Consider the following 288,358-nt stretch of genomic DNA (forward strand, 5'->3'; position numbering starts at 1 on the left):
GGAACGAGGTTTGTAGTCGAAACGGACCATTGTCCTCTCACTTGGCTCCATAATATGTCGCCGAAAAATGGTCGACTTTTACGATGTTGCCTAATACTACAGCAGTATAGCTACGAAGTGCGTTACAAAAGGGGCAGTCTTAACGGAAACGCCGACGGGCTCAGCAGATCATTCTGATGCCGAGGATGAGCTCAAGATTGTCTCAAATTCTGTACATAGATTGCTATAATTACTTTGTTTGAGGGATTGGAATGCAGATCGGGCACCGTCTGTTTGCAAATGGGTGCATATTAGTTCTTTTGAGCGTTATATCATTATTGATTTCTAGGAAGCTACATTGTGGGGCAACGTGTTAGTCCAATTTGTCAAGGTATTTTCCAGTCTGGTGTGATCTGGCTTGGTTGGCGGGACACTTATTTGTGCGCATGTGCTGTTGTGGTGCGTGTCATTTCCTATGTTGTCTTCCTCTGTTATATAGTCTTATGGACTTGCCAATATTCGCAAGTGGTCCGACGTTGCCACACTGCTACAAGGCAAGAAGCTGGGGCTACCATTCTGCAGGAGCCAAATCCGTCCGCCTTTTCCCCAAGAGAGCACCTGATGACCTGCTGCATTCTACATGCCGTAAGGAGAGTTATCATCTCAGTGGAGCAGTGGAAGAAACCGCTCCCCTTCGCGATAACCAGACTGGCGGGGGAGGAGTTGTTGCGACTGGCCCAGTCAATGTGATCGTCGCCTGAGACAAAGACAACAGCTGCGCGACACGTACTCCAAAAGAGGACACCAAGGCTACTTCTGGTTAAGCCATTCATTATGTGGTGCTAACCGTCTGGGTTGTGATGAGCAGCCAACACGTTAGTGAATGGACTCAGTCTTCCTCGTCGTTCCCTTCGGGCACCTAAGACGGTCACCTAGGGATAAGCTCCCTATTCATCTCCCAGACAGCCACTCTTCGAGATCTCAAACAGGTGCGTCTGGCGACCTCGAGACGTCTGGAGTGACAGTTGCCTGACTGGGACCGGTCAGCGGATTGGTTGGACAAGGTTAACACGTGACTCTCTCGCCCTGTGAATTTGCTTTAAAAGAGCGCGGCCATGATGGCTTGTTTGTCTGTCCTTGAGATACTGAACATGTAAATAAACATCTGTTGTTGTTGAAGACAGACCCCTGCCTGACTACCTCCAGCACAAGACCGCTCGGACCCTCGAACCGAAACAGTGCTCACAATAAAAGGCCCTGACAGCTATTGCATGGTAGGCACGGAAATGATAGCTGTAAAAAACTTGGCAACGTTCCGCTCTTCAGGCAAGCTCTGCGTGATAGGACAAAAGCTGACTTGTATACGTGACCTTTATTCAAAGCTATTTCCATCGTCACTAATTGGCATCCATGTAGTCACTCAAGAACCAGATTTGAGGGCCTGGCCTCTTGAAAATCTGCAGAAGATCGTTTGTCTCGCGTACAACTCCGAATTGGTTGCTATGCCCCTAATACATTTGCAGTAAAGTAGTCCCTGTATTAAAGGCAAAGAGTAGACGACTTCAGAAAATCCAATAGCGCATTGTGCTGTGGGAAATTATAGCAGAGGGAGGATGAGAAAAGGGTTAGAGGCGGCTAGATAGTTTGCTTCTTCTTTCTTCGCACAGATGACCTAAGCTGCGTGAAGGTCAGTCACAAAGAAAAGGCCAACTCCAGCTGTTTACTCATCCCTCTTCTGCCATAGTTGCAACGTGGCGCAATATGCTCTGTGATTTTCTGAAGTCGTTCATTGACACTCCCTTTGTGTTTTCGTTGTGTTACCCTTTCTATCTCAGTGAGGCTCCATCACATCTTATTTGCATTAGACTTGGCAGGACTGGCAATTTATTGTAGTGTATACATGTGGGCGTTTGTGTCACTGAAGCTCCTTCAGACCGTTTTTCAAGCATGTTGAGCCATGACAGGCACTATTCTGAGCGGCATACTCTTGGATTTGTCGTTTGTGTATGCTGTCATTGTAAGGGGTACTTCATCATACATTTCTTCGTGTCTTCAAGTGCACAATACTCAACACACAGGCCCAGTATGCTATTGTGCACTTTGTTGCACGGAACGAAGTAGAGGTTGTCCCGTGTTCATGGCTTTCTGGCAACAGTTACAAATGGCCCAAGTTGCCAACACACAAAGTTGAGAGGCTTATCAGGAAGGCATATCCACCCGGAAACAACTGTGACGACATGGAGGTCGTTGTGAAGGGCATTTTCAGTAAGTATGATTGAGGACAGGAAAGAAGCAACAGCTAGAATATTGGTGTCATTCGTCATTGTCATTTGTCAGTTCTACAAGGATGCTGAAAGGTTCTACCTGCCTCTCAGTACACCTCGGACCTTGGAACTGAGCTTCCGGCAAAGAGAGTACGACGACCAAAAGTATTTGAAAGCTGTGATGAAGGGGACTACCCACCAGTACCCGAGAGCTTCCAACCAAAGGGTATGTTTCACTTTAATATAAATCTGTACTTGACTGATTTGCTTCTTCAGTCTTGATTACCACATGTAGTTTTCACTCGTGACAAGCATGTTTTTTTAATAGAGAGGCCGCTTTTAACGGGTTCTGCCAATAAAGCGGGCCGAAGTAAAGCGATGCAGCGACTAGGAATGGCTAGCAACAGCAGGGGTAACAACCGCATATGACATGGTAGTAGATGTGTCTTTGCTGTTAAATATGGCTACAGATCAACCAGGTTCTAGACATGGCACTGTCATGGACGAGACATTCCATTCTGCTCAAGAGAGATGTAAGTGAATATAAGTGGTGCTATTCAATATTATGCCATTAATTTTGATCAAATACAGGTAATATTTCATCGGGACGTAGTACTCCACGCGATAGTCAAGCAAGGACAACGTCTGCTATCACAGGTAGAATGTGGTAATTTCGTTGACTGTTAAAGGAGCAATGAGGTACATTTAACGTCGCTCGAAATCCTGCCTCATCTGTCAAGCTGTCCACCAGGAGTCACCATGCAAAGTATTTTTGCCCTGCGATGCGTTATAGTTGTGCAACCAAATTTATAAAAAAACAGTCGGAGAAAGCAGGAGACTGCTGACACGATTCTCGCGCGACATAGTGGATGCTCTGTGCCTTGTTTCTTCGTCTTTTCTTCGCAGCGCACACAACGTATAGACGTGCTTGAGCTGTGCCGCGTTACGTCACGACGTCCCCTCATTCTGCAATGGCTCTTTTCACGAGGAAAAGGCTTTTTCAAAGGTTTGAAGAGCAGTACCCTCGCGCTTGCTCTTAAGGTTACCTACGCTCATCGTTCTTTCGCAGGAACTCATTTTATTCGTTTAATTGGCACCAAAGAACGAAAAAAAATGTTGGGGGTCATCTCAATGCTCCTTTAAGTAATGCCCTCAATAGACTAATCGTTGAAGTTCTGCTTCAGCTTTTGTAAGAAGCAATATCATTCATCACCAAGCAGGTGATTCTTTCCTTTCTTCAGTCTTCCCATAACTCTGTTTTACTTTCACACTGTTCAACTGCCATGTTTTAGTGCATGTGTGCATCATAAATAAGCATTCAGTTTACTCTCCAAAGTAGGACCAACTGACAGCAGTCCATTCACTCACTTTTCCGATCAGGATCATTCACCAGGTAAGTGTGCAGGGCCGATGTGAAATACGCAGATTTTCTCACAATGTTAAGCTTCAATTTCACTTCCACCAAAAGCATGTGCACAGTTTTGCATTGTTTTACTTATTTTCTGTAGATAGAGCTCTGATTCCAGACGTAGACATAGAAATTGGTATGCTCCTAATCCATTAGAAAGAATAAAGGAGTTACGACACACAAACGTTTCTATGGGCCTTAAGCTATGAAAATATAGCCATGTCATAATGTTGCTGGTAGAGATTGTGTATAAAGTAACACTTAGACCTTTCTGTGTATAAAGTTAGACAAAAAATTAGTGCAGAATATTAAAGAAAAAACAAGAAAAAGGTGTCATTTTGGTAACCAGCGTCGCACCATGATGCATTATTTACTTTGCAGATGAATTGCTACCATATGTTTCTGACCCACCGAGATTTGAGGACAGCCAACAAGAGCCGCGTTCCGGTAACTACCCTTATGGTAGTCAGCAGTGATGGCCACTAACTACTTCTACAGTAGTCTAACTATAACTACCAACTACTTTGCGATTCAGTAGTTTAACTAGTCTTTAACTAATGCAATGTAGTTTAACTACTTCTATAACTACTTAACGTTGTCCATCAACACCAATCCCTTGCAGTGTTCTTGGGCACCTAAATATGAATCACAAGCAATGATAAACTTTGGCTCAAGCCATTGTTACGATCGTCAAATACAAAGCTTGCGGCGAGATTCTTTCTGTGCCTACGCGATAAACTAAGTTGCAGAATTATTTCACAGCGAATGAGGCTTCACTAGACAAGCATTAAAAGTGAAGATTTAGTACACATGCACGACACAATTGCTCTGCACCTCCGTTCTCATCCAACAAGTAGCTCAAGGTAAAAGTCGGAAGCACAATCGTGCCGTAAAGCTTGCGGCAAAATCGGAAGTAGTTCGCGTCTTCAGTAACCTAACTACTGTAGTTATCTACTTCAAATAGTAGTTTAACTAGTAGTTGCCACTACATTTCTGCAAGTAGTTGATAACTACTTTTTAACTACAATCAGGTAGTTTAACTACATGTAGTTAACTACTGGCCATCACTGGTAATCAGATCGTTCTGGTTGAATCATTGCTACATACTCTTATTACAACACCCAGGCACTTCAGCAATGGCCAGCGTGGCCTCACGCCCAGAAGCACGTGCAATGCCAGACTATGTGAAAAAGTCGTAATAGTCCCATAATTCATAACGAACTATTTCCAGAGTTCCAGAAGCAAGTCTTGAAGAACCAATATTTACTACGCATGGTTCAGCAGCAACTGTTCGACTTGGTCTCAGGTCTTGCTCCTGTACGGCAGAGCCTGTCAGAAACCCCGCAGCTCCTCTCATCACCATTTCATACTGTCAATGATCTTGAAAAATTCGAAAGTGAACTCACCCCTGAGCAGGAAAAACAGGCGGTGAGTGAATTTTTCTTTATCCTATTATTTGCAATATGGTTGTCTGTAATTGTCACCCTATAGAGTAATGATTCTCTACTTACACTCAAACAACCAACACAAACAGCTTTGTAACAATTCGAAATGGCTTTTCGCAGTCATGAGTTAAATCCATGCTCTAGCGAAATGATGATTACTGGCAAATGTGTAAAGCAAATGTGATGGTATCACAAACCATGTAGCCTGCACAAAATATGACAAATTCCTGTAGAGCATAATAGTTGTATATGTGTGTCTGGTGCTGCTGTTCAGCACTTGTGTTAGCATCTGTCCGTTCTTACACTCCTCCTTTATTTTGACTGTTTGCAGGTGAGGGAGCTCACATCACTAGGGGGAAGCTCTGTCCGTTCCGCTGTGAGGAGGATTCTGTCGCACACCTTCAGGAATGCGCTGGCACAGCAGTACAGCTGGGAAGGCCGTAAAGGCAAACTGAAGTTTGTGGAACTTAAGTTCTCTCGCGTAATAATGCGTATGTATCATGGTACGCTTGTATACGCTATCCTCAAGGTGGTAGAGCTGTCTGCCATTATTTCGTCTATAAAACTCTTCTACAGGCGCACTGCAAGTTCAGGAGAAGTTTTCCAAGGCATCAAAATACGAGGTGGAAGCAGAAATCAAAGAGTGGCTGAGACATGCTTCAGAGAGGTGTAAGAGAGCACACTTATCGGAACCAGGTAACCACTTTTGTAAGGGCTGTCTCCTGTGTAATAGTAACTGAGGTTATGCTTTGGGTTCTGTACTGTTTCCATGTGTAGGGCAAATGCAATTTTCCAAGCAGACTTATTAGTGCACCCTTGCCAATGAAATGTGTTGGTTGTAATGTGCGCTAATGAACAATTGCAGGGTAACAACAGGCAGAATGAATGCTGTGTGTGTTTGTCCATCTCTGTACTCACCCTGCGTTCATTCATTTTGGTATCGCGGCCTTCTGTTTCTGTGCTCAAAGTAAAATTTGCCAGACTTCAATTTTCTAGATGTCCATAACCCATACTCACACTACAGCTGTTCTTGTAAGGAGCAGGTGAAGCAGGAGCTTGTGAGGAGTGGAAGGTGAAGGAAGCCGAACCTAGCTTTCAGTGACTAAATACAATAAAAACGAATAAGTTAATAAGTAAAATAAAGTCAGTGTTCCTGCCTGAGCAAAACTGCTTTCGCTATACAAAGCACTTGCTGTCTCATGCAAGAGCAGCATGTTCATATTGTTAGGTTGTGGGAGAAGGACGAGTACAGCCGGTGAGCTTGGGTGCAAACGGCAAAAAAGGAAGGTTTTAATACATCGCGCGCTTACAGCACCTGGTTGAACCAACCATCTTCTTCCTCACAATATCCCCTTCGCTGGAGCATCCGCCATGTCCTCATGGCGGCCGGTGTAGGGCTTGAGGCGAATGACGTTAGCCGTCTGTAGAGCTGGAGTCCGTCGGGTAGACGGCGCGGTACAAGGCTCGATCTGATAATTAACATCAGAAATGCGGCGGACTACTCGGTGAGGGCCAGTGTAGCGTGGGAGGGGCTTCTCCGAGCGTCCAACACGACGAGTGGGCGTCCAGAGCCAAACGAGGTCGCCAGCAGCGTAAGACACAGGACGATGTCGTGCGTTGTAACGGATGGCCTGCTGTTGCTGAAAGCTAAGCTTGTCGGGACGAGGGAAGTCTCTCACAGCAGCAATTTTGTCGGGATCCGGATGAATGCCATCCCTGTCAACAATGTGGCCCAATATCTTGATTCGTTGGCTTCCAAATGTGCACTTCTTTGCATTGAGTTGGAGCCCTGCCGCGCGGAAACATTCCAGAACAGCTCTTAGGCGAGAGATATGGTCATCGATGCTTGAGGAGAACACTACAACATCATCGAGGGAACAAAGACAGAAATTCCAACGAAAGGCACGAAGGAGCGTGTCCATCATCCGTTGAAATGTAGCAGGGGCATTACATAGGCCAAATGGCATGACACGAAACTCGTAGAGACCATTTGGTGTCACGAACGCAGTCTTTTCACGATCCTGCTCGTCAACGGTGATCTGCCAATAGCCAGACCGAAGATCTATTGAAGAGAAGTACCGAGCACCGTGGAGAGAGTCGAGTGTGTCGTCGATGCGGGGAAGAGGATAGACGTCCTTAGTGGTGATCCTATTAAGCCTTCGGTAATCAACACAAAATCGCCAAGTTAAGTCTTTCTTCCGGACGAGGACTACAGGTGACGACCAAGGACTGTTCGATTCCTGTATTATGCCTTTGATAAGCATGTCGCGCACATGGTCCTGGATGACACGACGCTCAGCCTGGGACACGCGATATGGTCGGCTATGAACTGGAGGCGAGTTTCCTGTTTGAATGGTGTGTTTCACGGACGTACAGCAACCGAGTGGCGCCCCGCTTGTGTCGAAGATGTCGGAGAATTCTGACAAGAGATCAACAAACCGCCCTTTGTCGTGGGATGATAGGTCCGAGGATACTCTCCCGGCCAAGTCAAGACTGCCGGGCAGACGTTGGGCCGTACAGTCGTGAAGTGTCTCTGGCGCAGAAGGCACCAGCGCGGAGAGCGAGAGATTGCCAAATGAGAAGGTCCCGATGCGAGTCCCCGATGCAATGACACGATCTTCGCGAGAAGGATTCGTCACCCAAACAGTACTGTGGCCGTCCTCAAACGTGAGCAGTGAGCATGGGGAGCAAAGAGACGTCTGCAGGAGAAGACCTGTTTTGTAGGAGGACATCCCTTCCACACATGGGAGGGTAGTTTTGATTTCCACTTGTACGGCCATCATCGTATCAGCCGGAATTCTGGACGTCTTCAACACAGATACGGGGATTTCATCCGAATCAACTGCGGCTTCGTCACTGAGCGTATCTAAGCGTATCGGCAAGATCCAGTACATTTCGCGAACAGTCGATGACAGCCTTAGAAGTACTCAGGAAATCCCAGCCGAGGACGATGTCGCAGATGCAGAGCGGCAGCACCAAAAACTTGATTGCATAAAGTTCATTTGCAATAGTTACCCTTGCAGTACAATATCCCTGCGGTCGAACGGCACTGTTGTCGCCAAGTTGCACACAATGGCCCTCAGTGATAGGAGTCAATGCCTTTCGCATGCGTAGCCGCAGAGATTCTGAAATACAGGACACCGTAGCACCAGTGTCAACAAGTCCTTCTAGTCTACAACAGTCAAAATTTAGGGTAAGGTAATTTGTAACACGTGGAGGGCTTTTGGACAATCTTGAGTTCGCAACCTGACCCTCAACAGTATCGCAGGCTGCGGCGCTCAGTTTGGAGCCGCATACGACTTTGGCGCCGTTTGGTGTAAGGGAGATCTAGACCGTTGTCGAGGGTGGGGAGATGGTGACCGTGGCATCCTGCTTCTTGCTTGTTCCCCGTACCACGAGGTCTCGCTGGAATCATCAGCCCCAAAACGATCGCTTCCGAACGGCTTCTGCTCCCATTCCGTACTTGGCGCTGAATCATAGTAAGTAGGGAATCGCTGGCCGTAGTACCTCCTAGGGGGAGTCCCAGAACGCTGCCTTCTCATGTCTTGTTGGCGGCGGATGCAGTAACGGGCGATGTGGCCGGGTGTGTGACAATAAAAACAAACTGGAGGAGCGCTGTAGCGAGGCCGCCAGTCTTGCACAGGGCCCGAGTTGCGACGCGGTGGCCGCCGCGCCACAAGTGGTGCCGTGACCACTCCTGAAGGCTGGGGGATTTCAAGCGCACGTGGTTGCGAAACAGGAGGTGAGCCACAGACGTGGGCGTACGTCCTAGGTGAAGCAGCAACGTGTGAAGACAGAGTTTGCAACTCATCTTGTACCAGGCGACGCACTGCCATGTCGTCACAGGTTCCCGCAGAACGAGGCTGAAATGGAGTGTCCGTGCCCAGGTCGTGACCGAGGGCCGCAAACTCTTCTCGAACAATCTTCCGAACAAGTATGGACAGTGACTCCGCATCGAAGTCGTTACTCGGAAACCGCGTTGTGCTTCCCAGTGCTACACCAGGAACTGAGGCGTAGATCCGATGACCGCGCAAGTCCTCCAATCGTCTGCACGCTTGGCCGAGTTGGCCTACAGATGTAAAAACTTGCGAAGCAATGCCGCTAAACAAATGCTCCGCCAGACCCTTCAGCAGATGGTGGATCTTGTCAGGTTCCGGCATTTTGGGATCCACTCGACGGCAGAGGAAGAGCACGTCCTCCATATAAGTGGTGAAAGCTTCCTTGAATCCTTGTTGGCGCGTGCTCAACTTTCGGATAGCATCTTGCTTCCGCTCTTCTGCCCTGCCGAAAGCGTTTGTAATAGCAGTCTTAAACGTGTCCCAGGTGGGAAGGGACGATTCGTTGTTTTCGAATCATTGTAGCGCGGTAGATGTTAGGTAGAAAACGATGTTCCCCAACCGCATGCTGTCGTCCCAGTTGTTATGCGTGGCGACGCGGTCCACTTGCGCCAGCCAGTCTTCGACGCAGAGATCTTCTGTAGCTGCAAAAACTGGTGGGTCCCGCTGTCGGGCCAAGAAGCGAGGCGCAGGAACGGGCTGAGCAGGCTGTCCTGTGCCGTCTGCCGGCGTGGACACTGACGGTGGAGACATGAGGACTTTTCCGCCCCGGAGATGCAGGACGGCGGCGTCTAACGGTGCGAGAGGTAGCAGGGATAGTACCGCACCTCCACCAAATGTTAGGTTGTGGGAGAAGGACGAGTACAGCCGGTGAGCTTGGGTGCAAACGGCAAAAAGGAAGGTTTTAATATATCGCGCGCTTACAGCGCCTGGTTGAACCAACCATCTTCTTCCTCACAATATACTTGAGATGTTACTTAAACGTGGAGAGACTGAGACTGACACAGGAAAGCGTAAGCCGTGTCCGTCTCAGTTTCTTTTACATACCAGTCAAAGCAATGATATTTATTTGTCTTGTTTTCTTTCAGCCTCCGTGTGAACAGGTGCTAGAAGTCGAGTATACCCCAGGAGCTAGATGCAAAGGAAATGTAACCCCACCCAAGGACTTACGCTTCACAGCAAAGAAGCAAGATTTCCTGTTCTGTATTGTTATCCAGCCTACCGAGTCTAGTCTATCCCAGTCTAGTCACTAGACTTTTTTCTATTTTTTTTTTTTTTTTTGATGGGGGGTTATATATCTGCAGAAGCCACCATATACAGGGTGTTCTAGGTAAATCCCTGGGCTGGATGATTGAGAGACGACTGCGCCGAGAAACCTTATTTTTGCAGGCATCCGTGAGTCACTGACCATGACCTACACAGCACGAAACTATTTTGCATACAATCATTAATTATATAGAAACAGAAAATCAGTTTGGTAAAAAACTAGCTTTTAACTACAGTCAGACTGAAGTGGGAAATCTATTACGCCTTGTGGAGCTGCAGATGATACTTTTTTGTGGAAGAAAAAACCTGATAGACTGCAGTCTGGTTTTTATTAATTAATAGGTTATGGTTAACGTAATTCTTTCATGGAAAGCCGCAAAAGACACTCCATTCTTCCATTTTCCACCTCAAGATTACGTGGGTAGCTTATTGACACTGCCTCAACGATGCCTGCAAGAAAGTAAGTTTCCTGATACGTGCAGCTCTCTCTGAATTATCCAGCCTGCGGTTTATCTGAAGCACCCTGTATACACACAACAATGCTGTCCTGCCAACTGTATTTTATAACTCATTTTTACTTTCTGGGTATTACTTTAACTACTTTGTGAGTCAGCAGACCATTCCCTTTTAATGGCATCATATCAATATAACGGAGCTCCATTGCATCATGCTTTATGCAGCGGAAATGTCCTAGCCTCTGTCGGGCCAATCATATGCTCATTTTTAACTCTGATATAAACTGTGTATATGCAGAATGCAGGCTGTGCTGCATTTTGTAATTATGGCTATTTTTATGATGTATTTTGTACTTAAAGAAAGTTAATTTTTGACGCAGCAAACTATTGAGCGTTGTCTTCAAGCACTGTATTTGTCGTTTGCAATGAATGAAGTTAAGGTATAATGTTTATGTGTGCGTTTACGTGCTTATAATGTAAATTAATGGAAGAAAATGGAGGGCGATAAAGAAAGGTCTGGCATCAATACAGCTTATCCTTGAATGTCTGGTGAACATCCAAATATCCCAGTTTTTTATTTGTGGGACATTCATGGAACGTGCACTGGCTACAGAAAGCATAGTTTCCCCCTCAATGTACAGCAGACGTCCATGAGCTCTCTGCGAAGGTAACTGGGATATTCAAATGTCCACTAGAAGATATTCACAGGATGTCTCTGCGATGTTTCTGGTTTGCTGGGCTTACGCCGCGAGACAATTGAGTATGACAATGAGCGATGCCGTAGGAATGCTTTAGTCTTGCACAACAAGCTTGGCACAACGTAGACTGGCCAATGCTTGGCAAATAGCTGGCCAGGGTACAGATCCGTATCAAGAAACAAGCTTGTTGGCCGATGATGTGCCAAGTAAGGCCAGGTAGGCCAGCCTAACTAATCAAGCCAAGCTTGGCCCAACCTTTCTTTGTTGCTTGGCAACTGAAAGCGCGCCATCAACCTCCGTAGCGATTGTGTCGTGAGCCGGCGGAGGCGAACTCTCCGCAGACTTTTCTTGTGTTTGGGGAGTGTGAATTGGAGGCCCACAAGTTTGGGTCCCCACAGATACTCTGAGCGATGCCACTCCCCGGCGCACCGCTTCAGAGAAATATCCTTTTTTTCTGAAACTCCAGTTGTGTTTTCGCTGCTGTGTATGTCAGCTGATTCAGTCTTTCTCAAAATTCTCAAGATTTCTTTTTCATCACTAAAGCGTGGGCAGCTTCTTGAATAAGAAGGATGGTTGCCTTCACAGTTGACACAACGGAAACTGTTTTTGCATGACTTCGCGGTATGGTCATTGCCGTCACCCGCGCACTTGGGGCAGATCAGGTGCCCACGGCACACTAGGGAATAGTGGCCAAATTTCTGGCACTTGAAACATCGACTCGGGTTGGGTATGTAGGGTGGGACGTGGCAGTCTTACATAACAAGCCTTTATTTCTGTGGGGAAGTGGGGAAGCGTGTGCAATTGGGAAGGTAGAATGATGTGCCTGGTTGGTATTTCTTTGTTGTCCCTGCGGGGTGGATATCCGTTTGGCACTGATCACCCCTTAGTCTTTTAAACCTTACTCGATCTCTGTTTCGGAGCACTGCAGTAGCTCCTCACTAGATATAACACCTCGGACTGTGTTGAGCGTGCGGTGCGCAGTCACTGAAACTGGAATATTACCAATCGGTTTTACTGACAATAGTGCTGAGCTCTGCGGCTTGCTCTGGACCTCAATGTGGATGTCACCAGTTCTCAATTTTTTCGCACTGTATGCTTTACCTATTACTTTTTCGTGAGTTTTACCGACGAGAAAGGGAGAGACACAAGCTAGTGGTTTTGTCTGATCTTCAGCCTGAAGGATGAGGATCTTCGGGAGCCATGGTTCTGGAGCACAACTGAAAAACTGCAATGTTTGCGCTTCGGTGCGGTGGCTTTTGTGGCGCCGATCATGTTTTTGAGAGTTTGTGTCATCCATAAAGTGGAATAGGTGATTCCGTGCAGCAGTTGTGTCACCCACCATGGAGCCCAACGAGGGAACGTGTTCCACACGTTAACAATGCCTCTGCACTATACCAGAGTGCAGTTTTCTAAAGGAAGAAGTATTTCCCAAGGTTGGCCCTTGCCACCAAAGAAGGTGAAAAGAGGATGTGAGCGGAAAGAGAGCGAGAGAGAGAGAAAAAAAATAATGAAAAGGAGGATGGTGACCAACTGAATAATTCTGATCGGGCCAATCAGAACCACCCGTCTATGGGAAGCAGGGGCCAAAGTGGTGTATTGCTTTCCCGGAGGAGCCCGAAGGGTTCAAAACAACCTCTGGGTCCACTCAACCACTCTGGGTCAACCACCAGGATCCCCCTTTCCCCAGACACGGAACAGCCACGTACAGCTATACGTGGGGGTCAGCTCTCCCGCGGCGACCCTACCGTAATTGCGGGAAAGGGCTACTGCGGCAACACTGCCGGGCGATGGGGGCTCCACTTTCCCGACGCCGGGTGAGTTGCAAGGACTTCGAACTGTCCCCGATGTGATTTGTATCAATGTAAACGTTGATGGCCTGCCACTTTCCAAGAGCACGGCAGATCAGTTTTGGCTCATCTTATGTATTGTTACAAATTGTGTGTAAATTGTTCTCCTTTTTCTATCAGAGTGCATTACGGAAAATCTAAGAACCTGTGCCCGAACATGTTCCTTGATCCATTTGTATCGGAACCTAAGGAGCTGTTGGAAAGTGGGGTTTCAGTAAATGGCACAACAGTGGCACTAAACCGTGTTTGGGAAAGATTTAGTCTGCAGGTGGCGTAATCACAGGTGGAACAAAAACATGGCTTTTAAAACTAGTGTGCTAATGAATATGCGTGAACGTGATGGAAAAGTCAGGCGTATATGCTGCGGCGAAAAAATTAAATGTGCAGGCTATATACAGATGTTAATGATTCAGCAAAGAAAAATGGAAATGGCGGAATGACGAAATTGTACCACTTAGCGACCTCCGCGCTGCAATTCTTGATAGTCCCGCAAGGAGATCGACCCTCACAAACGTTCCATATGGGCCTCCCATCTTGCAAGGAAAGGAAAGCGTGGTCAGCACTTGAAGAGAGCTCTTCTTGGAGTGTCTTGACTACGAGACACCTTGCCCGCTGTACAAGTACACTGTAAAAAATACTGTGATTTCTACGAGCGTTTAATAGTATATGACGACGGCGTGTTACCGCAATCACAAATACTGCGAAAACTACGTAAAACGGTGGTGCCATCATCATGCGCCGGCCAAAAACTTCAATGCGGAGGCAAGGCCAAGCCAAGTACGGGGCATTGCCGTCATTCGCAACCGCCGGAAGCGGAACATCGTGCGCGGACGATGGTTGACGAAGGACGACGAAGCGGTTGTTGTAAATCTCGTGAATGCACGTAGTCAGGTAAGCACATTTCTGTTCGCACATCTTGTTCTTTGCGATTTGAGAGTGCTGCACCGTATGCCTGGTTTTGTTCAACTTATGTGACACCAGTAAATCGTGGCTCGCGTTTGTTGTGAAGCGTCTCCCTAGTTCTGTGTGTACGTCCTGGCTCGTAGGGTGATCAAGGCGCTCTTGTTGTAATGTATCGTTGCGGAAGGTGCCCATGTGTTTTTAACACTCTGATGGGCTAGTTGACCACCGTAGAGGTGTACATAAAGCGAGCAGAATACCGTGCTGTCATGCATTATGTGTGTACACGGCCGCGACCTATGCAAAACTCGGATGTCACATTTTGGGACGTTACAAGAACACACCAGGGCGGTCGCCTCGAATCGATTTGCTCTCCGAAACCACGAAAGTATGTCACGTCCATTCGTGCTCGCGTCAGATCACTACGAATATAGAAGCACACACACACATATGAAGCAGCACATACGAGAGGGTCATGATCAGATGTCCTTATGAACGCTGCCAGAAGAAGTTCCGTGCCGTCTCCGCGTTTTGTGTGCACCTTCTTGTTCTTTCTTTGAAAAAATAAAACAGTGAGTCTAATTTCCTTTCTCTTTGAAGTGTTTTGATGACTGATGGGTGCACATGGTTCATTCGTATGTTCTTCCTTTGAAAAAATTAACGGTGAGTATAATTGCATGTCAATTGCCCGGCTCCCTGTAACAGTTTCCTTTCTCTTTGCAGTATTTTGATGCCAGAGCTGACTGATGGGTGCACATGGTTCCTTCGTATGTTCTTCTTTTGAAAAAATAAACGGTGAGTATAATTGCATGTCAATTGCCCGGCTCCTTGTAACAGTTTCCTTTCTCTTTGCAGTATTTTGATGCCAGAGCTGACTGATGGGTGCACATGGTTCCTTCGTATGTTCTTCTTTTAAAAAAATAAACGGTGAGTATAATTGCATGTCAATTGCCCGGCTCCCTGTAACAGTTCCCCTTCTCTTTGCAGGGTTTTCATGCCAGAAGTGACTGGCGCATTTTCATCACTATGTGCATAGAAAATAAATCTCAATGTGACAAACATCACAATGTGTTGCGCATGGTCATTGCTTAAACTGCTCTCATTGCTACGACTATATGTACAAAAAAAAGAGGGGCTCCAGGGACGTACTCAGAACGATAAGGGTACACAGCATATGTCAGTTAAAATTACTGGCCAATGCAGTTTTTTTAACGACCACAGCACAGTAATGCCACACGGCGTATCCCTGTTAAAATTACTGGCCAATGGAGTATTTTTTCACGGGCACAACTTATACGGGGCCACCGTAAAAAAACGGCCAATGTTTGGCAGCAAACTTACCTTGCATTTGCCCGTTTTGTTTACGGTGAAATTTTTTACAGTGTAACAAGGTGGGAGTCTCTCGGCGACTCTGAACACCAGCTTGGCACCTGGCGGACCACAAGACTGATGATCCGCATGCGGTTAGCAGGATTCGCATGTGACCGTCGGGCGAACGCAGACGAGGCAATATTTCACGAAAGTCACCGTGAGACACCGAATGCGTGAGGACCGTCGCAGATTCTGCCAAAACGCTTTGGCAACACGACAGTCATAGACAACATGTTCGTTCGACTCCGGGTGTCCGCAAAAGGGGCACGTAGAGAGAGGCAACATAATTTAGCATGCTGATATTACACACGGGCCTAGTTGTTTTTCAATCCAGTCCCAAGCAATCTGCTGTCAATTTTTATGGTTCTCCATGCAACTATAACCATTTTGTGCAGCCACAGACTGTCCGAGGTATATATGCAGATGATGCAGAGAAGTTGCTTCTCCATTTTGTTAAAAACACTCTAAGTGCCGGGAACAACCCAAGCAAGCACTGGCCGATAACCAACGGTTGGATAATCTGCTGGCAGCAGCCGACGATTATCCACCAACGATTATCGGCCAACGACCGTCGGCCTGCTAATCTCAAAACATTGGTGGCCCATAGTAACACACAACAATGCTTGGCTTGCCGCAGTCCTGCCAATGTTGATATGAAGTTGGCAGTATCTAAGGCATAACAATGGTTGGCAAACTGTCGGCCAAAGTGGCTGAGCCAATCTTTGTGGTCGACTTCTCCCCTCCATCTCGCGGACGATTTTTTTCTTTTAAAATTTCGATAGCTGGTACCGCTAGTCGCATTCTGAAGCATGCAAAAAGTGGTTAATTTTGTGTCGCTGGTTTTATGTTGTGTAAAGTGCACTTATTGCATCCAGTTGATGGTGTACAGGCCTAGTCCAGGTTGGCCTCCGATAGCATTTCAGATATTGCAATATATGGCTAAGGTTTTTTATTTGTCAGGTGCTCGCAATGGGGTCGTATTCACATCACCGACACAGCAAACGCACGAACATTATCCAGCTTAGAATGAAGTTAGCATGAGCGCAGCCACCAGACATCCGCGCCATTTGCATTTTGTGCGATGTCAAAACAAAACACAGTAGCTCCGCAGTAACGTGGCTGTAGCAAATTTTTGAACAATGATATTGTCATTTAGGTTCGTGTCTTAAATGTATTTCCTTTTTTAGTACATTTTACAGGTAGTGATTAACCACAATGAAACGCAGCGGGGTTAGCATCAGTTACCTGGTTACCGCACGCCATGCCAATCCAAGGCAATCCTTGCTGCTCCCGCGTTCGTTTCACTGGTTTGAACCGTTTCGGCTCGCCGTGAAGAACTCGTCTGCATAATTTATTACATGTTTCGTGCTGCGTCATCCAACCCGATTTGTTTGTTGCTGGTCGTCAGCTTTTTGTCGTCCTGCCCAACCTACAGGTAAGTATCCTCATTTGCAAAGTGTAAACATCACGTTGCTGGAAGTTTCCCTTCTTTGACGGTTGCGTCCCTAAACTGTGCGTTTCGTACATGTGCTTTAGACGCTACTTTTAAATATAGTTTAGCCATTATGGCTCTGCGTCAATACAATTAACGTCACTGCCTTCAATCCAGTGTGCCTGTTTTAATCACAGGGAATTCTCTAGATTTGGTGGACTTTCCGCACCCCATCGGTTCGTTGCGCCCAAATGGCGTGTGAAGTATGTTATTACGAAGAAGATTTTAGCTGTGTGCAACGATGAACCAGAGCGCCCACAGTCTATCGTAAGTTTCTCTGCAGGTTGACATAGTATCTTATGTGATATTTTCTCTTCCTTAGTATTTTTTCTTTTCTTTTTTTTTTTTTTTTTTTTTGCTGTGAGTTGATAATTAGTGAAGCTGATCGCGCGAACCTTAAAATTCACTGTAAATGAAGTCCTTCTTACGCATCGTGCTTTTGTGTGTGAACGCATGTTCGTGAAATGGAACTTTGCATGGCCTGACCAGAAATATGACATTTCCTGCTTGTTGGAAGAAAAAACAAAGCAAAAACAGGTTGTTTTCGGGGGCTTTTACGGATACTTGGCAAATATTTGAAAAATTGATCAAATAAAGTGTGAGTAAATATCAGTGGCGACTCATCAAGGCATTAAAATATTATTGATGGTTTGGATCCTGCTGGGTTGGAATGTTGTGTATCGTTCCCCAGGCAATAAGTTTGCATTTTCAAAGCACTCATCAGTAATCACAGTTTCTGCTATGCAGAGCATCGGGAGGTGATTGAAATGTGATCAAAGGTGAGCTTGTGTGAATTGTGGTTAGTATCGACAAGTTCAGTGTGGGATTTTTCCAGAATTCTGAATACTGGTGCTGCATGTAACAAGTGGAATGCCATATGCGTGTAGCGCTTAAGCTTCCGCGGTCGTTTTGTTGAAATGAAGGCACATCTGACGTGGCATTATTTGATTCTCTCACCGAGGAAAGCTGATATCAACTAACTGCTCTTCCCGTTCACACAAACATTGCGCACAGGGACTGAAAAGCTTCACTGGGTGGTAGTCAGAATGGTGACAGGAAAAAATATTCATGACGTTATGCGCCACCTTGTCTGCACTTTACACAGGTGGCTTTCATTTGCGTGTCAAAATGTATCTTCTTCCTTATCAGCTTTTTCTGCTCAATTTACCTAAATGAAAAATTAAAATTCCATTTTAGACAATGCGGATGAAGCATTTGACCTGCTGCCTGTTGCAACTTAGAGTGTGATAGCGAGTATCAGGGGTCGGATTCACAAAGAGCTCGTGCGACGGAATCTGTCTTAACTCCGTCGTACGGGAAAGTTACGACGAAGCGTAAATTCACGAAGGGCGCGCGTCGCAAAATATTCGCAGCTTACGGCGGAATCCTGCGGGAGCTCCCGAGCAGTCTTACGATATAAGATGGCGGCGTTATATGGCAGCGGTGGATTTGGAGATGGCAAACAAAGACTCCGTAATACGCGCCAACACATTGCACTTTGCCACAGAACCTTCGAGACCATCCCCGAAGTGACATTGAGGCACTTTTTGCTTGGTAACCTTCAACAAATGCTTCAACTTTGTGCTCCGTAAAATTGGGTCACGGGGATTTTTCAAGCATCCCCTACGCCCCGCTAAGGCACCCCCAACACGCCTCCAAATGGTCTGCAAGAAAGGCAAAAGAAGCCATAAAAGCTACAAAACTGACTGCCACACACCGCTTACAAAACACCCTCACCCACCCCCTCCCCGAGACGATCATACTGGGAATATATTTGCTGTGTCATCGAACGCGTTTCGCCTGTGATTGCATGGCATCCATTATGGCTACCGAAAGACCGAGAGCACGAGCAGTAACAAAACATTTAGGGACGAACAACTTCGTCTTCTTCTAATGGGACGACTCCTATTAGTGCGATTACAAATTTTCGTCATCGTTACCATAGCGAAAGCATAGTCTCGCATCCTTTGGCTGTTTCTCTCCGAGGTGCACGTGACAGGAAGCGAGCAACTTCCTCTTCCTCGTCAAAGAGGGTACCCTCTCCTCTACGATAGCTTTGTGAATCGCGCTTACGACGACGCCGTACGCGCGTCGCAGGCTACGACGTCTTAGCGCATCTTAGCGTAACTTACAATCGCGTTTGTGAATCCGACCCCAGATCAAGACGTGTAAATCTCGAAAAAGGGTTATGCTCTCTGACAATGACGACAATGGTGAGCCAGATATTGTTCAAGGAACGAAGAAAGGTCAGTTCGCAACTAGGGGTGCATAATTTGTAGGCTTCTCTTTAATGCGATTTTATTTTGCAGCTTCTCAGTGTTATGTTCCTCTAGCGCCAACATTGCCGCCTCGACTGCTCACAACACATTCAAGCACGATACGGTCGTAGGTAGCAGCTTTGGTTTCAGCTTGGGGTGTACAGGGGATAAGAACTGTGTGCACACTGCCTGTGATGTTTCTTGCGTGATGTTGATATATTATCTCTTTGACTAGCTCTACTCATTGTGCATGAGAAGCAGCTATGCATGCCTCATGTTTCATTTGCGCAACAGGTGCAGTCGCCCCTTTGGGCAGTTCTGGTGAAGCTGCTGCTATTCCAAGTCATCCGTAACGTCCAAGTACAGTATGTTGTACCGTGTTTTCGGGGTCCACCTACAAACCGTGATCCCTTGCTGATCAATTCAACCTGCAGTGGTAGGTGGCTACTTTGCTGTCACATTGCTGCATACTGTAATACCTCTCGTTTCTTCGTTTACCACAAGGGAAACTTTCGTGGTCGTATATTTGTTTCTGCTCATAACTGCAGCTAAACCATCCCTGTGTACATTTAGGTGTGGTATCGCAGGGGCCCAACACAGAGACACCAAGTTTGCTAGAGTCTGCAATTGAGAATGCTGTTCTCTACATGAACCAGCAGGTGGGTGGTAGGAATATGATAGTGGAGAATATACGTTATCAGTGCGTTACCAACGGACTCCCTTTGCGGATCCAGTGGGAAGGTGAAAATTAATGTTGTGGAATGAAGATGAGAGCCCTGTTTTTCATTTTTAGTAGATGTTCATTTTTTTTTTATTCAACTATAATGCCAGCCAACTGAGGTCGGCCAAGGCATGAATGTACATACATCATTCAACGTACAACAACATTTCACTAAGTCGTATATGTAGCATGTAATCTATCACAAAAAGACTGCGACGACTGGGCACATACAACACTGTTTGGAAGAGCATTCCATTCAATAGCGGTGCGGTGAACGAAAGAATACTGGTAACAATTCACCCTCGGTCGAAAAGTGTCTACATGCCGGCAATGGCGAATTCTGCTCTGTTGAGTGGAACTCTGTTGAGTGGAACATTTGCTGTTGAAATGCGTTCTTGATGTGACTTTTACAGGTGACCAGCGCTCTGCCTCGTTTCCGCACACGCACATAGAGCAGTCTCCCTGCCTGTCACCTTCAATAACTCTCTCCAGTAATTCTCAAAATGAATCAACTGGTAAGGACTTGTAAACGACAAAGTTAATGTTTTGGTCATAACTGCACTGACACCGCTGTAGTTTGGACTGAGACATGAATAGCGCATGAGTTACGTCGTGAGCAGTGCGATACTAGAGTGCGCAGACACACTTTTTACAAGTGAGGACAAGACGGTAACTGTACCATGCGGTCTATTTACAACTCCAGCAGAGCAAGTTGTGTCGTCCATTTTGGGAAGATGCGCATTATATCATACCGCATGCTTGTGTGGGAAAGTATGTGCAGCCGTGGGAGCACAAAGTTCTTGGAGTAAAGTAATTCCTCATGTGGCAGGTTCTGCACCTGCAAACTGCAAAAGCTAGTCGAGGCCATGTTTCTCGGTATGGAATCACGCTTACATCGACATTGAGCTACTCGCACTCCAACTCCATTGAACAGCAGTCTGGGAAATGTTTCGTTTTCTTACCACTACTCTTTTATACCGACAAAGTACAGATCTACGTTACTAGTACATCATAGTGTGCGCAAAGTTGCCCTTATTGATACTTCCAAATACTGTAAACGTATTTGTATTCACGATGTTATTTTTGCGAATTTCGTGACCAGTAGAAAAATTGCGAATTTCGCGACCACAGCTTTTATCCCGCGGAAGGAAACAGTCCTGCGATTGCGAAACTAAATACTCGTGAATAACTTTGCCAATGACTGAATGCGCTACTCGCGAAAATTAATACATCGCCATAACAATATGTTTACGGTATTATGATGTGTATTGGATAGGTGAAACCACTGCTGAAGCCAAATGCATACTTTGGGTGGTGAGTTGAGTTATCAAGAGTTCAGTGCAAAATCAGTTAAACAGCACCTCTATTGTGCCAATTAATATTGTAAGTGTACTTAAGAGGCGTTTCACTCATTCGTTTCCAGCGTCTGCTAGAGTTCACCACAACACCATTACGGATGCTGTTGTAAAGAGCACTGTAGAAGCTGGCTGCCCTGGGCCAGTGACAGTGGTGGTGGCCGAATTGGAAGGCGAAAGAAGAAGCAGACAGCAGAGGTGTGAGAAAAGAAACATCCCATCAGCGAAAGATGCCGTTTTGTTGCAGGACCAGTCAGTGCGCCACCCAACTGCACTCCTGCTGTATTCTCTGTGCACTATTTTAAGTGCACAATGGACACGTTCACAGGAGTCCCACATGTGGACGAACCACAGCGGAATGGTTTTCCTGTAGCCTAGATATCTGTAGCTTTCTACCTCAGTAGTACCACACCTGCAAGGCGGTTGTTGGTATTTGGTAAATGAAAACAGGCGGCTGTGAGAAGAACATGGGGTACAGGTAAGATGATGATGATTATTCAGGTTTTTATGGCGCACGGACAACTAAGGTCATAGTGCGCCAAAGCTATGGTGAAAAGACAATGGGGATGGTTGGTGACTATGTAAAAGCAACAAGATTAAACTAAAACCATAGTTTTAGAAATGTTTAGACAGTAAAACAAGATACATGAGCAGCTGGGTAAAACTATATTGCATTTAAATACCAATATCTTTAAAATAGTTAAAAACTCTCATGAAGGGTAAAAGAGGCTCATCACCCAACAACAAGGCTGGATGAAGTGGCAACTGATATCTGTAAAGCTCTTTAAAGTGATACTGACGATGAGGTTCATATGCAGGACACGTAATTAGGATGTGCAGCACAGACAGCTGCTCCCCACACTGCGTACATTCCGGTGGTTCCTCTCGGCGCAGTAAAAAACCATGTGTGAGGTGTGTGTGACCAATGCGTAAGCGACTAAAAACTATTGAATGGAGACGATTTTTAAAACTCGGTATGCTTCCTAAAATTGTGTTTTTTGACATCCAAAGCTTGTTGTTTTCTCGTGTAGCCCACTCTCGTTGCCATTTCACATTAATTTTCCTCCTCAGGACTGACCTAAGGTCTTGAGAGGGACTCTCCAATAGGCCCACTTCAGAAGAGAGCGCAGCTGCAGCTGCTGCATCTGCGAGTTCATTGCCGGGTATCCCAACGTGGCTGGGAACCCAGCAAAAACCTAAACAGAGACCTTTTTTGATTACCTTGGTTGCAAGATATCGGGCCCTTAATACAAGGTGATTTTTCTGTTTCTGTATTGTACAGATGGCTTTAAGAGTGAATCGCTGTAGATGATCGAAGACTTGATCTGACGGTCTAGGATGAAGCTAAGCGCCATGATTATTGCATATAGCTCTGCAGCAAAAACTGATGCAGAGTTTGGAAGCCGCTGAGACTTCGTGCAAGATTCAGTAACCATTGCACAAGAAACGGATGTGCGTGTCTTTGACCCATCGGTATAAAAAGCAGTGTGATCTCCAGAGCTTTCGGCTACATAACTGAATTCTTGTTGGAGCACACATGGTGGAGTGCCATGTTTGTTATATTTAGCTAAACAGTAATTGCATTCTGGAAGTACGTCCCACGGCGGAGCTCCCACACACGCTTGCAAAATTGGTGTGTGATACTCAATGAACTCATACGTTTCGATTCCCTGTAGCACACGCATACTAAAAGGAGGTATAACTGTGGGTTTACTGAGAAAGAACTGCTTAAACCGTGTCTCCCTCACAGACTGGAGTGCAGGATGTTTTGGATAGCCTTTCACTCTAAGCGCGTATGATGCTGAGAGGTAGAACCTACGTCTCTCCAATGACCACTCCTTGGATTCGACATATAGACTCTCAACTGGTGATGTACGAAAGGCACCAGTTATTAAACGCAACCCCTGGTGGTGAACTGGGTTCAAAATCTTGAGAACAGATTCGCGGGCAGATCCATATACAATGCACCCATAGTCCAATCTTGACCTCACTGTCGAAATGTAAATTCTATGCAACGTGTCACGATCTGCGCCCCAGGATCTGTGTGACAGCACCTTTAAGAGGCTTAGGGACTTGATGCATTTAGTTTTAAGGCTCTTGATGTGCGGTAGAAAAGTAAGTTAGCTATCAAACGTGACCCCAAGAAATTTGTGCTCACTCTTAACAGTGAGGTCCTGTCTATTCAGCTTAAGAGTAGGTGGAGGAAGCATTCCTCTGACCCTAGAGAAGTGAACACAGACAGTTTTCTCGTGCGAGAACTTAAACCCATTTTCGAGGGACCATGTGGTAATCTTGTTTAGAGCTAGCTGCATCTGACGCTCGCATATCGCTAGATTTGTAGAAGGATATGATATTTGAATGTCATCTACGTATAAGGAGTATGACATGGAACGAGGAATTACATTGGCTACTGAATTGATTTTTACAAGAAAGAGTAACACTCAGGACAGATCCCTGTGGCACTCCATTCTCTTGAACCAGAACACGCGATAGCGTCGTTCCAAGTCGTACTTGGAATGTCCTGTTTTGTAGGAAGTTCATGACGCACCTGAGTATGCGCCCCCTGATCCCAAAAGAGTACAGATCTTGTAGGATACCATACCGCCAAGCGGTATCGTATGCCTTCTCAAGATCAAAGAAAACAGAGAGGCAGTGTTGTCTTCGGACGAAAGCTTCACGTATCATTGTTTCTACTCGAACGAGGTGGTCTGTTGTGGACCGCCCGGCACGAAAACCACACTGAAGTTCAGAGAGACATTTGTTTTCCTCTAGAAAATGGACGAGCCGACCACTGACCATACGCTCAAATGTTTTGCCGATGCAGCTTGTGAGAGCGATAGGTCGATAGCTAGTTGGATTTGAAGGGTCTTTTCCAGGTTTTAACAGTGGAACAACGGTGGCAGTTTTCCATGCGGATGGTAATGTGCTGTCTGCCCAGATTCGGTTGAAGAAACGAAGCAAGCATTCTTTCGATGTTTCGGACAAGTGCTGAAGCATGGAATATGTCACTCGGTCTGGACCAGGTGAGGTAGCCTTTGCTGAAGATAATCCCCGCCACTCATTCGAATTCTCTTCTTTTCTGCGGTGTCTTTGATCTTAAGAAAGTTTTTACTATAATGAGATAAGTCAGAAATTCTTTGGAAATGCTCCCCAAGCGCATTCGCCTGCTCCTCTAGGCTTTCATATACCTGACCGTTAACTTCTAAAAGAGGGACAGAATGACTGATGTGTTCTCCTCTGATTTTGCGAAGTCTGTCCCATACCACTTTGGATGGGGTATTACAAGACAGAGACGATACAAAGGCGTGCCAAGAGGACCGCTTAGCTTGCTTGCGTGTCCACCTGGCCTTTGCTCTTGCCTTTTTAAAAAGTAGGAGATTTTGTGATGTGGGGTACCTCCGAAATGTGCCCCATGCCCGATTTTGCAGTTTGCGAGTTTCCTCGCATTCACTGTTCCACCAGGGTTTAGGTCGCTTTGGGAGACGACCGGAAGCCTGGGGAATGAATTGTGTTGCTGCATCGAGGATGATGTTACTAATAAGATTGCTAGCTTCCTCGATTGTCACCCTATCAATAGGAATCAGAGAGAGGTCACATTTTTCAGAAAACTGATTCCAGCCAGCTATTTCAAATTTCCACCTGGGAGGGCGTGTCGTCAAAGTGTCGACTAGAGTAAGGTATTTTAACACCACTGGGAAGTGGTCACTTCCAGGTGGGTTTTGTTTTACAGTCCATTCTATCTACTGAAACAAGGATGGACTGCAAAAAGACAGGTCTAAGGCTGAGAGAGTCTGACTTGAAGAATGTATGTATGTGGGTGCCCTTGTGTTTAAGAGACAGATGGATGTTGATAATAAAAATTTCTCTAACATTTTCCCTCGAGTGTCAGTTCTTGTACTGCCCCAAAGTGGATTATGAGCATTAAAGTCACCTAGAACTATAAAAGGACTTGGAAGTTGGCTGCATAAATCTTCTAATTCTTTTTGTGTAATAGTGTCTGATGGCGGCAAGTATACCGAGGAGATGGTGACGATCCTGTCTAAACACACCAGCACAGCTACAGCTTCCAAGTTTGTAACTAGGTGAATTGCTTTTGTTGGGAGAGATCGTCGTGTGATGGTCGCTACACCACCAGATGCTCGGGTGACGTCACTTCGATCTCTTCGAAATATGTTGTGTTTACGCAGTGGATTTTGTGTTGGATTGTTCGAATATGTTTCTTGAAGACAAAAACATGCAGCATTATATGTCTCGAAGAGATCGTTCACATCATCTAAGTTAGAGAGAAACCCACGACAATTCCATTGGAGGATCGTGTGCTGCATAATAGTTGCAGTACTAAAAAGTAGTAGTAAGTGTGTCAGAAACTTTTGCCGATGACTTTGAGGAGCTTTCATTATCTATTTTTTGTTGGAGGGGTGACCCGCGGTCTTGTGGGTTTCTTCCGCGCAGCCGCAAGCTCCTTGTCAGATATGTCAGGGAGTGACCCACTCCCCGACAGACTAGCTCTATTCTTTTGGAGGACTTGGGAGCTCGTGCTCGCAAAGGAGGGCTCAGAGCTCGTCTCGTCCTCGCAATCCATGGATGTCACCTCCGTGGACTGTGAGGACAGAAGTGGCGTCGGTGTAAGTGACGCCACTGGAGTTTCGGGGACTGGAGGTGGATGTGCACCTCCTTGGACTTCATTTGTGGTTGTTTCTGTCAGTGGTGATTGCTCGGTCTGTGTGTACTGTGTTACTAGTTTTACTTTCTGTTTCACGGCTGTGGCAAAGGATTTTTCGAAAAAGATGGGAGCTACTCTTTTTCTGGCTTCTGGGTAACTGATGTTCTGTGTAACCGGGTGTACCCCGTTACCCACTCTTAATAATAAAACTTTTGAAATCCACGCTAAGAAATCCACCCTTCAAATTCCAATCCTTTCAAATTCAAACTGTCGAAATAAATCACAATGGGTCTATGCAGTCCAGTGTTAAGCATGGTTTTACGTGAGAAAATCAGTGTTTAAGAAGGTCACACTCCAGAATAACGAGTCTTTATGCAATTCTGTGTGGTATTCAGCATGTATCTCTCAATTATTCATCAATTTAATTAAGTTAGAGGCGTAAATAACTACGCGTATGAATACTAGGAAAACAACGCTTCAGAGGTTCGGCCAGTCCTCCTCAGGTACCCGCGGACGCGGCTGTAGAGTATGTACCACTGCGCCCATACACCATGTTGCAAGCTCATTGGCCTAGACTGTGCGCGCGCTCCGATTGGTCGAGAACGTTTTGAAATCGCATTTTGTACGCGCGCATGTGCGTACAGCGTCTCGGCCGTTTCAGCATAGTTTCGAAATAGCATGGCCGGCATGTCGTCCTCCTGTGTTCGGTGGTGTCAATCGACAGAACAGTTTGCAGAACTATGTTCGCGGATTTATTCGTGCGTTATTGTGAGTCTACGCGTGCTGTGCTGTTCCTGGACACAACTATTATCCCACGAACAATTTGTCAACTGCGGTACCGGAATGCTTCATGAGTTGGAGCGTGAAGAAAACGTTCGCGCGCCGTTGGATTTCGAGGACTGTCAACAAACACAGGATTACGTGCCACAGAAGCGCTTTTCGCTTCGCTATAATGGATGCACCGCAGGCAGCGAAAGAAGATGCTCATCATGAAATGGTACGCACTCATGAGACTGGCTCTCGGTATTAGGAGTTGAACGGTGTGTTCGTTCTGCTTCATGTTCGAACTTTGTCCCAGTGTGTCAGCAACGCAGTGGGCTTTGTACGCACAGGACACCCATGTATCAGATCTTTGAATTAGTGCTTTGTATCAAATAAATCTTTATTTTACCCCAAAATCGCTTTAGTTATTTTGAATACCGAGTAACGGCGGCAGGCTTGAAATCCAGTAGAAGTCGATGGTAGCCAGGACCGACCGAAAAGCCAGCCAGACATGGGGGCTCCTGATTGGCCGACTGGTTGTGCATAATATCCACCACGTCGCAATTTCATTGGTCGTGTGCCCAGTGTTGTGTGAATTATCTCAAACTATGGGCTCTATGGGGAGCTGTTAGAGCCTGGTTCGGCCGTTCGGCTACTATTGGGGACGAGGCTATTAGAGAAAATGGAGTAACGACGGAGCTGTATGGTGTTGCGTGATGTGCTGCATGAAAAGGATAAGTGCACTGCAAGCTCTAATAAAGCATATGTTTCTTCTGCCGATTTCGTCAGGTATTTTTCAGACGTGTAACGACTTGGTGTGCTAACACGCGCGTGTAACTTATGAAGGAATTCATTGGTGAAGTGACATTGATGCAGTCGTAGCTGTTTTGGAGAGGCGATCTGGTAGCGAAAAATGCCCACGATAGGCAACATATAAAACGTACCGCAAAACTGCTGTGTCTACCATTTGTCACGACGGTAATCACGTACATCACGGTAAACATCATGGAAACGTCTCTTGCTTTCCTCGGCCTCGGCCTACGAAGAACCGCTAATGTTATGTTTGATAAGCGCCGCGAAAAGTGGTTTAGCAAGGTAGAACTGTGCCGGGAACGCCGTCACATGAGGGATGTGTTTAATTAAATCACAGTGAAAGATAGCAAAGGAATGTTACTGGTCATGTAGAAAGCAGATCTCGTTCACCAACATATCAATGGATTGTTTAAATAGTGTTCCTGTCAATGGACAACTGACGTTTTCGCCCCGTCTATACTGAGAAATGTTGGCCCAGAGCTTGGTTTCTGGATGCCACAAAACACTTCTCGCCAATGTGGTGCACTGTGACTCAATGGGGCATTTACAGCTCAGTGTCATTACCACATGAGGCAAGTTGGCTCTCTCAGGTGCTGTAGAAGATCCAGAGTATATTCTTTGTCATTGCCCACACTACTGAGCTTTCCAAACTGCCATTTTTAGATCTCAATAATCTGAACTCCTGCCCCTCTCTCTAAAATTTCTTGGCCTATAGCTAAATCGAGCCCACGAATGCCTGCTCTCGAAGCTCTTTTGGCAATTCTGGACTCCATGGGACATTATTTCCTTCCTCACACCACAAGCAGCTATGGGGTAGAGTACCGCCCCAGGCAATGAAACTCTCTGTCCATCTCAAAATAAAGTTGATGAACAGCATCTGCAACTTCTGTGAGGTGGTTTAAACCACTCTTATAACTACATGATACAGACAAAATACAGAAACCGACACTTCCTCAGGTAGGACCTAAGGAAGCGTGGACCTCCATGCGAAACCTTGTACAAATTAAACTTAAACAAAAATCTTCAGTGTCGGTTTCTGTATTTTGTTTATGCGATCTACAGGACTTGACTCCCCTCTTCGTATATCAACCACATGTTATGTGTAACCTAGGAATGCTGGTATGTGGGTGGAGTGACTAGTTTGCCACAGTACCACAAATAGGAACACAAATGGCTGATAAATCTGCTACAGAATCTGGGCCAAGACGATGAGCACTTGGAATCATCACAGTTTTCAATACCATGCAGAGGAAGATAGAGTAGAGTACCCTCAAATTTTGTACTACTTTTTCTGAATTACTCGTAATTATGCAGCAGCTACATAGGCAGCAGTTAAAATGCTACTCAGAATTGCCAAAACTTCATGCTAGCACTCAATTCTTTTTTCAAACTTTGGTTTGTGATGTGATGAATGTTTCGGTGACTTCCATAGGCCCAGTTTCACCAACTCTGCTTAACTGAACCAATATCAAGGGTTGCCAATCCTCGAACAGACACTTAACAGACACTTCTTTTTTTCCATCGGTGATGTGGTGAAGCAGATAGTTTAATGACCGTTCATCTTAGTTCAGATGCTGAAAAGGTTGGTGAAACTGGGTCATTATGTAGCCTTTGTGTTCTGGTGCTGTGCAATGGTTTTTCGAGGGATTCAAACTACAAAAAAAGGGTAGTAATAAAAAAAATTCTTGGCATACCTACCTACCTACATATATGTCCTGGACAGCATGTAAGAAACTCAACAGAATATAAATGTCATCATGACATTGGTAGACAGACTGATACCGAAACAAATCGGAAGGGGAGGGCTGGGTTCCACGAATGGGCACTTGTTCACTGCCTCCTCTTGAAAGAAAAGTAGGACCGAAAGTCGCGTGCTCTGTCAAAGACCACCATAATCCCCTCAAGACCGTGCCTTTTTGATGCGAACTCGTCCCCCCTAGCTTTGAGCGTAGCTCAACTGTACCAAATTGGTGGCACTGTTGAACAGTATGATGTCATTTGTTTTTATGATGGACAGTGTGATGTCATTTGTACCGTTTCTAAGGCACTTTGTACAAGGGTTTTGTATGCCAGCAGTGTACTGTCTGCGAAAGGTAGTTTCCGTGTCCACTTCAAGAAGACAATTTTTTTAAGAGGCTTAGAGGATGCGTAACTAATGTGTGATTCCCACTAAATATCAGAAGAGAGGTGCACACTTAAATACCTGAAACCCTCAACTCAATTAATTGTAGGATCAAAATTACGTGGGCATATATTGAGGTTTGTCTCGTTCACAAAAGACATCATTGTACACTCTGCAAAGTGCATCGGTAGTTGCCATGGCCTACATCAATCATAGATACTGCAAACCACTCATTGAGCATAGTCAGTCCACGGTGCACAAAGTGAAAAGCGTCATTGCCCATTGTGAACATGGCCATGCAACAGTGCTTGCGGCTTCGTATTTCTCACTAGTTTCTTTCATCACTTTGTTATGAGATGACTAACGCTTTGCCAATTCAACACTTGGAACTTTGGAACAACTTTGCAAAGCATATGTACTCGTATGCACTTCCTTTAATCGCTTCAGGAGTATTTCTTCCGTAACATATCTCAGCAAAGCAGTATGTCATGTAGGTAACACAATTTTGGCACAGTATTTGCTTGATATGTCCAACAAGCAGAGATATCAAATCTTTGTGCCAAAATGGTGTGCCACGTGTCCGTGTAAAGACGAGTCGCTTAGATGGAATAGGTACAGCATCTTGATGTTGAATGCAAGAAGTTAATGTTTGACAACATATATGTCATGGGTTAAATAGAGCAGTATATCATACACATCAGAAGAATGCCAACACTTCAGTGCTTTACGTTTACCTGTTATTCCAATGTTTACTCTCCCTTCTACTGGAATTATGTATTTCAGAATCATTTTTGTATTACTGAATTTTAATTTGGCAATCCTTTCACATGTCTTGTGATAGACAGGTTACCAATGTAAGCAGTGTTTACGTGCCTCTCACAACCTGCATCTTTATGCAAAAGTACTCCAAAAGCCGGGAGACGACATAACTAGACAAAAAAGTAGAGAACTCAGACTTAACATAACAAAATAACAAGGTTTACTCAGACGTTTCATCCGTCATGCGACGGAGATCATCAGTGCCAAACTGAATGAGCGATTGCACAACCGGTCATTATTTAAGGAGATGGGAGTATTGTTCGGGGAAGGGCCACGGTTTTTCTTAAAAACCGAGGGGTCACTGCGTATGTTCCGAGACTCTAGAAGCTTCCTGTGTCCCCATCTTTGTTCTCTCTTGTTATGTTAAGTTGGAGTTCTCTACTTTTTTGTCTGCATTTTTATGTCTGAGGGTGTTTTTGTGACAAGAGGGCAAGGGTGCCGGCAACATGGCACATGTTCACAAAAATGCAGAACCAGAGACACACACACACAAAAAAAAAGTATAGCATAACACAGTCCCAATCATTTTGTCGTGTCCTTTTTGATGTGTCGTCTGTTCTACAGTTTTTTTTTTTTTTTTTCGTGTGTAGTTTCTGGATTTTAAGCCCAGGAGCAGTTGCTGTAGAGGATGCTGAGAACATGTGAAGCATAGATTTTCTCATTCTCACATTATGCTGTAAGCAGTGTGAAATACAACCCAAAAGGAATTTAATGAGAGACAACTTGTCATCAAGATCAGTGTGGGAACATTGCAAAGGAAAAATAATTCTGAACCATAATGGATTTCTATCCTATTTAATGGTACAGTAGCAGATGAAAGTAATCCAAATAATATTAAAGAAGTAACCGTGCAAATTATCAGACAAACAGTGAAGCTGGCTGCAGTACACTACAATGTGTCACATGTAACAATATCAGTGTTTCCAAAACTGACACATAAACCTTAGGGAGGCCGCAATAGTCAAAGCGGGGGTTACACCAGTTGGCGAAAAGAAAAAGCAGATGAAATGAACGCAATATGCGACAAAACCAAGGAAACTATCACGCTACAACTGCAATATATTGAAGTTGTTTTTAAAAAATAGAAGTTAGTTCAGCGCACAGATATCAGCTGTCGAACACACAGCCATCCCGAAAACTATGCCCATCTTCGTTGATGCACCCACGAATCCACAGGAAGACCGCCGAGGCTTTCCCACTCGGATTAAGTATCTGTACCTTGAACTGTGAACAGTTTGGTGTACACTCCAGAAAACGAGAACAGCTGATTGCCGATTTCATGGGCGCGGCCATGCGAGCCGACAAGGACGGTTCAACAGAGGAGCAATTTGAACGCGAATGTGGCGCTAGTTTTAGGCGCAACAATTTGCACTTCATACGACGTAAAGTGACCAAAAATTAAGCAGCGAGGATGCGTGCTTGCTCATTTGTGATTATTTGGGCCTGTAATCCACATCACGGTTCAGAAAAGCTGCTAAAAATGCCGATGACTGGCACAAGAAAACCGAGTTTGCAATGTTTTTGACCCGTTGCGGTTCAAGCGAATATATCGTGCTTCCTTCCCTTTTTTTCTTTCTTGTTTTTTCTTTTTCTTTGATTGCCTTTTACTGTTGTCGGTTCGTTCCGGAGCCCTAGCTTGGAAAGCTGCTCCTGTTTAGTTTCGGTATAAATCGGAATGTTGGGGCAGGGGGAACAGTCCACCGCTCCTCGAGTTTTCACAGTGCTGGCTCTGCCCCCCACCCCCCACCCTCGAATTTTCCCTCCGAGGACCTCTTTGAAAATGCCGTACTTCTCAATCTCTAACTCCATGTCCAGCAGTGCTCTCCTTCAGGTTAGGTTAGGTTGGGTTAGGTTAGGTTAGGGCTCGCTCCCCCTTGCCGACTTCCGAGTTAGTGCGAGCGAAGTATCTCGATAATGGAAAATCTGAAACGGTGCACTAAAAACAAATGTCACCTCTGGGGATAATAATTTGAAGCACATCGATGAAGGATTCATCTCATATCTAAACCGATTGCCAGCAATTCTGCTCTTTCTGTTTCTCGAAGAAAGAAAAAGAGCTTCACACACACACACACACAAAATACATCTTAGTGAATTATGCAAATTAGAATGCCAAAATACCTTGCAGATAAGGTTTTCCTCCACTCGCGTACGCGTACGTGCGAAACTAATGTACACATAGTCCTAGTTGTTTTATTTTAAAAAATCTCCATTAAAATATGCTACGACCACGAAGTATGCGTTTGTGGCACCCCGTTTATTTTGTGTGTGTGTGTGTTTCAGCTTGGGGGGGGGGACAAACTTTTATAAAAAAAGTCACGAGAGCACGTCATTTTCACAGTTGAGTTCTACGGGCGCGTATCTTTTCAAGAGAGACTGTAATGACTAATAAGGATGACTAATCAATTAAATTCATTATTTAACTCTAATAAGACGTCTTGAACAAAAGCCAGATACCGATATGAGAGACTGTCCTAGTTAAAATCCACGTTTAAAAATTTTGAAACGCGTACGTGTATTAAAATATCAATCCCTGAATTTTGACATGCAAATGGCCAAAACCGAAACCGTGGCAACCACGTTTGGGGTGGTGGTCTTCACGGTACGGGATCTGTATGGGATACTTCTGTAAGTCAACTGCGCTCGCAACTATATTCTCTTGGCTCAGAAACCGTATGTTTCTGGAACGTAGAGAGGGAAAAAAGGAATCACACAACAGGAATATACTTCAAGTACTCTTCTCCTTAGGGAAGCGAGGAAGCGAAAGATTTATTGACTCTACGTTGCACTAGTGTCAGCGCGCTGAGCGGTTGAGCTGGAATTGGAATTAGAATTGGAAATGAATCAAAAAGAATGATAAATATTACTAGAAAGAAAAAGAATGAAAAAAGCGTTATCTGAGCTGATCGAACTCGGTTCACTCTGGAAATTGTTGCACCGACGACTGGCGCCACGTTCGAACTTACCTAAAATTGCTCCTCTGTTGAACGGTCCTTCTCGGCTCGCATGGCCGCTCGCATGGCCGCGCCCATGAAAGCAGCAATCAGCTGTTCTCGTTTTGTGGAGTGTGCACTAAACTGTTTGTAGTTCAAGCTACAGGTACTTAATACGAGTGGGAGAGCTTCGGCAGTCTTCCTGTGGATTCGTGGGTGCATCAACAAAGATGGGCATAGCCTTCGGGATGTCTGTGTGTGTCAGCCGGTGTCTTTCTCCGTCTGTTACGTCGCGAGACAACTGAGATCACCGTCTGTGCGCGCTCAGGAAGCTTGAAATCTGCCCTGATACATATACCGTAATATACACCTTCAATATACGCTGATACATATACGGCAATCTTTCCCGGAGTTCACAAGAGACACTGTTTGTGGATTTATGCCTTACATTTAATCTATCGCATGTCGTTCCACATCCTACGCGAATAACTCATGCCACGCAGTCAACCCTTGACTTGGTTTTAACCTCCCATCCTGAGCACATCACTTCTTTGCATGTCACTGATGGTCTCAGTGACCACAAGGCCATTTTCTAAGATATCTCCAAGTAGTCCAAATGTTCATAAATTCAACGATAAAACCATATACGACTATGCTCGAGCTAACTTCCAAGCCATCAACGAGGGTCTTGAAGCTCTGTATGAAAATTCATTTCATGGCACCTTGCCTCACTCCATTGAGGATAACTGGTCCCTCTTTCGTGACATCATAAACTACCTTACCGAGTACAATGTTCCAAAGATAAGAGTGAAATCTTATGATCACAATCCTCGGTTCACGAAAAGTCTTAAAATCTTGCTAACCAAGAAAAAGCTCTTATTCAGGAAAGCAAAGCGTCTTGGCGACAACGTATCATGGGCTAAATTTCACTACTGTGAACGGGAATACAGGTGCTCGATCAAGGAAGTGAAACATAAGTTCTTTGCCATCGACCTCCCGTCTCTCTTGACGAATAAACCAAAACAATTTTGGAAAATCTTATCTCCACCAAAATCCCACCGTATCAGTCTAACTGACACCCGCCGACAGCGACTGCGCCAACGCTTTCGCTTCCTTGTTTTCATCCGTTTTCAACACCGATAACGGGTACACCCAAACTCCATTATCAGTAATCGCCTTGTCACCTATGGTCCCCATTCATATCAGCACTCATGGCATTTGTAAAATCATTGAGTCACTTAAGCTGTCGTCGAGCTGCTGGTCCGGACTCTATTAACCCGAAGGTTCTATACAACACGAGATCTATTTCCAGCAAGATTCTATGTTGCATATTTACTCAGTCGCTCCAAGATTCTGCCATACCGCAGGACTGGAAGATGGCGAAGATTGTCCCTATTCACAAATCAGGCAGCTGCCACATCGTTAATAACTACCGCCCCATTTCACTCACATCTATAGTATGTAAAATTCTCGAACGCATACTCCAACGTAGTTAAGTACCTTGAAGAAAAATGCTTCTTCTATCACTTGCAGCACGGGTTTCGAAACCTCTTTTCATGTGAAACTCAAGTAGTCAGTTTTGTTCACGACATCTTTCTCCACGCGGACAATAATCATCAGACTGACGCCGCTTTCTTAGACTTTCGCAAGGCCTTCGATATGGTGCCGCACTCTAAGCTTCTATACAAACTCTATCTGCTTAACCTCGACCCGTATGTCGTCCATTGGATAGCTCAATTTCTGACTAATCGTACGTTATTTGTTACTTGCAGCAACCACCTATCCCCAGATGTACCTGTGCTTTCTGGTGTCCCTCAGGGCTCAGTCCTCGGCCCTCTCCTTTTCCTTATCTATATAAATGACCTTCCTTCAGGCATATCTTCCACGATTCGTCTCTTTGCTGACGACTGTGTAGTGTACAGGCAAATCCTCTCTCCTTCTGACCAACTAACCTTACAAAGCGACCTTTAACTAATCCGGCATTGGTGCAATGAGTGGCAAATGCCTCTGAACATTGCACAGTGTCGCATTTTGTCGTTTTCTCGAAGACGGGTCTCCTGCCTTCCTCCTTTCCCCTACACTCTAAGTGATATCACATTAACCCGAGCAGATTCTTACAAATATCTTGGAATCCTCCTTTCCTCCAACCTAACTTGGAACGAGCACATCAACCACATAATAACTAACGCTTCTCGCTCCCTAGGCTTTGTTAGACGCACCCTCAGGTTGGCGGGCTCCATCTTAAGCTCCTAACCTTCACGGCTCTTGTACGAAGCAAGCTGGAATATGCATCACCTATTTGGGAACCTCCTCAAAAGTATCTCTGCGACGCCCTAGAAGCCATCCAGAATCGGGCTGCCCGTTTCATTTCCAACGACGACAAATTCGATCCCTTGTAACCGCGTGAAAATCAAACCTTAATCTCGACTCACTCGAACATCGTCGCCGTATTGCCAAGTTAACCCTCTTCCATTGGTTCTTTTTCATCTTGCCACCGCACCAATCGCCCATCACCCGCCAGAGTGTCATTTTTCCTTGCATCCACCACACTAATAAGGTCACATGCTTTCATTGTAATACCAATGCATTATCCAGATCATTCTTTTGTTCAACTGCCATCGAATGGAACAACCTCCCATCACCTCTCGCAACTATTATCTACCATACACTATTTTGTAGCACCCTCTCCCGTTCACTCCACCCACAAGACCACCACGCTTGTATGTCAGTTGCTATGAAATTTTTCACCTCTCCCTTATCATATTTGTTAATTATCTGTACTTATGTGAACGAACTCCCTGTTTCACGCTTTAATACTTGTTTTCATATAAGTTTGTACTGTCGTCGTTTCTTTATTTTCCTGTTTACTTACTGCTAATTGTGGTGTTCTTTTTTGCTTGCTTGTTTGTTTCTATCAAGTTGCTGTAAATGTATCTTACGCTCCAGTTCCCACCCCCCATGTAATGTCCTCCGGACCCTTGGGGTTCTCGAAATAAATAAAGAAATATGAATGTTATACTAGTGCGTGCAAGTAGCGTCTGATGTAGGTCCACGGTCTCGTCATGATACAGTGAGGAATACTGCGGCACACTTGATTCAAAGCATTGCTGCGAGTTAGCTTGTTTCCCGACTGATTGTGTGCTGAACTGAACCTGCATTTTTGTAAAACAACTTCAATATAATGCAGTCGTAGAGAGATAGTTTCCTTGGTTTTGTGGCATATTGCCCTCACTTCATCTGCTTTTCTTGGGCCCCGTTTGGGCTATCGCGGCCTCAATGGGGGTCCTGACACACGGTTTGGGAAACACTGAGGCATACTGTATATTGTTACATGTTGTAGTGTACTGAAGCCAGCTTCACTGTTGTATTGTTTCTTCGCATGGTTACTTCTTCAACATTACTTGAATGAGGAATGCGGAGAATGAGGAAATGTATGCCTTGCATGTCTGGATGTGCTCTATTTGCTGACCCCTGCTGTTGGGCTAAAATCCAGCAACTACACAAAAAGATTAACAAATGCAGAACAGGAGACAGAAACACGGACACAATGACATGATTGAGATCATGATATGCTGTCAATTTTTTTCTGTGTCTCTGGTTCTACATCTTATGAACATGCGCCACATTGCCAGCATCCTTTCCCTCTTGCTACGAAGAGAGCCTCTCAGCAATAAAAATACGGGTTGTCAAATGCACGTAAACAGTGGTTAAATTTTTTTGGGGTCTTCACGCATCTAATGTTTATGCCAGAAAATGCTGCTCTAGTTCACATGGCATACTGAATATGAGTGTGCTCCACAGCCACAAACTACATTGTAAATTAGCACTGCAGTATGTTTATTGGCACACATGAAATTACCCTTCATAAGTGCATCATGCAAGCTGATTGATTCTGATGCCAACTGCTCATGAAATAACGTGGGGTGGGGTGAAAGACACTGGAATCACATGTTGCGTTACTAGCAGTGCCGTACTCACTCAGCAGTGACATCACAAGCAGTGATTTTTCACTCAAGCCTGCAACTCAACGATGTAATTTACATCTTCATTGCAGAAAAAGTAAGCACATGTTTGTTATTACTTGGTATACAGTTGAAACTTGTTAATGTGATGACGGTCATTCTCGTTGATTTTGGCAATGAAACCATTTTAGGATAAAAAACACCTGTCAAGGTGTAAGCCATGAAAAGTAGTAAATTGAGTGAGGCATTTCAAATTGCCTTTTTTCCTTTATATTTTCAGTGCTGACATACATCAGCTTGTGTAACTGTCAACCTGGGCTATTCCAGCCAAAACCAGCCAGAGATGTAGCTTGACTCTGTTAAATATCACTGAAAAAAATTGTGCGCATTTTTTAGATGATGCATATATCGAATGTAACTCATCATTTTGTTTTCTGGAACAATGGGGGCACATTAAACTGTGCCAACATATGAAGTTGTCCCTTACGAGCTTCCTTCTGACATCTACATATGCATCATTTGTGCGCTTTCCTTGCCTGGTGTTAGAGGGGAACCACGGCTCTGCCATCCCAAAGGGTATGTAGAACGAGAATAAGTCTGGTGAAGTGGTGAGAAGTCGAGAAAGGAACACATTTGGAGTCAAGTTTACAATAAATTTCTGACACATTAGCATTCTTGAAGGAGCCCCAGATTATTTATGCTTGTAACTGATTGCTTGTGATTAGCTTCACATAAAAAAATCAAGCTGATCTATATTCATTGTTTAACCATGTGTTTGAGAATAACAAGCACTTGCAAAAAATTACTTTTTTTTTCACATAGTATATTCACATATAGGTCGTCTAAAAGAAATCTTCCCTTATTTGTATAACTAGTCCTCTCCTGCAACATATTGAAAATCTAGAGGTTTATTTTTCTTTAAGAAAAATTTAAAAAAAATGTCACCATAATGTGCTGCAGCTTGTTTGTCAGTTGAGGCCATCTAGGAAGCAAAAAAAAATATTTTGAGACCCTACAGGTGTATTTGCTGTTACGCAAGAAAAATGTTTGGTCAGCTCATTCATATCCCATCTGTATGACGCTATAGCACACTTTGAACAAATTCTGCATTCGACCGTTCTGCCCAGTTCTACAGATTAATTGCAGTCGCTGCTTCATAACAGCTTTGTCAACATTTATGATTGTTTTCACATACCTGAAGTCATCTGGAAAGTGAACGAATCTCATCATTTCAAGGGCATACCCTCTCCTATAGCATGTTCAGAATCTGCTGGCATGTGTTTTCTGTAGGTCTTATAGCATCAGCTGACCATATTGGCTCAGATCATGTCAGAATGCGACGTAACAGCTTTTAGAAACAATTTATTATGATCTCGTGTGCCCTTCAACCACTACAGAAAAAAAAAAAACCTAGTCTTTCTTTAGTGGAAATATTTGTTTTTGCTGCATTAACAGAAGGTGGCTCAAATTAATTGTGTACCTCCTTGTGGCCTGGGTGGAGCATGCCTCACTGTGCTTTATGTCCAGTAATTTCTTCTCCAACCGCATCTCTTTGGCAGTGAGTCACAACGTATGCAGTCTTCAAGCTTTCTTTCACCTGGAAGAACAGCTTACAGCTCTGCAGGCATCAGAATATCTGCACACTATAGGGGGTTACAATCTAGCCCTATAGGTGCCAACGTTTTAAATGGTACTGCGAACACAGTGATAGTACCCTATATCACGGCACAAAGCAATTATGTCAAAGTTATGCTTGTGGAGGCAAAGTCACGCTTGCCAAAGCCAAAGAGGCAAAGTGATGCTTATGGAGGGTTTTATTATGCCCTGCTGCTCAGTGTATGGCTTCTGTTTTTAGCTGGAACAAACCAATAAAAAAAAATTTGAGGAAAGAACTATGCCGCCTTCAGTTGTCATCGACCAAGCAAACTAAGTCAGTAATGGTGGTTGTTATTCACTCTGCTATGCGATTGTCTTCATGTAAATTCACCTCTTTGGTACTGTGGTATCAGGTAGCTTCCTTGTAGCGTAACATATATGTGACCACATAGAGGACAAAGAGGAGGAATTAGCTAGTCTGGCGTAGGAGCTCCCACACTGGCATAGCTGGTCAAAAAGAAAATGTGGGCCATACATCACATAAGACACAAATGCCAGAATATTTTCAGCAAGCACTGGTTAATTTCTAGTAGGTGCGGTGCATGTAGCGTGTCCATGGACTGATTTTTTTATTCTTAGAGAAATAATATTTTTGCAGTTATAAAGGATGACAACATGTTCTACATCCGAAGCGAATGTACTAATTAGGTCTCGTTTAATTATTAGAAATAGAAGGTCGGTGCAAATGCAATGTCGGTTTCCCTATGTGCCGCTATAGTTTTCAAAAGCACGCTCGTGACCATTTAGCGTGAGGACATGGCCCCGAAATAATGGTTGTGTGAGAGTAAGGCTCGGAGCGTTCTTTTTGCCTTTTCACTTGAACGTGAGGAAGAAACAACACTGCAGAACTGCAAGCAGCACATTTAATGTAATGTCGTACAGCATGCAAGTTTTACAGTGATTTCATATTTCAGCACAATATTTGTAAGCTGTAAAAATGGGTGCAAGGGTACCATACAGTGAAGTAGCTGGTACCGTAAATTTTAGACCTCTTCTTGGCGTGGGTGCTTTGCATAAAGAGTGACTGCTAATAAACGTACTTGGGGATTTCTGAATGCGAAGATCATAGGAGAGAAAGGAAGGCAAACAAATACAACAGAGGGTGCCATTCATTTCTCACACTTCTGATTTCAGTTACTTCATTGCTCTTGGTTTTCTTCAGTTCCAACATCTGATAACCAGAATTTACACTGTATGTCCACGCGAATAAAAAAGATGCAAAAATTCCTGTGAGAAAATTTCATGGTTTCTAAGACCTTGAAAATGGCATTCTTCGGTTCCAGTGTATTCAAAGACCAGTGAAAACAAAGTGCTTGAAGTATTATGTCTAGGTACATCTTTTGCAGCTTTTGCATGGCAAATCGTTGTCTAGGAAGGTGCGCGAATCAATGTGGATGTTCCTGAAATTAGAATCGTATTTCGTTACACTTTGAGATTACCGTATGTTGGTTACAAAAAAATTAGGACCTCTGCTGAGTTATTCATTCGAGAGAAAATAGTTTTTTTCTTGCAAACAAACACACAATTTCTTCACATTCATATGCAGCTGATTTGCAGAAATGCATTTCGAGAGTCTGTCCAGTACCTGTTCCGTGCGTTAATCAGAACGTAGGCTCACAAGGAAAACCACAGGCAGGTTCCGATTTCACGATTCTACGGTTCTGAGGCTGGAACACACACAAACACATACAGACGGATAAACACAACACATCCACACGGTATCGGAATCAGGCTTTTTCGTCGATCGTCACTTTTCAACTCTACGACTTCACAACCAAGGCAGCTGCAGGAGAATGGCGATGTTCGCGACAATGTTCATAATATAGCAGGTGTCCACCATAGCTGGGACGGCTGGGACCAACACCGGGAACTCATTCGGTGACACCACACGAATTCAGAGTTCGTCATACTCAAGTTTGACAGGCGAGCAGCAGAGCAAATCATTAACTGCAGTGTCAACAGAATCCTGATAGCCGGCGGAGAATACAGTAAACGATTCGTCCAGACTCGGTACTCTCGTTCCCAGCCCACCGCAAAAAGCCTCACCCTACGGGGAACTATTTTGAGACGCGGGAGCCAAAAGCCTTCGCTGCTCTGAGGCTGCCGTGCCTGTCGACCAATCAGAGACGATTTATTTTGAAAGTTTGAATCTGAAGCGTTTGTATCGCAAAAGTTGATTTTTACGGCTTTATCTTTACACCGTGGATTGTTTCGTGATTTATTTCGAGGAGTTTATTCTCGAAGTTTATTTTGCGAAGTGTAAACCAGAGTGATCCCGTGTAACCTTAACGTGCAGGACTTCTTTTGCATATTTCCACTTTGTACAGGACCTCGAGTAGGATGGGTGGTTGGAAGAACAGTTGACACAGCAGTCTGGCCCTTTGCATTCTTTAGTGTCATGGTCAGACTTTCCACATCGGCACAACAGGCAGAGCCACGGCATCCGTCTGCAGCATGTCCAAACCTGTTGCACCGAAAACAGCGCAACGGGTCCGGTATGTAAGGTCGGACATCTGCTGACAGGTAGCCTACTTTTAGTTTTGTTGGAAGTGTGGGCCTGTCAAAAGTCAGTACTATATTTCTTGTGGTGATGTACTCCCCATTTTTACGGATTTTGATTTTGCGTACATCAATGACATCCTGGTCCTTTAAGTTTTCTAGGATTTCTTCCACAGGCACGAATCAGTTCTGATACTGCGATGACGCCCCTGCAAGTGTTCAAAGAACAGTTCAGTGTTGTGCAAGGAAGCTGAAATCTTTTTACCCATCATCTCATGTGTGTTTAGAATGCGTTCACAGTCTATTTCATTGGTGCATTTTACGAGAAGGTCGCCAGATCTGATGCGTTTGACTTCAGTAATGTACTTAGACAGTGATGCCACCGCTTTCTCAATGAAAAAGGGTGACATCTTTCCCAGTGGTGTGCTTTTCTCTTTCTCTGTATCTGAAGAAGAAAGCACACTGTATTTTGAAGTGAACTGTTTTGTTACAGTCCTTAAGGCTTCGGTCCGTGGACGCTTTGCGGCCACGATCTCAGTAGAAGAAGAATATTTACCCATGCAGGTTTGATCAATGAGTATTCCAAAAAGGTCACCCGTATTTCATACTCATACATACGGGAAGGTCCCGGAGTTTGACAACCCATCAGCCGGGGCTTGGCCAAGACCCCGACTGCCACCGTTCAAGGTTTCTACCCTTCACCTTAAATCCCCTCGGCACGGTACGGATACCTTAGGACTGGGGGCTGGGGTCCGTGGTGGCGCCACTCACCAAACACCAGCCGAAGCTGGTGCCCCCTGCGGGGGGTACAGGTAAGGAACAGGCGGGACAACTGCTTACTCACAACTAAAACTTCAAATTAAGCGAAAACTTTAAACAAGAAACTCGCGAAGAGACACTGAATGCCAAATCTTAATTTCTACAACAATAGGGCGTTATTTTGTTAACAGATACCGTGAGATATGGGTAGACTTTCATATCCTGCACCGTGAGGCTTGTATAAGCACCCTGTCGATAACCCTCAGGACACAAACTATCTTCTCGGCAACTAAGGTATCCTTGTGCTCTGTATCCACGTTTTGAGGCGTCTCTCATCTATTGGAGCCCTCCGTCGTTCAGTAAAAGTTTAGTTGCGAGTAAGCAGTTGTTCCATCTGCCCCTTAGCTGTACTTCGTAATTGTTCTCATGGCTGCTTGTTTCGAGTTACACTCGGCAGTACTCTTGTATCTGCTTTCTTCTTGAGTTGCTAGTTACTGGCTGGTGAAAAGTACCGCCCTTCATAGATATGTAGTGATACATTCTCTTTTTACATGAGCATCACAGTTGTGCAAGTTTCATTTTTACCTGTGTAACTGTGGACATCTAGTCAGATGGGAGTTAAGTGTGGCAAACTTTATGAGGCATAATGTTACTTTCTTTCCACGTCACAATTATGCTGCTTAAGTTCTTTCCTCTGTGTAACTTTGGACTGGTAACCAAGATTGCTGATGCAAGCCAGTCGATTTTTTATAACAGTTATTCTCGTATAGTTTAATATATTTCAATCCTTTTATCTCCATCTGTTGCTGATGCGAGATTTTTTTCTCTTGTGTGAAGGTTATTGTCATTGTAGGTGCTACTGTGTCTGTCTGTCGCTTCCTTTTCTCCTGACATTTTTTTAGAGCTGCAAATTACCCCTTGTGACAAAAAAGTCTGTGTTGTTGCCTTTTCTGTGTGTGGTAAAGCTGTAACTGCCGCGAAATAACCAATTGTTATATGTATATTTTGTGTTGGATGGAGGTCGTGTGCATCTACAGCACAGTTGAAGTTGTCCTTGAAGTAAATAATAAACAATGTGTTGCAACCTTGAAGTTGAAGCAAATGGTCTTTTTTAGAACTATCCAAGCTGGCTAGAGGTTGGGAAAAGAGTGGCTGGCCAACCACTGCCAAGCTCGCTGGCCAAGAAGCGTGGGAGTACCAAGGCATAAGCCTGTTGGCCAACTATGAATGGTTTGTTAAAAGGTTGGGTGGATACTGGCTGGCCAATCGTTGGCCTTGTACGTTGGAAGTGCTTAGAAACGAGCTTGTTGGCCAACTACTCAGTGTAGTTGGTTGATGATTGGGAGCACACTGGCTGGCCAAGTGTTGGCAAATTGTTCGCCATGGAACAGATCCGTACCAAGAAACGACGTCGTTGGCCAACCACAAGCCAAGCGTAACCAGGTTGGCTTGCCAAGCCAGTGCCAAGGTTGGCCCAAGGTTTTTCTCTCGCTGGGGAAGCATTTTATTTGAAGAGTCCCACACCGGCAGGAATCATCCTAAAGACGAGGCGGAACACATGGAGAAGAAGCGGGAGGTGGTTTACTGCGTCGCATGCCAAGATTGTCGTAAGATATACACAGAAGAGACAGGACGTAAAATAAAAACACGGATGAAAGAGCACAAATATGACATCGAGAAAAATCCTGGTAAATCAACCGAATTGTGCGAACACGTGGAGAAAACAGGCCACGCGGTTAGACTGAATTCATCTTATATCTTAGCACGTGAGGGCCGTTGGGGCGTTAGAAGGAACCTCGAATCGTGGTGTATCAAGACAGGTCAATATTGTATGAACAATCATCCGGGCCCCATACCGGATAGATATGCACCACTATTTAAGTGAAAAGCGGACGCCGGGGAACCTCATACTGAGGATGAGGCCCGTATAGGCCTCGAAACGTCAATTTTAATATTGTTTTTAACCTTTTGTGCTGCCGGTGTGGGACTCATCAAATAAACTTCTCCATTTTGTTGAAGTGTCTGCTGTCATCTTTGGCAAGCACATGGTATCCCATAATATCCACGGTTTAATACGTTTGACTGGTGATGCCCGGGTACATGGCCCGTTGGACACATGGAGTGCGTTCCCTTTCGAAAACTTCATGCAAACCTTAAAATATATACTACGGAGACCAGACAAGCCGCTGAAGCAGCTATATAATCGGACTATGGAAAGGCGGAAACTACCTAAAGTGTCAAAGCCACGACCTACTTAATAAGAGAGCGACCAGACCACTTTCTTAAAGGACAACGGAAGCGAAATTTGTCCATTGCAAAAAACGGACCGAACAAGGTGTAAATATTATGTAAAATTATGATGCCACTAGTATTTTGCAAGTACGCTGTACGGATGGGCATATTTTTGACGATTACGAGCGCGCTGGGCCGCCCACCCGACACGATCGCCCATGGAGCGCGCAAAGCATTGCGGGAAAATCTGAGGAGCGCGTGACGTCAAATATCTCTCGCGCTCCATGTGCGGCTGCCCGGTAAACGGCACCAGCACGGCGAATTCTGAATAACGCCTGAAGATGATCGATACGGAGATCTCGTGAAAGTCTGAAGGCGATATATCCTATGAGAGATGGGTTCGTACATGCTTCTTCGTCTCCGTTCTTTCCCCGTAGCGGGAATTAGACGTACGCCGAAACGCCAAATGAAAGTCAGGAACTCCAACAGGAGAGCCAACGTGCGTCACTTCCGTGGTCTGCTACGGCGGCGCGGCGACGCTCACCAGGGGCTCAGAGTGCTCCACGGCCGAATGTTATATCGCGATTGTGGCGGCATTTCAACTAATATACGTAAATCTAAGTCGAATTCCGGATTGTTTTGGTACACATCGCAATATGAGGCAAATAGCTTTGCAGCCTATTTTCGCTTCCGTCGTCCTTTAAATTCCTATGGAGTGGCTGTCCGCTGGGCCTCCCCGCCCTTTCCTCCTCTCACCGCTGAAACGCCCGCTTGGCGCGCTGCCCACATTCCCTAAAACAGCGGGACGCCGCGTTGGGACATGTGACAACAGGGTGTTCGTATTGACTAGTGTACATCTTATCGACGTCTATATTGATTTGTAATGTACAATATCAACTCGTGTACTCGTTTTGTCTGGGTATACGTCACAGGGGCGTTGTTTATTTTGTTTTCTTGTGCTATTGTACAGCCATAAGCATATGCAGTGCGTGACACGAGCGCATCTCGTATTGGTACACAGCACAAGGTACTTGATTTGATACCACGTCGTCCTTGAAAAACAACTTCTCCCATACCTGGTCGAACCTGAGAGGTACCCAGGTTCGAGTCCCAGAGCCGGCTGCACTACCTGGATTTTTTGATGGGTTTTCGTCAGACGCTTTCAGACACATATCGCCCCAGGACGCGTATAGCCCCAGCGCGTTAGTCGTGACGTTGCCCACCTCTGTGAGGCAGACAACAGCGAGCCCTTTCACCCCCATCACCCCCACCCCCATACAGGTACCGCTGTAAAGACCCAATAATAATAGTACTGTGACGTTATACGTAAGGTTTGTCTGCGCAGTGTGGCGACATGTTGCACGTGCCACAAGGCAGGACTGCGGATAATTTGGACCACCTGAGGTTCAGCTCATCAGTTCATTGGCAATCCAGGAGCGGAGCCAATCATGCTGTGTGAAAGAGCGCGCACGGACTGAAACCGGGACGGAACCGAAGACCGCTTGGGACCCAAATTTCTTCCAGATCATTATCTACAATTCACCATTCGCAAATAACCGAAACCGTATCCTGAACTGAATCATGTGATTTCAGTTACCGGTAAATAAGAATATGTTCAAGCGTGAACGCGATCAACTTTGGATGCGATATTTGTATTGCTTTACAACTATGATTAGTGGTGTTGAACGTGCTCCTGTTGAACTAGATATCTTCGTCATATACATGGCTACACTTCCCCTCAAAGTAAAGGGGACCAGTTCAAGACGTTTTCGCTAATATATACTTACTTGAACTGCTAATGGGGGTTGTTTATATATATATATATATAAAGGCAAGGTTGGCCAGGCAAAGAGCCGGCTAAGCTTTTCGAATAAAATTTCCTGCGACTTATATGTTCATGATGAAACATGAAAGTCACTGAAAAAGTTAGCCAGCTGTGGGACTCGAACCCACATCTTCTGGATTGCCGGTCCCGGGCTCTACCAATTGAGCTGAGCTAACACGCCTTCCCAGCGACTTCCAGGGTGCGTCATCTGAAGGGACAAACCAGTCACTCACTTTCATCGTTAATTTCTTAGGCATGTTGAGGCCTTGTATGTGATTGTCCCGTCTATGATGTTCCAGGCTCAGAACATCAGTTCTCTCAGTTCTCTCTTATATGTTCATTTTTACCTGTTTGCAGTTGTAGTTCATTTTGCGACATCCACGCAGCCTGCAGATACATCCTAGAGAAAACCGAAGAACTACCGGTTCAACCGTTTGGTTACCGGTATCCGCAAGCATTAAAACGGCGAACCTCGTAACTGTCACCAAAACCGCTTTCAGAGTTCTGACACTGAACCGTAACCGAACCGATATTCGCTTCGGTTTCACTCCTTGAGCTATGGACTAAGATCCGGCTTCACTAACGCCAATTAACATTTGAACCGAGATAGGAAGTTATTGTCACTGGAATATTCATCAGATCACGCATCCCTGGATATTAGTCCAAAGCCAAGCACTGCTGTGAAAGCGGGGCATAGGCTAACAGCACTTCCTGCTGCTCTTCCTGTGACGATATGCTTCTATAAGCCGTTATTTAAATTTAAAATGAATTTAAAGTTTGTGCCATCACTGTACAAGTGGGTCTGTGTGTACACACTCGTCATCTCCAAAGTGAATTGTTGTTGCAAATCTTTTCTACTTGCTCAAAACGAAAAGGAAATAATGTTAGCAATTTTTTAAGGGTAACATAAATGTGACCGCAGCTGGACTGTAAGCCGTTAAAGAAATATCTCAGATGAAGCCAGCGGCGTATCCAAGGGGGTGGGGGGCCCCCCAAAACGTCAGTTCATACATTGGATTTCCCTTTCCCCCTCCCCACTACAAGCACCGACAAAGAACCCCCCCCCCCCCCGAACCGAGGGTCTGGGTCCACCCCTGGATGAAGCACACTTTTTCGCTTTTTGCGCGAGGAGGCATCTTGCCTTGCAGAAAAGGCACTACAGAATAAACCATGCCCATGTGAGCTGACGTTCTTCGTGACGACCTGGTGCGTAAAGATTACGATATGTTTGGGGAAAAAAAAGCGCAAATAGCTGACGCGGATGCGAAGAAATCCGCAGAAAAGCCACCGTATAAGCACTACAACCCCACTCAAGTAGCGGATGTCGCTAGCGCCACCAACGCTCCTGCGGCAAACATGTGAAACAAAAAAGCCGGTGCAGGGACGGGGTTCAAGTGAACTCGTCGCTCTCTTCTTAAGTAGGTCGAGTTATAATAATTGGGTGTTTACGTCGCGAGACAACTAGGAGCGAAAGTAGGTCGTGATCAAAGCAGTCAATCAGAAATACTGTATTCTGTGAACCACACATGAGGTCCTCTGCCATTGAACTGCAGTGGTTCCCAATACAAAAAAAGCTGTTGTACCTGGCATGTTCACCCTGCATACACACAAGCGAGATAACACCTGTGTGTTGCACAATGGCAGAATCATCTGCATTGAGAGCTTGTACGCCTTTCTAACACTGATGATGTGCTTCTTATTGGCAGGTAGTTTCTGAACACTGGTGATCTTCATACTGATACATGCCGTTCTTCACTGTTCGGCATATACACATCTCGCTCGCTTTCTGCTCTGTGTTCCCGGCCATTAGCTGATGTTCTTCAGAAATGTATTCGGTTACCATTCCAAAACCAATATGCATTCTTCCCCTTGTTCATTCTGTGCAATGATACAGTTAAGTTGATGTGTGTGAGTGCATTTGATATAGTAACGTGACTGCGAGTGAGCCTAGTTACCAATTAGTTACCACTGGTCCGCAACCGATCAAAGGTGCGCCCTCAATTGGACTACGGCATGTCACCACACACAATTATCAACTGATATATCCGTATGTTACATAGGTTTGCCCAAGTATTGGATCGTTAAGTTTCGAGAAGAAGGAAATTCTATTGCCATCGTACATGCTACCTGGATGCAGAATGGCAAATGTGCTTGGCCTAATGAGAAGGACCCAAGACGTCTGCAGCAAATGACTATGAAAGGCCTGAAGCCACAGTGCAGCTGGTCGGCTTATGCCTGCACTAGGGTGTTTGCTTTTGGTATGGTACCATTAGTGTATCCAGTTGTCTAGCATTTTTTAATTGCATCCTATATTTCTCAGACACGTATCTCTTCGTCAGCTGGACTATCGCCCCTTCTCCCTGTCAAAATTGCTTGGTCCCTGGCCTAATCCAGCCCAGCAACGCTCTGCGCTCAAAGCTCTTCTGACATTTCTGGACACCATCGGACTTCGATCGTTATTGTGAAGGGGCTCGTTATTTTATTCCCCACATTCCCACCAGCAATGGGGGGTTCATCGCCTGTGGCGATGAACCTACCCACTCTCCAAAGCCAAAAATAAAGTTGTTGTTCAGATACGTATGAGGCTGCAAGAAGAAAGCTGACACAAGCAGAGGATACATCAGAACTGTGTATCGAGAATGTAGTAGGCCGAGGGAAAAGAAAGAAAATGGGCAAGGTACAGAGTGAAGAGCAGGCAGAAGACAGCCAATTGAATGCATTTTACCCTGATGAATCCAGCGACACCTCCGGGGATGAAGTTTATACGCCAACACCACGTTCACACTTCCAACACTACCACAGAGACCACCAACACCAACTCGCTCTGCATTCTTTGGTACAGTTTGGAAATGTATATAGCGTTCGCAATAATGGAATTCTTCACAAAGCCTGTAGTATACTAAACTTCTCAGTATTGCAAAATATTCCACTGCTAACTTGCAAAGCACCACTCAATGTCAAAGTACAAGTCTTCAGATGCACGGTAGTGAAAATTATACAGAAGTAGTTCACATTGAGGCCAGTACAAACTTCCATCAAGGTGCAGAGAAAACCCACATTTTTTTAAAAAGATCTTTTCTTTTTATAGGATTAACTGAAAATGGTTTTTGTCCACTTAGGCAAGACTGTAGTGATGGCAATTTTTGGTATGCTTCTGTTAATATGCTTTTATTTGCACGTGTCAAAATAGGGTAAAAAGGGACGAGGGATTTTCTGCTGCCATGCAGATTCCAAATTTGGGAGCGAAGCAAGTCACAATAATTTAGGTTTACATTTCCAAAACTAAGTACTGGAACTCTATCATAAAGAAAAGAGGTCATTTAAAATGCTTCTCACAGGTGAAACTATAGGGTTGAATCATTCTACAGCTGCCTTTCAGTGCGAGCGGTATTAGTGAAACATGTTTCAGAACGTAGCACGATGCTACATTCATAGGTTCTTTGGGAGTACTTAATTCTTGCGCATATTTTAGGTGCAACTGAATTTCCTGCCTTTCTCTTGTGTGCAACTTGTGGATGTTGCACTCCTCTGACACATGAAAATTACTCTGCTTTATTACAAGCTGCTGTTGCTGACCAGTCTTCTGACATTTGTGTGAATTGCCTGTCTTTTGTACTTGAAGGGTCGGTATAATATATTGCATATAATTGATTGTCGATATACTACTCTGCCTGCATGATCAGTTATATGTACCGCGATCGTGTATTGTCAGTGTCTTTTACATGGATGGTGCTTCCATTATAAAATGAAACAGTCTTCCAGTAAAATTCACATGACATGTTTGCAGGTATGTATCCACAGATGGGCCCAAGTGCTACAAAAGTGACAACAAACCACCAGTATGTCCCACGTCAGGGGGGCTACCAGGATCTGCAAGGTAGGTAGCTATGTTTTGGCTAATGACATGCAAATTCGTTTCACGTGGTTTTCAACCTTCCCCTCTGCCCCTATTGCTACACTTTCAAATATCCCATTTTTCAAAGTAGAGCTGTAAAAATCAGTGATCGACAGAAGGACTTGAGACAAGGAAGGAATTTGTCTCATGTCGTCTTCCTGTCCTCCCTCTTCTCAAGGATCTTTAGTCGTTCAATTATGCAGCAACTTGTCAGTGCCCTGTCAGTTTTGCCTGTAGTAAATAGTAGGTTTGACAAGGCACCTGACATATTAACAGCACCACCACCGCCCACAATGCCATTTTATGTTGATGATGAGGATTGAATGTTATTGTCCAAAGCAACAAAGGCCATGGCATTTTATGTACTGTCACGTAATTCTATATTTGTGTACTGTATTTTTCCCCCTAAGAATTAATTTACAAAACTATTCAGAGCCGCGACATCACAGATGTGAAACGGCACAGCAACAGTCCCCATCACGAATTGTGCAGCCATCATCCGCTGCTTGCAGTTTTCCACATCCGAGTATGATACAAGTCGGTGTCTAACAAATCTTGTGACTGCTATGTTACTTCTTATGTCCTACAAAAAGGTTTTGCTGTGCATGAAAGCCAGCAAGTAGAGCCCTTAGTGCAAGTATACGACAGCTGCCTCAAACTCTTCAGCCAGGCAATCATCATGGTAAGGCTGTATTTATCGTTGTGTTAGCACGATACATTGTTACAGACACATCACCATATGCAGGTGAAACACAACATATGCCGCAGCTGTCACTGGCAGAAATACCGCACACACCTTCTAACGATGACTTACTACACCAGAGTATGTAACAGCATTTGCACCTAGTGCAGTGTGATATCTAATTTTATCTCTACTGATTGGTTCTATTATTCATTAAGGTTTTGCTAGCGGATGAGACGCTTCCAGTGCAGTGCAAGAGCAAACACCTGTCCGCAGAACTAGCCATGCAAATGATGGACCTCATTATGGTATGTAAGCATCTACTGTGAGGTCTAACGTTAGGAGTGGGAACATCAGGGCGCTAATTATACTATGAAATTTTCTTTCAGGGTTCTATCAAGAAATATTGGAGCTGCTCCACAGAATAAGGCTAACATTGCAGCCGCACATCGAGCACCTGCTGATGATCCTTGAGAAGCTTAATAGCAGGACTGATACCACTGAAATGAAGCAACCTGACATCATTGACGAGCCTTTCAGAACAACGGAAGCTTTCTTGCGTTTTGAGGAGGAGCTATAAGAAAGCTCTGAGAAGAGGAATCGGCTAGCAGGTACTATGCATTCCATAACAGGGCCATTACACGCCAAACAATAGCAAGCTTTTATAATTAAAAAGTAAATCGTCAAAAGTTAATTGAGGCAATGGTGTGTTACTAGCTGTATGTTGCTACCTGTACAGGTAGCAACATACAGCTAGTAACACATATACAGGTAGTAATGCATAACAGGTAGCAACACGCAGCACATAATATATGACGCATAATAAGACACAAGACACGCTAGAGGAGGCCATTCACTGGCCACGGAATGTAAATAGCTCGAGAGATTTCACGAGGCACAGCGAATGTGGTCACGACAACTCACGTTAAGGGCGCTCACAGTTGCATCATTTTTTGCGTCCCACAGAGAGCCTACCTCAGCGGCCAAGACGCCAGACATGGTTACCCCCATCCTCGACAGCGTATGGAATACATTCTGCAGTAGCATGGTTTGCACAGACAAGATCAGACGTCTGCAAGAACTGCAACAGCAGTTACACAAAGAGGCGATGCACCACGCTTGCGCCCTTCTGGGTTTTTTTGGTCATGCTTGAGATGAATGTTTATTCTAGGGTTCCGCAAAAAGGGTCACGCTCCCTTGATGTAAGTGTAGGTGCAGCAAATATATATATTTATATACCACCCGCTGGCACCTGTTGCGCTTATCGTCTGCCATCTCTACCGTGTGCCCGCAGACAAGAAAAGGGAGCGCCCCTGAAAAAAGGGGAGTCAAGTAGTACCTTATCCGGAACGATGCAAACACAGCGCATGCCGGGGACAGAGGACGTTGACACATTTTCAGATTCGCTTCAGCTGAAGGTACGTACATCACACTTTTTTTTTCGTGTTTGTCGGTCGAAACAACCGCTATGTCACAGTAGTGGTACTTCCAAATATAACTAGCCAACTTACCTGGTGCAAATTATAAACAACATTTTGGCAACAAACCGGAAGCGGTGCAGAAAGGCACGATTATTTAATGACTATTTCTGCGTTGCCTTTCTGCACCGCTTTCGGTTGTTTTGCCAAAATGACAATACTCACCCAAGAGGCTGAGGACACAGGCGACAAAAAAGGGTAGCCACCACGCCGTGTTGCTGAAAGAAGCAATACAATCGAAACACTAACGAAGTACGAACTGACAACTTCATCGCATTAGACGGCGAAGTACAATGGCTGCACTGAATGATAGGGCTATCGCTCCTAATTTTTGGAAAACGCAACTTGGGCGGCGAACGTCATAACACACGGTGCGCACAACATAGGTGCACACTTCCACACTGCACTTTTCAGCAAACAAGAGAGCGACCTGGTTCGGGACAGCTGCTGCAACACCAGTCGCAATACAATCGTTCTTATACCCACGATGTTGTCGCGGAACAAGCCGCTTGGGAGCTGCAGAGTTAACGTATCTCATGCATAAGCCTGTTGAAAGACAAGCAGTCCAGTATACTTACCCTCCGTCGATGTCCCCACGTCGACTGTTGTCACTGAAACACAAACGGTCTGTCAAGGCACTCCGAAGAGGAATGTACCATCGCACGGGGCGCACATGGCAGCTCACTTAGCAAGCCCATCAGAAACTGGGCATGCATGGCACCACTATCCGGCACCGCTATATGGCTAACCTCTATTAAGCGAATTGAGGCGGCCACGCGTGTTCTGCGTTGGAATGTGTCATGTACAATGAGAAAGCGTTTTGTCGCTTGAAAAGGCATATTTCATACTAGAACATGTTTCTCGGTAGAGAATGTCCGGCGTTCTAGCGGTGTAGTAGACGAGACATCGAGCAGACACCACCACATAGCAACAAGCAGAAAATGATCCAGGAGAGCACACGCGCGCGCATTGCCGGCGCGGATTCGTAGCGGCGTCGTGTTGAGCCGGAGTCGCGGCGGCTGGGCGAAAATATCTGGCATGGCCTCTACCAGGGCTTCCGACGCTGAGCGAAATTCGCTCCATGGAGGTTGGCCTTTACGCGTGATACGCTATGCTTCCGTTTTCGCACGATATTCGTCTGGATGCGTCGTACGTCGCAATGTGAATACGATTTCCCCATGCTCCGAGATGAAGCAACTAAGTATATACGTTCACTCAAGCGTTTCCGTCGATGCAGTCCGAAAGCGCACTGAAAAGCAAGAACCAAAGGTTCGGTAAGGGCACGTTGAACCGGATTGTGGCGTCTCACATGACGTAGATGTTACTAATACCCCTGTCACACGTCAAATTGAATGCCATTCGTTTGCATCACGTCAAGCTACACGGAGAAATAGAATGTCACTCGTAAATGGCGTCACTATCGATGAGATGTCAGAGTACAAGGTGAAAGCTTTGTGAAAAGGAGTTGCTCGAAAAGTGTACCGAAAGGCATATTGCATTGTAGAACATGTTTCAACAACACATAGCAACAAGCGCAAAATGATCCAGGAGAGGACACGCGCGCATTGCCGGCGCGGATTCATAGCGGCGTCGTGTTGAGCCGGAATCGCGGCGGCTGGGCGAAATTATCTGGCATGGCGTCTAGCAGTGCTTCCGACGCTGAGCGAAATTCGCTCCATGGAGGTTGGCCTTTACGCGTGATACGCTGTGCTTCCGTTTTCGCACGATATTCGTCTGGATGCGTCGTACGTCGCAATGTGAATACGATTTCCCCATGCTCCGAGATGAAGCAACTCAGTATGTACGTACACTCAAGCGTTTCCGTTGATGCAGTCCGAAAGCGCACTGAAAAGCAAGAACCAAAGGGTTCGGTAAGGGCACGTTGAACCTGATTGTGGCGTCTCACATGACGTAGATGTTACTAATACCCCTGTCACACGTCAAATTGAATGCCATTCGTTTGTATCACGTCAAGCTACACGGAGAAACAGAATGTCACTCGTAAATGGCGTCACTATGGATGAGATGTCAGAGTACAAGGTGAAAGCTTTGTGAAAAGGAGTTGCTCGAAAAGTGTACCGAAAGGCATATTGCATTGTAGAACATGTTTCCCCACGATTTCCCCATGCTCCGAGATGAAACAACTCAGTATATACGTACACCCGGGCCTCGCCCATCGCCGATAGCTTTTAACTGCCATACTCACTTGTTATCGTCATTCTCTCTCTTCTATCCTGGTCCATCTCATCGCTCATACATGTAGATAGCGTTTAACTACCACACACACTCTCTCTCACATCATCTCTCCCATAATCATCTCACACCACCACACATTCACCATAGTTTTGGCGCTCTATGGCCTTTGCTGCCTTTGTGCCATTAAACCCATAATCTACAGTGCGATCAACGGATGCTATTTACAAATCTGTGTTTCCTACTGTGTTGAAATGGGGTAGTCTGTATCTGAGAGCCATAGTGAAACACAAGCAGCCAAGGACAGACTTTTGATGCCCCCGAGAAACATGGCAACACATTGCAGGGACTCTGGATGCTGCCTAAATTTCCAGAACACAGACCTTAAGGCAGCGGTTAAAGAACAACTGGTTAAAGAAATGCAAGACAGTTGCATGTGTAAGCAGTCCGCTGTTAGATTTGCTTCTGTCCGAGATACGTTATCTCAAAGGGGACGCACGGGCACAGTCAGAATGATACTAAAGCTGCCTGTGAAATAGAATGAGGAGATGGGGAGATGAGGGGGGTTTCTTGTCTGTTATTCTATTGGTTAAATTATCATTTGCGAAGCAGCATATACGAGGGTGATTCCATAACTTTCCGACCCGAGGTAGAAAATGCGCGCGAATTTGAAAATGCGATTAAGGACGCGTGGCGCCATCTGTTGGAGGGCCGGAGCACCACCCTCAACCCTCTCCATGCTTTTGTCGGTTGGAGAGTGGCATTTCAAACAGCCAGGGTGCACTCTTCAGTTGAAATGGAAAAAGATCGGGTATCGCGCTGTGATAAAATTCTTGACAAAAGAGGAACTTTCGCCCAAAGAAATTAAAGGGCGACTAGACAACGTGTACAGTAAAGCCTCTCCGCGTACACAACGGTAAAAGACAGGGCTAAGCAGAATTGACTGTTGCGGGAGTCCATTGAAGATGATCCACGCGATGGTCGTCTAGTGGAAGTGGTGAACAAGAAAATTTGTCTCTTGTCGAGGAAGAAGTGCTGAGCGACAGGCGTCTGAAGGCCTTCACATGAAAAAGGTCAGTGCGAGATGGGTGCCACGACTTCTCTCGTCAGTTCAAAGGCAACAGCGCGTCATTTGTGCCAAAGAGTTTTTGAAGCTCTGTCAAGAGAACGAAGAAGAAATATTGAAGTCAGTTGTCACAGGGGATGAGACTATGATGCTCTACTATGATCCCCTTTCGAAAGAGGAGCTGATGGAATGGCGCAAACCAGGAGAAGCACCCCCAACAAAAGCCAAGGTCACACAATCCACAAAAAAGACCATGGCAACAATATTTTGGGATTGTCACTGGATCCTCATCATCGACTTCAAAGAGAGGAACACCACAGTGAATGCGACTTATTATGCTTCACTCCTGCACCGACTGCGAGACGCAATCAAGGAAAAGAGGCGCGGCAGGTTGAGTCGAGGTGTCCGGTTGCTCCAGGACAATGCCCACAGCTTCATGTCCACACAGCTTCTGTTGCCAAAGCTGCACTGAAGGAGTGCGGCTTCGAAGAAATCTACCACCCACCCTACAGTCCAGACTTGGCACCGAGTGACTACTTCCTGTTCTCAAACTTGAAGAGGGATCTCAAAGGACGGAGATTTCAGAACGATAGTGAGGTGCAAGAGGCAGTTTTCCAGCATTTTGCAGACAAAACTTATGCCTATTTTTTCAAGGGTATAAGAATGCTGGTTGAAAGCTGTCAAAAGTGCATTGAAGTTAAGGGTGACTATGTCGAAAAATGATACACTTGTTTCGTCTCTGACTATTAAAAGTTGGTCGGGCCGGAAACTTATGGAACCACCCTCGTATGTGTATATTCCAGAGTCTGCTAATAAATATATCAGGTGAGAGCTACCAGTCGCATTGTAGATGTCTCATCCTGTCGTTGGCTACTTGTGTTTCACTATTTCACTATGGCCATGCTTGCGATTGTCAAAAACAGAAAACAAAAAAGACCATAGAAAAACACGAAAAGAGCGACCTAAAAAGCTGCCTGTTCTAGTGCTCACATGGAGGGTATGGAATGAGTTAACATGTTCCATTCATGAACTGTGCATAGTAGTACATATCAGAATGGCAACTGATTATTCAGATTTTTCTTGAAGCACTTTTGTTTTTTTGCGCTTTGTTTGCACAGTCTATTATTGGAGCTGTATGTGATTCCCCTCTTGAGATACATAGATAATTTCAAGATAAAGTCAATAGATAATTTGTAAGTACTTTCCTTGTTGACATTATATTTGCACCAGGTCACAACATTGTTGATTGATGAAAAATGTAAATATATTTATTAGGTTGCCAAACAATGCACAAATGTCTTCTTTTCTAGTGAGATATTCCCTATTCCCTGTTCACCAGACATAAATGTGGAAAAGTTAAAGAGGCACAATGATGGTAGTCTAGCATTGCTTTTTGCCACTTCACATATATTCACTGTTATTCGTCTGCGCATAAAAAATTTCGTATGCAGCCACACATATGGTTCAGAAGATTAATTAGATGATGTCCAAATGATTGACAAGCATGTAGACTACAACAAACACTTTCGCCATTAGAACACGTCAAAGGTGGTATGCACGACAATTCCGTCATCACATCGATCTCGATGAATGAAAATACGATGAGATTCGCCTTGACAGGGAACGAGGACGTTTAACCCACAGGGCAAAATTGATGGCAGGTAACTGACGAGCATCTAGACAACAACAAACACTTTCGCCATTAGAGCGCGTCAAAGCGCGACATGCACATGCTGCGATCTTCAGACGATGCCAGCGGCGGACCCAGGCACCCTCGGTAGCCTATACTGGAGTACCAGATTGATGATATACTGAAATACAATTTGTTGGGGAACGTTCGTTAGGTGTAGTGTGGCTGAACTCGTCTGTAACGGTGACGGGAATATGTCTTTGCAATTAACAGGTACGGCTACAACCAGTCAAAGGTATCAGTTCCTGACATCCCTCCCTGCCAAATATTGTGTTTATCGTCTATTTAATGTGAGGAACTGTCAAATCCACATGATTTCTCTTTCACGACTTAAAACACCATTTTCAACACCATATCCCCAGATCACATGGGGTGTAAAAAGGGTGCATAGAACGTAAACACCTTTTTCAACACCTCTTTTTACAGTCTTAATGATCGACGTGAGATAAAATGTGGTGTATGTGGTGTGGTGTGGAGACAGCTCGAAGAGCCCTAAAGAGAACTCTGACACGACAATGCTGTCTCAGACGATAATGCCTTTACGAGCAGCTAAGTAAGCTTTTGTTCTGGTCTCCAAGGCCATGCCCTAAGTCAGCGGTCCAAGAAAGTAAAGAGGAGAGAGGAACCAGCAGTACAGTGCGCACGAGCAAGCTTAATCGGCCGAAGGATACGGTCCGCGGGGTTTTGCTTTCACGTCACCAGATGGCAGCACAGAATGACGTGTTTCGGACGGGTTTCACTGGGCTTCGGTCGGTGTTTACGCGTACTCACATTTCATGTTGTTTTTATAAAAACAAAGTGGCAGACATGTAAATTTGGTGTCTACCGATTCCTGAAATATTTCGAGATAAAGTAAGTCTTTTTTGAAATGGCTATAGAAGTTCAACAAAAACTTGTTCAAAATACATACGAAATGTATGATAAACCGAATAACATTATTCTTTTCATCCCTTCTTCCTCTTTATAGTGAAACCACCAGCGTCAAAATCTGCGCGGTGGTTACCGAGAAAAAGCATAAAAACTATTCCATAGGATACATTGGGACGGAGAGCTAGTATGCTCTCTTAATTGCCCTTAGCATTAGAGCGCGTGAAAGGCGCGCGTATTTGGTTCCGTTGCCACATCGATCTCGATAAATGAGAATTCGACGAGTTTCTCTTTGAGAGGCAACACACTGAACGTTTAAGCCACAGGTCCAAATTTTATAGTAAATGATTGACAAGCAACCTAATTACAGCAAACACGCGTGGCACTGTGCAAAGCGGGGATTCCTGTCACCGTGAAGTCGGAGCACAATTGAAGTGATCCGCTACTCATATATTAAGCGCACAGGCGATCGCAGAGCCGACTAAATCAGACCGAACAGCCATGCAGTACGACATATCGCCCAGTACGGCATTATTAAACGAAAATTCTGATGTCTCCCTGCCGTTACTCTCATAACTCCCTTCACACACAAAAAAAAAAGAAGAGAAAGGAAAAAAAAATCTAAGCAGCCCGTGGATCAAACCAAGGTGCTCGAAAGCTATGACCAATATCTACACCATTGAGCCAACACCAATGCTTGTTTTTTCATTAGGAATATGGAATATGTCCTCCAGGAAAAAACTAACGCTCTTCCGCTTCCATTAGACTTGTACGCAATCGAGGGCCTCTCACAGCCATACATATATGGGCATTTCTCTCTAAAGCTTTCAACACAACCGGATGGAATGCATTGCTCCTATAGGGTTTATTCACATGACGTCATCCGTAGGAGACCGCCACTGTCTCAAGCAGGCAGATGTACTGCCACCGGCCGCCATATTGTAGGTCCCATCCAAGCAGTCGCCCATATCGCACTCACCATATATTTGGTGTTCCAAAGTTATTGTGCTGTATGATTTCTAGCTGTATGTTTTCGACGTTAATAGTCATCCAAACAACATATGGCAGAGAACGAATGCGGGAACATAACTTGGAGGGACCTGAAGTGTGGCGACGAGGTGAAGTCAGTGAATAAACCCTATACAGGGCGGCGAGTACGCCGGTCAATTCTGGGAATGAGTTTGGCCTGACACGTTGCGAAATCATTGCGTTCATCTTGCACATTTTGTCTAATATGACAGGGCACACCCGTGCCGGTATGCACGGCTGCATAGCGGCACATCTCGCTGCGGATTACTGCAGGCACGGTACCACGGTTGATAGTCGCGCTACGCCCTGGGTGTACAACATCAACACCGCTCCTCCGGTATATACCAACATTCCAGTACGATGCGCAGTTCTCGCAAAATGTGCACAGAACTGAAGGAACGTTTCCTGATTTGTTCACAACCCAGGTGGATCTGCTTCAGCTTGAGTTTAGTGATCGGCTGAGTTTACTGGAGGTATGGACCGTATAATGAGAGCAGACACTTACGAATGAAGGAGCCGGACACTCCCATGGAGATGGGAGTGTCCGGCTCCTTCATTCGTACTGTCATCCGGTCGTACTGTCCTGTAGACAGAGTACGAAGGCTTAGCAAATGCTAGGGTGGGCGGCATCGATACGTGCACCAAAAATTAGACTGAAATGAATGAATGAATGAATGAATAGAAATGAATCAGCCGCAATCTCTTGGCGCGCCATGTATTTGAAGCGCAACCATAGGTTGAACTGCGAAGGTGAACTGAGCCGACTTCACCTCAACGTCGCTACCACATATCCCTGCGTCAGCCCCTTCTCCGGCGGACCCTTCCTTCTCGGAGGCATTACCATCCACTCAATTCTGCCATGTGGTCGCGGCGCTAGCTCAGGCCACGGAGGTCAGGGACTTGGCCTCCACCCCGCCGCTGTCACAAGACTCCCTCAAGGGAAATCTCATTCGCCCAAGTATTTCAAATGCCCATTAAGAAGGGCTTGGAAATCGCACCCCGTCAGTTATTCCGTCGTATGGGCCAGCAGCTCACTGATTGGCCTGATACTCCACCAACTACCAACCTTCACCAACGAATGTTTCCATACTCTTGGCTGTCACTGGTAATATGAACCTCGCTAATCTCTAATCTCGTCTACCGAGTTTTGCAATTGGCACCTTGTTGGCACACCCCTTCGTCCCTTTTGCGCCATTGAACCCATAATCTCTCTCTCTCTCTCCCATTCCTGTTTGCGGCGTTCAGCACACCGCTTATGACATAGACAATCAGATAGAGACACTGCAGGTGGAAGTTGTGGCTCTACGACGCAGTTCTTCCACACTTCACGTACCTCTGCACAGGTTTATGAAGGTTCTTAATGACTGACTAGGTTGAATGACGAAGGTGAACTAAGGCGCGGCGGAAGACTATGGTTGAAGATACAATTGTACAGCTCGAATCAGAGTTAAATTGAACGTCATTCAGTTCTGCGGACTCTGGCGATGCTCAGTAGAAATAACGGCGGAGGGTGTTAATGACTCTCGTCTCGTCTCGTGGCGCTGCCAAAGTGACTCTTCCCGCTTCGCAGGCTGAAGCGGTGCTCAACTTTGACCCGAGCTGGACTTCGTATCATAGGTATATGATATCGCTGTACCAGAGCCGATCGCGACGCCTTTGCTTTGGAATAGGCACGCTCACCTGAGAAGGCGAGCTAGGTTGGCACGCACTCTCTGGTCTTTTATATCTGAGCCGTATTTCGTGATGACTCCTATGGCTGACCCTTCGGTGAGCAGCCTCTGCGTGGTCTGAAAGAGTTACCTTGGTTAGTCCCAGTTATGTTGATGGTCCTGTGATACCATAGAGATTCGATACCGCCTCATGGCCATCCTGCTTCGTGGCCTGGCATGCCTCATAGCCATCGCGTCTGTGTTGCATATAATGGGTGGCGAACGGTTTAGTAGCTTGGTGGGTGCGAAAGAGCATGTTTATTCGCACTGTCTGAAAACGCATTGCGGTTATACCTGCACTTTACCCAAGGCAATACAAATTCCATTGGTCACTGCGCGCGGGAGCAGTGCGGAAAGCGCGAGCGGTGTATTTTCTCCTTTGCGTGACACCCTAGCGGCTTGCGCAAGCGGGCTCATTCACTCGTTCAGAGGAGTGCCCCTCAAGCAATCCAAACCACTTCGCGAGCAGATTCAAGTGGTATCGAAACTACCGTGGTGTGTCTCAACGAGCCCACTCGCCCAACCCTCTAAACAGAGATCGACTCCCCATCTCATCCCATAATCATCTCACACCACCACACACTCACTATAGTTTTCGCGCTCCATGGCATTTGCTGCCTTTGTGCCATTAAACCCATAATCTCTCTCTCACCTATAGAGGCGACACCGTCACCTTTCTAGTGCGGGCAATGTTCGGAGTCTTTTCTGTAATTCTTGTGTATATTCACCGGAAGACCGCGCGTGCCGGTACTGTTCGGTTTCCCAATGCTCCATCTACTGCACTGAACGCGTAATAAACGTGTAAAAGCAGACGACGCATCCACACTATGGTAGGTACGAAAATGAGGCGGACTTTTGGTATTCGAGCAAGTGTGGCGCACAACAAATGAACAGAGAGCGTTTCCACTTGGCGGAGGCTCTGTAGGTGTGACATGACCCAATTACTCCTACGAGGGGGCTCTGCACACGCAGCCCGTTCAGCACGCTACGATCACACCTCTCCGTTCCGAAACTGTGGAATACAGGAGACTGTGAAACCGAATCCGGAATGCTTTATTTTGCGGTGCACAGGAGCATCCAATGTACTGCTCAGTAGACGAAAGGGTGCTGAGTAGACTCAATCAATTCTGGACAGGTTGCTCGCACGTTAGTCTTCGTCGTGCCATGTGGTAGTTACAAAATGACAGGTTTGTCACCTTTATGCTTCTTCCCCCATGCCTCTGAACCAGTGAACTCGCTCACTTTCGCCTCCCGCTAGGGTGTAACGCCGTTGACAGGACTGTGCATTCGCCCCCGCGAATCCAACGCTAGCTATAATCCAAAATATAGTGCTATGTATACGTATAGTGCCATAGTGCTATCTATAATCTAAAATCGAAATAGCCGGAGTCTGGCAAGGCGTGGTAAGGCACCATGGACATCGCTTATTTGCGCTAAGCGATTTTCACCATGAAATATACGTACCCCAATGTAATCATGCAAGGAGCATCGCAATCAGTTAATATGCGCCGGTCAACAACAGAAATTCCTCCAGAGGCCAGTTTGCCAACTACACTGAATCCCTGACACCCTGAACGACCTCTGTGTATACAGTGGGAGCGTTGAGCGCTGGCCCGCTACGTCCCAGCTTTTGGATATCCGTCAACTATACCGCCTTTACACACTAAGAAACTATATTGCTTCAGAAGCAGCTGCGCAAGTGCAAGATAACATTCCCGTGCCTGAAAGCCTCACAAGGGCAACAGGGATGTAGGCGACAGAAACTTCGGAACAACCTAAAGAACTATATATATGTCTCCCAGAGCAAAATGCAAGTCTGAAATGCACTTCCATTGCCAGGTCGGCTGTCTTCTGCTGCGCACTCATACTCAACAACAACAGGGAAGAGACCGCCGCATATTAATGCATGAATATGCAATGTAAAAATCGAGTATCGCCCCTAAATAACAGCGTTAGTATTGTGAATGTTTCAGTTTTCGATCCCAGCATAAAAACAGAAAACGGGGTTTAGTCCACCCGAAGTCGTTTCGCGCTTCATTTACTCCGTACGTTTCATGCCACACATGACAATCGTTCAATGGCCGACTGCATTTTTCTCGATTTTTCCAAATCGTTTCATAAGGGCTCCAATCGGCCTCTACTTCTAAACTACGTATGATTGAATGGCAAATAGATTTGGTGTATCCTGACACACCGCAAACAATTTGTACAGCAAATGTTAACTCCGCCATGCATACATTGACACACATTACTACATTACATTAATATACAAGAACCATCTGCCTGACTCCGTAACAGTGGCGGATTCATGTTTGGGGGCGAGGGATTTTATTGTAAATTCTTCACAGTCGTGAGGAAGGTTTAACAGCTACTCAAATAAAACAGCAAAGTTTACAAGTACAGTAACTGTACAGTACTGTACAGTTGGTCACTTTACCGGGTGCCAACAATGAATATCCATGAGCATTTCTCGAGAACAAACTGAGGCACCTACCAAAATTAAAATTAATAGCAAAGTTAATATTTCGCGACTAAAAATCCGCGGGCGCGGCATGTCACTGCATGTGTGCATGGAGAGGTGGTCTTTCGGTTTTGTGCGTCGACCACAGAAGCCAAATCCGGTATACTTGATGGCTGATGATATACGCGAACATAGAACTTGGTAACCGATAATAACTAGTTTTACGCCGTTCAATGCGCATAAAAGCGCATCACCGCGATCCTATCTCACCCAAAACCTCAGCCACAGACAGAGCGGCGGCGCGCATGCCTCCCGCGGCACCCAACGCGGTGCTAGTTCCCCTTCGCCGTCACTAACGTTGCGAATACAGCAGCGTGATTGAGAACAGTACACAACCGCGGACGCAAGCGCCTGCGTTGTTGAGGAATGTAAATTGCTCGTTAGATTTCACGAGACACAGCGAATGTGGACACCACAACCGTTGCCTCATTTTGTGCATCCAACTCCGAGCCTAGTTCAGCGTCTAGAACACCAATCACAGTGACACCCATCTTCGACAGGGCATTGAAAATTGCAGCAGGTTGCAGATGTTTCACATTTTTCGCGGACTGTATCATATTTCTGCAAGAGCATCACAGCTTTCCATCACATTCCATCACACCATCCACATTTATTCTAAGGCTCCGCAAAAGCGGTTACACTCAATTAGTGTAGGCGTATAGGTACTCGCATATTCCACACACTGCGGCGGAACCAGGGACAAAAAAAAAAAAAAAAACAAGTTGACGAAGGCCCCTGGCACGTGCAGTACGGGCATCGTAACACATCTTCGCTTTCCATCTCCATCTTCAAAGATATAGCAGCCTTTTCACACACCATATACATTTGTTTCAATTCATTCTCTCGATAATATCGTTCGCTCATATACTTCATAGCTGCGCTCTATTGTTCACCAAACCGCGGCACGTTTTCAAATTCCTGTTTGATAGCGCACATATATCTGCACAAGGCGAAATAGATTCAGTAGTCGTGCCATCTGATAATTTATACTTTGTGTGCCAGTTGCGTGAGGCCATTAATTCAGGTTCGTAGTACAGTAGGCCTTCCTCTCTAATGTGAGCCCAGGCAAAAATCTGGACTGGTTCCGGAATGGTTCCAGTTGAATGTGAATATTCCCACACTACGGTAGGTACGAAAACGAGGCGGACTTTTGGTATTCGAGCAAGTGTGGCGCACAAACGCTGGTCGACCTATGCAGAGCCGAACGACCCACCACCCTTATTCTACCTATATGTGAGGGTGGGGATACGGCGCTCGACATGCCTCCGTCATGGGCGATGTGAATATCGAAATTATATATTGCACGTCTGTTACTCACCTGAGGTCTAGTTTCCCAGAGAGGAAGTTGCGGGCCCTTGAAAGGTGAAGATAATAATGTCCATTTACGAAACGTACTTGTTGCGGCGGCTATACATAAAATGAGACAAAATTAATTCGAGCGAAAGACGCACTGCCTTCTATTGAAACATGAGCAGAAGTGTCTTTCCATGAAACCATGAACTTCACCGACATTCACCTTGGTACGCTGGTCGACACATGCGGAGTCGAACGACCCACCACCCCTTATTCTACCGATATGTGAGGGTGGGGTGGGGATACGGCGCTCGACATGCCTCCGTCATGGGCGATGTGAATATCGAAATTATATATTGCACGTCTGTTACTCACCTGAGGTCCAGTTTCCCAGAGAGGAAGTTGCGGGCCCTTGAAAGGTGAAGATAATAATGTCCATTTACGAAACGTACTTGTTGCGGCGGCTATACATAAAATGAGACAAAATTAATTCGAGCGAAAGACGCACTGCCTTCTATTGAAACATGAGCAGAAGTGTCTTTCCATGAAACCATGAACTTCACCGACATTCACCTTGGTACGCTGGTCGACACATGCGGAGTCGAACGACCCACCACCCCTTATTCTACCGATATGTGAGGGTGGGGTGGGGATACGGCGCTCGACATGCCTCCGTCATGGGCGATGTGAATATCGAAATTATATATTGCACGTCTGTTACTCACCTGAGGTCCAGTTTCCCAGAGAGGAAGTTGCGGGCCCTTGAAAGGTGAAGATAATAATGTCCATTTACGAAACGTACTTGTTGCGGCGGCTATACATAAAATGAGACAAAATTAATTCGAGCGAAAGACGCACTGCCTTCTATTGAAACATGAGCAGAAGTGTCTTTCCATGAAACCATGAACTTCACCGACATTCACCTTGGTACGCTGGTCGACACATGCGGAGTCGAACGACCCACCACCCCTTATTCTACCGATATGTGAGGGTGGGGTGGGGATACGGCGCTCGACATGCCTCCGTCATGGGCGATGTGAATATCGAAATTATATATTGCACGTCTGTTACTCACCTGAGGTCCAGTTTCCCAGAGAGGAAGTTGCGGGCCCTTGAAAGGTGAAGATAATAATGTCCATTTACGAAACGTACTTGTTGCGGCGGCTATACATAAAATGAGACAAAATTAATTCGAGCGAAAGACGCACTGCCTTCTATTGAAACATGAGCAGAAGTGTCTTTCCATGAAACCATGAACTTCACCGACATTCACCTTGGTACGCTGATCGACATATGCGGAGTCGAACGACCCACCACCCCTTATTCTACCTATATGTGAGGGTGGGGATACGGCGCTCGACATGCCTCCGTCATGGGCGATGTGAATATCGAAATTATATATTGCACGTCTGTTACTCACCTGAGGTCTAGTTTCCCAGAGAGGAAGTTGCGGGCCCTTGAAAGGTGAAGATAATAATGTCCATTTACGAAACGTACTTGTTGCGGCGGCTATACATAAAATGAGACAAAATTAATTCGAGCGAAAGACGCACTGCCTTCTATTGAAACATGAGCAGAAGTGTCTTTCCATGAAACCATGAACTTCACCGACATTCACCTTGGTACGCTGGTCGACACATGCGGAGTCGAACGACCCACCACCCCTTATTCTACCGATATGTGAGGGTGGGGTGGGGATACGGCGCTCGACATGCCTCCGTCATGGGCGATGTGAATATCGAAATTATATATTGCACGTCTGTTACTCACCTGAGGTCCAGTTTCCCAGAGAGGAAGTTGCGGGCCCTTGAAAGGTGAAGATAATAATGTCCATTTACGAAACGTACTTGTTGCGGCGGCTATACATAAAATGAGACAAAATTAATTCGAGCGAAAGACGCACTGCCTTCTATTGAAACATGAGCAGAAGTGTCTTTCCATGAAACCATGAACTTCACCGACATTCACCTTGGTACGCTGATCGACATATGCGGAGTCGAACGACCCACCACCCCTTATTCTACCTATATGTGAGGGTGGGGATACGGCGCTCGACATGCCTCCGTCATGGGCGATGTGAATATCGAAATTATATATTGCACGTCTGTTACTCACCTGAGGTCCAGTTTCCCAGAGAGGAAGTTGCGGGCCCTTGAAAGGTGAAGATAATAATGTCCATTTACGAAACGTACTTGTTGCGGCGGCTATACATAAAATGAGACAAAATTAATTCGAGCGAAAGACGCACTGCCTTCTATTGAAACATGAGCAGAAGTGTCTTTCCATGAAACCATGAACTTCACCGACATTCACCTTGGTACGCTGATCGACATATGCGGAGTCGAACGACCCACCACCCCTTATTCTACCTATATGTGAGGGTGGGGATACGGCGCTCGACATGCCTCCGTCATGGGCGATGTGAATATCGAAATTATATATTGCACGTCTGTTACTCACCTGAGGTCCAGTTTCCCAGAGAGGAAGTTGCGGGCCCTTGAAAGGTGAAGATAATAATGTCCATTTACGAAACGTACTTGTTGCGGCGGCTATACATAAAATGAGACAAAATTAATTCGAGCGAAAGACGCACTGCCTTCTATTGAAACATGAGCAGAAGTGTCTTTCCATGAAACCATGAACTTCACCGACATTCACCTTGGTACGCTGGTCGACATATGCGGAGTCGAACGACCCACCACCCCTTATTCTACCGATGTGTGAGGGTGGGGTGGGGATACGGCGCTCGACATGCCTCCGTCATGGGCGATGTGAATATCGAAATTATATATTGCACGTCTGTTACTCACCTGAGGTCCAGTTTCCCAGAGAGGAAGTTGCGGGCCCTTGAAAGGTGAAGATAATAATGTCCATTTACGAAACGTACTTGTTGCGGCGGCTATACATAAAGTGAGACAAAATTAATTCGAGCGAAAGACGCACTGCCTTCTATTGAAACATGAGCAGAAGTGTCTTTCTATGAAACCATGAAATTCACCGACATTCACCTTGGTACGCTGGTCGACCTATGCGGAGCCGAACGACCCACCTCCCTTATTCTACCGATATGTGAGGGTGGGGTGGGGATACGGCGTTCGACATGCCTCTGTCATGGGCGATGTGAATATCGAAATTATATATTGCACGTCTGTTACTCACCTGAGGTCCAGTTTCCCAGAGAGGAAGTTGCGGGCCCTTGAAAGGTGAAGATAATAATGTCCATTTACGAAACGTACTTGTTGCGGCGGCTATACATAAAGTGAGACAAAATTAATTCGAGCGAAAGACGCACTGCCTTCTATTGAAACATGAGCAGAAGTGTCTTTCTATGAAACCATGAAATTCACCGACATTCACCTTGGTACGCTGGTCGACCTATGCGGAGCCGAACGACCCACCTCCCTTATTCTACCGATATGTGAGGGTGGGGTGGGGATACGGCGTTCGACATGCCTCCGTCATGGGCGATGTGAATATCGAAATTATATATTGCACGTCTGTTACTCACCTGAGGTCCAGTTTCCCAGAGAGGAAGTTGCGGGCCCTTGAAAGGTGAAGATAATAATGTCCATTTACGAAACGTACTTGTTGCGGCGGCTATACATAAAGTGAGACAAAATTAATTCGAGCGAAAGACGCACTGCCTTCTATTGAAACATGAGCAGAAGTGTCTTTCCATGAAACCATGAACTTCACCGACATTCACCTTGGTACGCTGGTCGACATATGCGGAGTCGAACGACCCACCACCCCTTATTCTACACTGTTAGAAAAAAAGGTATAAATAAGGTATAATAATGTGTTCTTATACCCCTTTTATACCTTCTGCTTCAGATATATACCTTTGGATGGTATAGAAGAGGAACAAATCTCCTATTTATACCTCCAACGCTTCTCAAGGGTATGAAAGAGGTATAAAGGAATGCTAACGTACCATATTTATACCTCACCAACACGCGTTTATATCCTGTACCAGGAATAGATCACGAGGCTGTGCATTTCACGGTATAGATGAAGCTGCTCTACCTTCTGTTTCTTTATACCTTTACGGCTTTTTTATACCTGAACTTCCGCAACGTGCTGTATCACATCATTACTATTTTGTTTTGGGTGACGGTACCAGCTGAGTTAAATGGATATTTGATTAAGAAACACAGACATTAGTACAGTACTATCTGAATCCACATGGTTAGTTTATGGCTGTATGATATCTACATTGCCGGAATGTTGAATCTAGATGTCCTCACCCTTAGACTTGCGTGCCAGAAGAAAACTGCTCCACACGTTGTCAAGTCGCCATCGGTACATCAGTATTTGTTGCTCTCTGAATGTCTGTCATCGTGATATATCGTGACTTGATGACTGCGCAGAGCGATCTTGCTCCTTGAAATTTTTCTTTAGTTTTTAACTCCATCTTTGCGAGTTTTTTTTTTTTTTTTTACATGGGGAGTAATGTGCACGAGCTTTGCTTTCAACTTAACAACCACATGCGTTTGCGTGTGTTTATAGTACGTGTGTGTATGTCAAAAACTTGTCTTCCCTCCAAAGGTGATATTTCTAGTTCCCTCCTCTAAAAATGTCTATGCCTATGATTTAATACCATGATGGTACTCGTGCAGACTCGAACAGGGGTATAGAGCTGTACCCCTAAAGGTATGACATATAGCCCTTTGTTGAGGACTATTTTTTTTTATACCTGTAAGCAGGGTATAAAATAATACCTAAGAAGGGCTAAGTTATTGAGCAGGCGATCTATACCTCTAAAGGTATAGATTTTTCTCTGAGTACCGATGTGTGAGGGTGGGGTGGGGATACGGCGCTCGACATGCCTCCGTCATGGGCGATGTGAATATCGAAATTATATATTGCACGTCTGTTACTCACCTGAGGTCCAGTTTCCCAGAGAGGAAGTTGCGGGCCCTTGAAAGGTGAAGATAATAATGTCCATTTACGAAACGTACTTGTTGCGGCGGCTATACATAAGGTGAGACAAAATTAATTCCAGCGAAAGACGCACTGCCTTCTATTGAAACATGAGCAGAAGTGTCTTTCCATGAAACCATGAACTTCACCGACATTCACCTTGGTACGCTGGTCGACATATGCGGAGTCGAACGACCCACCACCCCTTATTCTACCGATGTGTGAGGGTGGGGTGGGGATACGGCGCTCGACATGCCTCCGTCATGGGCGATGTGAATATCGAAATTATATATTGCACGTCTGTTACTCACCTGAGGTCCAGTTTCCCAGAGAGGAAGTTGCGGGCCCTTGAAAGGTGAAGATAATAATGTCCATTTACGAAACGTACTTGTTGCGGCGGCTATACATAAAGTGAGACAAAATTAATTCGAGCGAAAGACGCACTGCCTTCTATTGAAACATGAGCAGAAGTGTCTTTCCATGAAACCATGAAATTCACCGACATTCACCTTGGTACGCTGGTCGACCTATGCGGAGTCGAACGACCCACCACCCTTATTCTACCGATATGTGAGGGTGGGGTGGGGATAAGGCGTTCGACATGCCGCCGTCAGGGTCCATGTGACTATCGAAATTATATATTGCAAGTCTGTTACTCACCTCATGTCCAGTTTCCCAGAGAGGAAGTTGCGGGCCTTGAAAGGTGAAGTTAATAATGTCCATTTACGAAACTTACGTGTTGCGGCGGTTATACATAAATTGAGACAAAATTAATTCGAGCGAAAGACTCACTGCTTTCTGTTTAAACATGAGCAGAAGTTTTTCGATTTCAGAGAAAATGGGCAACAGCATCTCTGATCACGGTGGTCAACCTTCAAACACTGAAAACCAAGGTAAAGCACCAGCTACATTGCTTGTGATCGAAGAAACAAAGCTAAAGTATGAAGTCTTATGACCCGAAATACTCTGTAATTTAGTCTTCTCTGGCTGCATTGTTTCTTTTAGTCCAACAGAGCTGCTCTGCGGTTCATGTAAAATCCACTAAATGTGTGCTGCATTTTTCTGAAAGGCACCGTATATGGGAAGGTAAATGGTTGGTGTTAGTTATTGGTGTTGGATTGCGCTCAGCGGTGCGCCATGTCAAAATGGTGGCGTCGGGCACGAGCGGAGTGTTGCATTTCAGAGAAAATGGGCAACAGCATCTCTGGTCACGGTGGTCAACCATCAAACACTGAAAACCAAGGTAAAGCACCAGCTAAAGTATGAAGTCGTATGACCCGAAATACTCTGTAGTTTAGTCTTCTCTGGCTGCATTGTTTCTTTTAGTCCAACAGAGCTGCTCTGTGGTTCATGTAAAATGCACTAAATGTGGCAGATTTCTTATCTGCCAGATATGCCAGCATCCCGTGCTACGAACTTGGGGGCGCGGCCTTTTTCTTATTTAAGGCAGGTAGCCTGGCCTTGTAGGTCATTCCTGGCCGGGGTAAACTCGCTGCAAGACGTGTTAAGCGCAGCCGCTTAACCAGTTGTTGCGCAAGGACACGCGCTGGAATTGGGGAGAAGAGCAGGAACGATCATTTCGAGCTCTATCACAAGCAATCGCTGATACGGCTAGGCTTTATCAGCCCGACCTCAACAAACCATTTGTTGTGCAAACAGATGCAAGCGATTATGATGTTGGCGCAGTTCTCTTGCAGGAGCATGACGCTACTGTTTGTCCAGTAGCTTTTGCAAGTCGCACGCTGAATCCGGCAGAACGGAACTACTCCGTGACGGAAAAGGAGTGCTTGGCGATAATCTTCGCTTTCAGGAAGTTCGACCTTTACCTGTCCGGCAGTACCTTCACTGTCCAGACTGACCACCAGGAACTTTCTTGGCTGCAGCGGCTCCATAACCCGTCTGGACGACTTGCCAGGTGGGCCCTGATGCTACAAGACTACTCCTTCAACGTGGAGTACAGGCGGGGCGCAACGAACGTGGTAGCAGACGCGCTATCCCGCGCGCCTCTACCGGAGGGCGAAGAGGAAGGCACCGAGGCGCCTTCTCAACTTCTGGCAGCAGCACAGGTGGCAGGAGACGTATCTTCGTCTTGGGGCACGGTCGTGAGCAGAGAGCAGCTCCTAGACGCTCAGCTCGATGGCCTTTGTCAGCGGGTGTCGCAGTGGATAGCTGAGCAAGACTTGGCTGACACCGGAGTGACTGACGGACGGCACGACTCCTATCTGCTGGGCGAGGATGGCATCCTGTTCAGATACATACCCCAGGCGGATGAGGACGACGGCTGATCCCCGTTCAGAGTCGTGGTGCCACGGAAGTTGCGTAAGTCTTTCATACGTTACTTTCATGACTCGGCCTTGGCAGGTCACAGCTGCGGCAGGAAAACTTATGAAAAGTTGAAAAGTTATGTCGTGTTGCGACATAACTTTTGCCAGGCCAGGAATGAGGCAGAATGGAACGAAGTACGTTCGTACTTGTCCCGTATGCCAGAGACCAAAACCTCGTGGTGGTTTACCCCCCGGGCGCATACAGCCTGTTCAGAGCAATAGACCCTGGCAGATAGTTGCTTGTGATGTGATGGGACCATTTCCCCGTAGTCCTAGAGGTAACCAGGTTTGTGGTTACTGATCATTTCACGAAATGGGTTGAGCTGTTTCCTCTCAGGACACTTCCAAGAGAGTGCGGGAAAAACTACTCGACACCTTTTGCCGGTTCGGGTTTCCCGCACAGCTGATCACCGACAACGCAACCTACTTTACAAGTAAGGTGTTGTCAGATTATTGCGCTGTCTTAGGCATTTAGCATAAGAAGACTTCCCTGTATCACCCTCAGGCTAACATTACCGAACGTGTTAATTGGAACCTGAAAATGACGTTGGTTGCATTTACTAGTCAGCACCACCGTGATTGGGATCCTCGCCTGATTGAGCTGGCGTTCGCTACACGGACAACGGTCAACAGGTCTACAGGCTTCACCCTGAACTTGGGACGAGAGGCCCCTTTTCCTGTGGAGAATGCTCTGGGCCTCCGGGGTGGTGCTACCCAGCCTCCTTATTCAGGGTTTGCTGAGGACCTCCGGAGTCGACTGGACGGTGCAGCCCGGAGGGCTCCGGAGAACCTGGACGTGCAAGGTTGGACCAGGCTCGCCAGTACAATGGGATGTCGGAACCTCACCTACAGCGTCGGTGACCTCGTCCTTCGTCGGACTCACCCGCTAAGTGATGCGTCACGAGGCTTTGCAGCTTCACTCGCAAGTGCGTGCTCCTCCGGGCTCACTTACAGGCTTCGTCGCTGCGACACCGGCGAAGAGACTGGGCCAGTTCACATCTCGGACCTGAAGTCTTACCACCTCCGAGACGCTGACGAAGAGGAGCCCGATTTGCAACCTGCCTCCCCCCAAGACCTGAACCCAGATACCGTTCCCGGACCTGCGTCCAGCCGCTACAACTTGCGTCCCCGCAGGCGGCACACGTAGCTGCCACTATCTCCATCACTAAGCATAGTGCTTGTGCTTTATTAGTGTGATTTCTGTTCCACAGTCTGTTCCGCTGTCTATTCTACGGGGGTGCCTTCTCTGGCGCCCACGGTTTGAAGCTGCTTTCTTACCGTTTCCCTTTTTCTTCTCTCGCAGATGCAACAACATCGCGGACAGTGGAGGACTATGGAGTCACGTGCCTCACCTGGTCGTTCCGCCTCCCGCTCCGGCTCTCGTAGGAACCCTCGTCTCAGTTCTGCCCCGCAGGGTCACTCTGTGGCCACTTGGACTATAATCCACAACGGACAGCCCGTTTCCTGGGCGTCGCGCTCGCGATGGAACAACCAGCCCCGACCACTAGGGGGTGCACGGACAGCAGCTCCATTTCTGGGCCACACTCTTGCCGAACGACACCCCAGCGACCCGCTTCAGCCACTAACGGCAGAAGAAAGAAGGCTTTTGTGCCCAGTCTGCCTGGTCTCCGAGGTGCACCGAACTACACATAGACGGGGCTCCCTCCACCAAACCCGGGCCGAGGCCGCCCGCGCCACGAATGATGTAAACGCCGCTCTTGCCACTATCAGACGCCTTAGGCCAGAGTTGCTAGCCGATCCTGGGCTGCTCACGGTCCTGCTCCACCTCCGGAACCACCTCCTCCGCCGGCCTCAGAAGAGGATCTCCTTGATGACCTCATGGACTTGTAGGGGGGGAGAGATTGTGGCAGATTTCTTATCTGCCAGATATGCCAGCATCCCGTGCTACGAACTTGGAGGGGGCGTGGCCTTTTTCTTATTTAAGGCAGGTAGCCTGGCCTTGTATGTCATTGTTGGCCGGGGTAAAATCGCGGCAAGACGTGTTCGTCACTCTGGTTGCTCCACTCGGTTGAAAGGTAGAATAAACCTGGTATGTTGGTTTGAATTTCTTTGAATTCTGAGGGTTGGTGTTGGGGTGTCCAAATGGTGGCGTCGGGCACGAGCGGAGTGTTGCATTTCAGAGAAAATGGGCAACAGCATCTCTGATCAGGGTGGTCAACCTTCAAACACTGAAAACCAAGGTAAAGCACCAGCTACATTGCTTGTGATGGAAGTATGAAGTCGTATGACCCGAAATACTCTGTAATGGAGTCTTCTCTGGCTGCATTATGTGTTCTTATGTGTGCATTATGGCTAAATGTACTGTGTATGGGTTGGTGTTATGGTGGTGGGTTATTGCTGTTGGATTGCGGAACAGAAGCGATAGCAGTGCTGGAACGGTTGAATCGCGCCATTATGTGATTCCACGTAATCTGATCTCTTGTACTGTACTTTGCACAATGCTACTTCGATAAAAATTCGGTTTGCCATGAGACAATCCCTGAAGTTCGCACTACGGGGTATCCATTCGTCACTTTAACATGAGACTCCTGCTTGCAGTAACTTGAGACCCACACACGCCCAGACGAAGTAGTGCATAATTAGCCAGCCATAAAAGCCATCCAAACTAGCCCTCGATAGCCATTCGATAGCGCATGCTAAGAAAATGTCGTTGCAATCTATTTAGCGCAGTACCAATAACTCCTTACTGTCATATCGTTTGAAGTAGGAATATAAGAGATGTAGGATGCGTCTCCCATATGATCTGTACACTGCGTGTATGGGACACGGTATGAAAGTTGGCTGTGGCGATACATGCATACACATGCAATGAATAAAAATAATAAGGGAGGAGTACAATAAAATACAGTCTACTTCGCTTTATTTATTAATACCATTCACAATTTTTTTACATTCAAGGACACAGCTGTAAAGGATTGCACTGCCGTGGAGCAGATGAAGGAGTTGCATGGGTGAGCCATATGCCTCATCTGTTTCACAGTAAACGCAAATCAGTGAAGAGCTCTGCAACGTACTTTGACGCGACTTACTTGATGTCTTACCTGGCTCATCTGCGTTCACGAAAATCCATCCGTGAAAAGCATCTGAAATTCACAAATTCGTCGTAAGTAGCAGGGCCACTGGAGCATCACATGTGACATCTTCACCCTGATAAGCGTTGGAGGTTTACCAATAGGGACACTGAGCTAAGAGATAGAGACAAGGTAATATGAATCACAAGGGTAATATGCACACTGAGAGCATAAAGTAGGGGAACCCACATTCTGGAAAGGATACCGAACGAAAAGCACGAAACAATGCACTACTGGCACGCGACTAACCTTTACTTCACCAAATCTAAGGGCTTCTGGACATATCTTCCAACACGCACACAAGAAAGCACGTCCAGGCATCACCTGTAGAGCAGAATAACACATCCACAGCAGTTCGCTGCTACAGAGGAGCCCAGAGCCACAACGAAACGCGAAAATCCGGATGCGAGAACAAACGCGTCAGACCTCAACGAACTTTACAAGCGAAATGGGCGCCAGAGCCCCAGAGCCCCGCCTGGTGGCGGCGGTGGAAGGGAAGGAAGATGCATGCTGTTCAGGCGCTCCTCGCACTATGGCAAGAGAACGGAAAGTAGCGCGAAGACGGGACTAATAGTATCGGAAAGAGGACGCTTTCCCCGTCAAAAAGAGACCTCAATCGCCTTTCTACGCCAACAAAAGTCCGATATCGAGAAAAATGCCCCCGGTCCTATGTATAAGAGGGCCGCCGTTGCCACGGTGTCGTAACTCGGGAACGGAGAGGGATAGAAAGGTGCCGCAAGTTTCTACGCGTTGCCTATGTCGAGCGCGTTTATCCGTTAAAAGGAAATTCGCATCCGCCGCGGGCTTGGAACCTGAAAACGTGGGACGTGAAGTCAGGAAATGGTGGTCGGTGTCAGGAATGTCGAGAATGACGCCTGAATGAGAAAGTTGTAGAGCAGAGAACAGAGCACATGCACACAAAATTTCGACTGAACCGGACGCGGGTATGCGAGTTGAGACTCCGAATACTGGGAAGCGTTTCAGAGTTGCGCTAGCCGGACTGGTCGCCTCGTCGTACTCTTAAGCCGATATCGCGAGAACGGAACGTCGCTCGTCTACGGGATCAACGCTGTTCGAAAGAGCACATCGAGACTGTCACAACGAAGGGAAACACGACCATGTTGCAGCAAGGGGAACGTTTTGGGGGAAAAAAGCCGTCGGTCCCATGTACCGGGAGGCCAGTAAACGCGGAAACCTGTAACTCGAGAACCGCTAGAGTTGGAAAAGTGTGGTATATTTTACCACGTGCACCGCGTCGATAACAGTATGCTCTCAAAAGATACATCATGTCCGACGCGAGCTTATTTCCGAAAAAGGGCCCCGAAGTTCGAAAAAACGGCGCTTCTAACGCGTCTCCTTGTAACAACTTCTAAACCACTAGAGATCAGCTGCTAGTGTGATTTGAGCGATCGTAGAGCTATTCCAGACCTGTTCAGACCTAAATTTTGGTCTCGATCCGACAAACGGGGCGAGAGGTACGGGACTTTGGAGATGTCGGAAGCACCTATGGGGGCCTTGAATTTCCAAATATCTCGGCAACTGTCAGGATTTCCCACAAGCCACGAGCATGCAGACGAAGGGGGAAGAAACGGGAATTCGTCACAAAAAAACGCGTCCCGATATGACAGCTACAGACAGAGATATTAGACCCGGAAACCCATCGAGCGACAAAGCAATATCTCTGGATGGGGTTCAACAACCACAGGACGGTTGAAAAACGCCAAGTACTGTAATATGCCAAATGTGTTCATAGAACGCACGCATCATTTTATGTTTGATGTTTGGTCGATCAATAATGGCCTTGTATGTACGTTCCAAAAATGAATCGAACATCAGTTATTTTAAGCCGCAGCTTAAAATAACTGATGAAACACATATCACCCTCCTAAATTCAATATAAAATTTTTACATTTTTATTGATTTTAGAAGGGCTGATATGTGTTCCTGCACGTTCTTACTTATTTCAGGGTTTCAAGGACTTATAACTGGTCGAGAAAGGATGACTCCTATGTGGCCGTATGTGACCCTGTATGACTCCTGCATGGTCTACATATAGGGCCAGTGTAACTCCTGCATCCTCAATGTAGGAACTTATGGGTCCTGCATGGTCCTACATGACTCCTGCATGGGCTCTTTTAGGATCCCATAATGGCCTACACAGGAGTTATATAGGACCTTATGGCTCCTACATGACTCCTGCATGGGCTCTTTTAGGATCCCATAATGACCTACACAGGAGTTATATAGGTTCCTAAATAACCCATAAGGATCCTGTGGCATCCTATATAATTTTACACAGGACCTATACGAATTACTTAATTGGTTTTCTTCAATAGGGGTGGTTTCGTCACAAGATAAAAATGGGACTGGTGTACTCGAAGGGGAAAACGGAGAATGTGCGCAAAAGAAGAAAAAAAGAGTTGACGTTTCTAGGGAAGGTCCTACACGAGGAACTAAGAATACAGAATATTAAGTGGCCAACCCGATATGGAGCTGCACGTGAATGTGCAAGCTCGAGCACTCTGTGTAAGACCCGTCGGCAAGTGATTTAAAAGCACCTAAATCCAATTTTTCATTGAGGCCGCTTGGATAAGGCACCTTTTCTTTCCGATTTCGCTCGTTTGAAGTATGCAAACCGTAGCGGAAAACAGCAACGCAAATATAATCGAGAGTACGGCCGGAACCCGAATGCCATGGTCGGACAATGTACACTCTGGGCGACCATGGAGATCTAAATTGAGTCGCCTAGCTAGAGAGGCAGAGTCAGCGGAATATGGAGGAGGATGGAATACCAGCTTATATGGGTTTCATGCACGTAAGGCAGGGAAGGTACAGGTGAGAAACATCACAGAGCTCGCTCACTCTCTTTCGTCTGCACCCTCTGGGTTCAACCCGTACGGTGCGGTCCGCCGGAAGGCCGGTCTGAATTTCCCTGATCTGCTCAAGTGTCATTTGACGAATTCGTTGCCTGATTAGCCCACCAAATTCTAGACAAAACTGCCTTGTCAGCAATGAGTGGCTAACCCGAGGTTGCACCAACAACGCGCAGCAAAGAAGAGTTTTCGCTGAGTGTGCTGAGCTTGGGTTCTTTAGTCCGCGTTTTTGGGTACGTTACACCACATAACACTCAACACTAACGCTACCCTTAAGCGTGACTGAAATCGTCGTCCGGCAGAACTGTCCTGGACTGTTTTGTCATAATGCCTAACATCGGTGTCTTCATATTCCACCCAAAGTTGGAACAAAAATGTGTGGCAGTGAACCTAAGTTGCCTTGAGTTGAAGTACCACATACAATGCTATAATACAGAACACCGTGTTATCACTTATCTGGTAGGCGCAGGACGAAGCCCATGACAAGATCCACCTCCGTGGAGCAAATGTGCTGTGAGAAAGCGTTACTCTTCGCTCGGCGTCGGACGCCCTGCGAAAACCGTCAAAAGCGTAAGAGTTAGCGGTCTGCCTGCTGATGGAACGATGTGTAATGCAGTAGCAATCATCGAACTGCTAAGAAAACACAAGGATAATTTTAAATTGCGCGTAATGGTTTGCAGATATGGGTCGAATGAGTTGCATTGCAACATTTACATTGTAGCAAACTGTAGTGTGGGAGTACCGGTGCTATAAGTTGCAGGCAGCAGCATGACAATGGTCTGGATTCCCACTCGTGGATTCACACACGTGATAGCTGTGAACGAAAAACGCACAGGAACCCAAGCAGCAGAATTTACTGAAAGTCGAGTGCAATAGGGGTGGCCGGTATGTGTCTTATCAATGTTCTTTAGTTTCAGAATTCTGTTCAAGGCCTTCCACCTACCCGTCCACCTCTATTGCACTCGACTTTCAGTACATTGTGCTGCTAGGGAAAATACACAGAAGGCCACGTTATCGCTACGTTATCGGCTACGCACTTATCAATTCACCATATCTTCGCTAATGACTATCACAAATGAAACAGTTTTTAGCAAATTCACCTATAACAGAGTCACAGAGTGCAGAGAACTGGCCTTATTGACTCAAAAAGAAATAGCATTTTGAAAATAAATTATTAACACTAGACATTACCAAGGCATTTAATTTTTTGATCCATCAGAATAGAAACTTTTATACAAACTTTTCTCGTATGGAGGGAAAACACGGGTAATGCCGATATAGGTCTATAGTTAATGAATTTTTGTCACCACCCTTGTATATTGATATTACTTTAGCCTTCTGCATCTGACGTGGGAATGCGCCCTCTAACAGACACAGATGTTCTAATTGCGTTTCAATTATATCAATTGCATGTTTAATCGGTTTGATTTGCAAGCCGCCAATACCCTGGCTCTTACTATTACGAAAGTTCACGAACACAGAGGGCACTCCACTCGAATCTGTTGAAACAAGATATGCAGAGTCATCACATTTACTTTCTACCATAATGGCTGCTCTTATATACCTCTTTTATACCTTCTGCTTCAGATATACCTTTGAAAGGTATAGAAGAGGTACAAATTTCCTATTTATACCTCAAACCCTTCTCAAGGGCATGAAAGAGGTATAAAGGAGGACTAACGTACCATATTTATACCTCTTCACCACGCGTTTATATCCGCTGTACCAGGCTGCTTATACCTTCTGTTTCTTTATACCTTTTTTGGTTTGGTTACCTTTGGTTTTGGTTATGGCAACTTGCTGTATCACATCATTATTAATTTTTCTTGAGACGGTATCAGCTAAGTTAAACGGATATTTAATTACGATTGTTGCGTATTGCTAGAATGTTGAATGTCCTCACGCTTAGGGTTACGTACAAGACAATGGCTGCTCCACAGTTTGTGAAGTCGCCACCGGTATATCAGTATTTGTTGCTCTGTAAGTGTCTATCTCGCGATACATCGTGATTCACACTTGATAACTGCGCAGAGCGATCTTGCTCCTTGAAAATTTTCTTTAGTTTTTAAGTCCATATTTTCTTTTTTGTTACATGGGGAGTAATGTGCACGAGCTTTTCTTTCTACTTCACAACCATTTGCGTTCGCGTGTGTTTGTAGTCGTGTGTGTGTGCATGTCAAAAACTTCTTGCCTCCAAAGGTGATTTTTTTAGTTGCCTCCTCTAAGAATGTCCATGCATAGGTGTGATTTAATACCATGATCGTACTCTTGCAGACTCTCACAGGGGTATAGAACTGTACCCCTAAAGGTATGGCATATAGCCCTTAGTAGCCTTTATAGCCCTGTAAGCGGGGTATAAAATAATACCTAAGGGCTAAGTTATTGAGCAGGCGATCTATACCTCTAAAGGTATAGATTTTTGTCTGAGTGGCAGTGAACTAGAATCACTTAGTGGTGCAAATCGTTGAAGCAGTTTGCTTCTTCCAATATAATTTTCCCATCTCTTTCAATTCCTCGCGGAGCAGGGCTTTCTATATTGCTGCCATATTGCTGTTACTTTCCCTTCGTGCTAGTAGAAGTCTTACACTCGTCAGGACCACGTTGCTTCATGTTTTCACTATAGCGTCGTGGGCCGTCTGCGAATATTCCTTATTGCTGCTTTCTCATTGGACAAACGCACGTGCATTCTGCAACATTTTCTTTCTCTCATGCGCGGAGACGTACCGTCGCAGTGTGTTTACGTCCAAACTTTTCGGACGCTGCGTTACGAGAAACAGCTTCCAGCCAAATACGCGAAGTGAAGTGAAGTAAAAGAAGACCGCCCAGACGCACGGTTAAGGCCAGTTCCCACATATAGCGCTTTGCTACATAGCACTAGAAAATTGCGCTATATTTTCCTCCTCGCATTGCTACGAACCGCTATAAAACCGCTCTTGTTGAAGTAGAGCCCCGGTCAACTTTTCTAGAGCTATATTGAGCGGTGAGTGTGCGTTAACCAATCGTGAGCTTCTTTCAGCCGTGACGTCGCGGAAGCTGGGGTTTGTTTTGCTTCCGATCACTCGAAGGAACAAGACGGGAATGCGACGACGTGAATATGGCCACGAGTTTCATCTGCCAATGCATGGGTGTTTGGTCACTATAATCTGGTATCGCGATCACAGCACCGAAAGTGTCATCCTCCTTGATGCTGCGGATACCAGACGCCGACAGTAAGCAATCACGGCAGCACCGGTGCATCACGTCGCAAAGAGATATCCCGTGACCCCAGCAGGGTAGCGCTATGTGCTCGGTTGTATGTGAGAACGGCATACGGAAAAACAGCGCTAGGTTTCGAGCGCTATTTTCTAGCCCCATAGAGCGAAGCGCTATATATGCGGGAACTCGCCTTTACAGGGGCAACGACCAGCATTTCTCGCGTCGCTCCGTCCAAACATTTAACCCCGCGAACCAATGCGTCCTTCCGCAGGGGTCAGCGTCGGTTTGCAGACGGACGCAACGCTGTCGGACGCACAGAAGTGGAATAGCGCGGACCAGGCTTAAGAGACGAACTTGTAAATAACGGTCTTCGGACATGGCAATTAAGCGACAATGTGTTGGCAAGGGATAAAACAATTTCAGTAAGACAGCATACGTCAATCATATGTGAAACACGACAAATAAGGGCCCATCTGTTCAGCGACGTTCTGACGTAGACTTACCTTTGCCTTGGCCGGAGCATGGTGTCGCTGGATCATGGTCTGTGGACGTTTCTGAAACCTCCGTGGGAGCGCTCGCGTAGAATACGTGGGAGCGCTCGCACAAATTGAGTTGCCGACGGCTACGGAATATGTAAAGTACATTTAACAACTTCTCCTGCTAACACGACAGATTCTGAGTGTCAAAATAGTACTGGTGGGGTACCAATATTCCAATTCCCAATATCCTGCTTTCCACAATAGAGTTGACTCTATCGTATGGGGACCACTCGTTTTTAAAAATTAGTGAATGGGTTAGGAAGGTAAATATTGGATAGAAGTGGAAAAAGGTCGTACTGCATCTCCAAATATAAGAATTCTGTGGACTAGAAGTTTTTTTAGACGCATTTCAACAACCCCATCTGATTCACTTTTAGCGCAGGAGAAACACGGGAATGCTAAGCCTAACTGATTGGAAACTTGGCATCTTACAAGAGGCAGGGTCGTGGAAGTGGGCTGAATCACCTCACCTTAGCGAAGTTAGTCTGGGTTAGGTTCTACAGATTGGGGGGCAGGGCGTCCCCCCAGGCACGCACTGGGTGGTGCGGGCGTCGAGACTGTGCCTCGGGTCAGATCGGAAGGTCCTCAGTAAAGATGGCGGCTCACCTTTCAAGAAACCGGCGATAAGATTTAATTTTTATACGTTTCACGCAATATACGACGGTCATTCCTGTTTAACTTCGTTACTAATTAGCTCCTTTTTCACACTACATTCGAGTCAACGGTTGTACTATAGCACTGGGACTGGTGGTTTTTAGAAGTTGATGAGTGTGTTTAAAGTGAAATAAAGCATGGAAGTGAGAGAAGCCCATATACCGATTCTAAAAATATAAGAATTATAAAATGATGTGGTCTGGAACCTTTTTTACATGCATTTCTTTAACACCATCGGAAGCACAGAAAACCATGACCACGCTAAGCCTAACGGCTTCGGCAACATGGTGGACAACAGGGTGTAAGTGAAAGGGCAACATCGTGGACGTAGGAGAGTTGTGTTCAAGTACCGCTAGAGGAGCTATCGGTGCATAAATCGAAACGATGTGCCACATCATCCCGCATGGATGCTCATCCGTAGTACCCCTTGCGGTGCCTGCACATAACTCTCCTGAGACCGAAATGCACTACCATGCACTGTCATGACAGCCCTATTCTATGCATGGAAGCGCATGTTTTCGCGCGCTGTTTATTTTTTTTACACGGAGTATGGCTTCCAGTTTTTCTTGTAGCTTTCGCATGCATAAATACGCCGTCGAGTGCCACCGGAAGTTCCTCGGCTAAGTAGACAACGAGTTCCATGTAAAAATGCGGGTCACGTTTTTCTGCACACACCCTGTATATCCGAGTCAACAACTAGGGCTAGTCCTAAAACACTGGCCCACTGATTCTGCACGTAAGTGTAGCATACTGCATCATGCTGCTTCAGGAAAGCACCAACACTCTTGCATTTTACGTTCAACACCCAAATTCCGAAGTTTCCAGCCGTTCTCACACGCAGCGAGTGAAGACATAGACAACCAAATAGACAGAACATAGACGATAGACAAGGCAAAGAAAAGCTGACCATTATGATATTTGTACTCACGATTCCAACTGGTTCCTTCACAACGTCGGGTGTTCAGAAATGCACGGTTCGTCGTTCGATTATCTCTTCTTCTTCTTCAGCCTCGGGGCAGCGGCCGTTACCCACTTCTCTTCTTCTTCTTCAGCCAGGGTGGCAGTGGTCGCTAGCCACAAAGGGCGTTTGGCCAGGGCAGGAAATGGTGTTGTGGTAAAGAGCTAGCGGCGAGTCAGCCGGCTAGAGCATGACATCCTATAGATGAGGAAGGCACTCGCAAGTAGAAGTTGCGGCTGAACGAGGGCTCTTCTTCTTCCGAACTATAAAATAATTATTCATCTTCCATCTCAGGCGCAGCCCGTTTCACGTATGTGGACAACCAAAAGCTTGGAACGAACTGTTTATTGGTGCAACATAACTGTGCATTTTGAAGGGTTCCGCACTGGCGGTTAACTGCGAAGCAGAGAGCTGTTCAGGTTACAAAAACGTGCTTTGATAGCACGTGGCCAAGAGATGTAACATCCGCTACATTATCTTCCTGATAACGTGTTATTCGCGGTATCGCGCTCACACATTTCCTCCCCGCTACGCTTAACAATATTTACTTGGACTAGCTTGGCATCTGTCAGGACGGTGACGAAGCGGATAACGTTGCCCGAGGTCCGACCCTGGCTGGTCGGTGCTTGCTTCACCTTGAAAGCCAGACTGGGCGGTGGACGCTCTGTTGTCGGCCATGGCAGTACTTGGTACTACTGCATTTCACTTGAGGACTGTACAACTTAACTGTAGTCCGGAAGACCTCGCACATTGTGGGAACGGGGAAGCAGGTGGTCACATTGGCGCCGCTAAACGGCCAGCCTCTCTACCATTACTGTACTCTACCATTTTCCCCAGTACAGGGTCCTTCCCTGTCTCGCGAGCAATGTCATGGCTCTTGACAGGAAGTGTGTCCAGACGAAAGAGATAAAACTGTTCTTGTTCTTCGTGCGATTCTTCTTTGCACTCGAGAGGTAGTCTTGAAAAACAGTCTGCATCGAAGTTTTCTTCCGACTTCTTACACTGTAAGTCGTACTGGTACGCCATGAGTAGCGCTGCCCACCTCTGAAGACGTGCGGCTGCAATTGCTGGAATAGCAGTCTTTGGGCCTGGGATCGTTTGCAACGGCTTATAATATGTAATCAAAACAAATTTGCAGCCATAAACGAAGAAGTGCAACTTCTTTACTCTAAAGACAATTGCAAATGCTTCTTTCTCAGGGTGGCTGGAACATGCTACCGTGGCCGTTAAAGTACGAGATGCGTACAAAATTGTGTGTATAGTGTCATCCGGGTAGACACGGGACAAAACGGCCCCAACATCATACACTGATGCGTCGTATGCAAGTCTTAAAACGGTGGAGCAGGGTCCTGCTGGACCAATATGGGTGCTTCTGACATCAATTTCTTGATTTTCTGGGACGCCTAACGAACCAGACTCATCCCACTTCCATCGCACATCCTTACGAAGCAAACTGTCGCCAGAATCGGGTTGCTGATAGGGGAGCCAGGTTCGTACTACATCATAAAAGCTTCGGCATTAGTGACATTTAGTGTCCGCATGGATACTCCCTTGATTCCGTAGTATCGCCTGCTTTTATCGCTACGACATGTTCGCTGAATGTGTCCCTTCTTGTGGCAGGTAGCATTGGCATGCCTGCAATTGCGGCTGGTGTGACTCGCTGACCCGCAACGTGAGCATGTTGGTGACGCTGTTGGGCTTTCGGCTTGAACTTCTCAAGTGAACTGCCGTCGGGTCCTTTCCTGTACATGTTTCTGACAGCCATTACAACTCCTTTCGGGTTGTTTGGGGATCTGCGTATGTCCTTTGGATTACGAAATGCCACTCAGATATTCCAGCGCTTCATAGACGAAGTTGTACGAGGTCTCCCATTTTGCTTTGCATACTTGGACGCCCTGTTGATAGCCAGAGCGTGTATAGAGGGGCACAAGGCACATCTACGTGAGCTGTTCCAACGACCCGACCACTTCGGTATTGCAGTCAACCCAGCCAAGTGTTAGTCATGGTGTTCCCGAACTCAATTTTCTTGGACATCGCGTAACACCTCAAGGCATTCGCACCCTAGACACGAAGGTGGACGTTATCCGCAAATTTCCTCAGAAATTTCCACGAAACGAAAGCTCCGTGAGTTTCTCGAACTGATCAACTTCTACAGGCGATTCCTTCCGCACTGTGAATCCATCATTCAGTTTGGAAGCTTTGCTCTCCTGTTCTACACCGTGTATTGCTCTCCACTTGATCCCTTCAGCATCCAAAGCTTTCGCAGACATCCATGACGCCTATAGGCTCACACTTCGTTCCTCGTGCACCCTGTTCCTGACGACCCCACGTGCTTGATGGTGGGCGCATCCCACATGGGTGCTGTCCTACAGCAACAACCGAACTGCGTCAGGCAGCCCATTTTCTTCTTTTCTCAAAAACTGAAACCTGTACAAACACGGTACAGTACTTTCGAAAGAGATCCTTTCGCCATCTAAGCGTTGTGCGACATTTCCAGCACTTTTTGGAGTACCGGAACTTTTTTCATATGCACGGACAACAAGCCACTAACTTTCGCCATTACTTCCAGCTCTGCCAATCATTTACCACTTGAAATACGCCATTTGTCATTCTTCTCGGAGTTTACGTCCGCCATGCGTCATGCCAGCGCTAAAGATGAGCCTGCTGCAGACGCGCGCTCTCGCATTTGTATCGAAGCCCTCACGCTCTCGTACCCTGCCATACCAATCTTGGACGACATAGCATCGGCACAAGGTCATGATGAAGACTTATTGGCACTAAGGTCGTCATCTTCCACTTCTTTTCGTTTCGAAGATGTCTCTCTACCACACTCTTCACGCCTCGTGACTTGCGAAATCTCAACTGGCACACCGCGTCCAGTTACCCAACCGGTTCCGGAAGCTTGGCTTCCGGAAGCTTATCACTGCGAGGTGCGTCTGGCCGCGTCCCAGAGGGAACAATGCTCGCCTACGGATGTCCCGTGGAAAACCTTTTTTTTTTCAATTCAATTCAATTTCAATTTTATTTCCTTGCGGTTGGGAGCAGCAAAAAGCCAACCTGAGGTGGAGATCCGGACGTCCACAGGATATGACCATTTTGGGGAGTTGACGTGTATAGGATGTCCTGTGGAGCTCCGCGTGGCCGCAGTTTTGGTATGCTGTGGAAGTCCTGCTATGATCCTCAGAGGTCAGAGCAGGGACATGTATGGGACTGTTAGAGCACAAGCACCCAGAGCTGTTTTAGCAGGATTATCAGCCTTAACAGGGACGTATTAAAGTTTTTTATCGCAATTTAATGTAACAGCATGTAGCATATGGAAAAACACCGTAGGAACTAAGAACAACATATCTTTAAACACTACAAATGCGGATACGCATGCAGTGAAATGCAGTGTTCATTTTCAACGTTTTTCCAGGCTCACAAATTCTTCAAAGTACAAAAGTCGCTACTTACTTTATACAATATTAAATATCTGCACAGCATACTTGTGCAATTAAAAGGCGAATCCCCGCAAGAAAATACGGGCACTCGTCATGTATGACAGTCAAGATCAGTGCACATTTGTGCATTACAAAATAAATAAAAGCTCACTATATCACAGTCAAGATAGTGAACCGCACACTTTGCAGCTTCTGGAGTTTTGAGCAAAATTCTTAACAATACAAAAGGGGCCACTCATAACATCACAGTCAAGATATGTGCAGGGCATTTGTGCACTGAAAAAAAACGAAAACAAAAAGTACAACTTATGAGTTTAGGACTTCCAAAAATGTTTCGCAGTACAAAACCGTGTATTATTATATTACATTATCATTATATCACACTATTCACAGTCAAGAGGTATGCACGTCATTCTCGTGCCATTAAAAAAGTAAAATGACAGTACAGTCTAAACACTTGGCAGTTCTAAAATTCTTTGCACTACAAGAGTCACAGAAAGTTAAGCAAGAGGTATAAGTAATAGGCACAAAAATGAGTATAACAAATATAGCCATATTTATACAAAACTGAAAACTTTTACATGTGTTACCTGCTATAAAAGTCAGATCTAATGACCACGTAGCCCGTTGCTACTGCAAACAATTTATATTTGGCTAACGTGTTCATTTAGCAAAGTTAAACTGCTCTTACAAGCAGACTATTAACGTAGACAGGAAAAACGCATATTCACCCTTTTTAGAGAAAGACACACGAACGGTTTGTCTTTTAAAAATAAGCAGGCAAGCTACACAGGCACTATGGATGTCGGTTTTGTACTTGATATACAGGACAGTCCTCAACCGTGATAAATATTCACAATAAAAATAAAGGCAATGAAAAGATATGCGGTCAAAAGTATTTTTCTCCCAAGAACTCTTCCAATGTGTTGAAAGATGGTGAAAGATGCACATGAAATAGGCACTTGAGGCTTTGAGGCTTGTTCCAGCCTCAGAACATCAATTGTCTCATCTTCCCATGTGCTTGTAAGTTTGATTTAATTTTAATGAATGCAAATTGAATTTCTTAAACTGAACTTCAAAATTTACCAAGCCAAATTAGCTTTCTTTTTATATGGAAATAGAGTTGACTCTGAATTCTGTCCCGTAATGCAACAGCAATAGCTGAAATAAATTCGCCTGAAACTGGTAGAAATAAGCCTTCAGCACCACCCACTTTTTTTCAGCACTACAGACTGAACGTCAAAGCGTGACGAAAGAAGGTGGATCGACACGCCACATAGGAGGGAGAGGGTAAGAAGCCCAGCCCTGGTAAGACAGCTATGACTATGAAATAAAGTGGGTGGAGCCGAGGGCTTATTTCCTCAAATTTTCAGCAAATTTATTTCTGCAAATGACGTTGCATTCGGGGACAGATTTCGTGCCATGATGACCACGCGAAACTTATTTCCGTAAAAAAAAATAAAAAGAAAGCTACAGACTTTACAAGTTTTGAAGCAAAATTCACGAAATTTAATTTCTGTGAATTGAAATTAAACAAAACTATTACAAACACGTAGAAAAAGTTCATGGGAGAAAAATACTTTCGACCACATATCTTTCTGCTGCCTACATTTTTTGTTTATTGTGAATACTTATCATGGTTGGTGGACCGCCGTGTATACAGTCGGACCTCGTTTTATGAACCCTCGATATACGAATTCCCTCAACTTACGAACGGCTCCACAGGGAACCAAACTTTTTCCGTGTATTTTGACCTCGTTTTACGAACCCTCGATATCCGAACTATGAACGGATTATTAGGGAACGGACCCAAAGTAGCCAAGCCATTCTGACCTCGATATACGAACGTGTGTTATGAACGTACAGAGGACAGGCCAATTGAACGGAGGATAATGAAAGTTCCTCAGTACATGCTGCCAAGGTCAAACATACAATGTCCCAACGCCACTACGTTCCACAAACATGATTCACCATTTCCTGAAAGAATAATTCGGGCGTTTACAGCCGAACGGTTGTGAGTTTGGACCAGGTCTCCGAGATGGAAACATCTTGCCGTTCCAAGAGAAGGCGTTCAGTCCTGACAGCCGGTGACAAGCGTGATATTTGCCGTTAGAAATAGTCTCATCCGCGCGCGATACGGTACTTTGAGGACCAGGTGGATAAGCCAAGTGTCAGACTTCTGTCATATCTTCTAAACAGGATAGACCCTGCAGAAAGTATTTTCAAAAATAAAAGTTATTCAAATCAATTTCCCGTGGTTTCGTGATGTATTTGTGCAATGCACACCTCGGACCTCGATTTACGAATACCTCGATTTACGAACGATTTTCTGAGAAACGAAGGGTGTTCGTAAAGCGAGGTTTGACTGTATATGTCCAGCAGACATCCCGTAACGCAATTCTGACGTTGAGATGCAGGGAGACGACTGCACATTTGTGCTGCAGCTATCAATATCATGTGTGTAATGAGGACAGATCTAAGCAGACATCTACTTCACTTCTAAATAAAATTGCAGAAATTTGATACTGTGCGCTTGCTTTCCTGATAGGGCTTGACGACCATATTTCCAGGTCTCCTATCAATGCTATCCATACACATTTGCTCGCAAAAGGCGGTACATAAAAAGCTAGCTTGTAAGTCAATGTAGCAGATGTCTGCTGAGCCCTCTATTCATCCTACAAGACCATCTGTGATGTTTTCATGACTTGTCTTAGCTTAATGGGTGGAAATGTTACTTGCTAGTTGCTTTGTTGACAAGACTATGAAGTCTCCTCCCTCGTTCTCTTGTGGTCCCGTTCTTTAGCATGACGAAGTCAAGACTTGACAACCTTTTCGATGTTTGCTAGGTGCGGTAGTTCATTTCACCTTAGTTTAAGTACATCACATGGGCTCAGTAATTCGTAACGCGCGGTCGTCATCACACCTTTGCAAGTTGTCAACAATACGAGGCTTTACGTGTAAAACTGCGCTTTTTACTACGAGATTCTCGGATAAAAATAATTACCGTGACCGAAAAACATCCAAAACGTCGTCCAGAAACAACAACCGCATTGTTTACAAACGGTTTGGCCGCCGGTCACGGGTGCTGCCATCTTTAGGGTCACGTGTGCCTTCACGTTTGCTGTGACGTGCGACCAGGACCTGTCCAGGATGCACTGCGTTCGCCCAGCACGCTTTCGTCTACGGAGCAATACATTGGATGCCGGCCCTGTGATTTTCAATGACTTCCTCTTTCATCATTAATTTCTTAGGCACTTGAGGCTTTGTATGTATTTGTCCTTTCTATGTGTTCTAGCCTCGGAACATCAATTGCCAACATGTTCCCTAGCGCGTTGTCCCGACCCGATATCTTCCTTTGATCATTTCATCAAAAGACGGACTGTTCAGAAATGTTACTTCCACGGGAACGTCTTCTCTTTCTTCTGCGTCACATTCGTCGCACCTGCAAGTGCGTGTAATTTTACAAATAACACCCGGTTTACGCTAACCTTACCAAAGCAAGTTCATATTCAAGCCACACATATATATATATGTGTGTTCCTTGAATATGAACTTTGTTTGGTAAGGTTATATTGGTAAGGAATATATTCATCCTTCCTCGTGTTTCGGATCCTTCACACCGAAAAAACACGGATTGCTCTCGATCCAGAGTACTAGTCGCCCCGGAAAGCACGCAAATCTCTCACGTGAAATGCACAGCTACTGCACAGATTCGCATGCCTGCTGGGGCCACGGGTGCTCGAATTGAGTGGCTGTCCAGACACACACTATGGTTACATGTTGCAGATATATGAGTATTTAGTTGAGCCTTTTCAACTTTCCAGAAACGTTAATTATCGTGTGCTATTAGGAATATCTCAAATACTCTGCTGGTCACACGATTCCAGACGTCCACAAGGCAATCAAACAAGCGACCAACCGAACAGGAGGTGTGATGCATTTTATGTAACATTGTAATTCCTCAGCTGCGATCATTTAGTTCCGTTATATAGTTGCTCAACATGTATATCAGAATATGTGTGATATTTGACTACAAACGAAATGCATTTTTGTGGTGCCGTTCTTTTGACTTGGACCTGCCTTTGTTGGGAACAGCGATCCTGCATAGAGCCACCGGTTACATGCCAGTTGGGCTGGTATCAGCTATGCTGTGTTATCGTACAGAGACCACTTCAACCGGTTCCTGCTCAGCAATCAGGTTTGCAGCTGGTCCCAGTTTCAACTGGTACCACTTGTGACTGGGACTGGTTACAGAACCAGTTGGGCCAACTTGTACCACTCGATCGAACTTGTCCCTGTTCGATAACCGTTCAACTAGCACCAGTTAAAAAAAAAAAATGTTCGCCTGGGATACAAGGCGCCGTATGGGATGAGTGATGCTAACAGCAGTGATGTTAGCGAAACTGGACATCCAATTAAACGCAAAGGGGAGCTGATATACATGTGCCTGGAGGCACAGTAGGCCAAAATGGGAGCAGATGAGCAAAAAGTGTTCGGTTGCTTCATTCTAGCCGCAGTGGGAGAAAACAGGTGATAAAAAGCGTTCAGCACGGTCAAGATAAAAATTTACGGGTAGCGCCAGCTACCAGGCGCTACCCGTGGCATGGAGCTCGCGTCACCTAGACTTATTCCCGGTGCAGTTCTCAAAATTCGACGAAATGGTACTTTTTCTTCTTGCTTCCTTTTTTTTTTTTTTTTTGTTACGAAGAGAAGGTATTGTTTATTATGGCAATTTACAATTTCACAAAACAAAAGGGCGTAGACCTCTCATTGTTGAATGCAGAAAGTATGAGGCATTATGCATGAAGAATTATTCAGAATTACATATACGGTGTAATTACGGACCGTGAATGGTGGCCGTGAACCGTTGGGGGAGACACCGGCACACCGTTGAAATTGACAAGGAAGAAAAAAAGGCTCGTTCCCTTCTTTTGCTGCGGACTCTTTTCTCTTGCACTTAACTTCACGGCTATCCTCCGCGAGTCCCACGCCTATCGTTATTCCGACAAGCCTCAACCCCCTCCTCCTCCTCCTCCTCTCATATGTAGCTAGCGTTCAGGGAAATCCACGCCTATGACCCTCATCTGGTACTGGCCAATCGCCCTTAGTGGATAACGGCCATTTCCCCGAGGATGAAGAAGAAGAAGAAGAAGACTCTTGGCTGCACTACACACCAAGCATTACTGTGAGTACTCTTCTGTGAATTTCGTAGTTTGCAAGAGCGAACCGTCACTCCGAACGATGTCAATTTCGTACGAGATTTGTTTTGACGCCTTACCAATGTGGATATTATGTAAGCGTTCAGACGTGAGGAGACTAGAACGAATGGTCTCGTGTGCAGATTGATTCTGAGCGTGTTAAGATGTTCTGTTCTTCCAACGTATCGTAGTCACGATACGATACCGTACGGTTGCTTGAAAGCACTTTATACGGGCTTAAACTTGGTAATCGGTGATGCTGTGGAATAAATCGGGACAGCAGGTTTCAATGCAAGTCGTGCGTATCTTTGTCACTTTAGTGTTCATTGGTACAAGAACCTGTGGGCTAAGCCCCGGATATCGGGTCAACTTGTGTGTTCCGCTCGTTTGCGGTTCGTTAAGCGGCAAAATCGCAACGCCGCCTTTGAAATCTGCAGACTGTGGCGTTTCACGACGTTCAGAACGCGCCAACGATAACAATTTATACGTGCTAGCTCAGCCCTATTTTTCTGGGGCTTGCTCTATTTCCTTCTCTTTGGAGCACAGCCGTTCTTTGCCATTACTTGTTGTAAAGAAGTGTACCTGGTCTTGTGGCACTTGTATGGTGACGTTAATTGCCACAAAAACGCTTATGCCCAGGGCGTTCCATAGATTAGTGGCATGTTTCAATGCAATGGGCAACGTCCTGCGCAATGGTTGTTATTCAGCGTTATGCATTTTTAGCGTATTTTTGTTTTCGATTATGATGTTGGCAACATAACTGCATAGCTGCCACAAGCACGGGAAATTCGTCCAGTTTCCAGCTGTTACATGCTCACATGTGTCATGCTGTGTCATGTTGCGGAATCTCAGCAACAAAGGTATTGGCTCACTCTTAGCAACGGACTTCGCCACATGACACGCCCTTAGGTAAGCGCCGTCTCAACTGGCATCACTCTTCACCTTTGCTGAAAACTGGAGATGTACGTCATATTTGTAGCATTATGCGCAGTTCATAATTCCCACAAAAATGGCGTACGATCCCCTATTCATCAAATCAAGGGACAGAACGTTCTCATTCGGGATGACGGTTGGCTAAGAGCGTGCTATGTGGTGAAGTTTATTTTGATGCTGGTATAATTCCCCATCCATGATCATAAAATACAGTTCTTGTTGCTGTTGTTGAACCAGAGGGGTAACTGTGCGCTACCTGAGCAGGAGTTTACCTCATAGCAAATTCTCATCACCACTGAACTCACCGCACCATCCACCTCACAGTACTGTAGGGTTACTGCTTCCGATTCGGAGAACGAAGTGGGCGTACGCCTTTTGTAGCAATGCGAATATATCCTGATTGCTAGAAGGCATACGCCCTTCTCTCCCTTCAAATCAGAAGCGATCACCCTATCATTCGTGGTAGTGATCGGCGCACACCGTGCAATGAGGTGAAACTCAGTTTTGGAAGTGTAGGAATGACTGACTCTGAGCATGCATTGCGGTTCTGTTTTATACCTGGTTCGCACTTTCAATACACCATGAAGTAGGTCAGTAGGTAGCCTTTGGCGCGCCCTCTCAGCTTTTCCCCTGTGAATGTTGAATGGTCTCATTGGACTGTTCTCAAATAAACATACAAATCGTAATAGAAAGGCTAGAAAAAAAAGCTGAGAGAGAGGGAGAGAATGAGTTGTACGGACGCGAGACCCCCTCTCAACGTCCAAGTCCGGGAGACGCCATGATCGATATTCTGCCGGATTCGGCCACAGCCTTTCCCACGACCTCCTAAATTGTAACGACCATGTCATATGTACCCCTTCCCAGCGCTAGCTTTGGAAGCTAGCGGTGGCGGTACTCCTCGAGTCGCCCTCAATTTCAGCAATGCTTCGCACTTCTAGCGGTAGGTGTCCCATGGAAGAGCCTATTTCAGAAGTTGATTATCATCGTCATTCTAGGTGTTTTCATAGGAGACTATCGTCTGCTGCGGTTTCTGCACGTTCAAAATTCAAATTCCCATTGTGCAATCATTCTGTAGATCTCGCGGGCCGACAAGTAGAGCCCCTAGCGGATCGTGCGGACGGGCTTCTCATAGGGGTTGCCGATTATGGCACGGTCGTTATAAAATCCAGTAGGTCGTGGTCTTTCCACGTGTGAAGGCAAGTGGCGGTAGGCTCAATGATATTTAAATCAAAGGAACTCTCTGCGGCTTCCACTGGGCACCGTGAGTCATGCCGTGTGCGAAGTGTGTTTGTTTTGTCTGCCAACATCTGTGCGCTTGGATTCTGTAGGAAACTGGTATCGTAGGGGTTTAAATCTTATGCTGCGGCATAAAAAAACGGCGCACGGAACTCATAGGAGACACTGTTCGTACCACGCTAGGCCTGCCAGCGTCAGTTTATCTATTCTTTCTGCCTCGATAATCTCACGAGCGGTCTTGTTGACAGATGTTGCTAGCACTTTGCTCCGTCGAAGTGCAGCGAATGGAAAGGAGCTTCGGTACCTTCCGAAGAGAATTTCTCACTCTAATTTGTTTTCCTTTCTTTTTTTGCTGTTGTTGATCTTTTATATTTTTCCTCTTCCTTTTTATTGAGCCCGGTTCATTGTCCGTTGGGGAAAAACGAACAGCTAGACACCATAGCGGCAGTTTATCAAGACAAATGGACAGTAATCAGTGAAACAGAATGTACTCGTCTCTGACAAAAACAAATAGGGTACAGTAAAAAGGAATCTAGAGGTTGTCGCTGATGTGCTATCACACTGTCCTAAAATTGTCCTTAAAGATGGCCTGTGGACATTCTGATTATACTATGGGGACGCGGTATAGTGCTAAACTGACACATTGATGACAATTTGAGAATCAGATTTGACCCTCCTGAGCCCAAAGGATGACAATGTGTTCTTGGGGTGGTAGCGATAAAATATACCGACGAACCCGTGCCCAGGCGTTCTTAGTCAAGCTTAAGGACTGGATGCCGATCGCTCGCGTTAGAAATAAAAAATGGTTCCATATGTGTCTCATTTCCTGCGTGATCTAGGATGCCTACATCAGCGGTGTTCCGTCTTAGGGTGGTGTCAATCTTTGACAGACCACATGATGCCGCCGGCCACCTTGGTCCCCATTCCCTAGACGGCGTGGTATTGCGAGCATACTCTCTTACTCTTAGAAACCAACTAACTTCACCGTATACCACGCTCTCAGTCAACCACAATCTCGTTATCTGCCCTGATTTGTTAAAACAAGAGGTGTACGCCTTTTTTTTTGGTGACACTTATGCCGCACATAACCAAAAACAAAATACACGCTTCCCATTTTCGACAAATAGGAGAAGGCAATGATGGTTGGCTAGCAGCGTGCCATGCGGTGAATTTCATCTCGGCAATACCCTTGACGATTCTGACAAAGCAGGGGACCAACATGGCGGCCGCCTGAGGGACATCGGCTGGAGGTATCACCGCACTGAAGTCGGATGTATGTAGGCTCCCTTGCCGTTATCGCTTTGTTATCACCGTTCCTCCAAATTCCGTTTGGTGCGTTCTCTAGGATCACATTCTACACTCTTAAAAATGAACTTCACTGCATAGCACATTCCTAGCCAACTATCATCCTGATTTGTTGAGAACGGGAGGCGTGCGCATTTTCGTGACACTTATTCAGAATTGTCCAAAACTGCGTACGCCCCGAGCTTTCCACGGATCAGAAATGATGAGGTATCGGTCTGTACAACAGTTGGCCTTAAAGGGACTATGAAATTTCCCGAACCCTCATAGTTTTTTTCTTTTTTGCTGGAAACTATTCTTGCCGTCGAGAAACTAATATGCCAGAATTTTTCCGGGTGAAATCGCTCCATTCTGTGAGAAGCGCGCGCTTGAAGTGTCTCTTCTGCGTTCCTCCTCTCCCGCGCTAATTCTCCTGCTGATCGGATAGTTGTACGGGCTCTTTTTTTGGCCCCCGTTACGTCACCGGCATCGCGTAATGCAGAGTTAGCGGCGTTGCGTTGGCGCCTGCTCGTCCCCAAGAACACACGCGGTCCTCAGGATGTCTCCACAGAGTCATCGTGTCTTCGGCCTTCGCGGTTATCCAACGTCCTGAGGATAACACTCTCGGACTGTCCGTGAAGAGTCATTCAGGTACGTCCTGTACCCGTCCCTGTGGGTAGCCTGCCAAGTTATAGCGGCGTTGCCTTGGCGCCTGCTCGTCCCCAAGAACACACGCGGTCCTCAGGATGTCTCCACAGTGTCATCGTGTCTTCGTCCTTCGCGGTTATCCCCATAACGTCCTGAGGATAACACTCTCGGACTGTCCGTGAAGAGTCATTCAGGTACGTCCTGTGCCCGTCCCTGTGGGTAGCCTGCGGGACGAGAAATACTACTTTTAGTTTAACTGCTCAGACTCCATAAACACATTTGTTTTTTGGGACGATCCTGGGACCTGACTGACTTCTTTCTGAAATAAAGGGTGGTCCACCGTAAAATTCTCTGGCTCCAAAAAGGATGACTGTCTATGATACCTGGAGCATTTCTCGTGGAAAGGAGGAGCCGCAATTCTGTCGCACAGCTCTTGACTTTCTGGGAGGACCAGTTGATGACTTCCTGAGGATGTCATTCAGTCATTCAGGATGTCAGTCTCGGGGTTTTACATTATGCATCATATTCACCAGCTCGCTTGCTTCCTAGCCATTTTTTCATTATCTTAACTTATTCAGGTATAAACAAGAAAATGGCCCCGCCAATATCATATATATATAGGATAACCTGATATGATTGTGCATATGATAAGGTAAACTGAAATCAAATCACAAAATTAAAAAAAAGACTTGTGAACAGCCTGAATGTGAGGCAAGATAATGCTTTCCATCCCGGCGATCCGATTGCTTCCTGGCATCAAAAGCTGTCCGTCTCGTCACTGAAAAACATTGACACTAGATGCTCCGCGGATATTGACGTGAATTGGGGCAACCAACCATCCAACATTGTCTCGGTATGTCGGCGAAACCCACAGGATGCGACTGCGACAGACTGCGACCACCGCGCGGAAGCTGGCGTCATGGACCAGATGACCGCAATCAGGGTTGCCAGATGCCAAACTTGTCTCCCGCCAAAACTGATTCATAAAATAGCCCAAACATAGCAAACGCACGACGACACATAAAAGAAAAAAATAGCCCAAATAGCCAAAAACGTTTTCGTTTCCCTGCTCACAAAACCGGGAAAATATACAGCATGCAAATTACACATGGGTTATGTATGAGAAGCGCATATGCACAAACTCATATTATGGACACATTAGTTCGCTTGTAAACTTGTTCAGGAAGATGTCGGATGGCATGAAGTCTTTACAGTCCATTTGTCCGAAGGGCGAATTTCATGTGAGGAATGTTCATTGAATGGTCACTTGAAGAATGTACGTTAGCGTAAGGGGGTGCATTTTGCAATATACACCTAAATCACTCTCGTATGACACCTCTTCGAGGCTGATCCCCTCATAGGTGGGTGTGTTGAGGGTGTGCTAAGAGTGTTTTGCCTTATTGTAAAACGCGTGTACACTGAGTCTTTCCTTCATACCAAAACCAGTAGGAAGCACAAACGTTGTCTTGATGGTGAGCTTATACTCCAAGCAATTCCTCATTTTGGTGTTTTTGTGTATATAAACAAGTTAAACTTGCTATCGAATTTGCAGACGCTCGCAAGACAGGCACTGCATATAGTTATGCCATTACTTAGGGGTGTTGATTTACACAAAAAACGAATCAGATAGGGTATCTTCCAATTACCAGTGTAGACCCACAAGCCGCACACCCGCTAAGTTGACGTTACACCCTTTCAGGAGGTAATGTGGGTGTACCAACTCACACTCTTTCAGGTGTAAAAGTTAAAGTGTCGTGAAAAACACTATGAGAGTTAGGTGTATTTCATTACACCTACACACTTTAGGGTGTGTAGATGTAATGAAATACACCTACCTGTCATGGTGTTTCACAGCACTTTAGGGGTGTGAGTTATGGTACGCACACCTTAAACCCAAAAGGGTGTAGGAAGTTTTGCGTGACGAGGGGTGACAATCATAGTGTGGTCATGTGTTGTCGTCCGTGCGCATGTGGCGTGAAACCCTCAAATAGCCCAAAAGTAGCCAAATAGCCAAGGTGAAAAACACCCCGCCAACTGTCACAAAAAGTAGCCCAATTTGGCGTCTTATAGCCCAATCTGGCAACCTTGGAACGCATATGCATGATCCTACGGGTCGTGCTCCTGGCGGGACCATGACACGTCACGATGACGTGTCGCGCGCCCGATCGTAGTTCGCGTCAAGTTAGGGCCGGGTCCCATAGCTTTATGCGAGCAGCAGCAGCAAAGCAGCAGCGGTGCGGCAGCAGAAACACGGCAACATGGCAGCAGAGCAGCTTTCTGCTGCCGCTGCTCTTCTGTTGGAGGCGTCCCATAGCTTCGTTTTGAATTAGCGGCAGCAGCGGCTTAGGAAACACAAAGCGTGTTGGCAACTGTGGCATTGTTTACATTTCGCACATTCCGAAGGCGTACGCAGCGGCTAAGCCTTTTAGTGCACACACCTAGGAACGCAATCCTAGGTGAAAGGCGTTTGTGTGAGAGATATATTGTGGATTTGGAGCTCATAAGTGAACTTTGAGATGAGTGTGGTGGTGGTCTGAGCCTCGTATTACTTGATTGACTCTTCGTTGATGTGTAGTCAGTTTCATGAAATTCAACGTAGGTTCGTCCTCCTGCTGTGCAGAACCGTCCTTGCTGTGTTGTGTGGAGATTCTTCTACGGGATTTTGTCGTATAAATATTGCCTCGTTACTATAGTATTCGATATTTTGACTTACGGTGACTGTCAAATGCGTACGTTGCTATTAGTGAAATAAAATTGTCTAACGAAAACAAAGGCCCCGTCTGCTAGTATTCACTGCTTTCTGCCTGTTTTCACAAGGAATGGGTTCATTATCTATCTCTGTCGAACCTTTTTTTGTTGTCTGAACGTTGTCTATCTCCATCTAACCCTTTCCAAGGGTCAGTTTCATTTACAACCACCTAGCAAGGTCTTGGAATACCGACCACAAGAAATTTGTTCGGTTTGGTTTTCACACGGCATGGACGTGAAAGTAATTTGCTTGTACGTTATCAGGTCACGGGTTTTGAAGTACTTTCCAGAAAACAAGCGAACATGTAGCTACAACTAGTACACAACATATGTATCACGTAGGTTCGGTCGAACACTTTATTGAACTTTATGAACTGAATTATGTCCTGAATGCGCACTTCACGCAGTCCCGATGATTGAACACTCGCTCCAAACTAATGGCAATCACAAGCGTATCCAGATCTTCAGAATCAAATCACGGAACAAAAGGAAACAAACCTTCTGCCGTCACTCACCGCCCTGCTAACCCTAAACACCGTCGAACGAAAACAATACCAACCAGCCTCCTGATTGGCTTTCGAGACCGGCTGCTCAGGCTGCAGAGCAACAGGGCAGCACAGCAACCAAAAATTCGGATACGAGAGCAGCAGGGAATTTCTGCAGCTCGGCAGCTCTGCTGCTCTCGCCCAGTGCTATGGGACCCCTCGTGTCGCTGCAGCTCTGCTGCTCCGCTGCTGTTACTCTGCCGCTGCTGCTCAAATCGAGGCTATGGGACCCCGCCTTTACTCACGGTGCACGGTGTCTTCGCGCGGCAGCTCGACACGGCGTGGCGCCAGCTGTACTCCCTTCGCGGCTCCGTTTAAATTCGCTCCCGAGAAAACTCCTCGCATGACGAAGGTAAAAGTTTGGTTCTAGACTCGGAAAAGTGTTTTCTTTCTGATGAAAACGAGAAAAATATCATTTTATAATCGTGCTGTCTGGTTTGGTTTTGTGTTCGTTGATCCGGGTGTCAAATGCACCTCCGGATTGTGCCACATCGGATCAAATGATAAGGTTACTTGTATTTTACAGACTCTCGTGACCACTCCACGTTGTTGAATGATGACCTCAAATCCCGACCAGGTGAGTTGCCTCACAACAATATTGTCGACGGAAGACTTATACGAGTAGTTCCACGATACTGTTGTGAAGTATCGATTTATTCAAAATCGCAAGCATCGGACGGTTCCAAAGTCTTTTATGTACCACATGTATCCAAAGCTGTCGTAGGTTATCCAGGTGGGAAAGGGAGACGTGTACACGCGCGCTTTGGAGAAAATCAACCCTACAGTGCTAACAAGAGTGCTAACAAGCACCCTGCTGTTGGGCAAAGTTTGATGGTCTGGTATCCTCTAGGGGTTCCTATCACATCATTGCAATCTTCTTTCGACATTATCCCCACTCCACTCACCAACTACAGGTGTTAGATGAGGCGATAAGATATAATTAGAGTTGTGCTTCCAAGTATAGTCCTACGCGGGTCAGAATTATCTAACCTGCGCTTTGTCAATTCTACCTTTTCCTGAAGGAAAGCACTCGAAAATTCGCAGTGTAACTACATTGGTAAAGTAGTGCCGACGAAATTCTCACATTTTATTTTTATTTTCTGCGATGACAATGCCACGCCTTTTCTATTGATGCGAAATTCACTGTTGCGCGTGAAAAGAAGGCGAGTTCCGCAACACTTGAAGTCACAGGAAATATTACTTAATGATTTCTTTAAACTGTGTAACATTCCACTGCGTAACAGAAACAAAAAAGACAACAAAAAAAAAAACGAAACACTGAACACCGACGCTGAGTGCTTGTCACATTGTACAATGTGCATTGTGCAATGGTACACACGGCCTGAGAAAGCACAGAGCATCGAGGGTAGTGTCATTCACTTCGGAGTGAACTTTTGTGAAAATACTGGCTGCCAAGGCCGTTCAGCTTCTGCGCTAGAAGAAATGACACTCAGATATATCTGTACCTATCACGTAGCAGCAGTCCTCTGCCTCCGCCAGTCATAAAAAGTGCTATTTCCTTACTTAGTGGTGAGTCTCTGCCTGCAGGTGTTTGACTTTTCAGTCATATTCGCTGTCACGAAAATCCCGGGGTTTTCCGGAAGAAATGTCGGGACGTAAAAAATTGTCCGGGATCCCGGGATATCCCGATTGGCAACCCTAGATATAATGCGACAGTGACATCAGGTAGAGAATTCAAGGAACCCGTAAAAGAATGTTTTGGATGATGGGTGATTCAGGACTAGAGTGGTTGATATTTCCATCAGCGTGCTCTTCTGGGCTTCGTACCTATACAGGAGCAGGCCAGTTCGTCAACGAGTCATCCAACTTGTCATTACATACAACGATGGTATGACGAAAACGACACAACCCGCATGCATCGGATTGTGCGCCCTTGACGAGAAGCCCCAGTTCGACAAACATACCGACAAAGCAGTGAGAAGAAACGAAGAGCTTCGTAAAGATCTTTATCCACTGGTAACATAGTAGCTTTTGTTTCAGGTTCCCGCCAGTCCCCCAGGCAGTATGAAACGTAAAATGTGCACATGCATGTGACATGGATGAGACTCCTGCAGATGATGGCTGCCACCATTGGATTAGCATCATCCGATAGCTTTACATGATCTTTCACATGATATAAAGTGGCTGGGTTCAAGCGCATATTTTGTCCGCCTAGTATCGCAAAACCACGAGTGGTACGCGAACATTTTGCACGTTCTTAATTATTTCTGAAACTGGGAGAGATCTGAATTATGCCCGTACTTTGCGCTGCTGGTAAGGTACCTGTAACGTTGCGAGCGCTACCGTGTAACGACGGACCCTCAAGCAAGACGCTCACACTTGGTGTTCGTTTCCAGGAAGGATGTGTAGAGTCCCCTTAACCTCCCCTCCTTCCGTTTATTTTTTCCCATGACACATCGTCTTCGTCACATCGTTTTATTGAGACGCAGGGCTACCTTACCGTGGAGCGATTTTTCCACACAAAGGCGCTCCTGGTATGTGTACGAGCGCGTTTTGCTTTGCGTAGTCTTTGCTTGGTAATTTATTGCCCAGATGTTGCATTGTGCACTTATTTTGCACTTATGGTACGTATGTTTATTTTTTCCTTTGGAGATGCAGGGCATGACTTTCGTGGGCGCCTTGAACTTGCTATTACGCACTTTCATGCAGAAAGTTACAATACCTGAGAATACAAATTTGTTACCGCGTGGTTGCAGCAGTCTCTTAGATTGGGCGCATTAAGTGATAGTTCCGAAGCTGTGCACGCTATCTTTAATGAGTTTTATGCCCCGTAGCGTTATTTTTGAATTTTTGAGGAGTACTACAAAGCCCGTAAGACCGCTGTGAGGACAGTATGTTGCTGCTCCCAAGTATCCAGACAACACGGTGATATCCAGTGGACATCCACTGGATATCAAAGGCATGCACTCCTAGAGTATTGTTGAAGAGCAGGCGTTCAGGAGTCTTTTGAACTGCGTTGTTCCCGAATATGTTGTGCCGGCACGTACGATCCATTGTGCCTGAAATGTTTGAGAAAGCTAAACAGCGCGTTGAGTGCGAACTGCGTTCTATCTTTGAAGAATCTCCATGCAGCTATGCCACTGGCTGGATAGATGGCTGGACCTCAAGAGGAGGAGACAGTTATGTTTCCCTAACGCTTCATGTACTACGAGAAGACTTCACGCTGCGGAATTTCGTGATAGCGTGCCGACACATGAAGGATGAGCACTCGTCATCGAAGAATGGCACATTCCCGTGTCTCTTCCTGGCTACGTTGTCACAGACAAAGCGCGCAATTCCGTTGCCGCTGTCGCCCGTACGAAGTGGACGAGCGTAGCACGCTTTGCGTACATGTTACAATTTTGTGTGCATGATGCGAAGAACAGTACACCTGGGTTTCAGGACATTTGGTCAAAGGCAAGGGCAATTGTTGGGTACTATAAGTTCCTAAGTTCCCATCTATACTTCCTGCACTCTTTCACAGCTGCTGCAAGTGGATTTTCCGTTTCATTTCTGGGTACATCCAAAAATGCATATTTGAGGTGCATGCTCTGTTTAAGATTCCCAAAATATCCATTCGGGCCATACAACCCAAAATATGAAGTGGGTGCAAAGAAGGATTGCCTACATTTCTGCCATTTTGGTTTTTTGAGAAAAGTACTAATTAAACAGTCGATGAGTTTTAACAAATTATGTAAACTACACTCATGCAAGTTTCATGGAAAAGTTCTCTACCAGGCCGTACCACCCATCTGCAAAAACCATGTGCATGATTCTCTGACACTAAGAAAGTAACAATACAATACAAAGTAAAAAGCAACGCCCAAGTCAAATTAACTGTGATTACACTGAGGGAAGGTAAACCGGGTGGGAAAACTTTATTACAATTAAGATGAACAAGGCTTTCGTGAAGAGCCTACACTTCATCAGGTCAAAAAGTAGCCGTACAACAGGACGTATAAATATATACCAGTAGAAAGGGAGGGAGAAAGGGAAATAGAAAAGCAAAAACACAATTAATCTGGGACGCTTATCTAGCTGAGGGAGTTGAAAAAAACAATAAGTAAAATAAGTAAAAAGCGAAGCAGACTGGACAAGACCAAAAACCACATGGGTTAAACATATACGCTGGCCCGTTACAGTTGTTCAACTTTTCATTAAGCTTCAAGTGGGTCGTCCTTCCGTTATCCAAGAAGTGTGGATGTTGGGGGTGCATGTGTTTGCAGACCGGGGGGGGGGGGGGGTTGGCAGCGCGGCCGGCTGGGGACTGCGGAGCGACCTGCGGAGGAGTCCTCCCCGAAACTCCCGGTTACAGGGAGCATCGGAAGGGTCGCCTTGCGTTTTGGGGCTGTTCGCGCTGTGAACTTTCCCCCTGTTGTGTGCCTGTGACACATGACCCTGGGCTGTAGTTTTTAGGCTTGTCCGGTCTGCTTCGCTTTTTACTTATTTTACTTATTGTTTTTTCAACTCCCTCAGCTAGATAAGTGTCTTCGATTGTGTTTTTGCTTTGCTATTTCCCTTTCTCCCTCCCTTTCTACTGCTATATATACGTCCTGTTGTACTGTTACTCTTTAACCTGATGAAGTGCAGGCTCTGCACGAAAGCCTTGGTCATGTTAATTGTAATAAAGTGTTCCTACCCGTTTTACCTTCCCTCGGTGTAATCATTAAGAAACTGTAACACTAAAAAAAAGAACTAAAAAAAAAAAAGAAATCACCTTGTATATCACAGCTGTCGCCAAGCCTACTTGTCTGCAGAAGCTGTTCCTTGGCGTGTCGCAGCCAAGATCTTATATGGGCTTCTATCTCACTGTCGGTGTCGTTCTTGAGGAGCCGACTTGACCTGATGCAACCTGAGAAGTAAATGTAGAAAAGAGTAAGCAATGCAGCAGTTACGAGAAATAAAAGAGATTACTCTTATGCCTAGCTCTCTCTCACACGGTTATGCCCAATGCAACGATATGTTGCAAATACCTCGAGCAGCATTGAGGCAGGGTTGCCGCACATTATCTTTTTTTTTACGTTCACAAAAAGAAGCGTAGATATACATGCCATTATTTGGAAAGAGACAAGGGTTAGATTGTATGAGTCAACATTATTCAGTCATTATTCACACTGACGACAAGGACAGCACAATTACATGCTCTTTCTAACAGTATGCTGTTAAAGATTGTGAATCATAAAGCTAAGGCGGTATGAGGGAGCAAACCGGGATCACCCTCGAGAAATTCACCGACTTCACGGATCGATTTCTCGAAAACCCCACACTTTATTTTCTCGATATACGTATACGTATATGCATACGTAAATGCATACGCCTTGCCATGCCATGACAGTAGGATCGGCAGCTGGACAAGCGTGGAGAAAGATGTTTAATCGAGTCAGAGGATTGCACACTTTTGTGAAACAAAGAACCAAATATGGTAATAAAGCTAATAGATCCCATGAATAGGTAACAAGAATAAGGCCTAGACACACAACAAATGAGCGAACTGCCCACCACAGCAACAATCACGAAGGGCACAGTGGGACCCAAGCTAACCAAAGTTGCAATGAACCTGCTAATACCCGCAATGAACCCCGAAGCATGCATGGGGGCGATGCATTTTGTTACCGTGACGAACGCCAATCCCCAAAAAACGCATATCTTGGCCACACGAGTAACGTCTCTGCAAGCATGCAGCCCAGAGAACGCGTATCCCCTCCTCCCACTGCCCACCAACTGCTGCGGCTCAGAATGGCAAAGAGCACTCAAACTACTGCTTTCCAATATCAGTGCAACATATTTATTTCCTGAACACAAATAGCCTTGTACACACCATGTACTACAAACGAGAGTACATAAACACACTGTGGAAAAACTTGTGAAACACAGTTGCAAGGTGCAAGTTTCTACTAATTCTCATTTCACAACCTTCTGTCATCTCTTTCGGAATATAAAATAGTAAAAGGGTGTGCTGAACACAAAGCAGAGAAATGTTTGTATACTGGGTGTCACAGCTAATGTCAACGGCAGTTTTAAAACAGGCAAAGTGGTCTATGCGACCAGCAGCTGTTGAACCTTTTCAACAGCATGATCCGCCTACCCGTTTTCCCCTGAATGCTGCTAATAAGCTAGGGATGAGAAAACAAACTTTCCCTAAAACGAGAAGGCTTAGACTGCATTGAGAAACACTTGCCCCCATGTCTTAGCCAAAGTACACATTTTCTTTTTCTTTCTTGAAGAAAAGTGCACCCCGTTACAACCTAGAAACCCACAGAAAAGGTGGACGTCTTTTCAAACTACGCGTGAACACTATTCTATCCAAATGCACAAAGCTCAATTACATTACAATGCACAATTACATTAAATGTTAGTGTTTAATGTTTAATGTTAGTGTGAATCTTTAGTGGTTAATGGACGAATGTTACATACCATGATTTCTGTGCTGCAACGCTCCTCCAACTTCTTCACTGTAGCGTTCATGTGTAACTGTACAGCAATGTTCATATTTATCATTCACATATTTTTACTGTAAAAAATAAGGAATACTTTTTGGCATACTTAAATAGTTGCCGTAAATACTTTGTAACTTAAGCGTATCAATACAAACACAGTATTCAAGTACTCAGATACATTTTAAAATTAATGAATTAATATGAATGAATTAATGAATGAATTAATATACTGGACCAAAACCACACAAAGAATCATTTTACTCTTACACACATACTGACCAGCATGAGCTTTTGCTAAGCCAACATTTTTTGTCATGATTCGTGAGACTATTTGACAGAGCTGAGAAATTAGCTGTCAAAACTAGGGCACCATATAGAGGTTCCAGGTACCCGTATGGTACTGTAAACGTATTTTTATTCGCGATGTATTAATTTTTGCGAATGCATTATTCGCGAGTACTTAATTTAGCGACTTCAGGGCTGTTTCCTTTCGTGGGATAAACGTCAAGCTTTGTTCGCGAGTACAATTTTTCGCGAAAATTAATACATTGCGAATAAAAATACGTTTACAGTGTCTCCCGCACTCTTGCTCTGTAGACATTTGCACAGTAATCACTTGAAACAATGCCTCAAGCATATTTTGTTTCCAAGCGTTTAAGTATGACTGAACCAACTACGCCTGGCAAATGTTTTGTGTTCTACATTGTGTCCAGTGTGACCTTATAATAATTACAGTTCCTAACAGTCTTGCCACGTACACTTGACTGCTGTCTTTATTGTATTTACCAGCTTTTACATAGTATTTAGAAAAATGAACTCTATTTAAACATGGTTATAAATACAATTTCTCAAATATCTTATTTAAATACAGAAATAAGGTCAGGTATTTATAGTTTAAACAGCATTTTAAATGAATTATGTTTTGTTGTATTTTAAATGCAATGTACTTGAATACTGCTCATCCCTGCACCAGACGTATGCCGGCTGGTTCACCTGTTCTCATTTATTGATTCATTCATTTATATGCACCGGCCTCGGTGGCTCAGTCGGAAGCGTGATCGCCTTCTGATCCCGAGATCGCGGGTTCGAACCCGGCCGAGGACGCCAGCAACTTGGTGGCAGGGTACAAGTTGCTTAGACACGCCGTCTTCCGCGAGGGACGTTAAATACGGGGTGCCGTGTGATGAGCTTTCATCGCACATTAAAGAACCCTCAGGTGGGCAAAAGCAATCCACAGACCGACCGCTGTGGCGTCGCTCATGATCTCAGTTGTCTCGCGACGTAAAGCCCCAATTATTAATATTAATATTTATATGCATTCACCTATTCATATATGTCTCATTTGTGAGATTGTCAAACAAGCACTGCTGAACTCAAATTCCACTTGATTGCAGCAACTGATTCCACTGAGATCTACTGGCAACAGAGATCCGTCGACATATCAGAAGGCACCCTGAATAAACTCCAGCCATGGAGTTGCAGATACTTAACCTCTTAAACAAGCACATTTGCACCCACCCAGCTTTGCAAATAGAATGCTTCTAGTGTGCGACATGCTCAATCATTCAAAGAACGAATCTAGTTTCAGTAAGGTTATGGTTGGTACCTTTTCTTACTATTTGTAAGCATTATGTTATGTATATCCCCTCACGAAGGAGACTTTCTGTAGTGGCAACAGAATGCATGATGATGCTGAGGGATGAAAAGTGCTTTGTTCAGCTCTCTGGGCAGGTGCAAGTTTTCCAGCATGCTTTGAGCAAGCACATACTGTGCTAGTCAACATTTATCTTCCTCTCTTACCATAAGAAGCTGCATTAACACCAGGAAGGCACCGTGCGCTGTGTCCCTTGTTCTGCGTATGCCTTGCGAAGTTACCAATCACTTCAACAAACTAAAACATTTTAACTCCTCAGACCACTATTTTGGCAGTGTCGAAATTGACATAGACAATGGAACTCTGTAATACTGCAACGCCACACACAATGCAGAAAACATCATGAAATGCTGTACGTACATACAGCACAACACTGACATAATCAGAGAGATGTGAAAACATAGGTAAAAATTTTTTAACAACTTAATACTGCTTCATGGCTGTACCAAACAATACGAAACCTGGAGGTGGTGGTGGTGGTGGTAGCACTGTTTTATCAACCCTGTCAGAGTCACTGCTGCTAATTAGCCTACAAGGTTTCTTACGGAGACGTCGTGAGTCTGCATCAAATTGCAGGTCTGATGTTTGTTCAGCAGTAGGCAGTTTTCTTCGTGCTTCGTTATCTGAACCTAACAGAAACAGAATGCTGCTATCACACAGAAACTTCTTTAGAAAGTGACAAAATGCGATATGCTACAGCTAAATGGCAACAGAGATTGGAACAGCTGCAGAATTTTACAATAAAAGTTCATGTGGCTGCTGCCGGAGATGTTGTCTCACGTTCCATGAAATGAAATCCGTATAACACCGCTGAAACACCGTAGAAATCCGCTGGTGAACATGTGGTTGCAGTGAAAACTGCTTATTTCTAAGAAAAAGCCACACTGCAGCACAAAACGAACATTTTTGCCTGTGACGTAGTATACCCTTGAGTATTTTTCCGGAGGAGGGAGAATTTAATCAATGCTGCAGCTTCCATAAAAAGAGGCATACTGTATAGACATCCTATAGAGCATCAGAGCTCACACTCGAGCCGCAGGACAATATGCTCTGACGAATTTTCCGGTTTCACCATCCGCATGTCCTAAGCTTATTCCGTCGAAGCTAAGTGCATGCACGAAGTCGTGGATGATACCCTCCGCTTGCTTCTCCCGTTCTCTTCGACGAACGAGCGTGTCCATCATGGTGGGCTGCAGACGCTGCTCGCGTTCGGCTGTTTTTAGCTTGATGTGCCGTTTCGATGCAACATGTTCCCAAAAGCGATCATACGGGTTTTTGTCTGGGTCTGGCGACAACTCAACTGCGGAGTACTTGCAGCACAGTAGCGTTGCTGACTCCGGTGGAGACGAAGTTGGAGTTGCGTCGCTGACACGGCACTTTTTTACGGCGCCCCATTAGGTTGCCCGCAAAAACTAATACACACCGAAAAGTTAAACCTTCGATTCCCGGCAGCGTCTCGTCCCAACAACATTCGTACTGCTCGCTGCTCACGCATGCACATCGCGTGACATTCCAAGGGCGCAAGCAAGCTGATCCAATTGGCAGAGCTTTCGTTTTTCTTTTTTTCGTTTTATAACATTTGAAACACCAGCGTCATCTATTGACATTCCGTCGAAATATCTGCGCTGGAATGGGAGACACATTGAATACCTCGTCTTCACCTTGTCGAAGTACGGTTTTACAGGTATTTATCGGGTTTAACCCAAACTGCCCAAACTTCCATTCGGGGTGCAAATTCGGGGAAATATCGGGTCAAACCCGAAAACCTCAGGCTCTATCTATAAGGCAAGGAGGTACTTACAGAAACCTTCTATTACAATGCATGGTACTTTCCTCCAGCTTTCCAGAGGTGCTTGACCTCTCACAATCATGGTGTGTAGCTTGTTGCAATTTTTCTCTGGCGGCCACCAACACTAGCCACGGCCACGTCATTTTCTTCATCCGGAAATTTAACAATGAGGAAGGCTTCTTCATCTGCATGAAATGTTTGCGTATAAACACAACAAAGATTTGAGGCACACAAAACAAACCTTAAAAATGCCAAATGTTTATACAAACTTAGGCACTCACATCTTTCTCCATCAATGGTAGTAATGACGACGAGATACAAGCTTACTGGCACATGAGTGACCACGGCCATCATGCGCCATCAATGGCACAGTGCATGTAGAAGTGGGAAGACTGCCTACTCTCCTTCAAATGGCAGCAACATGCATTTTGACTACGCGACCACCAGTGACCAGACACAAATGTCCGAGGGCTCTGATGCCAGGAAGATTTTTAATGAAGATGAAGGACAGGGAAACGAGTACATGTCTCGCGTCCGCAGGAACTTTCTTCCGATGATGCAGGGCTTCTTTGTTGTGGGGGTAAAAAAAAAGCAATATTGTGTACTACGACCACCGTGCCATCTAGCAACGTGCAGCAGTTGTCACCGCAGGTAGTCCTCAAGATGCACTTTTCGCCTAGAGCAACCGTTTTGTGTTCAGGTCCTCCACACCCCAGTGGCAATGTTCCGGCAGTATGTTGAAGACTCGATGCGGTTTTGTCTCTTTCTGCTTTCACATGTGGGACGGGTGGTCTTTCTCTCTTTCAAAACACGCGTGAATAACTGTTCAAGCGGCCGCTCTGGCTTTCTGATGCACTGCTTCACCTTCTGCGTTGAATTTTCGAATGGGAAAGCGCTCCAACTGTCTACAGGGCCATGAGTGTCAACATCATCCGCTAATCAAAATGTAATGTGTTTTTTTTAAATTCCGTGTTAGCGCCTGTGTTAGCAACTGTGGCTATGAGCGGCATACAGACGTGGACAGATGGAGAGAGGACAGCAGGAAGGAGTGGGGGACAGAGGAGTTAGTATGCGTCCTGGGCCGACTTCAGGGGGAACTGTGCCGACATTCGTCTGGAAAGTCTTCGGAAAACCCAGGGAAAACGTAGACAGCACAGCCGCGCTGACAGGATTCGAACCCGTGTCACCTCCCAGTCTCGGCGTGGAAAGCGATCACCCTAACCACTATGCCACGGGAGCTTTTTTTTTCCCTTTTTTTTTATTAAAATCTTCAAATGTCTATATACAAAACATTGTTGACGCCTTCACTTCGGCGCCCACGATTAAAAAACACCCGAAGACCTGTGACACTCGTTCAGTTTACTCTTACGTTGTGTTGAGGGCTATCCGAAGGGCGTCAGCGATCTCCGATCATCGCCACGAACTTTTTCAGCTCTCTTGGTAGAGTGGCCTTCAGTCTATTCCTTGTGTTCTGCACCTTGGTTTGTAGGTCAGTGTCTCTTCCGCAGCGCTCCTTTACGACGCTGACGCACCAGTCGAGCTTTGCTGCGAGCACGACGAGAGGAATTTGAGGAGGTACTCTTCCATTCACAACATCCGTCCTGTGTATCCACAAAGCATGCAGTCCTCGAATAACTAAAATATCCCAAGCGTAAGCATCCTCCCCTGTCATATCGAGGAAGGTGATGCGGGTCCAGGTGAGCTCGCCAGAGATGCCAAGAACCATGGTGAGGTGGCCCCAAAATTGCACTGCTGCCCTGCAGCCTAAGAAGACATGAAACAAATCTTCATCTTCCTCGAAGCATATGCCACAGCGGCTTCCCCATGGCACAAAGAAGCCTTTACGGAGCAGCCAAGTTTTCACCGGCAAAGTTTGAGTATGAAGCAAGGTGAAAAACTTCAGAGTGCTCGTTGGCACTGGTAGCTTCCTTATTTTCCTTAGGGCCCTGTCCTGTTCGTGTCCGGGATACGCTGTTCGGTAGAGAGGAGCAGGAAAGATATCGCTTATCAGGTCCCAGTACAGTTTACGTCGTCGTACTAAAGCCAGGTAATCCCACGAATATCTGCTGCTCAGGAAGTCTACAGCTTCTGCTATTCCTTTGTAGAAGATGATTTTCTTTCGCAACGGGACACCTGCACTCGATACATTGTATCTGTGCAGAAAAGGAGAGCCCAGTACCTGTAGAGCCCACTCAAGAATCGGTTGTTTCCGCTGACGGAAGTACATGAAGCGGTAAACTAGTTTTCACCGCTACATTCACCAGTCCGAATCCACCACTTTGTACACAGTGAAAAAGATTAGTTCTCCGCATCCTTTCGAAGGCGGACCCCCATACGAATGTCGCAAAAATTCTATGCACACGGTGTGCGCTCGCAGCAGGGCACGGTGTAGCCTGGGCTCGATAAAAGAAAATTGGATACACCGACGTGTTGCAAATGAAGGACTTGGTTAGGAAAGATACATTCCTGCCTTCCCACTGCAGAAGCGGGGCCCGTAGATGCTGAATGTGAGGATTCCACTGCTCGATCAGGGGTGCCGTCGAAGCAAAAGCAATACCGAGGTATTTTGAGATAGTCTGATCCCACTTGATTCCGGCAAACCACTCAGGGGTTACATCCCAGTGCCCTAGCCAACACCCCGACGTCTTCTCCTTGTTGAGGCTGGCTCCGGAGACATTGCTGAAGTTAGTGACGTGTTCAAGTACCATTGGCACGTGCTCTCTCTCTGAAAACACGACCGCTACGTCGTCTGCATAGGCCAAAACATTCAGGTTTCCTACCGGTGTTTGGAGTCCCTTCAGACGTACGTCCGCTAGCAGGCACCTGCAGAGTGGCTCCAAGTATAAGGCGAACAGTATCGGGGACAAGGGGCAGCCTTGCCGCACAGATCGCTTCACAGGAATTGGTGCGCTTGGATTCCCATTTATTAGTAGCGTTGTCGTAATGTCTCTATAGCATACTTTGATCCATGTATTCATGTAATTTCCGATTTCACACCACTCCAACAGAGCGAACAAGAAGTCATGTCTCACTCTGTCGAACGCACGCCGGAGATCAAGCTGAAGCACGCCCAAAGGTTTGTCCAGCGCACCTGCTGCTTCCACCACTGTCCACTATGCCACTGGAGCTGGTGATGATGAAAATGTAGACACAAAGTATCGCAGCAGTTCCTTGGCATATCCCAAGTGCTCCTTGTAATGTGTAGCACTTGCGAGTATCGTGAGTGCACAATATAGCACCATGAAATTTTTTGCGCATGACGCTTGGAATCGACGAGTGGAGCACTACTGGTCCAGTATAAAGTAGCGCTAAATTCAGTCGCTTTCCACGCGTCGAGCTCCATAAAGCTCGTCGGCTTCCTCGAAAATTCAGCACCAATATGTTGCCGAAGGGACGCATGGTTTTGGACACCTCCATGCACGTTTTTGAGCTTTGCCTACATGCTGTTCTTGGACCAGTAAACCAGAGTTGGAGCAGCTTCCGTACAACGCCTAGGCAAACGAGATGCATAAAATCAAGAGGAACTGCACTGATAATATCGATGGGAGGTTGAGTCAAAATAGTTTCTCCAGTGTGATGTTCTTTGCCTGTATTAGTCCTTCCATCAGATGGCAAAACAGGGTAACAAACTCTTCCGTTCTTGTAGTCCCCTTTCACAGTACACTTAGTGCAGCTGTAGAAGCGGCCGTGACTTTTAACGGACCAGATAAATGCTCTTGCTGGGGCATCACACACAGTTGCTCAAACTTTAACCTGAACTAGCTTGTGCTGTATTTCGATGCCGGTAGTGAGAACATATTTCCGTTCTTTTACAAACTGCTCAAGAAAAACATTTGCAGATTGTGGTTTTGACTTTCCACAAAATAATCCAACATGGATGGGTTCTCCAACACTACAGTTGACTACTCTGCAAAGTAGGGGCCAGAATTGGTACGAGAGTATCTGGAAGGCACGACACACCCTGCAGCGAATGTTGCAAGCCCGATGCGAGTCCAAGATGGCAGTACTTTCCGTAGCCCAGTTCGACAACTTTTGCACTGTTCCTAGGCGCCCGTAGTAGTGTTCTTGCAGAGCCCGGCAGGGATTCCTGACAAGGGTGTGTTCGCAGAATTTTTAACAAAGATGTTAAAACATCATGTGGAATGCGATGTGTGACACTCCACTTCCGCAGCCTGTTGCAGAAGCTCTGTGTGTCCCCTTGCTCGGCGTCTTCTGAAAGATGGTGAGGAACAGCTGTTGGAATACTCTGCGATGTTGCTTGCACTGTATGGATGTTTCTGCTGTCTGAAATAGGAGAGGCTTGTGCACACGTCTCAATCTGCTCATCTGTCAGGCACTCTTGCGTGCTGGTCTCTGCACACTCGTTCTCCATTAAATGCTGAGCTGAACCCTGTGAGGTCGAGGGCTGGTCCTCTACACTTGACCTGACGAAGCATGTTGGGGGTGCTCATATTTTCTGAATGCTTCTCGACACCTCTCCACGTGCCGAAGAAATGTCTTCCGTGTATCCTTCGGCATATTACCAGAAACAAAATTTCCAGATAAGTCTGAGATTGAACTGCACCTTCCCATTCACTATGCCAAACCAAACTTTCCTAATTTGGTACTAATCGAACCCAAAATGTATAATTACAACGTCAGCTCTGCTATAGATATGCAGAATATAATGCAAATGTATAAAAACTGGCAAGTTTCACGAGGAGGAATGAACCAGCAAAGGAGCAGTAAAAGTGATGTGAGTGCAGAATGCAGTGCTGAACACGCTTCCTTCACAAACACAGGTATTGTATTGTTCCATACTTGCCCATTCCCGATGTCACGACTCCAGGATATCAAACAAGTGACCACAACAACGCAGTGCACGAGGAAGATCATGTGCACTTCATTGTTAATTCCCCCATCACTCGAAAATGAATAACCGCTTGAGAACTAGACGTCCAGCTCGAGACAAATCTTACAAAACCGGTTACCTTTTCAGCAAATATTTTGTGGCACCTTTCCGGAATCGGTGAATCGGTGAACCAGAATCCGGTTTCGGAATCGGGTGAGTCCACTGTTTCGAAGGGGTGGACGGATGCGCTATTAGCGACACACAGTGTCGCTTATGCGTGCCTGGGAAGTACAAGTTACCGCTGTGTGTCGCTAACAGCGCACCCTTCCACCCCTCCAAAACAGTGAACTCACTCGCTTCCGGCAGCCGCTAGGGTGTCGCACCGGAGAACGAGTACGTCGCTCGCGTGTTCCGTAAACTTTTGTCCCAACCTGTACATTGACTGAAACACAACGAGCACAACGCATTGAAAAACATCCAGAGGTCAGATAAATTCACATTCCGCAAAAAATGCACCACAACGCTCCTTGTACATACTAGGAAGGGAGTTGCCTCAGGACAGAAGCCGCCGATATTTCGAACAGGGACTGTTCTTCTTCTGAACGGAACAGAACAGAAGAACAGTCTGTGTTCGAAATATCGGCGGCTTCTGTCCTGAGGCAACTCCCTCCCTACATCTCTACCGGTTCGCTGGACTTCTACCCATCCTTGTATACATACCAGTAGGTAGTACCTACGTACACGCGCTATTTAGGCTTAGGGTTAGCTACTCCCAGTTTTCATTCAAGTTTTTTTCTCACTCACCCATCACGGCACCAATGTCCGTAGACTCGTTGCACAACTCACAAGCTTCGCCTACGCGTATGTTAATCCAATGTCTAAAGGACACCACGCGACACGACAAACAAAGCAGCAGCAAAGAGAACAGCGTGGACATTGTCGGATTGGATTGCCTTGGCTTCGAGATAAAATCCACCAGATGGAAGGGCACCCCTGGTGGGCTTCTTGGGAACGAGAATCAAGCTTAAAATGTGTGGTAGACGAGAGCGAGTGGGTTCTGGTGAGGCATTTTCGTACGGCGCCCCCAAATCCAACAACCACACAGACCGCACTCATGGTGAACGCAAATTCGCCTGTTCGCCGTGTTTCAAAAAAAGAAAAAGAGAAAACCTACATCCGTGGCAGTCAAGGCTGTATTTCTCGTGTGTGTGTCTTTTTTTTTTTCCTTATTATGGGGCAGTTGGGGGTATCCCGTTATCCAGCAGGGTCATTCCACGCCAAATGATCCAAAGGTCCTGCTCGACCCCCCGCACTTCTGAATCAAAAAATTATCGTAGATACCCTATGGTATTAATAGACATTTCCCAAAGTTTTACCTGGGAATATTGAGCCCCTGTGATTTTACGCGGGGTCAAAGTTTTCGGTAATCACGGAAACCATAGTATCCGTGTAATAATCGGGCGGGTGCATCGCTCGCGTTACACGCATAATTATGGTGCTGAAACAGACGTCTGAGTTCGGAAAATGTGCTGAAGCAGAAAGTTTTGGGAAATTTCAACTTTTAGTGCCCTAAAACTCCCCGGCTATCGGCGCTTTTTCTTGCGACTTTGCGTTTTTTTTAATATACTTTACATGACAGCTGGAATTCTTGAAAAGTTTGTGGTCGTTCACGAGGACCCATTCTACAAGCCTGCTGGTTTTCAAAGCCGTCACTGCAGTAGTTTTTGCCACAGTACAGCTTAAACCTCGCAATTTTCGCAAAGTTTGACGTATTTACGGCCAATTTTGAAAATGAAGCGGTCGTCATAGAACAGTCATTTGGTATACATTTGGTAGAGGAAACCCTCAGCCAAAATATCTAAAAAAACTAAAGAGGTACTTTTTGATAAGCGCGAGAATATTTTTTTTTTAACTGAACGTTCTACGCAGAGGCGCACGCACTCTCCGGTGGAGGGAGAGCGTTGGTGAGCATCGCGGGCCAGGCGCGCTGCAACGCGACAGCTCAGATACGCCACTGCTTGTCGCACGATGCCAAAAACAATAATTTTGACTTGTGGGCACCGGTCTAGTGCATGCACAACCTACTGCCAATGTCGCGACAGGTAAGGAAGCTGTCTCCACCAGTATAGCAACGCGAGTGGATACTTTGCATTACAAACCCGACCGAAACGTATAGCCACGTAAAAGAACTTTTACTTACACCTTCCTCTTATCGTTCTCATACGAGTTGTACAAAAACAAAACGTCTGTAACACAAAGAATCGTTGTGCTCAGCACACTAGCACAGTGAAGGAGCTCAAGATTATGTCCAGTAGTTGATGCAGTAGAAGGCGGCTCCGCGCTTCTAGCAGGTTTTTGAACACCCGGAATACCCGATGCTGTTGGGAATGGATGTTGTCTTCATGGTGATTTCAGTGCGGCTAACGGGTTCGAAGCAGAGATGCCTCCTTGTTTCAGGCACGGCCCTTGCGCTGTCGTAGCGGTTCTTCAACGCCCCTTGCTGCCGCATTACCTGCTCCTCCAGCACCCAGATCGATGTAATTGCGTCGAGATTTGCCTTTGCCCAGCTGTACAGATCCACGGATCTCAGTATGTGACCTTCTAAGGGCCTCTGAATGCTGGCTTTAGCAGCAAGCCTCTTCAGAGTCCCAGCTCCATCGCACGGCCCTTTCCCACGCGAGGTCGCATAGAAGTGCCATGGTGCACTTATGCTGAAATCCCAGTAGTGGTGACAGAAGTTGATGATACATTTTTTCTTTTTGTATTGCGAACCTGCGCCGTCCGTGAAGTAGTGAAGTTTATTGACATGGGGATAGTCTGCTCTTATTCTGCGTGTGAGCTCTGTCTGAAAGGTAGAGACCACGGCATTGTCGTGCCGTATGCAATCTGATATCACAACGAATGTACGGTGACGCAAGTTCATATCACCAGGGAACCGGTTGTAAAATACAGTCGAATGAATGGTGGCCTGTCCTTGATCCCAATAGAAAGATTGCGGAGTGTACTGTACGATAAAGCAGTAGTTTTCGGCAAAATCTATTAGGATGACACCTTCTCCAGGAGGGAGCGAATCTAGATTCCGAAGGAACTCTGATTGTTGCTTTGCCGCGCAGTGATGGTATTTCAGTGACTTCAATTTATGCGTCTAGTGATAGACAAAGTCGTCCCTACAGGGACTTTTCTGTCAGCCACAGAGCATTAAAGCGTATTACACGTATATGTTCACGTGTCGTTGGGATTTGCATCCCAGAGAGGAGATCTGTATCTCCTCTAGAACCTCTATCTCCAAAAAGCTCCCATCTCACTATATCTTTGCCTTTTACAAGCGCAATAAACTGGCGGCATATGCAAAGCTGACTAACGTGTACTGCCTGTGCCATGCTGCCACTTGCACCGCAGGCTACTGTCTCCAAAACCAGGCAACTGTCAGTGGAGGACCAGGATAACAACCCTTTTCACTGATACATTTTCAACTTTGTAGACTACGTATATGATGCGCGCAACTCTGGGACGTCATCTTGCGTTCCTTGCGCATACTGGAGTACTGAGCAGGACCATTTATTTTTGTTGCAGACGTTTTGCTCTTGTACAACACGTATGAAAATGATAAGAGGAAGGTGTGTGTAAAAGTTCTTTCATGAGGCGATATGTTTCGGCCGGGTTTGTAATGCAAAGTATCGACTCGCGTTGCTATACTGGTGAAGGCAGTTTCCTTACCTGTCGCACATTGGCAGTAGGTTGTGCATGCACTAGACCGGTGCCCACGAGTCAAAATTATCGTTTTTGGCATCGTGCGACAAGCAGCGGCGTATCTGAGCTGTCGCGTTGCAGCGCGCCAGGCCCGCCATGCTCACCAACGCTCTCCCTCCACCGGAGAGTGCGTGCGCCTCCGCGTAGTATGTTCAGGGAAAATAATTTTCTCGCGCTTATCAAAAAGTACCTGTTTAGTTTTTTTATATGTTTTGGCTGAGGGTTTCGTTTACGTAATGCATACCAAATGACTGTTCTATGACGACCGCTTCCTTTTCAAAATTGGCCGTAAAAACGTCAAACTTTGCGAAAATCGCCAGGTTTAAGGTGTGCCATGGCAAAAACTACTGTATTGACGGCTTTGAGAACCAGCTGGCATGTAGAATGGGTCCTCGTGAACGGCCACAAGGTTGTCAAGGATTCCAGCTGTTACGTAAAGTATATTTAAAAACTCGCAAATTCGCAAGAAAAAGTGCCGATAGCCGGGGCGTTTTATGATATTTCCCAAAAATTTGTCCTTCAACACATTTTTCGAACCCAGTCGTCTGTTTCAGCACCATAATTATGCGCATAATGCGAGCGATGCACCCGCCGGATTATTTCAAGTATACTATGGTTTTCGTGCTTACCGAAAACTTTGACCCCGCGTAAAATGACAGGGACTCAATATGCACCAGAAAAACTTGGGGAAATGTCTATTAATAGCTTAGGGTATCCACGGTAATTTTTTGGTCAAGAAGTGTGGGGGTCGAGCAGGACCTTTGGATCATTTGGCGTGGAATGACCCAGCAGTGGCGTAGGCAGAAAATTAAATATTTCGCGGAGAAGGGGAGGGGGGGGGGGGTTCCGTGGGTGTTCACATGTTTGAGGAGGGTTTCTGAATCGTTTCCTTCTCCCGCACTCTGGTGGCACGACTTTGGAGACTCTTGAGCGCACCAAACTACTCCCTGGGTGTGCTAATATACCCTGAAAAAGAAACAAAAATTTGGTTAACGCGCTTGGAGCACGGTCGCCGACCTTAAGAGTACTCGCAGCTCAATTTTATTTCGGTAAGGTATGTATACAATACATCGTAATCTGCGGAGATTTCAAACTTGATGCAATCAAACCTTTAGGCGAAAGAAAACTGGAAACTGTACCGCAAGCGATACTGCCCCGACGACATTGTTATCGGCCGCGCCGTTCAAACCTTATTTTGAATATTTTGAAATCCAAATTCCATACTGAAGCACTGTAATCTAGGTGGCGAAATATGTATACCATTATTTTATTGTTATTTCTTTTTCATTTCTTTTATCATTTGTATAGAAAAGTTGCAAATGGGGTTTTCCAAAGAGAGACCCAATTTTGCAACACATTTACCCTGCCACAAGCTAGCTACATGCATAATACGGCTCCGCTGGTTTGGCTGGGCACCAACCTGTTCAGATATTTCATGCCAGACAGTTTCTGTTCACAGGAGGTATAGAGTCACAGTGGATCCCTTCTAGTGCTGGACTGGATGCGGAAAGCTTGGATGTTATATTTAGTTTTCGACACGATGTTACCTCACGAAGTAACTGTACATGATCTATAAAACGACTTTGTGACGTCACAGGGTGGATACACGTATTTCCGATACACACGTTTCCGCCAGGAATCAGGCACAGTGACAAATTTCCCATCTAAATCCTAAACGGGACATGCACTGGACGTTCCGAATGTCGTCCCTCTGAGATATCCATGGGACATCCTCACAAAGTTTCACCGGGATATTTCCTTCTCCCGGATGTTATGGGATCGTGGGGATATCCGGAGGATTTTGTGTGTTGTCTGGGACGTTCGCCCTCCATGAGCTGTGTCAGTGCCACCGTGGAAATCAAAATTTCCGACAGAACAACGCACAACTAAAATCCCTCGTTTCCGGTAGCCGTAGGTACCTCAAACCCTCGGAGTGGTCCTCAGTAATCCTTTTTGCATCCATGCGCTTCAACCCAGTCAGTTTATATCATGTGAAAGGTCATGTCTAAAGCTATCGGATGATGTTAATCCAATGCCATCCATCACCTGCAGTGGTCCCGCAATGGGCACATTTTACGTTTTTCGAAACTTCCACAACGTTCTTTTACCAATGAAAAGGATATGATTTTCACACTGCCTGAGGGACTGGCGGCAACCTGAAACAAAGGCGACGATGTTACCAGTGCCTAAAGATCTTTACGAAGCGCTTCGTTTCTTCTCACTGATTTGTCGGTATGTTCGTCGGACTGGGCTCTTCGTCAAGGGCGCACAGGCAACTCATGTACTGTCCCACGGTTTGAATGAGCCTGGCGGAACTGGGAGACCATTGGGTAAACGTAAAGTGATGCTCTGGGGACACTGTGGGTTCGAGTCCTACTGCTGGCTAACCTTTTCAGTGACTTTCATCATACATCGTTAACTACAACAAGCTCACGCAGTGTGGTCATTGATTTCCCAGTCAGCGGGAGACCTGTATCAAAGAAGAGGTTGAAGGTCGCGTGCTTGTGGATGGGGCGCGCAAGGCCACAGCCGCGTGGACCCTGCCTGACAAAAAAAAAATCGCTGCGCGTCTCTTAGGTAAAAATAAGATTGTCTCACTTCGCGTCCAAAGTAGGGACATCACGCCACCTTTTCAAAAGGAAATCGAAAATGGCATTTTTGAGAAAATTGAGATACAACATTGGCAATTTTCGCCTACCATGTGCGATTCTCAAGCTAATAACACAAACCACTGGGCTGAGAAAAATAAACTCTCTACAGTACGAAAGTTCTTTCAAAGTCCTATCGAATGGCACTAAGCTCGATGTTCTCAGATGTTCTGTCATGACGCAAATTGGTAACAAAGTTTGGCCGTTTTGAACGTTTACGACAATTTTGGCATTTTTTAACCGAAAATCTGTGGCCTCAGAGTTCTGTGGGTGGCTGTCGACAGTGTCTGTAGAGCAGCCTATAATCATAAAATTCCTCCAGTTCCTAGGTATAAAATCAGCGGTGGTAGACCCCGTCAAAGTCGGTTCAGAAGAAAGCGCGCTCAAGCATCCTCAGAATTTCCTCCTCTCCCACGCGGAAACTACTCCACGCACGAGCGTCGCACGTTGTGCGATTTGCTTCGTTTGAGCTATTTTTTCTGGCCGAATTAAAAAATACGACTTTCACCCGTTGTTCGATTTAAAATGAAACTACCCCCTCCCCATTATGGGTGACGTCGCCAGGTACTTACTTCGCCGGGAGCTGGTTACTGCGGGCCTCTCGAAGTTCAGCGACCGTCCGGAAGACTATAGGTCGTGGAAATCGGCATTTCGTAACACTACTAAAACCTTGGAATATCAGCCACAGAAGAGATGGATCTCCTGGTGAAGTGGCTGTGAAGCGAATCGTCCATGTGCGCTAGAAGCTGTGCACATCGGACACCCGGTCATGGGACTTCAGGCGATCTGGGAACGGTTAGAAGGGCCTACGGCAACCCAGAGGCAATCGAAAACGCGCTAATGGACAGGCTTGAAAGGTTTCCCAGGATACTAGGCAGTGACCGAGAGAAACTGAGGGAGCTGGGAGCTTTACTCCAAAAACTCGAGTCAGCAAAGGCAGATCCACGCTTGCCTGGGTTCTCTACCTAGACACGTCACGTGGGGTCAACCCTATTGCAGCGAAACTTCCTCTACATTTGCAAGAAAAATGGATCGCTCTAGGATCGAAATACAAGCGGGAACACCGTGCGTCTTTCCCACCGTTCTCTGTCTTCTCAGACTTCGTCCGAACCGCAGCGAAGACAAAGAATGATCCAAGTTTCATAATCGGGCCCTCAAGGGATAACACAGGCAAGAAGACGACGTCCTCGTCGACAACGCCTCTAAGAAATCGTCTGTAACGGTGCACAGGATCACGATTACCGCTCAGGAAGACAGCTCAACAAGTCAAGTAGAAAGAACTCTGAAGAACCCGGAAGGAATGTGCCCCTTGCATAAGAAGCCACATAAGCTTAGCCGGTGTAGGGCACTATGTCAGAAACCTCGCGCCGGGCGAAAGCGCTTGCTGTCAAAGTTCGGTGCATGCTTTAAATGCTGTGCGATGACGCACAACGCGAAGAGCTGCGACTCAACGATACATTGCACAGAGTGCAACAGCGGCCACCACATTACGGCACTTCATCCTGAGAGCGTTCCCTCGCAAGCTCGACGCAGCGCAGGAACCACATCAGCTGAGGAAGAGGGTTTCAACAGGGCATCCGCAGAGGTTACATCAAGCTGCACGGAAGTTTGTGAAGAAGCCAATTCGAGAGTATCCTGCTATTTTTAGCAGGACGACATATTTTAGGCGAGACATATTTATGAGCAGGATACTCAAAAATATGTCTCGTCAAAGTGTATCCAGAAGAGTACAGCCAGAACAAGCAGTTCGGATATATGCAGTCATTGACGACGAGAGCAATAAGTCATTGGCCAGGCCCGAATTATTCGAATGCGTGTGAGTATCCATATGGGTGTATCCATAGTATCCAATGGGTGTGAGTATCCATACACGCTCTGGACGTGCGCTGGAGTGGTTGAGACGTTGGGACGACGAGCTACCGGTTATGTTGTTGAGGGTATCGACAGTGGCACACCTCTGCGGCACACGTCTGCCTTTACCAACGTTGACGGAGTGCGACCAAATTCCTAATAACAGGAATGAGATCCCAACACCGGACTTTGCTCGCAGACATCCACATGCCAAGGCAGTGGCAAATGTCATTCCGCCACTCGAACCCAATGCACAAATCCTATACTGCTCCTAGGAAGGGATCTCGTTCAAGAGCACAAAGTGCGTCAGCAGCGTAACAACCCTAACCACGCTCCTTTCGCCCAGAAGCTGATCGCCCAGGAATTGATCTCGTGCCAGAAGCACAATGGAGCAATGTAATCCGGACTACTCTTTCCTGCCTTGGTGCCACTGGTATCATCCGCATACCGCAGATCACTAAAGGGTAGTACACGCTTCTAGGAATCGAACTCGTGCCAGAAGCACAATGGAGCAATGCAATCCGGATAACTCTATCCTGCTTTGGTGCCACTGGTATCACCGCATGCGGCAGAACACTAAAGGGTAGCACACGCTTCTAGGAATCGAACTCGTGCCAGAAGCACAATGGAGCAATGCAATCCGGATAACTCTATCCTGCTTTGGTGCCACTGGTATCACCGCATGCGGCAGAACACTAAAGGGTAGCACACGCTTCTAGGAATCGAACTCGTGCCAGAAGCACAATGGAGCAATGCAATCCGGATAACTCTATCCTGCTTTGGTGCCACTGGTATCACCGCATGCGGCAGAACACTAAAGGGTAGCACACGCTTCTAGGAATCGAACTCGTGCCAGAAGCACAATGGAGCAATGCAATCCGGATAACTCTATCCTGCTTTGGTGCCACTGGTATCACCGCATGCGGCAGAACACTAAAGGGTAGCACACGCTTCTAGGAATCGAACTCGTGCCAGAAGCACAATGGAGCAATGCAATCCGGATAACTCTATCCTGCTTTGGTGCCACTGGTATCACCGCATGCGGCAGAACACTAAAGGGTAGCACACGCTTCTAGGAATCGAACTCGTGCCAGAAGCACAATGGAGCAATGCAATCCGGATAACTCTATCCTGCTTTGGTGCCACTGGTATCACCGCATGCGGCAGAACACTAAAGGGTAGCACACGCTTCTAGGAATCGAACTCGTGCCAGAAGCACAATGGAGCAATGCAATCCGGATAACTCTATCCTGCTTTGGTGCCACTGGTATCACCGCATGCGGCAGAACACTAAAGGGTAGCACACGCTTCTAGGAATCGAACTCGTGCCAGAAGCACAATGGAGCAATGCAATCCGGATAACTCTATCCTGCTTTGGTGCCACTGGTATCACCGCATGCGGCAGAACACTAAAGGGTAGCACACGCTTCTAGGAATCGAACTCGTGCCAGAAGCACAATGGAGCAATGCAATCTGGATAACTCTATCCTGCTTTGGTGCCACTGGTATCACCGCATGCGGCAGAACACTAAAGGGTAGCACACGCTTCTAGGAATCGAACTCGTGCCAGAAGCACAATGGAGCAATGCAATCCGGATAACTCTATCCTGCTTTGGTGCCACTGGTATCACCGCATGCGGCAGAACACTAAAGGGTAGCACACGCTTCTAGGAATCGAACTCGTGCCAGAAGCACAATGGAGCAATGCAATCCGGATAACTCTATCCTGCTTTGGTGCCACTGGTATCACCGCATGCGGCAGAACACTAAAGGGTAGCACACGCTTCTAGGAATCGAACTCGTGCCAGAAGCACAATGGAGCAATGCAATCCGGATAACTCTATCCTGCTTTGGTGCCACTGGTATCACCGCATGCGGCAGAACACTAAAGGGTAGCACACGCTTCTAGGAATCGAACTCGTGCCAGAAGCACAATGGAGCAATGCAATCCGGATAACTCTATCCTGCTTTGGTGCCACTGGTATCACCGCATGCGGCAGAACACTAAAGGGTAGCACACGCTTCTAGGAATCGAACTCGTGCCAGAAGCACAATGGAGCAATGCAATCCGGATAACTCTATCCTGCTTTGGTGCCACTGGTATCACCGCATGCGGCAGAACACTAAAGGGTAGCACACGCTTCTAGGAATCGAACTCGTGCCAGAAGCACAATGGAGCAATGCAATCCGGATAACTCTATCCTGCTTTGGTGCCACTGGTATCACCGCATGCGGCAGAACACTAAAGGGTAGCACACGCTTCTAGGAATCGAACTCGTGCCAGAAGCACAATGGAGCAATGCAATCCGGATAACTCTATCCTGCTTTGGTGCCACTGGTATCACCGCATGCGGCAGAACACTAAAGGGTAGCACACGCTTCTAGGAATCGAACTCGTGCCAGAAGCACAATGGAGCAATGCAATCCGGATAACTCTATCCTGCTTTGGTGCCACTGGTATCACCGCATGCGGCAGAACACTAAAGGGTAGCACACGCTTCTAGGAATCGAACTCGTGCCAGAAGCACAATGGAGCAATGCAATCCGGATAACTCTATCCTGCTTTGGTGCCACTGGCACCAACCGCATACCGCAGATCACTAAACGGTAGTACACGCTTCTAGGAATCGAACTCGTGCCAGAAGCACAATGGAGCAATGTAATCCGGATTACTCTTTCCTGCTTTGGTGCCACTGGTATCATCCGCATACCGCAGATCACTAAAGGGTAGTACACGCTTCTAGGAATCGAACTCTTGCCAGAAGCACAACGGAGCAATGTAATCCGGATTACTCTTTCCTGCTTTGGTGCCACTGGTATCATTCGCATACCGCAGATCACTAAAGGGTAGTACACGCTTGTAGGAATCGAACTCTTGCCAGAAGCACAACGGAGCAATGTAATCCGGACTACTCTTTCCTGCTTTGGTGCCACTGGTACCAACCGCATACCGCAGACCACTAAAGGGTAGTACACGCTTCTAGGAAGCGAACTCTTGCCAGAAGCACAATGGAGCAATGTAATCCGGACTACTCTTTCCTGCTTTGGTGCCACTGGTACCAACCGCATACCGCAGATCACTAAAGGGTAGTACACGCTTGTAGGAATCGAACTCGTGCCAGAAGCACAACGGAGCAATGTAATCCGGACTACTCTTTCCTGCTTTGGTGCCACTGGTACCAACCGCATACCGCAGACCACTAAAGGGTAGTACACGCTTCTAGGAAGCGAACTCTTGCCAGAAGCACAATGGAGCAATGTAATCCGGACTACTCTTTCCTGCTTTGGTGCCACTGGTATCACTGCACGCCGCAGAACACTAAAGGGTAGCACACGCTTCTAGGAATGGAACTCGTGCCAGAAGCACAATGGAGCAATGTAATCCGGACTGCTCTTACCTGCTTTGGTGCCACTGGTATCATCCGCATACCGCAGATCACTAAAGGGTAGTACACGCTTCTAGGAATTGATCTCGTGCCAGAAGCACAATGGAGCAATGTAATCCGGACTACTCCTTCCTGCTTTGGTGCCACTGGTATCACCGCATGCGGCAGAACACTAAAGGGTAGTACACGCTTCTAGGAATCGAACTCGTGCCAGAAGCACAATGGAGCAATGCAATCCGGATAACTCTATCCTGCTTTGGTGCCACTGGCACCAACCGCATACCGCAGATCACTAAACGGTAGTACACGCTTCTAGGAATCGAACTCGTGCCAGAAGCACAATGGAGCAATGTAATCCGGATTACTCTTTCCTGCTTTGGTGCCACTGGTATCATCCGCATACCGCAGATCACTAAAGGGTAGTACACGCTTCTAGGAATCGAACTCTTGCCAGAAGCACAACGGAGCAATGTAATCCGGATTACTCTTTCCTGCTTTGGTGCCACTGGTATCATTCGCATACCGCAGATCACTAAAGGGTAGTACACGCTTCTAGGAAGCGAACTCTTGCCAGAAGCACAATGGAGCAATGTAATCCGGACTACTCTTTCCTGCTTTGGTGCCACTGGTATCACCGCACGCCGCAGAACACTAAAGGGTAGCACACGCTTCTAGGAATGGAACTCGTGCCAGAAGCACAATGGAGCAATGTAATCCGGACTGCTCTTACCTGCTTTGGTGCCACTGGTATCATCCGCATACCGCAGGTCACTAAAGGGTAGTACACGCTTCTAGGAATTGATCTCGTGCCAGAAGCACAATGGAGCAATGTAATCCGGACTACTCTTTCCTGCTTTGGTGCCACTGGTACCATCCGCATACCGCAGATCACTAAAGGGTAGTACACGCTTCCAGGAATTGATCTCGTGCCAGAAGCACAATGGAGCAATGTAATCCGGACTACTCTTTCCTGCTTTGGTGCCACTGGTACCAACCGCATACCGCAGACCACTAAAGGGTAGTACACGCTTCTAGGAATCGAACTTGTGCCAGAAGCAGAATGGAGCAATGTAATCCGGATTACTCTATCCTGCTTTGGTGCCACTGGTACCAACCGCATACCGCAGATCACTAAAGGGTAGTACACACTTCTAGGAATCGAACTAGTGCCAGAAGCAGAATGGAGCAATGTAATCCGGACTACTCTATCCTGCTTTGGTGCCACTGGCCCCAACCGCATACCGCAGATCACTAAACGGTAGTACACGCTTCTAGGAATCGAACTCGTGCCAGAAGCACAATGGAGCAATGTAATCCGGATTACTCTTTCCTGCTTTGGTGCCACTGGTATCATTCGCATACCGCAGATCACTAAAGGGTAGTACACGCTTGTAGGAATCGAACTCTTGCCAGAAGCACAACGGAGCAATGTAATCCGGACTACTCTTTCCTGCTTTGGTGCCACTGGTACCAACCGCATACCGCAGACCACTAAAGGGTAGTACACGCTTCTAGGAAGCGAACTCTTGCCAGAAGCACAATGGAGCAATGTAATCCGGACTACTCTTTCCTGCTTTGGTGCCACTGGTACCAACCGCATACCGCAGACCACTAAAGGGTAGTACACGCTTCTAGGAATCGAACTTGTGCCAGAAGCAGAATGGAGCAATGTAATCCGGATTACTCTATCCTGCTTTGGTGCCACTGGTACCAACCGCATACCGCAGATCACTAAAGGGTAGTACACGCTTGTAGGAATCGAACTAGTGCCAGAAGCAGAATGGAGCAATGTAATCCGGACTACTCTATCCTGCTTTGGTGCCACTGGCCCCAACCGCATACCGCAGATCACTAAACGGTAGTACACGCTTCTAGGAATCGAACTCGTGCCAGAAGCACAATGGAGCAATGTAATCCGGATTACTCTTTCCTGCTTTGGTGCCACTGGTATCATTCGCATACCGCAGATCACTAAAGGGTAGTACACGCTTGTAGGAATCGAACTCTTGCCAGAAGCACAACGGAGCAATGTAATCCGGACTACTCTTTCCTGCTTTGGTGCCACTGGTACCAACCGCATACCGCAGACCACTAAAGGGTAGTACACGCTTCTAGGAAGCGAACTCTTGCCAGAAGCACAATGGAGCAATGTAATCCGGACTACTCTTTCCTGCTTTGGTGCCACTGGTATCACCGCACGCCGCAGAACACTAAAGGGTAGCACACGCTTCCAGGAATTGATCTCGTGCCAGAAGCACAATGGAGCAATGTAATCCGGACTACTCTTTCCTGCTTTGGTGCCACTGGTATCATCCGCATACCGCAGATCACTAAAGGGTAGTACACGCTTCTAGGAATCGAACTCGTGCCAGAAGCAGAATGGAGCAATGTAATCCGGACTACTCTTTCCTGCTTTGGTGCCACTGGTATCACCGCATGCGGCAGAACACTAAAGGCTAGCACACGCTTCTAGGAATCGAACTCGTGCCAGAAGCACAATGGAGCAATGTAATCCGGATTACTCTTTCCTGCTTTGGTGCCACTGGTACCAACCGCATACCGCAGATCACTAAAGGGTAGTACACGCTTCTAGGAATCGAACTCGTGCCAGAAGCACAATGGAGCAATGTAATCCGGATTACTCTTTCCTGCTTTGGTGCCACTGGTATCATCCGCATACCGCAGATCACTAAAGGGTAGTACACGCTTGTAGGAATCGAACTCTTGCCAGAAGCACAACGGAGCAATGTAATCCGGACTACTCTTTCCTGCTTTGGTGTCACTGGTACCAACCGCATACCGCAGACCACTAAAGGGTAGTACACGCTTCTAGGAATCGAACTCGTGCCAGAAGCACAATGGAGCGATGTAATCCGGATTACTCTTTCCTGCTTTGGTGCCACTGGTATCGCCGCATGCCGCAGAACACTAAAGGGTAGCACACGCTTCTAGGAATCGAACTCGTGCCAGAAGCACAATGGAGCGATGTAATCCGGATTACTCTTTCCTGCTTTGGTGCCACTGGTATCATCCGCATACCGCAGATCACTAAAGGGTAGTACACGCTTCTAGGAATCGAACTCGTGCCAGAAGCAGAATGGAGCAATGTAATCCGGACTACTCTTTCTTGCTTCGGTGCCACTGGTATCACCGCATGCGGCAGAACACTAAAGGCTAGCACACGCTTCTAGGAATCGAACTCGTGCCAGAAGCACAATGGAGCAATGTAATCCGGATTACTCTTTCCTGCTTTGGTGCCACTGGTACCAACCGCATACCGCAGATCACTAAAGGGTAGTACACGCTTCTAGGAATCGAACTCGTGCCAGAAGCACAATGGAGCAATGTAATCCGGATTACTCTTTCCTGCTTTGGTGCCACTGGTATCATCCGCATACCGCAGATCACTAAAGGGTAGTACACGCTTGTAGGAATCGAACTCTTGCCAGAAGCACAACGGAGCAATGTAATCCGGACTACTCTTTCCTGCTTTGGTGTCACTGGTACCAACCGCATACCGCAGACCACTAAAGGGTAGTACACGCTTCTAGGAATCGAACTCGTGCCAGAAGCACAATGGAGCGATGTAATCCGGATTACTCTTTCCTGCTTTGGTGCCACTGGTATCGCCGCATGCCGCAGAACACTAAAGGGTAGCACACGCTTCTAGGAATCGAACTCGTGCCAGAAGCACAATGGAGCGATGTAATCCGGATTACTCTTTCCTGCTTTGGTGCCACTGGTATCATCCGCATACCGCAGATCACTAAAGGGTAGTACACGCTTCTAGGAATCGAACTCGTGCCAGAAGCAGAATGGAGCAATGTAATCCGGACTACTCTTTCTTGCTTCGGTGCCACTGGTATCACCGCATGCGGCAGAACACTAAAGGGTAGCACACGCTTCTAGGAATCGAACTCGTGCCAGAAGTACAATGGAGCAATGTAATCCGGATTACTCTATCCTGCTTTGGTGCCACTGGTACCAACCGCATACCGCAGATCAATAAAGGGTAGTACACGCTTCTAGGAATCGAACTTGTGCCAGAAGCACAATGGAGCAATGTAATCCGGATTACTCTTTCCTGCTTTGGTGCCACTGGTATCATCCGCATACCGCAGATCACTAAAGGGTAGTACACGCTTCTAGGAATCGAACTCTTGCCAGAAGCACAACGGAGCAATGTAACCGGACTACTCTTTCCTGCTTTGGTGCCACTGGTACCAACCGCATACCGCAGACCACTAAAGGGTAGTACACGCTTCTAGGAAGCGAACTCTTGCCAGAAGCACAATGGAGCAATGTAATCCGGACTACTCTTTCCTGCTTTGGTGCCACTGGTATCATCCGCATACCGCAGATCACTAAAGGGTAGTACACGCTTCTAGGAAACCAAATCGTGCCAGAAGCACAATGGAGCAATATAATCCGGATTACTCTTTCCTACTTTGGTGCCACTGGAACGACCAGCATATTGCAGATACGACAGGATTTCACGAATTCCGGACTATTCACACGATTTCAGGAATGCAATTAAAATTTCTCCCAGAAGCACAATAGAGCAATGTAATGTGGATTACTGTTTACTGATTTGGTGGCAGTGGTATCACCGGAATATTTCCGATCAAAGGGGCGGTGCACACGCTTTTATGGTTGGTTCGGTTGAAGTTCTGGTTCGAGGTTGCTGGTTAGGTTCATGTTCGTATTCAGCGCAACCAAAATAACGGTTTGAACTCGTATTAATCGGATCGAACCGGATTATGTGTGCTATGCTAATCAGTGTACCATGTGAAAGGTAACACAGGGTTGTCCCTCGTTCTCTTACACGCTAGCCTCTACACTTCATAGGTACAAAGAATGATGCAGTTCATAGGAGATCATCCTTTACTGAACCGAAAAGTGCTGGGAAGTGGCGTACAGGATACAATTGAACTCCACTGCAAAAAGCTATCGACAATTTCTAAAGAAAAAAAAAAGAGAGAGAGAGAGCTCCCCTCTTCTGGTTCGGCGGTTGACGTTGAGCTGGTGTCAGAGCTCGACGTTCTGCTCCATGCTCTGGACCGCACGCCAACCTAGGGATTCGGTGTAGAAGACAGATTGTGCGTTGAACGGTTAGGATGAGGCTGCGCAAGGGGGTGAACACATCACCGCAATCTTCTGCCACGGAGTGCCTATCCTCTCGTCCCGCAAATTACAACCCGGACGTCTTTCAGGTAGAGCAAGAGATTGTCAATCGAGTATTCTTACAGCATAAATCTTGCCCAGATTTCTGGTGCACGATTGATGTATTGATGGTGAGATAGGGATTCCACGTCAAGTGACGCGACGACACGATGATGCCGCAATTTTCTTCATGACGCAGAGAATAAAATGCATGTCTTACCCTGCAACTGAAATATATTCGTTACGTATTTTAAGCTCTACACATATCGGAAGGAGGCTCAACTTAAACTTGAATGCGGACCGCGTATAGTAGAGCACTGCACGGGCCCGGGCCCACGACCCGGCCCGGGCCCGACCCGGCCCGCGGGCCGGGCTGGGCTTGTTATTGGCTGTGTGCTCCGGGCCGGGCCGAGCCCGGGCCGACAAAATACGCCACCACCGCGGGCCGGGCCGGGCCCGGGCCGACAAATATGTTCCCGAGAGTCAGGCCCGGCCGGGCCACGCAGCTAATTCCACACATTGGAGATGCATTAGTTCATATCATCATGCGCTTGCGTCATTCCTGTGCATATTTTGCAAAGACAAGCAAAGGGTACTGCATTATGCATATGATTCGACCCTCTAGAACATTCTCCAAGCCACTTTACATTGCTCCTCACTCCTCACATATTTTACAATCACTTTGGCAAAGCTTGGTGAGAGGGATAGGGTCTGGGAGAAGCAGTTTGTCGACAGCATGCTCTATCTCCGCAAAATCTTGACAGTGTAACGATAACGCCCTGTGCGTTCTGGATTTAATTTGGTCTCGTGCGGTTACGGTGTTAAACCGTCATCACTTGTAGGTTTGTCTTCTCTCCTTATAAATTTACTTATAAATTTGTTTGATAATCGCCAGAAACGCGTACGTCGCGGCTGGAAATACTAGGCCGGGATCTACTCGCCGGGTCACCGGGCCGGGCCGGGCCGGGCTCTATTTGCTTAGACGCCGGGCCGGGCCGGGCTCTGGTCACTGGGTCACCGGGCCGGGCCGGGCCGGGCCGCATAAAAATATGAAGGTCCGGGCCCGGGTCGGGCCGGGCCATTTTTCGATGCGCCCGGGCCGGGTCGGGCCCGGAAAAGTCGGCCCGTGCAGTGCTCTAGCGTATAGTTCCTCAACACTGCCCGCGAGCACGAATGAGATTGGCACCCCTGGCGTATAGCCAACGTAAATACGTGTTACCTATATCTACATGTTAAAGTCAACGTCTATTTTACGTTGACAATCGACCATTGGCCAGGTACAGTTTCCACATTGATTAAGAGCTAGAATGCTGTATACGACGTTGTTCAACATCAGACAACATTCTCTGTTGATGGTAAGGGTAAGGGCAAGTTCACGGTAAGGGTTCAGAAAGTAGTTTTGTAAGAGAATTCTCCATGTAACCTTGCACCTTAAAGAAATTAACGCAACCGGGGAAGCTCCGTGAAAAATCGGGTATGTCTGCTTCGCCTGAGGTGTCTAACAATGTCTCTAAGCTGTAAGCCTTATTGTTTGTGCAGGCAAGCCTGAACAAAGACACTTGTGCTGCCACTGCGAATGACGGTCACATGTGCTTGACACTAGATGAGGATGCTGGATGACCTGGGCAACCTCTTCCAGGGGACATGCCCACGGTTCTCTCTAATCATTGTGCTTCCGTTTCAGGTAATTCGCCTCATCATCTCGGATATCAGGCTTGGTTAGTGCTTATACAATATCTCATCCAGATGCGAAAGGCGTTCTTGCGTGGGAAATGCTATCCCGTTACCCCAATGTCCTGCGACTGAACTTGCTTCGTGCCTCAAGACACATTGGAAGTGCCAGGCAATCATTATTACTGCGCGACTTGTACAACACAAGATATCCCTGAAAGAATACGAGTGAAGAAACGTGGCCTACGCTTGCGATGTCCTCTCCCTTTTCTTCAAATGCGTCCTTCAAATATATATATATATATTCGCGCAATAACAGACGTTGGATTTGCATTATGCGCCACGGCTCTCGCATCACTATAGAACATAGCGCTAGAATCAGTTACTTTACTTCTGTTTTTCATTCTATAGGTACCCGTTCGACCTCGACTTCCGCCCTACGTAAGTGACTGAGCTTCCACACAAAAACCATGACTTATTTCATTACTTTGCATCTTTAACCCGGAATCTTGCATGAGAAAACATCCATCAAGGCAGAATCATATGAAACGCTCCGTGGGAACGGCGCGCAGGATATGCGAGGCTTCAATACGCAGGGCGAACAGGGTTTCCAGATGCCAAGCTGGTCTCCCGACAAAACTGATTCAGAAAATAGCCCAAATATAGCCAACTCACGCCAACGCATAAAGAAGAAAAAAAAAGAAAAGAAAAGCCAAAATACACCATAAGATTGGGGGAAGCATGCAACTTCTCCTGGATTATGGATACATAAGTTCGCTTTTAAACATGTTCAGGTAGGATTCGGATGGCATAAAGTCTTTTCAGCAACGTCCCACGCCGCGGACTAATACGAGACGAAACGTCTCGTATTAAATGTTATTCTATGTTGTGTCAAGTCGCTGGTAAATGTTTTCTTCCGATGTTCTAAAGTGGAACAAATAGAGTCTATAAGAACCGCAATATATGTATTGAATCTGTTAATATGAATTATTATTCGCGCGTTAAACCTGTACGTCTTCGTCTTTCTTGTCTGCGCTTTTACGTGTCCAGAGGAAAATAAAATTTGGCTTATGACGAGCGTGAAGCTCGGGACATTCCAAGCCATCACGAGATAGAGTGTGGACGTGTCCTCGGCTTATCGTTACCTGCTGCGTACTTAATCTGCAACAAAGGTTATGGGCCCAGTCATCAGCTCTGCTACGGCAAGCATAAAATAGATTACCGTCAATCCTAATCGTAATCGTAGAAGATGGCAGAAGGATTACCTACGTCCCACTACGAAAAGTTAGAGGGAAGCAACTACCCTACATGGAGGTACAAGCTTACAGTCTACCTGAAGGCAAAGGGTCTATGGACCGCAATTGAAGATAATGCGCCGGAAGATGATGCGCACAGAACAGCTTGGCAGAAGAAGGATCAAGAGGCCCTGAACGCTATAGTACAGACTTTATCCGCAAGTCAAGCCTGGTACGTCATCAACCAAGCCACTGCGAAAGGCGTTTGGTTGAAACTGCAGGAAACGAATCGAGGTCGAGTCCTGGAACGGAAGATCACCTTGAAGCGTGAGTTGAACGCCATAAAGTGGAAAAAGGATGAGACTGCTACTCAGTACATGCAACGCGTAGAGGCCATTGGTGAACAGTTACGAGCCCTGGGTGAGCCTATTGACGACCCGGAGATAGCGTCAATAGCCATTCAGGGATTGCCAAGAACGTACCACGGTGTTGCCCGAGCTTTCGACATATGTGCCATAGCGGACCTCACCACCGAGAAAGTTAGGTACGCACTCGTCCAGGAGGAGACACGCCAAAACGGTTATGGCAGCGAGGCAGCGCATGAAGCGAGACTTGGCCCCGGGAGACGAAATGGTGCCAAGAGAAGTGTACAGTGCTTCAGCTGCGGGAAGTTAGGACACATCGCTCGACGCTGTCCAGAAAAATCATCTAATCAATCGCCCAGCAACAAAGGAGGAAGCGACACGCGACCCAACCGGAGTTCCTTCAGAGGGAAATACAACGCAAGGGTTGCTTCAGTCAAGGAGAACCAACACACAGAGGTAGATCACGCATTGAATTCCTTCGCTTTCGAAGTTAAAGAGCACGGCACATGCAGTGGCGGATGGAGTGGTTGGTCCGTCGACTCCGGGGCTAGCAGCCACATGACAGGGTGTCGGGATATTCTGAAAGTATTTCGAAAAGATCACGAGAAGGTGGTTACACTCGCTGACGGCAAAACCATACGAACGGATGGCATTGGAAACGTCACGTTCGAGGTAAAAAATGGGCAGGGCAAGAATTTTCTGACTGCGATGGACGTCCTGTATGTCCCAAGTATGGCCGATAACCTGCTTTCCGTGTCTAAGCTGACAGAGAATGGGATGGACGTGACGTTCAAAGGCGACCGCTGTCATGTGTATCGTGGCAAAAATTTCGTTTTCGACGCTGTCAAAGAAGAGGGAATATACAGGTTGCATGCCAAAATAATTCCACAGAGTCGGCAAGCTCAGCAAGCACGCCTGGACACTACGGAATTATGGCATCGTCGAATGGGCCACTTAAATGTTCAATGTCTTGTGCAAATGTCACAAAGTGGAATCGTTCGAGGGATCCCGAACTTGAACTCAGTGCAACTGGAGTGTAAGGAATGTGCTATGGGAAAGCATACAAGAAGTCCCTTTAAGACATCGGATGATCGACCAGCGACTGGACTACTGGAACTGGTACATGTTGACATATGCGGGCCGTTTCCAGTAACTTCGCTTGGAGGGAGTCGCTACATGCTTGTGATCGTTGATGACTACAGCCGTCGAGTAGCAACACAATTTTTAAAGTATAAGGGTGAAGCTACAGAGTGTCTGATTGAGTATATTAATGAAGCTGAAGTCCAGACCGGGAGCATTTTGAAGAGGGTTAGAACAGACAACGGTTCCGAGTTCACAAATCGACAACTCGAAGTCTTCTTCAAGCAAAAAGGGATCGTCCACGAAAGGACTGTGCCATTCTCGCCAGCACAAAACGGAGTGGCGGAGAGAATGAATCGGACGCTTGTCGAGACAGGAAGAACGCTGCTGAAACAAGCTGAATTACCCCTGGAATTACCCCTGGCTGAAGCTATAAACACTGCAGCTTATATACGTAACAGATGTCCAAAAGAAGTTATCCGTGGGAAAATCCCAGAAGAAATTTACACGGGCAGAGTCCAATCTGTACGGTATTTTCGCATTTTCGGATGCCTGGCTTATGCTTGGATTCCCGATCGCTACCGAACGAAGCTGCAACCAAAGAGCAAGGAAGCAATTTTTCTGGGGTACTGTGAGAACACCAAAGGATATCGATTGTACGATCCAATCACAAACAAGGTCTTCATTAGCAGAGACTTAAAGTTTATTGAGGACCACAAGGGATCGACGTTGTTGGAGCAACAAGCCCGCACGGAATGCTACGATTCTGTCAGTTATGTCTCCATCAATACCTTTTATCCGGATGAAAACCCATTAGGATCAGAAGATGGTCAAGCAAGTAGCGGAAGCGGTGCATTCGAAACCGCAGACGACGTCTCCGATGGGGGTACGGCGGACGCATCCGAGTTGATGCCGTCCGAAGACGAAGTCGAGCACCAAGATGTACTTCGCAGGTCAGCGAGGATCAGAGCACAGCCTGATCGCCTGCAAGTGGATCCAAGTAAGAAAAGCTACTGTCAGAACGTGGAAATTCAGCAACACATCGTGGAGCCAACGACGTACGTCGGGGCAATGTCCTCCCCTCAACGGATTCAGTGGGAGAAGGCAATGAAAGAAGAGGTGTCCTCACATGACCAAATGAATACTTGGACACTTATCCCGAAAAAGACAGGAATGAAGGTAGTAAAATCGAAATGGGTTTACAGAGTCAAAAGAGGCGCAAGCGGAGAAATCGAAAAGTACAAGGCTCGTGTGGTTGCTGTAGGAAGCTCACAAGTACATGGAATCGACTATTTCGAAACGTTTTCTCCAGTCGTTAAGCTCAACAGTCTACGATTGCTTCTAGCAATTGCAAACGAAGAAAGAATGGTGATGCGCCAATTAGACGTCAAGACGGCATACCTTCACGGGAAACTAGAAGAGGAAGTCTATATGGAGCAGCCACCAGGTTTCTGTAGAAAGGAAGAACACGTATGCAAGCTAAACAAAGCGATATATGGCCTGAAGCAGTCTGGAAGGACGTGGTACAGAACACTCGATGCTATTCTACAAGAACAAGGATACAGACGTCTAGAGACTGACAGGTGTGTGTTCGTACTTAAAACCGGAAATGACAAAGTAATTCTAGGAGTTTACGTTGACGATATGTTGATGTTGGGAACCAGTCAACGAGCACTGAAGAACGCAATCGACGCTCTTGGGAAGAAAGCTGAGTTGAAGGACCTTGGAGAGCCAAAGTATATCCTAGGAATAGAAGTAAACCAAGAGAAGGAAGGTCGAAGTATTTCTATCAGCCAGAAGAAATATCTTGGAGACATTCTTAAACGTTTCAACATGGACAACTGTAAGTCAGTTTCGACGCCAATGGAGCATTATCATGTCAACGGAAATGAAGTTTCACGAGAAGAAGAGACCATAAGTCGAGATAATCTACCCTACCAGAGCCTCATAGGCAGTCTTATGTACCTCGTGCAAGGAACTCGTCCTGATATTGCATTTGCTGTAAATTACTTAAGCCAGTTTAACAAAGATTTCACGATACAGCACTGGAAGATGGCTAAACGAGTCTTACGTTATTTACAAGGTACGCAAGATGCTGCAATCACATACACTGCTTGTCAAGAACCTATCATCGGATATTCAGATGCGAGCTGGAACGAGGGTAACTCAGGAAGATGAAGAAGTGCTTATGTTTTCACAATGTCCAAAGGAGCGATTAGCTGGAAGTCAGTGAAACAACCAACGGTAGCGCTTTCCACCAGCGAGGCAGAATATGTCGCTCTAACTGAAGCCATGAAAGAAGGAAAGTGGCTAAAGACCTTTTTGGAGGAACTTGGTTTCGAAAGTTACGGTGCTGGGGCTATGACCATGAGATGTGACAATCAGTCGGCAATCAAGATGATTGAAAATCCGGTCCAACACCAACGGTCTAAACATATCAACCTCAAATACCTGTACATTAGGAACCGGGTTGAGAACGGAGATTTTGTTGTGGAATATTTACCAACACAGGACATGATTGCAGATGGGCTAACGAAACCAGTCCCAAGAGGGAATAACTTGTTTTGTGCGAATAGATGTGGTTTAAGCATACAGTAAGAACTATTTAACGCGAGTGGGAGTGTGTTAATATGAATTATTATTCGCGCGTTAAACCTGTACGTCTTCGTCTTTCTTGTCTGCGCTTTTACGTGTCCAGAGGAAAATAAAGTTTGGCTTATGACGAGCGTGAAGCTCGGAACATTCCAAGCCATCACGAGATAGAGTGTGGACGTGTCCTCGGCTTATCGTTACCTGCTGCGTACTTAATCTGCAACAGAATCCGATATGATGCACCACGTATAGCTTATAACTTTATTGCTTATGTAAATAAAGGTCACTTTCAAATACTCCAAGCCCGAGGCACCATGATATCAATTACAGGTCCCATATACAAGCGGCAGCTTTGCGTAAAGGTGCTCCCATGCTCGCCACATTGCGGGTTGCTAACGTGAAGCTGGGAACCTGTCCTTGAAGTTAGCAACACGCGTTGCCGCGGACAAATTTTGAGTTGGAGCAACCGTTTATATGCGCGCCGTACATGATGTCCTGTACATGGTCAGTCTCTAATATTCCAGCAGCATTAGTTTTGGGGCGTTTAATAATGGAACATCAGCGAGCCCTAGGCACTACGTACTCTCTCCAGTTCGCACAACCTATTTAAAGTCAGCAAGTTCAGAAGGAGAGTAAAGTCGCACAGGAATTGGTTCCTTTGAACTTGAAAATTCTGATTGTACAGGAACAAAAGCTGCGTTGCAGTATCACCACCTGTGTCCGTCACAGAATTACCGAATTCCGAAAAAAGGATTCCGACTTGTGTGTCTTCGTATCTGCTCATATCTATTCTGCTGCCCATTAACGCGTCCGACCTGGAAGCGCAAAGGATCATTACTTTATTCAGTCTTGAGAGACGGCAGTGCATTAATGTATGCCGGGACACACATGCAGAAACGAGGGGTGACAGTCGTCGTGTGGTCGCGTGCTGTCATCCGAGCGCATGGCGTGAAACGCTGGTATAGCCCCAAAAATAGCCAAATAGCCAACATGAAAAACACCCAGCCAGCTGTCACAAAAAGTAACACAACTTGGCGGTTTATAGCCCAATCTGGGAACCATGAGAGCGAACCACATGGTGCTTCGGGTTGGTTTCGTACAGCCGGAGCGATTCCAAAATTTAGCCAAAACTATCTTCACGAGTACTGTACACGTATACAACCGTACGAGCTTTATTCTGAATAATCACGCGGGCTGCAGTTCCCGCTGTTGTGTTATTGTGTCTCCACCCTCTCTTTGGCTGCAAGTTTTTACTCGTGAATAAGTCTTTTTGTAGGAATTTGTCGAAACGTGGCGTAATGGCGGACATCGAAACCTGCGCTTCGAATCTCATCCAATGTCACGCACGACTTCGGCCTGCGGGCATGGCAAAAGGACCGTGCTCTAGGAATAAGCCCACTGAGACATTTCCGCCGGCAGAGAATGTAGCTGCATTGACGAAAATGTGGGGCATAATCCAACACGTGGAAGCTAAGTCACGTGTTTTCTTTCCGCGAGTTTTTAAATTACGTCATCAGCGACTCCCAATTAAGCATCCTGTTGTCCAATGAGTCTCCTAAGCAGTGTTATATGTATCGTCGTTGCAAGTAACACCGTTACAGTAATCGATACTTTTTCTATATCGGAGTGCGTATAGCGATACTTTTTTAAACCGGTATCGTAAATCCGTTAGATTATTATTATTATTACAATTATTATTATGGTAAAGCGATTTCTGTATCGTTACCAATACCGGTACTTTTTAATGCCCCGCTCAACAGTGCCGACCGCATTTCTCACTCTTAATCATTGTCAATAGTCCGCCTAGCCCTCGACAAGAAACCTGTGGATACGCCTATGTGCGCCGCAACCGGAATTATGGAATTGTACCAAACATATGTTCACTTTTTTCCTTTGTAACTGAAGGAAATAACCACGGCGTGTTCAACAAGAGTGTTGAGGTCAAAGAACACAGGTCAAGTTTTTGACAGGGCGCTCTAGATCCCACTCCTAATTTGCAGTGTCGCACTGGGTCACGCTCACATATACTGTGGTATTGCTAAGGGGGTGCAACACCCTCCTTGCTCAATGGCATTTTTCAAACCGCATAACTCTACAAGGAACTGCTCAATTTGCATAAAATACGTCTTGAATTTGAGATCTCAATGGGTTCTAGTACTTAATACTGCCAGAAATTCGTCTTTTGTGTTGGAAATTTTCTTGCTGACGTCGGAAATTGCGTTTAGCGCTTCCTTCAGACTTGCTGGCTGGTCACAAAATAAATAGACCTAAGGTGACTTTATTTAGGTTTTTCTATTTTAATAGAAAAATATCGCTAAAAGTCCGGAAAGAATTTGTTTATGTCGAAGCATAGAGTTGCTACACGGATTCTTGTGAGCAGTGGTTAGCGAATGCCGCCGACTCGCTGGGATTTTGGGTGTGCGCGGTGGTGCCATCTATCTGCATGCCATAGAGGCTTGCACAAGTGGAAAAAACCGGATGAATTGTCACAATCTGTCTTTTCGCGTGTGGGATAATAAATGGAGTGTGGACGCGCAGCTGTCGCTCGTTATCTCGGAATCCTTCGTTCCGTGGTTGTGCTGTGCCTGCCAGTCATGGTTTTACGCATAGCAGGAAACCTGCCTGCGGAAAACGGAAGAGACGCAAAGAACGAGCCCTGAAATTCTACAAGAGAAGGTATCTGGATAATCTTCAAGTAGTACCAGACTCTCACGAATCAAGCTATCTTTCATCTAGAGCTAGCAGAAGCGACAGAACGCAAGACGTGTCTGCAGGAACGTCCGGAAACGGACCTTGTGTTGTTCAAGGACGAAGCATGTGGACAATATGCACTTGTTCAACTAATTTCAAGCTCTGAGAATCCACAGCCCATTCAACTGCACACTTGCTGTCATGAAGATAACGTCAGAGAAGAGAAATGGATTGCGGAATTTGCATTAATTTGGATTGCCAAATTAGGCTGCAATGCAAAATGTGCTTGCTGAAGGCCGTTACAGCTACTGAGGGCCAACCAGATAGCATGTCAGATCGTATGGACGTGAACAGAGTATAGCTGTATCCAATGTGCTATCTACTGGGGCTGGGTATACTTTGAGCGGTTTTATAATGCTTAGCTCCATCCAGAGCTTGTTGACCTACGCATACCACGCAGTATGCCGATCAGGGACCCTGACCACAAGAAGAAATACAACACGCAGGAAAGGTCTTCGTAGTGCAACCATTTCGACAGATTGTGCATATTCATACTGTTGTGCATGGTATATGCACTACAATTCCCTTTCCGTCACAGCGCTCTGCATTGCTGTGCTTGCAGTTGACCCCAATGTGGCCTTCATCATATAATCCATGTTATCGGACCCAGTGGCCGAAGCCTCTGCTCCGCCTGCGGTGTCATGACGATCATGAGCACATTCCCGTGGAGCGTGGACAGCGTCACACTGAGGAAGACTGTACCCTAGCTGACTTATCATTATCACAGGAAACTTAATTCATGTATGTTTGTGTGTCCGTGGTGCTCCTGGTGCCCAATGGGTACTGTTTATTTTGGAAGCTTATCTCTTGTATTCATCTTTAGACTGCCCACCGAACCCTTGTGCGAACAAACTCAGTTCAGCCAGAGGTGTCTCCGATTCTCATAATCAATCTTTGTTCGTTTTTTATCTACACATATTCGAGCTCTTCTTAGTCGGTATGCCGCTTAACTGAAATATGCGCATCCTGCACAACGCTGTAGTTGGTCAGCTTATTGCCCAATCCCATTTGCGCACGTTGTCTTGAACTGTCCTTGTGGATTAGGACGTGCTGATTAGGGATGCGTGAGTTTCAGTGAAATAACACAGCGTTCACATGCCTGCTTAGCTAAGCAAGCATGTGAACGCTGTTTAAACGCGTGTGTTGAAACGTCTGTTGAAACGCTGTGTGTTGAAAAGAAAACTAGTTTTCTTTTCATAGGGTAAAATAACTACAGGGAACGGTTACATTAATGTGCCACAGGTGACAGTTCGGTACAACAGGTACAATTTCGATGTTCTGCATTCTGTGTACAGAAACATCTGGCAGCGAACAGTTTGGCTCACAGTTAAAACATTGGTGTAGAATGTGGCCTAGAACTTGGTATAGAACTTCGTGTACGCCAGATCGCCCTTCTCCAGGTGAGGGAACGGAGGGACTTGTTGCATGCACGATGGCCGATGGTCAGCGTCCGCGTCTCATTGGTCACAATTTGTGCACTGAGCTCACCTTAGAAATTCCAGTGCACAACTGATAATGCATGCTACCTGGTTACAAAAGCATCTGGCTATCAAGTTATCCGGTTGTTACAGCCTACCCTTGATGCCCACCAATGGCGACCAGCAACCTGTCCGACGGCCCCGCACGCTGTACAATCCACCACAAGCACTGTACCGCTGGCACTGTGCTCGTGAAGATAACTGCCGCCGCTGTCATATGCAGCTTCATTCCCTTCGTTTTAGACTGTGTACAAATATGAGTGTCGAACTTGTGGCGTCGGTGTAAATGAGTCGACAACAGCACTGTCAACTATACTGAGACACCCATCACTGTTCAGGGGATTAGATGCCGTCAAAACTGAGAATGAACGCCATCTAAGACCGCACTGCCGACTACACAACTTGGCTCGTCTTTACCTATCGCACTGAACCAAAAATACAGCATTGTATGTGCCAGTGTCAAAGCACCGTGATATCGCAGAACAGTCCCAATAATTTTATAGGACAGTGCCCTGATAATCTAGGGCTGACGATGGTGCACTAATTTTGCTGTTCACGAAATGATCCCGACGATTCCGAATACATAGAAGCACATGTGAGCTTGCCATGAATTTACATTTTTTAGCAACTGTAGCAGTACTCCGTTACTTTAAAAAGAAGTGTCGATACCGGTATTTCGATAATTGTCACTAAAGCAACGAGTATCGGTATATCGCGGTACCATATTTCACTAACGGGTACAACACAGCCCCCAAGGAAGTATTCCGAGTCTGACACACTTTCAGATGGTGATGGCCGGCCTACAATCGATTTCGAAACATGATCACTGCGCAACGGGGAGTGTAATGGAAGCCCGCGTAATATATTTTTCGTAATTTTTCGAAGCTGTAATGCGACCGCGCGCGTCGATGGCCAGTGACTGCACATTTACCATAGGGTTGGTGTGTTCTGCTAGTTTCAACTTGTCCCTGAGCATTAACATAGTTGTTCTAAACCACCTTGTGGGGCACCTCTTAGAATATGTGTTTTTGCTTGAGAACTGATAGAAAATATACGAGAGTGCGGCCCGTGGACCCCACTCACTCTGAAGGTCGTCTGCTCCCGCAGGTGCACTAGCTTGCGCAAAAGCAGACGATTCCTGTATGTTATCACGGACTTCCCCGCAGGGCGACGTTGCCGTTCTTATCGTTGCCAACACAAATCGCGTCATGCTCTGCAATCTTTATCAATTTAATTCGGTCATTTAATAACCTTGACATGCTTTGTCGGGCAAGTTTGCAGTATCCCATTTTCAACAATGGGCATTCGAATGGTACACTTCTTAAAAGGGGCAGGGGTACTAGACCGTCCCGTTCACGGGACAACGTTCCCCTCAATGCGCGTAATAAACGAGCTGTAGAACCGGCTGCTCCTTATGCGTCACTCTTTTACGGGCTGTGAAATTCAGAACGGGTATTTGACTTGCGTCTTGCCGTATACGGTGGGGCAAAACAGACACGTTGTCTTTCTCGTACTCTCCATGCCCATATTGTTCTGCATCATCAAGATGAAATTCAGAAACACTTTGACGGTCACTTCCACGTACAGAAGACCGGTTCTGAGCGCGCAGTGTTGCTGATGTTGTGTGCCTGCGTTCTCTTCCGTCCTGTTAAGTCCGCTATATTAGGCAGCGGCGATTGCTAAGGCTTACACACCGGTCCCCAGGGCTCTCTCGGAAGCAATTAGTCGCCGCATTCAGGACGCGGTGGTCATGTCCGAAAGGTTACAGGATATGCCTGTCATTCTCCTGCAATAACCAGAGCTACCTCTTCTGCGTAAAACGACTGGCTCACTGATATGGTGTCTGACGAAATTCGGATTCAGAGAGAGCGCCGTCAGATCCTCGTATCATGCGAGAGAATTCTCCGAGCTTTCGCAAGTGGCAACGGTAGCGGCAAATTTGGTTCTGTTAATGTCGCGCAGAGCAGAATAAATGTTCCCTCAAGCACGCTAGAATACCGTGTAAGGTATAATATAATTAAAAAAAAAAGGTAAGAAAACCCATGAAAGTAGACGCAATCACTTTTCGAATTACTTGTACATAAGACATCATTCGTGTTGCTATACATGAAAGTAGTGTTCGATTCTGCAACTGTTCGTGTATGAAGCAAGGGACGCCTCTACGAAACGTACACGGCAGATCACAATTTCATTTTTTATTGTCCTCTGGAGGTATACCGGCTGTTAAATCCACGGGCTAAATAATTCGCGGACGGATGCACCAATGTACGAACTCTCTTCCTCACAAGTATCTGTCCCATTCTGCGCACCGTGTGAATAAGTAGAGGAGCTCATTAGTTAAATAAATGCAAATCCCCCCCCCAAAAAAAGAAAGAAACATAGCTTATAAAGCAGTGCCTTGTCGGCATTAAAATAGGTGCTATGCCTTTCCGGACATTCAGTGCCGCTGAAGCAGGTCATCTGTTGCAGTAATTAATTTGTTTCGGTTCACATATTATTGTCGCGGATGGTCGCAGTGAAGCGCAAAAGGAGGCTCTTCCACTTCGTACACCAATGAATTAGTCCTTATGAGCTTCACCGCGACGAGACGCGACAAAATAAATGCGTCCGAAACGTAACCGTAACAACCGAAACGTAAAGCGAAACAAATTAATTAGAGCAACAAATGACCTGCTTCGGTGGCAGATTTTTTCTCTAAAAGTTGTGAGTGCCCCCTACTCATTCAGACGGCGCACAACCACGTAAAAAAAATGTTCGCGAAATATTTATCCCGGGGATTTATCCCGGGGTTTTGTTACAATACCCTGAACGAACATTTCGTCCTTGTCTTCTAGACCCGACGCGCGACGCGTCCTGTGAGACGATACAGGGTACGTATGCTCGTTTGCTTCATGTCTACCACCAAACCATGGAACTATGTGTGACAAACTGTTCGAGATAATCTGCTTCAAACATACGACACGGAAGAATCCGCTGTTCTCCATGCTCGTTCTCCGTGCTTCTTGCGTACTGCATGGAGTCGCTGCTACTGGACCGCTCAAATTCTCGCTCTCGTTGGTCTCTGTTGCTAGCTAATGCAGACTGAGAAATAACTCGCGCCTTGTCTGCACATAGGGCACCCCTTCCACTTGCCCTCCAACATGCTCTTTCACTCTTAAAAATGAACTTCAATGGACCTAAAAGTAAGGAGAAATGAGCTACCATGTTGGGGAAGAAGCCCCGCATAATTTACGCTGGCGAAATACGTCCATCTCTTGGCGTTATGACGACGGAAATATGTCGGCAAGCGGCAAAACGACATGTAAACAAAGTCACATGACCTCAAAGTGACGTTTTCTACGACGTGCGACCAGGACAAGAATGCAGTTTTCCCAAAAGCGCCCGCTTGAGGGTAGTTACAACAATGACGGGTTTGCGTCAAACCCTGTGGTTACGCCCATTGGCCGTGTTGCACCTAGACTCAATTGGGCCTCGTTCATGCCCACACTACTTCGTTTGTCGATCTCTTCCGCAAACTGACTACGCCAAAGACTATGTGAATAAGCCGTTCCACAAATTATTGTGATTTTGCTACCATCTTTGTCGTAATACAAACACGGCGACATGCAGTATCTCGGCGGCCGCGCTTTACGAAATAGCCGCACAGTGGCGAGCTATCTTCCTTTGTTCTACATTGATTCAACCGTATTGGCAATTCCTTCGGTATACCGCGAAGATAAACTAGAAGACACAATTACAGTGACCTCCTCTAAGGCCGTAACATGTTGAACATGAGAGAACTGATGTTCTGAGGCTGGAACAACATAGAAAGGACAAATCCATCGTTACATGTTGTGCGTCTGAACTCAAGAAAAAAATAAAATAAAACGTCAATCCTTGTGATTGTCTGTTGAGGCTGGGATAACCCGTGTTTCCTTTATGGCTTCAGTTACTGTTCCCTGAATTCTGTTTCAGTTTTTTTGTAATAACAAATACAGATCCTGGAAGCCGCAAGAACAAATTTCCAAAATTGTGATATTCTATTTGACCGATATAAAACTGTATCCACGCTTGTATGCGACACGCATCGAGGAGAATATCGTGCAAGTATGGAAGGCCAACAAAACCAGAGAGCGGCTCATTCATGAAAGGACGGTGTGACACTGATGTTGTTCTACTTACGACGCATGCTCTGTTTTTCATGAGCTTACAACTGCACGTTTGTGTGCCGGTTTGTGCGGTGCCACATACCGCTTCAGTGTACACTGACCGCAACACTTTTCTTTCAGCGACCCAGGCGGACGCGTCAACAAGCATGCAGAGTGGTATGTACGCTAGATTGCTTCTCTCGCAAAAAGGTGTGAGCATACGAGGAAATCACTTTTTTTTTCTTCAGATAAACCTCGCCAGGAGAGGTTAAAGACCTGGTAAGCAGGACTTCGTGCCATTGGGGTCAGGAGCTGAGCTTTGCCGTATAACACACCCTTACTGTCTCATAAGCAGGGTTGTTAAAGTTACTTTTCTAAAGTAACTAAATTACACTTACAGATGCTCAGCTTCAAAAGTAATTAAGTTAGCTAGAGTTACTGACAGCAAAAAATACTGAGATACAGTTACAAATACCTTAGAAAAGTATCCGACTACGGGTGGAGTTACTTCTTGCAATTCTGTACGCAGACCATATCTTTCGCCTTTGGCTCATGATAGGTGTCACTCTAGAGCCACATAGACAACTCTTCTTGGGTAATCGTACATAGTTGCAGGCAAAAAATTGAAAGGAACCTCTAAACTGGGGGTAACCGAGACAGGGACGGGTGAGACGCTCAGAAACTTCGTCTTCGGCTCACAGCGGAGACACTTCAGCTCAAGATTCCCGTTCTCATTCGTTCTGATGACTTTAAACTGCTCTCGATATTGTGGCCACGGTACCTCTGACAGAAGGGAGGCGACTTTGCTCGGGCTACTCGTCGCTACAGCCTCACAGACGACGTCCGCGCCTGAGGTGGCGTCGGCGCCTTCAAACTCGGCCATTCTCTTCACTACCGCCAAGGCTCCCGTGGCGAGGAACAAAGAATCTCACTTGCGAGTGCGAGGGCGTGAGCACGTGCAGGAAGGGCGAGGAGGAGTGGAGCTCATGCCTGGTGTCGGCTAGGGAGCCTCGACGAGTTTCTGCTGCTTCTCATGCGCATGGAGGATCCCTAGTGTCGGCGCACCCTTCCCGCCACCTCCTGCTCGGCGACGGTGTTGCGTCGTTTTTACTCAAAAGATACTGAAAAAGACAGATACAAGTTACTGAAAAAGTAATTAAGTTACAGTTAGAAGTGCGTGTTTGAAAATATATCTAATATTTCCTCAAGATACATAAAAAGTATCTAAGTACGCGCACTCAGATACTTTTACTAAGTTACTTAACAACCCTGCTCACAAGTGTCACAAAAAGGCGTGCGTCTCCCATTTTCAACAAGTCAGCGGAGAGAAGGATGTCACTCGGATTTGTAGTTGGCTAGGAGTGTGTTATTTGGTGGTGTTCATTTTTATGAGTGAAGGGTAAGGTGGTGCAAGGCGAGACAAATTTGCGATCGAACGCGAAATTTTAATTTTCCGAACTAGACAGGGACACGTTCTGAGTGGTCTAGAACTTCTGACCTGCAAAAGCAGAACAGACGAAGCGGTCTAAAATACGCACACAAGAAATTCAATGTAAATAAACAATACAATGTCAATATCAATACACTGTCAATACAATACAATACAATGCCATTGTCATTGCCATTGCGTCATCTCCCCCAAACATCGGGGGAAGATGAGACACGCCCTGGTAACCCAAGCAGTTAAGCCCGTGGGCCCCTACACAACCCTCCCTGATGAACAACCTCACGTGATGTGCAATAAAACCATACAGTTCCCGGTGCTATTTTGCCCCGCCGTCCTTTGCAAACAAGACACTGCCAGTCTGTGTCGCTGGTCGGTCGCTTCTGTGTGGCACTTCTGCTTTGCGCAAGATGTATTTGAAAACAGGATCTTCTGGTCAGTATGATAAAAAAAGAAATCGTTTAGGAACAAGCAAAAAGCCACCTAATAGTTGACTTAACCGTCTCTGAATTGCATTAAATTTAATTTGCATTCAATTAAAATAACGCTAAATGGTCCCGTGTTGCCTGTTGCATATTATCAGATGCCTAAATTTTTCTGTTCAACACAGACTAACCCATATTCTGCATATATCTAGATAAATGTAACTCTACATTCGTGTAAGTGGCCGGGACCCATCCGAGTAGAATGACGTCACGCGGACCTGCTCTGGCCTTGGCGGTATAACATTTGCCCACTTTCCCCCCCTTATACTTCCGAAAATCTTACTCTGTACGTTCTGTTCTGTTGTTTCAGGGTCTGCCTTTTGCTCTTGCTCTTGATCGGCGCAGGACTTATGTGTGAGTGTTTACTAGAGGCCCAGTAAGAATCTGTCCACTTACAGTCGGTTTTTGATTTCTTGAGAGGAACTTGCTGTGCATGCGTCTCATATACTTTGTGCGACTACTAGCTATGCGGCTACTACTAGTTGTACAAGCTATGCGGCGCATTGTCGGTAGAAAAAAGGCGTACGCCTCCCGTTGTCGACCATTTTGAAGAGGTGTCCCCACCATATCCCGTGTAATCACACTGTGTCGGTGGTGTGTCTACACTGGGTGATGTGAAACCAGTGTCGGTTTCGCCAAGACTGGCTAAAAAAGTGCAGTCTGGCAAATTCCTGGCGTTCGGCGTGCCACCTGAACATGCGACACTGCTGCGCTTTGACCAATCGAACACTAACTCCTCTGGATCTGGCAAAACAAGTGGCCACGCATTTTCGACCACCCGTAGTTGCCATATACTAGTGTATTTACCATACAGGGTGTTTCATTTAAATCCCTGGCCTGAATAATCCGCGAACGGGTGCAACAGTTCAACTCTGTACCGCCTACAGGCTGTGTGCTGTCGGAATGAGTGCCATGAGTGCTGGTTAATTAATACAAAATTTAAACTCGTGAAAAAGCAGGGCTCCATTTGGCACTGAAATTGGTATTACACGTTTACGTATTTTCATTTTCTTCGTTTGCTTTTCACGAAACTCATTATTATTAAATGAGCGCCTCTCGCTCATTCACACTTGACTCAGCTTGCAGGCAGTCTGGAAGAGGTACTTGTAAAGAAAGGTTCTTCGATTGTTGCACCCGTTCGCGAATTAAAGGGACGGTAAATGACTTTTCGAGGGCAATTGCTCACAGACACATGAAAGGAGGTTCCAAAGCCAGCTAACAGAGTGATTGTAGAAAAAGAAGCAGTTCCTAAAATAGGGAAGGCACTATCCCAGCGAAAGTCACACTCGATAAGCCATGCCCCTGGTCTTCCTTTCTCCGATGCTGCGGTGGGCTGGGTTTCGAACCTCCTTTCGTCGGACCGACAAAGACTGCGCTGTCTTGTGGGAGCTCCGTAGAGCATGATGTTCGGGTATATTTTTTCCGGATGGCTAGCTCCTGAATATCACTGTCAATTATCACTAATCTGTGTATTAATCTGTAAATGAGACACACTCTTCACATTGGTGGGGTAAAAAGTGGCAAATTTCAGACTTGAGCTCGCAAAAATTTACATAATTAAATTTACGTTATACGACACTCACATCAGGAGCTGGCAAAAACCCAGTAAAAAAAAATATTGTTGGCTGCATGACTCTGTGTTGCAGTTTTTTTTAAATTATAATTCAATGATACGTTTTCTGCGACACCCTCTATATTGACGGGCACAGATATAGCAACCTAAATTCGCAAAGTTCACACCTGTTTATTCTCTTCCTGCATATTGCTGATGTGATGTGATGTTCAAGGAAGACGACCTGATGTTCAAGCAAGGAGGCCACTGGCTTTAAGTTCCCATAAGCCCTTGCGTGACACAGGTGGCGATCCCAATGAAGGCGTCCGAGGGATCTCAGGCGGTTGCTATTTTGTGGTCTACTTTTGAAGCATGATGTGGGCAAGCTAACGCTTGTCCCATCCTACAGTTGGCGATACAAGATGACCTTGTTGACAGGACAACACGACAGGTTGCTCTGAGTCTGCAACTTGAACGTCATTATGGCTACCCGATACCAGCTACACCATTTCTACGCGGTTGGTTGTACTGTGGACATACAATACAACCGCAACCTTTATAATCAACATGCTAGCTTGACACTGCTGGCAGCGAATCATGAACACACTGGTGTAACATAAGCAAAAATAAGGCAGACCGCTGTTCCATCTTGTACATTTCCACATCTTGTATATTCAACGTGCTGAACATGCTAGCATGCAAAAGCTGACAATGAACCAAGATATGAGCCAGTATAGGATCATGAACACACCGGTGTGATCCATGCAAAAATAAGGTAGGCGAACAAGTTGCAAACCACCTGCCCCAAGAGCACAAGCTCACACACACAGGCTCTTACGCATTTGTCAAAGTTATATCTTTTATACTAACATGCTGGACATGTTCGTGTCTTCCCAATTCGCCTATTCCCATTTCTGCTAATGCGTTTTAGCGGATTATCACGCTCAGTGGCGTAGCCAGACCTCCAAAGTAGGGGGGGCTCTATACGAAAACCCGCCCCACTCCCTCCCCCCTGCTGATCCTGGGTGCGACAACACGCAATACTTGTGCACATCGCAGCATGCGGTTGAAAAAAAAAACGAAAATAATTGATTTGGACATTCACAATATGATTATACTGTGATGTCCAATGAGGTGGTGTCATGTAATTGGAAGGATTTTGAAAAGTTCATACTTTGGAAACCATTCAAGTGTGCCGCTTAGATAGACGCCATGAACTGTAAGAACTTTCGCGATCGTCACACAGGTCCCCCCCTCCCCCCCCCCCCGCATATATTATTTTCTCCTCGGATTTGCACGATTTGCGTGTGTCGGTCAGTGGCAGGTAGGGGGGGCTCGGGCCCCCCCTAGCCCCCCCGTGGCTACGCCACTGATCACGCTATCCCATAAGAGGTTCACCAACTTCCAACTCAAGGGGGTCCCATTTGGCCTAATGTATGCTGAGTCACTTACACATCGCCCACTGATCAGTGTCACGTGATGAAAGGTGGTGGTCCACTGGAGTGATGCCAAAAGCCACTTTCGCATCTTCACATAACTTTACAACCTCACTTTCTTTATCCAAGCATAGTATTGCGTGTAATACATTTTTTTGCACTTCCTGAAAAGTAAATGCAATAAATTTTGTCGGAAAGTCAAACTTGATTACGCATCCGCAACTTGCCGCCCTTTGCTGGTGTTATTCAAGTGTGCTGTCAAAAGTCACTTCACCTGTTTCAGGTAAACCTCTTGCAGGTTTGCCTGTTATACTTTGTTTCTGCGTGCTTAATTCATACGGTATACGACAGGTCACGTGCACAGGGACCACGCCACGACCATTTGGTTGGTCACGGTGTATCGTTGGCCATGCCCGTCGTATTCCCTCCTCTCAAGTTTTCTTTATTTTTCTGAAGTTACCAAAAACCCAAAAACCTGAGAGAATTGATGTTCTGAGGCTGGAACAACATAGAAGGGAGAAATACGTACAAAGCCTCAAATTGCCTAAGAAATTAACGATGAAAGATGAAAGTCACTGAAAAGGTTAGCCACCTGTAGGACTTGAACCCACATCTTCCGGATTACCGGTTCAGGGCTCTACCAATTGAGCTAAGCTAACACGCCCTCTCAGCGAATTCCAGGGTGCGTTATCGGAAGGAACAAACCAGTCCCTCTCTCTCACTCCTCCTCCTTTCAGTCTTACATTTTTGCTCACTCATACACATATTCATACAACAGGGATTGACGCTAGCGGCAAATGTTGAACATGAGAGAACTGATGTTCTGAGGCTGGAACAACATAGAAGGGACAAATACATACAAAGCCTCAAATTGCCTAAGAAATTAACGATGGAAGTTGAAAGTCACGGAAAATGTTACCACCTGTAGGACTCGAACCCACATCTTCTGGATTACCGGTCCAGGGCTCTACCAATGATCCAGAAGATGCCATATAAATAAGATAGTTCAGAAGATGTGGGTTCGAGTCCTACAGCTGGCTAACCTTTTCAGTGACTTTCTCATCAGTTCTCTCATGTTCAACATTTGCCACTGGCGTCGATCGCTGTCGTATGAATGAGTGTATGAGTGAGCAAAACTGTAAAAGTGAAAGGAGGATGAGTGAGAGAGAGTGACTGGTTTGTTCCCTCAGATGACGCACCCTGGAAGTGGCTGAGAAGGCGTGTTAGCTTAGCTCAATTGGTAAATCCCTGGACCGGAAATCCAGAAGATGTGGGTTCGAGTCCTACAGCTGGCTAACCTTTTCAGTGACTTTCATCCTTCACCCAAAAACCTGTCTCTTTTCTTTTCCATTCCAATTCCTTGAGTCCTCACGAGACCAAGTGTCCCTGCTAGTGATTCTCCAAAGTGGTAGCAGGACCCTTTCCGTGTCTGTATGGAAACTTATCCCTTTTTTACGTTGAATATTCATCTATCCATCCATTATATCTATTATATTCTCGATAATTATTTATTTGGTTTTATTAGTGGTATTGCAGACGCTTTCGTTTGCAAATGTAAGGGGACCTTGTTTCGTACAACGTAAGGTCGTCGTCGGACGACCCCATTCATTTCTTGCACACGTCACTGTAGGAGCGGGGCATGTAAATAGCGGCCACTTGTCGATAGTACCGTTTCGCCTTATGAAAGTGCACCCGCAGCCCTCTTTTTGCCTAACGCACTCATCCCTCCCGCATCCTTAGTCCGATAATACGGATTAGGCGAAATGGAAATAGGCGAAATGGCATGCAACCGACATGTTACCACTCAACCCCTGACACCGAATTCAAATGTGAGCTAGTATGGGCTCATCACTGACGTGATATGAGCGGTTCCTGTCTTACGTTGAGAAACGTTCAAGAAACGTAACGCCTTTGTGAGGCCCTTGAGGAATGCACATAAATAAATACATCAATGATGATAAGGCCTTATTCTACGCAGAGGCATGATCTTTGATGCGTACTTATGGGATGGCATTGAAAAGGGCTTTTTCAACGTAGATCAGCCTCTCCTTGATTTTCACATTTGCTGCAGGTGCAATGACATGGAAGGAATGCCTTCGCTTATCACTTTGACAACCTCCTGCCACTTGTTCGAATGTATACTGAGAGTAGCTGCCTTCAGAAGGGTATCCTAGTCGCGATGCTTACGACCAAGTGCCCAAGCCCTGAAATTTTGCATGGTGTACCATTGCACACACATGTTTGTATGCAAACAAAAAACTGTGCAACAAAGGTACACCTATACAGCCTGCGTACGTGACGGTAGGGCGAATTGTGCGGACAACACATCGCCTATTCCCTTAGACAAATATATCCCCATTCTATAAACAATAGTGTAAGTTGAGAATCTCATGCCGGTTATCGTTCGATCCAGCCGCTGTATCAAAGAAAGCGCAGCTGACACTGTTCCCGACGTGCACAAAAATCGGGGAAGAGCGCATGTTTTGTGATGCAGTGTCATCCGGCGTCGTCACTGTCTACAGCCATAGAGTATATGTGCTCGTTGTGCCTTCTTGCGGCGAGCGGTGGCTACAGACACACCTGCAACGTTTGTACAATTTAGGATTCAGAAGCGCTGTCACCATCAGGATCAGGAAACGCATAAAAGTGCGCATTTGTCGGTGGGTTAATCATTCATTTCCACTGGCTGGCCATCGTTGTTGTGGCAAAGGGCCAGCTGCGTTAAGGTCATCGACGTCTCCTAATTCAGTCGGTCTGGCCTGATGAACTCATCTTCACCGCTCAGTGATATCGACCTGTCACTACCGCCAAATTCGCTGTCAGATATTGCGACGTGGCGCATGGCAACTTCCAATCGCAAACAACTCTTTCGTTATTCGGTCGCCCCCACCTTCCACCGTGGTCACCGTATAACGATGTCACTCCCGTCGTTGCATGAGAGGGAGTTAATCGAGCTGCAGCTTCCAGCGTCTGCTATTACGGCATATTTCTGTACATTTTTCGAAAACCACGTCGGTGTTTTGGATGCAACTTTCGCGACTATGTTCCTGTAGCACCCGTGATATAGCTTCCGCTAAGTTTCGGAATCAGTCGATCTGTGCGAGACCATCCCTCAACTGGAACATCCTTTATAGCACGCTTGTAGCCAATCATCCGGGGGCGGGGGGTTCGTGGCTTCTTTGTAAAGGGAAACCCTGTTGCACGGTTCCAGCAAGCTCAACGCAGCCTACAGTGTGGAATGCGCTGTAGAGATTCCACGAATTATTTCATTTTGCATGTACTCATTAGTTGCCCTTCTTTTATGACACATCGCCAACGTCATTTTCATATCTTCTACAAGTACTGTATCCCCCTTCACCCCGCATTATTACTAGGGGATGAGGCTGTCATCCCTTTCGAGGACGTTTTCCTATTTTTAAGAGATATAGGCATCGTGAATGAATTGTAATATCTTAGTTATCTCATTTTATATGGTGATTTACACACCTATCGAACCAACACCTTTCGATTCCTTTTGATTTTAAACAAATCACTCTATTTTTAAGTTAAATTAGTTTTAAATAACACCAGAGTTTTGGCGCATTATGATCCTAGTTTCCTAGTTGTCGCTGCGCCACAAAACTCCCAATCATCATCATCATCATCACGAATTATTTTTTTCACTCTTTCAGATATCTTGATCTTCACTCGGGATGGCAGTATCCCCGTTTATCGTAAGTATTTATTATCAGAGAGTTTTAGCAGACCGTTGATAACGTGGCTAGCGTCTCACTTTATCAATCGGAACCAATCGGTGGATAAGATTCTGAGTCACGCACGAGTGCGATTGGTTCCGATAGAGACGATAACTTTATCAACGGTATACTAAAACTCACTATTTACTACAGAGCCCCGATAACGCTCGGAATGCTCGCAGAAGAACACATATAGTGAATCACGGGCCGAAGTGATGTGCAGTTAACGCGCGTTATGGGATAACATGTTGAAGATGAGGCCCCAGGGCGTTCGTTTCTTTCTTCCTCCCTTGAAGCTGTGAAGGGTACACGGAGGGAGTGTTCGGCGGCATCAGAGGGATCGAGATCCATTCGAAGAGAGCGTACAGCTACAACATTGCTAATTAGCCTTCACTTTCAAAATCTGGGAGCAAAGCGCAGATTGCCTCCTGTTTCGCTTGCGCCCCTATTCAAACATTTTTTTTAGGTATTTCGTCGTAGAGTCTGTAGAGTGACATATTCTCTCCGTAAGGATGTCCTCCTGAGAGCAAGTAATACGTGAAAACGAGCACACTGTAGCTTTGCCTCGGAATGTCTTACTACAGGTTACTAATGACCTTCTCATCGACTTCTCTGAGCTGCCAAAGATTCGCAGTCGAGTGCAACTGCCAAAACCGGGGCTGCTGGTAACATTCCGAACTTGTTGCTTGCACTGTTTGCAAGTAATTCGTAGCGATCTATATTCATTGCTACGCTTTTGGGATGACTTTATTTCGGCACTTTTGCATTAATTCATTATGCCTTAATTAATTGATTAATACTTAAGGGGTGCACATGATACACCTGTTTTCAACCAGCCCTCACGATGTCATTCTGTATGACTGGCCAGTGTTCCCGTATTGTCAATCTACATCGACGAATTCTTCACCAGACTGGTTGCGAATGATGTCAATCAATGAAAAACGGACGCTTTGTGGGCGGGATAGATGCTTGATGATGAGGTGATGATGATATAGGTGCTCTGCTCGCGGAACGACAGTATAACTGCTTTGGGGAGTTTGTTGGACGTGTGCGCAGTATTTGGCGTTGAGCGCGTTTGCTATGAAACCGGATGTTGTTTTGTCACCAAACCAGAAGCGGTGAAAACTGCATGTTTACAATTCAGAGAGCAACACTGCATCTTCAGTTGAATAGCATGCCACTGAGTCTCGTATTAGGCCCTTACTCTAACACATTGCTCACAATCATTTTACAAGTCCTTGTCGTTCATCCACCAGCTTGAGCTCATCTAGCCCCAGTGAGTTTTGAATAGTAGAACTTAAATAGCGTGTGGTCGAATGAGTGAACTGCTTTCCCCGCCTCCTACATGTGTAGTATCTACACGTGTAGTGTCATGTGTGCGTATGTCACACATATTGAAGTAGTGTATGGCAATTTCATATTACTGCGTATTACGACCTGAAGTCTTCGAGGTAAGAATAGGGTAAATATTAAACATGTGCTATAAATTCCGGAAGACCTTCTTGTCTGCTAAATTCGGGAGCAGGTTCATTTACTCGAACTAGCTATGTACCGATTTAGTACAAACAGTGATGCAACTGCATTTCCTGCAAAACAACTTAGTGTGCACCCTACAAACGTCTCAGCGAGGTCAATTTCACCCAAAAGAGGCATCCCTCAATTCGGGTTGCCAATTCGCGGAAGAATCTGTTCAGCCGTTAAACATTTGGATCAATGCAAACCGCAAAGTTATACTGCTGATATTGCCTGATACTGCCTTGTTAGTCGACAGCAGGCAAACGCACGAACCGTATGTGAAACAAGGGAAAGGGTGTAGGGTTCTCCATGAACCTTCCTGTTTCCTGGCTGTTGCTCTTCTTCGATGTTTTTGTGCATTTTTTTTACGTGTGATAATTCCTAAAATGTATTCGTTCTTTCTTTAGCGCCAGGCCCGCAAACAGGCAAGTACACCTGATGTCAATCTCGTTGTATTCAAAGGCGTCAGATGTGGTCTGCTTTATAGCATTTATATGATAAGGCTACATACCGCGTTTGGAGTCAGTGCCGTGTTAGTGACTTATACGATCGCGTGTTGACGTAAACTCCCGATAGCAACTTGGGGCACTATCGCGAAGACATCGCGAAAAGTCTTGTGAAATGGGTTTCTTTAGTGCGCTTCATTGCGAGCTTAGCAAGTAAGTGCACTGGCCATCGTTGCAACAAGCCTTAAACAATGTTCATCTCTACCTTTCGCGACTTGGAATGGACGCCCGAAAAGTGCGTCGAGTTCCCTTTCACTCATGCTATCCATAATTTCACTCTTTGGGTGGGTGCAAAAAAAGCTCGAGCATGTGCGTTCCCATCACTTCCTTGGTGTAGCACTGGACTCGAACCTGCGCTGGGCTCGCCACATTAAGCACCTTGAAACGAAAGCGCAGGGATGGCTTTGTGGAATACAAGATCTTTGTGGCTTGGGTGATAAACTGAGATCAACTGAAACTGTGATCAACGCTCGCTTCTAGCCGTTCACGCGGCTTTGGTGAGGGCGACTGTGCTTTACAGCCTCCCACTCTTGCACAGAGTGTCTACAACATCATTAAATATCCTTCGGACCCTATCGCCCGAAGCCTTCGTCGCTGCCTTTGAGTTCCAAGAATGGCTGAAACAAGCAAGCCCTACCTGAAGCTGGTGAACTCCCTGTGGAGGTCCTCCATGAGCGGGAAACGGCTCGACAATTCCTACGTTTGCGTGCGCACATACCCCGTCACCCACTCTTCAGGAAAATTCGATACCGTCCCGAAAGTGATTTCCATCGCGTCACGCAGAGGACACGCTAAGCTCTCAGTGATTTCATATCTAAGGACGTCGACCGCACACTGGTCCGTGCCTGTGCCACCCACCTTAGCACGTCTTCCGGACCTCCGGGACCGCAGAGATAAGGTTCCCCCTCAAGTCCTTTGTGCGCAGCTATATACTCTCGTATAGACGCGAAGCTTTCTATCTCTGCCGCCGCATACACCGATGGCGCATCTAAAATGGCAAGTCCGCGTCAGCGTTCGTCGCCCCATCCGAAGCCGTAGTTGACGGTTGTCGCCTTTCGCATGAACCCTCATCCACAGCTGTGGAACTTTATGCCACACTCTTCTTTCTGCAGCACATCGTTGAATTTACCGCACGGAATTGGGTGGTATTCACTGACTCAACATCTGCCCTGCAAGCAATTGAAAATTCTGGCGTCCGAGGTTTCTCCGCACTGTTGGTTATGGATGTGTTGGCTTACAAACTCGTCTACAAGGCAGGGCGCAGGCTCGTTCTCCATGGGTTCCAGTCCATCGCAGTGTCGAAGGCAATGTACAGGCTGACAGCAGCAGCGCCGAAGCAGCTCTCTCGTCTCGGACACAGACGCGGACTGCTGAGAGGAGATCGTCGGTCCGTGCTTCGTCGCCTCGTGACTCCTCTGGCTACTCCCCAGCGGACTGCTGACATCCCCCCCCCCGCCATGCTGAGCAGAGTTGATCCAGCGCTAGCTTTCCGCATGCCTGCACATATCTCTCGTCAAGATGACACATTAGTTCATCGAATGTTGAACATGAGAGTGGCTTTCATCTTTTATCATCGAATGTGCCTCGATGTGGCCTTCACAGCACCGCTTGAGACAAGTTGCCTCTTCCCACGGCAAGCAATGCGCTGCTGTTGAAGATCTAGAGCACATTTTTCTCCATTCCCCACTCTATCAACCTTCACGAACCTTCCATAACGAGCTCTCCTGCCCCCTCTCTCTCACGAAATTGCTTGGTCCTGGCCACATCCAGCGCTCTAACGCTCTGCCCTCAAGGCTCTTCCCTAAGAAACAATGTCATGCCTGAGATATCGGACGGTTGTCACACCTTGACTGGCAGGACGTCCGCGGGAGGGCGAAATCGGTCCTCAGGGTACCCCCCCCCACACACACACACACATTGGTTAAAATGGGACTCTCACATATCGTTACGATAAATGTTTGGTTGTTCCTAGGAGGTCATCAAGGACCGATGTAGGAGAGTGTGATGACACAGCATAGACATAGTCTAGCATCGTTTTATTTTACCTCATTTCTTTTCATCAGAAACCACTACGTGGTGCGCTGCTATCAATACGGCAATGCTTTTCGCGCGAGATATGTAGCCGGAAGAATAGTAACAGTCGTCGTAATGTGGCTCGATTCGATCGTTAAAAGGTTTCCAGTGCAGTAGTAGAGAACATAACGCTTCTAGCAGCTTCAAAAGTTCTTGCGAACGTCTGTCTTATGTCCATCCCCAGGAACAGGGAACCGTTAGAGAACCATATGTGATTGTCATGTGGCATCATACGTATTGTCCACACAACAGCCTCTCGAGTCGCTCAAGGAATAGAAGAGACACGCGATTGTACCCAGTAATGGTCGTGCATTGCGAGGAATTAGCTGCCTAATGCGGTCTGGGTGGGCGGGCTTACGGTGACATGTTGTTGTTGTTGAATGTGGGTTTAGGAGCCAAGACAACAGCTGCTAGCGGGCCCGACTCCAAGGATAGAGCAAAGTTGTTAGTGTAGTGTATTGTCAATTGCTAGTTGCCCGCAACTTTCGACCGAAGATTAAGTTTATAATTTTAAAAAGTTGCAGCAAACTGCTCGATATACTTGCCAGTGAACATTTAGGGCGATGCGATCGGTTTGTTTGTCATCAACGCAACTTAAAGACAATCACAATCTCGACCAGATAAAATCACCGGCGATCCTTGCAAAGGCAGCTAAGCGGCCATCATGTGCAGGGGTGGATCTAGGATTTTCCCGTGGGTGGGTCCGCTATGGACAAGTGCCACGTGCGTACTGGGACTTGCCCATTGAACCGCATCTTCAAGTCTGGGATTTGGAGGGTGTAGACCCCTAGACACCCCTAGATCCGCGCCTGGTCATATGATCGGGAGACATAAGCCAAATGGATCCTTCAGGTGGACTGAAATCGATTGATTGTTCTTCCGCAGGTACGAGTACTACCACAGAAAACGACTACCTGACTCAGTCGCATGGTAAGTGCTTCAGGCATTGTTCCTGGACGTACCGACCTGCAGAGGGGATGGGGGTACGCAGTGGCATCGGAACTATTTTTCGACTAAGGGAGCGGGAAAAAAAATTCTACCATAATTCTACGGTACCATAAGCATCATCATCATCTTCATTTATTTTCCTTGAGCTCATGCATGCAATACAGGGGTGGTACACAAATTGAAAAGGTGCTCGAGGCAAATTACGACATGTGCATAATTGCACAGCACACCTGAACTAACATTGCTGAAGTAATGTGTATGAATATGTCAGTGAGTAGATAACGTTGATCTAATTATCAACATAATTTACATATTTTTTGTACATTTTGTACATATTTCACAAACAAGAAAATAGATCAACGAACGCCATTAGCCGCGAGAACGCGGGTTTTTTCCAGTCAAGGATATTTCTGTCCGGTAAACTTGTCGCCGATGCGGCAGCCCAACAATGGAAGACTCAACAGAAGGAGCATGAAATGTATGTCTACGCGGTAGCCGCGGCGCAGGACGACCGTAGGACGTGAAATCAAACGAAAATCTGTAACTATAATCCCCGGGGCTGGAAGCGAACATCGTCTGATCCTCAATCCTTTTGCCTCTTGCAATTAAACCTAGCTTTCCTGACGCGGTCTGGAGCTCAGCAAGAGCCTATCGTGGTAAGCTAACACTGCAACGAGGACTGACACGGGAGAAAAAAACAAATACTGTGCTAGACTTCCAACAACATGATGTTTTATTGACACCGTAACATGTTCCTTTTATGAATGCCTCCGTTGTAATCATCCACGTGTCACATTCCAGTCTACACATCAAATCCCTTTGTCCCACTTCTCCAGGAACATTGCCTGGCTGACGCATAGTGACCCTGTGACGTTAGTCGTTGTTGGAAGTCTAGCGCAGTGTTTGTCTTCTCCCCTTTCAGTCCTCGTTGCAGTGCTAGTTTACTATGATGGATCTATACCAAATAGCAAAAAATAGCAAATTCTAAAAACACTCTACGCTGAAGAAACTTAAAATGAAACTCGTCATTCAGGCTTCTCCACAAGATGCACAAAAGATACACCCAACAAGTTGTACAAATCCTTAAACTCAAAATTGCTAGGCAGGCAACCTAACTGAACCATTTTTACGTCAGTCTCGTCAACTTCACTTGGCTGCAGGTGTGGGGAAGTGCGAATCTTCTTCGAAGAGGACTGATACGTCTTCTTGTCGGCTGGGTATCTTCTGGAATTTTTCTCGACGTCACAGCGTGGCACACAACACTTGCACACGTCCCAAAAATAATCTAACTGCACTGTACTGCAACCTGCACTTGACACTTCAGGCCGATTGTGGTGCCAACACCGCTGCTATTGCCACCTCCACTATTCCCAAGCTTCCCCGGCGGACAGACCGCTGCTATCCCCCTCGCGTTTACATTCTGCCGTCTTCTAGACCAACCACGGGGCGAGTCTCTCAAGTTCATCCAGCAATCCATTATTAAACCTCGATAAACGGGGCTCTCACAAGCCACTCCACTGAACATCCCTCTTTTCTTCGGCAGGAAAAAGTCACGACTCCACTGTCGCAAAACCCTACTATGGCCGCTTTACGTAAAACAACAATAATAATTTATTTGTAGTAGAGTAGCGCGAAAAACACACGGACACAGAAGGGAACAAACTGGCGCTTTCTTTCAACACTTGGAAAAATGTACATGGACACATAAGGCCACACAGAACCCACAAAAACCTGCCGTCACACTTCGTTCCGCCGGAGAAATGAGGCTTGCCTATCATGAAATGATATCTCCTTTCCGGATAGGTTGGTCGACGGCGTCGCCACACATTCATCACCCAACTTATCAATTGCGTTTGCCTCCACTGTCTCCCGTGTCAATCGACAAGAAGACCTTGACACGCAGATCGTGTCTGAAACCCTCCCCAAGCAGCACCGCAAGCAGCAAAATGTACTGAAAGTCGAGTGCAATACTTTCAGTACATTGTGCTGCTTGGGACAATGCACTAAAAGTCGGGTGCAATAGGGGTGGACGGTATGTGTCTTATCAATGTTCTTTAGTTTCAAGAGCTTGTTCAAGGCCTTCCACCTACCCGTCCACCCCTATTGCACTCGACTTTCAGTACATTGTGGTGCTTGGGTCGGTGCACACCCACCTGACTTGCAGTGGAGTGCCAACAATCCTTCTCTTTTGTTGTACACATTATATGAATGCTCTTTTACTCTTTCATTGACGTAATACTTCCCGCACGGCAACGGGATCGTATAGACTACATTTGTTATGGCGGGTTCCTATGCTTAATAGTACGCGTACCAACAACAGCATCATCGACAGGCTTCACCCCGGACAATTTTCTCAACTTATCTGGAGTTGAAAAAATCACATCCACATCCCATCGCACAGAGAGCACGGACCTGACATACATTGTTCAAGCGGCGCAAGAATACGAGACATAATGATACATGTAACCGCCGCCCCACCGAACATCAAGCACTTCATACTCCACGTTGGGACGAACGACAAAGGGACGTCAAATGGTCGACAGCACAACACCTCATCCAGGAATTCGAAGCACTAGTGTCCTCCATCACAAATAACAGACCAGGCGCTGAGATAGTACTGTGGCGGCCCGTGGACGACGATGAAGACGTGCTTCCGCCATGACCATCTGCCCGCCGGGACATTCCATCATCGCCGGTCAGGACTCGTGTGGAGGAAGACCATCGTCCTCAACATTTGGTGACAGGAATAAAGAACACCACTTTCGGCGTAATTCGCCCCTCCCCATCCCAAATTTTCCCACGACCAGTGAATCACTCCGGAAGCTATCACTGAAGGCACGGTGCATAGTTCCTCCGAGGACTCGCTAGGCGGTGACGCTCTTCGCTCAGCATTGAAGACCTGGCATATCACGAGGCCGCTCCCGCACCACATCACTCTCACCACGCCATAGTCACTCTCACTGCGTCACGCCGCCTCACGCTTCGCGACGATCCTCCTCTGGCATACACCAGCGGCATGTTCCCGAGCCACACGCTGCTGTACCGGTCGCGGTACGCCGCTGTCGACCGCACCACCTGCATCCCCTACGCTAGCGGTCCAGGAACCCAGCCCGCGCTGTCTTCTCGCCCTGCCTTCCACAATGGTTCTGATCTTCGACAACCCAGTAGCCAACCATCTTATAGCAGGCAAGGGGCCCCGAGACCACAATTCCACCGGGGACACGAACGGAGGCCACAATGAGTCCAACTCCCGGTCTCTCCGTGCTCCAAGACGGTCCTCCCCGGCAATTCACAGGCGACAACCATCAGAGCTAACCGCTCACGTACCGGCCGCGATACTGTCGCCCTCTCGCCCATCCCACTGCGACCCGCCCTCGGAGACCCGCTGAGCGCTTGCTCGCGCCATTCATTTCGCTCCTACTACACATGAACAAAACTCCCATACGTCCCTGTTCCACGTTTCGCCCTTCTTTCTCCTCTTCACGTATCGACGCGGACCTCTACCGCAAGATCTACACCGCTCCGCGTTTGAGGGGGGTAGTAATGTTGCGGCCCGTGGACGACGATGAAGACGTGCTTCCGCTGGCGCGCGCCACTGCATGCAGTTCTACCGGCACCGTCCTAGCGTAAGGCCACGAGCATCTGCTCGCTGGGACATTCCATCATCACCGGTTAGGACTCGTGTGGAGGAAAACCATCGTCCTCTACAGTACTGACAGCGACACTTCCCCGACGACAGAACAAACACGAGCACACACACACACCAGGACACATGACTAAGAGTTCAACAGGAAGGAACACGCTGTCAACAACCACCTCGTCCACATGCGTCAGGCACACGCCAACGTTATGGTTTTCACGCACGCAGCTTTCGCTCGGGACGGCATCCACCCAAACCACGCAGGCGTACGAGCTATGGCACACAACTTCACTAATGGTCCATAGATTCCGTCCTGCACTGACAAACGCTCTAACACAACATCCTCAACCAGCTCACACTGCTCAAGTGCCAGCACCGCAAACCCCCAGAACACACGATGGCATCAAAGGGGACTACAACGACCACTGCACCCACGCATATACACACAGCAAACGACAACAACCCGCACAAACTGACACGGAAGACGACAAGCACGCTAACACAGACAAATTACATCGAGGAACACAGCGAGTCTCCACAGCCACCGACCCCACACTCTTAGCTTCGTACAGCTTGGGACAAAAGTTTACGGAACACCGGGGTGTCGCATTTCTCCAATGGAGCGACAACCTAGCAGCAAGAAGGAGTGGACATACATACTGAGACATGGATAGAATAGCCCACCACCTGTTTCCTATTCGATCGCTTCGTGATAGCTAGCAGGGAAGCGCTCCGATGAAGAAATACGCAGGTGCCGTGTTCCGTAAACTTTTGTCCCAAGCTGTACCCTTATAGTAAAGGCAAAAAATTTGCCAAGAAATTATCTCTAACTGTTAAATTGTTCCCTTTCGTTTCCTTTGAATAAAAGCTACGGTGTACCTCTTAAAATATCACGGTTACTTTGATGCTTAGAGTACGGCCCCTTTTACAACGTGTAACCCTTATGTAGAGGCTTGTGTGTAGCCTTATGGAATTATCACGTTACCTTTCTGTTAAGGTTACTGTTGCCTTGAATTCTGTATCCTGTAGTTTAAAGGACGCCTGGTCGTCGTACTTTTTCTTCAGCGTGACAGTGCCGCCGCTGCCACGTGAGGACAAGTAGAAAGCAGAAGCAGTAACGGATTGTTCTTCTGTTTTCCACTTCTCCTGTCGTGTAGACGACCACAGTATCACGCCGAAGAAAAATTATCGATATCGTGTCCCGTAATCCTATGTCGGGTACCGTACCTCAATTTCTGGGACCAGGTCCCTAGTTAATGCAGCTCATAAATACTGATTTGTGAGACTGATGCGATTAAGACCTCTAGTTAGCCACAAAATGACTAACAATAACAGCAAGTCAGGTCCATCTCAGACGTCAGCGTTTGTGACTAGCTTTCAATAGGGACCTGTGTAACGTTGTGATGACGTTGATGTCAGTATACGCAGACCACAAGAAATGACAGACAGTATTTTTTTTCCTTACATATACTTACAACCATTTTTCGGTACAAAATTTCAAAATCTTTGGAGCGGCTCCGCACACACAGAAGGCTCAAGTGACACTCAAGTCACTCAAGTGACAGAATAACCGTCCGAATAAATTTGAAAGCGTCCTCAGAGCGAAATAAACTTTGAAGGCGATGCTCAACTTTAAAGGCTGTTTTACTTTCCTAACTAAACTTAAAAGAAAAATTCATAGTTCGGGATTCTATCACACGCAATGAATCTCGCTTTCGCTATAGTGGCCCGAAGAGATGGAAATCGCTGGGGGCGAGGTCTGGACTGTAAGGGGGATGCGGCAGCAACTCCCAGCCAAGTTCCGTGTCGTGAGATGCGCACTATGCGGGCGTGCATTGTCCTGTAGGAGGAGGACTCCTTTGGTTTGAAGCCCGGCCGCTTATGCTTCAGCGCCTTATGCACATCCCTGAGAACCTGGCAGTAATATGCACTATTGATGGTGGTACCACAGGGCAGAAAATCAACATGAACAGCGCCAGCCCCGAAAACCGTGTTTGTCCCAGAAAACCGTGGCCATGACCTTACCCGCAGACGGGGTGCTTCGGAACTTCTCGAGAGCTGGCGAGCCGGATGCTTCCACTGTTTTGATGTGCGTTGAGACTCAGGAGTGAAATGGTGCACCCACGTTTCATCGCACGTGATGATCCGATCAAGGAACAGCTGTCCTTCAGTGTCGAAACGGTGCCTTAGCTCTTGGGAGATTTCCAGTCTTCTCTGCCGCTCAAACACGGCGAGCTGCCTCGGAACCCAATAGGCACTAACTTTCGTAAGCTGGAGGTGTTCATGAATGATAGTGTTCAACGTTCCCACAAAAAGGTCCGTCTTTCGAGTCAGTTCGAGACATGTTATCCGTCGGTCCTTGAGGATCAGGCGCTCCATAAGTTTTCACCACAAGTGATGTTCTCATGAACTCAGACACTGGACTCTGAGCCGGCCCGGCCAGGATCGTCCTGCACTGTTGTACGGCCGTCTCGGAACCGTTTGCACCACTCAAATGCTTTGCTGCGGCTAAGTGTATCCTGGCCATACTGAGTCTGAAGCCTTCTGTGAATTTCAGATGTCTTTGTGCCTTCATTCACGAGAAACTTCATAACAATTCGCTGTTCGATGTGCGCGCTCACCTCGTTGTTGCCGTCTTGTCCAGCACGTGTCTTCTGTTTTGTGCAAACTTTGGACCACCACATGCTGAACGCATTGGCCTGTCGCGTGTGGAAATGACGAAAAAGAAGTAACGCGAACCATTTGTACACTCAGGAGACAGAAAGTCCAGGTTTGACTTGAACAGCCCTCGTAGAAGGACAATGAATTTCACTGAAACTCACCTGAAGTAATTTTCAAGCTGATACATTGTATCCAATTATGTATTTCCAATGTACGATATTAAAGCATATTCTAAAAAGCATTTCTACTAAAGCATATTCGTAAAGGAAAAATACTTATAAACCACAATGCATTTCTATCCTATTTAATGGTACAGCATCAGATCAAGGTTATTCAAATAATATTAAAAAAGTAACCGTGCAAATTATCAGTCAAACGGTGAAGCTGGCTGCAGTACACTACAATGTGTCACATTTAACAATATTAGTATACCTCAGTGTTTCCAAAACTGACACATGAACCTTAGGGGGCCGCAATGTCCGAGCGGGGGTTACACCACTTGGGGAAAAGAGAAAGCAGATGAAGTGAACGCAATATGCGACAAAACTAAGGAAACTATCTCACTGCTACTGCAATGTATTGAAGTTGTTTTACAAAACTGCAAGTTCAGTTCAGCGCACAAACACCCGGAAACCGAGCTAAGGTACAGCAACGCTTTCCATCGAGTCCGTCGCATTATTTCTGTCTCACGACGAGACCCCCGAACCTACAGCATACGTCACTTGCGCACAGTCGTATGCGATTTATATTATTGTATATGTGTCAGGGCAGACCTCAAGCTTCCCAAACAAGCGCATGTGCACACACACAGGTTTGGTGTACAACAGTTTGGTGTACACTCCAGAAAACGACAACAGCTGATTGCTGATTTCATGGGCGCGGTCATGCGAGCCGCGTAGGGCAGTTCAATGTTCAACAGAGGAGCAATTTTAGGAGAACGCGAAGGTGGCGCTAGTGTTGGGCGCAACAATTTGCACTTCAAACGACGTGGACGGCACAAGAAAAACGTGTTTGCAATGGTTTTCCTCCCGTTGCGGTTCCAGCGAATATACCTTTTTCGCTGCTTCCTTCGTTTCTTCCTTTGCTGTTTCCTTTTGTTTTTCTTGTCGTTTTTTTCTGTTGTCGGTTCGTTACGGAGCCCTGGATTGGAAAGCTTATCCCGTTTAGTTTAGGGATCGTCGTAAGTTTGGATAATCAGGGGCGTCGGAACGTGGGGGCAGGGGGGACACAGTCCACCCCCTCCTAGAGTTTTCACCGTGGCTGTGACCCCCCTCTCCGAACTTTCGCTCAAGGATCCCGCCACGCCATGTTTTGTCCGCAAGTCTCATCAGAGACAGTTTTCCTTTCGTTCTTTTACCGCAGAATGAAAATGAACACCGGTTTAAAAAGTAGTACGTAAAAGACGATGAAAAAACGAAATTCACCCGAACGAGTACTGTATTCCAATTATTCTACGTGATAATGTATGTGCATACCTACTACGCGGACAAGGCTGCCGGGATACAATATATAAACTTTGGACGAGTGTTCCAAGGTCTGATTCTGCTGCAGGTAAACGTCGAGATACGCTGGCGCCAAAAATAATATTCTCAGGCTGAGAGCTCAGCTGCTTTCACACCGTTCTACCTGTATCAGCACGGTCAACGATACAGGTAGAACGATGTGAAAGCAGCGGAGCTCTCAGCCTGAGAATATTATTTTTGCGCCAGGTTATCTCGACATTTACGTGCAGCAGAACCAGACCTGAACTCGAACAGAATCAGAACTCGACTGCTCCGCTGCTGCCTCCAGACTAGCCACTGCCTCCCTCGCTTCCTTGGTCTTAAATGCGCACTGCCTGCTTCGGGTGAGCTGATAACGCAGGTGCCGGTGCCGCCACGACCCCATGAATCACGACACTTGCGTGACTTGCGATAAGCGTTCCGACAGGGTGATGGCGTCCCACATCTCCCCCTCCTCAAAACTCCGCCAGGTCGGGGATGTCCAGCAAAATGTCTTCGGCGTTGCGTACTCCGACATTTGGCGCTAGCAGCTGGGGGCGTACCGGTGAATGCAGAGGATTGTTGCGGAAATATTTCTTTCCGTAGTTTTCTAAGGAACCGCGAGAAAGAGGAAGAGAACGAAAGAGACGTTGACGTTTTGGTGACGAAGGAACATGGGTCTTTTTGAGTGACATTCGGGAATTTAGGCATATAGTTGGATAGACGACATGTTAAATTAAAGGAGTGTGCTTGGACTTTATCATCCTTGCTTCTGCATATACGAAATACATCGGTGCTCGAGAGTCCACCCACGAGCAGCGCAGTTCCGTAAGTCCCACTTCGAGTGACTTTCTATCGATTCACAACATTATTGGTGCCGAAACCCGGGAATAACGGACTGCACTACAGTCAAGATGGACCGTCTCAAGCACAAACGTGCCGCCCGCCGAACGCAGATCACAAAGGTGGTAAACGAGGTGGCAGAGCTACGAAGCGACGTGAACGTCTCCAAGGCTACACTCACCGGGCTACTAAATAGACTCGTGGCTAACGACAACGAACTACGGCAAATTAAGAAGGAAATAGAGCCGTTGATACCAAACGACGACCTGGAGGAAGAATACGCAACGATGTTCAGCTACGAAGACCAAGCCCACAACGCCATAGCCGAACTGCAAACGAGGATGGCCGAAATTCAGATTTCGGAGCAGGCCGCAACGCAAGTGGCCCCGTCGTTTCCGAGACCGACGTCAGACGCTGAGAGACCACGCACTGGTGTGAAATTACCAAAGCTTCAACTACAGTCATTCGCGGGTGAGTTAACTCAGTGGCAGCCCTTTTGGGAGCAGTACAAGACCACCGTGCATGATAACCCGAACCTCTCCAAGACTGAGAAGTTTCAGTACCTGAGATCGTTAGTGCGTGGGTCGGCTGCTTCCGCTATCATGGGTCTGCAGGCGTCAGAGTCCTGCTACGATGACGCCCTCGAAATCCTAAAGCAACGCTTTGGTAACAAGTGTCGCATCGAGAGAGAACATTTAGCAAAGCTACGGAACTTGGCTGCCGTCAAATCGGCGAACGATGTGCGCGGACTACGAACGATGTACGACGACGTTCAGAATAACATACGTGGACTACGCTCCCTCGGTGTTTCCAGTGCGAGCTATGCCTCGATGATGGTGGACATACTGTTATCAGCGTTGCCGTCGGAGTTGGTCGTCGAATATCACCGGCTGGCTCGATATGGAACTGTTTTAGAGGAGCCTACAGCGAATACTCAGAGCGCACAGGTCGACGAACATCCGTCGAGTAGGGTGGATACGACAACAAGCAGCGAGTTGACCAAAGTCTTGAACTTTCTTCGCATCGAAATAGAGAGTCGTGAACGCTCTGGTGTAAAGGATCGTGCAAGCACACCTCAGCTTTTCCCAACGCCACAACGTACGACTACAACTTTTCACAGAACGCCCAGAGCTAAAGGTAGCAACCTTACCTCTACGGGAGCAGTACTACAGAGCAGCGCACAGGCAGTACCCAAGTGCTTCTTCTGCAACGCAGTTGACCACGATGCGCCACACTGCCAGTGCTCCATGCCCCTAGCAGAGAAACGAAGCAAGCTGGCAAAGGATATGCGCTGCTACCGCTGTACCAAGAGAGGTCATAGATCCAAGGACTGTCGATCGAGGATAAGTTGCAGCCACTGTGGGAGGCGACACGCGTCGTCGTTGTGCGACCCGTCACAGTCATCTCAGAGCGCCTCAACAGAACCCAGTTCGATGGGTACGACCAACATGATGGCAACCCACAGCCACAGTGTGCCGGCTCAAGAGGACACCAGCGTATTGCTGCAGACATTCCGTGCTTGGGCAACCTCCGACCAAAACGCAGCTTATATTCGAGGCATCATCGACGGAGGGAGCCAGCGCACCTTCATTCGAGAGGACGTGGCCACGAAACTTAAGTTGACGACTGTGGGGGAAACCACTCTGCAGATAAACACCTTTGCAAACAACACACACACAACGCCAACTACAGTGAAGATTGTGAAGCTCGGGTTACGCAGTCAGTACGGCCCACAAGAGTACAGCATTGAAGCTCTGACGGTACCCTTTATTTGCAAAGACCTTACGGCTACGCCTGAAGACAACGAATTTGTACAGTCAATTCGTTGCGACAACGTGTTCATCGCCGACGAGCTGGTGCACTGGAACGTCCCATCAGAGGTCGGGATAAGTCTCCTGATTGGCTGCGATCAGATGTGGAAGCTCCTAACCGGTGAACTGAAGCGATGTGACAGAAATGAGAAGTTTGTGGCTATTTCCACGGTCTTTGGATGGACATTCCAAGGCCCAGCGACTCTGGACTGTCGCCTCTCTAAGGAGACCACGACAGCCGTATGCGTACTCCGCGTTGGAGGGACACAACATCAAGAGTCAGACGTACTTAAACGATTCTGGGAATTGGACAGCATCGGCATAACAGATGCAGATACTTCAAACGTAGAACACAACGCGTCGATCCTGGAAGAATTTCAGCGACAGTTAACTATGAAAGATGGCCGATACGAGGTAACACTTCCTTGGAAAGCTGGTACCATTCAAATGGCAGACAACTTAGAGTTGGCAAAATCCCGATTGCGAGGTCTGGTAAGACGGCTGCAATGTAATGACCAGGTGATTGAGTATGATGAGGCCATACGAAGTTATATAGAGAACGGGCACGCAGAGAGAGTGGTTGGCGATTCACCAGAATCTCGCTACACGTACTACATGCCTCACCGAGCCGTAATCCGCAATGGATCCACCTCGACCAGAGTACGGGTAGTCTTCGACGCCTCCTCGCATGGTCCAGGTGCTACGTCTTTGAACGACCACCTCGAAAAAGGCCCCAAATTGAACTCTGACCTGGTTCCGATTTTGCTGCGTTTCCGTATGCACACGATCGCTGTTACTGCAGACATACAGAAAGCCTTTCTGCAAGTTGGCATCAATCCAGCCGACAGAGATGCCTTACGCTTTCTGTGGTTTACCACCGCACCCCTACGAGGATCCACGCTTCCACCGCTTGAAGTCTGGAGGATGACTAGGGTGCCGTTTGGTACAACCGCGAGCCCTTTCCTACTCAGCGCCACCCTTCAACATCACCAGAGGTGCACTACAGGATCCGAAGAAGCTATCGCCCATACGCTGATAAACTCCTTCTATGTGGACGATTTACTTACGGGTGCCAACAAGTTGGAAGAGGCACAGCGGATAGTCAGCAGTGCACGACGCATACTGCAAAAGGCAGGTATGAAACTGACTAAATTCGCGTCAAACTCCTCTGAACTTCAGACGACCTTTGAGCAGTTTAGCAGAGAAGACCATAACGCTGAGAGGCGGTTGTGTGAAACGGAGGACAGCAGGGTTCTTGGCATCGTATGGAATAAGTCGACTGACCACCTCAAGTTCTCCGGAGAACACCTCCTAGATACCATCATAGCGGCCAAGTCGACTAAGCGCAGTGTCTTGCAAACATCTGCAAAAATCTTTGACCCGCTTGGCTTTCTTTCTCCATACACGATAAGAGTAAAGATTTTATTTCAACGGCTATGGGAAAGAGGCCTCGACTGGGACGCTCCGTTGCCAGCGGACATATCTAAAGAATGGGACTCCTGGTGTGCTGATCTACCGAAGCTTCACAGTATTTCCCTGGAGCGGTGTTTGCTACCTGGTGAAGAAAGCGACTATTCCACAGAACTTCACATTTTTTCCGATGCAAGTCCGCAAGCCTATGGAGCCTGCGCTTTCTTGAGAGTGGTTGACGCAAAAGGAAACATTAAAGTGGGACTAGTGTTTGCGAAAAGTCGTGTAGCGCCCCTCAAGAAACTTACGCTTCCACGGCTGGAACTGATGGGAGCTGTGATAGGAGTGCGTATCGCCAAACTAGTGTGCGACTCCTTACCAACGATAACGGATGTGGCCACATACTGGACAGACTCCAGCATTGTACTTTGTTGGATAAAGGGAAATGCCAGCAAATGGAAACCCTTCGTCAAGAACCGAGTGATGGAAATACAAGAAAAAAGCGATCCATCACATTGGCGACACTGTCCGGGCGTATCCAACCCAGCTGACGCCTTGACAAGAGGTCTTACCGTTTCTGCCATGGCTGAGTCCCGGCTGTGGTTTCTAGGACCAAGTTGGCTAGCTGAAGCACAGTCATTATGGCCGCCAGCAGGTACCCGGACGGCAACAACGGACCTACAAGTACTCGAAGAAGAGAAGGCGGCAAAAGCTGTCGTTGTAGTCCACACGGCCACGACGAAACCCCCATTGTTCGAGCTGAACAAGTATAGCAACTACACACGAACTTTACGAGTCACCGCCTGGATCCTGCGTTTTGTTGCAAACTGTCAACGAACGAATCAAGTCGAGGGTCCGCTTATAACAGAGGAGATGGAGAAGGCCGAGCTGGTATGGGTTAAACAGGCCCAACACGAGTCCTACCTGGAAGAAGTCCACGCACTCACTCAAGGTTTGGATCTCCCAAAGACATCAAAATTGTATCAGCTCAAACCGTTTCTGGATGAAACGGGCCTTTTACGACTTACTGGAAGGCTCCAGTACACCGACGACCCTGAAGACATTAAGCACCCTGTTCTTCTGCCCAAAGAACACACCCTAACTAGACTCATCGCCGAATCAGCTCACCGCCGAATTCTGCATGGAGGAGTACAAGCAACTCTAACAGAACTCCGACAAAGGTGGTGGATTACGCGAGCTAGACAACTGGTGAAACACATTATGCTAACCTGCAAATCATGCGCACGTTTCCATGTAAAGAGTGCAACGGCACCGACTGCACCTCTTCCAGCAGACCGCGTACTTCGCAGTCACCCATTTTCTGTAACTGGTATAGACTTCGCAGGCCCAGTTTACGTAAAGATTGGTGATACGTCCGTAAAGTCATACATAGCACTCTTTACCTGCGCCACGACGAGAGCCATTCACCTAGAGTTGGTTTCTGATCTCACGTCCACCTCCTTCGTCATGGCATTCCGACGGTTCATCTCACGTCGAGGACTGCCATCGACGGTCTATACCGATAACGCCCTCACGTTTAAGAGAGCAGACCGTGACATGCGCAAGTTATGGGATGTCATCAGATGTCAGACAACCCAAGACTTCGCCTCCACCAATCGCGTGCATTGGAAATACATTACAGAGCGTGCGGCTTGGTGGGGAGGTTGGTGGGAAAGAATGGTCAGAACGGTTAAACAGAGTCTTCGAAGAGTTATCGGACGTCAGCGGCTCACCTTCGAAGAACTAACTACCCTTCTACACGAGACCGAGGCCGTTTGTAATTCTCGCCCCCTCACTTTCCTACCTTCGACCCCAGACGAACCGACTGCGTTGACTCCCGCGCATCTTCTCATTGGACGCACGCTTACAGCTCTACCCGCGTTGCCTCCTATACAAAGACCTCTGTCGAATTGCGGCATACTGCGAGACCGATGGAGACATCTCCAGAAAATGGCCGACCAATTTTGGCAACGATGGAAACGGGAATACTTATTGGAATTGAGGTCCGCGCATACTTTCTCGCCTGAAGGGAGACACCAGCAGGACTGCATACACAACGGGGACATCGCACTCTTGCATGAAGACAAGGTCCCTCGTCATCTGTGGAAGTTGGTCAGAGTAGCCGAGTTGCATAAAGGCAGGGACGGGCGAGTTCGCTCCTGTACTATAAGGCTACCCTCCGGACACGTAACCCGTCGACCAGTGCAGTTACTGTTCCCTTTAGAATGTGCGGAGAGATGAGTTGTTTAATTCACTCATCTCGGGGGGTTCCGGAACGTTCGGAAAGTTCCGATGTTGCGGAAATATTTCTTTCCGTAGTTTTCTAAGGAACCGCGAGAAAGAGGAAGAGAACGAAAGCGACGTTGACGTTTTGGTGACGAAGGAACATGGGTCTTTTTGAGTGACATTCGGGAATTTAGGCATATAGTTGGATAGACGACATGTTAAATTAAAGGAGTGTGCTTGGACTTTATCATCCTTGCTTCTGCATATACGAAATACATCGGTGCTCGAGAGTCCACCCACGAGCAGCGCAGTTCCGTAAGTCCCACTTCGAGTGACTTTCTATCGATTCACAACAAGGATAGCCGCGGCCAAGTTTGTGGTGCCGGGTGCCGGCGAGTCCTCGGCTGGAGGGGTACCGTGAAGTGTCCCCGACGGAGGATGCTGCTGCTGTAGACGCTGGGAATGGAGAACGCCGGAACAGTGGGTTGGCGGGTGGATGAGTGCATGGTACTCCGCACACGGAGCACAGGTGCTGCAGTTGCCGAGAAGTTTTCCTTGACGAAGACACTGACGTAGACTGGCTGTAGCCGTCCGTGGTCCTACGGCTACGAGGGGCCGCAGGACGGCGGGTAGAGAAATGCCGCATCTCCATAAAAAACAAAGAAAACATCGCCTTGGAGGTTTACGGGGGCGAAGGTTATAACGAGGGAACCCCGGTAACCCGCCCAGGGATGTCCTATCTTCCGCGGGTTGAGACTCCGTGTCGATGGGTTGTTGAAAAGGTTGGGGTCGCGACGAACTTGTGCCGGAGTCCTCTTGCCGTTCGTCCTGCTCCAAGATGCGATCGATGAATTCCTTGAGGTCTGTGATGTGAACTGGGCCGGACACTTCGCTTGCACTGCAACGTTCAAGTCTATAAGTAACGGGAGTAAGTTGCGCACTCACCCGGTAAGGCCCGTCATATCGGTCCGCGAGAGAAGCCCTTCGCCGCGTCGCTAAGTGGATGCGTCTACTTCAGGACTAAGTCTCCTACGCGGTATGTTACCTGGCGTCGACCCTTGTTGTACTGGGATGATTGGTCCAGTCATGCGCCCACAAGATTCTCACGTGCACAACGAAATGCAGTTGAAAGACGGTTGCGAATGTCTTACGCATATCGTGCATACGGGCGACGGGGTTGTTCCCTCAGTGTTCGTAGCGTGTTTTCGAGTGGAAATACTATTTCCCGTCCAAAACTGAACCCAGTAGACCTATTTTCTGTCGTACGAGTGGCGAAGCCAATCTCTGTTAGACGCGCGTCCCAATCCTTATGCCTGGTGGTAAGCGTTACCATCATCATTTTGATATTCCTATTGAACCGCTCAGTTATGTTTGCCTGAGGGTGATAGGGGGACGTCTTCTTATGTCGAATACTCAATGCCGAGCATGTGTTGACGAACACCTTACTTGTAAAGTACGAGGCGTTATCCGTGATAAGCTGGTCCGGGAATCCGAACCGCGAAAAGACATCGAGCAGTCGATCCCAGATCCAAGCTGACACCAACTTCCGCAGGGGATAGAGCTCAACCCACTTCGTGAAGTGATCCGTAATGAATAACATGTATTGGTTACCACGGGGACTTCTGGGGTATGGCCCCATTACGTCACATGCGACTATCTGCCAAGGCTCGTGACTGACAATCGGTTGCAGCAATCCTGGCGGCTGTCCGCCCCTAGGTTTCGACTTCTGACACACTGGACAGCTGCGAGTAAACCGCAAAACATCCTGTCTCATGACTGGCCACGTTGCGATACGACATAATTTAGAATAAGTCGCTGCCGCTACCGTGACCTGCCAAAGCAGAGTCATGGAAATATCTGAGGAATAACTTAAGTACCTTTCGTGGCACTACGATCCGGAAAGGGTTGCCACCGATCTCCTCGTCGTCCGCCTGGAGGATGTACCTCACCAGAAGACCGTCCTCGCTCAGCTGATAGGAGTCGAACCTCTCTTCAGCGTCTCCGGCGTCAGCTGGCCCCATAGGCTCCAGCCACCTTACTACACGCTGAGAGAGTCAGTCCGTCCTCTGGGCTTCCACGATGTCCTTCCGGCTGACGATGTGTCCCCACGCCAGCTCTCTGTCCGTTCCGGCTTGTCCAACCGCGGCTACGAGCTCCTGCGTGGTAACGACGTCCTCCAGGTGCAGAGGTGCTCGGGACAGCGCATCTGCCACTTTGTTAGAGGTCCCCCTCCGATATTCGATCGAAGTCGTACCGTTGCAACGTCAGACTCCAACGTGCAAGTCTCCCGGCGGTATTTTTCAATCTACTCAGCCAGGCGGGTGCCTGATGGTCAGTCTGGATTGCAAATTTCGCACCATCCAGATACATGTCAAACTTATTCAGTGCGAACATGATAGCTAGGCACTCTTCTTCGTCACGGTGTAATTTCGTTAAGGTGATGTCAGCGTGCGGCTTGCAAATGCCACTGGACGAAGTTCACCATCGTGCTGTTGTAACAACACTGCGCCCAGCCCATAATCGCTCGCGTCTGTCTGCATTACAAATGGGCGATTAAGATCTGGGAGATAGACAGGTGATCTGCGCTATCGCTTCCGTCTGGGCAGAGAATGCACTCTCCTGTGCCTTCTCCCCACGACCAGCGCGCACCTTTCCGCAATAGCCAGGTTAATGGCTGCGTCATGTCTGAACACCGCGGTATGTATTGTCTATAAAATCCAATCATACCAAGGAAGCGCTGCAAGCTCTTTACATCCTGCGGGCGAGGGTAGTCTAGGATAGCCTTCAGCTTGTCTTCGTTCGGCCTGACCGTGCCGGACTCCACTGTCAACCCGAGCAGGTCGATGCGGTTAGTCGCCAACTGCATCTTTCGAGGACTGACCGTCAACCCAGCAGCTTGCATACGTCCCAACATACACTTTCAGGTGTGAAGGGTGTTCCTGGAATGAACGTGAAAAAAATTATTACGTCATCCATATAACCCATGCCGAAGTTGTACTTCGCATCGCCAAGCACCTCGTCCATCATTCGCTGAAAACTAGCCAGGGAATTGGACAGTGCGAAGGGAAGCCGAACCAACTCAAACAGTCCCCTATGACAGGTAAAGGCTGTCTTTTCAACATCATTAGGTACTATCGGTATCTGCAGGAATCCTCGACCGCAGTCCAAGATACACTCGTACACCTCGTACACTCCAGCGTGTACGAGGGAGTCTATAGAGTGAAACGGATAGGAATCTCTCAACGTCACCTCCTTCAACCAGCGATAGTCCACGCATAATCTTGCGGTTCCATCTTCGTTCGGAGCGAGTACCACCGGAAAGTCCCACGGGCTGCGCGAGGGTCTCACAGCACCGTCTCGATCATTTCGTTCACCGCAGCATCGAGCAACTTGCGCTTGTGAACGCTGAGCGGCCGCGGGTTGCATCTCCAAGGCCTCGCGTCGCCGGTGTCTATGCCGTGTTCCAAGACGTCGATCAAACCTGGTTTTTCTGTAAACATCCGAGAAAAGGGTAGCAATGCTTCCTCCAGCATTTCTCTCGTTGCTCTGAGGTTCCTGGACATCCTCGCAGACCCTCACCGAAGGCAGCAGTTGCAACTACAAGCCTTCGGTATTCTGTTCCGTGATGATTCTGTGTTCCAACGGGCAGTAATGGCTCAGCACCGCGAAGTACTCCAGCGGCTTGCTGCTTAGGTTCATCGCTGTTGCCAGTCGGTTCCCTGTTTCGCTTTGAGTAGTCGTCCTGGGTTCCCTCACGAGTCCGGCGTTGGTCCTCGCCAGGGGTTTCCACTCCAAGAATGGGTAGAAAGTACTGCTGTATGCATGCTGGTAGCCTCCGCGACGCAAGTCCAGGGCAGGTCCCATCTGGATAATGAAGGCACGTCCCAGGATCATTGCTCCTGCCAGTCCAGGAAGGTAAACGAAGCGTTGTGTGACCCGATGTCCATCGACAGTCAAGGTAAGGCCTACCGCGCCACCGGCAGGTACAACCGCATCAGAGGCGAGCCTTAGACGAGTCCTGGCCGTCCGTACAGAGATGTTTAGCCCCCGGCACAATCGTGGATGGTGTCACCGATCGCTGCTCCGGTGTCCACCAAACCTGCAGCGTCTTTGCCCAGAACGCGCACCACGATGAATGGTCCAATGTTGCAGATGTCATCTTGCAATCGGCACATAAGTGGGACCGAGGCCACTGTATTATCAGAAAAGATAGCACGGTTAGAAGTAACTTGCCTCTCATCAATGTTCGCTCCGGCCGACGACGGGGTTGCGTAATCTGCGGTTACCGCCGTCGGCGTTCCGAGTTTCCCTGGGGGGTTCTTTCGGGGGTGGCCGATGTACAATGCGGGCAGTCTCGACGGATGTGTCCGTGTTCCCCGCAACCGTAACAACGCGGTCTCCCAACGTTTAGTCCATTAAAGCGCGGTGGGGTTGATCCCTCAGTCCTGTCGTTGCGCAGGTATCCTGACGTTCGGCGACGTTCGCTATCGCTCTGTCCTGCGCTCGAAGCCTTCTCAACAAGCCTCGCTCGGTTCCTTTGCTCGTGCGCAGAAGGATCGAGTGAGCGGTGTGAAGGACCTGCCGACGGTCCGCTATTCGGTCCTGCAGGCCAACGGGGATGCAGCTCCGTTGCCTGTACCGGTCCGCCCCATGCACAACTAGACTCCAGAGTCTCCTCCGGTCTAGGGGGTGGGCGGTAACGCAGTTCAGCTAGCAAGTCTGCCTGAATGCTGTGCGCTTCTGTAGCTAACTCCGACACGGAAGTAAACCTTCGACCCCGTAAATATGGCTTGAACCGAGGGTGGCACTGTCGGATAACGCGTGCCACCTTCTCTTTTTCGTCTACGAGAGGGTACGCTCTTCGATACAGTTCCTGAATCGCCCTAATGTATTCCAAAAGGCTCTCGTCACTATGCTGCGTTCGTGCTGCAAGCTGCGAGGAGGAACTCGTCCCGAAATTGCTCCTTGAATACGCTCATCAGGCGCGTTTACATGAAGGCGACATAAGTCGACTGGGCGAGATAGGTCGATCTCCCCTCTCCATGTAAACCCGCCTACATCGACCTAAAGGGGACGTCAACGCAGCAGAAATAAGTCGCTACGTTGGCGTAGATCAGACGACTGGTGTCGTCTCGCCTTTGCCATGTAAACCGGGCAAGTCGACTGTGCCGACGGTTTTCGCTATGTCACAACCGCATCTGCCGCCGTTCTCCGCTCGCAACATAAATATGGCGACGGATGGATGGTGCGATGGTGCTTGTGGGGGGTGAGTATAGGGATGTTGCCAGACTAGCATGCAATGCAGCCAAAACAAGACTCGTTCCAGGTGTAGATTTATTGACTGGGCCGTTGGTAGAAGGCTTTAATGTTAATAGGTGCAGTAAAGGAAGTAACACACTGATAAAACAGTATGCAATTGCAAAGTGACTACTTTAGTGCCTTGGCGGCGCTGTCATCGACTGAGTCGACTGAATTGCCCGGCGGACCAAGGCGCATCGCTTCCTGCCATGTAAACTGTCCCAAGTCGATCTTTACGATCAGTCGCCTGTTGCTTTCAGTCGACGTATGCGCCCTTGTAAACGCGACTATAGAGAGAAATGGGGGCTGGGGCTGAAAATTTCCATTTTCAACAATGGACATTCGAATGGTACACTTCTTAAAAGGGGCATGGGTACTAGATCGTCCCTTTCAACGGGACGACGTTCCCCTTAATGCGCGTAATAAACGCGCTGTAGAACCGGCAGCTGCTTATGCGTCACTCTTTTACGGGCTGTGAAATTCAGAACGGATATTTGACTTGAGTCTTGCCGTATATGGTGGGGCAAAACAGAGACACGTCGTCTTTCTCGTACTCTCCATGCCCATATTTTTCTGCATCATCAAGATGAAATTCAGAAACCCTTTGACGGTCGCTTCCACGTACAGAAGACCGGTTCTGAGCGCGCAGTGTTGCTGATGTTGTGTGTCTGCGTTCCCTCATCCGTCCTGTTAAGTCCGCTATATTAGGCAGCGGCGATTGCTAAGACTTACACACCGGTCCCCGGGGCTCTCTCGGAAGCAATTAGTCGCCGCATTCAGGACGCGGTGGTCATGTCCGAAAGGTTACAGGATATGCCTGTCATTCTCCTGCAAATAACCACCAGAAAGAACAGCTCCTCAGACTGGGTGACTTACTGACTTTGTGAAATATCGCCAGATCAAAATTAAAGTGACACGAGAACTTAAGAAAAAGACCGGAAGCATCGGTGTTCACCGTTCAACCAGGCAACAAGCTTTCTGCTGAAGCTGAAGCTTTCTTGTTTTATTTTCTTTCTTTTTTCGTGAGAAGAAATGTATGCACGATTTCTTCTGCACGTAGTGTCGCGCAGCCAACATTGGTTCCTGGCAGTCGGTCATTGGGAAGTGCTGGTTTCACAAGTTTCCACAATGCCTGTGTAAAGGCACAGGCCACATAATACTCAAGGAGTCTTTCAACCCTTTTGCCCCTTTGGGAAGGCCGGCTTAGCATTTTCAAGCGATGAGCGCTGCGTGAGCAAACAGAGAAACCAAGGAACTTTGTGCACGATCTACCCTCCGATATATTGAAGAGATTATTTGGCTCATTTTGGAGTCTACGTGCAGTCCAATGAGACGAAGACTGGGTCCAGAAGTATGCTGGCAGGCTGGCAACCTGCAACAAGATTGAGTGGGTGTGAATGCTTCCGTCAGAACGTGCTATACGGCAGTTGAGGTGGCATTACATGGCTAGGTGGCTGAGGCTTTTTGTCAAACAGTGTCTGCAGCTTCATCAGCAGCTGTGGGTAATGTAGGTCACCATACATGGAGAGCTTCATGTACATGTACAGAAACTGGCCACCGTCATCAGCCACATGTCGAGCAATACCGAATATGGACCATCTATTGGTATCCTACTTTCAGTAGTCAATAGGTGCTCGCAGGGGAATACAGCATACTTCGAGGGGATTCTGACATCAAGACATACCGAAAACATGGAAGCCTCAGACGCCGAACCAGGAAAAAGACACTGCGCATGCAGTGTCAGGCAGTTGGTTTGCTCAGGAAACAAACCTGGTGCTGAAGCTGAAGGGTGCTGATGTAGCTACACCACTCGTCGAGCCACAAGATTGAATCACTGATCAACTGTGAGATCATGCAAGCGGAAGAGGATTTCATACACAAATCCCTTCCGTACGCAAACACGTTTTTGTGAACAGTAAACTTTTTTACACTTTTTTCGTGTAAATAGCTTGTCCCATGGCGCACACCTTTTTGGTGTTGCCTTTATACTCAAATGATGGGTGCTTTCTAATGCACCCTTTAGTTAAGTGTATTCCTAATAAACACTGTTATAATGGGCGTTTGAAAACAAAAACACCCTTAAAAGTGGAGTAGTCTATTGAAAACACCTTTTATGATGGAATTGTTTGCTGACAAATATCCCTCGCAAATAGCTAGTGTAATACAAGCTTCCGCGGGAGCATGCCGAGACCAGTGGCCGAGACATACAGTTCGACGTTCTTGCTTCTATGGCAAGCACCACCCTGAACACGGCAGACTACCAGCCGTGGTTCCATCGTAGAACCTAAACCGGAGCGCAATGCGTCGCAGTCACGCCTCGTTAGCTTGGCAACACCAGCTCTCCACAACTCCCCATAGAGCCCATAGTATAGGTAAATTCACACAACACTGGGCACACGACCAATGAGAGTGCAGCGATTGCTTCCTCAATCCTCCAATCAGAAGTCTTTCCGTCCGGCTCGCAGCCCGACCGGTTCTGACTGTTGCTGACTTCTGCTTTCCATATTGGCCTGTACCGGCTACCTCTCACCTCTAAGTCTACTAGCTTTCATGCACGTCGTAAAGTTATTCCGTGATTCCCAAACAACTGTGAAAAGTGTCGTAATGAACAAATTTTATACTGATAATTATACTGACACAATCGGCCGGTTGACACATATACATGCACTGAGCGTACTGAGTCCATTGCGTAGCACTGGAACAAAGTTCAAACTTGCAAACTACGCATATCGAAACAGCTTATTCCCAGCAACGAACAACTGTCACGTACTTGCGCACAGTCGCTTGATCATCATGTCCTTGCCTGCTACACGTCAAACATAAAATGCTGCTTCATGAATCGTATTTTCTTGTCACCGCTATGCAGATCTGACGGCGCTCGAACATGTTCATCGAGCCAGAATTCACGACAACACTTCAGTTTGAAATCCGATTGGCTCTCCGTAGACCGATGCTTGTGGCGACAAACAGTACAACACGATCAAAGGCACCATAATACACGGATAAAACGGCGATCGGCGAACGCACTTGCCTCCCAACGAAAGACACCGCCAACGCGGCGCCCACCGTTCAGATTTCAAATGAAACCGCCGAAGGAGAACGCAGCACGCAGGCGAGGAAGCGCGAAGTGCCGTTTTCAAATTCTGGCAACCAATCCGGACACGTTTGTGGCGTCCGACCAATAGAGAGGCACGGATTGCTCCGTGCGCAGTAACACGCAATTTGATACGGATTTTGCGAGAGCTGTGGGGGGCTGGTAACACTGTGGGACCAACATGAGTGCCGAGCCTTGAAGAGACTTCTTGCACCCTCAGTAGCCTATATTCCCAATTCAAATGCGGTGTAAAAAAGGTGTATTAGACGGTAAACACCTGTTTCAACGCCCCATTTTACACCCTTAATGGTCGACATTGAATAAAACGTGGTGTATGTCGATATTACACCTTTAGCAATGCTCTTCTTGCACCCTTTGCAGAATAGAAAATGGTGTTTTTATAAGAATACACCTTTTTTGAGCAAATAAAGGTGTAAAATGATCTACTGTGTGGTTTACTACAGACAACCTAGCACGAAAGGATCAAGGTATGCCCGACCCGAAAGTGTAGACATTCGGAACAGCTTGTCCATCTACCGGGTAACAGGCTTGTTGCTTGAGACTGGTGTAACTTGCTACTAGGCTTGTAGATGCACAGTCCTAGTACGTGAAAAACATAAACAGATAGTAATGTGTTAGTTTGTAAAGCTCCCCTTTCCTCCATTTTCGCCTATTACGACTAGAAGTCATACCACTCTCCACTTAGTAACATCTAAGACCTAACACTAACATCTGCTAACATATTTCCCGAAAATCGACAAGGACATAGTGCAGTAGACTTTCACAGGCACTATCGTCTTCCCGACGCGTTTTTCCCGCTTCTTGCCCAGCACAGCAAAATATAGCTCAAACCGGCCTTCTTGTGATGTCACTGAATGAACTGAATGTCGTCTATGCTGTAATACACACTCTATGTTCACTCATCGCACACACCTTGTTATAACTTGCTCAGAGACTGGCCGTTATTGAAAACTGAAAACCAAAAAGAAAAATTTGGGGGTTGCTGGATGACGAAGTTCGAGTACAAGGCGGTGCTGGAGGTGGTGGTGACAGAAAGAAACCTAAAGTAGCCAAAAAGGTCTAACGCAACTGAATGTTCGAAATAACACCGAGGAGGAAATACCTCGCGCACTTGGGTGGCTGTTTTCCTTTCTTCAGTTTCGGTTTCGTATTTGTTTGAGACCGCGGCTCAATCCGCCGTGTAAATCTCACTTCCGATCCGTCACAGTTCACATTAGGTCTGAATCGTTTAGCGAGCCGGTAACAGCTTAAATTTATTTCGATTCAGTTTCAGTTCGGTTCCGGTTAAGCGGTATTGTGTTCGGGTTCAGTTTTGGTTGCAATCCCTGATAAGAACGGAGTACGGGAAACATATTGTAGTGGTTGTGACAATTTTGTATGTGTGCGTTTTGCTATCTAGTACAATGCTATCGCATTTCATATGTGCCAACTGCCAAAGTGCATTTTGAATCCAGTTTTTACGCTTACGTTTTGTGTTTTACAGCTGAACCTGACCTACGCACAACGAATTCGACGACCCTGAACTCACACACCTTGACCTCATCCAGAACAACCACAACGATGCCGCTGAAAAAACCGCCACCACCAACAAGGGCCCGTAAGTATCAGGCTTGCAATGTACTGTTGCGAGGAGACAGACAAAGTACGCAACTGCTCAGCAGGAGAATCGGAGCTCGCGAGATTTCGATTTGTCTTGCACGTGTGCTTCGGCGCTAGTGGTCCTGACAATATTGCCGCCACAGTGCTCCTCCCTAGCGAGTGACTGGTGGACGAGTGATATCTCAATAGGGTGGAGAACCAGGCGACGTGACGGGTTGTAGACGTTGGAGGAGGCGGATAAGAAGTGGGGAGGGAAACAGCGAGGACAGACATCGAGTGGATGAGTTGGTTATCGATGTAGGCTGTTTTCAGGCGCTCGGTTGTCACAATGTCCTCGTGACCATTAATGCAGCACTGGGTCGGTGTGGAATGGGTCGTCGAAGAACTTTGTAAGGACCGGTGTGGGTGGCTTCCGGGTTGCGTCAGTCCTGACTAAAACAACTCCAGGTCCGGGTGTTGGTCGGTCTTGGAATAGTGTGAGGGTCGAGTAGAAGCTGGTCGGAGGGCGTTCATTGTACTGCGCAGACGAGAAACTTAGTCCGAAGCAGCGATGGGTGAGTTGTTAGCTCGGGAAGACACAAGCTCAGCGGGAAGTGAGGTGGAGAAAACTCGAAGGGACCAGGCGTGTACACTCTTAAAAATGAACTTCACCACATAGCACGCTCCTAGCCAACCATCATCCCGACTGACAACGTTCTCGCCCCTGATTTGTTGAAAACGGGAGGAGGAGCCTATTTTGTGCCGTGCATAATTGCACAAAATAGGCTCCTCCTCCCGTTTTCAGGAAATCAGGGGCGAGAACGTTGCCACTCGGGATGACGGTTGGCAAGGAGCGTGCTATGTGGTGAAGTTCATTTCTAAGAGTGTATGTCACTGGGTCTTGTCGCTTGTCGGTATGTCTGCGTCATTAGAATATTACCGTCGCCACTGGCGGCGGCATGTCGAACGTCGCAACCCCACCCCAACCTGGAACAGTGAATTAGAAGAGTACAGGTCGTTGGGTTTCGGAGTAGGGTTGCCACTGTATCCGTCGGCCGTTTTTTTGCGGTCCAAACTATGAAGCACTAAAGGCGCAGCATACTTTTCACTAAAGCTCTTGCTAGCATACTTTTCGGCATCCTTTACTTCATTGCAAGCGACAACCACCCTCAAAATTGTGGACAGCTTCGACCTTGCTTCGAAGATCAACAGCATGATGTGCACTCTTTCTCGATGCCGTACCGGAAGTGGAGAGCTCAAGCTACGGTGTGTTCTGTGTGCTCCAGCGCCTACGAAATTTCAACATTCGATTACTGTGGTACTGTTGTGATATTCCTCTCGAAGCCCGGGTTCTGGCAGGCCGCCGGAGCCTTGGTCAAGGATCTACAATTATGGCAGCGTCAAACTTCTGCCCAACGAAAGGTTTGGCGTTCAACGTCAGGGCACCTGTAGAAGCGTCCCTGATCGGCGTCACCGATGCAGCTGCTGAAGTAGTCGGCTTAGATGAGATCTACATGTGTCAGCATCAAGGCGGAAACCTCTTCCAGGTAACCGTCTTCAAGCCAGCTGCCCTGAGCCAGCTTTTTGCTCGGGGTGGCATTGTTATTTGCGGCAAAGAGTCACCTCTGGAGTCGCTAGGTCCCCGTCTCGTTCGGGTAGTTTGCATGCACTTACCAGGGTTCGTCCCGGATGAGTACCTGCTGCGCGCCCTTGCTCCGTACGGAGAAGTTGTCAAATTGGAACGTGCATTCACGGTAGACAGACCCACTGTGAGAAACGGTAACCGCATCGTACAAATTCATATGAAAGAAGAGAATCCCGTCCCCAATTTCCTGCGGGTCCTGGGTCATCGCGTTATGTGCGACTACCCTGGTGTTCAGCGGGTATGCAGCAGGTGCAAGAAATCAGGGCATTTCCGGTCTGACTGCAAAGAGCCTTTCTGTGGTAGATGCTCGTCATTTGGACATGAGACGTCTGAGTGCGAGTCTCGGTGTAAGAAGTGCAAGAAGAATCACGCTACGGCGGACTGCACTCGTCGAAAAACGTTCGCAGAAGCCGTCGTGATGCGGGGAACTTCCTCCAAGAGTCACGAAGACACAGCCAGTCCTAAAAACGTGGAACATGCTAGCCAGCAAGATCCTCTGGCGTTGGACTCTGACATTGATATTGGTGATGAGTTTGAAAAGAATGGCGTACCGAAAACGGGAGACGCAGGCAACGAGGCAACAAGGGTAGTCACTCCTGAAGACGTGGAACATGCTAGCCAACAAGATCCTCCGGCATTGAACCCGTCTGATGAGACTGATATCGAAACCGAGCTAACCGAGACTCAGGCAATGACTGAGGATGGTTCGGAGTACCAATATACGGACCTGAGTTGCGAGAGCATTCGGTTCGAGGCAGAGGGTAATGCCGTCACTACTGTATCTCCTGCGGATGCAGTGGAGCACCTTGAAGATGCCCAAAAGGAAGAAACTACAACATTGACGAGCGAACGAGAGGGTAGAGCTCTTGACAATTCAAAGACCCCCAGACCTGATGAAGACACGACGAGTCACCCTATGGTGCAGCAATTAGCACGGTCCGCGTCGAAACGTCCAGCGGTGCAGCGAAGTGGTGACACTACTGACATAAAACGACTTCTATCAACAACTCTATTAAGTGACAGCGAGTCATCTTTCACTAGTACTGGACCGGCGGCTAGTAAAAAGACAAAAATGGTGAGCCTCTCCACAAGCAGTGATGAACATTCAGCTTAAAAGTACAGGTTTCATTTTCTGCCTTTTCATGGCTTTGAGGATCCTAACACTGAATGTGCAGGGTTTTAAAAACCCGGCGAAGCAGCACTCGGTATTGCAAATGGCGCGTTCTGAAAATTGTGACATTGTACTGCTGCCAGAGACTAACTTTTCTAAGACGGCTGATATACGCGACTTTGAAAGGCGTAATAATGTGAAAGTTTTTTTTTTCTCTAGCGAGTAAGCGATCGCAAGGTGTCGGTGCGGTTGTTCTTAGTCAGGCCGTATTAGGCACATGCTCTTTCCGTAGCGATACTGAGGGTCGTGTTATTTGCCTTGATTTTCTTTATGGTGGGGAAAAGATCCGTGTTATTAATATCTATGGGCCAGCTAGGCATGGCGGAGCGAACAGTTTCTTTCGTGACTTAGATGTGTTTATGCTTGATGCTTCGCCTATTATTCTGGCGGGGGACTTTAACTGTGTGCTTGACTCCCACAAAGACGCACGTGGGCCAGGAGCTCCGCGGCCTGGATGGCAAGCTAAGGAATTGCGAAAATTAGTAAGGCAGTTTCGCATGGTAGACGTATGGGATGTTAAACACCCCAATTCGTTTGGCCGTACATGGTCTCGAGGCTCGATAGAGCATATGTATCCGAAGGGATGGTTGGAAAAGTCGCCGACTGCAAGGTGCTGAGCTTCCCTCGGTATATGGGCCACGTGTCGGACCATCTACCTCTAGTGTTTGAACTACAGGGATTCCGAACAGGCAACACTCGGAGCAAATTATGGCGCCTAGATGTGACGTTACTGCGAGAACCTGAAGCAGTCGAGTCAGTATCTCATGCAATACAGGAATCGATAAGTGTTCTCAGGTCAACCATGGCTCAATGGGATGGCCTGAAAACAAAGTGGGCAAAAGCCTGCGTCACAGCGGGTCAAGAAAAGAAAGATAAATACATCAGACAACTTCAAAGGATTAAGAAGTACATAGCAATTATACGACGTGGTGGAGCTGCTACGCTTCTTGCACAGGATAATCTCAATGATCTTCGTCAACAATATGGCAGAGTGCTTAAATTTCTTACGCAGACAGCCGGTATTGTGCGGAACAAGAACAGTCCTGTGCAAGATGCAGAAGTACTGCGATATGTACGAAATAATGATATACAGAGGAGCCCGGGACAGCGAATTGAAGCGGCTCGATTGAGTGATGGCTCTGCAACTGACGATCCAACTGAGGTAGTAGAGCAGTTTCGGAAGTTCTACGAGATCCTGTTGACATCCGAACGCAGAGGACAGTGGCCTCTGAGTGAGGCAAGAAAATTCTGTACTGGCCTTCCACAAGTGCCAGAAGATTTGAAAGAGGCTCTTACTAGCAGAGTAACGTTAGTTGAGGTCCATGAGGCTATAAACGCTATGAAGGTGGGCTCTGCTCCTGGCCCTGACGGGCTCCCAGTAGAGTTTTTCAAGGTGTTCTGGCCAGCGTTTGGCCATGAACTAGTGTCGTTGTTTAATGAAATACTAATGACAGAGAGCACCCCTGCCTTGTTTAAAAAAGGTCGTATCATATTACTACCTAAGGAGAAATCTAGTGATAAGGCAGACCCGAGTAGCTGGAGACCGATAACGCTCTTAAATGCGGACAGGAAGATATTAAGCACCGTTTTGTCTCGTCGTCTACGCAATGTGTTGCCATATATTATCAGTCCATTGCAGACGTGCTCTGTCCCCGGCCGCAGCATCTTCCACTCCCTAACGTTATTTAAGGATTTGCTGGCGTATGCCCGCACACGGGGCTTATCGGGGGCAGTTTTGTCACTGGACCAATCCAAAGCATTCGACAGGATAGAACATGATTACCTGTTTTTTGTCATGGAGTGCTTTGGATTTCCGCTACAATTTGTTGATTGGTTCAAATGCCTTTATTGTAACTTAGAATCGGAACTCCGCATCAATGGCGAGATTACACGCACTTTCCCAGTTTCAAGAGGGGTAAGGCAAGGGTGTCCTCTTTCCCCAATGTTGTTTGTGATTGCACTTGAGCCCTTTATCCGGCAAGTTGTACATAATGTAAATATTGTTGGTTTTCCTGTTCCTGGTCCAGGTGATGTTAAGGTTTCAGCGTATGCTGATGACATTGTTCTCTTTTTACGCGGTGCAGAAAGTGTAGCAGCAGCATTAGACACTTTCAAAACTTATGGTGAACTTTCTGGAGCGGCTTTGAATATGAACAAATCCAAAGCTTTGCCAGTGAACGGTTTCTCAGAAACTCCCACAAGATATTGGCTACACAGACGTAGTCAATATACTCGGAATAAAGTTCACTCAGGCAGGTGCTGCCCTGGGGAACTGGACAACTGCTGTGGAAACACTGGAACGCCAGATGGAAACTGCTAGTAATTTTGAGCTCTCTTATCATGACCGTGCGTATCTAATTAAATGCGTATTTTGCAGTAAACTGTGGTATGCTGCAAGGATAATAACTCCTCCGGCGAAGATCGTTGCGAAGGTGAACACGTTAGTCTTTAACTTCTTCTGGAAGAACCAGAAACACCTATTATCGCGCGATGTGTTGAGGAGGCCAAAAGCAGAGGGTGGGTGGAGCCTTCCATGTGTGAAGACATACAGTTCTCTGTTTGCATTGAGGAACACTTTAGGTATATTAAACCAAGTGGATTCACCGGCGCGCCCTCTGGTCATGTACTGGCTGGGACCAGCACGCAGGACACTTGTACCCAGGGGTCTTGGCAATATGTATCCTACAGCAGAAAATCCACCAGAGTTTTATAAAGGGACTATCAGGCAATATAAGCTTGTACAAGATCACCTTCCGGATACAGATGTAGAAAAAGTTCAAGTATCCCGAATTTGCGAGGCTCTATGCTCTCAAGAAGGGACTACCACTGTCACGTTCTCGCACAGCGGTAGACGGGACCCGATTGCACTGCCGCAGGGGATTGCGGACTTTCACTGGAAAGCCTGCTGGGGTATACTTCCAACAAAAGATCGGCTGGTCAAATGGGGAACTACAAGGAATTCTACTTGCCCTAATTGTGGTGCAAATGAAACAAATACACATGTTCTACATGAGTGTGTTGTAGTGTCGACATTGTGGACTTTAGTGCGCCGGCGCTTCGCGGTAAGGCGTAACGTTGCAGTGAGCGCTCGCAGTAATTTTGACCACCTAATCATAATAATTGTGTCATTCGTACTCTGGAAGTTCCGATGTCGGGCTGTAGCTCAGAATCGCCGTATTCGAGCAATGCATCCGAGACTTACCCTTGTTATGTGTTTGCTCCGTGATTACCTTGAGCACCGCCTCTTTTCGCTAGGGGAGCAGGAATTCCTGCGTCAGTGGTCCAATCGGTATATGTGCGTAAAGTATGGGCGCGTTGCTCTGAGGAACCTGGTTTTCTAACAAGGGATTCAGATTATGTAAATAGTGTAAATAATCAACCAATTTTTCAGTCGAATTTTGCCTGATATGTGTACATACGAACAGTAGATTGTACATACTTTTAGCAGTGTGACATTCTTGTAACGATAGTTCACACGCAGAACATCTACGTTGTTATGGTGTTACTTACAAGCAAAGTGTAACTTGAGAAGTAACTTGTGTACTTAGATAATTATGTTAAATAAAATATTCTGAGCAGCTACGGTGTATAGCGACGAAATTTTGAAATGCTCCATTTACCGTTTCGTTTAACCAGAGGTGTAAAAACTTTCGTTCCGTTTAATGGGAAAACCTTTGCACTGCATAACTAGGAATCCAAACAACCTTGCGGCTGCTGTTCCGTTAAAGCAGTAATTCCGTCAAAGAGATTTCCGTTCAGTGAGATTTCACTGTACAGCTTGGGACAAAAGATCACGGAACACCGGGATGTCTCATTTCTCCATTGGAGCGACATCCCAGCAGCAAACAGGTGCGGACACGCATACTGAGAGATAGATAGAATAGCCGGTGGCCCGTTTCTTATTTGATCTCTTCCTGATGGCTAGCAGGAGGCCACTCCGAAGAAGAACTACGCAATTGCCGTGTTCTGTAAACTTTTGTCCCAAGTTGTACACCATTCCCGTGACAATTTCTCCCTTCGTCTCCTCGAAAGTCAATCGTAAGTTTCTTGTGGCCTTTTGTTGAACACGTTGACTCATGAGTCTTCGATGACTTGAAGCGTGCTATGTGGAGCGAACGCCAAACAGTTTCAAAGAGATAGCATCTGAAAGGGCGATAGACCTGAGAGTACGCGGGAGAAGCACGGTTGTGGATAACTGATGAAACACATCACAGCTGAGAAAGTGTTACCATTCGTTTTTTCTCTTTCTTTGTGCTCCAAGTTGTATGCACAATAAAAGCTGTACGCCCAAACTCATAATTGCTTCCAGATATCGTTTAACAGAACAACTGTAAAGCGAGAACTGCATTAGGTTTTCTCGACGCAGAAACTAACGAAACGAACGTCACTGTGACGTCAACCCTGGAGAAATGTAGAGCGCGCCCACAAACTGCTTTTTCTCAACGCAGCCGACACTATACCGCACTGCCAACCATCAGCAAATAATTGCCACGAATGATAAGGTTATCACTTCCAACGGTTTGTGCACAGCATGCAATACGGTTCGTGGCCTCTGGCGGTATTTGTCCGACTACTATAAGCTGGCATAAGATCCGCCCGACAGGCGCGCTGTCCTTAAACTATCTGAGTGGAAATCTCGCTTGCACTTCCGCTTGCGTTCAGTGTTCTCCCTCCAAGGACTAGCTGATGTTACCATTTCAGTTCGTCGAGAATCTTTCGACATTGTGTACACATATGCAATCCTTGATTTCGTCTTTGTACAAGCTTGCATCAGTATAACGTACACTCTTAAAAGTGCATAGCACGCTCCTAGCCAACCATAACGTCGTATGATATCGTTATCTGACCGTATTTGTTGAAAACTGGACACAACGTAAGTGTCACAAGAAGCGTACGCCTCCTATTTCAACAAACCAGTGCAAATAGCGATATCATTCCACATTATGGTTGGCTATGAACATGCTATGCGGTAAAGTTCATTTTTAAGAGTGTACTATCGGAGATCCACAAGCAGTGCATGTAATTGCAGCATTTCGCCATTTTCCAGTGGGATTGATTGTAGCAGTTGTTGAATTGGTTCAAGCAGTTCATGGCTGGTCCATCGATATTGCTGTCATTATCATTCTTGCAATCGTCACCTGTATTATCTCCATGTTTCATGCGTTGTCCTCTTTCTATTGGGGTGTTGACTGGCTTGAACTTCCTATACTTTGCTTATCACTTCTATGTCCAGAATGTATTTGTGCTCACGCCATTTGCCTCAATTGCTCTCTTCATTACATTGTGACTATTCGCTATCATCGACTCGTCACGTATCGTCAACGTAGACGACTAGTATGACTGTCACTCTGGTTCTCAAGAATGTACACGCATCTGTCCGTTTCCAGTCGCTTATATTGAAGATCTTGTAGTATAGTGTAGTGTCTGATACCGCGTCCTGCCTAACTGCAGACCCTTTCGGATTCCATACTACTGTCAGGTGGCTGTTCCATATAGACTTCCTCTTCGAGGACTCCATGCAGGGGTATGTATGCAGTAACTGTATGCAGTTTTCACGTCCAGTTTACGCATGACCATATTTTTCTTCATTCGCCGTTCTTCATGTTTCTTCATTCAGTAGCATCTGCAGGCTTTATATCTGTGTTTATTCTTGCCACTTCTGGCATTCGCGAGATGTTTTCGCTGAACCTGAGTGGAAAACGCTTTCAAGATTACATGCGTGCTGCCTTCTGCAGCAGGAATCTGCCTGCGAAAGGCTTTCAAGATACGTGCATACTGCCTTCTGAAGCGAGAATCTGCGTGGAAAACTTTCAAAATTCAACCTGCACAGAAAAATGGATAGAGGATTTACTGAGGCTCTGTGGAAGACTTCGACATCTGCTCCTACACGTAACAAGTTATTCGATAACCGCAGCCATAGCCAGTGATGAACTTGGGAATTCCCGAAAACCTAAAAAAGTTATGGGAAAAGTTTTGCCTCCAACCAAATTGAAGAAACCAGAGGTCCAGTGCGGCTTCGCCTGAAGCCTTTGATTCTTGCATGCTACAAGGGGCACAGGAGGTGACCAATGTTGGCCTGACCATATGCCAACCGGATCTACGTCTACGTCTAAGGAGTTGTGGTGTCTACAGGGATGTATAAGGGGGAAAGCAGAGAAGCGATCAAGAATAATTTTAGGAAAGCTTCATCTGGGGAAGAAAGGCGTACAGAAGTGCGTTTCATGTTTGTGAAACTGAAAGCCTTCAAAACCTTGCTTCCAGGATCACGAAGTGTGACAACCCACAAAGAAGGTATTCCTTTTAGGCGATTATAACGGAAAGAGGGACCTGGCAGTTGTGCTGGTCAAGATTTCTGCAACTCCACTTGGCTAAGTTGGCTATTGGTAACCCTTTAAAGGTGCAGAACTCCTCACCTGTCATCAAGTATCTAGAAGAACTAACCAACTTGGAGATGTTTTCTGTGGATGTAGATGACCTATTCTGTGACCCCTACGCTTCAGGCAGTACAGTGAGAGTTCGGAGACGGTGACTTTGCAGAACAGTACAGGGGTCAGTCTTTCTAATTTTTTGGAGTTATGAAGAGTATGCATCACTCCAATTGTGGTGGAAGTGAAAGGGGAATTGTTCTTGCAGACATGTGGTACCCCTATAGGTTTGCTCTATATACTAGTTGACATATATTTCGGTCAGTATGATGTCTTGATACAGAATATGATGAATGCCAAGCACCACCACATTTCTTGGGTTTTCTATCCTATGTTTAAGGCCATTTCAGCCTCGGGGGCGGCGCTGGAAAAACCGTGTAAACATGCAGTTCAGGGGATCCTCAGCTGGAAAAAAATGCGGGTGAGGGGATATCCCGAGGATATGCTCATTACTGTGGCCGAACGCCTTACCCGCAAATGTAAGGGCTTACCGAAGCTTGGCTAAATAGACAGGTGCGCAACATCAAAAACAAAAACAGGGTGGGTAGAGTGCCGACAAGGTGTGGTTTACAGAATTCCCTAGTCCTGTAGAAGGGTTTACATCGGAAGGTGTCAACACTAGGCAACGTGAGCATGCGACGCTGTTGAAAGGGTTGCCTCCGTGGGTCATTTGGCGTTCCATTGTAGATGCTCGGCTTCCTTTCATAAGACTTCCATAGCAATTAGCCTCAGATTCCAGCGAGATAGAGGTATTTGGAGCCTTTCTGATCCACGAAAAGGGGGAAGGATGTGTCAGCACTCCCTCTGTCACCCTCATCCAAGTAGAGGTGAGTCGGACGGGGGGGGGGGGGACGTGTCGCTGCTCTGGTACCTGAGCAAACGCGGCGTGCCAGCGCCTGGTGCCAGCCAGCAGCGTGAAGCAGAGTCATGCCAATTTCGCCATTCGGAAGAGGCAATTCATTTGAAACTATCCCTATGCAAAGCAAGACAAGACTTTCATGCAGAAAGTCTGCTCGAAAGGCTTGTTCTCGTTATTGTTGTACTGCACCGAAACCTGGAATTTGGTAGTTTGTTGAGATTCTGACCGGCAGCTGACAGAGGCCAGTGTGGCAATTACGTTAGTGTCAGGCCCACACATACCGTGGAGTCCAATGCCCAAGGAATCCTATCCGAAGTTAACAATGCCACAGTATATGTGAGCGTGACTCAGTGGGACACGGCAGCTTATAGTGGAATCCAGAGCGCACAGCCAAAGACCTCTGTTCATTGATCTCAGTTCTTTTCTTGAACACAGCGTGGTTATTTCCTCCAGTTTCAACGAAAAACAATGTACATGTGTTTGGTATAATTCCATAATTCCGGTTGAGGAGCATGTAGGTGTGTCCACAGGCTTCTTGTCGATGGTTAGGAGGACCATTGACAATGAACAAGAGTGAGAAATATCGTCGGTGAAGAAAGGGTGGGGCACTAAAAAGTATCGGTATCGGTAATGATAGATATCGCGTTACGATAAATTTGTAACGGAAAAAGTATCGCCGATACGCACTCCGATACGCACTCCTGTTTTACGTACCGCGGTACGTAAAACACTGCCGTCACCCAACACCGTCAGCACTAAGTGCACCGTCCTTTCAGCAGGACGAATGAATATGTGTATGAATGATATATGTGAAAATGTGTGTCGGGCACCAGCATTTATCGCTTTTACTCGGTCTCAAATTTTGTGGCTTTTGGACTCCCTTCGGTAATGCAGGGGGGAATATTTCTGCCAGGGAATATTTTGCGCCTCAGCTCTCAGCGTGCCCGGCTTGAAGACGCGCGGACCTGAACGTAAAAACTTTGAGCGCTCGGCGTGTACAGGTCGATAGGAAAATATAGCATCCAGGTACAGCGAGCGTGAGGCCGGTACAGAAGGTAACGTGCCATTTTGCAGACTTCCATCCAAAATTTTTACAGTCATTAATGTTTATCCACAGCAATTAATATCTACAAAAGCACGTGCAAATCCACAGTCATGCGTGCGACTTCGCAAGGTGATACGCCGCGAATCCCATATAACGCGCCCATTTTCATGTATGCGATGTCTGTGAAAGTCCACTGCGCTATGTCGTTGTCGACATTCATAATTTTGTATGGTACTGCAGTGGTGGCTGTTGGGGTGTGTGTGTGTTTGTTGAGGGGGGGGGGGTTCATCTATTGAAGTCGTGTCGCGTTTCGCACGCGTTTGGTAGCGTGCTAAAGTGAACGTCAGTGAATTTCACGGTTTTCAAATAGCGAAAAAAAGCTTATGCTCCTGTGGCAACAGGAAGCAGTCCATCTTTTGTCTCGCTCTTTCGTCTCGGATTACCGCCACACCAAGTACGTGTACGTACGTAGGTTTCGTGACCGCCTAGTTGCTCCAAGTTCCATTTTCAGCGGGATTGTATAATGTATCATATATCAAATTTTGTTAGTCGTTGTTCGTTCTGTTACTGTGGTGTTTTTTTTGGGCGTTTAAGAAATTCCAGAAATCCCCGCTCTGAAACCACCGACGCACCGCAAATAACCTGATTTTAACAGATTACTTGATTACATGCTTAATTAATAACATGCATAAATGATTTCTGGTTTTCCTGCACTTGAAAATCACCAGCATGCACGGCTCTACAGTGGGCGCTTATGCGAGCGCAGCTTTCAAATTGTCAGTATGTCATTTTGCCCTTTGTAGATGGCGGTCCATCTCGAGTAAGGTCGGAACCAGTCGACTGAAGTGCAGCAAGAGTAGCAAGGAGGGCGTCCATGGTTAGCTGTGGCATATAGGGTGTGCGTGGGCAGTCAGCTCATGTCGTGGGAAGGTCGAAGCCCTGACCAATATTATCTGGACGTTGGACGGAAGCCTATGCAGGAACAATTCCTTCGAACAAACAACATCGAAAATTTGAGAGCGGCCTACGAGATGGTTTTTCGTGTGTCGGGGAAAGTGACTTACGACTATCCCAGACCTCGCTATTCAGCTGTGAGTAGCTGCTGCTGTTTTTGTTGCCATCGTTCTCGAACTGAGAATGTCGATAATTTTTGCGATGTCCTGGGGAGTACGGTCAATAGGTGGGCAGGCGAATGGCATAGTGGCCCACAGTGAATCGTGAAGGCGGCATGGGTTCATCCGGAGGAGGCGTGACGCTAACGTCTTTGCACATCAACCAGTGGCCGTTACACCATTAAGCTGGTCGAATTAATCCATTTCATGCACTGGCGGATACAGGAGGCATACCTTACCCCCTGCCTCTTTTTTGAATACGCACTGACACAAAAGTTCTGAAAACGTGACGCAACGCTATGACTACTCGCAGGCGCCGCTCCGTTTGCTATCTATATATCTGATGCGTATTCTTCATCGCGTTATAAAGGCTGTATTTTTTCGAGCAACCTTTGTTGGGCAAGTATGGCACAGCGCGGTTTTCGTGATGTCGTCTCCGTGGACATGAGACCCATACTGAAATACACGCACCACATTCTAAAATTTTAATCTAAGGATCCAACACTAGAGGTGGTCGATAGTCGACTCGCACCTACGCTCCTCTCTATACATGCGAGGCGATAGGGTCCACGACGTACGATGACTCTCGTGCGTCACGATCGAGAACACTGCCAGAGCAACTGAATCGGCTTTTCTCAGTATACCGTGGCGTATCATGTGGAATACCGCAGTAGACCGTTATGTTTTCTCGCCTACCCTCCCCGAAAAAGTTCCGTCGATCCGGCAATGCTTCCATGGCAGTGATATGTTTGTTCAATTATCAATCTTGTGACGCTAACAAACAGCTGCGTAAGCGTAAGAACTTCTCTATGTGACCACTCGCTTTTCGGTCCTTCTGTTTCCATAGCACCATGGGCAGGTAGTGCACGTGTTATAGCTATGATTTTAGTTTAATTTCTTTAATGCCCTTTTCCAGCATTTCCCAGTCACATACTTGTGTGCAGTATCTCCGAGCTCCTCAGCAGATTCCCACCAGATGTTAAACTATGTGGCATCACCTTCGTCATTATGCGCACAAGTTTAACAGAAATGAGGTACGCGGGAAGAGCTCAACGCACGTTCGAGGCACTGAGACGACAAATAGTGGCCTCAAAAACGAAGCTCGGCATCGACCTTCACTATGAGTGAGTTTACTATTTGTTGCGCTTCAGTTCCATGTTGTTCCCTGTCCCACGCGTTTATGTTCATACAGGTGTTTCATACCAGTCGTAGCTGTCGATCGTGATTAAATTACACTAAAAACATACTGAACACGTAGCACATAGTACTTATTGTCTCGGGGAAATCCCAGTTTAACCACGTTGTCCTACACTCTTAAAAACGAATTTTACCATATAGCACGCTTAGCACATAGCCAGCCATCAGCCCGAGTGACATCGTTCTCTCCCCTGATTCGTTGAAGACCGGAGGAGTACGCCTTTTGTGACACTTATGCTGAAATCTTAATTATCACAAAAAGGCGTACGCCCTACGCTTTCCACGAATCCAGAGTGACAGGGTATCACTCTGTACAATGCTTGGCTTTCAGCTTGCTATTTACTTTGAGAATAGCACGCTCAAGGCCAACCATTATAGCCAAGCGCGTCTGCATATGTGCCACAAAAGGGATACGCCTCCCGTTTTCAACAAATCAAGGGAGGGAACGACGTTACGCGGGACGATAGCTGGCTAGGAACGTACTGTGTGGCGAACGCATCAAAGTTTACTGTAGTTCGACTTCCTATACTGGGAACCATCCTCATCATACGCATAATTATCAACAGCAAGGAAGCCATATCTAAAGCGGTCCAAAAGGAACGTAACTGGCTTCCCTTCCCTATACATCGTTCTACACTCTAAAAACAGAGCTTCCCCACATAGCACGCTGTGCGCCAACCATTGCCACGAATGACAGGGGTTATCACTTCTGATTCGAAGAGAGAGGGTGCGTACGCTTTTTTGGGGCAATTTGGATATATGGTCATTGCAAAAAAAAAAAAAAAAAGCGTATGCCCCCCCCCCTTTCTCCTCGAATCAAAAGCGATAACCCTATCGTTCGCGACAATGATTGGCGCACTACGTGCTATGCGGTGAAGTTATGTTTTTAGAATGTAATGGGGGAGCCGTACGGGGTCAACTGCAAAACGCACGGTACATGCGGAGAGAGTGGAAGAATGTCGCACGCGGCTCCGTGGTTTTCCCAAATTGCAACTGCGCCCATACCAAGGGAATACCACTCGTGTAACAGAATAAATTTGGATCTTAAGCAAGCAGAGACACTAGCCTCGTTTTGTTTAACCTGTGATACTCTTGCAGGAAAGTTGAGGACACGGCTACTCACTTGAAGCGTCCTAAGGTTCAAGTTTCCATCTCAAAAATGGGTGCCAGTTTGAGCGGCGTCTTAGACGCTGAAGTTGGCAAAGTGTGGAGCAGCAGGGCCGACGCGATAGTGAGCGTTCTCAATGTGAGTTGCTGTGTAATGAATGTATGTACACATGTCGCGCCTGTATTTGTGGAATATCGTGAGTTACTCATGCTCCAGGGCCCTGCTAATGAAGGCCATGGCTCGCTTCTGTACTTTTCCCACCCACGCTGCCATATATTTTGAATTACATAGACCGCTGCAAACTTCACGCGGCGGATGGAAATCATTTGTATACCATTAATATTCGGAATGTGCTCTTCAACGCGCTGTTTTATTTCGCGCACGGTAACGTGAAAATATGGTGCAGCGTGCTTACATGCGCAGCACGGTTGTGCAGGGGCAGATTTAAGGGTCTGTCATGGGGGGGGGACAGTAGCCCCCCCGCTCCCCCCTTAAATCCGGCCTTGCGGCTCTGTCTGCTGCTGATCCCACGTAGTGTAATTTCACGCGTATTAGCCGTGGCTTATTTGCAATGCCTTTTCTCACTGGCACTTTGCGGCTTATCTACCGGTCCCTATAACTCACCACCTACACTTGAACAGATGAAGTGCAGGTTCTGCGCGAAAGCTTGTGAATAGAAGTTATTATTCCAAAGAGTGCTCCATTTCCTGGACTTATTGCGTACCCGCAAGTATACAACGCTGTACCCCATGAGCCTTTGCATTGCCAACTGTACGGCGCTCCGGGTTAGGACATCATGGGCATCCCTCAGTACCTTTTCACGGTTGTCTGGATGGAACAGATACTGCAGTACAAATTTGAGGGGGCACGATTAGGGGGGGGGGCGTAAGACAACACCCGCTGCCGCCGTTTGCAACGGTGACAAGAATACGTCCTCGCAGTTAACCCGGTCATCAGCAAAGTCGTGCACGCTCTGCATCCTTGCATCTCGGGTACAGTGTTGAGGCTGCCGTCTGTACACTAAAACATCCATTTGGGCTTGTTGGTACGTTTCCTTGACGATAAAAGCGCTAAAAGAGACGAACAGTGCTCTATGTTGTGTCGTCTGTGTTCGTCTCTTTCACCGCTTTTATCGTCAAGGAAATGCCGTCTGTACCATTGTTATATCATTATTGGAGCGTTAAACGCGACAGGTTTCCTCCTGCAAATATTTTGCCAGACAGCAGCACGGAAAGATGAAAATATCTCAAATATCTATTTTCGCTTGCTATTATTTGGCACATGCAAACCCCATATAAAAGACGTTGACTAGAACTGAACTGGAGTCATCATCTTCTCATAAAAGTAACATGCTTGCGAGAGGATCGATGTACACTGTGTTTTGCCCCCCTCCCCAAACACCACTGAAACGCTTTAAAATCTTCTGTTACATATGTTTGCCTCAAACAAAGAAGAAAAGAACAGGGCGGTATAGTACGAGTACATGATGACCCATCGCATGTCCTCCGTAGAATATCTTGTGGACATATCTGCCTGGCTAAAGTGCAAAGTTACCTTGAGGGTATCGCCCAGATGTAGGTATGACGTAATGTATAAGTGGTTAAATACGCGGGCTCAATAATTCGCGGATTTTTGAGGAGCTAGGATCAGGCAATTGTTCGCGGAACCTAAGCGGGCGTTCACACGGGCCAACTTTCTGCACCAACTCGCACCAACTCGCACGGTCGGCCGACATCACCGACCATGACCAACTCGAGTTGGTGGGAATCGGTCGCCGAGCGATAACTTCGGAGAGTTGGTGGTGGTCTAACCAATCAACGCGAGGAGCATTGCCACGTGACCCTCGAGGGCGTCAAGCGATTTCGTTCCTGTCGTACTGCCTGGCATGGGTTCAAATCCTACAGGGGTACATGATACTTTTTAATTTTTTTTTTGTTGCTAGCGCCATATAAACATATCAACATGCATTTTTTTAGATACTGGTGACCTTCTAGCGAAAAAAAAAATGACTTCGTTTTGATTAATGACAGTTAAAAAAAAAAGTCACCAGCGGTTGGACTTGAACCCATACACCCCGATTGCCGTAAGGTTGGTTGTGGGCGGAGCTAACGAGTTGGTACGTGTGAACGTGCAGACGGTACCGTGTTGAAGTTGGTCCAAAGACGTTGCTTCGAGTTGGTCTGAGTTGGTGCTGAAAATCGGCCCGTGTGAACGCCCCCTAAAGTTCGCGGTACCAAGATGCGTCGCCCCTCCATCAGGGTCACCATATCGAGCAGGGACGAGTTGGCACTCTATAGCTAGTGATGCAGAAACTTTTACAAATGCTGATCAGTGTGGCAGCGTGCTTAAACCCATACACGCTTGCTGAATGATCTAGGATTACAATGAAGTGAAATCACGGGATGCCGACGTCCGCGCGGGATTTGTGAAGGCTGGACAGTTGCGGCGTATAAGAAATGAACGTTTTGTAAGGCAACGCAGTGCATGCAATAGCGTAAGAAACCGCTTACATAAGTTGCCTCAGCGTTATTGGTCAAACTTAGTACATATTTCCTTGGCGTATTTTTCTGTCATTGGTTCGAGTATTTGGCAGAACTTTAAATTTGCAAAAAAAAAAAGAAAGGAGCACTCGCGAATATCGCGAAATGCTACTTATACAGTTATACTTAGTTTGAATATCCCTGGGAGGTTAATGGTTTACTGGCTAGAGCCTAGAGCAGTGCGTTCACTGTGTACATAGGACAGTCCTGCTTACGTCTGCACCGCTAACATTTCATGACGACAGAAAGACTCATTACGGCCTAAAATCCTTTAATCCCCAAGTGTCTCATTCCGGCCGAAGATGTTTCATCACGAAACACACACACACACACACAAACACACACACACACACACACAAAAAAAGCATCCACCATGTTAGCAATCGCTACTTTATGCTTCCCATAGTGTGTCTGAGGCGGTGTGCCCCCACGGCTTGTGTCACACACAATGGTTCATGCAAACAATACTGTGGCAGTTTTATGCACCCCTCGTGAAAAATATTTTGAGATATTTGTATCTGTTGTATCTGCCACTGTTGTACACTACTCATTGGTTCTGTGAGCAAACTGTTTGGGTACGTTCTGAGAAGGTTACTCCACAAGGGAGTTAGGTTACTCCACACCAGGAGTCACATGACAAATGACCATGATCTTTTCCCCCACTCGCTGCCTCCTACAATGTAAAACCTGAAATGTAAAAACAGCTGAACAGAACGGCATATGCTCTTGTTTGATGACCATAAGACATGTGTTGTCAACACTTTTTTTTCCATATATTTAATTATAGACAACAATGACAATTACGTCATAATGGTGCAGTTGCATAGCCAGAAAAACAGTTCAGGAAGTGTTTCATGAGGCTTCACACTGGGTGGAAGAATCCTCCTCGTTCATTTTGGGGGGCAGTACATTAGTGCTTATGCCACTGCACTAATGTCAATGTTATAAGCGTGTGTCACTCGGAAGCTAAAATATGTAAATATATGCCGTAATGAGAGAGCATCCTTTCCACCATCACTCTTCCAATTTAAAATGCCTTCAAAAGCTAGCGACAGCTGGTGGCCGGGCTAAGTAATCACAGATCAGAACCCTCGCGCGCCGGTTTTACACGCCTAACGTGTCAAAAACTGCAGAAATCCTAGAATTAGCGCACACGCGTAGCATGGCATTTGAGGCTCACTCCAAAAGGATCAAATGAACAAACGAAATTTCTTGTTGTTGTCGAGATGAAATTAAATCCAAATACACGGGTAGCATGAACCGTTTGAGGAAATCGTTGTGGATACGCACGCGAACCTGCCGGAAATTCAAAAATGAAATAAATGTTTGAAATGTGCGCGTGTAAGCGGCGTGCATGACTGCAATACAGAAACACAGGTATACCCTGTCTGTTAATATTACAGCATGATCTCTTGTCTCTGGCAGGGAAAAGCTTCCCTAACGGAAATCGGTTCAGAAAGCAAGTACTAATGTGCAGCAGTAATTTGAAAGTCAACGTCAGACAGACAGTGACTTCGCAACGACAATGATCGCTGACTCACGTGATATGGCGTTGAAGCGAACAATTTTATTCGAAGCGGTACATAGCGGTTCCCGTTAGTACCGCCATGAGACCGCGTCATCGTGAGTGCACTAAGTGAACTCACGACATTTCAGTGCAGCGTGAGTGCGATCATAATAATGGCGGCCCTCCGCGTTACCATGCCAACGTGATCGCAGAGGTGCTGCAACGCGGTGTGAAAACGCAACTGCGACTCACGCAATCGGCGATCCGCGATCATGAGTTATCACAATCATGAGTCATTTTGCCGTGCTCCGGTCAAAAGTAGTAAATACACCCCCCTTGTGGAGACCAGCACTCCCTCATGGACGAAGTTCTGGGTGAACCACTGCTCCTAGCAGATCGTGCGGACGGGCTCCTCATAGTGGTTACCGATTACGACATGGTCGACATTATCTAGTAGGTTGTGGCAGTTACGCTGTCTACGTCAGGAAGCCAGTGGTCTATTCATCTTCGTTACCTCGTGTTATAGAATCGTCTGTATGTGTATGTTCTCCACATTTTTATGAATAGAAGCTAATGAGTCTTTGGTAACTTTCAGGGTGTGCAAAAGATGATCCACGCAGTGAGAGGACCCGTCATCGGAGTGGTTGCGGAACCGGGCACTGCCAGTGGAGACCACGCAGTTCACGGCACACTCTCACGGCTTTTGCGGTGAGCGTCTCATCGAACGCAATTAATCGAATCAGGGACCGCCGTTTCGCTTGTTATTTTGTCCGAAACATTTTATTTGTTGCAGATGCATTCGAGTTCTCCCTGTTTGCAAAGAAAACCCATTCATGCTCTCCGCTCACACAATGATAATGTAATGTTAAAAGGGCTCTAAAGCAGTGGGTGTTGCTGGGTCTCAATGGGCTTTGGAAGTAGGCATATTACTGCGTTTACAGCACAGCGGTCTAACGTGTACCTTTGTTCCACTCTGAAGGATACGCCATTGCAATGATTCGCTGCCACCGGACGTAACACGCATGCGCAACTGTAAACGCAACAGTGTAACCGAGCCTTAACAACTGCGCGCTATATCGCGATACGCGCTGATTGTGAAGTGTGTGTATAATGTGCGTAATGATTCATATCAAAATGACACATGGATACGTCGTAATGACGAAATGCCAATACGTGTCGTTAGAGTTGAGGCCGACAACGGCGAGCCGCCACCTTACCGATTAACTAGCGTTTCAAGAGGTTCTCGGGTACGGCCGACTGACTGCATTGTTACTGAGAGAAGTTGACCCGTATGATTCTGTTGCCTGTTGTCTTGTTGAATGGCTGTATTAGCGAAAGCTTCCGCTGCTATACAGATGCGCCCCAGCGAGGCGTGTATTCCTACGCTTCACAGAGAAATCTGAGCTTCCCTTGCACCGCGTTGATTCCACAAAAAATGCGGGAACGGGACGAAGGAATGTTTTCCCTTCGAATCGGCGTAAAACATCAATGGAACCTGCAAACTGCTGCTGCTGAGACCCTACTTTAATTGCAAACTGCACAATAGGTGCACAATCTCCTTCCTTTGAAATTATTCCCGTAATCACGGAATATTTCATGACGCGATGAGATATTTGTACAGACCACATGAACTCGATATGCAGAGGGATGTGGAGGGACAGTTGATCGCCGTCGAAGCACTGAAGCTTATCATGACAAGCAGTTTTCAGCCACCAATAAAAATGGCGAATTTTCGGATGCATGAATGTACTGCAATATTTTTGCACCACAATGCATGAAATGATATGCATATCTCACAACTATGGTTAGGAAAAAGATGCTGTAAAAGTTGCCGAAATATGCAGACACTTATGCTCTATAAACAGCATAAATATGCCCTGTAATGTAAAATGGGATCATGAACACGGAATTTTCCTGTAAATTCCACCATACGTCCACTTTGCGTTCCTAATATATTCTACGCTGTAGGCTTTGAACGTGTTTGCTACACAGGATTCGTATTCAGCACACGAGCGAGCTTGCGGCGTCGATGTCGCTCGCATATATGCTGGAGCACGCAACACTGTTGTGTGCACACTGAGTAGTACCAGCCTATGTACTAGAGAAGGGTGACTGGTTGATAAAAGCATGGATGGACATGGATGGACAAAGCAAAAGTGACAAAAATGCGGTTGCCTTCGGTTTCTTTTCAGCTATTCATAGGGTATAGATGAGGAGCGCAGGGCCTGAAGCGGTCGCTTGCGGCAAGCTTGTTACCTATACTACACACGAACAGGACAGCATGGTGGTTCTCCGTAATGCGCAAAGTTCTGCTTGTGTTTTGCGCGTACGACCGCGCGGCGATAGCGTGCGATCCGGTCCCTGAATATCTGGACATACATGTGATATCTGTGGGATGTCCCAGAACGATATCCGCGTTTCGGTTAAATAACAGCTGTACCAGGTAAGTACGCAGGATATCGCGCATTGGATGTTCGAAAGGAAGCCGTCTGCATCACAGTACCGTGGTTTCGAACCTCTCCGTTCGATCCACGCAATATATGGGCGTAGGGTCAACCAAACTACATGTTTGATTGGTGCAGGTATCGCAAAGCCGAACATTGGAATGTACTGGCTGCAAACCTCACATGTTTTATTATATTTTTGAGACGAGTGGCGTCCATCAAGAAACCCAAGCAGCAAAATGTACTGAAAGTCGGGTGCAATAGGGGTGGACGGGTAGGTGGAAGGCCTTGAACAGGCTCGTGAAACTAAGGAACATCGATAAGACACATACCGTCCACCCCTAATGCACTCGACTTTACGTACATTGTACTGCTTGGGCATACTCGAAATAGCTTCGTTTACAAAACTAGGCGCGTCACACTGAGCGTCAGTGCTGTCAAATCACCAGTGTTCACACGTGTTGGCTATGACCAAAAGTGCAGCGTTGGTTTTTGTTGGCGTATGCTGACGAATCCAATCATTATTTAGTATCGTTCTCGGGAAGCCTTAGTTTTCGCATCTCACAGGTAAAAACCTCATACAATGAGTCTCAGTCTCAGTTGATTGGTTTGTCGACGCATTTTAGCAGTACTGAACCTAAAATTTTAGGACACCATCCACGGGGCAGTCACCCTCCAAATTGAAGGCATACGTCTCTTTGTGGCAATTTGAATTGCCATAAAAAGGCGCAGACTGCACTCTCTCTCCTCAAATCAGACGCGATAACCCGTATCAATCGACACAGTGGTTGGCACAGAGCGGGTTTGCTGCGAAACCGGATGTCGTTTTGGCGACAAACCGGAAGCGGTGCAGAGAGGCATGTATATACCCTTATGAAAAAATTTATTGTCGTCCTATAGTCGGGCTATAGACAAATCGTCTATTGGTTGCATAGCCTATCCATTGCTTGTCTACAGACTTTCCTTTTTCCATTATTTGGACTGGCAATAAGAGATTGGCAGCAACAAACTATAGACAACATGCCACAGACTAACTATAGACAACTTTCCATAGACTAACTATGGACATTTGCCATTAACTTGCTATACACCGGCTTTTTGTTGTCTATGGCATTCCTATCAACATGTCCCCATCTGCCCCTTTTGTCTTCCAATAGACTAGCCATAATGTTGCCATTGCAGTTGAGCAACCTCATGGATGGTGTTTACCAGCGTGTGAGCATGCGGATGAGGGATGAAGCAAGTGTTAAATATACTAAAAAATTTATTCTGCTAGCTGCTGTTTCTTCATCTTGGCCAACATAGTGGCCAGGCTGCTTTTGACGAGTTGGATCTCCACAGGTGCAAACTTCTTGCTGACATGCCCTGTAAGTACACAGGTGTAAATAAGACGATGCACCTGACCGTGTATTTCAGGTACACAATGCGAATGCCTACACCAACAATTAGTGACAAATTTGCATCAAAATCATGTGTGCAGGCCCGGCCAGTGCACAGTCTTGCTTGTACGCCAGGGCAGGTAGAAACACCTGCTGTTGCTGTTAACTCTCTGCTGGCGATGTTTAAATCAGTGCATAATGTTTTACAACATCGACGTCTTATCGGGAAAGAATACTTTTAGCAAGCGATATACAATGCATGACACCGTAAGCGCCCGTTTCACTACCTCCTCGATCCCGACAAAACGTTGCTGTCATAAAAGACTACGCCCTGTCATGCATTGATCAAAACATCAGCAACAAAGATTTCGTAGCAACGGCAGGTGAGTCTACCTGCCTGCCAGCACCACGGCCATATATGACAGACAGAACTGAGAGACTGATAGCATCCGTTAGGCAAGTCATGCCCCCACGATACTCCTAAGTGTGGCTGAGACCCCTGTGCCAAAAGTCTGCTGAACATGGGAATAGTGTACGTAAATTGTTCAAGCCATCCTGGGGCCATATTCTGGTCAAACAAAGAGACTGACTTACTTTAGGAAATTCCGTTGATAACCAATGATGCAGTGTTTGACGCAGCAAGCTCTCTGCACGCGATGACTCATCACGGTCCCCAGGATATGTGCAGATTGTGTTCATATCTCTTTGCAACGAGTAAAACGAAGATGCACTGGCTACGTTTGCGATAACTGCACGCTGTGCTCCAAGGACGACAGCCTGTGCAGGGGGCCGGCGGGGCTGGTACGCATAGTCAATGATCGGTGCTTCGGACTGGCTGCAGTGTGCCGCAGTATTTGGCGCTGAGCGTGACAGACAACTCGTGTGAAAAGAAGGAAGTGGTCGAAACGAGAAGCTGGGTCGGTGCTACTACGGAGCCTGTGTGAGGGACGACATGCAGTTACATCAATATGTGAATATCACGGAATCGGCTAAAGAAGAAACAGGCAGCAGACCCGGCTTGCCCCCGCCGGGAGATTGTTTCCACATTTGTTTTGTCCTGTTTGTTTAACAGTGCCGAGACTTTCGCAGTCGGTCCCAGCTTTCCGATAAAGGCACCCTTAAAAAGATGAGGCCGCAGTCCGGGCTTGTCCTTATCCCAGAATTGTGTCCACATTCGTTTCGTGCAGTTTCTTTCTTAGCTGATTCCGTGATCTTCACACGTTGATGGAACAGCACGTAGTCGCTCACCCCGGCCCCATAATAGCACCGACCCAGCTTCTCGTTTTGACCACTTCCTTATTTCCACACGAGCTGCCCGTCGCAGTAAGCACGCACCAAATACTACAGCACACTAGGCTGGTCCTAATCGCCGTTCATGGACTGCACGTACCATCCCCGCTGGCTTCCTGCACGGGCCGTTGTCCTTGGAGCGCAGTGGGCAGTCATCACAAACGTAGCCAGCGCATCTTCGTTTTACTCGTTGCAAAGAGATATGAACGCAATTTGCACATGTCCTGGGGTGCATGAAGAGTCACCGAGTGTTCCCAGTGTCAAATGCTACATCATTGGTTATCAGCGGCAACGCGGAAAGTAAGACAGTCTCTTAGTTTGACCAGAAAACAGCCCCAGGTGTCCTTTTGGGAACGCCCTTTGAATAAATCAACGCAAGGAGTCTGATAAATTGGGTTCGTCCATGTTGCCAGGAGGGTTCAAATACACAATTCCCGTGTTCTGCAGACTTCTGGCACAAACATTATGTATTATCGATAGAAGAGACAGGGCGCTGACAAGCTGCTTCATGATCAAGGAGGTGAACCTGAGACAGGGATGAAGAGACGACACAACAAATTCTCAAACACAGCAAAAATTTTAATGTACCGATGCCCTATATATCCAAAAGAGACCCCTCTCCGGAGGTTTTTGGATATATAGGGCATCGGTACATTAAAATTTTTGCTGTGTTTGAGAATTTGTTGTGTCGTCTCTTCATCCCTGTCTCGGGTTCCCCTCCTTGATTATGTATTATCATACACAAGGCACTTGAAGACTGCCAACAAGCTATCACGGTCAACTAGCTCACCCACAGAAGCACAAAGAAAATATGTGACTTCTACATTGAGTTATCAAACTTGAATTTCGACAACGTACCCAGCACAGCAGACACCCGGATCTGATCCAGTGGAGGTCTTCGTGCCAGCTCACGCTTTGCATTGCAACTGTTGCCTGTGAGTGTCCCACTGCAGAGTTCCTCTTGGCTGAATATTGCCCTCATCAAAGCTCGGGCATACCTAGCAAATAAATGCATGGCACATAAGACACGATGGATATTGAAGAACAAAAACCCAGCCACGCTGGTGCAGTAAACATACCGTTTGGGGCAGTTGCCGGACATCGCAGCTGCACGGTGCAGAATCACTTCATCCACCAGCACTCCCAGGCCAATGTCAATCTATCACAGTGTCATGTCGACAAACCAGTGATTAACAAAAATGAATACCACCAATCGCTTCATATGATGGTCAAGGTACCCTACCTTTGGAGAAGTCACAATGGCACTGGTGTGCTGCTGTGATGCAGCCTCTACCACCTGGCTCATTTGTGTCACCATGGCCTTCATGTCTGCACAGGAAAGTAAAGCATTTCACGACACTTTCCGAGAGGTCTCGACTAGACAGCACTTACCGCATTTTCTTTTCGCTTTAGCAACCTTACGCCGAAGGTGCTCGTTTTCTTCCTTGAGCTCGATGATTTTTCTTTCCAAGTTCCCGCACAAAGAGCACGCTGCACCCTATCGAAGAGGTAATGCACACCATGAAAATAAGAACCTACAAGGCGCAGCATAGGCATGAAATATGAATGTAGGGGAAAATAATTCAATAATTCGGGGTTTACGTCGCGAAGCAACTACGGCTACAACGCAGGGGGGAAAAAAGAACGTAGGCAAATGTAGGAAACAACGTAGGCAGTGAAAATATAGGGCGTTTTTTTTTTATTGGAAACACTACGCATCGCGAACAGAGCAATAAAGGCAAAACGATGCCAACCTTCCCGCTGCTTGAGTATGAAACACGTGGTACGTAATTAGTAGCACCTGTTTCTTACTCAAGTAGCGTAAAGATAGGCTCCAGATTTCTTTTATCGCTGGCGTCGTGATGTGCTGTTTCCAATAAAAACGACACACTGTATGCGACGACAGAAGTTTCAACAAGTGCAGAAATTGCGCTGCAATAAAGACAGTCCGCAAAAACTGGAAACTCACATTCACGTCGCATAATCCTTCCAAAAGGTTCATTGCTTTCACCAATCGCGACCGCTTTTTCTCCATTGCAACCGCCGAACCTGGAAATACAAGTTATACACGGATGTTACGTTAGATGCATATTATGTCCTCCATCTACACTAGAACGCTTCGAAATAAGCATAACAAAGCTACACTGCATAAAGGATTGACACAGTAGTGCTGACACAAGCGACCACATGTGCTCCCAACGTGTCGTTAGTTCCACCTGCTTTCGTCATATTTTTAACACCTGCACAACCTGCACCTGAACAACTCTGAGAACGTAAACGCGTCCAAGGTACAAATTACTTACCGACATCGACTACAACTGCTTCCGCCGGCTCTGCTTCTTTGTCCCACTGCACCAATAACTTCCGATTTCGCACTGTAGCTGGGGTCGTTAGCAAGCCTCAGCCCGACGTCGACATCCACAATTTTATCTACTGAGTAGACATCAAATTGGGAGTAAGCTGGCCACTTTACGAGAACGTACATTTTCTTCTGCGACTAGGGATGAAAAAGAGAAGCTGTACGCGCAAAACACAATTTATGCTGGCCGCCATGCCACCCCCACCTCCTTCGTCAGCTGGTGCTGCTATCGCAGCGCCACACTCGTCATGTTCAGTCTTCTACTTTTTTAATGAACTCACTGACGTGAAGAGCATCAGTCGAACATGTTTGTTTAATGCGTATATTTGTCGTATTTCTGGTGAAATTTGTAATATAAGCGCCATGTATTCTGTCTCTGTGGCGATATGCGATATGGACAAACGATCGCAATCGCCACCGTCAGCCTGTTGTGTGTTGGGTTGTTGACTGTGCTCCCTATTCCCTAATCTGGTGGGTCCGGGATGTAAAAATAATTGATGTAACGCAGTCGTTAACAGCAATGGCACCTCAAAAGAGGTATTTCAAGCATATCGTTGATCCCGCGACACCAGTGCCAGAGAGATCAAGATACAGGCTGATTTCCGGCGATAGACAGCGTGTGACGTCTCCGCACAACACCGACAACAACGAAAAAGCCACTGCATTGCGTGACCACTCACGTTGTGCTGGACTAAACGAGATCCCCTTAAGCACTGGAGCCCACAGTGGCATTGCTGCGTCGTACCTGAACGCCTCATTGCAAGAACTGCAGCACTTCCTCGATACAGACGATTCCGATGGTGAAGAGAGCGACCTTTGCGACGAACCGGTAGTTCAAGACCTTCATACGGATCCTTGCGGATTTTCAGACGATGATGTCACAGCACACGACTATCATTCAGATTCAGAATTATCATCATCATCAGACGACAGAGATGATGAAGTGCAAACAGAACGCCCTGCCGTCAACTATACCAGCTCTTCACCTTTGGATAAAGAAGGACTTGTAAGTGCTCATGATTATCCAATTTACAATTATGCTGCTCTTGACCGAAGTTCCACAGTTGAAAATTTCGCCCTGTACCGGCGAGGTAAGTTTAAAGCGGTCAAAATCGGCACGCGTGCACATAAGTTTAACCCAACATAGCCCACGTAGACTTGAGTTAAGGATATGTGATATCTAAATGAGGCATGACTTTCTCCAGAGTGTGTAATCATGCTCCCTGATCTTTTAACTTTTCTTTTTAAAACTTTTAACTTTTTTAAAACAAATTTGTTGTTTTCCCCTCAACTGCTTTTCTGTATGTTTCAGGATGAACCACTTTTCCAAGGCTCCCATCTCACTCTTGGTGATTGTCTGCTCCTCATCATGGCACACACACTCAAGTACCATAGCTCAAAGGAAGCGACTGACAGTCTCCTGAAGCTTATCGAGGCACATCTCCCAGCTGTGACCAACTTTCCTGCGACAAAATACCTGTTTCATAAACATTTTCCCGACGTAAACAGCACTCTGAGCTCCCACTACTACTGCCCAAAGTGTACAGACTACCTGGAACCTTCTCCAAATGACTCCACCACAGAAGAACTTAATTGCCCAGGTTGTTGCAGTAGCTATGCAAGGAATGACCTCCTTGACAGTGGTCATTACTTTGTGACCCTAGATTTCATTGCACAGCTAAAGGGTATTCTTCAAAAGCACGAGCTATCCTTGACAAAACGTGCTGCACCGTCATATGATGTTGGGGACATTACCGAAAGCCCTGCATATCGAAGGCTTCCCATGAGTGATGGGGATATTTCGTTCACCTGGAACACTGACGGCGTACCCGTATTTGAGTCTTCACACTTTAGCATATGGCCGTTACTGCTCCAGGTGAATGAGCTGCCCCATCATTTAAGGGTGCAGGAGATTGTGCTTGCTGGGTTGTGGTTCGGGTCAACTAAGCCAAACATGAACTGCTTTTTGAAGCCCTTTGTAAGTACAGTAAATGAATTGTCTGCTGGTGGATTTAAGTGGGTAACACAGTCAGGCAGGGAAAGGTGTACCAAAGTGTTTCCAGGGCCTTGTACAGTTGATAGCGTTGCAAGGTGTCAGATATTGAACATGATGCAATTTAATGGTCACCATGGTTGCACCTGGTGTGAACATGAGGGCGAGACTGTGCAGTCTGGGAATAGTCATGCGAGGGCTTACCCAGTGGAGGAGGAGCTTCCTGTGCTTCGTACTGATGCAAGCATCAAGGAACATGCAAACAATGCAGCTCTATCAAACTCCCCTAGTTCAGGAGTTAAGGGGAACACTGTGTTGTTCTTGTTGTCGTTTTTCAGTATAACATCATCCTTTGTAGTGGACTATATGCATGCCGTCTGTTTGGGCTTCGTCCGATCAACAGCGTGCATGTGGTTTACTCGTAAGGGGAAGTGTGCATACCATATTGGTGATAAGGGTTCCGAGGTAGACTTCAGGCTGCAAAGGCTGAAGTCTGTCTGGGAAATACCTCGCCTTGCACGTTCAGTAGCACAGTGGAAGTACTGGAAAGCCACTGAATGGAGAAATTTCCTGTTGTTTTATTCTCCATTTGTTTTGAAGGGCATCTTACCACGCAGGTATTTTAACAACTGGATGAAATTTGTTCAGCTTATGCACGTACTTCTAGGAGAGACCGTACCTCTTCATAAACTGAATATTAGCGTCGTGCAATGATTCTACACATGTTCACCATTGCGAGTGTAAACAGTCTGTGAGCTTGAGCATCAAACCATTTAGAGTTGTTCGCAATGTACTGTCATCACTTAATAATGAGCTTACTGTTGACACATTATTAGAGGTAGAGGCTGTTGGTGATGTAGTGTCGGTCCCCCACTTGGGACTACAAAAATGCATGTTTTTTTACATTGACGGCAAGTTTTACATGTGTGCACTTCATCAGAACCTTGTTATCGAAGGAATCTGAAGGAGTTATTCTGGGATTTTCATCACATACCATTTTCACTGAAGCTATCAGTTGTGGTGCATTGTGAGCACTTTCGTGAGTGGGAATTTATTTTCACATAGTTTTGTACAGTTACTGCTTTGACTAGAAATGTGTATTTTTCCATGCTCTTTTTATATGTAAGGTATCTTCTTAGACTATGATGTTCAGTGCCTTTTTGTCATGCTGAAATATAACATTGTCATTCATTGATAGCAGAATTTCTCTAAAGCCTGGTGTGCAGTCTTGGTTCATTCTGATGTCAGTTTATGCAAACACAACTTCTAAAGTGCACAGTTTTGTGAAAATTCTAGGAACAATTTAATTGGCGTTCTAATTTCATGCAAAATTACGAAACAGGTCAACGAATTTTTGCAAGGTTTGTGCAAACGGAGTGCCGAATGATGGTGCTGGCCTCGAAAGCAGCATGATGACAGTTGTCCGACAATAATTAACGTTCACCTATAAGAGACACAAATCCCAGAACCATCACAGAACTTGCGAGATCTAATTCTTGGCACTCTTGCTACGTTCTTTTAGCGAATTGCAGGAATCTCATGCCAAGTGTGGCAGATTTTAAGCAGATTCTATGGCAAGACTAGCAACAATTTAATTGGCGTTCTAATTTCATGCAAAATTACCACACAGATCAATGAATTTTTGCAAGGTTTGCGCAAACGGAGTTCCGAATGATGGTGCTGTCCTCAAAAGCAGCATGATATTGACAGTTGTCCGACGATAATTAACGTTCACCTATAAGAGACACAAGTCCCAGAACCATCACAGAACTTGCGAGATCTAATTCTTGGCACTCTTGCTACGTTCTTTTAGCGAATTGCAGGAATCTCATGCCAAGTGTGGCAGATTTTAAGCAAATTCTATACGACAACACAAGCAATAATTTAAATGGCATTCTAATTTCATAAAAAATTACTGCGCAGATTTGTGAATTTTCGCCTCCGAGCGACATCACAGGACTTGTCGGGCTATAACCCCTGTCGATATAAGCTGTATCAATCCTACTGTGAAACTACAAAACTCACATGATCAACTGACTGGCAGGTGCATCATTGTTAATATTTGTTACTGTTCATTCACAATACTGATAAGAATAGGTAATTTCTCGAGAACTTTTGATAATGTTCGATTGACTGCAAGTAATAAGAAGTCTATATGTGGTCTATGGACAATCTTTGGAGGTTGTTCTATGGAGGGGAAGGCTGTAGGCAGGAAGGACGTCGTCTATGGGCGATGTATGGCACTTTGTCCAAAAAAAGGAAAAGTCCAAACAGAGGCCATAGGGGAAATAACATGTCTAAATGACGTCCATGGCCAGGCCAAACTTATTTTCATAAGGGTATGGTATTCCAAGGAATGATGACAGTATCGGCTCGCCGTTGTCCGCCACACAGAAGTGAGCGTCAAAAGAGATTCAGTTGAACAGTGTCATAACGGTGTTCTGTCCATTGCTACGATCTAGGGCTCGTAGCCAACAAATGGCAACGTTCTCGCCCCTGATTTGTTGGAAACCGGAGGAGGAGCCCATTTTGTGCCTTTATACACGTACACTCTTAAAAATGAACTTCACCGCATAGCACGCTCCTAGCCAGCTATCATCCCGAATGATAGCGTTATCTGCTCTGATTTGTTGAAAACGGGGGCGTACGCCTTTTTTGTGACACGTATGCGGTTCATAATTGTCACAAAAAAGGCGTACACCTCCCGTTTTCAACAAATCAGAGCCGATAACGATATCATTCAAGATAATGGTTGGCTAGGAGCGTGCTATGCGGTGAAGTTCATTTTTAAGAGTGTACATATTGCTTGGCTAGGAGCGTGCTATGTGGTGAAAGTAATTTGTGTTGTATCCTAGATCATAGCAATGGACAGAAACACCGTTATGACACTGTTCAGCTTCATCTGCCAGATATTAATGTTATTGCGCAGAAACGCGAACATTTTTCTGCTTACTAAACACGTACATGGTGATGCGTTGAGTTCAACTATGCTCCATGAAATGGCGTTCGATAACATCGCGTCGACGAATAGACGATCGATGAAATCGCCGGACAGTACGGTACTGCGATATCATATGCCCACCACGTGAAGTTCAAAGAACGCATGTATCGACCCTGGCGATGAAACTGTCCTTTCATCTCAAAAGTCACGAAGAACGAAACAAACAAGAAGTACAGCATAATGCTGTTTCCAAAATCCCCGGTTCTTGATCATAGCATATGGGGTCCACATAGATGTGGAATTCTAGTCAGAAGTGCATGGGGTGTTCTGAGCGCTCGTACCTACAAATTCGTAGCAAATAGGATTCGATAGGCAAATATTCGATAGGCAACTTCAGGGAAGACTGCAAAGGGCTGCACCCAACATGCTACGAATTTGTAGGTACGTGGACGATTACCTTCTGGTGTCGGCGGGGGAAGTGGACTGGGTCCCTGTGTTGCGGCTGTTCCAGACCAACGAGTTCGGGTTAAAATTTACCCTGGAGGAACCCGCGAGGGACACATTGCAGTTCTTGTACTTGAGGCTGATTAGAGAAGCCCGACACCTGTGCTGGATGTACGGTCAGAGGACGGAAAAACCGTTACTCCCCTTCAATTCGAACCACACGAAGATGGTGAAGATGGGCATCGTAAACAGCTTGGTGAGGGCATGCGTTGTCAAGAGTTGTCAACATCGAGTCGAGGCAAGCCTGAGGGAGCAGCTGCTAAGACTTTCGCGAGCAGGGTACCCGATCGATTTTACCAGAGGAGTGGTCAGGCGTCTTCTGAAGGGCTCAAGGGGCTCCGGTACAGGTCGGGAGGAGCGGCCCGAGAAGACGGTGGTGATCCCGTATGTGCATGGAGCAACGCACCGACTGGTGCGTGCGTACCCAGTGGCTCAAAAACAAGGGATCAAGGTTGTGCCCACTGTTAGGAGCAAACTGAGTTCATTGCCGGGATGGGTCGCGGCAGAGGATGCCAGACCGACTTGCGGGGTAAAACACAGGAACAGATTCGTGGAGTGTTGCGCGGGTGTAGTGTACTCCATACCAACGTCATGCGGTCGACAGTATGTAGGAGAAACCTCTAGGTGTTTGAATGACCGGATCCGAGAGCATCGAAACAAGGTGGACAAGAAAGATGAAGAGGGATCTCGGCTTGCAGGCCACGTCATTTATTGCCGGTGCCAACCCCAGTACAGCCAGACAAAAGTCTTGTACAGATCTAAAGACGTTCATGTGCGGCATGTGTTAGAGACAAAAACGATAATGCAACTTAAAGATAAGTGCGTCAGTGCTGCGACGGCGACCCTGACAGAGAAACAGCAACTCCTTATCAACTCCGGACGGGTGTTCTGAAGGGTGTTATCTTTCATGATTGGCGGTATCGTCTTTGTTTGGCGGTTGAAGCGGTATGCGGCGCTCAGGTTTGGAAGAAGAGGGGGAGGGTGTGAAAGATAGGTTTGTATTTTTTGGTCTCATTTTAGTAAAGTGGTTGAAAGTTGCGACCTCGTCTTTCCTATTCTGTTCTAACCGAGTGCCCCTATTTATTGTCGCTAAGAAATGGAACCGAATGATATGGGATGCAGAGTTAGGGCTCCGTCGCCATGGAAAGGGATGGCACCATCTTTTGTAAGTGTCTGCTCTCATACCTCCATACGGTCCATACCTCAAATAGACAGGCTTCTGCCTATCTGCCTGTGTTGTGCACAAATCTTCAGTCAGTCCTTCCATACTGTCCACATATTGCAAGAACTGGGAGTAGCGGAATAGCGGTATAGACGCAGGGGCGTATGCGCGAAATGTTTTGCCTGGCAGGGTGTCGGAGCGAACCGGAACCGAAAACCGAAAAAAAAAACCGCTATTCTGGTGCGAACCGGAACGGAATCGAAACCGTATAAGTTTTTTCGCTCAAGAGGGAAACCGAAAAATATATTTAACGGTTTTCGGTCCAAGAAAAAACTTCGGTGGTTTGGACTACGGATAGGCGGCGAGTGAAACAGACGTCGTGTGCTCTGAAGTCATGTCATGTGGCATGTATGTCGGTATAGTATGACCGTTAGGCTCCCTTTGTAATGGTTTATCGCTCGCGCACGCACACAGACTTCGAGGTACAGGTCCCGACAAAAGTTTACGGAACACGCGAGCGGCGTATTTCTTCCTCGGTACGACACCCTAGCGGCAAGCTGAAGCTGGCGAAATCAGGCCAGTTCACTGCCTCAGAAGGGTGGACCACTGCGCTCTTAGCGACACACAGCGGTAGTTTCGGTACGATTCCTGTTGTATGTGCCCGCGAAGGGAGTTGGATTTAACTGTTCTGCTCATCAAGAACTCGTGACTAACGTCAGTTGTTTATCAATCAATCAATTATCAATGTCAGCGTCAATTGGTTATCAGCTCGTCACGCGTCGTTTATAATAAAGCAACACTTTCACTCTTTCTTTCTGTCTCTTTCACACTTTCTTTCTCTTGTCTACATATCAGAGCTTTCCAATAAATGTAATACACCGTAAAGTGTTGCCACCATGATTCATCCTTGTTATCACGATGATAGCGGCGAGCTCCCTGTCTCAACAATAGTTGAATCACGTGTTGTTGGCGAGCACAACAGCACAACACTTCGCGGGCACATGCAACAGTAATCATACCGAAACTACCGCTGTGTGTCGCTAAGAGCGCAGTCGTCCACCCCTCTGAGGCAGTGAACTGGCCTGATTTCGCCAGCTTCCGCTTGCCGCTAGGGTGTCGTACCGAGGAGAAAATACACCGCTCGCGTGTTCCGTAAACTTTTGTCGGGACCTGTACATGTGACTCTCTCTCTAGCAATGTGCAGTAGTGTTCGTTTTAATTTGATTCCCCCAAACTCTCCTCAACTAAACAGCGACCCAAGGGGCCTGCATAACGGCTTCTTTATCGGTAATGTCGCGCAGCGCGTCGCTTGTTTGACAGCAGCTAAGTTGAATACATTTACGTATACGCGAGGGCAAGCCCGTGCAAAGTGGCAACTCTTTTGTGGACAGGACACGAAGAAAAGAAAACGGAGCCGTCGAGCGCGTTTGTGAGTGAAGGTGTTCCCCGATTTGCGTCGTACTCGTGTGGTGGTGCTTGCTGGCTAGACAGTAGTAACAGACATTCGGATGGGACGCAATCGCTCCAACCCAGCAAGAAAGTACTTTACGTATGACACCACGACAAACAAGTCCGTTTGTAGAATGCGCTTCAAGAAAGGAGAAAGCCCATTTGAACATACAGTAACCTACAGGAACCAGGAGCTACACATTTCACAGCTGTCTATTAATATTAGATACTATGTATGCGGAATAAACGGGTTTACATTTTGTAACATTGATTTCTTTTCCTTTTTTTTTTTTGTGGAGATGAATATTCCCAGCAGAAGCGGAACCGGTTAAAAACCGGTATGAACCGTTATTTTATTGCTCCGGAGCAGAACCGGTACCGGATCGTTTCTGATGTAACGAAAACCGGAACGAAAAACGTTTCGGTTCGACACCCTGGCCTGGATACCTTGCCTGCGTGATAGTGACATTGTTAATTGTTGCAGTTACTGATTGGTTCCGATTTACACGCTTTTGTTGCGGCTGGTCGCGTGAAGGCAAAAGGACGTAATTCATTGATGTAAGAACATGATTCATTGGTGCATAAGGGAGTAGAACAGCGCTTCACTGCGACCAGCCGAGAGAAAAGTATATAAACCGAAACCAATTACTGCAACAAATGACCCGCTTCGGTGGCAGATTTTTCTCTGAAATGTGTTCACTGAAGGTCTTAAAGGGGGTAGTACCCAATTTAATACCGACAGCGTCCTGCTTTTTTACGAAACTCCTTCCAATTTTTATTTAAATAATGTAGGTTCGTTGATTGGTGCACCCGTTCGCGAATTATTTAGCCCGGGGATTTAACTGAAACACCCAGTATACAGGCCCCCCCTCACAACTTCCAATGCCACGAAGAATCCCGGTCCTTCATTGACTAAACACGCTCGGAACCAGGCACCATGCTTTCACTTTCCTGATTTGAATTGCCATAAGAAGGCGTATACGGTCCTCTCTCTCCTCAAATCAGAAGCGACAACTGTATCAATCGGCACAGTGGTTGGCGCAATGCGTGTTTGCTGCGAAACCGGATGTCGTTTTGGCAACAAACCGGAAGTGGTGCAGAAAGGCATGTATATACATGTTGATATATGTAATGAGAATACACCTGAGGAAAGAAGGGAAAAGGCGAGCTTAGACAAGTAAACGACAGACACCTCTAAAACAACCACGAATATACACAGTCAACCCGTATGAAAATGCATTTTGTCTTTCTGCAGACTTCTTGTGGACTTCTTGTTTCCTGTCTTGACAGTGTGTTGACTTCGACTTCTTGTTGATCAAGTAAACAGGAATTGCTGTTGACATCATGTTGACAATCTTTTGAATACCTTATGTGTACCTTGTGTGGACAATGTACATAGGTGTCGTTGTTGATGCTTTGTGGACTTTCTGTGCACCTGTGTAATGAGTATTTATTTCGACCGTTTTATTTTATAGATGGATTTTGTATTATTAGTTACTGCATTATCAGCCAGTAATGTCCCAGAGGACGACCTCTGGGGGTACCGAGCATTTCCTAAGGGAGGCGGGGGGGGGCGGTATATATGTATATAGGCATATTTGTGAATCCATTCATTGGGAGACAGGCTGTATGGGTAATATTAGCGATTTCAGGGTGAGTAAAAAAAAAAAACATGTTGGGTATACACCCCTCCCGGGAGGTAGACAGATCAGTGTTACTGTCTTTCCACTAAACAAAGCGGTATTTGAATCTGAACTTATGATCAAATGTAGCTTAAATGACACTTTGCCACCTTTTAGCTCTAAATACATTTTCGTTGGCTTTGGGAAGGCGCTTCCTCGTATTATTTATATTTCAGTTTATTATGCAATATATTTCATACTTATACCACCACATGAGGATCATGCGCATGCGACAAGTTTGTTCCACATTTTGACTCTGCGCCTCCGTGCTTCGCCCTCGCCTTGTCACGGAGGAGTCATCGCCATTAGCATCATCGGAATGTCGTTGAACGGTTGCAACATGTTTGAACGGTCTCCGCGCTCGCTCGTCCATTTGTGAACAAAAGAGGCCGTGATTTTGCGTCGTATGGGGTAAGCTGTGTGATCGAAGTGTGTGATTAAGCTGCACTTGTATTCACACCATAACTGTTGGCTTTTGTTGTTTGTTTGGAGGAGCGGCTGCAGTCTTGCGTACCGTCAGGTAAGTGTACAATATCAGTTCGTGGCCGGTGTGTTGCTTCTGTTAATTTCATTCTCGTTGTTGCAGTGCATGAAAGAACGAAGGAGGACATCAATTTGCGTCGTAATGGGTAAGCTGTGTGATCCAAGTGTGTGATTAAGCCTCACATGTATTCACACCATGACTGTTGTGCTCTACGTTTTTGTTTGTTTCGAGCAGCGCCTGGCCATGAAAGAAAAAGGATATGATTTTGCGTCGTAATGGGTAAGCTGTGTGATCGGAGTGTGTGATTAAGCTTCGCATGTATTCACACCATGACTATTGTGCTGTAGATTTTTGTTGTTTGTTCGGAGCAGCGGCTGCAGTGATGCGTCCCGTCAGGTAAGTGTACAAGTATCAGTTCGTGGCCGGTGTTGCTTCTGCTAATTTCATTCTCGTTGTTGCAGACCATGAGAGAGCAAATGAGGATATGAATTTGCGTCGTAATGGGTAAGCTGTTTGATCGAAGTGTGTGATTAAGCTTCACATGTATTCACACCATGACTGTTGTGCGTTTTCTTGTTTGTTTCGAGCAGCGGCTGCAGTCTTGCGTCCCGTCAGGTAAGTGTACACTTCGTGGCTGGTGTTGATTCTGCTAATTTCATTTTCCTTCATGCAGGCTCTACTTTGTTGAACACTAAGCTGGGTGAACCAACTTTGTTGTTGCTATGACCGTATTACTCAGTTTTACTCACTTGTGTTTGAACGTTACTAATTTGCGATTGCGCGCTCTATTTCAGACACATATCTCTCCAGCGCTTCAGAGACGTCGCTGGCGCCGAAATTCCAGCTGTTTCACCGTGGGTCGCCAGAAGTACAGCAGATCATTTACTGTCAATTGTGCGACGCGACACTATGTGGCACGAAGGATGTGTACGTATGTAATACGTAACTACTGTGTGCGCGGGATGTTTTGTATGATTGTGTCGACACTGGATACCACTTTCAAGGTATGCATTTCCGGAATAAAGTAGATACATATATAATTTTGCAGTACTCCATTTCGTGTATCTTATGCGTGTTGCGAGTAAGTGAGCATATGCACTCTTAAAACTGAACTTCACCGCATAGCATGCTCCTAGCCGACCATCACCTCGAATGAAATCGCTATGTGACCTGATTTGTTCAAAACGGTAGGCGCACGGCTTTTTTGTGATACTTACGCTGTTCATAATTGTCACAAAAATGGCGTACACCTCCCGTTTTCAGGCAGATAACGATATTCGAGATGATGGTTGGCCAGGAGTGTGCTATGCGGTGAAGTTCATTTCTAAGAGAGTGGAGTCACAGGAAGTATACAAAAAGTATTCACATCATACGCGGGATGGTGTTACCAGAATTATGTTGACAGTACACAGAAAGACAACAAAAAATTCCACAGCTATTCTGTAGCCAAATGTCTACAGAAAGTTGAGGGCCATAAGTCAACAAGAAGTAAACACATGATGTAAACATGAAAGCAACACAAACTCTGAAGAATGTTTGTTTTCCATGTTGACCTTGGTCTGTAGAAAGTAAACAGAAACTAAACACCCATTTTGATAAGGGAAGAACGTAGAACGTGGAGAGAGAGAAAAAGACCCAGTTGTTTAGTGAAGGCGTGGGAAACTGCTTCGTTTCTTGTAAAAGCTCCTTAATTCAGCTCTTTTGCTATCACACGGGCCAGTTCTAGGATGGGACAGAGGGTTGTTGCACTCTTCAAGTTGGTCTACATTATCAGAATGAGGCGCACATCCGCCCACTGGGCAAAGCGGTCGCGAGGAGTGTTTGCGCCCAGAGCAGGGTAAATCTGAAGGGCTTCCCCCTCTCCCGTTGCCGTTAGAAACCTTGCAAACAAAGAAAAGCACTACCGAGATCGTAAATTAAAATTCTCTTAATTCCCGCTTTGTACTGTCTAACCTGCCAGGGCCTGCCGTTGGGCGCCACCCCCGTCGCTACGGCTCTGCCATTGGGACGTTCCATTATTCCGGAAAAACTGGCGCTGAGACGTATTAAATGTAGCAAGCAGCCCTTGGGGAGTCTTGTATTTTCGTACAGGACACCGCTCTTTTGAAAAACCTCGTCCAGGCAGGCCATCCGCTAGCGGCAACGAGGACAGCCGGGAATTTATTCGCGCTGATCGATTACTGACTTCCGTCAGTGGTGAGAACACTGGCATAGATGCATAGTGGCACAAGGGAAATACAAGGGAGGCGCAAGGAAACAGTGTGAAATGTGTGTATAAGTTGATAAATCAAGCGTGTCACATCCCTTCGATCTTGTTGGCTCTCATCGGCACAGCGTAGGGATATGACACGCTCTAGGGTCGGCACGAACAGTGTGTCTCTGCGAGACACCAAAGTTCCAGGGCTGCAGAGAGGCCGCAGTGCAAAGCCAGCAAGTACAGTACAAAGAAAAGTGAGCGTATGCTCCGTGGCTCAGGCTTACCAATTGGTACCATACTAGCTAACCAACTCAATCCAAATGGGTCCACCCAATGGCCCAGGTGGATTCAGTAGGGTCTCCAATTGGAAACAAGTAGCACTGCCGAGTCTGCCACGGATGGCTAGAGCTATGGTTCGATCAGAGTATATCACACAGAAACATATGCAGGAGGTAACAACTTCTTCTTTATTGCACGTTCGGACTTCCTTGTTGACAAGAATTGTTCAGAACAAAGTACAAAAACAACACGAGGTTTTTATTGAAAAGCTATGAGCTATCTGGTGCACGGCGATGACACGTCATAAAGGGAGGGGGGGTCAGATAAACGTACATATCTATCGAGTTACCATCACCCACCGTGTTCGGATTTGGGTTCAACTGTTCTCCACGAGCCGTTTCCCAGCAAACCATACCCATCCCAGCTACAAGCTGGTGCCCGGATGTGAAGAGAAACTACGCATAACACAGCAGCTCACGACAGAGGTACAATTATGTTCATGTTCTTACGCGGTTTGAAAAACCAGACGAAACACTTCATTCACGGAGCTGCACAAACGATACGATCGACGCCAACGAAAACTTGCTCTGGGGTGATGCCGATGCGCTGCGTCAGAGATGAGGCGCGAGAGCATCAAAGTTTCGGTTGAAGTTGAACTGAAGTGAAGACAACGAAAGCTTTGCTCGTGCGATGTAGAATCACGTACTTTCGTTAGCGCTATCATTTTGTATTCTATCCAGCTGTGGCTATGGAACTAATTGATGCATTTTCTGCCATTTATACCGTAAAATCTCGGCCTTCGGAGGGAAACTAACCCTTAAAATACGAAATACTGACGACATTAATTAAATCACTGCTGCTCATTGATAGCATTAATAGTTTAGGCACACATGCACTGACAACTACAACTCTACAACAAAAACTCTACAACTCTACATGGGAATCAGTTGCCAATTCAGCCAACAGTTCCTAATTGTATGCGAATTGGGGTGACCAGTTGGATACCGAGAGACCCTACAGAACGACCAATTGGTCCCATAAGTCCAACTGAGTGTCCCGTTTGAGTGCATGAAGCGAAATGGACCTTCGGATTGGTGCCTAGTTACCAAGTGGGCAGTTCAATTGGAACTGAAGGATCCAACAGGCCTTCACATGGGACCTGTTGGGTCCCATTCGTACCAATTAGAAATTCCAACTGGACCAATTCCTTTTTTTCGACTGGGCACCCCTGTGGTTTCACTGCCGGCGCGCCGCATCACGCACTCCACCCGCACTCCTTCCCTCTCAACTCACCGCACATGCGGGTATTGCCGTCCTTCGCTACCCGTGACCTACTTCCGTGCGCGCTCCACCTGTACTCTACACCTACAGTACTGTACAGGTGGCCGTGGCTACAGACGACGACTCGACCCCGGCGTATCACATGCCTCGCTGCCCAACACATGATGTATACTAACCCCTTCCCCCGTTGTTCAGGCCCACTCCTTCCTGCTGTCCTCTCTCCATCTGTCCATGTCTTCTGGCCACAGTTGCTTCGCGGTGCTAACGTCGAATAAAAAATAGCGTCTAAGAAATGCTCTTACCTTCGTGTCTTATCCGAGTTCCTGATGCTTTATATTGTAGGAGGCTGCCATGAAGTTGATGAAGGGTACTCCGCCGGAAGTAAGCGCCATCAAACTTTTAACCCTCACTCCAGCGGTCCTGCAGTTCAGTCTCATGAATGATGGAGACCCTATAGGCTCATCGTGCAAAGCCGTCAAGTTCCGATGCTACTCAGAGGTAAGTACCGCAGTACAAATACAGAAGAATATAGAGGACAGACGAGGGCAATGGCGGGAGGGACTAGCGCAAGTGGCATCCCTCTATGAAACCCTTAAAGCATTTACGTGCCGGTCCAATCGTGTCAGCTAAAACTTCCTTTTCTGAACGAAAACATTGTACAGATAGAACCGCGAATTTTCCCAGGGACGTCAACATCATGTTTGCTCATCAAAATATTTTTTAATTACGAGCCCAACGCAGTAGCTGAGAGGAAAAAAATCATTACCAAGTCGTAAGATCGAAGGAGCTAGCCTCACACGGAACAGTATATCGCCTCGAGACAACGGAGATCGTGAGGCAACCGTGTTCTGGAAGTGGATGGAAATGCTCGACCTGAGTGTTCTTGGAGGCCACAAATGGTTCGAAGAATTAAAGGCACTATGAAATTTCCCGAACCCCCATACTTTTTTTCGATGGAAACTGTTCTTCCCGCAGAGAAACTAATATGCCACAAATTTTTCCGGACGAAATCGCTCCACTCTGCGAGGAGCGCGCGCTGGAAATGTCTCTTCCGCGTTCCTCCTCTCCCGCCCATATTTCCCTGCCGATGGTGTAACTGTACGGACCGCACTTCGGTTCCCCGTTACGTCACCGGTGTTGCACAATGGCAAGTAATGCCGCGAGCTCGCGCTGTGGCTGCCGCCACTGCCGAAATCTGCCGATCACGCGAAAGCTGCTGTCATGGAGGTTTCCACTCCCGATGAACGCATACGCGGGATCCTACGGCGCATGCTCCTGGCGGGATGCCTCGGCTCGGCAACACGTCACGATGACGTGTTGCTGAGCCGGCCGTGGTCGCGTCAAGTTGCCCGTTGTGTCTCCGCTCGACAGCTCGCCACGGCGCGGCGCTAGCTGTCCTCCCTTCGCCGCTCCGTTTAAATTCGCTCCCGAGAAATCCGCTCGCGCGACGAAAGTAAAATTTCGGTTCTAGACTCAGAAAAATGTCTTCTTTCGAACGAAACGAAGAAAAAAATCGTTTCATAGTCCCTTTAAGGCCCACACTTCTTGAAGGAGCCCTGGCGGAGTTCGCTCTGCTTACTTTTACTCGCACTATAATGCTTTTAATTGCGTGCAGACGCGGGCGAACATTTAATACCGTGCCAACAGACGCGTGCGAGATTTTTCGCAGTAAACACGGGAGATTTTCGTGCAGGAGACGGTTCTCATGAGCCTTCACTATAGAGTTTTAACCGTATTCAGTGCACCGGGGGCCACATTTACCACGCGAAAATAGCGGGGCCTTACTGCCGTTCGGCTACATTACACTTCTAGTAGGATTCTGTCTCAACAGATTAAATACAATTTTAGCTCGATGGCGACCGTCCGCGAATCGTGACGGGTTGTTGTTCACAATATTAGCAGCGCCAAGTTCTGAAGAATGTCCGTCCGTCCGTCCATGTCCGTCCGTGTCCTCGTTGCTGCTTCAAGATGAGTGGACGTAGCCTCGAACACAGAAGCAGTGGACCATTATTAGTTGGGTCGTAGCAGCCATCCTTCACGGCCATGGTTACTATTCGCTGTTCGAACGATTTTCAACGACAGAGGAACGAATTGAAAATGATCGTTGGCTTGTTATTATCCTTTCATGTTCCCTTTAACGGCGTCCATTGACTAATAAACTAATATAGTCTTATAACCCCCACACACGGGCTAGCTAGAACTCCTTTGTGGTGACAGTCCTTTACTGCTTTGAACAATACCTTTCTGAAAGGAGGTCGCGCGGGTTACACATCACAGCGTCGATTTCCCTCGCTAAAAGTACAGCAGGAATGAAACCAAACATGCTGCAGGTAATCTTTGCTCCAGTTGATGATAACACAACACTGGTCCTCAATCATATTACCTCTGTTTGTCTGTCTGAGTTCGCTTCCACCATTCTAACTTTCCTGTTCTAATTAGTTCCATTGATGTCTGCTGCGAGGTGCCCTCCGAGCTATTACTAGAAGCAACAATGCAACGATATCTTGTACCAAGCTTTCCTCTCTAGGCAGAAAACGTGCCGGACACGACCATCTAGTACAAGGGCGCTGTGCACTAGAAGATGTAGTTGGCGCTGCGGTCGTCAGGAGAAACCTTGGTGCAACATGCTTATTTTGACATGATGTGGTCTAATAATGGTCCACTGGTTCTGTGTCCACTCATCTGAGGCAGCAACAAGGATGCGGATAGGAACAGGAGTACTGCTTTACTTACAACTAAAGGATACAAAATTTGGTGCTGCTAATCTTCAACCTGTTCCCTGGAAGAATGTTCATTTTCTTGGTGGTCTAGATATCTCATCTCTGAAGACAACAAATCAGCGGAAGGTGAGCTCTCACACAAATCTTTGCCCGCCTTGTCTGTTATACAGCGTGTCCCAGAAAACGTGTCGGTCAACGGCATTTGTTCTTACTAGGGTTTTGCCACCTCCTGATGTGAATGCCATGTATCGTATGTAATGTAATGTATGTATCAGTTATCGTAATTGTGTAAATATTTTCAAACTGAACTCAGAAATTTGCCAAGTAAAGGTCATTTCTTTACCCCACCAATATGAAGAGCGTGACAGTGATATTCACGAGCTATCCCATCGGAAAGAGTAACTGAACATTGTGCTTTTCGGAGCACCGGACCATACTGCGCTGTCAGTCCGACGAAAGGACGACATCCCTCAAATTGGGACAGGGTAATCATGATCCCAGCGAAAGGGGGAGCCTGCGATGTCAGTGTGGGCTCAGTTCCCAACCTCCTTCCGTCGGACGACAACGATTGCGCTGAAAAATTCGCCGCGTGCTATCCTCTGGGAGCTCCGTAGAGCATGATGTTCGGCAATTTTTTCCGATGGGATAGCTGCTGAATATCCTGTCAACTACCATTAATTTGAGTAAATTAGACACGTTCTTCACATTGATGGAGTAGAAGAGTAACATTTACTTGGCAAATTTCTGAATTTAAGTTCACAAAAATTTACATAATGAAACATCACATACACATTCAATATGTAGCAAAAATCTAGTAAGAACAAATGCAGCTGAAGATATGATTCTAAGGGGTGTAGTTTTTATTATAATTCAATGACACGTTTTCTGGGACACCCTGTATATGTTTCTTGTATCTCCCTTAAAAGCTGATCTTTAAAACGTCCTTTTGTAAATGTGTCTCTGTACAGAGGCTTGTTGTTGCAGTTGCAATATAATGTTAGCAGTCCTGATGGTGTGGAATTCTTTATGGTGTACTCGTGTTCCGTTTAGGTATCTTCCTGTCTGGCCTAAGTATATTTTCCAACACCGTTAGTGGAATTGAAGAAACTACCGGTTCTTCACATTTTTTGTGTGGTGACTCAAGTGAGCACTTCTTTGAACTTTGTTGCATAAAGCTTGCAATTTATGTAGATATGCATGCTCGCAAATATGTAGAATGCTCACAGCAAGTTATTCATTGACAGCAGTTGTTCATTCTATTCCACTAACTGTGGACAGGCAGTAGACTAAGTGAACACGAATACACAAAGAATTCCACATCATCAGGACTGTTGACATTACACTGCAAAAATTCCAAGCGCAAGCGTCAATTCTTAAACACTGTTACAAAATCACGTTTTAAAGATAATCTTTCAAGGTAGATACAAGAAGCATATCTGATAGAAAACGCGGGCAAAGAATCACGTGTGAGCTCACTTTCCGTTGACCATCTAGATATCTATCTTGATATCTAGACCTCGATGCAACAGGTCCAAGATTAACAGCTGGGTTGTCTATCCTTTAGTAATAAGTAGAGCAGTACTCATGTTCATTTGTTTGCCAGTGTCCTTGTCGCTGCTTCAAGATGAGAGGACATTACCAACTGCTCTACTTCTTCCGTAAAGGAGATAAGCTCCAAGCCATTGAACCAGAGCCGTATATTAAAAGGGAGTCTGGCCATTGGGAGGAGTCACAAAAAGAGGCTCGACCTGTCAATCACAGTTTCGCTCCTCTGATTCGGTTGCTTTTTACCAAGGGGGTCGCCATGACACCTTACTGCCACCCAAAATGGCGACGAAAACAAACAGTGGTGAAGCGGAGATTTCGCGACAAAAAATTTTCACGGACTGCTCTGATTTTACGCTGTAAATGTACATTTTCATATACGTTTCTTGGAAATCAGTTTCAACGTACGCTCATCCATCGATATCTAACCGAAAATAATACGTTTTGTCGCCAATGTTAGGCCTAGTGAACACGGCGATCACAGCGAAATCGTAACCAAAACGGCACTGTGCTGTGCAATCTTATATTTAATTGATGGATTTCATGGATATAAACATTCCTGCCTCTTATATTCCAACTATTCATGTAGATTTGTTTGAAAATCATACCGACAACAGAATGTGTCCCAGCAGGTGGTTCTGCCGGCAGCGGTACAACGACGGAAGCAGAGGACAATTCCCGACGTGCCTTACGCTCCCTAGGCGGCGCTCATCAAATTTGCGCTACCAATCCACTACTCTTGCAGATTGCGAGAGGTATCCATTTCTATCCCATCCAATCCACTTGCCACACAAAATGGCGCTGCCCGTGTTGGATAAGGGGGTAAATAGTGAGGATAGGCTGATTGGTAGCGCCCCATATTTCAAGACTTCATTGGTCGGAAAGCTGAAAAAGTGGGTGGAGCTTCAGGTATAGGTATGACCAATTAATTGCCAGACTCCCTTTTAATATACGGCTCTGATTCAATATACGGCTTTTAATATACGGCTCTGCATTGAACTTGCGCGTAGCGCCACCTAGCGCGAATCGTGTCAACTTCTCAAACAGCATTCGATTCAATGCTCTTTGACGGGTTGAGGCATTGTACTCTCATGGCGCTACGCGCATGTTCAGTGGCTGTTGGTTTCGATGATCATTGAAGACTGCCCGTGTGACAGGGGTATTACCCTGATAGGTTACGGGCCAAGGACTTCTGAATCAGTTTCCATTTTCCGGCCCCCAATCCGGATCCGGTTCATGAAAGTAACGTGCCCCTACGGTTTCCGGAACCTCACGAACGCAAAAAAAAACTAAATTAATTAACGAAAATTTATTAAAAACAGCAGCAGTGAAAAAAAATTGAGTGGACCGGACGGAATGTCAGTGACCCATCAATACCTCCTATTGACCACTGGTTATAATCGAAATCGTACCATCGGAAGGATGCTCCGTATCCGAGTCGCTGAGACTTATAGGGAGTCTGGGTGTGCCTGTGATTCTCAAACAGTCTCCGTCTAACCTTGGAAACAGCAAACGTAGTTTAGCACAAAGTGACCTGAAAGGCAATACCGTGTAGTGTTATACCGGGCTGCCTTTTACTGCTAATTGTCTTTTACTCTTGATTTCAGTGGTGCCACGTGCCAATGGGAAGTACGATGCGAGCGTGTACAGAAAATATAGTAGAAAATGGCAATCTGCAACCGTGCTCAGTGTTGATGACATTGAAACGTCTAAAGCCAAGGTGAGATGCGCCAGCGAATGGGTTTGCAATCGAAGAAACAGATATAGAAATACACAACGTCGAAGATGCCGTCACTGCGGTGATCTGGATGATCTGGAGGACATCACTCCCATTTGCCCGCATTACCAGCAAAGTCCCCGAACTCCTCGAGCCACCTGGACTCTCGCCACCTCACCCTTGCCCAGATTATCAATTGGATATCGAACTGCGGTATTACGTCAGTTTTGCTCAATGGTAGGGATAATCGGGACGACGTAAGATGTTACACGGTTAGAAACCCAGCGAACCGGTAGAGAAGTATGAAGGGAATTGGCTCAGGACGAGAGCTGCCATTATTTCGAACAGAGGGCACCGTCCACATCACTGACACATGCGAATGATGAGGACGGTGCCCAGAAGAACAGTTTGTTTGAAATATCGGCGGCTCTCGTCCTCAGCCAATTCCCTTGATAGACAGATTTCAAACTCAAGGTGTTGGAAATCAGGGCAAAAAAGCCATATGGCTTGGCTAGGCCCTGACTCCTTTACACTACATTCAATACTCTATACAAACAAAGAATCAGAGAAACCCATACAGCAATTTTGATAAAACACAACGTGCAACCAGAAAAAAAAGTGTCAAATTGGACAACGCAAAGATATCAACATCAATGGAAGCAAACATATTTAACAAGATAGGAAGCCGATCAGTGATTGATCAGTGAATTTGTTCTACTAAACGGCAGGCGAAATTTTGGGGCAGTCCTTAGGGGACGTACATCTGTACTGATTCATCGAAATAATGCTTAAGTGTTGATCGATTGTCGTTGTCATCGTTTCGTAAAACTGTAAAACGCGATAATTGTACAAATAATTTGAATCATTCTAAGATGATGTTAGCAGTGCGAGAACAAGTTGCAACAACATGGTGGAAGGCAACCCTGTCCCGGCTGGCACAAAAAGGCAAGCGCAGGCAACGAAGGCTTTAGTGGTGATTAGTGACCATCAAAATACGGAAATAAACCAGTCATCGAAAAAGCCAGACGGCAATCGCACAGCTCCCCAATCAGCATCACATCTTGCCCCAATATTAGTTGGATGACTGCAATGGTGGTTCAATGCTGGACCAATGTTGGACCACTATTGCCAATATCGACCCTATATTTGGTCATGATGTTTTGCTGCTTGGCCTGTTCATTGCCGGCCAAGTGCGCCAACCATTACTCTTTCTCTGTTCTGATGCTTTCCAATGAAATAATGGTAGTTGAAGAAAGACACAAGCAATGGGATTTGAACTAGGGCTCGGGATCTAATAGGTTTTTCCGATTTTCGTTTCAAACGTTTCCGTGTAAACCACGGTGATGTAAACGTTTTATACGCCATTTAGATTATCGTATAGTCTGGAAAACGTTTCCTTCGTATGAAACGTTTAAACGTTTTGTTTAATGCGAAACGTTTAAACGTTTTGTTAATGCGAAACGTTTAAACGTTTCGTTAATGCGAAACGTTTAAGCCTTTTGATGAAATGAAGCGGATGAACATTATGTTAAGGTCGTTTACACGTCTTGTTAATACGAAACGAAATGCCTTTCGAAACGCATAGCTATTTAAGCAACTTCTTACCTTTATCAATAGGAAACATGGACGCGCCAGGCATTACGGGGACAGAGACAGAAGTTGTCCCCGTTATGCATGGCGTGTCCATGGTTCCCATCAGTAATTACCAACTACGCAGGTTTCTCATTGTCTTATAAGTAGCTTATTACTTTAGTTCATGTTTGGCTTTAAAGCAGCCCTATTTGTGTTCATTTTCGTCGTACACTTGATTTTGAACCGACGTGTTTCACTATAGTTTTAAACATGTCGAGCTCGCAATGGCGATGATGACGTTTGAATCTTTTGGGTAGTTTATAGAAGATACGAAGGCAGAAAAATAGGCGATGTCAAGTTGCCGGTGGTGAGTAAACCAAAGAGTGATATTAAACGGTACGAGCAACTTATTTATTTACACATGGGAACAAGACTTTCGTGCACGAGACTGCACTTCTTCAGGTTACAAAAATATGAACATGGTACAGGAACATATACACAGTTGACGGGGGAGTTTTGGCATGAGGGTAACAGTGTGATGGAAACCCTATCGCCCTGTTACCCTCTCATTCCAAAACTCCCCCGTCAACTGTATAATATGTTCTTTTATGTAACTGTATGTAACTGTATATATGGTCTTTTGGTGAAAAGACGAACGCGGAAGATTGTCACCTTGAGCGACTACTTCAGCCTGAAGCATGTAACCTGCTCTTTCCTACTGGTTCCTACTATTGCACTCTAAAACCAGAACATTTGGCAATTACGCGTTAAGAACCAATCACTGTCCCGAATGATATCATTCTTGCGCCAGAGTGAGAAAAAAGGAATGGGCACGACTTTTGTGGCATGTTGCGCTTTCGCGAATTCACACAAAGAGCCGTACACCTCCAGTCATGAACAAATTGAGATTGTGAAAACACCCAGAATTGTAATTCTGCCGGACGGTGTCGATGAGATAAAGCTCCGTTTTTCGAGTGTCAGCCACCCCAATGCCATGAGCGCACGCGGAGTTCGGTGTACGCTGCGAACGGGGTCGTGGCAACGCTCTATTAACCACCCAGAAACGGAATAAAATGCGCCCTGCGCTGTGACTGTGACATAAGGCGGTCACAAATGAGCGGGACAAAGTAACATTAATGATAACTTTAACGATACCCTGCACTGTCTTTCAAGGACAGTAAGCTGTAGTGTGTAATTAAACGTCTCCTAGGAAAACGTTTATATACGTATACGTGCCGCTGTACGTTTATGAGAACGAAACCGTTTGAACGTATCCTGGGAAAACGTTTAAATACGTATACGAATTTACGCTGTTCAATGCTGTTACGGCGGCATGGCCGAGTGGGCTAAGGCGTCCGCTCGTTGGTGGTAACCAAGGTCGTGCTAAAGACTGGGAGGTGGCGGGTTCGAATCCTACCACCGGATGTGCTGTCTGAGGTTTTCCCTGGGTTTTCCGAAGACTTTCCAGACGAATGTCGGCACAGTTCCCCCTGAAGTCGGCCCAGGACGCATACTAATCCTCCTGTCCCCCACTCATTCCTGCTGTCTTCTCTCCGGACGTCCACACCTGTACGCCGCTCATAGCCACTGTTGCTTCGCGGCGCTAACACCCAATAGAAAAAAAAAAGAATGCTGTTACGCAATACGCTGTTGAACGTATATCTAACAGAACACGCTTAAGAACGTTTAATCTGTAAAACGTGTTACAAGACGCATTTCTTAAGAAGACGTTTAATAAAGAGCTCTTGAACTTGAACCCATTGTCAACTGAATAATAGCAGTTGAAACGGCAACACCAGTGGAATTCCACTAGTGTGTGTGTGTTGAAATCTCACTTCTGGTGCCTTTTCTTCATCTGCCTTTATCAAATTGACAATCGGAGGGAGTGCGTTCGAATCCCACTGCTCGTGCCTGCTCGTGCTCGGCTCTTGCCTTCCGAACAACATCGAAGTCCTATGGTCCCAAAAAGGTCAAAAGAGCGCAGAGCGTTCGTGGACTGGATTTGGCCAGGGACCAGGCAATTTTGAGAGGGGAGGGGGGTGAGAGGGTGCGGTTCGGTAAGGTTGGTAGTGGGGGCAATGAAGAATGTGCTCTAGATCAGCAGTCACAGCATCTCAGCTGCTCACTTGAAGTAGACTTGTTGGTTTAATCACTACGTGTTGTTTGATGTGCCTGTTGTCTTCATTACGAGAGTTCGTATTTGATTTCTTAGTATTTTTCCCCCCAGATGTGCCAGGCAAGAAGGGAAGGTTTTGCTGGCGAACTCGCGGTCATGTCTGCCGAACAAGCTGAAGGATTTGGATGTCATACCAACACAACAGGCTATCTCGAGAGCATCCTGCAAAGTCACAGGTGTTAAGGAGTTCAAGTGGCTTTGGACCCGTAACTGTACGGAAGCAAGTGTGAAGTGCGGTGACATTTTGGTAGGATATTTGCACAATTTTGGAAGTGTGCCTATAAATTATCAGCTGCTGTTCAAACAGCAGAATTTCAAACGTGCAGTGCATCATCTGGGTCGCACTCTATTTATGACTGTTAAGAATCGCTGTTTCCCACCCTTTCTTACACCCTTTTGAGTGTAAGGTAGGTTGTACCAGTAGAGTTTGTAGGTGCAATGAAATACACCTACATCACATGGTGTATTTCACAACACACACCCATATATACTTCGGAAAGGGTGTAACATCTACTTAGTGGGTGTGCGGCTTGTGATCTACACTGGTAATTGGACAATACCCTGTAACTGAAACTGATTCAGCCACATCAGCCATATGCTGATAAATGGGATGACGCACAACAAGCTCCTCCAAGTAATGCGTTTCCTTTTTAACAGCAAAACGTATACTACATACATTGCCTATCTTGCGAGCGTCTGCAAATTCGATAGCCCTGCTCGCATTCCAGTCAAAACCAAGGGTGAGGGTTAATTTAGATGTGCACCTAATTGACACCCATCTATGAGAGGGTCAGCCTCGAAGAGGTCTAATATGTAGTAGGTGGTATATAGTGTGATCTGGGAGTATAGTGCAAAATAGACCCCTCTAACATAGGTGTAGCACTGCCATGTCACTATACCCAATACCTATGCCCGATGGCCTATGCTTTTTTCTGGATTTCATCCTGGAATTCACACGGGCGTGATGTACTCTTACAGCAGCGAGGTCGACGTCACCAACCACCAAACTCGTAATTATGCAGGGTGTCACAGAAAATGTGTTTGCTATACGTAAGTCATACACCACTTCTAATCACGTAGTCAACTCCACCTGTTCTTACTAGGTTTTCGCTACGTGTTCCTTTAACGTGACAGATCTAGGGCTAGGCACATAAAATTTATTGTAAATGAATTGTAGCATCTCCTGGACCTCAGCATCTCCGAAGACCTGGAATAAAACTGTTTTGAAAAATACACGGAATGATGTTTGCTTATCGATATGTACATAAGATACCCTCTTGGTGAGGCGGTTTTGTGTGGTTGTACTTTTTAGTCAACCGATTTTAAAACTTTTGTAGTGCCCCTAATGTAGGTGTGCATCGCATTATGCAGGAATGGGTGTGTTTTTCTCAGTGTGTTATTGAAGTCATAGCAAATCGAGCACAGGTGCGTGTAATTTTTCGCTGCTCTTTCCTTCTTTCACTGGTTTTACGCAGAAGAAAGCCGCTTTGTAAAGCTGGAGCTTTGTGGCAAATTTCCCCATTGATCACCATTGAATAGTGTTCTATCATAAGAAGTGGGTTTGTTTGTTAGATTGTTTGTAAGCAGTTTGCAGGTAAGATATACTTGCATCTGAGCGCAGGGCACGGTAGGCTGAAATGGGAAGAGAGGAAAACCTGGAGCGCTTAGTTGATCTAAGTAGTAGCACAATTCTAGAACAGTTTCCATAATGAGTAGAATCCTACTCCTAAAATTATAGGACACACGAAGGATCTGTTTTGACGCATCAATGAAATGGCCGAAATAGCCAAAGAAGCGCATCGCTTGTTGCGCTCTCGCTTGACCTGGAACTGGGGAAGACGACGAAGATGGTAAGCAGCGGGAAGTACAAAATATTAATTTTTTTTACGAGTCAAGTATTGTAACGGACGTGATGAGAATTTCGCATGTTATTTGTGAAACATTGAAGACCTTATGCTCACCGAAATATTATTGCCCCAGTGTATGCATCGGATATAGCACGTCCAGGTACGTGTGTACTATATTTAGTATACGTCAGGGCCCAGCGCCTGTCACTCCTTGCAAGTTGGGCTCAGGAAGTACCCATTCGCTACACTTTCCTTTGCTTTCTTTTTATTTGATTGGAAAAAATTGCGCCTATGTTTTATTTTCCGACGAAGAATTATCCCTTCATAGTCCCATGTCTCCTTACTTGGTAATTGAAAGGCATCTGACCGAGCGGATGATCCAGGTAAGGAAGAAGACGAAGAATTTGCCTCACGAGGTGCGGCAGACGACGGGTGTCGTGTATTACATGAGCTAAATCACGAACTTCGAGAAGAGCAAATCACAGGAATAATAAACAGAGTGAAATAAACTAATGAAGACTCCGTACGGCTGTCCGCCGGCCGCAGTTCCAGGAGGATTTCCACGTCCGCTGCAGTATTTTTGACAACTGTTAGCTCAATGTGATCAACGTGTACATTTTGCAGTTTCTGTACGAGGCCCCAAATAAATTATAGCATCAAAAATGTTCACAACCACTGTACAATATTTAATACATGACGCCATCCTCTATAGCCAAGAAATAGTAACCTCGTATTTTGCATTTTTGGGTTTCTTGGACGGTATAGAAACCAGGTCGGGAAAAAAAATTCAACAGAATGATTAAAAAATCCAGGGCCGAAAGGGTTAGGAGTAGTACGGGCCTTTTGTGATAGTGAAAATCATGAATATAGTAGGAATGCAATGACATCATATATCTGTTCCCGTGACGGAGTTATGCACGAATGGAACTTTGCCCCAGGCTTTCGCACCTTTTTTGCTCGCAGTCTTGCAGGACACGTGTAACGTCAGACAATGAGTATGAGCATAGAAAAGGTTGTGCGCCATGCATTACATAAGCCTGGTGATTAAACATGAAGGTGGAAGTCACTGAAAAGGTTAGCCATGCAGCTGTAGGACTCCACCGGTCCAGGGCTCTACCACGTGTTCCAGCCTCAGAACATCACTTGCCCCTGGCGATGATGTTGAGTGTTCTAGGGTATCAATTATTATTTTAAACAGCAGTGATAGCAGTTCTCATAATGCGAGCATTTTACTGCTGTTGTGATTCTAAGGATTGAAAGCACCAAGGATGTTCTCTATAGGGTGAAAATGCTTAATCGCTACGATCAGCTGTCATGCATGGAGTGGATATCATTAAGAGTAGGACAAAGGAAATAACCATGCGATTCAATACATAATAGGAGGGTTTGTCTTTACAAGGGTGGCCTGGCTCTACACCTGTTCGGACAGGATGTGTCATGCAGTGGCACCATGTTTCAGGTGTGTGTAGCATTGAGTTGACCGTTAGTGGTGCGACCGTGGCGTGATATTTCGTGGTCTTTCTTGCGAGCAGATTTACGATGAGGACCGTTTTTGAATAAGAGGAGTGTGCATGTGTTTAGAAATAGTTCGATGCTGGAGAGTGTGTTCCCTTTCCTTTTGTTTATGCACCTAGATATCTAAGTATATATTTCGTTTTAACAAGAAACATTCTTCTTGAAGCAGTATCTTGGTGATGACGATAGTGCTACCACGCCCCTGATCTGAATGGCAGTAGCGCTGCCATGATTCTTCATAATTTCGCGATTAAATTAGTTCAGAAAGTAACCACAAGGGGGACAGATGGGTGGTTTTATTCAGGAGGAAAAAAGCGTCATTATTCAGTTCTCTGCCTGGCTCTCGGATGGAACGGACATACCTCACTGAGCTCCTCGTATTTAGCCATTGTTGATGTTCCTTGTTAGGATTATTTGTCCTTTCCTGATTTCCGAATACAATAGAGTAGGTCACTTAGGGACAGTTGGTCCCGCTCGGGGCGATCGCGTCGTTCGGGGGGAGATACCCTCGTGGAGCAGACGACGTTTCCGCAGCACTGGGTGTTTTCAGGGAATATTTGATAGGCTACTTTTTGAAGTTTATTTCGTGTTCATAGCACAAACAATTAATTCTCGAAGGGATTCATGATTTGGGCTGACACATTTCAGTTCAGTGAACGTAAATTTGCAGACTTGGCGCGTATATTGCAACTTTCGTTGTTGTCTCTCTTTGACACGGAAAATTTTAATTTTGCTCTCACTCGGGGCTCTCAATGATGGTTGAGAAACATATTATTGCATTTTGTTGCACAATTCAGTGATATATTGTGCGCTAATGACGCTTCCCGTAGTTATTGCGTGACGGCGAAACTTTCCAAATGCGTGATTTTCTTGTTTTCCTCGTAGCAGTTTGTTGTAACTTGAACAGAGATAAAATGACGAGGTGGTTCTATTTCAGCGCAGACAGATAAGACTTCAGAAGAGAGAAGAGAAATACATGATGACGATGATATGGGGATGATTTCCGCTCATTGAGCAGAATGCTACCCCATTGCTATTGGGGAAAAATGGTGATGAGGATGATGCTGACGACGCTGACAGGGTTTTAGAGAGAGTCGACCAGGCCGGTAGTTTGCAGGAATGAAGGGTCGCAAGACGGACATCTGCTTTCATGTGTCCCATGGTCCCAAAGTGAGTCTGAGGTCAAGGGGTCGGCTGTCAATCCGCGCAAAGTCGTTTGCCAACAAGTGACGCTCCCTCCTATAAGTGGCACATGCGATGATCACATGGTCCGCGGCCGCTGGCACACCACACTCCGGGCACAAGGGACTACTGGCACACCCTATCTGGTAACGGTAGTACGGCGTAAAGGCAACATTCAGCCGTAAGCGATGTAGGAGGGACTTAATGACGCGCGGTAGAGATGTCGGTAAGCGACTTGAGAATGTTGGGTCTACAATTCCCAGTATGGTACTGACCGGGACATCCTGATGCCATTGTTCGACGGATGAGGAGGCAGCCCAGTCACGAAGAAGAGACCGTCTGTCCCCCCTTGGGAGAACAATCGGGGACACACTTGCCCTGGTGGTGAGCGGCCACTGCCGCAGCGTCGGCAACGTGGTTGCCAGAGATTCCGCAATGACCGGAATCCATTGAAAAGCGATGGTGTGGCCGTGGGCAGTTATGGACTTCAGTAGGCGTAGAATGTTTATCACAGGTGTGGCCAGTGAGCCGCGGAGACCTGAGGTTTTCAGGCATCGAAGAGCTGACTTGGAGTCCGTACAGACTACCCATCGCCGTGGATCGCAGGTTGCCGCATATTGTAAAAACAGCAGGATTCCGTACAGCTCGGCTGAGGTCGAAGAGGTGCGATGGGACAACCGGCAGCCCCGGGTGAGCGGTATCGAGGGTACCACAAAAGATGAGGATGACGAAGTTTTCGTTGAGGAGCCATCCGTGAAGACCGTGCAGAACCCGTCATATGCGGTGCCGATGAAATTCATAGTCAGTTGCTGTAGTACGAGGTCGGGGTAGCTCCTTTTGTTGTCCGTGATCCCTGGGACAGAGGCGGTGACGCTTGGCGACGGAAGCGTCCACGGGGTCGTGCTTTCAGCGGCGGGGCTGATCACGAATTTCGGAACGCCTTAACGTTGGCTTTGAAGGCTTCCTCACACGCACCCACAAACGTCGCAAAGGCAGGAAGAGGAACTGACAGCTCCAAAGTCAGTACTGTCCAGATTCTTGACACTCAAATAAAGCAACAGCTGGCTACTGTCCTGAAATGTGGCATTCCCTCGACCAATGTCCCAAGTTGGACTTGGTGGTTTGAAATTGAAAAGACGACAATGAAGAATAAAACGGCTATGAACAGTCACAAAGTGCGCAGTCAACGTAGAGCAAACTCGTAGCTAACAACATGGAGAGCGACAGGAACCGGAAGAGTACTCATCATCAAGAGTGTCATCACGTCCTCGTCCCTTGATGGAATGAATAGAGGAGGTCCACAGGCTGTCATCATAGGAGCTTCCAGTGATTGCCATTTGCGTACATCCTGCGATCGTCAACCGGAGGACAAGCACAGGAGAAGTAGATAATTTTAATACTGCGTTGTGCACTTTAATACCTGCTACAAGTTATCAAGCTCCCGATTTATTTCTCATTACCCAATACAATCACAGAAGGAGTGCTCATGCATAAATAAATAAAAACAATACGAACGAACCTATAAAATAAAAACAGATATATGGGTGCAAATACTGATCGTCGGATTTTAAAGGAATCCGTCCATGTGCTGCATTTGACGTGCAGTAACCCCAAGAACACTCGCGATCCTCAGGACGTCCTCAAAGTGTCATTGCGTCCTCGTCCATGATGGGATGTCCGGGGAAGATCCAGAGAGTGTCATCATGGGATCTTCCAATGATGGCCATTTGCGTACGTCCTGCGGCCGTCAGCAAGAGGACGTATATAGGCTAAGTAAATTAGTTTAATACTGCGTTGTGCATTTCAGCGCCTGCACCCATTAATTAGTGTTCTGGTTTGTTTGTCACGACCAAATTCAACCGAACCAGCAGTGATCATCTATATACTACAAAAATAGTACAAAGAGAAAATACAAAAATACAGGGAACAAATACAAATTGAATGATTTCAATCGATACTCCATGCACTGGGTTCAATGTGCGATAAAATATAGCTTGCTAGATCTTTCATTGTGATATTGTTGCCATGAACATCCGAGCAAGCTCCCTGACGGGACGCTGCATGGAGCATTTCCGTCGAAGACACAGAAAAGTGATGGCATATTACACCGCCTGCTTGATTTTCGATGCATGTTTTAAATCAACTAAGTAGGAAACACGGCCGTTACCTTGGTTGTAACCTAATACTCCAAGGAATACGTCACTGCAGTGTTGCTTATACGTGAAATTGAATTAAACTTAGGTACCTCACCCTTCGTTTTGACTGAGATGCTAGGAGAACTCTCCCACATGCGGGAGTTTGCAAGACCAGCAATATATAGTATATATTGTTTTCTCTGCGAAAGGAAATGCCACTGACACTCTCTTTCAAAGTGGGCTGCCTTAGACTTAGTGGTACAGGATCTTATATTTTTGCTTGTTGTATCGCGGCACCCATTCTTCATTATCGAAAGCAATCGAAGAGGAGAAACGGAAAATGACAAGCTGGTGACGGAGGTTAAAAACTGCAAAAAAGAGAGTTGGTTTCTACTGTAAACGTCTGCTCACACATAATATTGTGATCTTTCTTCATGAACCCAGTTGTACGTACGAAAATCAGTGGAATGGTTGCATGTATGAATCACATAAGAGCCTACTGTGCTCCTGAAATTATCCTGTACGTGTCCCAAGATGGCGTCCTCAGGAGCCACATCGGAGTCCCACTACGGATTAACTTCGTACTCTCACTTTGACACTTTGAGGACAAATTGAGGATCCTGCAGGGATGTCCGAGGGCTGACCTTGCTTTCGTTCAGTGATATCCTCAGGATGATCGGAGGACGTCAACGTGTTCTGGGGGAAAATACAGTTTGCTAGACCTTTCACTGCGGTCTAATTGCATGAGTGTCCGCAAAAGGTCCCTGGCAGGAGGTTGCACGGAGCATTTTATTTCCGAAGAGACCAAAAATAGTAGCGTTTCACTGCCGAAGCTTCACTTACGATGCATGCATGAAACCAAAGCATTAAGAAACACGGACACTAGCTTGATAGCGATTTAATACTCCAAGGAATTTCTCATTTCATTGTTGGTTATGCGCGAAATCAAGTTAAACCTCAACCTTTGTTTTGACTGAGATGCGAAGAGGACTCCCGAATCTGCTGAAGTTCGGATGACAAGCAATAAGTTGTATCTGTTCCGTCTTGGAAAAGAAATGCTGCTGCATCATATGCCTTTCTAAGTGGTTTCGACGGTCTTCGTGGCGTACAGGCCTTTTATATATATCTCTTTTTTGCTTTTTAAACTGTGACACTCATATTGTTTGTGATGAGAAATACGCTGAACAAATACAGATGAGAAATCACGAATAGTAGCTGGTGACCGAGGTTGAAAAAATATATATACAACACACACGCGCTGTCTGGGTGCTGCAAATGTGCCCTCACTTCCCAAAATAAATAATTCAGTAAGGTATCTGCTTGCTCCCAGAATTGTACTCGCCGCGTCATTTGGTAGCTCCCATAGGAGGTCCTGAGAATATGACGGGGAGTCTCACTTTGTCACATTTCTAGCAAATTGAGGACCTAGTAGGGAAGTCCTGGGGATGTTACCCCTGTCCGCTGATGACTTTCCTCGGACGTACACAGGAGGTCATTGTGTTCTTGGGGTTGTAGACAAACGTCGGCACGAAACCGATGTCACTCACGTCGCTTCTTTTTATTGCTACTCTTCTTGCTATGATTTGAGACGCGATCTTTGGACCGTGAAATTACCAAAACCACGAACAAATTATAGGAAATTTACGCTAGAGTTCGGCGGTGGGAAGGCTTGGAATTCCTTGCCTAATGCTAATTTTAACTCTATCAGAAGTAGCCTTTTGTTGCAAAACCTATCAGACACAGAGCATTTTTAAATGTTTGAATTTTTGCTTATTGTAACCGCGCTGTTGTTCAAAGTAAGTTGGTACTATAGTCTGCACGCTTCCTAATTTGTGGGTATTGTTAGTTTTGTTCTTGATCTTAGTTAGCATCTAAGTTACCGATTTGTTTGACATTAGGTCACTATACACTTAATGTACTGTGTATTATGACATTTAATTCTATCGCACAAGGCTGTACTGTGCATTATCTCACTTTTATGTTGTTAGATGGATTGCATTTACAGGCTTTGACCTCGCAATCCCGTTGTTACTTTGTGTATACATTGTTTATTGTGCATAAATAAAATCTGAATCTGAATCTGAATGTTAGGGTAATACATACATACGTTTTATTTTCAATGTGTGAGAGGAACAGAGGCAAAAAAGCCGAAAGGCTTGACTAGGCCTCAGCTCCTCTTACTGACAGGAGGGACATCAGCACATACAAAAACGATGAAAAAGAAACAAGCAAACAGTATAATATATATATCATGGTGGAGACAGTAACAATTCAAATGAATGAAATAACATCTGTATGCATAACTTTGCAAGCGCTAGTGATAAAGAAAAACGAAGAGTTATGACAGAAGCAACATTATCACACTTGAGAGTGTTCCAGTGGTAACATCAATGTTCATGTTAACTAGATTATTTAATAAATGCGGGAGTAGATAGGAAACGCGTTGAAAACTGAAATTACCAAGATTTGTACGGCAAGGGCCCATATGGCTCGTTAGTCCTAAAAACATACGAAACAAGTTTTTCTTGTAGTGAAAAAGGACTCGATGAAAACACCCCTGGCCTTCTGTTACGGACATAATAACGAAATACACAGTACTTATATAACTGGTGGAATCACAACGCTATACATGAAAAAAAGTGGTAAAATGACTATTATAGGATATAATCAGTACAACTTGAAACGCTGTATTTTGTAATATTTGTATGATACGTTCATTAGTGGCTGATGTAGTGCCCCACACTAATATCTCAGAAGAAACATGGGAAAAAAGTGCGTAATATATTGTCAACTTTACTTTTAATGGCAATATATGCCTACACTTATTTAACATACCACTTATTCTGCCCAGTTTACCCAACAAATATTGAACATGGCCACTCCATGACATGTCTGAAGAAAAAATGATACCCAGAGATTTAACAGTATTCACAAGTTCAATTCTTGACTGCCCCAAAAATAAGCCGTATGATAATCTAATTTCCTTATTTTTAGGCTTGAATATTATTGCTTTAGTTGTATTAGTATTCACACGCATGGAATTTCAAGGACAAAACTCCCCTTAGCAATTAGCTCATCTTCCTGCGAATTCGTCAAAAGGACTGTCGTGTAATCAGCATAAATGACGAATACAGCTTCCTTGTCCAGTAAAACAACATCATTAATAAAGAGGTTGAAAAGCAGAGGTCCAAGTATGCTTCCTTGCGGCACTCCAGTTTTAATTAGTGAGAAAGATGACCTCCCAGTTTTTAAATAAACTGCTTTTTGCGTGTTCGCAAGCTATTACTGAATTAGCCGCTGGGCTATACCCCTTACACCATATAATTCAAGGTTTGACAGTAAAATTTTGTGGTTAATACAGTCAAAGGCTTTGCTTGATTCTAAAAAAATACCCAGGGTAAGCAGCCTATTTTCGATGTTATTAAGAATGCACTCTTTCTGATTAAGAAGGGCTGACTCTGTAGCCCGGCCTTTACGAAAACCGAACTGCGAAGGTGTAATTAATTCATGCTTCTCTATAAAATTAGTCAAGCGAGTTAAGATTAATATTTCCAGTGCCTTCGCGAATGCAGATAAAATAGATACTGGTCGATAGTTTTTTAAATCGTTTTTAGTCCCTCGCTTATGAAGCACTGCCACTTTAGCAACCTGCATTCTATCTGGAAACACATCAGAAACTAAGGCTAAATTGCAGACTATAGTTAATGAATAAATTAAGTAACTGCTAGCAAACTTAATTGGTTTAATTTGTAATCCATCCACATCAATGGACTGAGAGGTTTTTAGACTCATTATCGTCTTATAAACCTCGCCTTCATCAGTGGGCAACATAAATATCGTGTAGCTGTTACGTTCAACATCACACGTGAAATTTTGCATGCAGGCATGCCTTTGGTCCCTGCTTACGTTGATAAAATGGTGATTAAACATATCTGCAATTTCCCTTTCGGAGACCATTTTGTCGTCAACCATTAGTTCTTCGATTTCTCTGGACTCTTCAGCGGTACCCATTGCCTTACGGAGATGTTTCCATGTGGTTTCAGAGTTTTTGAGGCATTACTCACTGGAAAGTTTTTTATAACAATCCTTTTTTGCTTTTCGAAGTTCGGAGTTCAAGATTTTTCAAAATTTCCTAAACTCACGTCTCGAAGAGTCATCCCTACTATGCAACAATGCTTTCGATAATGTGTATTTCTTCCTAATCAGTGCTAACTCTTGTGGTATGACCCATGGCTTCCTTGCTCGTTTAGGTTTATATATATATTTTTATATGAGAAACATCGGTTATATACCAGGATAATGGTACTCAAGAACTGGTTATACGCATCATAAACGTCGGAGCAGTTGGTTAGAAAATTCCATCTTATATTTCCTAAGTGGTGACAAAATTGCTCCGTCCTTGTGAGTGAAATATCTCGAGCGAAAATGTGATGGCGGTTATTTTCTGTGCTCTCTCTCTTCCCACTCAAAACCATAAATATCGGCAAATGATCACTCAGGTCATCAGTGATGCAACCCGTTATAATCTTTTGTGGACAATCATTCATTATAAATAGATCCAGCAAAGTGCTGGTTGATGTCGTGGAGCTAGTAGCAGAATTTATTACATTACAAAAACCATATGACTGGAGTAGATTTAGCAACGCCTCCTGGATGGGTGAAACAGTCAACAAATCTTTATCCACATCCCCACCTAAGCATAACCTACACTTATTCTCAGAAGCGTACGAAAGTAGCTCTTCTAGCAAAACGAGAAATGTATGAATGTTCCCTTGTGGTGGACGATATATTACTGCGAACATTTGACTGGCCCTTGTGACGCACAAGATCTCATAATCTGAAAGAGAGACAGTAAACTGTTCAAGTAACCGAAATCCATTTTCACGAACTAGCATCAGCATAAGTACGTTCAAATGTATCTTCGTGGTAGTGGGGTATATCACATTCTAATATAAAATTATTTAATCTGAGAAGATTCTTGAGTTATTCTTGAATAACAAAGAGACTGTATAATGATTGTGACAATCTTAACTGTTCTCTCGAAATGTTACACTCGCTTCAATTTTGTGTCTACTAAAAAAAAAAGATTTAATTTGGTCTTGACAGAACAACCTGGATTGAATGTGATGTAGCCAATCAGTGCAAGAATAAAAATTTCTTCTAGCATGCATAGCTGCAAAGCGAATTCCTCTTGAAGGTATGTGTCCTGACGCGGCACCTTAGAGCCTATTATAGTAGTGCCTTGGATGGATGGCATTCCAATACCCAACAAACAACAGATGTCCAGACGATGCCTGTAGGATATCCCATTTTGGACAATGGGATATCCCTGGGAGCAGCCTGAATATCCCATAGATATCCATGCGACATACAGGAGACCAGGATATGGGCACTGTTTGGGCGTCGCAGGTATCTCCCTGCGATGTCACCTCGGGATATTGGGACAAATGTGGGGCATTTATGAACCGTTGTTCTGGCTGTTAAAATTTAATGTAATGTGCACTTCTTTCACTTGATACATCACAAGTGACGACGCTACGGTGATATTAACAGAAAGTAGCCTACATATCTACAAAACATATACATACGGTAATTAATGAACGTAAGTGTGTTTAAAGGTGCTCTCACCCCAAAATTAAGAGCGGTACCCCATTGTGCGCCCCCTTCTTCTAGTAATTACAGCTATTGGAACACAAATGCGTGTAATTTTTCGCGGCTCTTTTCTTCTTTCACTGCTTTTACTCAGAATGTAGATGAGGGGCAACAGTCAGCATCCAGGTAGAGCAGAAGAAAGCCGCTTGGCAAAGGAGAGTTCATGAGAATTGAATTTGTTTGTTTTTTGTTATATGTTGCTGAGTGTCAGTATTTACTTTGCTCCATATGTTGATGGAGTAAGCTGTTTGCATTTAGAGGTACTTGTGCAGAAATACTGGTATCTGAGTGTGGAGTTGAAATTCCTATAAAGCACGTCTCCTTGTGCATTCTAGAGCTGCTGTCTGTGTGTGTGCTTTTTTTCTTGATTTGTGACGTCACCATGGCATGTCTGAACTTGTTTAGCAGTGTTGGAATTTTACCCGCCGCAAGTATCTTGTTGTTGTCGTCTTGTGTTAGCCGTTGAGTTTCATAGCGATGTCAGGTGATTCTGCTATTATTCCTGAGCGCTCCGTCTTAAGCCTTTTGCGTGCTCGCGTAAAGGAATTTGTGTGCCCTTGTCCTGTTACGAAGGGACAATGCGGCTGTATATGTAGCCATTCCCAGCTTTCGTGGACAGCGACGCCTTGCGCCCTCTCGCGACCATTGAGTGAAACTTGCCGCCAAGACAATAGAAAAGTGCTGATAGCAGCTGTTCTATCGAAGGTATCGTAATATTCCCAAGGATACACGTTCAGACATCTATTCTAAGCTTATACAAAGGAAAAATATCGCTATACATGAAATAAATTTGGTTCCCCAGACATCCCGCAATTCGGACCGTGGATACATGGGAGGTATGGGGATTTTCACGCAGGAAACGAATTCATCGCTTAATATCTCTGGTAATAGATGCGTATACGAAGAGGGGAGTCAAGTCCTGTAGATCACATAAACAAAATACAGAAGCCGACACTGAAGATTTTTGTTTAAGTTTAATTTGTACAAGCTTTCGCGTGGAGGTCCACGCTTCCTCAGGTACAAAGTGAAGTGGTGACACACATAAGTATATATAGTATAGACACTGCTGTACAAAGAAAGGGAAGGGGGAAAGGAGATATTATTAGGAGAGGTTAGATATTAAAGGAGAGGTTATTATCAGTGTGTGCAATATAATTACGTGAACATGCACTGTTGTGTTATCAGATGTTCTTAAAACCGAAGGGCAATTGGTGGTAAACAAAAAGTATACTGCTAAAAGTTTCTCAAATACTTTAATACAAACGAATTCATCGAACAGCGACATCTTAATAATTAATATGGCAAGAGATAACGCTTCAAAATTCGTGTTCCACCCGCGGGCGCATAATGTACCAACCATGCTCTCAAAATTATATCTAACTCAAGAAATGATGTCAAAAGCAGTTACTAAATCTAAATTAGCAGAGAAACGTTGAACTGACGCGTAAAGGTAGCTTCCCTGCTACACACGGCTGCAACGCGGAGAAGCCACTTTGACTTTTTCCGAATTTTGGCATTTGGGCCAAGTTTGCCGTGCAAGGGAACCGCAGACGATTGAGTGACTCTGAAACTTCTTCTAAATGTTGAATCTAGAGGTACCCTACAACGCATATCCACGGGAATATTACAGTGCATCATACATTACCAGAGATAAACAAAATACAGAAGCCGACACTGAAGATTTTTGTTTAAGTTTAATTTGTACAAGCTTTCGCGTGGAGGTCCACGCTTCCTCAGGTACAAAGTGAAGTGGTGACACACATAAGTATATATAGTATAGACAATGCTGTACAAAGAAAGGGAAGGGGGAAAGGAGATATGGTGCCACATGTCTGTGTACAATGAATAGCTGGGCAGACGGATAAGTGACCTCTAACCGTTTAAGAACAGTAAAAGGTGTTGTTGTGAACAAAAAGGCTCGCCAACCCAGTTTCGCGGAAGGGGGGTCAGGAGTATGGGAAACGAGTGGCCCAGAATGGACAAAAGGGAAGGTTACGGATTATCTAACGGAGTACCAGACGATGACTGAAAGTGGGGATTCAAGAATTGTGCACAAATAAATATAGATATATAGCTACTAAATTTACATAAGCGGATATAACGAGCCAGGACTAAGATTCAGACCATTTGGTGTGAGACACTTGAATTGCGAAATTAAGTAGGACTCTCTATTCTTACGTTTAATGTCGGTGCGGAACCCAGATTCTAGCAATATAATTTTCAAATCAGTTTCAAAATCGTGATTAGGTTGATTGAAGTGAATGGCGACAGGAGTTTGGCGGGCATTTAGGATATCAAATTTGTGGCCATAAAATCTTTTTCTCATTGTGTTGGAGGTTTCACCGATGTATTGTGAATTGCACTTGCTGCAGAATATCAAGTAACAAATATTGGGTGAATTACAGTGGAGTGAATGACGAATTTTCAAACAGAAGTCACCCAAAGTGCTACGGGCAATGGTGGACGGCGCGATAAATTTACAGGTCTGGCACCGTGTACTACCACAGGGATAACAACCCGGCGAGCGCTTCATCATGCATGATGACGTGAGGATGTCGCGCAAATTTTTCGATCTACGGAATGCTACTAATGGGGGAGTGGGAAAAATTTCCTTTAATTGCTCGTCAGCATGTAATATATTGAGGTGGCGTCTAAGAATGGAATTGGTATTGACAAGTGATTTATGATATGTGGTGGATAAATCTACATTACTTAAGTCCTCTTTACGTTTCGGGGTGAATAAGGACTCCCTGGATAGGCTAGATGATTTGGCAAACGAGTCATGGATGAGTTCAAATGGGTAATTTCTTTTTTCGAAATCAGATACCATTTGCTGAGCATGTTTTACAAAATCAGTCTGATCTGAGCAGATTCGTTTCAGGCGCAAGAACTGACCATATGGAATACTCCTTTTCTGGTGATTGGGATGATAGCTTTCATAGTGGAGATACTGGCGCTTGTCCGTTGGTTTCTTGTATAGTTCAGTGGTCAGCCTACCAGATTTACATGACACTGTCACATCAAGGAAGTTGATGGATGACCTTGAATAGTTACAGGTAAATTTAATTTTGCTATGCAGAGAATTGAAGTGATCAAAAAATGACTGCAGAGATGCCTCATCACCAGACCAGAGGACAAAAATGTCGTCGATGAACCTGAGATATATAAGTGGCTTAAGGGGGAAAGAATTGAGGGCTGAGTTTTCAAAACGACCCATGAATAAATTGGCATAATTAGGTGAAACCCGGGAGCCCATGGCAGCGCCATGAATTTGGACGAAGTGTTACACCAGGTAATTTTTATCTTTGATCAAAGTTCATAAACCCAATAACCCTGGGAGACCCATTATTTCAGGAATAAACACACCGACAGAGAAATTATCCTTAGTTGCTGACCACTGCATCAAACACATCCCACCCCTTCTCCCATCCTTTGTCAAAGACACAAACGATTTCCTTTCCAAAATTAACGCTGTCCATGACCATTTCAGTAACCATGGTGACATTTTGTTGGCAACAATGGATGTCGTTTCGCTGTACACTAACATTCCCAATGACGAAGGTCTCTCTGCTGTTGAACACTTCCTTAATTCTCACCCTTCCGATATTCTTCCCATGCCCGCTATCATCCCCCTTTTAGAACTAGTTCTTAGCTGTAATAACTTCGTATTCAACACAATGAGAAAAAGATTTTATGGCCACAAATTTGATATCCTAAATGCCCGCCAAACTCCTGTCGCCATTCACTTCAATCAACCTAATCACGATTTTGAAACTGATTTGAAAATTATATTGCTAGAATCTGGGTTCCGCACCGACATTAAACGTAAGAATAGAGAGTCCTACTTAATTTCGCAATTCAAGTGTCTCACACCAAATGGTCTGAATCTTAGTCCTGGCTCGTTATATCCGCTTATGTAAATTTAGTAGCTATATATCTATATTTATTTGTGCACAATTCTTGAATCCCCACTTTCAGTCATCGTCTGGTACTCCGTTAGATAATCCGTAACCTTCCCTTTTGTCCATTCTGGGCCACTCGTTTCCCATACTCCTGACCCCCCTTCCGCGAAACTGGGTTGGCGAGCCTTTTTGTTCACAACACCTTTTACTGTTCTTAAACGGTTAGAGGTCACTTATCCGTCTGCCCAGCTATTCATTGTACACAGACATGTGGCACCATATCTCCTTTCCCCCTTCCCTTTCTTTGTACAGCATTGTCTATACTATATATACTTATGTGTGTCACCACTTCACTTTGTACCTGAGGAAGCGTGGACCTCCACGCGAAAGCTTGTACAAATTAAACTTAAACAAAAATCTTCAGTGTCGGCTTCTGTATTTTGTTTATCTCTGGTAATGTATGATGCACTGTAATATTCCCGTGGATATGCGTTGTAGGGTACCTCTAGATTCAACATTTAGAAGAAGTTTCAGAGTCACTCAATCGTCTGCGGTTCCCTTGCACGGCAAACTTGGCCCAAATGCCAAAATTCGGAAAAAGTCAAAGTGGCTTCTCCGCGTTGCAGCCGTGTGTAGCAGGGAAGCTACCTTTACGCGTCAGTTCAACGTTTCTCTGCTAATTTAGATTTAGTAACTGCTTTTGACATCATTTCTTGAGTTAGATATAATTTTGAGAGCATGGTTGGTACATTATGCGCCCGCGGGTGGAACACGAATTTTGAAGCGTTATCTCTTGCCATATTAATTATTAAGATGTCGCTGTTCGATGAATTCGTTTGTATTAATGTATTTGAGAAACTTTTAGCAGTATACTTTTTGTTTACCACCAATTGCCCTTCGGTTTTAAGAACATCTGATAACACAACAGTGCATGTTCACGTAATTATATTGCACACACTGATAATCACTTCCCGAAGCATTCCCAGAAGTGCGGGACACAGCTTCTTAAAGTTGGCTTGACCGGTGCACTCGCTGCCTTCCATTGAAGCAATGCATCCCATCTGGTTTTGTTAGAATATCTGTTGACCCTGAGCTTTAGAAAGAAATGCCCACACATGGGTCTTGTTGTGAGAGGCCCTTCGATGGCGTACAAGTGGAATGGAAGCGCAAGAACGTCACAGTTTTGTTCCTTGAGGACTTATTTTCGCCGTGTTGGCTTCGTGGCAGAATGCATCGGTGTGCTATTTTTCTCGTACTTGGCCAAAACAATTTCTTCTGCAGAAAATGCCCATGTCAGACATGAAAGCTGAAGTTATCTCTTACGCTTTGCAACTTTGTGCGCAACTGTGGGCCGCTCCAATGTTGTTCCCACGACAAAAGAAGTGTTGACAAGCTCAGTGTGGCCTGCGAAGCGTCTGTACCTTCATTCCTGAAGGTAACAGCTACGGGCGGTGTTGGCCCACTGGTGACGATTTTGGTTATAGCTTTCGAGGGCCGTGGTTCGATCCGCGGCCTGCTTAGTGTTTTTTTGTTGTTATTATTATATTCATGTATTTTCTATATTTTATTTTGTTTGTAGTGGGAGTTATGAGAGTAACGGCAGGGCGAGAGCGTCAGAGTTTTGGCTTAATAATGCCGTACTGGCTCTATGTCATACTGCATGCTGTTCGTTTTGACTTACTTCACCGTTACAGGAATCTCCGTTTTGCACAGTGCCGGGCGTTTTTGTTATAATGTAGATGATTGTCAATCCTCTAACATGAATTTCGAACTTGTGGCTTAAGCGTCCTTTGTTCTCTGTGAAGGAGAAACTCATCAAAGTTTCATTCGAGATCGATGTGACGCCGGAACCAATTATGCGAGTCAACTTTGACGCGCTCTAATGGTAAAGGGAATTAAGATGAACAAACTACCACGCGTGTCTCTTTCAGTGTTAATACATGTCAATCATTTAGTATAAATTTCGGACATGTGGCTTCAACTTTATTCCCTAACTCGCCAAAATTTTTGTTCTCAGCATTGCGCAAGGCCGTAATCTCCTTACGGGTTAACTCGTTCTAAGTACCAGAGTAATGATGATGACGATGATGATTGGGAGTTTTGTGGCGCAGCGGCAACTGGGATCATAATGCGCCAAAACTCACCAAAATAATGAATATGTTAAAAATGCGTAAGACCGACAAAATTTTATTAAATCCGCGATTGACTTTTTTTTTCGCCAAAGTCGTTGAATATATCTATTCCCGACGGGATCTACTCAGTGGTGGTGGTGTATCAGTAAATAGCGCAGCGTTAATTAACTTTCTTAACTAATCTTTGTAATTATTGAAAATACGTTGACTGCGTGATTGCAAAGATGTAGAGTACAACTCTGCAGGGTCTACCCCACAAGAACCGACACGACAGCGCCTTTTTGTGCTCTATTAAAAATGTGCGAAAATACAAAATAATTGAGCATTGTGCGGCGAATTTCTCCTCTCCCTGTCTCGGTGTCACCCCTTTTCAACTGACATCAGGTTCTTCCTGAAATCATGGAACAGCCCGCTTTGTCTCCAGAAGTAAGCGTGAAGGGAATTACTGATGCTATTTCTCAGCCTACGTTATCATAAAACATGCCGTCTTTGATCTTCTTTCCGTCATTATCTCCTTTGGTCTGCTCAGCACCTTCCAAGGCAGCTCGCGATTTCATGTGACAACTGTCACGCAATAAAACTACCGATGTACCACGGAGATAGAAAAAATAAAATCACTGATTCTGCTGCTCGATAAGTGTGTGCGTTCTGCCAGAAGAAAAAGAAAAAGAAAGAAAAAACGACGATATCGACCAGGACCTGGGAAGCGGGGGTGCCCTATGTTTTGTGATGTCAGTGTTGTCAAAGGAAGGGAGTTGCCTCAGGACAGAAGCCGCCGATATTTCGAACAGAGACTGTTCTTCTTGTGGGCACCGTCCTCATCATTGGCATGGTATTTAAAGGGTTAGGTGTGACGTGTTTAAAGGTTCATGCGAATTGTGGGTCAACAGCCCGGAGGGAAGAAAGGTTCCGTACGGGCTTTTACGGGCGGAGTGAATGGCTGCTTTGTTAGAGTGTGGAGTGGATTATGTGAACGTAGTGATCTAGGCTACAGACCGGTTACAGAAAACTGGAAGGTTCACGAACACGTGGACGAAACGGGACAACAGTGTTGTCAAACAGTGTTGACAACAGTGTTGTCAAAGGTTGACAGTGAGAGAACGACAGGAAAAAGCGGCCGCCGAACTCGCATAACGCTCGACGATAGGGCACTTTCTCATATTCTTTAAAGGCAGAGAAAAGTACTACTGTTTCGATTCTTGCTGACTAGACTTCTCAGGGTTGTGCTATACAAATCTAGAATTGCGCGTTCAGCTTGTTTTCGGGAATTGTGAAGAGTCATTATAAAAGTAGTTTTTTTTTCTTTTTTGACCCTTTCTTTTTTTTACCCTTGTGGTTGTTTTTGGGTACCCGAACAAAAATAAAGTTATTATTATTATTATTTACACGACGAAAGAAGTAACGGCTGCTGAGTGTGCGTTCCAAAGCGGTTGCGTCTTGATTTCTCACGATGACAACATTCTGGGCTGGTGGTTCAGTGATGCAGATGGCGATTCTAGCTTTCATGTTCCCTGGTTCGATCTGAGGGTCATGCTTTTCTTCTTTTTTATGAAGAGAGTTTTAAGGTTACGGCAAGGCAAGATCTTCACAATTTTTATCCTGGGTGGACTATTATTAGGCACTATGACATAACATGACTTAGTCTGTGAAAGGTGAACCACTTTTCATTGCACCCGAACCTACTACAGTCGACCCGCGTTTATCCGGACGGTCTCGTTTCCTGTGAAAATGTCCGGATTCCGGGAGATCCGGATAAGTGAAACACGAAAATCCAGTGTGACCCTAAAACGACATTCACCATTGACACATCTTTATTGACCATTACATAGAAAACTATCCATTGTCATCTGTTTCATTCTAATACACGCATCCAGTTCTTGCAAACCTTTGCTAATGGCATTAACTTGCGAAATATTGTTTTGATGCTCCGAAAATACCAGCGCTATTCTCAGTGCCGCCCGCGGATTTTCTACCGCCACAGTTGGTGCCCCCCCCCCCCCACACACACACAACACACTTTCATCATCAGATTCTTCTTCAACACAATCGGAAGCGACGACACCGACGATGTCGTCATCTGTGATTGCAGCGCAGGGGTCCTCGTTGTGGACCTTCTCACTCTGAAATGACCAGACTTGCTGAGTGGGTTACTTTTGTGTAACGTGCAAAGTCGGAAAGGGAGAAAATTCTTCATAGCAACACCCTCTTTGTGTCAGTAAAAAGGAGGCCACGACCAGGGTCCTCGACATCCCTTGACTAGGTGTGGGCCAAGTGTCCTTCCTGGACAATGACCGCAAAACTGAAGCCGATTGTTGGGTATAGTCACTTCTGTTCCCTGGAATTCTACTCAGAGTCCAAAAGCTGAAGTCCGGATAAACGAGGGCGAAATACATGGGGAGAAATCTGTCCCCATGCTTTTTTGTCCAGATAGCTCAGGATCCGGATAAACGAAGTCCGGGTAAACGCGAATTGACTGTACATCGTTATAGGTCCCCTCACGAAGAAATTATGAGTTGACCTTTCATGTCATCTACACTTCACCCACCTTCGTTATTTTATATTCGGTTTTGCTCCATCTTTGTGCTATATTTTTGTTTTAGGAATAGCAAGCCGACTTTCGGTCAGGCTAACCTTTCCGAAATAAACGTATATCCACCCCCACCCCACCCCCTCTGCAGAATGCCAAGGTGTTAACATTTCAGAACAACAGCAGACAGAGCACCTTTAACCGCCATCGTTACAACAGCAATGCGCGTGTGGTCGAAATTCTTGTTTCTCTTTTTAAATTCTATTTATTCACCCTTAACAATGTGCTCTCGTGCGCACTCACAAGGCTTCCCATGCATTTTAATCAAACTGTCACGTCAAGTCATGTTTTTTTCGGGTTTTATGATTTTTCTAATTCGGGGAGAAATCGGGCTCTACGATCTCTGTTTGATAGGTAATCGGGGAAGTTTCGGGTGAAACAAAAGGCATATGAAACAAGCCACTGCTGTCACACTGGGACAAGAAACAAGAATCTTTATTTTTCCGTTCGGAACTAGGGCAGTTAATGACAGCGGTATTCAAATACTTGCCCGAGCTCCACAAAAGCTCGTCTTTGACCCCTGCAGGAGGGGATTATAAGAGGAGGACAAGTAGGTTGTTACAAATAGCTCTCTTCGCTGATATTATGATCCACTTTTTGGACGATTTACCTAGAACGACAAGTTGAAGGACCCCAAGGATTTCGGGTAGATATCGGGTTTTACCCGAATTCTGGAAAACTTGTTCGGGGTGGGGTGGGGAGGGAACTATGGTGAAAAATCGGGTTTCACCCGAAAACGAAAAACTCTAATTAAGCATTACAGTGCTTCCGACGGGTGAGAAAACTTGTGCCTGAATCTGGGGGGGAGGGGGGGGTGCGTTTTTTCTTACCGCTTCATATGGGACTGCGATAACTGTCGTTGCTTGCTAGTTGAAGTCTCTTATTTCAGGTTATCAATAGCAAGCGCATAAAAGCAGTTTTAGCAGACCGTTTGTAAGGTTATCATGCTTGTAGGTGCCAATTTGCAGTTATACAAGACTCAGAACCTTATCCACTGGCAAGCCACGTTATGAACGCTTTGCTAAAAGTTTCTACCATGTTCACCCCATTCCACAATAAAGCGGATAGGACGCCCACAAAAATTCCACAAGAATGGCGATTATCTGCGGGAAACATCGAACGTTTGCGCGACTCTACTCTTGGTACGGTGAAAGGAAACTTTGATTTGACGTCCGTTGCTCCTTACCATCTTATCGCCACAGTTTGGCATTGCACTTTTCTCGCTTTTTCTCGGTTTCTCGTACTTATTTGAGCAGAGTTTACCCAACACCTCCAAGGTAAAGAGAAGGTTCGCGCCCTACGTCACATAGTAAGGCCCGCTGTTACTATTGTGGATGCAGGATGCTGCTATGAAGTAAATGAAAGAGCGAACGAGAAGAAAGCTCGAAGCAGATCACAAAGTATAGGAAAGGCCTCCATAGGTGACGTAAGCGCGCAGCCCGACGCTATCTAGGGGCTGTTGCTTTACCAATCACTTTTTGTTTCGAACGTGACTCTGCTGCCACGTATATATATGTTATATAGATGTTCTGAAAATAAGCATTCTTCCGCTTGTTTGTTTGTTTGTTTATTTTCATTTTTTAAGGGGAGGGCGTTGGTAGCCGACAAGCCTTTTTGATGGTGTCGGGAAGAGACAGTAACACGCTACATTTGGAATTAAGCATATTGAAAGGTCCTCATGATATGTCCGAGAACAAACTGAAGTGTATGATACAATGGTAACGGAGTAACAAGGCACAAGTAACAAAGTGAAGTGCAGTTACTGAATTGGTCTTAGTACCCGTACTTCGTCTTAGTACTATGGAGTTTTTTTTTTCATCATAATGTAGGGTAATTTCTGAGGTTTTCCTCCGACGCTGTCACACATACATCGGCAGAGTCCCCTTAGAAGTCGCCCCAGGACGCAAATTTCTCATCGTCGACGGCATCCCCATTTCCCACAGAGAGAACAAAAATGTATATTGACCAGCCTTACGAGTGCCGGTCATCCCGTTCCACACGCTACGAGTAGCAGCCCAGAATTATGAGCAGCAGTACAGCAAAGAAAGGATTGGCAAAAGTTATCAGAACTGATTGTCGCGTTTTCATTCTGCGTTAGGCAATGGGTGGTTTTCAAGTTGAGAAGTGGCGCTACGCATGCTGGGTCTTCGAACTTCCGGTCCGAAATTGCGCTCAATTGGAGCAAAGCAAAACTTATACCATCTGGCTTAAAAGACAACCAAGATGAGGTTTCCTGGGAATGCCTGCACCCCAAAGAAGTAAGGTACTGTAACAAATACTTCGCACGTACTTTTCTTGCGACAAACATAATATTTCGTAACACATCGTGCATGTTTCGGTTTCGTTCGGCGTGCGCTTCAAAATCGCAATCTTTTGCTGCGGGAAATGTTCTCTTACAATGCGGTCAATTTGACGCTTCAAATAACAAAGATAACAGACAACATTTCAGATATGGCACAACAAAATGTGGAGGCAGTATTTTACGCTGCAATCTTCGGCACTCTGACGATAGTACGCATGTAATCGTTTTCTTTTAGTCTGGGAAGAAGCTGTGGCTTTAGTAATATTCTATTCATATTATGAGTTGATAATCTTATCACAGCCACGCACAATTCAACGTGATAAGTACACAGCACGGCATTTGGTGACAAGTGCCTACACCCTTTAGTTCAATTTTCGTTTATGTTGACAACATTTTTCCAAAGGCGCGGGATCAAGGGGTACGCGATACATTATATGTCCCTTTTCCGCAGAATTAGTGCATTTACGCCCGGAACATTAGCTTATTTTTAGGTTGAAAATCGCACTTACTCTATAAGACTCCAGCAGAACTTCGGACCGGAAGCGTAAATCCACGTGACATTGCAACTTCCCTTATGTCATTTTGACAGGAAGTTGCAAACCACCCATTGCTGCTGATAGCCAGGCTCCGCGCGCGATATCTGATGTTCCCTTTCGCGTCTGCCCACACCTCTTTCCATCTTCCTTCTTCCTCACCTCATACTTTTCTTTCAAGTCGGCTTTCCTTCATGTTCTTCTGCTATCAGGCAGAACCTGCATCAAAGGAGGTGTCCCTGAATTCTGGTCATGATTATGCAAGAATTATCTGATACCAGAAATGAGTGCCTTTTTCTTAGTTTATTCGCGTATGCTTTGGTTTTTGAAGCCATAGCAATTCCAGCACAAGTGCGCGCAATTTTTGCTGCTCTTTCCTTTTTTCAGTGATTTTACGCAGAAGAAAGCCGCATGGCAAAGCTGAATTCATGAGGGGAGGGTTTGTTAGATGTCGAGCTCGGCATGCTGAAGAAGTCAGCTGTTTGCAGTTATAAGTATTTGTGCAGAAATGCTTGCATATGAGCGCAGGACAGAAATTCCTAGCACGCCACCCTCAGTGTAAATTAATTATTTTGGATGTAAGTCTACTTCACTGCATGACAGGATCTGGTAGACTAAAATGTGGAGAGAGAAAAGCTTGGAGCGCTTGATTGATAGTGAGCCAAGTAATAGGGCAATTCAAGTTTCCATAGAAAGTAAAATTTAAAGACTCCTAAAATTATAGTTGAGAGTAGTATGGGCTTTTGTGATAGTTTTTCTAAACTAGCAAGAATGAAAATAATTAATATAGTAGGAATGCCATCATATCATATATCTATTCCCGTAAAGGCGTTCTGTCTTGTGCTCTGTCGTGCACGAATGAAACTTTGCCCCCAGACTTTCGCGCCTTTTTGCTCGCAGGTGTAGACTCAGACAACGAGTTTATGAGCATAGAAAGGGTCATGCATTACATAAGCCTGGTGATGATGTCGAGTGTTCCAGGATCTCAATTATTATTATTTCAAAGAGCAGTGGTAGTTTACTGGTGTTGTGATTTGAATGATTGAAAGTAATGATAAACCTTTGGGGTGAAAATCGCTAAGATCAAGATTCATGCATGGTGCTTTTTTTTGTTGAATTTTAATAAATAACAGGAGTGTTTGTCTTTGCCGCTGCCTTCTTCAGTCAGGATGTGACGATGTCACGCAGTGGCTCTATGTTTCAAGTGTCTGTAGCAATGCATTGACCGTTACTGTAGAAAAGTTCAGCGACAGAAAATGCGAGGTTGGTCGATGGTGTACATTGTCCTGGAGGAATTTACGATGAGCATTGTTTCTGAATAAGAGGAGTGCATGTGTGTGTTTAGAAGTAGTTTGATGCTGGGGAGAGTGTGTTCTGCTTTGTTCAAGTGTTTCTCTTCGCTTTTCTCCCCATTGTTGTCTGACAAACATGCAACTTTTTCTGGCGTGACAGTGGCCGTTAAGCAATGACCTGACATGACCAGACAAGTTCTGTCATGCTTTCCTTCTAACGTAGTGCTGTAGTTTTTTTGACAAGGAACATTGTAGTTGAAGCATTGTCACGTCGATAGTGCTGCCCTGAATGGGAGTAGAGCTAGAACGATTCTTAATAATTTTACGATTCATTTAGTTCAGAGAGTAGCCGCAAGGGGGACAGGTGTGTGAATTTATTCAGGCTGCCTGGTTCTCAGATGGGACGGACATGTCTCGATTAGCTCATTGTATGTAGCCATTGATGGTGTTACTTGTTAGGATATTGTGTGTTTTCCTGTACTCATAAGTCTCATTTAGTAAGACTTTGGGAATGAAATGCTTAATTTCTACAATCACTTTCATGTGTGGCGTTTTTCTGCAATACTTTTTCTGTTTCCAGCGTAATCATTATAGTAGAATAAAGGAAATAATTGCGGGATAGTGATTCAATAAATAACAGGTCCCCTGTCTAGAGTGTACGCGTCTGTCAGACACGCATCTGCATGCCTGTGTGAAGACGTCATAGCGCAACTCTATTGTTTCTGGTGGACCTTGTGGTCCAGAGGAGATGGGTTGGACATTAGTGAAAAAAAAAACAGTGTAGCCCTGACACAATAGGATGATGTCACAACCAATGAGCAAAGCCTGCAGAGGGTGCAAGGATTCACTTCTCTCTTGGACACTGGCGGGTGTGAACGAGTTAATTCTGTTCCTAGCAATTGTGTTGGCCGTTAGTGGAAAAGCGTAGCTTCGGTGGGATTCTGTTTGCCTCTGACGGGGTACGAATGTGTGGTTCGTCACTGGTGAATGGTGGATTTTGTGTTGAGCGGATTTACAATGACAGAATGCAGTGTACGTGTCCGATGATGGTGAGTGTCTTTTTCACCCTGTTCAAATGTTTTTTCTGTGTTTGCTTTCCTATGTTGCCCGGCAGTCGTGTGATTTTTGCTCGTTTAACAGCACTCATTGAGCAATGTCTCGACATGCCCTGACCTGCATGCTTTTCTTTGTTGATGCTTTTTTTTGGGGGGGTTGAGTTTGAGTTTATTTGTCATCACTAGGAGACAAGGAACAAGAAAAACCGTGGGGCGTGTCCAATAGCTTTCGCTAGTACAGGCTCATGGCCCGCGGGGTAAATGGAACAGAAAAACAGGTGAGATAAATAATGCAACAAACAGTTACATTCCTGGGTTCAAATAGGCTGAAGTGTCCATAAGGTATCGTCGTAGCATGTTGCGGAATGACTGGCTACTGGGTAAATGGAACAGAAAAACAGGTGAGATAAATAATGCAACAAACAGTTACATTCCTGGGTTCAAATAGGCTGAAGTGTCCATAAGGTATCGTCGTAGCATGTTGCGGAATGACTGGCTGTTTTTAACCTCAAGAGGCATAGAGTTCCAGAGTCGCGGCCCAAAACACACTGTCAATCTCGTACCATACATATTTTTTTGCCGATATAACATAACGTCATTCGACATGACGCTTTGGTTACCTCTTGGACATTTTTGAAATATGTTGTTATTAAAAGGAACGTTATTCTTTACAATTGACTCTACAAGGAAGGCATGATGCTCTCGAATAAGATCAGGCAGTGGGAGAATATTCAAAGAATTAAAAAACTCAATACAGGAAGTTCTACTGCCAGAACAAGTAATTAATCTTATAGCTCTCTTCTGAAGCCTGAACAGACGATCCAGATTTTGACCGGCCTCGGTGGCTCAGTTGGTAGCGTGTTCGCCTTCTGATCCCAAGATCGCGGGTTCGAACCGAGGACGCAAGCAAGGAAGCCGAGCACGCAAGCAACTTGGTGGCAGGGTACAAGTCGCTTAGACACGCCGTCTTCCACGAGGGACGTTAAATACGGGGTGCCATGTAATGAGCTTTCATTGCACGTTAAAGAACCTTCAGGTGGGCAAAAGCAATCCACAGACCGACCGCTGTGGCGTCGCTCATGATCTCAGTTGTCTCGCGACGTAAACACCCAATTATTATTTGTATTTTTTGTTTTTTGAATGAGAAAGATTCGTGTTGATCGTTCTTGTCTTGATGATGACGCTAGTGCTGCTGCACCCTTGATCTGAATGGTGATAGTGCTAGAACGATTCTTAATAATTTTTTGATTAAATTAGTTCAGAAAATAACTGCAAGAGGGACAGATGCATGACTTTATAGAGGAGAACAAATCATTACGATTCAGTTCTGTGCCTGGCTCTCGGATGGAATGAGCGTATCGTGCTGCGCTCCTGTGACTTCCTGTGACTCCTGTTGTGGGCTGATTTGTTGTGTAGCTTCTTTCGCAGCTTTGTCCCCGCTTTGTTTGCGGCTTTCATGCCTGTGCATGTCAGGCGCTGGTTGCTGTTGACCGTGAATCCCCGCCATTTTCTATCTTCTTCTGCCTTGGGAACAAGAGTAGCGCTGACGTAACTCCCCGTTGCCGCTAGGAACGCATACGTGCAGTGTAAGGAGAGAGCGAAACCAAAACGGGAGAGCCCGCGAGGAGCTGACCGCTGAATGCCGGCTGACACAGAGGGCGCTAAGAGTGAGCGCGCATTAGTAGCGTCCACGGAGAGGCACTCCAGTCACTTGTTCGCTGGCTCTCTTGGAGCGCAGAGGTGCAGTCTGTTGCTCCGCCATCCCCGCGCTGGGTCAGTTTGTGCCTGGATGTCGTCGGGATCGGTCACATTCTTCTGCGCTCCCCGTGACTGTTGTTGTTGTGGTGGGCTCATTTGTTGTGTAACTAATTCTTTTTGTTGTTAGCTATTGATGGTTAGCATATTTACTCTTGCTTTCACAGCCTCTGTATTACAAATGTTTCTCTCCTTGCATGTCCAGAGCTGCCCTAACCTGCCCAGGCATGTCATGATGACGTCACAGGATGTCCGGACCTGGTGGTCATAGCTGCGATGCTTTGCAACCTGCCTCTGTGCTCCGTTGCCCAGCGATGGTCAGCGGCTGTTCCAGACCGCTTTCTTCAAGATGGCGTCGTTGATCTTCAACTAAACTTCTTCTTTCCACTCTATTTCTATCTAGTTTTTTTATTTTTTATGACCACGGTTATCCGGAAACGCACAACTGGTCTGGACACGAGTTTGATGCTCCCCGATTAGTGTGGTGAGTCCCTGGAGGGTGCTGATTTCTGTGGGGGGTCCCAATTAGCTGTAATTGAGTAATTACTCGTGTTTTGGCCAAGATGTGCGTTTCCAGATACACGTGGTCAGTACTTACTACTCTGATGTAATCATGCAATAACTTAATTTGCACAATTGGACAGTGGCAGTTCTCAGAGCAGCCTTGCCAAAGGAGAAGCAGAGGTCGCACTTGCCTCTCATGTGATATTGCTGTCAAAGTTGAGTGATCTGTGTCAGAGTGAAGTGATAAATGCAACTGCATCACAATAGAAATTCTTTCTGAACAAGAAGACTAAATTAAAAGCCTCAGCTGACGTATTATAGCATGGCATCAGCTGTGGGGAGTTCTTAGGCGTTGGTGGTGGTGATTGTTTGGCATGTAATGGTGCAGTGATAATGGAAGTGAGATTGTTTAATATGCCAGTATGAAGTCAAGGGAGGAGCCTATAAAGAATGAGCACAGAAAAATACATAAGTCCCTGACCAGCTATACGTAAAAGTGTTTCTTCAATAATATATGACTCTGAACAAGCAAGCGCAATGCAAAATAGCAGCACGGACTTGCTTGTAGCTGATGTTGCAGCTGTTGTTGTGTGTGTTTGCCTCTGCCCATTGCATGTTTGCTCCACCCTTGAAACACCATTATTGAGACAAATAAGACCTTATATACGAGATATTTGATCCATTTTACCAACAAAGAGAATAGTGTTTGTATTTTGTGTATGTGGTCTCAATAAAGAACAAACTCTGAATGGCTCGGATCTATTCTAATGACACTAAAGTGCGGCCTTTTATTTTTGCAGTTATGACATCTGTGTCATGACATGTCAAGTGCTCTCAATATATGACTATGGGACAAGTGTATGCATTCCCATTATATTAAGTTCCAGCAAGTCACAGTCACATTGTAATGACAAGTCTTTGTTAGCTGAACAGAATCAATGAATTCAGTGCTTGATTTGTACAAGAATGTGATATATGTAGAGATATGCAGATAAAGAAGGTCACAATTAACCATAGCACCGCACTGATAGAACAACGGGGGGTTACGATACTGGCAACTTCCACACAACTCACTGGCAGGGACACCATGGGTAACATAACGAAAACAGCGCTAACACACACACACACACACACAGGACACGGATGTAAACAGGACTGCACAGTGCGTGTTCCGTCGTGCGCCCGAACAAACGCAGCCAGCGAAGCGATGCTTTAACGCATTGCAGATTTCTGACACGTTGCAAAGTACCACGTCAATTTCTTGAAACCATAACACTATAAAAGTTATGCGTGTGGGAGACCGATGCAGGATATGGCTACACTTGCATCAATGTTCTTTCTGTTTACTTACAGGCAGCCTGCCGTGATGATGCACCTGCACACACGTTGCACACATCCCACCAGACTTCAAAGCGCAAAAACACGCTGCTGGCGTGCCCCAGCGATCGAAAGGATATCTCGATCGTTGCAATTCACCACACAGGCCGCAGAACAAACGAGAAACAAGCGATGGTCCATGGAGGTGCAATTGTTATACGCAACATGGAGATACGCAACCACAATCGACGACCGAACACTGACAAAAGCACAACGATAGCCTCGACGAGAATATGTACTGCTGCCTCTTCAATAACATGGAAAACGCGCTCTTTGTACATTGTTTTAGCGATCATATTAACAAACACATAGGCAGGCTAACCACCTGTAGCAGTGCCAGCGCCGCCTGAACTTTTCTTTATCAACCTCATAACAAAAAAGAACAAAAAAAAAGAAAATAGAACAAAAATAAACGGGAGCCTTCCTCTTCGCGGTCCTTCTGTCGTCTGCTACTTTCTCCCTCCCCTCAATCATCTCGTGACAATGTGAATAATGCGTACGCGTCGTGGTCAACCGGCTTCAGAGCCGGAGAGACCACGTGATCGATTTAAACCCGACGTCATTAAACAACGGTTTGAGTGGCTTTGTGAATACGGGCATTGAAGTATACGTCAAATGGAGAGAGCAAAGACTGGGCTTGTTGGTACACACATCAAATTACTGGAACATGGGACATGTAAAAACTGGGACATGGCAGGTGAGTCTCATTTCAGTAGACTTTGATCCAGTACGGCCCCGTGACGTCCAGGGCTCTCGTCTCTGTGCATATCGTTTTTAGTAACTTGTACTGTAATAACTCGGTGACACTCGCCATAATCAGTGCTCCTCTCGGCCCATGAGAAAGTGCTTTCTTTCTGCGTTACTTTCATATCCTCTGTCGGCCTTTCTGCGTGCGCCTTTGTTCGCCCCTGGTGAGAAGAGCAGCAACGAGGAAAACCGTCTTTCAGCGAATGAGAGCGCGTACAGAAGGAACAGGTTTTCTTTGTGGACCTATAGTGCGGCGAGTTGAATCGGCGAGTTGATGACTGCAGCTGTTCAAAGGGCACGTCTGTGGATAATTGTCAACTTGCGATACAACTTCGGTATGAGTGAATTTTCAGCTCAGGTGGTGTTGGAAAGGTCAGTGGTTGGAAAGGTGGTTGGTGTCAGTGGAAGAAGGGGTGATACCCGCATCTGCTATCTTTTGTGGCATCTGCCATATGCGGTGACAAGCATATCTCTGTCTTGTGATACAGATATCAGACGTCAGTCTTTCTTTTTCCTTTTTGATAGGTATTTTCGTGGACGGCGTGTTCTAGAGTGCGGGTATTCTAAGAGAATCTGGAAGAAATTTCTCACTTTTAAGGCTGTACCGTCACTGCCCAATCAAATTCACAAAACCACTCTTATTTCCTGTTTGCACTGACGCAGGATCTATATCGCACTCAATCGCGATAAGGTTGCCACCTATGAGTCTACGGACGAAAATAAAGATGCAGTGTCCACTGCGTCTGTGAAGACGAAGTGAAAGAACCTTCTGACAATTGGTCGTTGTAGGAATAAACAACAGCTGGCTAGACGAAGTGACCTGAAGCGATTACACGTCGGTCCTGTCCGAAAATCATGGGTATGTCGTGTCTCATACTCGTATTTCACGTAAAGCGATGTATCGTTCCAGTATTACAGTACCAATATTCCATTTGGTATAGGAGATGGCTAATCCTCTAGCACTGTTTCCTTTTTTTTACAGCGGAAAGCGAAATTTCGGTATGTAAATGCGGTAAGTAACATTTCATCCTAAGCCACATGCTAATGGGTACAGCCAAAAATTAGATGGGGTGCAGTTCCATAGACGGGCTTACGTATTTTAAACATTAACGTGTCCAAGAGTGCAAGAACGCATTGAACTAAGCGAAGGCTATATAGTGAATCGAAAACTATATAATTCTGTGAAATATACATAGCATTGTGACTTATGGATTTTTTTCTCGAAATAACAAAGGCTAATGTCAGAAAATGGCCACATGTAGGTAACTTATGAATTATTGTCGGGAAGAAACCGAAATGAGGAATAGTTACGACAATTTTTGTAATGATTAAAACGAAAATGAGATATCCGCAGGCTATGTGAACGCGTGCTAAAACCACGCTCTTTGATGCCGACATGGGAGCTCAAACAAATGCCGGCACCTCCCTTTCTTTTTTTCTGATAAACATACCCCCCCCCCTCCCGCTCCGGCGCCGCTTAGATCGTGGCCACCACCAGGGCGAAAATAGTCACACAACCTAGACGAACCTTACCCAGACGCACTTTACCGAACCTATCCTGATCGAAGCAGGCTAAAACCACCACCTCGCCAGTGCCCCTTGGAGCATTTTTCTTGCTATAGTACAGCCATTCTGCAGTCTAGAACATTTTTTATGTGAGGTTGGATAACATCATCTGAAGCACTTCTACAGCAGGAGAGATACGGCATCGCTGAGCCTAACGGATTGGGAGGTTGCCGTCTCGTTAAAGGTACACATTAGGTTAGACCAGCTCACGTTAGTGAGGTTCGTACAAGTTAGATAAGCCCACCTCAATGTGGGTCCCAGGCTGGTGAAAAATTGGCCACCTCGGATTCCCAATGTTGACAATCGCAAGCCGGTCCAAACAGGGCCTAATGTTGGCATGCAAATATGCAGTAATCCAGTAAGTTGATGCCAATGCTCAGCATTGATGTAAGTTGAGATTGATGCTGAGTTGGTCCAGTATGCCAATGTAGATCGCATTTTGTCCGTGCAGTAGTCGAATAATATATAGCCTCGCACTGGTCCTGTATGGGGTAAATGGGAAGTCAATGTAGGCCAAATCAAGGTACAATATTGGTCTGCCCAAATCAGAGTACCGGTTTGCCAGCGCAGTTATCACATTCCCTGGATTTTTACTTTTTTGTATTGTTCCCGGCGTTATGGCAGGGCTATGAACAGAATTACGACGTTCTCACTCGGAAGATTTCGTGCTGAAAAAAAAAAGTATATATATGTGTGTATGTTTGTAAGTGCTCAAACGTAGCCCGCACCGCATTAGAACAGACACAGAACACAAAAACAAGTCCGTGGGGTATGGTGATGTAGGGGGATGGTGCGGCCAGCCTGCTGTGGAGTGGCAGCTCGGCGCACCAACATAGAGAGAAGAGGGGTGGGTGATCGAGAGAGGGGAGAGGTGATGATAATAATAAGAATAATTTATTTTTGATTGGGTGCTCATAAACAACCCAAAGGTCTGGGAAATGGTGCACCAAACATGAATGAATTCAAAAATACAAAGATGAACGTAAATACACATAAATACAAAGAAGCAACACATCAAATACAGTACACAAAACAGCAAATGTTAAAGCCAGGCGTGGGAAAAACGAAACAATTGAAGCGAAGACTAAATAAACTATACATGAAAATTTCACTTGATGGCATTAGTAACATTAGAAAAATCAGTGAATATGTTAACACCATGATTCTCGAACAGTTTGTTCCAGCACGTTAGTAGACGACTGATCGGACTTAGTTTGTATATGCGGTCTACATGAAAGACGGGATAAGATCTAAGGGAACGAGAAGGTAATGTGGCACAGGAGAGGGAGGGGCACGTAATCCCTCTTGCACTAGGATTTAAGTAGTCCATAGGAACTACGCACCACAGAAAACACGAGAGAATCCATCAGTAGCCTTCATTGCGATGCTCCCTGTACCACGGTAACCGCTAGGATTGATGGCGAAGTTACCTCATGCTTGAAAAAAATGAAAATAATAAGTAAAACGAGTCAAATGCGAGGGAGGTTAGTTACGAGGGAGCGAAGCGCATCCGTAACGGTGTAGGCATTCTCAAGCTTGCAAAATGCAAATCGTCGAAAATTGTTGGCGCGTATACTTCTGGTATTCATTCGCATACACGCTATTCCGTTTTTTATTCACTCCGTTCCGTTTTTATCACTCACCGACGTACCCAGAAATGTTTTTGTATCATTGTAGGAACTGCACTGGCAATATGACGTCTGAATGAGGGAATGTAGGGCAAGGAGGGGGGGGGGGGGTCAAGATGAGGCAGAAATTTGCAGTTGAAAATAGAATTATTTTCATATTTTTGTAAAAAAAATCATTCAATTTTTTCAATTCAAATCAATTCAAATTTCAAAGCATTCACAGGGGTCTAGAGCTTCTAATCTGTAGATCAGAATGGACGCAGCCGGTTCTAAAACAAACACAGAACAAGAAATTAAGGTTGTCTCATCTTGCCCAGTACTGGGCCGTTCACAATAATACGTAGCAGTTGTGTTTTCGAAGATGGGAAGTCCCGAAGTTCTGAAAATGTAGCACACCTGAGTGGAATTAAAATTACACTTACATTTCACAGTTATTCTTAAAATGCGGTAGCTTAACACTTAAAAGATACTTAGTAGTAGAGTAGTTCAGGATAGGTCAGGTGGTAGTAGTAATAGTACAACTAGTCGTTTAGTCATTGGTAGTAACTAAACGGGGTTATACACAATGCAGAATATTGACTCAGCTTTAACTGTCACCCGGTGAAGAAGTCAGGGCATAAGTCGTTACTTCCAATGTTGTATATATTTTAAATGGGTTTGCAAATATGTTGCAGTTATGTCTTCCGTGGCAACGGAGGGGGAGCCTTCTATTTCTAGTGGACCACAAGGTAAGTTCTGGGCATAGTCGGGGGTTGACAAATGGGAGTACGAGTACGTAGAGTTACAACTGTGTAACGTTAAGATCATAAAATGAGATTTCTTTCAAATTGAAAGCCGAGATCTTTCGTCGCGATTCGAGACGCCGAGGACGTGCAATGATGGCATTCGGTTTCGGCTTATCGCATACGATAATGAAAACGTTTATCAGTTTCAGCCGGACACCATATGTCGCATTCATGTGAAACAGGGGAGTGTTTGTAAGCGTATACAGTAAGGGGGAACTGTAGACGATTCTTTCACGTTTTTGATTGGCAGGAGAGATGATCCTGAACAAACAACTAAAGTTTTTTCATTCAACAAGGAGACTGTTTTCTCAGGAAGGGACACTAACACACTTGACTGTGTCACTGCTGTGACGCACGATGTCACCGCCAAGCGCTGGTACGCCCATGTCTTGGCGTGATGCTCCTTTCTGCAAGCGCTGTGGAAAATCAACATCAGGAGGCCCCCAGGGGTACGCGATTGAAATTCTGTTTATGCGTGATGTCTTTATATGTCGCGTAGTCGAGGAGCGTGGCGTGGCGCAACAGGCCACTTAAAACCCTAAAGACTGAACTTCACCGCATAGCACGCTTTGCACTCACCATTGACACGAATGATAGGGTAGCCGCTTTTGACCCCATCATTCGCCGCAATGGTGGGCGAAGAGCGTGGTATGTGGTGAAGTTAGCGGCACACTACGTTACCTTTCTTGTTCTTCTGTTTATACTAGGTCGTCAAGCAGCGTAACTGAACGGCGTCATTTTGCCATGAGCACGTGCATCACCATAGCGATGTCCGTACATTGCGAACCGGGCAAAGGATTGTGCCATATGCCCGCAATGTCACAGACGTTCAGACAGGCTGTTCAATTTGTCGTATCATTTTTAGGTGGATTTTTAGGCACAAAAAGCAGTTTTGGCACCTGTATGTCGACACAGATATGTCTCCAGATACTTTGCCACGACACAAATATATGCAGCAACAAATATACCGTCTACTTTATTATGGTTATTAGTCAACACTGCCAAGAATGTGGTAACACAGTCTTGTACCGCCTACACTCTACAAAGTGACCTTCACACACAGCACATTGTAGGTCAACGAGAGCCCAAAATGATGTCCTGTCCTTCCCCATTGGCTGAAAACATTTTTCTATGACTTTGCATAAGGGGAAGTTAGTACAAGAAATGCGCACGTTCCTTTTTGAGCGAAGAAGTATTCAGAGCGTTCTCATACTGTGGTGGGCCTGCAGTGCATTATGTGGTGCACCACACACTGTAAAAAAATAGAGCTCTATGTTAAACACACGTTTAAACCTGTTCTGTTAGACATACGTTCAAGAGCACGTATATGTATTTAAACGTTTTCCCAGGATACGTTTAAACGTTTTCGTTTACATAAACGTACAGCGGCACGTATGCGTACTTACATAAACGTTTTCCTAAGAGACGTTTAATCGTTTTCTTTACTCCTCTAAACACTACAGCTTACTTTCCTTGAAATAGAGTGCAGGGTATCGTTAAAGTGGCATGTTACTTTGTCCCGCTCATTTGTGACCGTCTTATGTTTAATAAAGAACAGTTGCAGAGCAGGGCGCATTTTATTCCGTTTCTTGGTGGTTAATAGAGCGTTGCCACGACCCCGTTCGCAGCCTACACCGAACTCCGCTCCGCGTGCACTCATGGCATTGGGATCGCTGACACTCCAAAAACGGAGCTTTATCGCATCGACATCGTCCGGCAGAATCACAATTCTGGGTGTTATCCTTTTCTCCATCCCAATTTGTTCGTAACGGGAGGTGTGCGGCTCTTCGCGTCAGCGCATCATGCCACAAAAGTCGTGCTCATCCCTTTTTTTCCCACTCTGGCGCAAGAATGATATCATTCCGCACAGTGATTGGTTCTTAACGCGTAATTGGCAAATGTTCTGGTTTGAGAGTGGTTTTAGAGTTTTTTAGTGGGAACCAGTAGGAAAGAGCAGGTTACATGCTTCAGGCTAAAGTACTCGCTCAAGATGACAATCTTCCGCGTTGGTCTTTTGACCAAAATACTACTCGCGTAAAGAAGATAAATACAGAATTTTTAGTATAAACTACCCAAAGATTCAAACGTCATCACCGCCTTTACGAGCTCGACATGTTTAAAACTATAGTGAAACACGTCGGTTCATAATGAAATGTACGACGAAAATGAACCCAAGTAGGGGTGTTGCATAAAAGCCAAATATGAACTGAAGTAATAAGCTACTGATAAGACAGTGAGAAACTGGCGTAGTTGGTAATTACTGATGGGAACCATGGACGCGCCAGGCATAACGGGGACAACTTCTGTCTCTCTCCCCGTAATGCATGGCGCGTCCATGTTTCCCATTAACAAAGAAGAGAGTTGCTTAGATAGCTATCCGGTTTAGAAAGGCGTGGCGTTTCGTATTAACAAGACGTTTTAAACGGCCTTGACATAACGTTCAACCGCTTCATTTTAAGAAAACGCTTAAACGTTTCACTATACGTTCCAGACCATATAGGTTAATCTAAACGGCGTATAAAACGTTTAAGGCGGAATCACTTCTTCAGTGAGCTTATGGGGAATTTTTGTTCGCATACGCCGCGGGACACCCTTGCGAGATGCATATCAGAGTGTTCGTTATGTCCCTCTCCATTTAGTGATGCCTTTTTTAATGCATAAAGTTGATCCAGTGATTTTTAACGAATTAAAGTCATATTTTTAATACATGGCACTCTACGGGAACCGTGGAAAGGTTGCTTCTCTGAATGCTTACGGCCTTGTAATCCGCTAGAAAATTGTGTTATTTGGTGAAGTTGTGTCTAAGGAACCTAAAGAATTCAAGAAACTGCTTCAGTGTAACGTGGTTCGTGAGTGGTGTGCGAAATTCTACAACGTGTATTGCCGTCTGCTAGCATGCTCTGGTCTGTCGCCACCACCGTTCACTTCGATTGGAGTGGGCGGTCCTCAGCTGACATTTTTTTCCGCGTTCTTTCTCTTATTTCTCCGTCGTGGCGAACGGGGTTGTGCAGTATCGTGCCAGGCCAGGATACTTGGTTATGTTTTCTGGGTCGGCTCCAAATTGAACTCCTCGCAGCTGCGCTCGCCGTTCTCAGGCACCGTTGCATCTCATGACTACTCGAAACAAAAACTGGAAAAACGTGTTAGATCCCGAGCCCTAGTTTGAACTGAAGAAGGCTGACGGGTCGACCAAGTTTCCAAAGCGTTGCGTGCGTCCCTCACACCAACGCAGTTCTCGATAGGGGATTGAGTGAGAACCGCCAGTTTCTCCATAAGAGGCCTCGTATCACAATTCAGAACGTTATGGGTTCATTTCATTTCATTTATTTTTGTTTGTGTCAAGCACAAAACAAGCTGGTACGCCAAAAAGCAGCAGAAGCCGCTTGACTAGGGCGTATACACCCTACATTTGGTGCAAGCAACAGGTGAATCAAACGAGAGAAAATAACACAGGCAAATATTTGAAAGCCATGATATAACATGCGCAGTAGAGGTAACCGATACAATGCTATCGATGAAATTCACTTAGAAAAAAAGAAAAGGGATAATATTACACACATGCAGAGCGACAAAAATGCAAGGTTGCAAATTCAGTTGACTTGAAAACATATTTCTCAGATTTCTTGAGGACATTTGTGAAATATCAATACTAGAATTCAAGAAGCTATTTAGAACAATGGTAAGTCTGTAAGTTAAGGATTGTTTGGCGTAATTTGTTCTTATTGACGGTACCTGCCACATGTGCTTGGTGTGTCTGCCGAGTGGTAGTTCTGTCAAGGTTGCACAGCGACAACCATGCGCTATTGTTTAAGCGAAGGGACCTTAGGTACGACCTAACGAGAGTGTAATTAGAGAGGATGTCAATTTTCATAATCCTTAGCTTCTCAAATAGGGGCTCAGCGTGTGTATAAACGGAGACACCTTCTATAATCCTAACGGCTCTCTTTTGTAATATGAGTATCTTTTTTTAAGTTAACCAAACCAGTGGAACACCACACGAGGTTACAGTAACAGAGAACGGACTGAATAAGGGACTGATATACCAAAAGTTTCACCTGTACACGGAAAAGAAGTCGATTCCTAGACAAGATACCGCAAACTTTTGAAATTTTGCTACAAACTAAGTAGGATAGGTCAGCAGAGAAAACAACACCCAAGACTTTTACGGAATCCACATGTATTTGCTGATTTCCCAGTAATACATCTACCGTGCAGTGCATGGGTTTGTTTTTTGCTTTATATAATACCGCTTTTGATTTGTCAGTATTTATTAGAAGACGGTTGTTTACTGGCCACTCATTTATAGCACTGAGAGCAACATTTGCACTATCCACTACCATAGCTAAATTCGTCCCTGAAAAATATATCGTTGTATCATCGGCGTAGATGTAGAAATCTCCGACCCCAGTGGCATTTACGATATCATTAATATATATATTGAATAGCAGCGGTCCTAGGATGCTGCCCTGTGGGACACCTGAGGCTACTTTACGGGCGGTAGAAGAATGGTTGCCCATCGAAACATACTGAGTGGGATTTGACAAGTATGACGATAACAAAGAAAGAACGACACCGCGAATTCCATAGTATTGTAGTTTTAGCAACAGTAAAGAATGATCAATAAAGTCAAAAGCTTTGGAAAAATCTAAATAAGCCCCTAGTGTATACAACCCTTCTTCAAAGTTATGAGTTAATAGCTCTCTTTGCGCAAGCAAGGCAAGTTCCGTAGAGCAGAACTTCCTGAAAACAAATTGATTATCATTGATAACAGAATGCTTCGTGAAAAACTTTTCGAGGCGACTATGCAACAATGCTTCGAGGCCTTTTGAAAAAACTGGTAAAATGGATATCGGCCTATACTTCTTGGATTGGTTTTGTCTCCTCCCTTACTCAGGACACCGATTTTTTCCCATTGCATCTCGGTGGGACAAATTCCGGTTATGAACGCAATGTTGTATATGTGCACCAGGACGGGTGCAGCAATACCAATAACAGCTTTAACAGGTGCAATCTGTATGTTATTGCAGTCACGCCATTTGCTTTGTTCCATATTCGCATAAACAGAGCACACTTCACTTTCCGATACGGGGAGGAGTAGTAAACATTCTGGGATGGAGTCTTTAAAGGAGCATGGAAATCATTTGGAACATATATTTTTTCACCGCTTGATATGAACATACTACCTTCATAAACTGTTACGGAAAATATTTCCTTCGAAAAGCGCGAATTTCCTGAGAAAATTAGTTTGGAAGAATGCGCTCCGCGGCGACAGTCTCCCCCATGCCGAGTCTGGCGTGTGGTGACGTCAGGCGTCTGAGCACTTCATTGGCTGCCGGAAGCGTCCGCTCCCCGCCAGAATCGTCTGCTAGCTCAGGAATCATGGCAACTTACCGACTGAGATGCTGTTGCTATTTATTTGCGTTTGACATTCACTTGCGTTCTTACATGATTTGTCTCGTACGTTTTGCATAAAACAAGACTGCGGGCAGTGTAAAAGGTGTGGCCAGGCCTCTGTGTTGCAGTGACGGCCCGGGTTGAGGTGGATCGTACGCGGTTGTGATTTCTGTTTCGATTGTGCTGAGGTGTCGTTCATTAGTGAACAGTATTGTGCCTGTGTGTGCAGCATATATACATGTGATACGACTAAATACATTCCTGTCAGTTGGAGATTTATTCCATGTGCCAGTGTTGTATGCTGCGTATGACTATTCAAAAAATAAAATGATTATTTGACCATGTATTTTGGGGTTTCCCACAGATCGCTAGCAGATGAATTTTACTAACTTTATTTTGGTATTCATGTTGTAGTGTTTGTGGAGACGTTGCGCTCCTGGTATCAGTAAGATATAGTAAGCGCAATGTTACACAGCTATGCGTTCATTGGTCCGCTCTTTCGCCTCAGAGATGCCAGTGTCCATGCGGTTCCGAGCCCATAGTGTTGACCACAACACGGAGAAGTCATGATGGTCGGCAACATCTTCAAGTGAAAACACTGGTCGCTGCGCCGCGTCTTCATGACTAAACAACATGCATTTGTAAACAAGAAGCAGCACTATATTTCAATCCGAATGTTCGTTCACACTTAGCAGCATCACTTACCAGCCTCCGGTACATTCGCGTGGCGAAATCGAAGCTCGAGGAACTTAGCCTCCAACTCCATAAAACGTTTCGTCAAGAAGAGCAAACATGTCGCCTAAAGAGTGTTCAATTCATCACACTGTCCTTCTCACGGCGTCCGATGAGCAACAACGCTTCCTTCCCGGTCGGCTTGCCAGCGCGCGCGGGAGAAATCGCAAAAAATAAAGAAAACGACGGCGCGGTCATATGACGTCAGCGGCTGACAGCCGAGTGAGCGGGCATTTCTGCCGCGAGATTCAAAGCTCCCTCGCGCTCCAGGATTGCGCGCTACGCTCAAACTTTTTGTGCGAATATGTATCACAGGGCTCAGAATCATAATTTCTACTTCTCCCGTCATATTTTATTCCGATCATTTCCATGCTGCTTTAACATAACTGCAAGCGTTATGAAGCTGTTCAGCGGTCAATTTCGCTCTGGATGTGAGATTTATAAAGTAGCTGTTAAATTCATCACATAGTGCATCACCAGAAAGGACCACGTTCCCGTTAACGATTACGTCACAATTATCGTGGTGCGGCTTCATAATGCGGTTTATGACCTTCCACACTGCTGCCGAATTACCTGCGGAATTGTGGAATATATTGTGATAGTATGATTCTCGTGAAGCGTGATGTGCGATTTCTGCACCGTTTGAATAGAGCAAATGCATCTGGATTACGATTATTCAAAAATTGCTTGAACAACCTATTCTTTTCTCTAACTAGCGCAAGAACTTCCGATATCATCCATGGTTTACGGCAGCGGCGAGGTGGTCTCGCAGATGTAGTCGGAAAATGTCTGTCATACACGCCTTTAAAAGCCTCAAGGAAAGTGCTACGCTTTGGTAGTACACGAACTCTCCAAGACGGGCGACCAGTTAACTTCTGCAATGCTTAAAGGTACTGTAAAGCAGCAGAGGTCCAATTTAATTTAGCGTGGCTATTCGATAGTCCGAGCCATCAGTATGAAAACTGCGCAAATTTCATTCCAATAGGTGGTGCAGTTAATTAGAAAATTAAAATTAAAGTTTACGGGCAACACTGTAATAGTATTCGGAAGGGATCCGTACTCTCTGCCGAGTACGGCGGCAACCACATTGCATGCGTATAACACTGGGCTCGACCAAACAATCCACCACAGAATCCGCCCCTGCAATCCACACAACGAGCCACATCTGCGGATAAACAAACTTCATGTTGTGTCTGTCCCTTCGTGTTCCCTCTCGGGGTTTTACAAATACTGAACAGTTGAAATGTGGAAGTCGTTAAAAAGGCCAGACAGTATCGGTATTTGTTTGTGCACTGTGAGCGTCATCCTCAGAACCATTGCTTTCCGTTATGTCAATCATTCTGTGATTGCTCTCCACTTGGTTCAGGTGGCGCTTCCGTCCGAACAGCGCTGCGTTTCTTTTTCCAGTTTATTTCGCAAAAAACACACTAAACAGGTGTTTCTGCACTCCTACGGAAATATGATACGAAATAATATAGCCACCAAAAGAACAAAATCGTGACAAAATAATGCTGCATACATAATACATATTGAACAGTGTTGCCCGCTGCAAAGGGGGCTGTTCGACACCATGCGTCGCGCCGCAGTACCACGCCGGATTGTTCATGACAAATTAAAAATATTTAGGGAGCGTTGTCGGTCGTATGGTTCCGCATATGGGATTTACAGGCAACAGAGTCTAAAGACACGTCGCCAACATATCTTGCTTCTTTACTGCTTCACAGTACCTTTAATCTAAAGTTTTGGATTGAGGTATCGCTGATGTGTTGAACAGAATACGCGAAATTTTTTTCTGACGGCGCTGGCAGTGTGTGATGAACATAAATGTTGGTAGGTGATCACTAATGCCATAAGCTATTGCACTAGAACTAACATTAGGTTCGTTATTTGTGATAAAAAGGTCCAAAAGTGTAGCGGTATTTGCTGTTAGCCGTGTAGGGTCAGAGATAACATTTGAAAAGCCATATGATGTCATCAACATCAACAGTCTCTCAGATGGCCTACTTTTATCCAAAACATTGATATTTAAACCACCACCAAGATATAGAACAAAGTTATGTGAGCACGTAAAACTCAGTAGGATTTCTTGCACTTCAAGAAACAATTCAACGCTACCACTGGGTGGTCGATAGAGGACGCTGAAAATGTCATTTCAGTCAGTATCACATAATCACTGGTTGACAGTGTAAAATCATCGAGTATATCACAAGCCATCGGTTTTCTAAATTGCATTGATACACCGCCACTGCGTTTGCTTTCGCGGTTTAGAAAAAAATGGCTGGAATTAGGTAGGATAAACATATCAGTATCATCTTGGTACCACGTTTCCGATAACATTACAACATCAAAGGAAAATTTGACAACCTCGAAGAACAGCATTAAGTCCTCGCTTTTATTACATGCAGAACAAGCGTTCAAATGGAGGACGGAAGCACAATTGTTTGGCTTATCAAAAGTGTCTAGAGATACAATCATTACGAACAAGTGCTTCCATTTCCTTGAATATTGATTACAATGTTACCCAGTTACGTCTATCACGTCATCAGCGTGGTAGACAGCTATCACTGGGCTACCCTCGCGTTTCCTGATAAACACTTTGCCATTTCATACCCACACATAAGCAAGTTTGGACTCCTTCTTTTTAGCTGTGACAAGACCAAGCACTTTTTTGAGAGTTGGACAAAGTTGCTCGTTCACAAAGATAGGTGCCCTCGATGCTAGGCCAACATCTGATGTGTTAATGCGCTTGTCGCGTGCTTTTCCAATGACTGCATCACGATTACTGCGGTGCCGGAACCAGGGGTCGAAACCGGAACTGAACCGTAACCGAAAACCGCAAGAAAACGTTATTTTTTTACCGAACCGAACCCGAACCGAACCGTAAACTTTTTTTTTCTCCCCTTGAACGAACCGGAACTGAACCGCAAAAGTATGATGCTGTAACCGTTCGCAAGACGGTAAAAAACGCCTATACCTTCCCGCTTGACTGCCGCGCACCAGCTCGGAATCTTGCCGAATTCACAGAGCGGACAAATTGATGAACCAAAAAGTGGTTAGTCCATGTATACCTCCTACAGCCTCACCTCCAAAAGGTTCACGACATCCCTGTGCATTTCTGTGACTCGAGGTGTAAAAAAGAAAGAAAGAAGAAAAGATGTGCTGCACAACAGGCTACACTTTGCATTGTTGCCTCGGCGGCTTCCTTTCATTCAGCGTCGCATTGTGAAGGCGACGTAAATTTTAATAGTTCGCAGTGACATCCACAAGCAACGCAGACCTCTACCGACGAAGGGAAAGACGTTGGCGTATGGTCCAGAGCATCGGGTAAGGAAACACAGAAGCGGGCTCTCGCCCTCTTTTCAACGGGGAGCATAGTGCTGGCCTGCGCATGGGACTCTGGGATACTCCTATCTACCATGTGACCGCTTTCTTTCTCTTTTTTTCCTTAGAAATTGGCGATAGCCTTTTGCAATGGGGTTATGTTGTACGCCATTTCCCAGCACTTTTCGGTTCAGTAAAGGATGACTGCTCTAAACGCATGGTTCTTTGTACCTATCAAGTGTAGAGGTGAGGGAGTAAGAGGAAGGAACGAGGAGCAAGCCATCGCCAAACCTGATATTACCTCTCACATGTGGTACGCTGACTAGCATAGCACACGTAAACCGGTTCGAACCGATTAATATCGGTTCAAACCGTTATTTTGGTTGCGCTGAACCCGAACCCGAACCGAACCGATAACCTTGAACCGGAACTTGAACCGAACCCCCCAAAATAACGGTTCCGAGCCCTGGCCGGAACTGTACGATGATGTTCTTGGCAGCCGAATTTGGTACCGAGACAGAGTGACAAACGTCGATATCACCTGAGCTAATGGACACACCCAGGGCTACTCCAATTTTGTGAAGCACTGAAGGTATGTCATGCATTGTGTCCACAGGGATACCCTTTATTTCTACATTGCGGTTTCGAGAATACTGCTCACACTCTGTGAGTCTGGTTTTGATTATGCTTAGCTCATTTTTCACACGCTCGTTTTCCTTGCGTAATTCGGCGTTCTCGGACACAAGTTGTTTCTGCTTGATGTGAGATCTTTAAATTTCTGAGTCATTTCGTCAAAACTGTAGCTCATAGTAACTGTAGTAGTAACTGTATAGTAACTGTACATGTAACTGTAGCTTGTTCAACATACCGTTTCATACGGTAAGAAGTTCGAAGAAGTTCTGTGTACTGGGAGCGTGTCACTGCTGAAGAATAGTTGGCGAAGAAACGACAACGTGCTGATACGGCCCAGATGGAGCCAAGAAGTGGTGGGCATGTTGCTCTGCAGAACCAAGGTCTCTCCGCTAAAGAAAATGTTAACTAATACTAAGTTGCTCATTGACCATGGAATTAAGTGAAGCAACTTCGCCGATGTTGAAAGTGGTCAGACACTACCGACGGAAGGCAAAGTTAGGCTTGCCGCTGCCTTAGAGAAAATGACGCCGTACAAGAAGAAAAATGCCAATTCGTAATAATCTGGTTACCTGTTCATTAGGAGCTCATACGTGTCTCGTCAAAGTGTGTGGCAGCTGTGCCATCTCAATGTGCTAATATTTCTTCCCTTGCATAATTCGAACAGCTAGTCAGATTCAGGGAAAGGTAACAGAAACGGTAACAGAAACGGAAACAGTATTATACCGGAAATATAGCAGGTAACGGTAACAAAAACAAACAAATATCGCACAGTTAGAATACCGGGAACGGAAACGACAATAATTTACAGTGATAATTCGGGTACCGCAGGACCCGAACTATTGCAATTCTTCACCATATCGTGTAGATAAATTTATGAAATTAAACTCAATGAAGCAAACTAAAATTAACTGAAGAACTAAAACTAAAATGTACTATCAAACAGGAATATATAAGTAAGTAGTAGAGATGGGACGAATCCAGATTTTTCCGAATCCAATGAAGGTTCTGTGAATCCACGAATCTTACGAATCTCGAATCTTTCGAATCCTTTCTTTAAAAAAAAGTTCAAAAAGCCGGGAAAAAAATCTATTGAAAAGTGTTTCGAACCAGAATATGATACTGTTGTTTAATGAATAATTGTTCACTTTCAGGAGAAAATATACCGATATAGTTCTTCTTAAACTTAATTTATTTAATATGTTGTTCATCGACTACTAGAAATACATAAATTCTCGAGTCCGAATTCTTTTCATAAAAACTAAGCAACAATCAAAAGCAAAACCATGTTACTTTTAAACTTGATTGTAACAGTTCCTGCCTGAACCCTTTCAGTCCAGAGCAATGTAAACAAACAAACAAACAAGAAAACACCCGTCGCCAATGAGGCTTTCGGCGGACTCTGGAAACACCAATTTGAAAAAAAAAAGAAAGAAAGAAAGAAAGGAACAAACAAAGGTGGTTGGTGGATTCGAAAGATTCGATTTGCCGTTTTGGGCACTCGGATTCGGATTCCTGAATCTCGAATTCCTGCCCAGGATTCGAGGATTCGCGGATTCACCACCGGCTGTGTCGTCTGAGGTTTTCCCCTGGGTTTTCCGAAGACTTTCCAGACGAATGTCGGCACAGTTCCCCTTGAAGTCGGCCCAGGACGTATACTAATCCCCCTGTCCCTCACTCCTTCCTGCTGTCCTCTCTCCATCTGTCCAAGTCTGTACGCCGCTCATAGCCACAGTTGCTTCGCGGCGCTAACACGCAATAAAAAAAGTAGTACACAATAAACAGAAGAAGCGGAGTTCTTATACGCTTATGGTGACCTGGAAGTTGCAAGCGTGAGTAACATTCCTGGAAACTATGTTCATATTAGCTGTTCAGAGGGGAAATCACGTACCTATATGTGTATGTTGAATAAATGTTGTCTCTTGTATGCATGTATCCCTGGAGTCCTCAAAATAGACTTCAGAACGTAGAGGGATTAAGTGCTCTCGCGGTCTCAATGCTCTTTTCTTTTAAGAAAAAATGAAGGAATAGAAAGAAGGAAAACAAAAAGGCTGGAGAATGGGGCGGTACCGAAAACCGAAACGGAAACGTAACGGAAACGAAAGCAACAATGGTGGTAACCGAAACTGAAACAAACAAATAAGGGCCAGGAACGGAGAGGTGGCAGAGGCAGAGAGTTTTCATTTTCCCGGGGGGGGGGGGGGGGGAGGCAAGGGCGCACCGCGAAGTAAGTACTCTGGCTGGAGGGGGGGGGGATATGTTAAGAAAAAAAAAAGAAAGGAAACATAAGCCAGATGGATGTCGGCTTGTTATTTCAAAAAAGTGAAAGGGGGAAGACAAAAAAGGCAAAGAAAAGAAGAAAGCAAAAGAGAACAAAGAAAGATAGAAAAGGAAAAGAAAAATGAAGAACACAAAACTAAAGCTGAAGAATCACACACTCTGGCTTGGTCCTATGATGTATGCAGAACTGGCATAGACATAAGATAGGATAGTTTCATTTTAAATCGAACAACGAGTGAAAGTCGTATTTTTTAATTCGGCCAGAAAAAAATATATGACAGCTCAAACGAAGCAAATCGCACCACGTGCAACGCTCGTGCGTGGAGTAGTTTCCGCGTGGGAGAGGAGGAAAGTCTGAGGCTGCTTGAGCGCGCTTTCTTCTGGACCGACTTTGACGGGATCTAGCACCGCTGATTTTATGCTTAGGAACTGGAGGTTTTTTGTGATTATAGGCTGCACCACAGACACTGTCGACAGCCACCCACAGAACTCTGAGAGCCACAGATCTTCTGTTAAAAAATACCAAACTTGGCGTAAACGTTCAAAAAGGGCAAACTTTGTTACCAATTTGCTTCATGACAGAACATCGAGCTTAGTGTCATTCGAGAGGACGTTGAAAAAACTTTCGCGCTGTATAGAGTTCATTTTTTTCAGCTCAATCGTTTCTGTGTTATTAGCTTGAGAATCGCACATGATAGGTGAAAATTGCAATGTTGCATCTCAATTTTCTCAAAAATGCCATCTTCGATTTCTTTGATTATTTTTGAAAAGGGGGCCTCATGTCCCTACTTTAGACGCCAAGTATTTTTACCTGAGAGACGCGCAGCGATTTTTTTGTGAGGCAGGGTCCACGATGCTGCGGCCTTTCGCGCCCCATCCACGAGCACGCGACCTTCAACCTCTTCTTTGCTACAGGTCTCCCGCTGACGGAGAAATCAATGACCACACTGCGTGAGCTTGTTGTAGTTAACGATGAAAGATGAAAGTCACTGAAAAGGTTAGCCAGCTGTAGGACTCGAACCCACAGTGTCCCCAGAGCATCACTTTACGTTTACCCTGTGGTCTCCCAGTTCCGTCAGGCTCATTCAAACCGTGGGAGAGTACATGAGTTGCCTGTACGCCCTTGACGAGGAGCCCCAGTCCGACGAACATACTGACAAAGCAGTGAGAAGAAGCGCAGTGCTTCGTAAAGATCTTTATCCACTGGTAACATTGTCGCTTTTGTTTGAGGTTGCCGCCAGTCCCCCAGGCAGTGTGAATGTCACATCCTTTTCATTGGTAAAAGAACGTTGTGGAAGTTTCGAAAAACGTTAAATGTGCCCATTGCGAGACCCCTTCAGGTGATGGATGCCACCATTGAATTAGCATCATGTGATAGCTTTAGACATGACCTTTCACATGATATGAACTGACTGGGTTCAAGCGCATGGATGCCAAAAGGATTACGGAAGACCAGGCCGAGGGTTTAAGGTACCCACGGCTACCGGAAACGAGGAATTTTAGTTGTGCGTTGTTCTGTCCGAAATTTTCATTCCCACGGTGGCACTAACACATCTCGTGGAGGACGAACGTGTTATACTTGAGAGCAGCAACATACTGTCATCAGAGCGGTCTTACGGGCTTTGTAGTACTCGTCGTGGTTCCGAAATAACCCTACGGGGCATAAAACTAATTAAAGTAGCATGCACAGTTTCGGAACTATCAATTATTGCGTACAAGCTAAGAGACGGCTGCAACCACGCGGCCACTTTCTGACCCCTGTGGCCGTAGTTCTGCCTTCCTAATATTAACTTGCACGACAGCCTCATAGCGTGCGTATGTGCATTGCCTCAAGCACATGTGCGGGAGACTAGTGAATATGCGCACGTGCGTACGCACACGTCGTGCGTGCGACTCCCATGAAAGTGCGTAATAGCAAGTTCAAGGCGCCCACGAAAGTATTGCCCTGCGTCTCCAAAGGAAAAAATAAACATACGTACCATAAGTGCAAAATAAGTACACAATGCAACATTTGGGCAATAAATTACAAGGCAAAGCCTACGAAGCAAAACGCGCTCGTAAACATACGAGGAGCGCCCTTATGTGGAAAAATCGGTCCACGGAAAGGTAGCCCTGCGTCTCAATCAAAAAGAGAAAAGGTACCTTACCAGCAGCGCAAAGTACAGGCATAATTCTGCACCTGTGGAATAAATCGTGAAAAATATTGTGGCGTTTTAGAAATAATTAAGATCGAACATGCAAACTTTTCTCGTATCACTCGTGGTTTTGCGATGCTAGGCGGACAAAAAATGCGCTTGAACCCAGTCACACTATATCATGTGAAAGGTCAAGTAAAGCTATCGGATGATGCTAATCTAATGGTGGCAGCCATCATCTGCAGGGGTCTCGCAATATGCACATTTTACGTTTTTCGAAACTTCCACAACGTTCTTTTACCAATGAAAAGGATGTGACGTTCACACTGCCTGGGGGATTGGCGGCAACCTGAAACAAAAGCTACAATGTTACCAGTGGATAAAGATCTTTACGAAGCGCTTCGTTTCTTCTCACTGCTTTGTCGGTATGTTCGTCGGACTGGGGCTCCTCGTAAAGGGCTTACAGGCAACTCATGTACTCTCCCAGGGTTTGAATGAGCCTGACGGAACTGGGAGACCATTGGGTAAACGTAAAGTGATGCTCTGGGGACACTACAAGAAGCTCACGCAGTGTGGTCATAGATTTCTCTGTCAGCGGGAGACCTGTAGCAAAGAAGAGGTTGAAGGTCGCGTGCTCGTGGATGGGGCGCGCCTCGTGGACCCTGCCTCACAAAAAAAAAAAAAAAAAAAAATCGCTGCGCGTCTCTCAGGTAAAAATAAAATATTGAGTCACTTGGCGTCTAAAGTAGGGACATGACGCCACCTTTTCAAAAATAAAGAAATCGAAGATGGCATTTTTGAGAAAATTGAGATGCAACATTGGCAATTTTCGCCTGCCATGTGCAATTCTCAAGCTAACAATACAGAAACCACTGGGCTGAGAAAAATGAACTCTATACAGCATGAAAGTTCTTTCAACGTTCTATCGAATGGCACTAAGCTCGACGTCCTCAGACGTTCTGTCATGAAGCAAATTGGTAACAGTTTGGCCTTTTTGAACGTTTACGCCAAGTTTGGCATTTTTTAACAGAAAATCTGTGGCCATCAGAGTTCTGTGGGTGGCTGTCGACGGTGTCTATGGTGCTGCCTATAATCACAAAGAACCTCCAGTTCCTAGGCAAAAAATCAGCGGTGCTAGATCCCGTCAAAGTCGGTCCAGAAGAAAGCGCGCTCAAGCAGCCTCAGATTTTCCTCCTCTCCCACGCGGAAACTACTCCACGCACAAGCGTCGCACGTGGCGCGATTTGAATCGTTTGAGCTGTCATCTAACATATATTTTTTTCTGGGCGAATTAAAAAAAAACGACTTTCACACGCTGTTCGATTTAAAATGAAACTACCCAGGAAGGAAGAACAGAAAAAAAAGAAAAGAAGAAACAGAGAGAACATAAACAGTGAGCATGTGCACTACTGAAGGCATTACGCCTTTGAAATCTGAGTGCAAAAGGAACAAAATGCATTGAATCCTCGGTGTTTGACTCGAAATGCGCGCAGTATAATGAATATGGTCAATGAAATGGAGCAGCGGGAGTTGAACCTGCTCCGGATATATGTTCCGAAGGTCCTACCGTTACACCTCACTGGCCAGCTGCTCGTACCTTTTCGACTGCCTCGTTTCATTGATCTGATTGCTTTGGGCGAAATTCAGGCTATGTGTTGTGTCATCCTCTGTGTTTCTTCACCTCACCTTCTACTGTGATAATGAATATGGTGGGCGGATACATATTTTACAAATTTGAAGATGCATTTTGGGGGTTGGTGCCTCTTCGCTCTTTTGACCCGGGCGCGCCGAGCCCCAAAGGTTGGTGTCAGTCTCTTAGCGGGACTTCCCGGGGGAAGCGACGCCCCCCCCCCCCCAGTTCATGTTCCGGGGGGGGGGGGCAAGGGCCCCCGCCCCCCGCCCGCAGTCGGCGTTTGGGCTTAAGTTACTCTGAACGAACTCAGAACTGCGTTGAAAATCGAGTTAATGACACCCTTCAAGAGGTGGTTACAGTGGATCATGCTTCCTTTTATAGACACATCTGAGCTTAAAATACCACATCGGCTTCGCAATATTCTTACTTTAAGGGCTAGCGGACACTCGTGTCTGCTCCGAAATGTACTTTTTCTGCTCTCAAGCATGATTTTGATTGCTCCCAAGGGTGCTCCAAAACGACTTTGGCCAGTCACATCCCTGCAAAATTCACAAGATGTGCTGCCGTGCGTACTATACTGCTTAAATGTACACTCTGAAAACACTGGCGTAAAAACACAAACACCTCAGGCATGGTTGCTCTAAGCTAGCGAGCAACAGCAAAGGTATGAGAATAAAAAGTCGAGCACAAGTGATGCAATGCACTTGAAATGTCTCAGTGCCAGTTGCAGGTAACACTGTTCTGTCAACAAAAACTGATGAACTTTGGACGGGCGTCTGGTTGGAAGTGGGGACGCCTTCAGCTTGGAACCTAGAAAGTTCAAGTTGGGACGTGGAGTGCAAACGTTTCGGTGGTGCCAGAAAGCCTGCGAAATCATTTAACAAATTAGGTAAATTCTAAACCAGTATTGAAAATAAAACATGAAAATACACCCACTGGGGCACAATCTGTAAAGGATGAAACAGTAACTGACACATATAGCTATTTTTCTTCGTGATAGCATTTTTTACCGCGTGACGGACTTTTCTAACATTACACGACTTAGCTCCATCTCCTGCCTTGTCCTGCCTCTTCAATCTCCAGCTGTAGATATGGTTGGCACAGCATCTCGAGATACATTCAGCTTTATGTGAAACAACAAGTTCCGCATTGCTTCGGTAGCATTCATGGGCGAAATGAACGAAGCAAATCGATGCTTTCGAAGGTGGCGTCCAGTCGGAGTTGTAACCGATTGTTGCAGTGAACAGCTTTTTCTTCCGTCTTTCGGGAACTTGTGGTTTGAAACACCGGAACTGCATGCTTGCAGACGGGAGCAAAGCACTCACGCAGTCTCGACACAGACCACAGAAGAGGATACACTCCAGGAAGTATGTACAGGCTTAATAAATACTTTGCAGTCGAAGGAAGCAAAGCTCACGTTCCTGGGTTCAGTGAAGTCATAGAAATATATTGGCTCCATATAGCGAACTGTTGTATTACTACCCCAATCCGTGCAGCAGACTGCTCGGCGGAAGAAACCAAGCCAAATGTCATGCCAAGCCGGAGCACCCCAGACCACGAATGTGTCGTCTACACAGGGTTTGCGGGTCACAAGACTAAGAATTTACTTGTTTGAAAAAACGCGAGGAGTTTGGGATAATATTTAGCGCACATAATCAGTGTTCCCTTATGAACACATCGTGTGAGTACCATTCCATTATGTAACATACCTGAAAAAATCCACACTACGTTTAAAAATTTTTGAAACACGTACGTGTATTAAAATATCCATCCCTGAATTTTGACATGCAAATGGGCCAAAACCGAAACCGTGGCAACCACGTTTGGGCTGGTGGTCTTCACGGTACGGGATCTGTATCTACTTCTGTATGTCAACTGCGCTCGCAACTATATTGTCTTGGCTCGGAAACCGTAAGTTTCTGGAACGTAGACAGAGGAAAAAGGAATCACAAAACACGAATATACTTCAAGTGCTCTTCTCATTGGGGAAGCGAGAGATTTATTGACTAAGTTGCACTAGTGTCAGCGCGATGAGCGGTTGAGCTGGAATTGGAATTTGAATTGGAAATGAATATTTAAAAAAAATAATACTAAAAAGAAAAAGAATGAAAAACCGTTATCTGAGCTGATCAAGGTCGGTTCACTCTGGAAATTGTTGCACCGACGACTAGCGTACGTAGCGTACTAGTACGTTCGAACAACACCTAAAATTACTCCTCTGTTGAATTGTCCTTCTCAGGTCGCATGGCCGTGCCCATGAAATCAGCAATCAGCTGTTCTCGTTTTGTGGAGTGTGCACCAAACTGTTTGTAGTTCAAGCTACAGGTACTTAATACGAGCGGGAGAGCTTCGGCAGCCTTCCTGTGGATTCGTGGGTGCATCAACAAAGATGGGCATAGCTTTCGGGATGGCTGTGTGTGTGACAGCTGGTGTCTTTCTCCGTCTGTTACGTCGCGAGACAACTGAGATCACCGTCTGTGCGAGCTCAGGAAGCTTGAAATCTGCCCTGATACATATACAGTAATATATACCTTAAATATACCCTGATACATATACGGTCAATAAATTGGGACTTGCTCCACTGCAATCTTTCTCGGAGTTCACAATAGACACTGTTTGTGGATTTATGCCTTACATTTAATCTATCACAGGTCGTTCCACATCCTACCCGAATAACTCATGCCACACAGTCAACCCTGGACTTGGTTTTAACCTCCCATCCTGAGCACATCACTTCTTTGACCACAAGGCCATTTTCTTCAATATCTCTTCAAGTCGTCCAAATGTTCGTAAATTCAACGATAAAACCTTATACGACTACGCTCGAGCTAACTTCCAAGCCATCAACGAGGGTCTTGAAGTTATGTATGAAAATTCCTTTCATGGCACCTCGCCTCACTCCATTGAGGATAACTTGTCCCTCTTTCGTGACAACATGAACTACCTTACCGAGCACCACGTTCCAAAGACAAGAGTGAGATCTTATGATCGCAATCCTTGGTTCACGAAAAGTCTCAAAATCTTGCTAACCAAGAAAAAGCGTTTATTCAGGAAGGCAAAGCGTCTTTGCGACGACGTATCATGGGCTAAATTTAACTACTGTGAACGGGAATACAGGCGCTCGATCAAGGAAGTGAAACATAAGTTCTTTACCATCGACCTCCCGTCTCTCTTGACGAATAAACCAAAACAATTTTGGAAACTTTTTTCTCCGCCGAAATCCCACCTTATCAGTCTAACTGACACCAACGACGATACTATCGCCGACAACGACTGCACCAACGCTTTCGCTTCCTTCTTTTCATCTGTTTTCAACACCGATAACGGGTACACCCAAACTCCATTATCAGTAATCGCCTCTTCACCAATGGTCCCCATTCATATCAGCACTCATGGCATTTGTAAAATAATTGAGTCACTTATGCGGTCGTCAAGTGCTGGTCCGGACTCTATTAACCCGAAGGTTCTATACAACACGAGATCTATTTCCAGCAAGATTATATGTTCCACATTTACTCCGTCACTCCAAGATTCTGCTTTACCGCAGGACTGGAAGACGGCGAAGTTTGTCCCTATTCACAAATCAGGCAGCTGCCACATCGTTAATAACTAGAGCACCATTTCACTCACTTCTATAGTATTTAAAATTCTCGAACACATAATCTTGTCCAACGAGGTTAAGTACCTTGAAGAAAAATGCTTCTTCTATCCCTTGCAGCACGGGTTTCGAAAGCTCTTTTCGTGTGAAACTCAACTAGCCAGTTCGGTTCACGACATCTTTCTCCACGCGGACAATAATCATCAGACTGACGCCGCTTTCTTAGACTTTCGCAAGGCCTTCGATATGGTGCCGCACTCTAAGCTTCTATACAAACTCTATCTGCTTAACTTCGACCCGTTTGTCGTCCGTTAGATAGCTCAATTTCTGACTAATCGTACGTTATTTGTTACTTGCAACAACCACCTATCCCCAAATGTACCTGTGCTTTCTGTTTTCCCTCAGGGTTCAGTCCTTGGCCCTCTCCTTTTCCTTATCTATA

General features: G+C 46.0%; 2 protein-coding genes and 5 long non-coding RNA genes across 10 annotated transcripts; 6 read left to right on the forward strand and 1 right to left on the reverse strand.

Annotated features, from left to right (window-relative positions):
* Positions 1-4,660: 4,660 nt before the first annotated feature.
* Positions 4,661-11,093, forward strand: LOC135387287 (uncharacterized). The gene is made up of 4 exons (XM_064616557.1): positions 4,661-5,079; positions 5,428-5,587; positions 5,673-5,792; positions 10,021-11,093. The coding sequence occupies exons 1-4, from the start codon at positions 4,924-4,926 to the stop codon at positions 10,029-10,031; spliced, it is 447 nt and encodes a 148-aa protein (XP_064472627.1). The 5' UTR covers positions 4,661-4,923; the 3' UTR covers positions 10,032-11,093.
* A 3,001-nt stretch (positions 11,094-14,094) lies between these two features.
* On the forward strand, positions 14,095-15,026 carry LOC135387288 (uncharacterized). Its single transcript, XR_010421016.1, has 3 exons — positions 14,095-14,761; positions 14,822-14,893; positions 14,954-15,026. It is a non-coding gene; the product is annotated as an uncharacterized LOC135387288 (long non-coding RNA).
* Positions 15,027-19,485: 4,459 nt separating this feature from the next.
* LOC135387289 (uncharacterized) lies at positions 19,486-25,166 on the forward strand. 2 transcript variants are annotated; one of them, XR_010421018.1, is made up of 6 exons: positions 19,486-19,655; positions 19,793-19,878; positions 20,354-20,455; positions 21,364-22,207; positions 22,367-22,549; positions 24,172-25,166. It is a non-coding gene; the product is annotated as an uncharacterized LOC135387289 (long non-coding RNA). The 2 variants fall into 2 exon arrangements; XR_010421017.1 differs by having other exon boundaries at positions 21,364-22,549.
* Positions 25,167-74,874: 49,708 nt separating this feature from the next.
* On the reverse strand, positions 74,875-83,381 carry LOC135388597 (uncharacterized). Of its 2 annotated transcripts, XR_010421472.1 has the most exons (4): positions 83,292-83,381; positions 82,180-82,315; positions 75,061-81,792; positions 74,875-75,000 (listed from the first exon to the last, which is right to left on the reverse strand). It is a non-coding gene; the product is annotated as an uncharacterized LOC135388597 (long non-coding RNA). The 2 variants fall into 2 exon arrangements; XR_010421471.1 differs by having other exon boundaries at positions 75,061-82,315.
* An 8,505-nt stretch (positions 83,382-91,886) lies between these two features.
* Positions 91,887-234,930, forward strand: LOC135387292 (uncharacterized). Of its 2 annotated transcripts, XM_064616559.1 has the most exons (19): positions 91,887-91,946; positions 99,877-99,927; positions 132,544-132,577; positions 132,942-132,971; positions 144,866-144,901; positions 146,300-146,335; positions 146,407-146,437; positions 148,398-148,441; positions 154,747-154,788; positions 156,732-156,749; positions 159,789-159,833; positions 183,820-183,933; positions 197,088-197,295; positions 198,467-198,614; positions 203,119-203,231; positions 224,310-224,465; positions 229,840-229,952; positions 233,749-233,944; positions 234,676-234,930. In XM_064616559.1, the coding sequence occupies exons 2-16, from the start codon at positions 99,904-99,906 to the stop codon at positions 224,320-224,322; spliced, it is 936 nt and encodes a 311-aa protein (XP_064472629.1). In that variant the 5' UTR covers positions 91,887-91,946; positions 99,877-99,903; the 3' UTR covers positions 224,323-224,465; positions 229,840-229,952; positions 233,749-233,944; positions 234,676-234,930. The 2 variants fall into 2 exon arrangements, with proteins under 2 accessions (XP_064472629.1, XP_064472628.1); XM_064616558.1 differs by lacking the exon at positions 234,676-234,930 and having other exon boundaries at positions 233,749-234,022.
* On the forward strand, positions 220,316-220,606 carry LOC135387290 (uncharacterized). Its single transcript, XR_010421019.1, has 3 exons — positions 220,316-220,355; positions 220,445-220,489; positions 220,558-220,606. It is a non-coding gene; the product is annotated as an uncharacterized LOC135387290 (long non-coding RNA).
* On the forward strand, positions 220,800-221,124 carry LOC135387291 (uncharacterized). Its single transcript, XR_010421020.1, has 3 exons — positions 220,800-220,825; positions 220,884-220,910; positions 221,005-221,124. It is a non-coding gene; the product is annotated as an uncharacterized LOC135387291 (long non-coding RNA).
* Positions 234,931-288,358: the final 53,428 nt, after the last annotated feature.

Source organism: Ornithodoros turicata, chromosome 3 (assembly GCF_037126465.1).
Source record: "Ornithodoros turicata isolate Travis chromosome 3, ASM3712646v1, whole genome shotgun sequence".
In the NCBI taxonomy this organism is placed as follows: domain Eukaryota; kingdom Metazoa; phylum Arthropoda; class Arachnida; order Ixodida; family Argasidae; genus Ornithodoros; species Ornithodoros turicata.

What these genes read in the sequence shown, in the direction of transcription:
- LOC135387287 (XM_064616557.1), top strand. Translation starts at nt 4,924, where the DNA reads ATGGTTCAGCAGCAACTGTTCGACTTGGTCTCAGGTCTTGCTCCTGTA. An exon ending in CTGAGCAGGAAAAACAGGCG is followed by an intron (nt 5,080 to 5,427) that starts GTGAGTGAATTT and finishes GACTGTTTGCAG; the next exon opens with GTGAGGGAGCTCACATCACT. An exon ending in GTTCTCTCGCGTAATAATGC is followed by an intron (nt 5,588 to 5,672) that starts GTATGTATCATG and finishes ACTCTTCTACAG; the next exon opens with GCGCACTGCAAGTTCAGGAG.
- LOC135387292 (XM_064616559.1), top strand. Translation starts at nt 99,904, where the DNA reads ATGATGACCTCAAATCCCGACCAG. An exon ending in GTCCTGTGAGACGATACAGG is followed by an intron (nt 144,902 to 146,299) that starts GTACGTATGCTC and finishes CTTTTCTTTCAG; the next exon opens with CGACCCAGGCGGACGCGTCA. An exon ending in GGCATCGACCTTCACTATGA is followed by an intron (nt 197,296 to 198,466) that starts GTGAGTTTACTA and finishes ATACTCTTGCAG; the next exon opens with GAAAGTTGAGGACACGGCTA.